The sequence below is a fragment of the Ranitomeya imitator genome, chromosome 9 (genome assembly GCF_032444005.1).
Source record: "Ranitomeya imitator isolate aRanImi1 chromosome 9, aRanImi1.pri, whole genome shotgun sequence".
NCBI classification, from domain to species: domain Eukaryota; kingdom Metazoa; phylum Chordata; class Amphibia; order Anura; family Dendrobatidae; genus Ranitomeya; species Ranitomeya imitator.
In genome coordinates, this window is record NC_091290.1 from 39,077,166 (window position 1) to 39,365,523 (window position 288,358).

Here is a 288,358-nt window from a genome sequence, read left to right on the forward strand (position 1 = left end):
TGGTTATAAATGGTATAGTCTCTAACTGGGTCGCTGTGACCAGTGGGGTACCGCAGGGGTCGGTATTGGGACCTGTTCTCTTCAACATATTCATTAATGATCTGGTAGAAGGTTTACACAGTAAAATATCGATATTTGCAGATGATATAAAACTATGTAAAGCAGTTAATACAAGAGAAGATAGTATTCTGCTACAGATGGATCTGGATAAGTTGTAAACTTGGGCTGAAAGGTGGCAGATGAGGTTTAACAATGATAAATGTAAGGTTATACACATGGGAAGAAGGAATCAATATCACCATTACACACTGAACGGGAAACCACTGGGTAAATCTGACAGGGAGAAGGACTTGGGGATCCTAGTTAATGATAAACTTACCTGGAGCAGCCAGTGCCAGGCAGCAGCTGCCAAGGCAAACAGGATCATGGGGTGCATTAAAAGAGGTCTGGATACACATGATGAGAGCATTATACTGCCTCTGTACAAATCCCTAGTTAGACCGCACATGGAGTACTGTGTCCAGTTTTGGGCACCGGTGCTCAGGAAGGATATAATGGAACTAGAGAGAGTACAAAGGAGGTCAACAAAATTAATAAAGGGGATGTGAGAACTACAATACCCAGATAGATTTGCGAAATTAGGATTATTTATTCTAGAAAAAAGACGACTGAGGGGCGATCTAATAACCATGTATAAGAATATAAGGGGACAATACAAATATCTCGCTGATGATCTGTTTATACCAAGGAAGGTGACGGGCACGAGGGGGCATTCTTTGCGTCTGGATGAGAGAAGGTTTTTCCACCAACATAGAAGAGGATTCTTTACTGTTAGGGCAGTGAGAATCTGGAGTTGCTTGCCTGAGGAGGTGGTGATGGCGAACTCAGTCGAGGGGTTCAAGAGAGGCCTGGACGTCTTCCTGGAGCAGAACAATATTGTATCATACAATTATTAGGTTCTGTAGAAGGACGTAGATCTGGGGATTTATTATGATGGAATATAGGCTGAACTGGATGGACAAATGTCTTTTTTCGGCCTTACTAACTATGTTACTATGTTACTATGTTATATCTCCCCTCCAGTATTTTGACAGTGACTTTGTCACAATATGAAGATCACATGGGATCAAGCCGGGCCATCTGCAAAGCCCAACATAAAGCAAAACAGAGTTCAGCAAACCGGGGTGAGGGAAGCAAAGAGTAACAGAATTTTATTGAAACAAAAAAAAGCACAGCCCAGAATGTGACACATCACTGGAATCAGAGTTTCAGCCCCTACATCATGTTGTTCTCAGATCACACAGCAAAAACCTGCTGACAGATTCCCTTTACAGTTGGGGAAATTAGTATTTGATCCCTTTGCTGATTTTGTAAGTTTGGCCACTGGCAAAGACATGAACAGTCTATCATTTTAAGGGTAGGTTAATTTTAACATTGAGAGATGGAATATCAAAAATAAAATCCAGAAAATCACATTGTATACATTCTATAAATTGATTTGCATTTTGCAGTGAGAAATAAGTATTTGATCTCTCTGACAAAAAAAAAGAGTTAATACTTGGCGGTAAAACCCTTGTTGGCAAGCACAGTAGTCAGACTTTTTTTTTGTAGTTAATGATGAGGTTTGCGCACATGTCAGGAGTAATTTTGGTCCACTCCTCTTTGCAGATCATCTTTAAATCATTAAGATTTTGAGTCTGTCACTTGGTAACTTGGAGCTTCAAATCCCTCCATAAGTTTTCTATGGGATTAAGGTCTGGAGACTGGCTAGGCCACTCCAAGACCTTAATGTGCTTGTTTTTGAGCCACTCCTTTGTTACCTTGGTTGTATGTTTTGGGTCATTGTCTTGCTGGAAGATCCAGTCACTCAGGATTTCATGGTGCATGGCTCTATCCATTGTCCCATTGATGCGGTGAAGTATTACTGTGCCCTTGGCAGAGAAATGCCCCTAAAACATAATGTTTCCACCTCCATGCTTGACAGTGGGAACGGTGTTCTTTGGGTCATAGGCAGCATTTCTCTTCCTCCAAACACGGCGAGTTAATGCCAAAGACCTCAATTTTGTCTCATCTGACCACAGCACCTTCTCCCAATCACTCACAGAATAATCCAGGTGTTCATTGGCAAACTTCAGACGGGACTGACAATGTGCCTTCTTGAGCAGGGGGCCTTTCGGGCACTGCAGGATTTTAAACCTTTACGGCATAATGTGTTACCAATGGTTTTCTTGGTGACTGTGGTGCCAACTACCTTGAGATCATTAACAAGTTCCCCTGTGTTGTTTTAGGCTCATCTCTCGCCTTCCTCATGATCATGGATACCCCACGAGGTGAGATTTTGCATGGTGCCCCAGATTGATGTCGATTGACAGTCATTTTGTATTTCCTCCAGTTTCTTACTATTGCACCAAAAGTTGTCTCCTTCTCACCCAGCGTCTTGTGGCTTTGTAGCCCATTCCAGCTTTGTGCAGGTCTATGATCTTGTCCCTGACATCCTTATAAAGCTCTTTGGTCTTGCCCATGCTGTAGAGGTTAGAGTCTGACTGATTAATTGAGTCTGTGGACAGGAGTCTTTTATAAAGATGACAATGTAAGACAGCTGTCTTTAATGCAGGTGACAAGTTGATTAGGAGCGTCTCACCGTAAGTGCACACGTTGCGGATTTTGCTGTGGATTCGCAGCAGTTTTCCATGCGTTTACAGTACCATGTAAACCTATGGAAAACAAAATCCACAGTGCACATGCTGCGGAAAAAAAATGCGTGGAAACGTAGCGTTGTTTATTCTGCAGCATGTCAATTCTTTGTGCGGATTCCGCAGCGGTTTACACCTGCTCCATAATAGGAATCCGCAGGTGTAAAACCGCAGGTGGAATCCGCACCAAATCCGCAAAAAAAGCGGTAAATCCGCGGTAATTCCGCAGTTAATCCGCAGTGCGGTTTACCTGCGGATTTACCAAAATCAGTCTGGAAAAATCAGCACCACTTTTCGCATTGTGTGCACGTGGCCTAACTTGTCTGTAGGAGCCAGAACTCTTAGGCTATGTGCACACGTCAGGAATTGCCGCGGAACTCCTTGCCCCGGGAAAAATGCATGCGGAATTGGCATGCGTTTTACCGTTAAACACTAGCGTTTTGCAAGCGTAATTAGCTTGCAGAATGCTAGCGTTTTCCAAGCGATGTGCAACATCGCTTGGAAAACTGATCGACAGGTTGGTCACACTTTTCAAACATAGTGTTTGACAAGTGTGACCAACTTTTTACTATTGATGCTGCCTATGCAGCATCAATAGTAAAAATATCTAATGTTAAAAATAATTTAAAAAATAATAAATCGTGATATTCTCACCTTCCGCTACGTCATCACAGGTCATTGCTGCTAGGCATTATTGGGAACGGGAGCATCGCGAGGAGCGGGAATGCTGTGGGGGCCGCCGGAAGGTGAGAATATCACGATTTATTATTGTAATTCTTTTTTTTTTTTTAACAATTATTTGGTTCCCAGGGCCTGGGGGAGAGTCTCCTCCACCCTGCGTACCAACCACACATGATCCGCTTACTTCCCGCATGGTGGGCATAGCCACATGTGGAAAGAAAGCGGATCATAGCATTCGTATGTGTGCGGAATCCCCACGATTCCGCACAAGGAATGAACATGCTGCGTTTTTTTTCCGGAATGTGATTCCGCCACGAAAAAAAAAGCCCCATGTCCACAAAAAATTCTAATAATAGGATGCTTAATGTAAGCGTTTTTTTTTTTTCGCGGTTTCATCGCGTTTTTATAGCGAAAAAACACGAAAATTCCTGATCGTGTGCACACAGCCTAAATGGTTGGTAGGGAATCAAATTCTTATTTCTCACTACAAAATGCAAATAAATTTATATAATTTATACAATGTGATTTTCTGGATTTTATTTTTTATTTTCCATCTCTAAATGTTAAAATTAACCTACCCTTAAAATTATAGGCTGTTCATGTCTTTGTCAGTGGACAAACTAACAAAATCAGCAAGGGATCAAATACTTATTTCCCCCACTGTAAGTAGATTTTTATTTTTTAGACCAAATGTAGTTCCTTGTAAAATCCATGTCAGAATGGCTGTATAATCCTCTTCAAAAGTTTCACGGCTTAATTTTAATATGAATCTAGCTTTAGAATCCTCGTTTTAATATGAGAACATACTGTTATTTTTACTTAGATTTTCAAAGTTAGCACACCAGCCTCATTAGGTATAAATGATCTCTTTATATTTATATAGTTTGTATTGTGAAATCTGTTGTCAGATCTGCTTTAAGGATTATAGGATGGACTTGTGCTTTTGGTGGGTTATCTAATTATGTAGACCACCCTCCGTAAGCACTTATTGTCTGCACACTTTGTTTATTTGGATACAAGCAATTTTAATATTTCAATTTGTAAGCAAAACTTAAAAATGTTAGCTTCACATTGCCATGACCTATATATTGTATCAATGTTCTGCAACTTGTCTTTTTTAGTTCCCTCTTAGTTGTGTGTTACTGAGAATTCCATATACTGTATAAAGGAGAAGTGGTGATTTGGGAGGAAATTAAAGGAGGAAGAAGAGGAGGGTATTGTAGATTCACAGTATGTTACTACATAAGGATTTAGTGAGGGGGTAGGTTAGGACGACAGCGGCTAAAACAAGACACATGGAAGGGTAAAGTGATGTTTAACAGGGCATGGGAGTAGACAGAGATGGAGGATGGCAGTAGCTGATACTAGATAAATATAGTAAATGTAAACACAAAGAATAGATAGAATAATAATAATTAAAAGTAATAAAAGTAAGGGAATAGTACAGGAACATAGACTGCACGACAATCGGCATGAATTAAGTCGTTGATAAGGCAGAGGTACAATAATTAAACAAGAAGTAATGGCTGTCAGTTGGAGAAGTGAGCGATAGAGTGAACTTAAGAGGAAACTTTGTACATCGAGAGTGACAGGAAAGAGGACATTTCACAGAAGGGAGGGGACAACGCACAAGGGGTAGCAGTAAAGTACGAGCTCCATGCTACAGCACCCTGCAAAACAAAAGAAGCAAGAATATCACTAAAAGAAACCCAAAAAGTATCACCAGGAGCCGAGCAAGAAGGTAAGTCGTCATTCATCGTATTGGGATCCGAGAATACTGCTAGTAGTGCTACGGAAGGAAGGTTTATTGTATTTTATTGGCTTTCTTGGTCCTTGGAGAGTGAAGGTAACACTTCCCAGAGGAGGAAAGGTGATTGTTACTTCGTATTGTATGTTTGTAAATATTTACTTGTTTAGAAGTTATGAGTTCTTTGAAGAGAAGAAATGATCCTGTCTAGCTCTCCATAACACACACATGTCTACAAGAAATTCACATCAAAGACACTTCCTATGGCAGCAGTTCAGATACATCTCTCCGTTTTTACTCAACATTTCTTACAGCAGATCTCGATGATCTCTCCGTCCCTAAGGCTTTAAATGTATTTGACTAAATTGATCCTTTTTCCACTTTTGTAATCGTTCAAAATTGATGCATAAGATTTAGCAAAGGAAAAGTGGAATATTTCTTCATGACAACAAATCTTAAATTTATAAAAAATGAAATCTGCTCTATTGCTTTGGGCAACTATAAAATTTTTCTTTCACATCAATTATGACAAATCTTCCCCAATTTCAGTCCTGGCACCACAAACACTACATCAATCTGACACTATATCGATGACACTATAACAATGTAAAATAATTAAAAAAATATACAATCACTTAATAATCCAGTCCCCTGTGCTGGGAAGAAGTTGCCGCCCGCCCACGAGAGATAATACAGAAGTGCTGGTTGTGTGTAGTGTTCCGGTGGTGTCAACTAGAGGTTATAGGTGGCACCTTATACCAGGGAACGGCCCAAAATGCATTTAGTAGTGTCTGCCTTGCATGAACGACTCTTACACTTTTGTTTGCAAAAAAAATAATAATAATGTTATTTACACTATAAATTACCAAGAAACCTCTTATTAAACGCTAGTATTTGTGTGCAAATTTTTGCACGGCTGTCTGCAAACAGTGCAACGTTGGTGTTAGGAAACAGAATTTCCTGTGAAAGGTGTGGCTGTGTGCATGCGTACGACCATATAGAATATTAATCAGTCGCAGCGTCAGGTCAATTACTCACTTCTGACCTGAACAGTTGTCAGATGGTCGCCGGCCATTGCAGAATTCACAATATATTACCAGGTTTGGAAAACGAACCTTAATTCTGATTAAAGACGCTTCCTGTTCCTGTTAACATCTCAACAAGATGCAAACATAGAGGATGTACAGTGTATCACAAAAGTTAGTACACCCCTCCCATTTTTGTAAATATTTTATTATAACTTTTCATGGGACAACACTGAAGATCTGACACTTTGATACAATGTAAAGTAGTCAGTGTACAGCTTGTATAACAGTGTACACTTGGTGTGCCCTCTAAATAACTCAACACACAACCATTAATGTCTAAAGCGCTGGCAATAAAAGTGAGTATACCCCTAAGTGAAAATGGCCAAATAGTGCCCAATTAGCCATTTTCCGTCCCCGGTGTCATGTGACTCGTTAGTGTTACAACAAGGTCTCAGGTGTGAATGGGAGCAGGTAGTGTAAATTTGGTCCTATTGCTCTCACACTCACTCTCTCATACTGGCACCTCATGGCAAAGCACTATTTGAGGATTTAAAAAAAAAAAAAAAGAATTGTTGCTCTACATAAAGATGGCCGGGGCTATAAGAAAATTCCCAGAATCATTACACTGAGCTGCAGCACGGTGGCCAAGACCAAACAGGGATGTAACAAGACGGGTTCCACTCAGACCTGGCCTCTCCATGGTCGATCACAGAAGTTGAGTGCACGAGCTCAGCGTCATATCCAGAGGTTGTCTTTCCAAAATAGATGTACGAGTGCTGCATTTCTGCAGAGGTTGCAGGGGTGGGTGGTCCGCCTGTCGGTGCTCAGACCATAGGCCGCACACTGCATCAAATTGGTCTGCATGGCTGTCGTCCCAGAAGGAAGCCTCTCCTAAAGATGAAAGCTCGCCATCAAGAAAGCCTGCAAACCGTCTGCTGAAAACAAACAGACAAAGGACATGGATTGCTAGAACCGTGTCCTGTGGTCTGAGGAGACCAAGATAAACTTATTTGGTTCAGATGGTGTCAGGCGTTTATGGCAGCAACCAGGTGAGAAGTACACAAACAAGTGTGTGTGACGGCAACCAGGTGAGGAGTTCAAAGACAAGTGTGTCTTGCCTACAGTCAAGCATGGTGGTAGGAGTGTCATGGATTGGGGCTGCTGTTATGGCTGGCAATCAGGCAACACAGCGTGCAGTAATCAGCGCACATACAGAGATCTGGCAATAACCAAAAACAATAGGACGAGCTCTGAGACGTGGAATCTCTGTAGACTGCAGTACCTGATCTATCCTCACACAACTATAAGCAGCAGTGGATTGCGCCTAACAACTACCTATGCAACTCGGCACTGCCTGAGGAGCTGACTAGCCTGAAGATAGAAATACAAGCCTGACTTACCTCAGAGAAATACCCCAAAGGAATAGGCAGCCCCCCACATATAATGACTGTTAGCAAGATGAAAAGACAAACGTAGGAATGAAATAGATTCAACAAAGTGAGGCCCGATATTCTAGACAGAGCGAGGATAGCAAAGAGAACTATGCAGTCTACAAAAAACCCTAAAACGAAAACCACGCAAAGGGGCAAAAGACCCACCGTGCCGAACTAACAGCACGGCGGTGCACCCCTCTGCTTCTCAGAGCTTCCAGCAAAAGACAATAGCAAGCTGGACAGAAAAAAACAGAAAACAAACTAGAAGCACTTATCTAGCAGAGCAGCAGGCCCAAGGAAAGATGCAGTAGCTCAGATCCAACACTGGAACATTGACAAGGAGCAAGGAAGACAGACTCAGGTGGAGCCAAATAGCAAGGCAGCCAACGAGCTCACCAAAACACCTGAGGGAGGAAGCCCAGAGACTGCAATACCACTTGTGACCACAGAAGTGAACTCAGCCACAGAATTCACAACAGTACCCCCCCCTTGAGGAGGGGTCACCGAACCCTCACCAGAACCCCCAGGCCGACCAGGATGAGCCACATGAAAGGCACGAACAAGATCTGGGGCATGGACATCAGAGGCAAAAACCCAGGAATTATCTTCCTGAGCATAACCCTTCCATTTGACCAGATACTGGAGTTTCCGTCTAGAGACACGAGAATCCAAAATCTTCTCCACAATATACTCCAATTCCCCCTCCACCAAAACAGGGGCAGGAGGCTCCACAGATGGAACCATAGGTGCCACGTATCTCCTCAACAACGACCTATGGAATACATTATGTATGGAAAAGGAGTCTGGGAGGGTCAGACGAAAAGACACTGGATTGAGAATCTCAGAAATCCTATACGGACCAATAAAACGAGGTTTAAATTTAGGAGAGGAAACCTTCATAGGAATATGACGAGAAGATAACCAAACCAAATCCCCAACACGAAGTCGGGGTCCCACACGGCGTCTGCGATTAGCGAAAAGCTGAGCCTTCTCCTGGGACAAGGTCAAATTGTCCACTACCTGAGTCCAGATCTGCTGCAACCTGTCCACCACAGAATCCACACCAGGACAGTCCGAAGACTCAACCTGTCCTGAAGAGAAACGAGGATGGAACCCAGAATTGCAGAAAAATGGAGAGACCAAGGTAGCCGAGCTGGCCCGATTATTAAGGGCGAACTCAGCCAACGGCAAAAATGACACCCAATCATCCTGGTCAGCGGAAACAAAACATCTCAGATATGTTTCCAAGGTCTGATTGGTTCGTTCGGTCTGGCCATTAGTCTGAGGATGGAAGGCCGAGGAGAAAGATAGGTCAATGCCCATCCTACCACAAAAGGCTCGCCAGAACCTCGAGACAAACTGGGAACCTCTGTCAGAAACAATATTCTCAGGAATGCCATGTAAACGAACCACATGCTGGAAGAACAAAGGCACCAAATCAGAGGAGGAAGGCAATTTAACCAAGGGCACCAGATGGACCATTTTAGAAAAGCGATCACAGACCACCCAAATGACCGACATTTTTTGAGAAACGGGAAGATCAGAAATGAAATCCATCGAAATATGTGTCCAAGGCCTCTTCGGGACCGGCAAGGGCAAAAGCAACCCACTGGCACGTGAACAGCAGGGCTTAGCCCTAGCACAAATTCCACAGGACTGCACAAAAAGCACGCACATCCCGTGACAGAGATGGCCACCAGAAGGATCTAGCAACCAACTCCCTGGTACCAAAGATTCCTGGATGACCGGCCAGCACCGAACAATGAAGTTCAGAGATAACTTTACTAGTCCACCTATCAGGGACGAACAGTTTCTCGGCCGGACAACGATCAGGTTTATTAGCCTGAAATTTCTGCAACACTCTCCGCAAATCAGGGGAGATGGCAGACACAATGACTCCTTCCTTGAGGATACTCGCCGGCTCAGATAACCCCGGAGAGTCGGGCACAAAACTCCTAGACAGAGCATCCGCCTTCACATTTTTAGAGCCCGGAAGGTATGAAATCACAAAATCAAAACGAGCAAAAAATAACGACCAACGGGCCTGTCTAGGATTCAAGCGCTTGGCAGACTCGAGATAAGTCAAGTTCTTATGATCAGTCAATACCACCACGCGATGCTTAGCACCCTCAAGCCAATGACGCCACTCCTCGAATGCCCACTTCATGGCCAGCAACTCTCGGTTGCCCACATCATAATTACGCTCAGCAGCAGAAAATTTCCTGGAAAAGAAAGCACATGGTTTGAACACTGAGCAACCAGAACCTCTCTGTGACAAAACCGCCCCTGCACCAATCTCAGAAGCATCAACCTCGACCTGGAACGGAAGAGAAACATCAGGTTGACACAACACAGGGGCACAGCAAAAACGACGCTTCAACTCCTGAAAAGCTTCCACGGCAGCAGAAGACCAATTAACCAAATCAGCACCCTTCTTGGTCAAATCGGTCAATGGTCTGGCAATGCTAGAAAAATTACAGATGAAGCGACGATAAAAATTAGCAAAGCCCAGGAATTTCTGCAGACTTTTTAGAGATGTCGGCTGAGTCCAATCCTGGATGGCCTGAACCTTAACCGGATCCATCTCGATAGTAGAAGGGGAAAAGATGAACCCCAAAAATGAAACTTTCTGCACACCGAAGAGACACTTTGATCCCTTCACGAACAAGGAATTAGCACGCAGTACCTGGAAAACCATTCTGACTTGCTTCACATGAGACTCCCAATCATCTGAGAAGATCAAAATGTCATCCAAGTAAACAATCAAGAATTTATCCAGATACTCACGGAAAATGTCATGCATAAAAGACTGAAAAACAGATGGAGCATTGGCAAGTCCGAACGGCATCACCAGATACTCAAAATGACCCTCGGGCGTATTAAATGCCGTTTTCCATTCATCTCCCTGCCTGATTCTCACCAGATTATACGCACCACGAAGATCAATCTTAGTAAACCAACTAGCCCCCTTAATCCGAGCAAACAAGTCAGAAATCAATGGCAAGGGATACTGAAACTTAACAGTGATCTTATTAAGAAGGCGGTAATCAATACACGGTCTTAGCGAACCATCCTTCTTGGCTACAAAAAAGAACCCTGCTCCCAATGGTGACGACGATGGGCGAATATGTCCCTTCTCCAGGGACTCCTTCACATAACTGCGCATAGCGGTGTGTTCAGGTACGGACAAATTAAATAAACGACCCTTAGGGAATTTACTACCAGGAATCAAATCGATAGCACAATCACAATTCCTATGCGGAGGTAGGGCATCAGACTTGGACTCTTCAAATACATCCTGAAAGTCCGACAAGAACTCTGGGATGTCAGAAGGAATGGATGACGAAATAGACAAAAATGGAACATCACCATGTACTCCCTGACAACCCCAGCTGGTTACCGACATAGAGTTCCAATCCAATACTGGATTATGGGTTTGCAGCCATGGCAACCCCAACACGACCACACCATGCAAATTATGCAGTACCAGAAAGCGAATAACCTCCTGATGTGCAGGAGCCATGCACATGGTCAGCTGGGCCCAGTACTGAGGCTTATTCTTGGCCAAAGGTGTAGCATCAATTCCTCTCAACGGAATAGGACACCGCAAAGGCTCCAAGAAAAATCCACAACGTTTAGCATAATCCAAATCCATCAGATTCAGGGCAGCGCCTGAATCCACAAACGCCATGACAGAATACGATGACAAAGAGCACATTAAGGTAATGGACAAAAGGAATTTGGACTGTACAGTACCAATAACGGCAGAGCTATCGAACCGCCTAGTGCGTTTAGGACAATTAGAAATAGCATGAGTAGAATCACCACAATAGAAACACAGTCTGTTCAGACGTCTGTGTTCTTGCCGTTCTACTTTAGTCATAGTCCTGTCGCACTGCATAGGCTCAGGTTTACTCTCAGGCAGTACCGCCAGATGGTGCACAGATTTACGCTCGCGCAAGCGACGACCGATCTGAATGGCCAAGGACATAGACTCATTCAAACCAGCAGGCATAGGAAATCCCACCACTACATCCTTAAGAGCTTCAGAGAGACCCTTTCTGAACAAAGCCGCTAGTGCAGATTCATTCCACAGAGTGAGTACTGACCATTTCCTAAATTTCTGACAATATACTTCTACATCATCCTGACCCTGGCATAAAGCCAGCAGATTTTTCTCAGCCTGATCCACTGAATTAGGCTCATCGTAAAGCAATCCGAGCGCCAGGAAAAATGCATCAACATTACTCAATGCAGGATCTCCTGGTGCAAGAGAAAACGCCCAGTCCTGTGGGTCGCCGCGCAAAAAAGAAATAATAATCAAAACCTGTTGAATAGGATTACCAGAAGAATGAGGTTTCAAGGCCAAAAATAGCTTACAATTATTTCTGAAGCTCAGGAACTTAGTTCTGTCACCAAAAAACAAATCAGGAATCGGAATTCTTGGTTCTAGCATCGATTTCTGATCAATAGTATCTTGAATCTTTTGTACATTTACAACGAGATTATCCATTGAGGAGCACAGAGCCTGAATATCCATGTCCACAGCTGTGTCCTGAAGCACTCTAATGTCTAGGGGAAAAAAAAGACTGAAGACAGAGCTAAGAAAAAAAAATGATGTCAGGATTTCTTTTTTCCCTCTATTGGGAATCATTGGTGTGGCTCCTTGTACTGTTATGGCTGGCAATCAGGCAACACAGCGTGCAGTAATCAGCGCACATACAGAGATCTGGCAATAACCAAAAACAATAGGACGAGCTCTGAGACGTGGAATCTCTGTAGACTGCAGTACCTGATCTATCCTCACACAACTATAAGCAGCAGTGGATTGCGCCTAACAACTACCTATGCAACTCGGCACTGCCTGAGGAGCTGACTAGCCTGAAGATAGAAATACAAGCCTGACTTACCTCAGAGAAATACCCCAAAGGAATAGGCAGCCCCCCACATATAATGACTGTTAGCAAGATGAAAAGACAAACGTAGGAATGAAATAGATTCAGCAAAGTGAGGCCCGATATTCTAGACAGAGCGAGGATAGCAAAGAGAACTATGCAGTCTACAAAAAACCCTAAAACGAAAACCACGCAAAGGGGCAAAAGACCCACCGTGCCGAACTAACAGCACGGCGGTGCACCCCTCTGCTTCTCAGAGCTTCCAGCAAAAGACAATAGCAAGCTGGACAGAAAAAAACAGAAAACAAACTAGAAGCACTTATCTAGCAGAGCAGCAGGCCCAAGGAAAGATGCAGTAGCTCAGATCCAACACTGGAACATTGACAAGGAGCAAGGAAGACAGACTCAGGTGGAGCCAAATAGCAAGGCAGCCAACGAGCTCACCAAAACACCTGAGGGAGGAAGCCCAGAGACTGCAATACCACTTGTGACCACAGAAGTGAACTCAGCCACAGAATTCACAACAGGCTGCATGAGTGCGGCCAGCTGTGGGGAGCTACAGTTGACTGAGCACCATGAATGCCAACATGCCATCTTTACTGAGGGTAAAGGTGCTGGACTGGCCAAGCATGTCTTCAGACCAAAACCCTATTGAGCATCTGTGAGACATCCTCAAACAGAATGTGGCAAGGTCTCTAACATCCACCAGCTCCATGATGTCGTCATGGAGGAGAGAAGAGGATTTCAGTGGTAACCTGTGAATCTCTAGTGAACTCCATGCCCAAAATAGTTAAAGTAGTGTTTGAAAGTAATGGTGTGTTTGGGGTCATTGTCCTGTTGAAAAATAAATGATGGTCCAACTAAACGCAAACCGGATGGAATAGCATGCCGCTGCAAGATATTCTGGTAGCCATGCTGGTTCAGTATGCCTTCAATTTTGAATAAATCCCCAACAGTGTCACCAGCAAAGCCCCCCCATACCATCACACCTCCTCCTTCATGCTTCACGGTGGGAACCAGGCATGTAGAGTCCATCCGTTCACCTTTTCTGCATCGCACAAAGACACGGTGGTTGGAACCAAAGATCTCAAATTTGGACTCATCAGACCAAAGCACAGATTTCCACTGGTCTAATGTCCATTCCTTGTGTTCTTTAGCCCAAACAAGTCTCTTCTGCTTGTTGCCTGTCCTTAGCAGTGGTTTCCTAGCAGCTATTTTACCATGAAGGCCTGCTGCACAAAGTCTCCTCTTAACAGTTGTTGTAGAGATGTGTCTGCTGCTAGAACTCTGTGTGGCATTGACCTGGTCTCTAATCTGAGCTGCTGTTAACCTGCGATTTCTGAGGCTGGTGACTCAGATAAACTTATCCTCAGAAGCAGAGGTGACTCTTGGTCTTCCTTTCCTGGGGCGGTCCTCATGTGAGCCAGTTTCTTTGTTGCGTTTGATGATTTTTGCAACTGCACTTGGGAACGCTTTCAAAGTTTTCCCAATTTTTCGGACTGACTGACCTTCATTTCTTAAAGTAATGATGGCCACTCGTTTTTCTTTACTTAGCTGCTTTTTTCTTGCCTTAATACAAATTCTAACAGTCTATTCAGTAGGACTATCAGCTGTGCATCCACCAGACTTCTGCACAACACAACTGATGGTCCCAACACCATTTATAAGGCAAGAAATCCCACTTATTAAACCTGACAGGGCACACCTGTGAAGTGAAAACCATTTCCAGTGACTACCTCTTGAAGTTCATCAAGAGAATGCCAAGAGTGTGCAAAGCAGTCATCAAAGCACAAGGTGGCTACTTTGAAGAACCTAGAATATAAGACATAATTTCAGTAGTTTCACACTTTTTTGTTAAGTATATAACTCCACGTGTTAATTCATAGTTTTGATGCCTTCAATGTGAATTTACAATTTTCATAGTCATGAAAATACAGAAAAATCTTTAAATGAGGTGTGTCCAAACTTTTGGTCTGTACTGTATATGGGAAGGTAGGATCTTGCTGTAAATAAAACCGTCTGCAGCTGAGTTCTCAGTCACAGAACCTGTATATGCAAATATCAAAAGACTGACCGTCACTTCCAAACATTCTGAAGTAGTGTTCTGGGCTGTGCAAAGAGTAGAGGAAGTAACCGAGGAAGAAATGTGTGCGATGATGTCGCTCCTTGTTAAAATAACGTCCTTGAAGATAAATACCTACTATCTGCTGTATATAGCTCACACCAAGTTATTCTTCAGTAAAAATATGCTTATTTATGAACTATGATCTTCCTCACTGAACTCTGTAACATCTGATCCTTTCCTGCTGAAAACATTGTCAAAATGCTGTCTGCAAGGGGCGTATCGACACTACAGCTAAGGCTCGTGCACCCAGCTGGGACCCCCGTCTTTATGTAACGTGCTGGGGTGTTAGAGACGAGTGCATCGCCCAAGCCAACTTCCTGCGCCACGTTACATTGGAAAGTTCCTATCAATGTTTGCTCCAGAGTAACAATGCTTTTTCCTGCTGATGACAATTACAGAAATTGAGAAATGAAAGTGAAAGAATCATCTGGAGTATAAAAGAGTCCTGTGTGTTGTGTTACTTGTAGTGTTAGGAAGAACCAGCTGTCTGGTAAGTAATGTATATTTTAATGCAATGTTCACAATGATAGTTTATTAGATTATGTTTCTGTGCTACTTTTTCTTCATTGCTTCTTTCCTCTTATTGCCTTTGGACAGTCTCTTTATTCTGTATGAAGATTTTTTCACATTTGCAAGTTTAGCTAAAAGAAATTAGAAGGTGAATATCTGCATTTACAATAAGTTGAGCTACAGTTATATGAAAAAGTTTGGGCACCCCTATTAATCTTAAAATTAATGTTTTATAAAAAATTGTTTTTTTTTTTGCAACAGCTATTTCAGTTTCATATATCTAATAACTGTTGGACACAGTAATGTTTCTGCCTTGAAATGAGGTTTATTGTACTAACAGAAAATGTGCAATCTGCATTCAAACAAAATTTGACAGGTGCATAAGTATGGGCACCCTTATCATTTTCTTGTTTAAAATACTCCTACCTACTTTTGACTGACTTACTAAAGCACTTTTTTTGTTTTCTAACCTCATTGAGCTTTGAACTTCATAGCCAGGTGTATGCAATCATGAGAAAAGCTACTTAAAGTGGCCACTTGCAAGTTGTTCTACTGTTTGAATCTCCTCTGAAGAGTGGCATCATGGGCTCCTCAAAACAACTGTCTAATGATCTGAAAACAAAGATTATTCAACATAGTTGTTCAGGGGAAGGATACAAAAAGCTGTCTCAGAGATTTAACCTGTCAATTTCCACTGTGAGGAACATAGTAAGGAAATGGAAGAACACAGGTACAGTTCTTGTTAAGGCCAGAAGTGGCAGGCCAAGAAAAACATCAGAAAGGCAGAGAAGAAGAATGGTGAGATCAGTCAAGGACAATCCTCAGACCACCTCCAGAGAGCTGCAGCATCAACTTGCTGCAGATGGTGTCACTGTGCATTGGTCAACTATACAACGCACTTTGCACAAGGAGAATGTATGGGAGAGTGATGCGAAAGAAGCCGTTTCTGCAAGCACGCCACAAACAGTCGGCTGAGGTATGCAAAAGCACATTTGGTGAAGCCAATTTATTTTTGGAAGAAGGTCCTGTGGACTGATGAAGCCAAGATTGAGTTGTTTGGTCATACAAAAAGGTGTTATGCAAGGCGGCCAAAAAACACAGCATTCCAAGAAAAACCCTTGCTACCCACAGTAAAATTTGGTGGAGGTTCCATCATGCTTTGGGGCTGTGTGGCCAATGCCGGCACCGGGAATCTTGTTAAAGTTGAGGGACGCATGGATTCCTCTCAGTATCAGCAGATTCTTGACAATAATGTTCATGAATCAGTGACAAAGTTGAAGTTACGCAGGGGATGCATCTTTCAGCAAGACAATGATCAAAAACACCGCTCCAAATCTACTCAGGCATTCATGCAGAGGAACAATTACACTGTTCTGGAATGGCCATCCCAGTCCCCAGACCTGAATATCATTGAACATCTGTGAGATCATTTGAAGAGGGCTGTCCATGCTCGGCGACCATCAAACTTAACTGAACTGGAAGTGTTTTGTAAAGAGGAATGGTCAAAAATACCTTAATCCAGGATCCGGGAACTCATTAAAAGCTACAGGAAGCGACTAGAGGCTGTTATTTTTGCAAAGGGAGGATCTACTAAATATTAATGTCACTTTTCTGGTGGGGTGCCCATACTTATGCACCTGTCAAATTTTGTTTGAATGCAGATTGCACATTTTCTGTTAGTACAATAAACCTCATTTCAAGGCAGAAACATTACTGTGTCCAACAGTTATTAGATATATGAAACTGAAATAGCTGTTGCAAAAAAAAATTTTTTTATAAAACATTAAGCTTAAGATTAATAGGGGTGCCCAAACTTTTTCATATAACTGTATCTGATAGAGAAAGCCATATAATGAAAACTCACATAAAGGCTGTGTGCCTATGGCATGAAATAACGACCCATCATAATTAATATAGCAGACAACAGAAAAAATATTTAGGAGCAATACGCGCCATGCAACTCTTTCCCTTTCAGACTCAACCTATAACAAATAGTGCAGAAAACTGCTGCAATGCATTGCTCTTCTCATTTGATTTTTATTTGGTGTACTACTCATAATAGATTGGAACTGAAATGCAAAAAAATTGAAAAAAAACAACTTTGTCTTAGGGCAGTCTCACACGTCCAGATAATTCCGGTACCGGAAAAATCGGTTCCGGAATTATCCATGTCCGTGTGTCGGTGCGTTTCTGTGGCACATCAGTGTGACACACGTGCAGCACACGTGTGCTGCCCGTGTGCCCACTGGGTGCCACACGCACCGTACAGGAGACAGCGCTAACGTTTAGCGCTGTCCCCTGCATCTGGTGTTGAAGCGGCGATTCATATCTTACCTGCAGCAGCGTTTGCTGTAGAGAAGATATGAATAATCGTGTTTAAAATAAAGATCCATGACCCCCCCCCCCCCCACTGTTATTAAAATACTCACCCGGCTCCCTCGCTGGCTGGGGCTGCTTCCTGTCCTGGCCGCACCTTCTACTGTATGAGCGGTCACGTGGGGCGCAATCAATACACAGGCTGAACTTCCCTCTGTCCAGTTTCCCTGGGTGACCGCACGCCGGTAACAAGTCTCTGTACTCACTCAGCGCACTGCACTCTTTATCCTCTGGAGTGCAGCCGGGTACACATAAGACAGCCCAAGATGCAGGGTGTCAGTCTCTCTGGTTCCTTTAGCCTCTGTTCTGCTCCACACAGAGAGAGCTCTGCAGACAACTGCCCTGTCTGCTTCCAAGAACACACTGACACACCTCCCCCAGTACTACAGGGCAGGGCTTTTTAATCAGTCACTGCTTCACTCTTCTAATTACAGCCACAGCTGTGTCTGTAGTACGCCCTCATGGCTTCACTACGATTCCTTGCACATTCTGGAGAGCACATACAGCTCCCCCTAGCTGTAACAGGGGTCACTGCCTCACAATATATATATTGTGAGGGGTCACTGCCGAGTGCTATGCGATTTTTTTTTTTATCGCATTGCACTCGTCCGTATTACGGTCTAGTGTGACTCTGGCCTAACCCAGGGTTACGCCTGAAAGTGGAGATTTGCAGGTTTCATACCTCTCTGTGCTCCTTTGATATGCTACACAACTCCCATCCCCCCCCACCCGGGAGGAAATGGGAAGGAGTAAAAGGCGAACACCGGCTGGACAGATGGGGACATCAAGGCACAATCAAATGACAGACACACAGGACAAAATACAGAGGGAAAATGGCTGCACAGTAAAGAAGCAAAAAAGCAACACATAAGAACGCCATAAGGGGAAGGTAGAGGTATTCACAACAAACTGAAAGCAGCAATCTCAAGATAACAACAGCGACTCTCCAGAACACTTTCTCCAAAAAAGCCAGGAACAGAATGAAGATTCTATTGCTGTCATGGAAGAAAGCCAGACACGAGTTTATATAATAGAAGGGTGTGGTTCCAATAAGCAGAACAGCCAATAGACCACTGGGAAATCTAAACCTTTTCCATTCCACAAGAAACCTGTTATCTCATGAATGGTCATGTAGATTTAAAGAGGACCTGTGCTCATCTAATCATCTTGATCTTCTAATCTCAGATATACGACAGTTAGCTTTTTTCTGTATCTGTGTCAGCAGCGGGGTCCTCTTTGGTTTCCTGTCATAGCTTTTCATTTCATTCAAAAGAAGAAATCATCAGGCTCCTTGAATCTTCTCGCCCGACCACTTGCACCAGTTACCTCATTCCGTGACATCTCCTCCAGTCCCTTTCCCCTGCTGTCACCTCTCACCTAACAAAAATATTCAACCTCTCTCTCTCTTCTGGTATCTTTCCTTCCTCATTTAAGCATGCCATCATACATCCATTACTTAAAAAACCATCCCTCGACCAAAACTGTGCCGCTAACTATAGACCTGTCTCTAATCTTGTCTTCATCTTTAAACTCCTCAAACGCCTGGTCCACTCCCATCTTATCCGCTATCTCTGATATCTCTCTTCTCGACCCTCTTCAATCTGGTTTCCGCTCTTTGCACTCTACTGAAACTGCCCTCACTAAAGTCTTTAATGATTTACTAACCGCTAAATCTAATGGTCACTACTCCATGCTAATTCTCTTGGATCTCTCCACAGCATTTGATACTGTGGATCATCAGCTCCTCCTCCTCACTATGCTCTGCTCCATTGGCCTTAAGGACACTGTTCTCTCCTGGTTCTCCTATCTTCCCGACCACTCTTTCACTGTATCTTTTGCTGGTTCCTCCTCCTCTCATTTTCCCCCTACTGTTGGGGTTCCTCAAGGATCAGTCCTAGGCCCCCTCCTCTTCTCTTTGTATACCGACCCTATTGGACAAACAATCAGCAGATTTGGGTTCCAGTACCATCTCTATGTTGATGACACCCAATTATACACTTCTGCTCCTGATATCACTCCTGCCTTTTTAAAAAAACACCAGTGATTGTCTTACCACTGTCTCTAACATCATGTCCTCCCTCTATCTGAAACTGAACCTGTTAAAAACTGAACTCCTTGTGTTTTCTCCCTCTACTAACCTACCTTTGCCTGACATTGCCATCTCCGTGTGTTGTTCCACCATTACTCCAAAGCAACATGCCCGCTGCCTTGGGGTCATACTTGATTCCGAGCTTTCCTTCACCCCCCACATCCAATCCCTGGCTCGCTCTTATCTGCCTCTCAAAAACATTTCTAGAATTCAACCTTTTATAACTTTCGACTCTGCAAAAACTCTTACTGTTTCTTTTATTAATTCTCGTCTGCACTATTGTAACTCTCTAGTAATTGGCCTCCTCTTACCAAGCTCTCCCCGATCCAATTTGTCCTGAATGCTGCTGCCAGGATCATATTCCTCACCAACCGTTACACCGATGCCTCTACCTTGTGCCAGCCATTACACTGGTTACCCATCCACTCCAGAATACAGTACAAACTTATTACCCTTATCCACAAAGTGCTCCATGGCACAGCATCACCCTACATCTCCTTACTGGTCTCAGCCTACCACCCTACCCTTGGTCTCCGTTCTGCTAATGACTTGAGGTTAGCATCCTCAATAATCAGAACCTCCCACTCCCGTCTCCAAGACTTTTCACATGCTGCGCCAATTCTTTGGAATGCACTACCCAGGTTAATACGATTAATCCCCAATCCCCACAGTTTTAAGCGTGTCCTAAAAATGCATTTGTTGTGACTGGCCTACCGTCTCAACGCATTAACCTAACTATCCCTCTGTGGCCCATTCAAAAAACTTAAACCATAATCAGGTTCCTCGCATCATGTTATCATACACTTTATGCATTTAATAGCCCTCTGTGTCTGTACTGTTACTTATTTAGGCTGTTAACCGGTTCATGCAGCTTTACATGAACGTCTGAACAACGAAAGCAAGTGTTACCATCCACCTCTCGTGTCTCCCTTTTTTTCCTCATAGTTTGTAAGCTTGTGAGCAGGGCCCTCGTTCCTTAGTATCTATTTTGATCTGTGTTTATTGTTATGCTGTAATATGTCTATTGTCTGTACAAGTCCCTTCTATAATGTAAAGTGCTGCAAAATATGTTGGCGCTATATAAATAAAAATTATTATTATAAATGTCGACGGACAATTCGCACTGACACTGATGCACCCTGAACCTATAGGACAGCTTGAATTTTTTTGGGAACTTGATTGGGGCTGCTTATCCACCATCCGGATTATCCTGCGTTGCAACCTTTCATAAATTTTTCTCTGCCGTCCACATCTAGGTGAGATTAGCTTCAGTGCCATGGATTGTAAACTTCTTGATTATGTTGCTCAAATGAACATTAAGATCTCTGCAGATGGACATGTAACTTTAAGATTGTTGATCTTTTTCAACAATTTTGGTTCTCAAGTCCTCAGACAGTTCTCTTCTCCTCTTTCTGTTATCCATGCTAAATGTGGCACAAAAAAAAACAAAACACCAGTACACAGGCAGAGATGCTTACCTGTCCAAGGCCTCCAACCATTGCACTAGCTAAGGTGCAGTGGACCCAAGTTAAGATGACAGATACACAGGTGCAATAATACCGATAAGGCAGCCACCCTACAATCAGGAATTGGCCACTTGGTGCACCTGTGCAAACAAATAGTCTGTATGTGGCATGTTTACACAGAAATGCAAAGTATATGGCTCAAAGCCTATTAATGACGCCATATAGCGGGCTAACCATAATGCATCCTGTGTGAACAGAGGCCACAGTATACTGGTGTTTTTTTTGTCTAGAATAGTGGAGGTTTTTCCTCTAATGGTGTTTTTTTAAGTGTGGCACACACAGACACACAATGCAAAGATTGAGCAAACTTCTCCCTTTTTTATGTGATTTCAGGTATGATTTTCCTATCGCCCGCACTTGTTACTTGCCACAGGTGAATTTGAACGAGCATCAAATGCTTGAAACAAAGTTGCTTACAATATTGGAAAGGAGGCAACATTTTTTTCCAGACCATTTTTGGGGGTTTGTGTGAAATCCTGTCCAATTTGACTTCTTTCTCTTTTTTTGTGTTGTTCCAATACACAGGAACAGGAAATAAACTTTAAACTTGTGTATAAGAAAACATGAGTAATTGCAATAATTTTATGGGAGAAATACTTCATTTCATTTTTTGGGGTGCCAACACTTTCGCCATGAATGTTTACTTGCTATTTAAACCCATAACTATTTCTATATTCAATAGGCAAATTTATAGAAGTTAAAGGAATCCGTAGAGAACAGGAGCCATGCCTTGCAAGGTAAGTGTAGGTGGCAGAGCTACAGGTCTACTCTACATTACTAGAGTATTATCATGAACATAATTTTTAAAGGACAAAAGTCAATTGCAAAACTTGACAACCTTCACTTTTACATTCTATTTGGAACATCCAACATGCATCTATGTGTGTATGTGGCTTCCCAATTGTCCCTATAGAAATACTGGCCAAAGTATCTCTATAACTGCCATACACAGTTGATAACTTGTAATGTTTGAAATAACCTTTAAATAATGTTTGACTTTAATAAAAATACATAAATACAGAATAGAAATATCACAAGTTATGAAAAAACTTAATTCGCTTAGTATTGATAAAATCCAGGCCGTTATTCAAATTAGATGCATAGATGCAGAGAACACAATTTATTATCACAGTTGCACCTGTTTTTTAACAAGTTTTTGGTGTTTTGGTCCTTTTTGCTTATTTGCCCCAAATTCCCCTTTTGAATTTTCAAAAAGACGCAGTTTGTCTCAAATGTACTCCAGTCCTATCCTGAAGCGATTGTATTTTTGCCAGGAATTTTTACATATATTTAATTCTGCAAAATGTGTGACTTTTTGCACTAAAAAAAGCCGTAAATTTTGATAAAGACGTAAAAAAGAGCATTTTGACCACATGCAACATTTTAATAAAATTCCCCTCCCCCAAATAAAAAAATCCAAGAAAATGCCACAATACATTTTAAGAAAAGCAACTTTAAAAAAAGGGATAAAAAGGTGGATTACTATGCAGTACTTTTGTGGTTTCCTGATGAAGGAGTCATAGTACTTCGAAATGTGTTGAATAAAACCAGTTTTTCATCTGAACATCCATTTGGACTTCTATCTTTCAAGCAGCGCGGCATTAATCCATCTTTTTATCCCTTTTTTTATTACTCTGGCTGCTCACGAGGAGACCGGTGGATCTGCAGCAGCTAATATTTCTATGAGCCTGTGTTTGGGCTCTATCTGATGAGCAATATCTGATTACAGGTATCTCTTAAAACCCAGATAAGACCCTATTGCTCTTTTACTTTCCTTCCAGCTTTTTATTGAAGAAAAGCAACTTAAGATGCAGATGATTAGCCGGGCCCAACAATTCTTTACTATAAAAGTTAATATTATTATTATTATTATTATTATTATTAATATTCAACTACCTAAGGAGATAGAGAAAAATTACTTCTAGTAATGGATATGCTTTAAAGTTATAATGTTTTTCTCAAAGGGACCTTTACCACAACCGGGCGATTTGATTGAATTTGACTACGCTTTTTATCATCATTGGGGAGTATGTGTTGCAGACGGGAAGGTTGTTCATTTAACAGGTAAGGCCTCCTTCATATGTCCTGATGATTCTTGTACAGGAAAAATCAGTATTGATGAGATCTGTTGTCCAAATGCCATCCATATGTAAGCATGTGACATTCGTATGACATCCGTGTATCCGTTTGCTGTCCATGTGTCACATCCGCGTGCTGTGTGTCCGTGTGACACGTACCGACTCCTGGGAAAAGCAGTACAGTTTGCGCTGATTCCATGTGCCAGCTGCTGAAGGCAGCTCACATCATTGTCTCCTTGTCACACTTCGACCAAATATAAGCCCTCATCCGCTCCAGAAATGGCACATCCATAAAATGCGCCAAAATATTCCTTCATTACAGGATACAAGGGCTTCAATGTAATGGGCATTAGGTGAGTATAACAGGGTTTGTTATTTTTAAATAAAAATGGAAAAGTGTGTTTTGTTTTGACTTCAAATAAAATACTTTACACTTGCTGTGTATTTATTTACAATATAACTTACAGCCTGTAAAGACCACATGGCCACCTCAACACCATTGGAGCTCCTGCAACCCCTCACCCTACTGTCTCCTTCCCCACCATCCTGTAGAATGTAAGCCCGCAAGGGCAGGGTCCTCTTCCCTCTGTACCAGTCTCACAAGGATATCGGAAGGAGATATAAAAGGGGAGACAAGGGGCTCAGAGTCTAAGTGTAGGTGTATATTCACAGCAAGAAATATATATTGTTGCACTCACCCTTTGGATGTCTTGTATGTACATTCAATTGATGGATCCATGCCTTATAATATTCCGGTAGGCAGCACTATTGCAGGAACTATGCCAGCCTTGATCCAAGGATTGCATGTGAATACAATGGTTAGAGAAAAAAAAATATATTTTCTTGGCGCTTCCGGAAGACAAGGATAGTTTGAAGGTTGAGATAATTTGCTCAGTACCAAATTTATTAGGACACTTTAATAAGAACAAAACAACACGTTTCAGCCCACAACGGCCTTCATCAGGTATTATATATGCTTTTAAAAATATTTTAAAAGAAAGTTATCTTTATAGACTGGTGACTCCTAACACATAGCAGGGGTGTGCCTGAATTAATTAGGATTAACACTCCACCCCAAGTGAGTCAGTGTGATCTTAAACCAATCCTGGTGTATCAAATGTTATAATGGTATAATAAAAAAAAAAAAATTATATATAGGTAAATAAATATACAGTGGGGCAAAAAAGTATTTAGTCAGTCAGCAATAGTGCAAGTTCCACCACTTAAAAAGATGAGAGGCGTCTGTAATTTACATTATAGGTAGACCTCAACTATGGGAGACAAACTGAGAAAAAAAAATCCAGAAAATCACATTGTCTGTTTTTTTAACATTTTATTTGCATATTATGGTGGAAAATAAGTATTTGGTCAGAAACAAAATTTCATCTCAATACTTTGTAATATATCCTTTGTTGGCAATGACAGAGGTCAAACGTTTTCTGTAAGTCTTCACAAGGTTGCCACACACTGTTGTTGGTATGTTGGCCCATTCCTCCATGCAGATCTCCTCTAGAGCAGTGATGTTTTTGGCTTTTCACTTGACAACACGGACTTTCAACTCCCTCCAAAGGTTTTCTATAGGGTTGAGACCTGGAGACTGGCTAGGCCACTCCAAGACCTTGAAATGCTTCTTACGAAGCCACTCCTTCGTTGCCCTGGCGGTGTGCTTTGGATCATTGTCATGTTGAAAGACCCAGCCACGTTTCATCTTCAATGCCCTTGCTGATGGAAGGAGGTTTGCTGTTGTGAATTCTGTGGCTGAGTTCACTTCTGTGGTCACAAGTGGTATTGCAGTCTCTGGGCTTCCTCCCTCAGGTGTTTTGGTGAGCTCGTTGGCTGCCTTGCTATTTAGCTCCACCTGAGTCTGTCTTCCTTGCTCCTTGTCAATGTTCCAGTGTTGGATCTGAGCTACTGCATCTTTCCTTGGGCCTGCTGCTCTGCTAGATAAGTGCTTCTAGTTTGTTTTCTGTTTTTTCTGTCCAGCTTGTTATTTTCTTTTGCTGGAAGCTCTGAGAAGCAAAGGGGTGCACCGCCGTGCTGTTAGTTCGGCACGGTGGGTCTTTTTGCCCCTTTGCGTGGTTTTCGTTTTAGGGTTTTTTGTAGACTGCATAGTTCTCTTTGCTATCCTCGCTCTGTCTAGAATATCGGGCCTCACTTTGCTGAATCTATTTCATTCCTACGTTTGTCTTTTCATCTTGCTAACAGTCATTATATGTGGGGGGCTGCCTATTCCTTTGGGGTATTTCTCTGAGGTAAGTCAGGCTTGTATTTCTATCTTCAGGCTAGTCAGCTCCTCAGGCAGTGCCGAGTTGCATAGGTAGTTGATAGGCGCAATCCACTGCTGCTTCCAGTTGTGTGAGGATAGATCAGGTACTGCAGTCTACAGAGATTCCACGTCTCAGAGCTCGTCCTATTGTTTTGGGTTATTGTCAGATCTCTGTATGTGCGCTGATTACTGCACGCTGTGTTGCCTGATTGCCAGCCATAACAGTACAAGGAGCCATTCAATGATTTCCAATAGAGGGAAAAAAGAAATCCTGACATCATTTTTTTTTTCTTAGCTCTGTCTTCAGTCTTTTTTTTCCCCTAGACATTAGAGTGCTTCAGGACACAGCTGTGGACATGGATATTCAGGCTCTGTGCTCCTCAATGGATAATCTCGTTGTAAATGTACAAAAGATTCAAGATACTATTGATCAGAAATCGATGCTAGAACCAAGAATTCCGATTCCTGATTTGTTTTTTGGTGACAGAACTAAGTTCCTGAGCTTCAGAAATAATTGTAAGCTATTTTTGGCCTTGAAACCTCATTCTTCTGGTAATCCTATTCAACAGGTTTTGATTATTATTTCTTTTTTGCGCGGCGACCCACAGGACTGGGCGTTTTCTCTTGCACCAGGAGATTCTGCATTGAGTAATGTTGATGCATTTTTCCAGGCGCTGGGATTGCTTTACGATGAGCCTAATTCAGTGGATCAAGCTGAGAAAAATCTGCTGGCTTTATGCCAGGGTCAGGATGATGTAGAAGTATATTGTCAGAAATTTAGAAAATGGTCAGTACTCACTCTGTGGAATGAATCTGCACTAGCGGCTTTGTTCAGAAAGGGTCTCTCTGAAGCTCTTAAGGATGTAATGGTGGGATTTCCTATGCCTGCTGGTTTGAATGAGTCTATGTCCTTGGCCATTCAGATCGGTCGTCGCTTGCGCGAGCGTAAATCTGTGCACCATCTGGCGGTATTGTCTGAGAGTAAGCCTGAGCCTATGCAGTGCGACAGGACTATGACTAAAGTAGAACGGCACGAACACAGACGTCTGAACAGACTGTGTTTCTATTGTGGTGATTCTACTCATGCTATTTCTAATTGTCCTAAACGCACTAGGCGGTTCGATAGCTCTGCCGTTATTGGTACTGTACAGTCCAAATTCCTTTTGTCCATTACCTTAATGTGCTCTTTGTCATCGTATTCTGTCATGGCGTTTGTGGATTCAGGCGCTGCCCTGAATCTGATGGATTTGGATTATGCTAAACGTTGTGGATTTTTCTTGGAGCCTTTGCGGTGTCCTATTCCGTTGAGAGGAATTGATGCTACACCTCTGGCCAAGAATAAGCCTCAGTACTGGGCCCAGCTGACCATGTGCATGGCTCCTGCACATCAGGAAGTTATTCGCTTTTTGGTACTGCATAATTTGCATGATGTGGTCGTGTTGGGGTTGCCATGGCTACAAACCCATAATCCAGTATTGGATTGGAACTCTATGTCGGTAACCAGCTGGGGTTGTCAGGGAGTACATGGTGATGTTCCATTTTTGTCTATTTCGTCATCCATTCCTTCTGACATCCCAGAGTTCTTGTCGGACTTTCAGGATGTATTTGAAGAGTCCAAGTCTGATGCCCTTCCTCCGCATAGGAATTGTGATTGTGCTATCGATTTGATTCCTGGTAGTAAATTCCCTAAGGGTCGTTTATTTAATTTGTCCGTACCTGAACACACCGCTATGCGCAGTTATGTGAAGGAGTCCCTGGAGAAGGGACATATTCGCCCATCGTCGTCACCATTGGGAGCAGGGTTCTTTTTTGTAGCCAAGAAGGATGGTTCGCTAAGACCGTGTATTGATTACCGCCTTCTTAATAAGATCACTGTTAAGTTTCAGTATCCCTTGCCATTGATTTCTGACTTGTTTGCTCGGATTAAGGGGGCTAGTTGGTTTACTAAGATTGATCTTCGTGGTGCGTATAATCTGGTGAGAATCAGGCAGGGAGATGAATGGAAAACGGCATTTAATACGCCCGAGGGTCATTTTGAGTATCTGGTGATGCCGTTCGGACTTGCCAATGCTCCATCTGTTTTTCAGTCTTTTATGCATGACATTTTCCGTGAGTATCTGGATAAATTCTTGATTGTTTACTTGGATGACATTTTGATCTTCTCTGATGATTGGGAGTCTCATGTGAAGCAAGTCAGAATGGTTTTCCAGGTACTGCGTGCTAATTCCTTGTTCGTGAAGGGATCAAAGTGTCTCTTCGGTGTGCAGAAAGTTTCATTTTTGGGGTTCATCTTTTCCCCTTCTACTATCGAGATGGATCCGGTTAAGGTTCAGGCCATCCAGGATTGGACTCAGCCGACATCTCTAAAAAGTTTGCAGAAATTCCTGGGCTTTGCTAATTTTTATCGTCGCTTCATCTGTAATTTTTCTAGCATTGCTAGACCATTGACCGATTTGACCAAGAAGGGTGCTGATTTGGTTAATTGGTCTTCTGCTGCCGTGGAAGCTTTTCAGGAGTTGAAGCGTCGTTTTTGCTGTGCCCCTGTGTTGTGTCAACCTGATGTTTCTCTTCCGTTCCAGGTCGAGGTTGATGCTTCTGAGATTGGTGCAGGGGCGGTTTTGTCACAGAGAGGTTCTGGTTGCTCAGTGTTCAAACCATGTGCTTTCTTTTCCAGGAAATTTTCTGCTGCTGAGCGTAATTATGATGTGGGCAACCGAGAGTTGCTGGCCATGAAGTGGGCATTCGAGGAGTGGCGTCATTGGCTTGAGGGTGCTAAGCATCGCGTGGTGGTTTTGACTGATCATAAGAACCTTACTTATCTTGAGTCTGCCAAGCGCTTGAATCCTAGACAGGCCCGTTGGTCGTTATTTTTTGCTCGTTTTGATTTTGTGATTTCATACCTTCCGGGCTCTAAAAATGTGAAGGCGGATGCTCTGTCTAGGAGTTTTGTGCCCGACTCTCCGGGGTTATCTGAGCCGGCGAGTATCCTCAAGGAAGGAGTCATTGTGTCTGCCATCTCCCCTGATTTGCGGAGAGTGTTGCAGAAATTTCAGGCTAATAAACCTGATCGTTGTCCGGCCGAGAAACTGTTCGTCCCTGATAGGTGGACTAGTAAAGTTATCTCTGAACTTCATTGTTCGGTGCTGGCCGGTCATCCAGGAATCTTTGGTACCAGGGAGTTGGTTGCTAGATCCTTCTGGTGGCCATCTCTGTCACGGGATGTGCGTGCTTTTGTGCAGTCCTGTGGAATTTGTGCTAGGGCTAAGCCCTGCTGTTCACGTGCCAGTGGGTTGCTTTTGCCCTTGCCGGTCCCGAAGAGGCCTTGGACACATATTTCGATGGATTTCATTTCTGACCTTCCCGTTTCTCAAAAGATGTCTGTCATTTGGGTGGTCTGTGATCGCTTTTCTAAAATGGTCCATCTGGTGCCCTTGGTTAAATTGCCTTCCTCCTCTGATTTGGTGCCTTTGTTCTTCCAGCATGTGGTTCGTTTACATGGCATTCCTGAGAATATTGTTTCTGACAGAGGTTCCCAGTTTGTCTCGAGGTTCTGGCGAGCCTTTTGTGGTAGGATGGGCATTGACCTATCTTTTTCCTCGGCCTTCCATCCTCAGACTAATGGCCAGACCGAACGAACCAATCAGACCTTGGAAACATATCTGAGATGTTTTGCTTCCGCTGACCAGGATGATTGGGTGTCATTTTTGCCGTTGGCTGAGTTCGCCCTTAATAATCGGGCCAGCTCGGCTACCTTGGTCTCTCCATTTTTCTGCAATTCTGGGTTCCATCCTCGTTTCTCTTCAGGACAGGTTGAGTCTTCGGACTGTCCTGGTGTGGATTATGTGGTGGACAGGTTGCAGCAGATCTGGACTCAGGTAGTGGACAATTTGACCTTGTCCCAGGAGAAGGCTCAGCTTTTCGCTAATCGCAGACGCCGTGTGGGACCCCGACTTCGTGTTGGGGATCTGGTTTGGTTATCTTCTCGTCATATACCTATGAAGGTTTCCTCTCCTAAATTTAAACCTCGTTTTATTGGTCCGTATAGGATTTCTGAGATTCTCAATCCGGTGTCTTTTCGTCTGACCCTCCCAGACTCCTTTTCCATACATAATGTATTCCATAGGTCGTTGTTGAGGAGATACGTGGCACCTATGGTTCCATCTGTGGAGCCTCCTGCCCCTGTTTTGGTGGAGGGGGAATTGGAGTATATTGTGGAGAAGATTTTGGATTCTCGTGTCTCTAGACGGAAACTCCAGTATCTGGTCAAATGGAAGGGTTATGCTCAGGAAGATAATTCCTGGGTTTTTGCCTCTGATGTCCATGCCCCAGATCTTGTTCGTGCCTTTCATGTGGCTCATCCTGGTCGGCCTGGGGGTTCTGGTGAGGGTTCGGTGACCCCTCCTCAAGGGGGGGGTACTGTTGTGAATTCTGTGGCTGAGTTCACTTCTGTGGTCACAAGTGGTATTGCAGTCTCTGGGCTTCCTCCCTCAGGTGTTTTGGTGAGCTCGTTGGCTGCCTTGCTATTTAGCTCCACCTGAGTCTGTCTTCCTTGCTCCTTGTCAATGTTCCAGTGTTGGATCTGAGCTACTGCATCTTTCCTTGGGCCTGCTGCTCTGCTAGATAAGTGCTTCTAGTTTGTTTTCTGTTTTTTCTGTCCAGCTTGTTATTTTCTTTTGCTGGAAGCTCTGAGAAGCAAAGGGGTGCACCGCCGTGCTGTTAGTTCGGCACGGTGGGTCTTTTTGCCCCTTTGCGTGGTTTTCGTTTTAGGGTTTTTTGTAGACTGCATAGTTCTCTTTGCTATCCTCGCTCTGTCTAGAATATCGGGCCTCACTTTGCTGAATCTATTTCATTCCTACGTTTGTCTTTTCATCTTGCTAACAGTCATTATATGTGGGGGCTGCCTATTCCTTTGGGGTATTTCTCTGAGGTAAGTCAGGCTTGTATTTCTATCTTCAGGCTAGTCAGCTCCTCAGGCAGTGCCGAGTTGCATAGGTAGTTGATAGGCGCAATCCACTGCTGCTTCCAGTTGTGTGAGGATAGATCAGGTACTGCAGTCTACAGAGATTCCACGTCTCAGAGCTCGTCCTATTGTTTTGGGTTATTGTCAGATCTCTGTATGTGCGCTGATTACTGCACGCTGTGTTGCCTGATTGCCAGCCATAACAGTTTGCACTCAAAATCTCACGATACATGGCCCCATTCATTCTTTCATGTACCCGGATCAGTCGTGCTGGCCCCTTTGCAGAGAAACAGCCCCAAAGCATGATGTTTACACCACCATGCTTTACAGTAGGTATGGTGTTTGATGGATGCAACTCAGTATTCTTTTTCCTCCAAACACGACAAGTTGTGTTTCTACCAAACAGTTCCATTTTGGTTTCATCAGACCATAGGACATTCTCCCAAAACTCCTCTGGATCATCCAAATGCTCTCTAGCAAACTTCAGACGGGCCCGGACATGTACTGGCTTAAGCAGTGGGACACGTCTGGCACTGCAGGATCTGAGTCCATGGTGGCGTAGTGTGTTACTTATGGTAGGCCTTTTTACATTGGTCCCAGCTCTCTGCAGTTCATTCACTAGTTCCCCCCGCGTGGTTCTGGGATTTTTGCTCACCGTTCTTGTGATCATTCTGACCCCATGGGGTGGGATTTTGCGTGGAGCCCCAGATCGAGGGAGATTATCAGTGGTCTTATATGTCTTCCATTTTCTAATTATTGCTCCCACTGTTGATTTCTTCACTCCAAGCTGGTTGGCTATTGCAGATTCAGTCTTCCCAGCCTGGTGCAGGGCTACAATTTTGTTTCTGGTGTCCTTTGACAGATCTTTGGTCTTCACCATAGTGGAGTTTGGAGTCAGACTGTTTGAGGGTGTGCACAGGTGTCTTTTTATACTGATAACAAGTTTAAACAGGTGCCATTACTACAGGTAATGAGTGGAGGAAAGAGGAGACTCTTAAAGAAGAAGTTACAGGTCTGTGAGAGCCAGAAATCTTGATTGTTTGTTTCTGACCAAATACTTATTTTCCACCATAATATGCAAATAAAATGTTAAAAAAACAGACAATGTGATTTTCTGGATTTTTTTTTCTCAGTTTGTCTCCCATAGTTGAGGTCTACCTATGATGTAAATTACAGACGCCTCTCATCTTTTTAAGTGGTGGAACTTGCACTATTGCTGACTGACTAAATACTTTTTTGCCCCACTGTACAAGACATATTATAAATTGTAAAGTTGCACAGTAAATCCTTTCGAAAAGTATTTAAAAAAAACAATTAAATTACATATCGTCTTAGCAAAATTTAAAATTTAAAAGTTAGGAAAGGAGAACATAAAAAATGAAAAATAAAAATGAAATAAATGAATAAATAAATTAATAAATATGCAAAGCACATTATAAACTGCAAAATTACACAGTGGATCCTGTAATCCTTTCCACAAATATTTATAAAACAATTCAATTACATGACATTTTAGCAGAATTCAGAAGGGAGAAAATATACATATACTTATACGCACATACATATATATATATATATATATATATATATATATATATATATATATACAGTATATCCTTTTTTTATAATCTTTACTCCTTTTTCTCTTTTCTTCTCTCCCTTTTCCCTTCATCTTTCATTTACCTCTTATCCCTCTCCCTCCTCCTCCCCTCTCCATTGCGAATCTCTATACATTTTCCACTGTTTCATTGGGGCCATCGGGATATAAGGTTTTTAATCAGAAAATCCAATAGGACTCCTTTCTATTTAATTTCTGGATTCTGTTGATGTCATTCTGTGGTATTTGCTCCACAAGGATTACCTTTATGTCAAATTCTTTGTCATGTTTGACCAGAAGGTGTCTGGACAGACTATGTTTTAAAAAACTTTTTGGTGTTGTGCCTGTGGCCATTCATACGCAATCGCACTGTCTGTGTGGTGCGACCCACGTATTGAAGGCCACAAGCACAAGTGATCACATAAATAACATAGTTACTATCACAAGTGAGGTGTTGATTTATATTTATGGTTTCTCCTGTACTGCTTGATATTATACAGTTTTGTTGATGGCTGATGATGTTGCAGCAGTGACACTTTTTAGATCCACATTTGAAAACTCCAAAAGGATGTTGTATAGGAGTCTCTTTAGTATTTAAAGAGGAAAGGGGTTTCCCCAAATTACTAGGAGCAATTATATTTTTAATTGTAACTCCCCTCCGAAATGTGATACCGGGATACTTAGGTAACCATTGTTTTAAAAAAGAATCCTTTCTTAGGATGTACCAATACTTATTTAAAATCTGTTTTACTTGCAGACTTCCCTGATTAAAAGCAGTGATGAAATTATATTCCCATCTAGTATTTTTTTCGATAGTGTTTTCATTTTTGTTTTTGCACGTCTTCGTTTGTTCGATGTTTGAACTAGAAGGTTGTTTATTGTTTATGAGTTTCTTGTACAGACACTCATTTTGATTTTTTTTCAAGTTTGTTTCATAAGCTTCTGCTATGAGTTTTTTCGGGTATTTTTTATCCAAGAACTTTTTTGTCAAAATTTTGGATTGTTCTACATAGTCTGTGTCTACAGAGAGGATGTGGAAACCACAAGAGAGACGACCAACAAGGGTAGCTATAATTGAAGTAAAAAACTCTTTATTAAATACATATCTATAAAACATACTAGGACATAGATAGAACATGGATGGGGAAATGGAACATGTTACAATACAGGTACTCCCCTGTAAAGGACTAAACATGCGGGCTAGGCCCTGACTCCCTAATTGAAAAAGATCTTAGTAGTGGGAGGAGACACCAACGAGATGGAATGGCTAAATAGTATGTGAAGTACTTTATATCTATTACATCACTATGCCCTGAATACAGTGGGTCAAAAATTATATATATGTGGATCTCTACAATGCCCGTATATATTAACAGTGAAACCTAATATAGAGTAATGGGGCAGAGAACCAAGGACCCCTGGGACATCCCAAGTGACCACTAATGTCAGGCATGTGAGGTATACGATAAATCAGGTGACTCAACAATAAATGCCATAACCAGATACGTAAAGCATGCCCCAGGAACTAGACCAGAGAGGTGCCAATGCACCTATGTGGAACATAAACACTGCGGTAGACCGATCATTATTTCCTGGTCCTGGACTGTAAGCTGGTGTGCAACAGGAGCGTAGCCGGCACGTCTACCCGACGCGCGTTTCGGAGCCGAGGCTCCTTCGTCAGGGGTATGTGTCGGAATGCCTGCGTGCCGGGGTTTAAATGCGTGCCCGTCAGCCTCTGCAGCGGCGTCGACCGGAAATGACGCAGGCGTTGCCGGGGCAACACTACCCACAGCGGCGGCGACGTCATGCAAGGGCGCCGCCACAACCATGGCAACCACCCGAGCATAGAGACGCCGCAGGCCGCGGGGAGCAGCGTTTCCCAGCCCGTATGCGTACAGGAGACGCCGCTGCAGATGCGGGGCGCTAGCCGGACTGGAGACAGTCACCGTGCAAACAGGGTGAATGGATCATGTCTGTCTAAAACCTAAAATCCCTATAAGCATGGTTACCTCCGCTAGCCCTCCCCATAGAACACATTAGGGTACATAGACCCAACCTCCAACATCACAATGATCACAAGCACTGCACTCAAACGGCACTAAGGCGACAATATGGAACAAGAACCCATAGATGGAATACACCCTTATACTATCACAAAACACAGACAAAAGGAACATAATATTAACACTACCACAAGAGACATAAAATAGAAAAAAGCATATAGATAAAAAACAAAAAAGAATATAGGACGAAATCCGTGTCCCCCGACAGGCTGCAAACTTGGAGGGTGGGGTTGGATGCTGTTTCTTCCAAACGCGATATATCTGAGACATCATCCGATGTACAAATGGTGACTAGGGTCCAAACGACACATCTGACATGTCCATCAATCAATAGAAATGGATCTGAAACATAAAAACAATGTTAAAAACAAAATAGAGGTGCACCCGATCATGCACATGACCAAATCCTCTATATGCCGGTCACGATCACAGAAAAGACGCAAAGCTTATGTTCTCATTAAGTCCGTGGGGATGGACACTATTAAGCGTCCATATCCACCGCGTCTCAAGCTGTGCCAAGCGTTGTGAGATATTCCCGCCTCTGATATTAGTTTCAATCAAATCGATGCCTTTAACCAGTAAACCACTGCTGTCACAATTGTGATGTTGTTTAAAGTGACGCGGTATCGTTTTTAGTAATTGCGCATCCGTTTCCAAAGCAGCTGCCTCAATCCCACGAACGTGTTCTCTTACTCTAATTTTTAGTTGCCTCGTGGTTAGGCCTACGTAAATAAGAGGACACGGGCAAGATGCATAATATATGACATTCTTGGACGTGCATGTTATACATTTCTTGATATCAAACGTCTTGTGTCCTGTCGAATCCACAAATGAATCTGCCCTCAAGATGTTCTTACACGCTACACATTTACTGCAGGTGCGACAGCCACCTCTCGGTCTATTACTAGGGTCATTTAAAAATGTCCTGGGAGTCTCACTTGTATAGTGGCTGCGCACCAAATGGTCCCGTAGGTTCTTGGCTCTACGGAATGCAATAGAGGGTCGATTAGGTACCAGTTTAGCTAGCGTGGGGTCGGTCTTAAGAATAGGCCAGGCACGTTCGAGGGCAGTGCGTATAGCACCTGCCCGCGAGTTAAAATTCGTGACAAACCTGATGGTATCAGATGTATCACCCCTGTTTTGGCTTTTATGCAAGAGTACATCTCTACTGCTGTGTTTGGCGCGTAAATAAGCTCTCTTTATCGCACGATTACTGTAACCCCGTTCCTTAAAACGGGATTTCAGGACCTCTGCCTGGGTTTCGAATTCAGCATTAGTAGAACAGATGCGGCGTATCCGCAGAAATTGCCCAACCGGGACAGCACGAACCATATGTGCCGGGTGGGAGGAGGAGGAGGAGGCGTGAAGAAGCATGTTAGTGGCCATCGGTTTTCTATACACTGTTGTTTGGACAGTGTCTGTCTTGTCCTTCATAAGCCTAACGTCAAGGAACTCAACACTTGAGTTATTAAATGTCAATTTAATATTCTTATCATTTAGGTTCAAGGCACCAACAAACTCGGAAAAAGACTCCTGGTCACCCTGCCAGACCACAAGGATGTCATCTATGTAGCGCGTCCATAAGAGGACGCGCTCCATAGATAACAGGCTGTCTGACCGTAGGAGGTCCCTTTCCCACAGCCCCAGGAACAGGTTGGCATAGGAGGGCGCAAAGGCCGCTCCCATGGCTGTTCCCTGGAGCTCCAGGAAAAAGGACCCCCTAAACGTGAAAAAGTTGTGGGTTAATGTAAATCTTAGGATGTCCAGGAGAAAGTTCCGGAAATCAGGGGAACAATTTGACGTGGATAAAAAGAAATCAGCTGCTGCTAGTCCATCATTGTGCCTAATGCTCGTGTACAATGATTCCACGTCCATTGTGCCCATAATTGTGTCCACACCCAGCTTCAGGTCATCCACCCTCCGTAGGAGCTGGTTCGTATCCTTGAGGTAGGACGGAAGCTCCTCTACTAATGGCTGTAATACCGAGTCTATCCATTTATTAATTGACTCAAGATAATTTCCTCGCCCAGATACTATCGGACGACCGGGCGGCACTGAGGCATTTTTGTGCGTCTTAGGGAGGAGATAAAACGTTGGAATAATAGGCTCCGTAACAATAAGAGCTGTACAAAGTTCTTTCGTGATGGTACCCCTATCTGTAGCACTCTGAAGGATCTACCCGAGCTCAGCAACAAAGGCGGACAAGGGGTTATACGTCAATTTCTTATAGCATGTTGTGTTAGACAATTGACGCATGGCCTCCTTTTCGTACATTACAGTAGGCCATATGACGATATTGCCCCCCTTGTCCGCCGGCTTAATCACCACCCCTGGGAGATCCCTCAGAGTTTTCAATCTAGCCCTCTCACTACCCGTAAGATTGTCCTTAAGAATATATTTAGGAATCCGTGTAAGTTCATCGCTAACTACCTTCACAAACATATCAATTGCTCCGCAGCTAGACAATGGAGGAAATCTTTTAGATTTCAAACGGATAGATTGGGGGATCCTACCTCCTTCCTCAACGTACTGCTCCCTGGATAATTCTTCTAATATCCTCAGGGCCGACTGCTCGTTTTCTGTAGGGAATAATTGATGTAAATTGTCATCATAAAAAAATCTTTTAAATAACAATGACCGAGCAAACAAATGAAGGTCCTTCACCACCGTAAAGTTGTCAAACCCAGCTGTTGGCGAGAAGGACAATCCCTTATATAAAAGCGAACAGTCGGTCTCCGACAGTACATATTTACTCAAATTAATTACCTTGTTAGAATCACTCGGTGTATCAAAATGGCGGGGTTTCTGTCTCTTATATGGGTGGAAGTTATAGTTCCGCGATCTATTGTAGCTAGCACTGTCGTGTCACTACCGAGGACATGGAAGCCTCTGACTGAGTGCTATTAGATGACAGAGACGTGTTAGATGTGCTCCGCTGGAGTTGGCGTTGCTGTGGTACCGATTTCCCCCATTGATACACATTCTGGGTCTGGTAATCCCTTATGTCTCTGTTTAATTTTGATGTCTGTGTTTCACTGATCCTCTTGACAATCATCTCTAGGGATTTATCCATCTGACTGTCATAGTTTTTAATTTGTTCTTCAGTGCATTTCCCACGCAATTCAGATAACGCCAGATCAATATCTTTATCTAAGCCCTCAATAGTCCTAGTGTTGAACCCAATGAGTAATTTCATAAGTGCCGTTGAACATGACCCGCAGGCCTCCTCCCATCCAGCAATAAATTCGGCATCTTCAACAGGAAAAGTTGGCACAACCCTGACACGGAGACCTCTAGGGATCATATTTTTAGAGACTTATCGTTCTAGGAACATCCTGTTCCACCAGATTTTTGTACGTTTTACAAGTAATTTCTTCAAAGACTCAAATATTGCGTCACAACTGCGATCGCGAACCGGCATATCACCCGTCCCATCATGTCCGAACACCTGTTCGATTTGTCCTAGCCAGGACTGTTCCCTGGCCCTAAAGTCCAAAATGACCCCCAACGTACCTGTGCAAAACACAGAAAAACAATATAGTATCCAAATGGTGGTACTAAAGAGCAACATCACGTGAGTAGACTAGTAGTAAACACTCACTGCTGCTCACTTGTCGGACTATAAACCGTACCAGTCGTAGCTGTATAATACAGAGAGGATGTGGAAACCACAAGAGAGACGACCAACAAGGGTAGCTATAATTGAAGTAAAAAACTCTTTATTAAATACATATCTATAAAACATACTAGGACATAGATAGAACATGGATGGGGAAATGGAACATGTTACAATACAGGTACTCCCCTGTAAAGGACTAAACGTGCGGGCTAGGCCCTGACTCCCTAATTGAAAAAGATCTTAGTAGTGGGAGGAGACACCAACGAGATGGAATGGCTAAATAGTATGTGAAGTACTTTATATCTATTACATCACTATGCCCTGAATACAGTGGGTCAAAAATTATATATATGTGGATCTCTACAATGCCCGTATATATTAACAGTGAAACCTAATATAGAGTAATGGGGCAGAGAACCAAGGACCCCTGGGACATCCCAAGTGACCACTAATGTCAGGCATGTGAGGTATACGATAAACCAGGTGACTCAACAATAAATTCCATAACCAGATACGTAAAGCATGCCCCAGGAACTAGACCAGAGAGGTGTCAATGCACCTATGTGGAACATAAACACTGCGGTAGACCGATCATTATTACCTCGTCCTGGACTGTAAGCTGGTGTGCAACAGGAGCGTAGCCGGCACGTCTACCCGACGCGCGTTTCGGAGCCGAGGCTCCTTCGTCAGGGGTATGTGTCGGAATGCCTGCGTGCCGGGGTTTAAATGCGTGCCCGTCAGCCTCTGCAGCGGCGTCGACCGGAAATGACACAGGCGTTGCCGGGGCAACACTACCCACAGCGGCGGCGACGTCATGCAAGGGCGCCGCCACAACCATGGCAACCGACCGAGCATAGAGACGCCGCAGGCCGCGGGGAGCAGCGATTCCCAGCCCGTATGCATACAGGAGACGCCGCTGCAGATGCGGGGCGCTAGCCGGACTGGAGACAGTCACCGTGCAAACAGGGTGAATGGATCATGTCTGTCTAAAACCTAAAATCCCTATAAGCATGGTTACCTCCGCTAGCCCTCCCCATAGAACACATTAGGGTACATAGACCCAACCTCCAACATCACAATGATCACAAGCACTGCACTCAAACGGCACTAAGGCGACAATATGGAACAAGAACCCATAGATGGAATACACCCTTATACTATCACAAAACACAGACAAAAGGAACATAATATTAACACTACCACAAGAGACATAAAATAGAAAAAAGCATATAGATAAAAAACAAAAAAGAATATAGGACGAAATCCGTGTCCCCCGACAGGCTGTAAACTCGGAGGGTGGGGTTGGATGCTGTTTCTTCCAAACGCGATATATCTGAGACATCATCCGATGTACAAATGGTGACTAGGGTCCAAACGACACATCTGACATGTCCATCAATCAATAGAAATGGATCTGAAACATAAAAACAATGTTAAAAACAAAATAGAGGTGCACCCGATCATGCACATGACCAAATCCTCTATATGCCGGTCACGATCACAGAAAAGACGCAAAGCTTATGTTCTCATTAAGTCCGTGGGGATGGACACTATTGAGCGTCCATATCCACCGCGTCTCAAGCTGTGCCAAGCGTTGTGAGATATTCCCGCCTCTGATATTAGTTTCAATCAAATCGATGCATTTAACCAGTAAACCACTGCTGTCACAATTGTGATGTTGTTTAAAGTGACGCGGTATCGTTTTTAGTAATTGCGCATCCGTTTCCAAAGCAGCTGCCTCAATCCCACGAACGTGTTCTCTTACTCTAATTTTTAGTTGCCTCGTGGTTAGGCCTACGTAAATAAGAGGACACGGGCAAGATGCATAATATATGACATTCTTGGACGTGCATGTTATACATTTCTTGATATCAAACGTCTTGTGTCCTGTCGAATCCACAAATGAATCTGCCCTCAAGATGTTCTTACACGCTACACATTTACCGCAGGTGCGACAGCCACCTCTCGGTCTATTACTAGGGTCATTTAAAAATGTCCTGGGAGGCTCACTTGTATAGTGGCTGCGCACCAAATGGTCCCGTAGGTTCTTGGCTCTACGGAATGCAATAGAGAGTCGATTAGGTACCAGTTTAGCTAGCGTGGGGTCGGTCTTAAGAATAGGCCAGGCACGTTCGAGGGCAGTGCGTATAGCACCTGCCCGCGAGTTAAAATTTGTGACAAACCTGATGGTATCAGATGTATCACCCCTGTTTTGGCTTTTATACAAGAGTACATCTCTACTGCTGTGTTTGGCGCGTAAATAAGCTCTCTTTATCGCACGATTACTGTAACCCCGTTCCTTAAAACGGGATTTCAGGACCTCTGCCTGGGTTTCGAATTCAGCATTAGTAGAAAACCGATGGCCACTAACATGCTTCTTCACGCCTCCTCCTCCCACCCGGCACATATGGTTCGTGCTGTCCCGGTTGGGCAATTTCTGCGGATACGCCGCATCTGTTCTACTAATGCTGAATTCGAAACTTGCTTTTACTTGCATTTTACTTGCATTTGCATATTTCCCATAAGGGATGGGGGCAGTGTTCTGGAATCACTGCGTTGAGAAACACGTGATGGTGTCTCCGCAGTGTTGGATGTTTTGGTCTCCCCGAGGCCAATCATCTGTGCCTTTATGGTACGGTTTATAGTCCGACAAGTGAGCAGCAGTGAGTGTTTACTACTAGTCTACTCACGTGATGTTGCTCTTTAGTACCACCATTTGGATACTATAGTCTGTGTCTACCGTATTATTTTTACGGATGCGCCGATATTGACTAAACGGTATATTCTTTATACTTTATTGAATATTTTTATCGTGTTATTTTTGTCTGGATTTTCGTTTTCAAGAATGTTTTTATCTCAGGTATCGGATCTTTGACAAGCCAGTTATCCCATTATATAGACTTACATCTTCAGGATCTTGTAAAAAAAACTACCATCTTTTCTACTGGATTCTAACCAACTTATAAAGGAATGTAGTTCCCTAAATTGGGAAAAAGATTATTTCTTTATTACACTAGATGTGAATGCTCTATATTCCAACATAGAACAAAATAGGGGAATCGAAGCAGTAGCATACTATTTATCTGGGATTCCAGATATGCCACCAGTCCAGAGAGATTTTCTCATAACAGGTTTAAGATTTATATTGGAGCACAATGTTTTTGAATTCCAGGGTGAGCTGTTTCTGCAGCAATTTGGCACTACAATAGGGACTCGGGTCGCGCCCAGTTTCACAAATCTCTTTATGGGGCGATTCGAGTCCTCATCGCCTCTCAGCCAAACAGCTTATAAAGAAAACATATTGCTATGCAGGCGTTATATAGATGATCTTATCATCTTTTGGAAGGACACTGAAAAATTAGCAATCTCACTTGTAGAAGAACTCAACAAGAATAATTGGGGCATTTCCTTCACATACAATATAGATAAAGAGAAAATCCATTATTTGGATCTAGAAAACAGTCATTCAGTCAAAAAAATTATAACCAAAACTCACTTTAAAAAAAACAGATTCTAATGGTTTTTTGGATTTTCGGAGCGCACACTATTCTAAATGGAAAAAGAATATACCGTTTAGTCAATATCGGCGAATCCGTAAAAATAATACGGTAGACACAGACTATTTAGAACAATCCAAAATTTTGACAAAAAAGTTCTTGGATAAAAAATACCCGAAAAAACTCATAGCAGAAGCTTATGAAACAAACTTGAAAAAAAATCAAAATGAGTGTCTGTACAAGAAACTCATAAACAATAAACAACCTTCTAGTTCAAACATCGAACAAACGAAGACGTGCAAATAACAAAAATGAAAACACTATAGAAAAAAATACTAGATGGGAATATAATTTCATCACCGCTTTTAATCAGGGAAGTCTGCAAGTAAAACAGATTTTAAATAAGTACTGGTACATCTTAAGAAAGGATTCTTTTTTAAAACAATGGTTACCTAAGTATCCCGGTATCACATTTCGGAGGGGAGTTACAATTAAAAACATCATTGCTCCTAGTAATTTGGGGAAACCCCTTTCCTCTTTAAATACTAAAGAGACTCCTATACAACATCCTTTTGGAGTTTTCAAATGTGGATCTAAAAAGTGTCACTGCTGCAACATCATCAGCCATAAACAAAACTGTATTATATCAAGCAGTACAGGAGAAACCATAAATATAAATCAACACCTCACTTCTGATAGTAACTACCGTATATACTCGAGTATAAGCCGGCCCGAGTATAAGCCGACGCCCCTAATTTTGCCACAAAAAACTGGGAAAACTTATTGACTCGAGTATAAGCCTAGGGTGGAAAATGCAGCAGCTACCGGTGAATTTCAAAAATAAAAATAGATGCTCCATACCGTTCATTATGGCCCCATAGCTGTGCCATATAGTGCTCTGCACCGTTCATTATTGCCCCATAGATGTACCATAGAAAGGTGTGCCATATAGTGCTCTGCACCGTTCATTCTTGCCCCCTAGCTGTGCCATATAGTGCTCTGCACCATTCATTATTGCCCCCTAGCTGTTCCATATAGTGCTCTGCACCATTCATTCTTGCCCCATAGCTCTGCCATATAGTGCTCTGCACCGTTCATTCTTGCCCCATAGCTGTGCCATATAGTGCTCTGCACCGTTCATTCTTGCCCCCTAGTTGTGCCATATAGTGCTCTGCACCGTTCATTATTGCCCCATAGCTGTGCCATATAGTGCTCTGCACCGTTCATTCTCGCCCCATAGCTCTGCCATATAGTGCTCTGCACCGTTAATTTTTGCCCCATAGATGCTCCATATAGTGCTCTGCACCGTTCATTTTTGCCCCATAGCTGTGCCATATAGTGCTCTGCACCGTTCATTCTTGCCCCATAACTGTGCCATATAGTGCTCTGCACCGTTCATTCTTGCCCCATAGCTGTGCCATATAGTGCTCTGCACCGTTCATTATTGCCCCATAGCTGTGCCATATAATGCTCTGCACCGTTCATTTTTGCCCCATAGCTGTGCCATATAGTGCTCTGCACGTTCATTATTGCCCCATAGTTGTGCCATATAGTGCTCTGCACCGTTCATTCTTGCCTCATAGCTGTGCCATATAGTGCTCTGCACCGTTCATTCTTGCCCCATAGCTGTGCCCCATATAGTGCTCTGCACCGTTCATATTGTCCCAAAACTGTGCCCCATATAGTGCTCTGCACCGTTCATACTGCCCCATAGCTGTGCTATATAGTGCTCTGCACCGTTCATACTGTCCCATAGCTGTGCCATATAGTGCTCTGCACCGTTCATTATTGCCCCATATATGCTCCTTATAAATCTGTGCCATTGCTGCTGCTGCTGCAATAATAATAAAAAAAAAACAACACATACTCACCTCTCTTGATTGCAGCTCCTCAGCGTCCGGTCCCGGCGTCTCTCCGCACTGACTGATCAGGCAGAGGGCGCCGCGCACACTATATGCGTCATCGCGCCCTCTGACCTGAACAGTCAGAGCGGAGCGACGCCGGGAAGACAGAGCGGCGCCGGGAAGATGGAGCGACGCCCGGCATGTGGAACGCGGACAGGTGAATATAAAATACTCACCTAGTCCCGGCGCTCCTGACGCTCCCCCTGCCTGTCACACTGTCTCCGGGTGCCGCAGCTCTTCCTGTCAGCGGTCACTGGCACCGCTCAGAGGAATGAATATGTGGCTCCACCCCTATAGGAGTGGAGTCCATATTCAGTTCTCTAATGAGCGGTGCCAGTGACCGCTGACAGGAAGAGCTGCGGCACCCGGAGACAGTGTGACAGGCAGGGGGAGCGTCAAGAGTGCCAGGACTAGGTAAGTATGCCTCAGCGCCCTCTCCCCCTCACCCGCCGACCCTGCCGCCCACCGTGACTCGAGTATAAGCCGAGAGGGGCACTTTCAGCCCAAAAATTTGGGCTGAAAATCTCGGCTTATACTCGAGTATATACGGTATGTTATTTATGTGATCACTTGCGCTTGTGGCCTTCAATACGTGGGTCGCACCACACAGACAGTGCGATTGCGTATGAATGGCCACAGGCACAACACCAAAAAAGGTTTTTTAAAACACAGTCTGTCCAGACACTTTCTGGTCAAACATGACAAAGAATTTGACATAAAGGTAACCCTTGTGGAGCAAATACCACAGAATGACATCAGCAGAACCCAGAAATTAAATAGAAAGGAGTCCTATTGGATTTTCTGATTAAAAACCTTATATCCCGATGGCCTCAATGAAACAGTGGAAAACGTATAGAGATTCGCAATGGAGAGGGGAGGAGGAGGGAGAGGGATAAGAGGTAAATGAAAGATGAAGGGAATATATATATATACAGGGTGGAGCACGGTAATTTGCTTTTTTGCACTGCATGCTGTGGCGGCACTGTCGGTCGAAGAGAGGGGAGAGTGGGTGTGGCTTACAGTGGCTGATGGGAGATTTGTATTCCTCTGCCTTTCAGTTGCCATCATGCAGTGGACACGTGAGGAGAGGCCATTTTGTGTTGAAGCGTATTTTTCAAATGCCCACTCGATCATTGCAGTGCAGCGTGCTTTTCGTTTACAATTCGCTGTTCCTCCACGCGGACGTGTTCCTGGACGGCAATCAATTGTAAATTGGGTGAATGCATTCAGAACAGCAGGGAATGTGTCATGTGTACGAAGGGGACCTGAGAGAAGGATTACAACACCACAAAACATCGAGAGAGTTAGAGCAGCAGTACTGCAATCTCCGAAATGCTCTGCTCGGAAGCAATCATTTGCTCTTGGCATTTCAAGACGTTCTCTCCACCGGATTCTTCATGATGAACTGAATTTTCACCCGTATAAAATGTGCGTGGTCCAACATTTGTCAGCATGGGACTATGTGACACGGCGGACCTCTTGTGAAGACATGTTAGCAACGATACCCCGTGACGCAATTGTGTTTTTTTTCTGATGAGGCACATTTTCACCTCATTTTCACTGTGTGGTGCGCCATATCACGAGTAGGCATCATTGGTCCTTACTTTTTTAGGATAATGGTCGTGCCATAACTGTGAACTCCGAACGGTACTTGTCTATGATACAGGATTATTTTCAGCCGGCTCTTGAGGCAATGGAACTAGAGGATACATGGTTCCAACAGGATGGTGCCACTGCACACACAGCGAGGGTTACCATGAATTGTTTGAGGCAAATGTTTCCTGGACGGCTTATCTCTTTGAGGGGAGATGTGAACTGGCCAGCACGCTCACCAGATTTAGCCCCATGCAATTTTTTCCTTTGGGGTTACCTGAAGTCTAATGTGTATATCAACCGTCCCAACACCTTGGAAGACCTAAGGAACAATATTGAAGCTGAAATTGGCAGAATACCAGTGGACATGCTTGTTAGAGTTCATGAAAACTTCAGAAAACGTACGCAGCAGTGTGTGGATAGCGAAGGTCGACATTTGCCAGATACACTATTTAAAACCATGTAATTTAAAAATTCCATTACTGTTCAGTATAATTAAAATATAAAATAAATTTTTCTAATGATCATAATTTTTTTATTTCATTCCCAAATCAGCAAATTACCGCGCTCCACCCTGTATATATATGTGTGTATTTATGTGCGTATAAATATATGTATATTTTTCCCTTCTGAATTCTGCTAAAATGTCATGTAATTGAATTGTTTTATAAATATTTGTGGAAAGGATTACAGGATCCACTGTGTAATTTTGCAGTTTATAATGTGCTTCGCATATTTATTAATTTATTTATTCATTTATTTCATTTTTATTTTTCATTTTTTATTTTCTCCTTTCCTAACTTTTAAATTTTAAATTTTGCTAAGATGATATGTAATTTAATTGTTTTTTAAATACTTTTCGAAAGGATTTACTGTGTAACTTTACAATTTATAATATGTCTTGTATATTTATTTACATGCAGTACAGACCAAAAGTTTGGACACACCTTCTTATTTAAAGATTTTTCTGTATTTTCATGACTATGAAAATTGTAAATTCACACTGAATGCATCAAAACTATGAATTAACACATGTGGAATTATATACTTAACAAAAAAGTGTGAAACAACTGAAATTATGTTTTATATTCTAGGTTCTTCAAAGTAGCCACCTTTTGCTTTTATGACTGCTTTGCACACTCTTGGCATTCTCTTGATGAGCTTCAAGAGGTAGTCACCGGGAATGGTCTTCCAACAATCTTGAAGGAGTTCCCAGAGATGCTTAGCACTTATTGGCCCTTTTGCCTTCACTCTGCGGTCCAGCTCACCCCAAATCATCTCGATTGGGTTCAGGTCTGTTGACTGCACCCCATCACTCTCCTTCTTGGTCAAATAGCCCTTACACAGCCTGGAGGTGTGTTTGGGGTCATTGTCCTGTTGAAAAATAAGTGATGGTCCAACTAAACGCAAACCAGATGGAATAGCATGCCGCTGCAAGATGCTGTGGTAGCCATGCTGATTCAGTATGCCTTCAATTTTGAATAAATCCCCAACAGTGTCACCAGCAAAGCACCCCCACACCATCACACCTCCTCCTCCATGCTTCACGGTGGGAACCAGGCATGTAGAGTCCATCCGTTCACCTTTTCTGCGTCACACAAAGAGACGGTGGTTGGAACCAAAGATCTCAAATTTGGACTCATCAGACCAGCACTGATTTCCACTGGTCTAATGTCCATTCCATGTGTTCTTTAGCCCAAACAAGTCTCTTCTGCTTGTTGCCTGTCCTTAGCAGTGGTTTCGTAGCAGCTAGTTTACCATGAAGGCCTGCTGCACAAAGTCTCCTCTTAACAGTTGTTGTAGAGATGTGTCTGCTGCTAGAACTCTGTGTGGCATTGACCTGGTCTCTAATCTGAGCTGCTGTTAACCTGCCATTTCTGAGGCCGGTGAATCGGATAAACTTATCCTCAGAAGCAGAGGTGACTCTTGGTCTTCCTTTCCTGGGGCGGTCCTCATGTGAGCCAGTTTCTTTGTAGCACTTGATGTTTTTTGCCACTGCACTTGGGGACACTTTCAAAGTTTTCCCAATTTTTCGGACTGACTGACCTTCATTTCTTAAAGTAATGATGACCACTCGTTTTTCTTTACTTAGCTGCTTTTTTCTTGCCATAATACAAATTCTACCAGTCTATTCAGTAGGACTATCAGCTGTGTATCCACCAGACTTCTGCGACTTCTGCACAACACAACTGATGGTCCCAACCCCATTTATAAGGCAAGAAATCCCACTTATTAAACCTGACAGGGCACACCTGTGAAGTGAAAACCATTTCCGGTAACTACCTCTTGAAGCTCATCAAGAGAATGCCAAGAGTGTGCAAAGCAGTCATCAAAGCAAAAGGTGGCTACTTTGAAGAACCTAGAATATAAGACACAATTTCAGTTGTTTCACACTTTTTTGTTAAGTATATAATTTCACATGTGTTCATTCATAGTTTTGATGCCTTCAGTGTGAATTTACAATTTTCATAGTCATGAAAATACAGAAAAATCTTTAAATTAGAATGTGTGTCCAAACTTTTGGTCTGTACTGTACATGTAATAAAAAGAGTGAAACAATGGAGAAGATGCTCACAAGAATAAAATAGATCTATTTGGTTGAGACCATGGTGAACCATTATATCCAGAGTCACTATTCATCCACACTCACTCTGTGTAAGAAGACAATTATTGTCGCCGCCTTTCATCTGTTATCACAATGAACTTTATCAATTTAACCTTTAAACCTTTAAGGATTTGGGGTTTCAGCCAGGGAACATCCTTCAATAGTGCGGGATTGTTCCATGAGTAAAGACCATCAAATTTAGCACTGAAGAAAAGCCCACATCTCTGGAAGCATATCGGGGATTTAAAGGAGTTGTCTGGTCCAAATTAATGCAGACTTATGAATCCCCCCAGTGCAGGCACTGTTCCCTGACGGGACTTGTCGGTTTTCCTACTCGTGACCAGATGGTATGTATTGTTACATAGTTATATAGGTATGAGTTATGCATGGCTGGTGGGGGCAGCCTCACGCCATACACTAAGACTAAAACTAAGACACTACATACACTACACTAGGACTAAAGGTACCGTTACACTTAACGATTTACCAACGATCACGACCAGCGATACGACCTGGCCGTGATCGTTGGTAAGTCGTTGTGTGGTCCCTGGAGAGCTGTCACACAGACAGCTCTCCAGCGACCAACGATGCCGAAGTCCCCGGGTAACCATGGTAAACATCGGGTTACTAAGCGCAGGGCCGCGCTTAGTAACCCGATGTTTACCCTGGTTACCATTGTAAAAGTAAAAAAAAACACTACATAGTTACATTCCTGTCGCGTCCCCCAGTGTCAGCTTCCCTGCACTATGTAATCGCGCTGGCCGGAAAGCAAAGCGTTGACGTCACCGCAGTGCTCTGCTTTACGGCTGGCCAGCGCAGACACTGGGAGACGCAGGGAAGCTGACGCTGAGGGACGTGACAGGAATGTAAGTATGTAGTGTTCGTTTGTTTTTTACTTTTACAATGGTAACCAGGGTAAACATCGGGTTACTAAGCGCGGCCCTGCTCTTAGTAACCCGATGTTTACTCTGGTTACCAGTGAAGACATCGCTGAATCAGCGTCACACATGCCGATTCAGCGATGTCAGCGGGCGATCCAGCGACGAAATAAAGTCCTGATCATTCCCCAGCGACCAACGATCTCCCAGCAGGGGCCTGATCGTTGGTCGCTGTCACGCATAACGATTTCGTTAACGATATCGTTGCTACGTCACATAAAGCAACAATATTGTTATGTGTGACGGTACGTTAAGGCTAATGACGTGGTGAGTGTGGCCGACTAGAGGGAGCAGCCTGGCTCCATACAAGTATATGGAGCGAGGCCGCACCCACTGGCCGGGAGTATGTGTAAGGGTATGTGTCCACGTTCAGGATTGCATCAGGATTTGGTCAGGATTTTTCATCAGTATTTGTAGCCAAAACCAGGAATGGAACAATTAGAGGAAAAGTATAATAGAAACATGCTCCACTTCTGTATTTATCACTCACTCCTGGTTTTGGTTACAAATACTGATGAAAAATCCTGACCAAATCCTGATGCAATCCTGAACGTGGACACATACCCTTAGTCATTCATACCTTCCGGTCCCCGGTTGGAACCTGGCGAATCCCCTGCAAACCTAATAGAATGTAAGTCCGCAAGGACAGGGTTCTCTCCCCTCTGTACCAGTCTGTCATCGTAAACCTGTTTACTGTAAATGATATCTATAACTCTGTATGTAACCCCTTTCTCATGTACAGCACCATGGAATTAATGGTGCTATATAAATAAATAATAATAATAATAATAAATAATAATAATAAGTGCGTGCGCTGCGGGGTTCATAAGTCACACAGGACGACTGCAGACTTATTGCTTTTCCCTCGGATAACCCCTTAAAAAAAAAAAAAAAAACACAGAAAGATTACTGATAACTGAAGGTTTTAGGAATAAAATAAGACACTTGTTAGAGGCTTCTGAGTCATTAAGAGGAGCGTGCCTCTTAATGAATGCCCCCCAATGAAGGTTCACGTTGTTCACATAGGTCTTTATGGATTGGGGGCCTCTGAGCGTGAATACACTTGTAAGGCACTGTATTTATTTCTTTGTCATGTTTAATGGATTTAGGATTATATGTTAGATATAGGATTTAAATTGTTTTGCTAAATGCATTATAATATGTGAATATTTGTGTTTTGTACTCAGATCCAAATGGTTTGGGCAGTTTTTCCACATCAATGGGAGCCGTAGCTGTTGTGAAAGAAGAGTCTTTGGAGTTTTTTGGCTATGACTATAAAGTGAATAACAAATATGACAAGAAAGCAGACCCTTACCCACCAGGAAAAATTGTAAATGCAGCACGAATGGAAGTGGGGAAGATAAGGCGCTATGATGTTCGCAAAGCCAACTGTGAACATTTTGTCACTGAACTACGATATGGTACCCCCTTCTGTGAGCAGGTAATTTATCAGCAGTTTACTTGAGTATAAAGATATAAGGCCCATTTCACCAGTGAGTTTTTTTTATTATTATTTTGCTTATATAGCACTAAGTTAATCCGCAGCGCTTTACATACATTACCATCACTGTCCCCAATGGGGCTCACAATCTAAATTCCCTATCAATTTGTCTTTGGAGTGCAAGAGGAAACTGGAGAACCAGGAGGAAACCCACCCAAACTGGGAGAAAACATTCAAACTTCTTGAAGATGTTGTCCTTGGTGGGATTTCAACCCAGGACCCCAGCCTGGCAAGGCTGCAGTGCTAACCACTGAGCCACCGTTTATCAACTTGTTTTCGTTATCATTTTTTGTATCAAAAATTATTGAAAGAGACACATATGGTTCATGAATTTACTGCAAAATCAAAGATGCTAGTTATTTTTATCTTTAACCTTTTATGCTAAATTCTAGTACAAAAAGTCACAAGTTCCTCTAAAATGATGCAAAATTTGTAAGTAATATTAAGGCCATGTTCACACAGTGCGTTTTTTACTGCGGAACCGCAGCGGTTTGGCCGCTGCGGTTCCGCAGCTGTTTTCCATGCAGGGTACATAACAATGTAACCCTATGGAAAACAGTCACTGCTGTGCACATGATCCGTAATTTCGTTTAAAAAGCCGCGCAGAATAGCTGCGGCAAAAAAGAAGGAGCATGTCACTTCTTTTTCCTGAACCGCAGCGGTTCTGCACCCATAGACCTCCATTGTGAGGTCAAAATCGCAGTAAAACCCGCAGATCAAAAATATATCTGCGGGTTTTACTGCGATTTGATGTGCAGAACCGCTGCAGCAGGAAGTGCGGGGGAGCGGGCGGAAGTGCGTGGGCGGAGTGTGGCTGCCCCCCGTGCTCCGATCCCGCCCCCCGTGCTCCGATGCCCCTCCCCCGTGCTCCGATGCCCCCCCCAGTGCTCCGATGCCCCCCCCGTGCCCTAATCTCCCCCCCTTATACTTACCCGGCGTCCCGGTGTCCGTCCGGCCGTCTTCTCCCTGGGCGCCGCCATCTTGCAAAATGGCGGGCGCATGCGCAGTGCGCCCGCCGAATCTGCCGGCCGGCAGATTCGCTCCAAAGTGCATTTTGATCACTGAGATATAACCTATCTCAGTGATCAAAATAAAAAAATAGTAAATGACACCCCCCCCACTTTGTCACCCCCATTGGTAGGGACAATAAAAAAATTAAGAATTTTTTTTTTTTTTTTCACTAAGGTTAGAATAGGGGTAGGGGTAGGGGTAGGGTTAGGGGTAGGGTTAGGGTTAGGGGTAGGGTTAGGGTTAGGGGTAGGGTTAGGGTTAGGGTATTTTCAGCCATTTTAGCCCTAAAAAGCTTCCTAGGAAACACACAGTCTCTGCATAGAAAACTGCATAAAAAAAGGATAAAAAAACGCATCAAAAAACGCATCAAAAAACGCATCAAAAAAGGACAAAAAAAGGACCAAAAAAAGGACCTGCGTTTTCTGCCAAGAGCTGCAGTTTTTTTTAAAAAACTGACCTGAAAAAAAAAGGATGGAAATCCTGAACGTGTGAACATACCCTAAGACAGACATAAAATTACTCAAGGAGGAGATTGGATGCCTATGACTAAGAACTTTGTTCAAAACGCATCAGGCGTTTAGGGGCTGCGTCCCCGCATGATGTTTTCTTTGTTGACATGAGAATAAAATATTGAAGATTTTATGAAGAGACGCCTGGTGCTGGAACTTTTTTTCCTTTTTTGCTATTGCTACTGAGTGGTATCAAGCCACTTGTTCCTGGCACCTGTGTTCATTTGGATTCTGGTGAGGCACCACTAATCCCTTTCCCTGCTCCCTGTATGATGTTGGAGATTGGATTACATTTGCGTCACAATTCATAAAGCAGCCAAAAAGATATGGAAACACCAAAAAACAGGCGATCACATATAAAATAGACTGTAAAAAAGGCTCAAATTAAAAAGGTGAAAAATATTAAAAACCAAGCAAAAAAAAAAAACAAAACAAATACAATAATGAATAAAGCAAGCCCTAAAGCTGGGTTATCAAATGTAAATTCATAGACATTCCCCAATATATAGATATTTTTTTCCTGTTGTTCATAGTGTTCGTCATAAAAATACACTGACAGTGAGGTTTTCTTTTTCTGTAATTTTGCATTGCACATGCGCTAAAATGTTACATGCACAGTTCAAGCGAGACCTGTAAAGAAGCGCTGCAAAACCTGAGCTTCAATTATGTAGGGCAGGAAGTGTTATGGCACTTCTGTGTACAATTAGTGTAGGTTCACACAGGGCATGTTTGTGCTTTTTTTTTTCTGCAGCAAAACCTGATCATCTTGGCAGGAAAGAAGCTGCGCCAAAAACGCAGGTTTAGGTGCATTTTGTTGTGTGTTTTTTTTTTGCTGCGTTTTTGGTGTGTTTTTTTTCATGCGTTTTTTCTCTTTGTGCATGCCAATAAAGTTGAGTGCACACAGAGAAAAAAAAAACAACTTCCTGTAGATAGAATTAATAAACTTCAAAAAAGCAGGCAGCACTCCATCTCCTTTGAAAACTGCACAGTTTTCAAATGAGATGGAGTTCTGCCTGCTTTTTTGAAGTTTATGGACTTGGGACAATCAGTGGACAGGTTGTCTGGGGGCCCTGCACCCGAAGATAAGTAAAGGATTTGTGCTGTTCCTATTTTTTTTAATATGTAGATAGAATGAATAGATAGATAGAATAGATAGATTGAAAGAACAGATAGAATGAATAGATAGATAATTTACCTGCGGTAACCTCTTACCCGGCATTTTCCCATGGTAACTTTAGGTCAGGCTGTGAGCGGACGCAGGCTCGGTGACGTCACCGCTAGTTACTGAGCCTGCGCCCACTCCGGCTCATTCATTCCCCAGTCGCTTACAGCCAGGAGCTGTCGCATTAGCAGCACTCCTGGTTGTAAGCTTTATCTCCCCCAGATACTGCGTGGGACACTCGTTATATTGGACTACGACCAGGGCCAGACTGGCCATCTGGCAATTCTGACAAATGCCAGAAGGGCCTTTGTGGTCATGGACGGCCTTGTCTGCTTCATTGTTAACAGAATCAGAGTTCTCAAGACACCCATACTGTTAAGAATTGTGATGGAGCACAAAGTCGCTGACTCCGTCACTTACCCCAGCAGGCCATGGGTATCATTAGAAATATTGGTCTTGTAGAAAATCTTCCTTTTCTCCATCCAGGGTAATATTAGTAATATATTTTATCTGGTGCTTGGGGACGGGGACAACATGGGCCTGTGTGATTTCAAATGCCAGGTCTGAATTTCAGCCCCAGTCCATACCTGTGTCTAAGTGTAGGATCAGTTGTCTCCGCGCACTTGGCATGGTGGGAGGAAGGAGGATCATGCTGAGAAATATGCGGTCCAGACTCACGGTTACTCAGACTTGACCGTGTGGAAGACAGGGTGGTGGTGGTGGCAAAGTGACTGGAAGCATTATTCGCTATCCCACCAACAACCTTTTGACACTCGTCTGGGTTCAATAGTGGTGTGCTGCTAAGGTCCCTTAGAAGATGTGGGTGTTTGTTGTGGCCCAATTTCAGCTTGCCCATGGCCTCGGCCTCTGCATGCACCAACACCATCACGTCCACTTCCTCGTCCCTTGCCACGCGCCATGCCCATTTTAAATGGACTACAATATTTTCCACATTCATTACAAATAGCTGAATTTGGAGTGAACTTATATGTGATCCGTATGTGGGAAAACCACCATTTAAAATATCTGGCCTGTAGGTAACAATTTCTTTTTTTTTCCAGCAAACTGGTGTCAATATCTAGGCTAAGACACAGGAAAAACAGTTGAATGGAGGCCTCAAATGCCACAATTTGTAGCCCACAGATAGATAAGGTGTGTGATGGAGAAACCACACTGTAAAATATGTGGCCTGTATTTTATATTTTTTTTTACAGCAAAATAGTGTTAATAATTGGAGTAACACTTAGCAAAAGCAGTTGAATGGAGGCCTCAAATGTCAATTTTTAGCCCACAGTTAGATGAGGCATCTGACGGCGATAGCCCACTTTCAAATATCTGGCCTGTACTTTTTTTTTTTTGGCCAGCAAAACTGTGTCCATAAGTAGGCACAACAAAAACAATTCTATGGAGGCCTGAAATTGCACAATTTTGAGCTCAATGATATGCGATCCGTGTGGGGCACAAAACCCAGTGTAAAATATCTGCCCTGTAGTTAAATATTTTTTTTGCAGCAAAATGGTGTCAAGAAATTGTATGACACTCCAAAATTTTTTTTACTGTACCACAAAATTGGCAGAATTTTATACGCACTCAGAAGTGATCGCTTGGACAGGCAAACCCATTTAAAATAGCTGGATTTTCACGCTGTACGATGAAAAGGATCTGGCTGTATTCTGCAGTACCAACAAGCAAATAGAGAAAAAAAGTGTGCTCTGGATTCCTTTTGAATTAAATAAACAGGATTAAGAGGCAAAACAAAAAAATATTCCTGGCCAGTGATACCTGGCAGCAGCAGACAGTAATGGAATGGACCCTCCTGCCTATGCAGCATCAATAGTAAAAAGATCTAATGTTAAAAATAATAAATAAAATAAAAAATCATTATATTCTCACCTTCCATCGCCTTTCCCGCTGCTCTCCTCGACGCTCCGGTCCATGCATTGCGGTCTCGTGAGATGATGACGTAGCGGTCTCGCGAGACCGCTACGTCATCATCTCACGAGATCGCAATGCATTCTTGGGACCGGAGCGTCGTGAGGAGCATCGGTAAATGCCTGGGCTGGATCCGGGGGTTGACGGAAGGTGAGTATATAGCTATTTTTTATTTCTTTTTTTAACAGGGATATGGTGCCCACATTGCTATATACTACGTGGGCTGTGTTAGATACTGCATGGGCTGTGTTATATACTACGTCTCTGTGCTATAAACTACGTGGCTGTGGTATATATTACGTGGCTAGGCAATATACTACATCGCTGTGCTCTATACTACGTGGCCTGTGTTATATACTGCATGGGCTTTGTTATATACTACATAGCTGTGCTATATACTATGTGGCTGTGCAATATATTACGTGGCTATGCAATATATTACGTGGCTGTGCAATATATTACGTGGCTGGGCAATATACTACGTGGGCTGTGTTATATACTGCATGGGCTGTGTTATATACTGCGTGGGCTGTGTTATATACTACATCTCTGTGCTATATACTACGTGGCTGTGATATATATTATGTGGCTGGGCAATATACTACATCACTGTGCTCTATACTACGTGGCCTGTGTTATATACTGCATGGGCTTTGTTATATACTACGTGGTTGTGCTATATACTATGTGGCTGTGCAATATATTATGTGGCTGTGCAATATATTATGTGGCTGTGCAATATATTATGTGGCTGTGCAATATATTACGTGGCTGTGCAATATATTACGTGGCTGGGCAATATACTACGTGGGCTGTTATATACTGCATGGGCTGTGTTATATACTACGTCTCTGTGCTATATACTACGTGGCTGTGGTATATATTATGTGGCTGGGCAATATACTACATCACTGTGCTCTTTACTATGTGGCCTGTGTTATGTACTGCATGGGTTGTTATATACTACGTGGTTGTGCTATATACTATGTGGCTGTGCAATATATTACGTGGCTGTGCAATATATTGCATGGCTGTGCAATATATTACGTGGCTGGGCAACATACTACGTGTCTGTGCTATATACTACGGGGACTGTGCTATATACTACGGGGGCTGTGCTATATACCACGGGGGCTGTGCTATATACCACGGGGGCTGTGCTATATACTACAGGGGCTGTGCCATATACTGCGTGGCTGGGCAATATACTACATGGGCTGTGCTATATATTACGTGGGCTGTGTTATATACTACGTGGGCTGTATGCTACTTGGCTGTGCTATATTTCTCTGCTGTATCTGTGCATCATGAATCGTGGTATGTGTTAAAGAGAGGGGCCCACTAAGACTCTCACCCCGGGCCCTCAAAAACCTGGAGCAGGCCCTGGCTACACTGATTGGTCATGCACGGCCGCGAACAATCAGCGACAGGCTCAGTCCGGCCGCGAATTGGCGCGGTATTTGCCAACGCTTCGCTAATTGGATGCGCCCGGCCGACCGAATCCTGTATATAAATTGCATTATTCTGGAAACTTCATAAATAAACTGCATACATATTCTTGAATTCCCGATGCGTTAGAATTGGGCCACCATCTAGTATGTTATAAGATTAAGAAAATGCAGCCAGGATTTCAGCACTGCAGGTCTCAGCCTGTGACAGCGCAGTCTGCTCAGATAGAAAATGGAGCTGAGGGGAATTGGACGACACTGGAAGAAGCCAGCGGCGAAACGTACGGCAGGGTGAGGGGACGCCACCACTACTTTAGTACGGTTTAAAGGGTTCTCTTTATATTTCAAACCTTCTATATATCGACGGTCTTGGCACTTGTATCCCTCCACACGCTTCTTTGGTATATGGCATTTATGCCACCGGCCTAAGTAAGACCTATCTCGGTATTATTATACAACTAGCTGAAGAGCCCGGCGTTGCCTGGGCATAGTAAATATCTGTGGTTAGTTATAGCACGTCATTTCTCTTATTTTCCCATCCCGCCTCTCATTTTCCCAATCACATCTCTCATTTTCTCCCTCACATCTCTCATTTTCTCCCTCACTCCTCTCATTCCCCCCTAACACTTGTCATTTCAACCTCACATGTCATTTTCTGATCACTCCATTATTTTTCCTCACTCCTCTCATTTTGCACTCACACCTTTTCATTTTCACCTCACACCTCTCATTTTCACCTCATCACCTCAGTATATACATGTTTGTCATCTCCCTTATATATAGTATACATCTGTATGTCATCTCCTGTATATAGTATATACCTGTATGTCATCTCCCCTGTATATATTATATACCTGCTGTGTGTCATCTCCCCTATATATAGTATATATCTGTGTGTCATCTCCTCCTGTATATAGTATATACCTGCATGTCATCTTCTATATATAGCATATACCTGTATGTCATCTCCTCCTGTATATAGTATATACCTGTAGGTCATCTGCTCCTGTATATAGTATATACCTGTGTGTCATCTCCTCCTGTATATAGTATATACCTGTATGTCATCTCCTCCTGTATATATATGTACCTGTATGTCATCTCCTCCTCTATATAGTATATACCTGTGTGTCATCTCTCCTGTATATAGTATATACCTGTGTGTCATCTCCTCCTGTATTAGACCTCGTTCGCACGTTATTTGCTCAGTATTTTTACCTCAGTATTTGTAAGATAAATTGGCAGCCTGATAAATCCCCAGCCAGCAGGAAGCCCTCCCCCTGGCAGTATATATTAGCTCACACATACACATAATAGACAGGTCATGTGACTGACAGCTGCCGTATTTCCTTTATGGTACATTTGTTGTAGTTTGTCTGCTTATTAATCAGATTTTTATTTTTGAAGGATAAGACCAGACTTGTGTGTGTTTTAGGGCGAGTTTCGTTTGTCAAGTTGTGTGTGTTGAGTTGCGTGTAGCAACTTTTTGTGTGTCGAGTTGCATGTGACAGGTTAGTGTAGCAACTTGTGTGCAGCAAGTTTTGCGCATGGCGAGTTTTGCACGTGGCGAGTTTTGTGTGGTGCCTTTTGAGTATGTGAAAGTTTTGTGTGAAGAAATTTTGCATGTGTTGCAACTTTTGTGCATGTGGCAATTTTTCCGCATGTGCAAGTTTTGCGTGTGGCGAGTTTTCCATGAGGTGAGTTTTGCACTTGTGGCGAGTTTTGCAAGAGCCTAGTTTTTGCATGTGGCGAGTTCTGCGCGTGGCGAGTTTTGAGCGGCGACTTTTGTGTTTCGACTTTTATGTGGCGAGGTTGGAGAATGTGTGGTGAAATGTGTGCTGAGGGTGATATGTGTTCAAGCACGTGGAAGTGTGTGGCGCATTTTGTGTGTGTGTTCATATCCCCGTGTGTGGTGAGTATCCCATGTCGGGGCCCCACCTTAGCAACTGTACGGTATATACTCTTTGGCGCCATCGCTCTCACTCTTTACGTCCCCCTTGTTCACATCTGGCAGCTGTCAATTTGCCTCCAACACTTTTCCTTTCATTTTTTTCCCATTATGTAGATAGGGGCAAAATTGTTTGGCGAATTGGAATGCGCGGGGTTAAAATTTCACCTCACAACATAGCCTATGACGCTCTCGGGGTCCAGACGTGTGACTGTGCAAAATTTTGTGGCTGTAGCTTCAACGCCTCCAACACTTTTCCTTTCACTTTTTTCCCCATTATGTAGATAGGGGCAAAATTGTTTGGTGAATTGGAACGCGCGGGGTTAAAATTTCACCTCACAATATAGCCTATGACGCTCTCGGGGTCCAGACGTGTGACTGTGCAAAATTTTGTGGCTGTAGCTGCGACGGTGCAGATGCCAATCCCGGACATACATACACACATACACACATACACACATGCACACATTCAGCTTTATATATTAGATTATGAATGATTTAAAATTATTTATTATTATTATTATTTATTTATATAGCACCATTGATTCCATGGTGCTGTACATGAGAAGGGGTTACATACAAGTTACAAATATCACATACAGTAAACAAACTAACAATGACGGACTGATACAGAGGGGCGAGGACCCTGCCCTTGCGGGCTTACATTCTACAGGATTATGGGGAAGGAGACAGTAGGTTGAGGGTTGCCGGAGTTCCGGTGTTGGTGAGGCGGTAGCTCCGGTGTTGGTGAGGCGGTAGCTCCGGTGTTGGTGAGGCAGCAGCGGTGTCAGTGCAGGCTGTAGGCTTTCCTGAAGAGATGAGTTTTCAGGTTCCGTCTGAAGGATCCGACTGTGGTTGATAGTCGGACGTGTTGGGGCAGAGAGTTCCAGAGGATGGGGGATATTCGGGAGAAGTCTTGGAGGCGATTGGATGAGGAGCGAATAAGTGTGGAGGAGAGAAGGAGGTCTTGGGAGGACCGGAGATCACGTGAGGGAAGATATCGAGAGATTAGTTCAGAGATATATGGAGGAGACAGGTTGTGGATGGCTTTGTAGGTCAGTATTAGCAATTTGAACTGGATACGCTGAGTGAATGGGAGCCAGTGAAGAGATTTGCAGAGGGGGGAAGCGGAGGAGTAGCGAGGAGAGAGATGGATTAGTCGGGCAGCAGAGTTAAGGATGGACTGGAGAGGTGCAAGGGTGTTAGCAGGGAGGCCACAGAAAAGGATATTGCAGTAGTCAAGGCGGGAGATGATGAGGGCGTGCACAAGCATTTTAGTAGATTGGGGGTTGAGGAAAGGACGGATCCTGGAGATATTTTTGAGCTGGAGGCGACAGGAGGTGGAAAGAGCTTGGATGTGTGGTTTGAAGGACAGGGCAGAGTCGAAGGTTAATCCGAGGCAGCGGACTTCGGGTACAGGGGAAAGCATGATGTCATTGACTGCGATAGATAGGTCAAGTAAGGAAGATTTGTGGGATGGAGGAAAGATGATGAGTTCAGATTTGTCCACATTGAGTTTGAGGAAGCGAGAGGAGAAGAAGGAGGATATGGCTGATAGGCACTCTGGGATTCTGGACAGCAGAGCGGTGACGTCTGGGCCAGAGAGGTAGATCTGAGTGTCGTTCCTTATTCATTTTTTTTTTCCATTTTTTTCTGCGTATTCCTTTGAGAGTATGGCTATACAGTAATTTGCTATCTCCACATTATTGTTTTTGTGTGTAGAGTTTCTGGATAACTTATGGGTATTGGTGTACACTGAAGTAGCTATTGTGACTTGAAAGAGTATATATAATAGAGCCATTTAGGATTAGGGTATTTTTCTACCCTGTGATAATTATTAGATTGAGAATACATTAATAGCACTGGGCACTTTATTATATATATGTCCTTCTGTTAGTGAGTTATTGGAATTATATTACCGTACTTATCTTTGTTATTTCTGTGGATTTTAGTATCTAGCCTGATATTGTTTTTTTTATGGATATTGGAAACCACCTTTTAAGGATTATTTGTGTTGGTGACGACTCCCTATTTAGTGGAGACATCTTGATTTTATTTGTTTGTATATGTTCATTTTTCAATGTATTGATATAAACTTATTTATTTTATTTATGGATCTCTTCTTTATCTCGGATGGACTGACATCCGTGCTGCTGATGTATAACTGATGTGAAGTGCCATTAATTGATTTTCTTTGGGACATTTTTTGTTAATATAAGTAATATGTTATAAGGTGGTCGGAAAGTCTGAATACAAAAAAGCCCCATTGATCCTGCACCTCAGCGTGTGCAGCAGTCTCCTCATGGCCAGGAGGGTCTCTGGGACGCCTCTCTTCAGGACAGCACCCCTAGATGACAGGGAGATTTTTTTGTTTTTCCATTAAAGGGTTAACTTGTTTGTTATGTGATGAGCAGGAGACTGTAGTATGAGCTGAGGGGGCTGCGTCAGGTGAGGGGTCTCCCTCTCAGGTAGATTAGTCAGGTAGGACGGGGAGCTGTCAGGAGTGATATCTACACAGGCAGTGCAGGCCTCAGCCTGTGACAGAGCGGAGTCTGCTCAGATAGAAAATGGAGCTGAGGAGAATCTCCCTGCTGTGGGCCATAATTGTTTTCTAGTTCAGGCTGACAGATTTCACACAGGACAGGATCCTGTCTCCCTGACTGACAACTTCACTTTCAGCAACAGGAGCGGCCTGTCTGCGCTGTTACACTGAGGACATGGAGCCAGGAAAACAAGATGAACAGGGACATGTGACATGGGCAGCCAATCACAGAAGACCTTGTGTAATGACGACGTGGATGGCTTCTGTGTCCTGATTGGCTGCTGGAATCTACACACATTAAATTAATACAGATAAAAAAAAAATAAAATAAAAAATCCAAACCAAAACACTGCGCCGCTCCTCTGACCTAACCCTCTCCCCTTCCCCTCATAAAACACGTCCCCCGCTCATCATACAGCACCACTATCCTAGACAAAATCAAGACAAAAGCATTAGTGGAAACACGATCATTTTTTTAATCTCAGGTTGGGTGAGGGCTTATTTTTTGCGCGCAAGCTGATGTTTTTACCGACACCATTTTGTTATAGATACAATCTTTTGATTGCCCGTTATTGTATTTTAATCCAATGTTGCAGCAACCAAAAAAACTAAATTCTGGCATTTTGACTTTTTTTTTTGCTACTCCTTTTACCGATCAGATTCATTCTTTTTATATATTGATAGATCGGGCGATGCGGGCATGGCAGGTGGTGCAGATGGCCTGCTTGGGGTTATCGGCAGAGTCTTTAACAAACAACCAGACTTGGGAAGGCCTAACAGTTGTACTGCCAAGTTCTGTCGTGTTGGTATTACAAGGAATGGTTGCCCGCCTTCTGTCTGCGGCCACTATAATGCTTCTTCCTGCCTGTTGGGGTGCTACGCCTCCCTCCCCCTGTGTGCTGCTGTTCTCGCTCTGCATGTCCTCCTACCAGGTTGGGTCAGTTACAATATCATCCACCATCTCGTCTTCCACTTCTGCACCCTGATCCTCCTCCTGACTTTCTGGCAATTGTGTCTCATCATCGTCCAGCTCTTGTTACACATTCCCACCATCGCCTTCATGTGAACGTGGCCGCTCAAATACTTGGGCATCGCTACATGCAATCTCATCTTGCCCCGCTTCAAATGGACAGGGCGAGAGGCCCGAATCTATAAATGGAAAAGTGAACAGCTCTTCGGAGTGTCTAAGCAGGGCCGGACTGGCCATCTGGCAATTCTGGCAAATGCCAGAAGGGCCTTTGTAGTCATGGGCGGCCTTGTCTGCTACATTGTTAACAGAATCGGTGTTCTCAAGACACCCATACTGTTAAGAGTTGTGATGGATCACAAAGTCGCTGACTCCGTCACTTACCCCAGCAGGCCACAGATATCATTAGAAATATTGGTGTTGTAGAAAATCTTCCTTTCTTCCATCTAGAGTAATATTAATAATATATCTCATCTGGTGCTTGGGGACGGGGACAACATGGGCCTGTGTGATTTCAAATGCTAGGGCTGAATTTCAGCCCCAGTCCGTACCTGACTACGAGGGATCAGGAAGTATACTTTTGCTTGTTTATTTTATTTTTATTTCAGAAGATTGATGGCTTCGCTCAGAATAGCAGAACAATACAAAGATTGCAAAACTGTGTGGTGTTTTATTTCATTAAAATACTTTTTTCTGCATGTGTGTGTTTATTTAACCCTTTAAAGGGAACCTGTCACCTGAATTTGGCGGGACCGTTTTTCGGTCATATGGGCGGAGTTTTCGGGTGTTTGATTCACCCTTTCCTTACCTGCTAGCTGCATGCTGGCCGCAATATTTGATTGAAGTTCATTCTCTGTCCTCCGTAGTACACACGCCTGTGCAAGGCAATCTTTCGGCGCACTATGTCTGGAAGTATTTCGCTGTGTTCCGGGACATAGTGCTCCGGCGCAGTGGTTAGCACAGCAGCCTTGCAGCGCTGGAGCCTGGGTTCTAATCCCACCTTGGACAACATCTGCAAAGAGTTTGTATGTTGTCTCCGTGTTTGCGTGGGTTTCCTCCAGGCACTCCGGTTTCCTCCCACATTCCAAAGACATACTGATAGGGAATTTAGATTGTGAGCCCCATTGGGGACAGCGATGATAATGTCTGTAAAGCGCTGCGGAATATGTTAGCGCTATATAAAAATAAAGATTATTATTTACTAGATGGTGGCCCGATTCTAACGCATCGGGTATTCTAGAATATGCATGTCCACGTAGTATATTGTCCAACCACGTAGTATATTGCCCAGCCACGTAGTATATTGCCCAGTCACGTAGTATATTGCCCAGTCACATAGTATATTGCCCAGCCACGTAGTATATTGCCCAGCCACGTAGTATATTGCCCAGTCACGTATGTAACAGGTTAAAAAAGACTTAAAATAAAAATTAAACATATACTCACCTTCCGAAGAGCCCCTTGTAGTACTGACGCCTGTGTGCGGTGCACACAGCAGCTTCCGGTCCCAGGATTGGTATGAGCGCAGGACCTGTGATGACGTCGCGGTCACATGACCATGACATCATGGAAGGTCCTTCTCCCATAGCATCCTTTGTACCGGAACCTGCCGCTTGCACTGGCGAGGACAACGCGATGTCGGAGGGTGAGAATAACCTTTTTTTTATTATTATTATTTGTAACATTAGATTTTTTTACTATTGATGCTGTATACGCAGCATCAATAGTAAAAAGTTGGTCACACAGGGTTAATAGTTGCATTAATGGAGTGCGTTACACTGCGGCATAACGCGGTCCATTAACGCTGCCATTAACCCTGTGTGAGGGCTGACTGGAAGGGGTATGCAGCGGCAACTGACTGCGGAGAGCAAGGAGCTGCCATGTTGGCACCGGACTGTGCCCGTCGCTGATTGATCGTGGCAATGGTCGTGGGCGTTTTGCCACGACCGATCAGCGACTTGGATTTACATGACAGACAGAGGCCGCGACCAATGAACATTTGTGACAGAAAGACAGACGGAAGTGACCCTAAGACAATTATATAGTAGACTAGATGGTAGCCCAATTCTAATGCATCGGGTATTCTAGAATATGTATGTAATTTATTTATGAAGATTTTAGAATAATACATTGAATACACAGGATTCGGCCGGCCGCGACCAATTAGCGAAGCGTGGTTGAAATCCCGCGCCAATTCACGGCTGGACTGCGCCAGTCACTGATTGTTTGCGGCCGGCCATGTAGTATATAGCACAGCCCACGAAGTATATAACACATCCCACGGAGAATATAGCACAGCTCACGTAGTATATTGCACAGCCCGCGCAGTACCACGCATGCAGTGTATAACACAGGCCGCGTAGTGTATAACACAGGCAATGTAGTGTACAACACAGGCCACGTAGTGTATAACACAGGCCACGTAGTATATAGCACAGCCACGTAGTACATTGCACAGCCCGCGCAGTACATTGCACAGTCCGCGCAGTACATTGCACAGCCCGCGCAGTACATTGCACAGCCCGCATAGTATATTGCCCAGCCCGCGTAGTATATTGCACAGCCCCCGTAGTACATTGCACAGCCCACCTAATATATTGCACAGCCCACGTATGTAGCAATATTGGCATCATATCCCTGTTACAAAAAAGAATTAAAATAAAAAATAGTTCTATACTCACCCGCATTGCGGTCTCACGAGATGATGATGTAGCGGTCTTGCGAGACAGATACGTCATCATCTTGCGAGATCGCAATGCATGGAGGGGTCACCGTGGCATCGCGAGGAGCGGGAAAGGATTGTTCCTGATCCGGGGGCCGACGGACGGTCAGTATATAACGATTTTTTATTTTATTTATTATTTTTAACATTAGATCTTTTTACTATTGATGCTGCCCAGGCCGCCTCAATAGTAAAAAGGTGGTCACACAGGGTTAATAGCAGCGTTAATGGAGTGCGTTACACCATGGCATAACGCGGTCCATTAACGCTGCCATTAACCTGTGTGAGGGCTGATGGGAGGGGAGTACGGAACGGGCACTGACTGCGGGGAGGAAGAAGCGGCCATATTGCCACCGGACTGTGCCGGTCGCTGATTGTTCGTGGCTGTTTTGCCGCGACCAATCAGCGACTTGGATTTTCATGACAGACAGAGGCCGCGACCAATGAATATCTGTGACCGACAGAAAGACAGACAGACAGTAGTGACCCTTAGACAATTATATAGTAGACTAGATGGTGGCCCGATTCTAACGCATCGGGTATTCTAGAATATGCATGTCCACGTAGTATATTGTCCAGCCACGTAGTATATTGCCCATCGACGTAGTATATTGCCCAGTCACGTAGTATATTGCCCAGCCACGTAGTATATTGCCCAGTCACGTAGTATACAGCACAGAGCCACGTAGTATATTGCCCAGTGACGTAGTATATTGCCCAGCCACATAGTATACAGCACAGAGCCATGTAGTATATTGCACAGCGGCATAGTATACAGCACAGAGCCACGTAGTATATTGCACAGCGAGGTAGTATATTGTCCAGCCACGTAGTATACAGCACAGAGCCACGTAGTATATTGTCCAGCCACGTAGTATATTGCCCAGCCACGTAGTATACAGCACAGAGGCACGTAGTATATTGCACAGCGACGTAGTATATTGCCCAGCCTTGTAGTATACAGCACAGAGCCACGTAGGATATTGCCCAGTGACATACTATATTACCGAGCCACGTATGTCACAGGTTAAAAATATAAAAAATAAACATACTCACCTAACGATCCGAGGGCCCCTTGTAGTTGATTATACTCACCATTCTTGTCACTGCTCCTCAGCGTCCCGTCTCTCCGCTTCCTGGAATCCAACTGCGCTTTGCAGATGGGCGCGCGGCTGCCGCCATCTTGCGTTCCCAGGATGCTTTGCAAAATTACCCATATGATTTAGCGGTCTCGCGAGACCGCTAGGTGTTATGGGTAATTTCGCAAAGCATCGCTGGGAAAGGAAGATGGCAGCAGGCGCGAGTGGCTCAGCGGACAACGGAGGGTGAGTATAGCAGGTTTATTGTTTTCTACTATTTTTAACATTACTTTCTTTTACTATTGATGCCGCATAGGCAGCATCAATAGTAAAAGGTTGGGGACACACAGGGTTAATAGCGGCGTTAACGGAATGCGTTACCGCCGGCATTAACCCTGTGTTAGCGGTGACTGGAGAGGAGTATGGAGCGGGCGCTGGGGACACTGACTGCGGGGAGTAAGCAGCGGAGCGCCGGGGACACTGACTGCGGGGAGCGGAGCGCCGGGGACACTGACTGCGGGGAGCGGAGCGCCGGGGACACTGACTGCGGGGAGCGGAGTGTCGGGGACACTGACTGTGGGGAGCGGAGCGCCGGGGACACTGACTGCGGGGAGTGGAGCGCCGGGGACACTGACTGCGGGGAGCGGAGCGCCGGGGAAACTGACTGCGGGGAACGGGCGCCGGCCACTGACTGCGGGGAGTATAGAGCGGCCATTTTCTTCCGGACTGAGCCCGTCGCTGATTGGTCGAGGCTGTTTTGCGGCGACCAATCAGCGACTTGGATTTCCATGATAGACAGAGGCCACGACCAATGAATATCCATGACAGAAGGACAGACAGACAGACGGAAGTACCCCTTAGACAATTATGTATATAGATTATTATAATAAAATTGATAAGGCAGATTTATTCTTCTGGTCAGGACGATTATAATGATACACCATTTATATATTTTTTTATGTTTTGTCGCTTTTACACAATAAAAACTATTTTATAGAAAAAAATAATTGTTTTTGCATCGCTTTATTCTGAGAGCTATAACTGTTTTATTTTTCGGCTGATGGAGCTGAATGGCAGCTTTATTTTTGCGGGACAAGATGATGGTTTCAGCGGTACCGTTTTTATTTACATTTGTCTTTTTAATTGAGTTTTATTCCATTTTTTGTCTCCCACTCTCTTTTTTTTTTATGGTGTTCACTAAAGGGGTTAACTAATGTGACAGTTTTATGGATGCGGCGATACCAAATATGTGTACTTTTATTTTTATTTCTTGTTTTTTTATAATAATATTTATTTATGGGTACAATATATATGTATATACAGTATATATATATATATATATAGAGAGAGAGAGAGAGACAATTTGCATAATTAGCATATTTCCAGAGGAGCATTGCGGCTTTAAGTCTCTTCATCTCGACATGCTTAGCATGTCGATCTCCACAAGGAGAAATTATACTTCTTGGATAGATATTACAGAGAAATTAATATTCACTGCCAGCCGCAGCATCCAGCTCCTGCCTCCTGTGACCCGTTGCTCTTCCGCTGCCGCTCCCCCAACGTCTTCTGGGACAATGACTTGTGTATGAGCCAAGGGGAGAATTTTCAGCACAAAAAATGTGCTGAAAAACTTGGCTTATGCTCGAGTATATTCGGTATTCCCACTATGGGACTTTAACTTTCTGCAATCTGATCGCAGTTATAAGGTATAGTAAATCAGAAGCATTGCTATACCTTATAGCCTGTCAGTGCTGATGACAGAAGTTAGTTAGATCATGCACTGCACATGATATAACTAACTTCATAGTACTTGGTGACCTGGATGTTGTCATGATGACATTGGGTCACCATGGCAACGATCGGGACCCTGTGGGCGTCTCCAATCCAAGGGCAGAGGGGCTGTCTTCCCTCTGCCCGCTCGCTAAATGCGGCGATCGAGTTTGATTGCAGCATTTATGGACTGAAAGTGCCAGGACCGGTGCGGGCTCGCTCCTGACACTGAGAGTCGGTGTCAGCTGTCAGGATCAGCTGTCACCTGGCGGAGATCGCTGGTGCATAGTCTCCTGTGCGCGGGCGATTGCAATGACGTACATGTACTGTATCAGTTGGGAAGTCCTTCCTGATCATGAGGTACATGTACTGCAAATGTCAGGAAGGGGTTAAACTATTATTAAAGTATAAGGCATCATTCAGAAAACAGTGATTTTTCAGGTACACAAAAAATGGTGCGACTTCTTTCATAAATGTGTCCAGGATTCAAGTTTCATCCGTATTTGGTCAGTGTCAGTTTATGCAGTTGTGTTCAAAAGTTTACATACCCTGGCAGAATTTTTGCTTTCTTGGCCTTTTTTCAGAAAAATGAATGATAACACCAAAACTTTTTCTCCACTCATGGTTAGTGGTTGGGTGAAGCCATTTATTGTGAAACTACTGTGTTTTCTCTTATTAAGTCATAATGACAACCCAAAACATCCAAATGACCCTGATCAATAGTTTACATACCCTGGTGATTTTGGCCTGATAACATGCACAGAAGTCAACACAAATGGGTTTGAATGGCTACTAAAGGTAACATCCTCACCTGTGATCTGTTTTCTTGTGAACAGTATGTGTGCATAAAAGCTGAGTTTTCTGGGATCCAGACAGACTCTTGCATCTTTCATCCAGCCACTGACTTTTCTGGATTGTGAGTCATGGGGAAAACAAAAGAATTGTCTGTTGCCCTCAGGACTTAGAAATATACTTCCCACAAGAAGTGACTCAGTGTTACACCCAACCCCTGAAACAGAATTCCCTGATGGATGACACTTTGTATAAGGGTGGTGACAGCAGTACCAACCTCCCTGATGACTTCATGTTTAAGAATCCCCTGTGCATGCTGGAATATTTAAACGAAACACAATCAAAAGTAAAAAAAAAACGTAAACAGACAGAAAGTTAGAGACGGAATGGTAGGGATATTTAAGTGAAGTACATTATAAAAGTGATTACATTATTAGATTAAATCAGCATTTATTATGAAATTCACTTTAGGTGTCAGACTCCTTTCAGAGTGTTTTTTTTTTTTTAATTTCATTCTCCTACCAATCTGACTGTAAACGTTAGACAGGACCTATCACTTGTCATAAATGTGTACGTACAGTAATATTTCTTTAAGACATTCTCTGTAGGCAAGGTGTCTGATAGTTCTCATCTCACAATGGCAGAGCACCTCCTCCGAAATCTTCCTGGGAGCTCTTTAGAATGTAGAAGGATTTTCGTCTTTTGCCAGGGGTTGATTCAGGAAACCCTAACCTAGGCTCCATACTCTGTAGGAAAAGAGAAAAGACTAGACTAATAATGGTATGCACACCAGCCGAAGATAAGAAAAATAGAACAGCTTTATTTAAACCTCAAAAAGACAAACATGTAATAAAACCATTTAAAAGGCCTAAATATAGGACCAATAGCCAACACCCCCTAGATAATCATGTACCATATACAGTGTACCATAACCAAAGGATATGTAATGAATACAAATCAAAAATAGACAATACAATACAATTGGTTATAAAGTTGCACAATATGAAATGTCTCTAATTCCTGGATTAAGTAACTGGAAACCAGAATTAAATGGTTGTACACAATGTGTTATGAAAATAACCCCATGAATGTAATAAAGTACACACCAAATACCCAATATAGGGAATATGAGGCCCCATACATAAAGTAAATCACAGTATAATGTGGGCATGCTCGAGTCCTAGTGCATATACCACATCATGCATCCAGGTATTTTATGCCACAGTATAGACCTTATAAGTGCGCATTATCCTCATAGAATATAAAGAAGACCTACACCAATCCTGTCCTATATTAGGAACTTGTAAAAAGCTATGCGCATAACACACAAAGAAAAAAGAGGTCATATAATGAAGTATAGCAATTCTATAAAGGGAGGTCTATAGGCCTAGAGGAAAAAATGTGCTTGTAAGAGATAGAAGGTATAATACCAGTTATTTGAAAAAGTCCAAGGTCTCACAGGATTGGGCAAAATCAAGAGATGTACCCATAGTAGTGAGAGGTACAGCATCAACTGCCGAAAAGTTCCCAAGGCTGAAGACCAGCCAAAAAGAGAAAGAGAAGGGGCGAGGCAAGAGCCCCACGTGTATTGCTGCGGCTGCAGCTTCGTCAGGGGAAGTAAAGTCGTCAGTCATAGATGAGGCTTTTATAAGAGCAATAAACAAGGTAAATACGAACGGGTGCAAAGTACTCACCCTCCCCGACTCCAGCCTCGGCTCCCTGCTGCTGCTCGGGTCTTGGTGGTTTGGTTGCAGAGGTGACGTTACATTAACAACATGCATCACTGTTGTGAATTCTGTGGCTGAATTCACTTCTGTGGTCACAAGTGGTACTGCAGCTTCTGAGCTTCCTTCCTCAGGTGTTCTGGTGAGCTCGTTAACTGCTTCGTTACTTAACTCCGCCTGATGCTGCTATCCCTGCTCCTTGTCAATGTTCCAGTGTTGGATCTGAGCTTCTCCTGATTGTTCCTGTGACCTGCTGCTCTGTAGAGCTAAGTGCTTTTTTGCTATTTTGTTTTTTTTTTTCTGTCCAGCTTGTATTTTGTTTTGCTGGTAGCTCTGAGAAGCAAAGGGTGTACCGCCGTGCCGTTAGTTCGGCACGGTGGGTCTTTTTTGCCCCCTTTGCGTGGTTTTTGCTTTAGGGTTTTTTGTAGACTGCAAAGTTCGCTTTACTGTCCTCGCTCTGTCTAGAATATCGGGCCCCACTTTGCTGAATCTATTTCATCCCTACGTTTTGTCTTTTCATCTTACTCACAGTCATTATATGTGGGGGGCTGCCTTTTCCTTTGGGGTATTTCTCTGGGGGCAAGTCAGGCCTATTTTTCTATCTTCAGGCTAGCTAGTTTCTTAGGCTGTGCCGAGTTGCATAGGTAGTTGCTAGGCGCAATCCACAGCCGCTTTTAGTTGTGTCTAGGGTAGGATTAGGTGTGCAGTCTACAGAGTTTCCACGTCTCAGAGCTCGTTCTTTTGTTTTGGGGTATTTGTCAGATCACTGTGTGCGCTCGGATCGCTAGGCACACTGTGTCTCTGGATTGCCTTCATTACACCTTTCATTAGCAGACATAACAGTACAAGGAGCCAAACTAATGATTCTCAATAGAGGGAAAGAAAAAGTTCTGACATCATTTTTTTTTTTCTGCTCTGTGTTCATTTTTTTTTTCCCCTAGACATTTGGGTGATTCTGGACACAGGTGTGGACATGGATATTCAGGGTCTGTGCTCTTCAATGGATAATCTCGTTATAAATGTACAAAAGATTCAAGATGCTATTGATCGGAAATCTATGTTAGAACCAAGAATTCCTATTCCTGATTTGTTTTTTGGAGATAGAACTAAATTTCTAAGTTTCAAAAATAATTGTAAGCTATTTCTGGCCTTGAAACCTCATTCTTCTGGTAATCCTATTCAACAGGTTTTGATTATTATTTCTTTTTTGCGCGGCGACCCTCAAGACTGGGCATTTTCTCTTGCGCCAGGAGACCCTGTATTGAGTAGTGTCGATGCGTTTTTCCTGGCGCTCGGATTACTGTACGATGAGCCTAATTCAGTGGATCAGGCTGAGAAAAATTTGCTGGCTTTGTGCCAGGGTCAGGATGATATAGAAGTATATTGTCAGAAATTTAGGAAATGGTCAGTACTCACTCAGTGGAATGAATCTGCGCTGGCAGCTTTGTTCAGAAAGGGTCTCTCTGAGGCTCTTAAGGATGTCATGGTGGGATTTCCTATGCCTGCTGGTTTGAATGAGTCTTTGTCTTTGGCCATTCAAATCGGTCGACGCTTGCGCGAGTGTAAATCTGTGCACCATCTGGCGGTATTGCCTGAGGTTAAACCTGAGCCTATGCAGTGCGATAGGACTATGACCAGAGTTGAACGGCAGGAATACAGACGTCTGAATGGGCTGTGTTTCTACTGTGGTGATTCCACTCATGCTATTTCTGATTGTCCTAAGCGCACTAAGCGGTCCGCTAGGTCTGCCGTCATTGGTACTGTACAGTCCAAATTCCTTCTGTCCATTACCCTGATATGCTCTTTGTCGTCGTTTTCTGTCATGGTGTTTGCGGATTCAGGCGCTGCCCTGAATCTGATGGATTTAGATTATGCTAAACGTTGTGGGTTTTTCTTGGAGCCTTTGCGGTGTCCTATTCCATTGAGAGGAATTGATGCTACACCTTTGGCCAAGAATAAACCTCAGTACTGGGCCCAGCTGACCATGTGCATGGCTCCTGCACATCAGGAAGTTATTCGCTTTCTGGTGCTTCATAATCTGCATGATGTGGTCGTGTTGGGGTTGCCATGGCTACAAACCCATAATCCAGTATTGGATTGGAATTCCATGTCGGTATCCAGCTGGGGTTGTCAGGGGGTACATGGTGATGTTCCATTTTTGTCGATTTCGTCATCCACCCCTTCTGAGGTCCCAGAGTTCTTGTCTGATTATCAGGATGTATTTGAAGAGCCCAAGTCCGATGCCCTACCTCCGCATAGGGATTGTGATTGTGCTATCAATTTGATTCCTGGTAGTAAATTCCCTAAAGGTCGATTATTTAATTTATCCGTGCCCGAACACGCCGCTATGCGCAGTTATGTGAAGGAATCCCTGGAGAAGGGACATATTCGCCCATCATCATAACCACTGGGAGCAGGGTTCTTCTTTGTAGCCAAGAAGGATGGTTCGCTGAGACCGTGTATTGATTACCGCCTTCTTAATAAGATCACTGTTAAATTTCAGTATCCCTTGCCATTGTTATCTGACTTGTTTGCTCGGATTAAGGGGGCTAGTTGGTTCACTAAGATAGATCTTCGTGGTGCGTATAATCTGGTGAGAATCAGGCAAGGAGATGAATGGAAAACTGCATTCAATACGCCCGAGGGTCATTTTGAGTATCTAGTGATGCCGTTCGGACTTGCCAATGCTCCATCTGTGTTTCAGTCTTTTATGCATGACATCTTTCGTGAGTATCTGGATAAATTCCTGATTGTTTACTTGGATGACATTTTGATCTTCTCAGATGGTTGGGAGTCTCATGTGAAGCAGGTCAGAATGGTTTTTCAGGTCCTGCGTGCTAATTCTTTGTTTGTGAAGGGATCAAAGTGTCTCTTCGGTGTGCAGAAAGTTTCATTTTTGGGGTTCATCTTTACCCCTTCTACTATCGAGATGGATCCAGTTAAGGTCCAAGCCATCCAGGATTGGATTCAGCCGACATCTCTGAAAAGTCTGCAAAAGTTCCTGGGCTTTGCTAATTTTTATCGTCGCTTCATCTGTAATTTTTCTAGCATTGCCAAACCATTGACCGATTTGACCAAGAAGGGTGCTGATTTGGTTAATTGGTCTTCTGCTGCTGTGGAAGCTTTTCAGGAGTTGAAGCGTCGTTTTTGTTCTGCCCCTGTGTTGTGTCAGCCAGATGTTTCTCTTCCGTTCCAGGTCGAGGTTGATGCTTCTGAGATTGGAGCAGGGGCGGTTTTGTCACAGAGAGGTTCTGATTGCTCAGTGATGAAACCATGTGCTTTCTTTTCCAGGAAGTTTTCGCCCGCTGAGCGTAATTATGATGTGGGCAACCGAGAGTTGCTGGCCATGAAGTGGGCATTCGAGGAATGGCGCCATTGGCTTGAAGGAGCCAAGCATCGCGTGGTGGTATTGACTGATCATAAGAACTTGACTTATCTCGAGTCTGCCAAGCGCTTGAATCCTAGACAGGCCCGTTGGTCGTTATTTTTTGCACGCTTCGACTTTGTGATTTCGTACCTTCCGGGCTCTAAAAATGTGAAGGCGGATGCTCTGTCTAGGAGTTTTGTGCCCGACTCTCCGGGTTTATCTGAGCCAGCGGGTATCCTCAAGGAAGGAGTCATTGTGTCTGCCATCTCCCCTGATTTGCGGCGGGTGCTGCAAAAATTTCAGGCGAATAAACCTGATCGTTGTCCAGCGGAGAAACTGTTCGTCCCTGATAGGTGGACTAATAAACTTATCTCTGAACTTCATTGTTCGGTGTTGGCTGGTCATCCTGGAATCTTTGGTACCAGAGAGTTAGTGGCTAGATCCTTCTGGTGGCCATCTCTGTCACGGGATGTACGTACTTTTGTGCAGTCCTGTGGGATTTGTGCTAGGGCTAAGCCCTGCTGTTCTCGTGCCAGTGGGTTGCTTTTGCCCTTGCCGGTCCCAAAGAGGCCTTGGACACATATTTCGATGGATTTCATTTCTGACCTTCCCGTTTCTCAAAAGATGTCAGTCATTTGGGTGGTCTGTGATCGCTTTTCTAAAATGGTCCATCTGGTGCCCTTGGTTAAATTGCCTTCCTCCTCTGATTTGGTACCTTTGTTCTTTCAGCATGTGGTTCGGTTGCATGGCATTCCTGAGAATATTGTTTCTGACAGAGGTTCCCAGTTTGTTTCAAGATTTTGGCGAGCCTTTTGTGGTAGGATGGGCATTGACCTATCCTTTTCCTCGGCTTTCCATCCTCAGACTAATGGCCAGACCGAACGAACCAATCATACCTTGGAAACATATCTGAGATGTTTTGTTTCTGCTGACCAGGATGATTGGGTGTCCTTTTTGCCGTTGGCTGAGTTCGCCCTTAATAATCGGGCCAGCTCGGCTACCTTGGTTTCTCCATTTTTTTGCAATTCTGGGTTCCATCCTCGTTTCTCTTCAGGACAGGTTGAGTCTTCGGACTGTCCTGGTGTGGATTCTGTGGTGGACAGGTTGCAGCAGATCTGGACTCAGGTAGTGGACAATTTGACCTTGTCCCAGGAAAAGGCTCAACTTTTCGCTAATCGCAGACGCCGTGTGGGTCCCCGACTTCGTGTTGGGGATCTGGTTTGGTTATCTTCTCGTCATATTCCTATGAAGGTTTCCTCTCCTAAATTTAAACCTCGTTTTATTGGTCCGTATAGGATTTCTGATGTTCTTAATCCTGTATCTTTTCGTTTGACCCTCCCAGACTCCTTTTCCATACATAATGTATTCCATAGGTCGTTGTTGCGGAGGTACGTGGCACCTATGGTTCCATCTGTTGAGCCTCCTGCCCCGGTTTTGGTGGAGGGGGAATTGGAGTATATTGTGGAGAAGATTTTGGATTCTCGTGTTTCTAGACGGAAACTCCAGTATCTGGTTAAATGGAAGGGTTATGCTCAGGAAGATAATTCCTGGGTTTTTGCCTCTGATGTTCATGCTCCCGATCTTGTTCGTGCCTTTCATGCGGCTCATCCTGGTCGGCCTGGGGGCTCTGGTGAGGGTTCGGTGACCCCTCCTCAAGGGGGGGGTACTGTTGTGAATTCTGTGGCTGAATTCACTTCTGTGGTCACAAGTGGTACTGCAGCTTCTGAGCTTCCTTCCTCAGGTGTTCTGGTGAGCGCGTTAACTGCTTCGTTACTTAACTCCGCCTGATGCTGCTATCCCTGCTCCTTGTCAATGTTCCAGTGTTGGATCTGAGCTTCTCCTGATTGTTCCTGTGACCTGCTGCTCAGTAGAGCTAAGTGCTTTTTTGCTATTTTGTTTTGTTTTTTTCTGTCCAGCTTGTATTTTGTTTTGCTGGTAGCTCTGAGAAGCAAAGGGTGTACCGCCGTGCCGTTAGTTCGGCACGGTGGGTCTTTTTTGCCCCCTTTGCGTGGTTTTTGCTTTAGGGTTTTTTGTAGACTGCAAAGTTCGCTTTACTGTCCTCGCTCTGTTTAGAATATCGGGCCCCACTTTGCTGAATCTATTTCATCCCTACGTTTTGTCTTTTCATCTTACTCACAGTCATTATATGTGGGGGGCTGCCTTTTCCTTTGGGGTATTTCTCTGGGGGCAAGTCAGGCCTATTTTTCTATCTTCAGGCTAGCTAGTTTCTTAGGCTGTGCCGAGTTGCATAGGTAGTTGCTAGGCGCAATCCACAGCCGCTTTTAGTTGTGTCTAGGATAGGATTAGGTGTGCAGTCTACAGAGTTTCCACGTCTCAGAGCTCGTTCTTTTGTTTTTGGGTATTTGTCAGATCACTGTGTGCGCTCGGATCGCTAGGCACACTGTGTCTCTGGATTGCCTTCATTACACCTTTCATTAGCAGACATAACACATCACTGCTGTAACCAATCACTGAGCTCAGTGGCTCTTGGGATGGGGAGGCTTAACAAAAGACGAACATCATTAAAAATTAACTTTTATTAGAATTATAATAAACGACCAACAAACACATATAACGCCTAACCAGGCAACTAGTAGTACGCTGACTTACAGCTGACTAAAATATCCAGGGGATATACCAATAAGTGTACCTAGTCCACCCTATTGTCCCCTAGATAGATCCTGCCTATCAGTGGAGCTTGGCACCCTACCATGAATGCAAATTGGCACCCCCGCTCAAGGAGGACAATAGGGTGAACTAGGTTCATCCGTTGGTACATCCTCTGGATATTTTAGTCAGCTGCAGGTCTGCTACCGGTTGCCTGGTTAGGTGTTATATGTGTTTGTTGGTTGTTTATTATAATTCTAATAAAAGTTAATTTTTAATGTTGTTAGTCTTTTGGTAAGCCCTTTCTGAATTAATCCTTGAATCAAGCTACTATAAATTTCTCAGTGGCTAATGCCATCTACCTCGAAAAACTATTGTTCTTTTTTTTTCTTGGAAGCCCACAGCAGCCTTCTTCCAATTTCTGAGACCCAGAGTAATCAAGTCTTCATGTCTTCTACTGTTATTTGGAATTATGATGTAAAGGTGCATTATGATCACTAAGAACATCTATAATATAACGCTGGGAGCGTCACTCTGTCCGAAGCCTTTATAGACTGCGCAGGCGCAAGCGCCGGCGCAGTCTGGCCCCCACAGAGTGACGCTCCCAGGAGATCGCGGTATGCGTAAGCACTGAACGCATACCGCGATCTCCACAGGAGAGTAAGGGACCGTGGACGCGCCAGGAGGGAGGGTAAGTATACTCACCTGTCCTCCGTTCCAGCGCTGCGTGCGGCTCCGTCTCCGGCTCCTCTGCTGTGACAGAGTCCAGTCACAGACAGAGGAGCCGGAGTGTGTGTTCAAGAAAATGGCGCCAGAAAGCGCGGACTGCGCAGGCGCAGATTCCTGCTGCCGGAATCGGCGTCTGCGCAGTCCGCGCTTTCCGGCGCCATTTTCTTGAAGACACACTCCGGCTCCACTGCAGGTGTGTCTTCAAGAAAATGGCGCCAGAGAGCGCGGACTGCGCAGGCACCGATTCCTGCTGCCGGAATCGGCGCCTGCGCAGTCCGCGCTTTCCGGCGCCATTTTCTTGAAGACACACTCCGGCTCCACTGCAGGTATGTCTTCAAGAAAATGGCGCCGGAGAGCGCGGACTGCGCAGGCGCCGATTCCTGCTGCCGGAATCGGCGCCTGCGCAGTCTGTGCTTTTCGGCGCCATTTTCTTGAAGACACACCTGCAGTGGAGACGGACGATAGGTGAGTATGGTATTTTTTTTTTTATATGGCAGCATCATACGGGGGCATATAATACAATAGTGGCGCAGGATGGGAGCAGCACATGACAGAACGGGCGCAGGATGGCAGCAGCACATGACAGAACGGGCGCAGGATGGCAGCAGCGCATGACAGAACGGGCGCAGGATGGCAGCAGCACATGACAGAACGGGCGCAGGATGGCAGCAGCACATGACAGAATGGGCGCAGGATGGCAGCAGCACATGACAGAACGGGCGCAGGATGGCAGCAGCGCATGACATAACGGGCGCAGGATGGCAGCAGGATGGGAGCAGCACATGACAGAACGGGCGCAGGATGGCAGCAGCACATGACAGAACGGGCGCAGGATGGGAGCAGCACATGACAGAACGGGCGCAGGATGGCAGCAGGATGGGAGCAGCACATGACAGAACGGGCGCAGGATGGCAGCAGCGCATGACAGAACGGGGGCGCAGGATGGGAGCAGCACATGACAGAACGGGCGCAGGATGGCAGCAGCACATGACAGAACGGGCGCAGGATGGCAGCAGCGCATGACAGAACGGGGGCGCAGGATGGGAGCAGCACATGACAGAACGGGCGCAGGATGGCAGCAGCACATGACAGAACGGGCGCAGGATGGCAGCAGCGCATGACAGAACAGGCGCAGGATGGCAGCAGCACATGACAGAACAGGCGCAGGATGGCAGCAGCACATGACAGAACGGGCGCAGGATGGCAGCAGCACATGACAGAACGGGCGCAGGATGGCAGCAGCGCATGACATAACGGGCGCAGGATGGCAGCAGCGCATGACATAACGGGCGCAGGATGGCAGCAGGATGGGAGCAGCACATGACAGAACGGGCGCAGGATGGCAGCAGCGCATGACAGAACGGGGGCGCAGGATGGGAGCAGCACATGACAGAACGGGCGCAGGATGGCAGCAGCGCATGACAGAACGGGCGCAGGATGGCAGCAGCACATGACAGAACGGGCGCAGGATGGCAGCAGCACATGACAGAACGGGCGCAGGATGGCAGCAGCACATGACAGAACGGGCGCAGGATGGCAGCAGCACATGATGGAGACCATATACCAATATAAATGCTCGCCACCCGGGCGTAGAACGGGTTCAATAGCTAGTGTGATATAACCTGACAATGTATAAACATGTTTGTTTTTATACCCTGTAGGTGGAAGATGCACAATTTGGATCATCACTTGGAGCAGGATTTCTTGCAGCGATACTTGGAGCGGCTATGTTTCTTGGAAGACTTGTTCGTTCAAATTAGGGAAATGCCTGGACGTCAGAGAGACTCAACTTCAGAACATTCCAAATCTTTTAATTCAATGTCTTGTAGCAAAACATGGCCGATACAATGGTTGTTCTACAAAGCAAAACAAAAATAAATGAACTCCAATATATTTGTTTTTACTGACATAACTGTAAAATTGTACCGTAATTACCAGTGGAAGAAATGGTCAGAATATTACTATATAGCTTGTGTCATAGACTTTGAGTCCCATTAAGTACTGCACTGAGAATGGACATCACAGAAAATGGAATGGAATGGAAGCTATGAGCCCAGAGGTGTATCTAGGTTTTCTGGCACCAGGGGCAGGAGGTTTGGTGCCCTCAACCCCCTCCAAGCAGATATAGTTGTGTGAAAAAGTGTTTGCTCCCTTCCTGATTTCCTATTCTTTTGCATGTTTCTCACTCTTAAATGTTTCAGATCACCAAACAAACTTAAATATTAGGCAAAGATAATGCAATATATACAGAAAAAAAAACCAAGCAGCATTCTCAATGCAAATGGCGGCTTTACTAAGTAGTAAGCCACCATAAAGAAGATATTTTTAACTCCATAAGTATAGACAAAAATATGAGGAAGAAAAAGAGTATCAAATCAATAAAGTAAAAAAGTACTAATTTTATTAGAGTATTAACAAGTAAATATTATAGAAAATAAAAATGACAATTAAACAAGACACACACCAAAAGATGGGGTCACGTGCAATAGTTGTAACAAATCAGTGCAACCCATAAGTTTACATGGTATGACATTAGGAATGCACTATAAGAAATATACACTGGCAGGCATAGCCCAGGGACAAATATAAGCACTATAGTAGTAAAGAGATTTTTCCCAAAATGGGATATCACACAGGTATATAGGGGCAAAGCTTACCAGCTAACGTATGCACGGACCCAAGTCGGATGGTGAAAACCCCTGCCGCGTGTTTTAATTACTAGAGGTCGCTTTCTCACGCGGATGTAATGTGGAAATATGGAAAGGACCTTAAAAAGCCATGACAACCAATCACGTGTCCAGTCACCTAGTCCAAATCTACCAATGACAAGTGGCGCTCATGGTCCATGCGCAGTGCGCCCGAACAGTCCCAGCATACAGAGCGCAGGACATTAAGCATCACTGCGCAGGTGCGGGGAGATGAGAGTCCCCGGGCATGCGCAGGAGGCATAAAGACGCCCGGCCCTGCATGGGACGCAAGGGGCAGCAGCGTGCCGCATGAGCTCGGCTGCAAAAAGGACATAGTGAGTATATAAAAAGTACAAAGCCGGATTGTAAACATATCATTAAGCAGCATATAGGAGCACACACCATAACGAGCGCATGAATAAAGAACATATCCAAACAAAAATCAGTGTAAAATATTGTATGAAATCGCGTCCCAAGGTCATCGGATTCTGGCCATCATCTTGTGCAAACAGTGCTACAAAAAGAAGAGATTCGCTGGCAAAGATGATGGATGATAGTGGAGCGCCCCCAGACACAGGGCCACAGGTTACTCGGTAATGGTCCTCTCTGTCTCAGTTCTGGGGTTGCTACGGTGGCTGGACCCGGTCCGTGACCCTGCTAAGGGCCGTCCAATGAAAGGGTTGATGGTAGTTTGTCAAGGGTTCGTGACGCCACCTGTAGTATTCGGTCAGGGTGACCGACGCTGCTTGGGGTCCGCTGGGGTGATGTGATAGCAGCTAGATGGTATACCTTCCCACAGGTGAAGTAGATCCCCAGGGCTTCCCAGTGGTGTAGGTGGCAATGGTTTGAGGCACAGTTAATAACGAGGACACAGGGTTGCAGTCTCTTTACCTCTTTACTGGTGACTTCAGGATCCTCAATCCGGAGCACTGTTAACAGGGCTGTCTGAGACCAGCCGGTCCGAAGGCACATCCAGAGTTCCCTTTGCAGGTGGAAATCAGTGCCTACCACTAGCGCCTGTGTGTTGCAGTCCTTCCCTGCTGAGCATTCGGGATAGTCCTCACAACTGTCGTTTCTATTCTGGTGTTCTGCTTCGTGCCCCAGTTTTTTATGGCTAGGATGCACCCATTTGACAGGAAGGCTTGGAGCTATTCTGGGACCCTAGAGACGCCCCTCTCCACGCTTGCCCCCTATGTCTTCTTAGGTGATGTATGTTAGACAGCCAACCTATAATCAACTGTCCTGCCTCTGTTTGAAGTAATGCTTGGAGTCAGTTACTTCCTCAGCGTTCTGGCCACCGGCTACGCGCCTCAGTAGGATGTTGCCGACATCGGGGCACGACTCCTACTGGCTCTCCTTTGTGCTTTGATCTCATTTCTCACTTCTCCACAATATACTTCGCTTTGTGTCCTTTCTTTAGATACAGCCGCAAGGTAGTGCAGGCGCGGTTCTGTAACGATCTGTCCTTGTCGCTAAGTCACTGCTAGGTTCCCACGCCCAACAGGGACCCCTCTGAATCTTCCCCGCAACACCCCCTGCCACAGGATGTTGCATGGACAAAACCCAGCCAGCTTCTGACTCACTTCCTATCCAACCCCCAGTTTTACCAAAGTGTGAGGAGTGGCCTAGTAAATAGAACCTTTTGCTCCCCCTGGTGGCCGGAGTGTGAAATGTAGTGTGTGACTGTGATACCTGGTCAGGTGAACTCCTTTAGTGCCATCAGACGTACCATCACTCCCCTTAGTGGCAGAGCGACATACTGCAACGACCAGGTCTCTGGGGCGCTGCAATAGGGCAAGAGAAGGAACCTGTCCATTCCATAAATCACTAATGGCTCTAAACAAAACAAAAAAACAGAATAAAATAAGCACAATTAAAAACAAGGATAAAAAAAATCCAGTATTAAGGGTTACAGAATAGGAGCAGGCGAACAATAAATCACAAATTAAAAAAATATCAATGATCACTGTTTATAAGAATGAGGCGAAACTTAGGATTCATTTAGACCCTTGGGGGCCATGGTATCCAAGATCAAGATCCATTTAGTCTCTCTCTGAGCAAGAAGTCTCTTATAGTTACCCCTCTGATTCCCATATGAATGATGTCAACATCCCTAACCATAAGTGTCTTAGGCTACTTTCACACTTGCGTCGGCCCGACGTACCGACGCAAACTGCGAAAAAAAAGAACAAAGGGGGCAGCGGATGCAGTTTTACAACGCATCCGCTGCCCCATTGTAAGGTCTGGGGAGGAGGGGGCGGAATTCCGGCCGCGCATGCAGGGGTGGAATTCCGGCCGCGCATGCGCGGTTGGAAATGGCGGGCTCGACGCACAAAAAAACCGTTGCATGTAACTTTTTTTGTGCTGACGGTCCGCCAAAACACGACGCATCCGTCGCACGACAGATGAGACGTGTGGCAATACGTTGCAAATGAAAGTCTATGGAGAAAAATCGCATCCTGCGGGCAACTTTGCAGGATGCGGTTTTTCTCCAAAACAACGCATTGCAACGTACAGCAAACAACGCTAATGTGAGAGTAGCCTTAGCAATCATGGTATGCCTTAAAGTGAAAACAAAAGGGGAGAAGCCAGCGATGCTTGTGGTCAGAACACAATACAAAAAGTGCACATGCACATATTAATTTCTGACTGTATATCAAAATGAGACATTTAGCAAACAATTGATCAATTCTTTGAGCCACCCCACCACGTCATGGCAATCTCATGGGGCAGTCCTACTCTATGATTTTTACATTCACTGTGTCATTACGGCCTCCTTAAAATGTTAGGAGAAAGACCACGTTAGTCCCACTCTGCGTTTTTTTGTGTGTTATATTCACTGTGCCATTACGGCCTCCTAAATGTGTTAAAAGATAAGACCCAGTAACTTTATAATGCTTTCCGCAGGTAATGTTACATTTTTATATCAAACTGGATTATCCCTTTCAGTCTTTCTTGCTTTTTTCTTTGTGCTAATCACTGTGGTATTGTCCAATGTGAATCGTATTTCATCTTGAAAGGCACAAAAGAAGTTCAGCATTTATTGCAGTAGCTATTCTCGGCCTCATTCATTTTTTTCAGACACCGAAGTGCAGATCTTTTTGCTATCACTTTATGAGGAATAAGGTTACACAGTTACCCCAGGTTTTATTATTTCCAGCGTTTAATGCTTACTATAACTTATCTGTTTACACTGGGTCCATACAGTGGGGCAAAAAAGTATTTAGTCAGTCAGCAATAGTGCAAGTTCCACCACTTAAAAAGATGAGAGGCGTCTGTAATTTACATCATAGGTAGACCTCAACTATGGGAGACAAACTGAGAAAAAAAAATCCAGAAAATCACATTGTCTGTTTTTTTAACATTTTATTTGCATATTATGGTGGAAAATAAGTATTTGGTCAGAAACAAACAATCAAGATTTCTGGCTCTCACAGACCTGTAACTTCTTCTTTAAGAGTCTCCTCTTTCCTCCACTCATTACCTGTAGTAATGGCACCTGTTTAAACTTGTTATCAGTATAAAAAGACACCTGTGCACACCCTCAAACAGTCTGACTCCAAACTCCACTATGGTGAAGACCAAAGAGCTGTCAAAGGACACCAGAAACAAAATTGTAGCCCTGCACCAGGCTGGGAAGACTGAATCTGCAATAGCCAACCAGCTTGGAGTGAAGAAATCAACAGTGGGAGTAATAATTAGAAAATGGAAGACATACAAGACCACTGATAATCTCCCTCGATCTGGGGCTCCTCGCAAAATCCCACCCCGTGGGGTCAGAATGATCACAAGAATGGTGAGCAAAAATCCCAGAACCACGCGGGGGGACCTAGTGAATGAACTGCAGAGAGCTGGGACCAATGTAACAAGGCCTACCATAAGTAACACACTACGCCACCATGGACTCAGATCCTGCAGTGCCAGACGTGTCCCACTGCTTAAGCCAGTACATGTCCGGGCCCGTCTGAAGTTTGCTAGAGAGCATTTGGATGATCCAGAGGAGTTTTGGGAGAATGTCCTATGGTCTGATGAAACCAAACTGGAACTGTTTGGTAGAAACACAACCGTGTTTGGAGGAAAAAGAATACTGAGTTGCATCCATCAAACACCATACCTACTGTAAAGCATGGTGGTGGAAACATCATGCTTTGGGGCTGTTTCTCTGCAAAGGGGCCAGGACGACTGATCCGGGTACATGAAAGAATGAATGGGGCCATGTATCATGAGATTTTGAGTGCAAACCTCCTTCCATCAGCAAGGGCATTGAAGATGAAACGTGGCTGGGTCTTTCAACATGACAATGATCCAAAGCACACCGCCAGGGCAACTAAGGAGTTGCTTCGTAAGAAGCATTTCAAGGTCCTGGAGTGGCCTAGCCAGTCTCCAGATCTCAACACAATAGAAAACCTTTGGAGGGAGTTGAAAGTCCGTGTTGCCAAGCGAAAAGCCAAAAACATCACTGCTCTAGAGGAGATCTACATGGAGGAATGGGCCAACATACCAACAACAGTGTGTGGCAAGTTTCTCAGTTTGTCTCCCATAGTTGAGGTCTACCTATGATGTAAATTACAGACGCCTCATCTTTTTAAGTGGTGGAACTTGCATTATTGCTGACTGACTAAATACTTTTTTGCCCCACTGCATATAGTGGTTTTGTTTTTAGTGCCTGAACCACACTCAGCTGGATGATGGCCATGCCCAATGTTTATGGTGGTACACATAAATGTATGAAATGTTTCACTGTCTATCGCTGTTCATCCGCCATTACTTAGCCAGATCCTGGCGCTAGTATACTGTTAGGGTTGGCGGAACGCACCAAATATATAATTTATTAAATGGAATTGGTGCGTTCGCAACCCGGGATCCACCGTGCAGGAAAGCACCTGCTGCTAAATAATGGCGGCTCTATATGGCGGTATATACCAACTCTGTTAGCTTCACAGAGTAACCGCGAGAGGAAAGCTCTGTGCCCTGTTAGACTTTCACAGAGGCACAGGCCAACTACCCAGATGTGAGCAGTGAGTGGTCATGCATGCATACAAAACTCCTCGCCGGAGATGCCAGCATTCTAGGGGCTTATTTCAGCCGGGTCCCTAAGCACACTTAAACACAATCTCCTCGCCGGAGGTGCCAGCATTCTAGGGGCTTATTTCAGCCGGGTCCCTGAACACATTCAAACACATGACCACATTGGCGCAAAGCATATAGCATAAGACGATACTAGCGCATGGCCGTGCGGTCATGCGCAGTTTATATAGTTGCAGCACAGGAAGCTGCTACTGAAGTTTTTGCCCTTTCAGGACCTTCCAGAAGGACCAATGGAAAGTGCTGCAGTACCTGAGCATGTTTTGCCCTTTCAGGACCTTCCAGAAGGACCAATGGAATGTACTGCAGCACCTGAGCATGTGACCGAACATGTGGCCCTCGACCTCCAATGGGAGACCCTGCCATGGGCATGCTCAGTGTGAGTAAACAAGGACTTAGTCCCAGAGAGGCTCGCTCGCCGCAGATCAGTGCAGGGTACTATAGGAAAGCCAGAAAAGGCAGTAGTGACCCTATGCACCGAGTCAGCCCCAGCGAGATGCTGGGAGCGACGTCTCCGCTGAGCAGAGCCCACTGCGGCCGATACCGAATGGGAGACCGCAGCAGACACGGATCGAGATTCCCCCTGTGCAGCAGAGGAAACTTGACTCCTAACATTACCCCCCCTCCTAGGGCCCCCCCCCCCCCTCCCTGAGCCTCACTACGCTCAAAAGCTGCGATAAGCAGCGGAGCCCGAATGTGCTCCACAGGCTCCCAGGTTCTATCATCTGGGCCGTGACCCTTCCAGTCCACCAGATAAAATTTCTTGCCACGTACCACCTTGCACCCCACAATAGCATTCACCTCAAACTCATCCGTGGATGAACCTGATGTCCCAGCAGATGACTCGGAAAACCGGGACAAATGAACGGGCTTTAAGAGGGAAACGTGGAAAGTATCGTTGATACCAAGGCGTGGAGGAATAGCCAAACGGTAGACCACAGGGTTGACCTGTTCCAGAACCTTAAACGGGCCAATGTAGCGAGGAGCAAACTTAGTGGACTCAACTCGCAGCCTGATGTTACGGGCGGAGAGCCACACTAAGTCGCCAGGAGCAAAGACCGGAGCGGGGCGCCGGTGTGTATCAGCCGAAACCCTCATTCTCTCCTTGGAGGCCCGGATGGCATCCTGTGTGCGGTCCCAGATGTCACGTGCCTCCACCGCCCAGTCTGCCACCCTAGAATCGGTGGATGACACGGGCATGGGCACAGGGACACGCGGATGCTGGCCGTAATTAAGGAGAAAAGGAGTTTGACCAGTGGAATCGGCTACGGCGTTGTTCAGGGCAAATTCCGCCCAAGGTAGCAAAGATGCCCAGTCATCCTGCCTAGCAGAGACGAAATATGTCACCAGAGTCTGGTTGGTTCTCTCCACCAACCCATTCGTCTCGGGATGGTATGCAGAGGAGAGGTTTAACTCTATGCTGAGTAAACGGCAGAGCTCTCTCCAAAACCGAGATGCGAACTGGGGACCCCGATCGCTGACAATCTTATCAGGCATACCATGCAAACGGAAAACGTGTTTAATGAACAACACCGCCAAGGCCCGTGCTGAGGGTAACCGAGGAAGCGGCACCAAATGCACCATCTTGGAGAAATGGTCGGTGACAACCCAAATAATGGAGCAGCCACGCGACTTGGGTAGACCCACCACAAAGTCCATCCCGACCATCTCCCAGGGCCTGTCTGCCACCGGTAGAGGGTAAAGCAACCCAGCAGGCTGTTGCCGAGGAGACCGATTCTGGGCACAAGAAACGCACGCCTGAATATAGTCCTTGACATCTCGGGCCATATGCGGCCACCAGTATGTTCTCGCCAGAAGCTCAGATGTCCTCTTGGTCCCAAAATGCCCACCCACTCTGGAGGAGTGAGCCCAAGAGAGAACCTCCGGTCGCAAGTTAGCTGGTACGAAAGTCTTGCCCGGGGGCACAGACTCTAGCGAAACCGGAGCTACAGTTCTCAGGCTCTCAGAAGGGACAATAAGCCGAGGCTCCTCCTCCTCCGATGACACCACGGAGCGGGAGAGAGCGTCAGCACGAACGTTCTTCTCCCTGGAGAGGAAATGGAGAGTAAAATGGAACCGGGAGAAGAACAGGGACCATTTAGCCTGGCGAGAATTCAGCCGCTGGGCCGTTTGCAGATACACCAAGTTCTTGTGGTCAGTGAAGACTTGGAAGGGAAAGCGAGCTCCCTTCAAGAGATGTCTCCACTCTGAAAAAGCCAACTTCATGGCCAGCAACTCCCTGTCCCCGATGGAATAATTCCTCTACGCTGGTGTGAAGGTCTTGGAGAAGAAGAAGCAAGGATGCTTCCGACCTTGAGCATCCTTTTGGAAAAGGACTGCTCCAGCACCAACGGATGGGATGAGGCATCCACCTCCAAGATAAATGGCTTATCAACATCGGGGCGATGTAGGATGGGAGCGCTAGCGAAGTGTGACTTGATCGAGAGAAAGGCTTTGGAGACCTCCTCTGACCACAACTTGGGATTTGCTCCCTTCTTGGTGAGGGCAATCAAGGGAGCTACCAAAGTTGAGAAGTGTGGAATGAACTGGCGATAGTAATTAATGAACCCCATAAAGCGCTGCACCGCTTTAAGAGAATGGGGTTCCTGCCAGTCCATTACAGCCTGTAGCTTGGCAGGATCCATAGCCAAACCCTGGGCAGAGATGATATAACCAAGGAAAGGCAAGGACTCCTGCTCAAACACACACTTCTCCAACTTGGCGTAGAGGGAGTTTGCCCGTAAGAGGTCGAAGACTTTGCGAACATCTCTCCGATGGGAGTCAATATCTGGAGAGAAGATGAGAATATCATCCAGATAGACTACGACCGAGGTGGTGAGCATATCCCGGAAGATGTCGTTCACAAAGTCTTGGAAAACGGCTGGGGCATTACAGAGCCCGAAGGGCATCACCAGATATTCATAGTGCCCATCCCTGGTGTTAAAAGCCGTCTTCCATTCATCCCCCTCACGGATGCGAATCAGGTTGTAAGCACCCCGCAGATCTAACTTTGTAAATACCCTCGCTCCCCGTAGCCTATCAAACAGCTCAGATATCAGGGGTAGTGGGTACTTGTTCTTAACGGTGATGGCGTTAAGACCCCTGTAGTCTATGCATGGACGTAAGTCTCCAGTCTTCTTCTGTACGAAGAAGAACCCTGCCCCTGCCGGTGACACTGACTTCTTAATGAATCCTCTTGCCAGATTCTCCTGGATGTACTGGGACATTGCCTCTGTCTCCGGGAGAGATAACGGATAGACTCGACCCCGGGGAGGCTCAGCACCAGGCAAGAGGTCAATAGGACAGTCATAGGGGCGGTGAGGCGGAAGGGTCTCCGCAGCTCTTTTGGAGAACACGTCTGCATAGGGCCAATAGTGCTTGGGGAGAGAGGAAAGATCTGCGGGTACCTGTATAGTAGCAACCTGAACGCACTCCCTCAGACATCTACCCTCGCAAGATTTACTCCAACCCAAAATTCTCCCAGAGGACCACTCAATATGAGGAGAATGGTAGCGAAGCCATGGTATCCCCAACAGGACCTCATCAATTCCCTCAGGAATGACTAATATGGAGATTATCTCCTGATGTGATGGAGACACAGATAGCGTGAAAGGAATGGTTTGGTGGGTAATCTGTGAAGGTAGTGTTGACCCATTTACCACTCGAACGGTTACCGGCTTGGCGAGCATCACCAAGGGTATTGCGTGACGCTGGGCAAAAGCGGAAGACATAAAGTTACCCTCTGCCCCAGAATCCACGCACAGCTCGACCATAAGAGTGGATGGGCCTATGGTAATTGTCCCCTTGAAGGACAACTTTGAGGCAAACGTCGCCGTGTCTAGTGTACCTCCTCCAACTGCCACTAGACGCTGACGTTTCCCCGACCGCTGAGGACCCTTGGAGGCAAGGTGTCCTGACTGCTGGCAAACATGACGAACTTTATGTGCACGGGCAGACTGAGACTTGGATCCCGCTCGTGTCACCTCTAAGGCCTCATGTGACTCGGATGCCTGGACTGGAGATTCCAAAGGTTTGGCGAAGGTGGGAGCCAGCCGAAACCTCTGCCTACACTGGGCTCGCTCCAACCTCCGCTCGTTAAAACGGAGGTCAATACGAGTAGATACGGCTATGAGCTCCTCCAGTGTGGCGGGAATCTCCCTAGTGGCCAAAGCGTCCTTCACATGGTCAGCCAGCCCCCTCCAAAATACGGGAATGAGGGTTTTATCTGGCCATTCCAACTCAGACGCTAATGTCCGGAAGTGAACAGCAAAATGGCTGACCATGGTTGAACCCTGAGTCAAAGCCAGCAGTTGGAGCGCTGTATCATGGGTGACTTGAGGTCCTAAAAAGACCTGTTTTAGAGTGTCCAGAAACCTAGGAACACTCCGCACCACATGATCGTTGCGCTCCCACAGCGGCGTAGCCCACTCCAACGCTCTGTCCGACAGGAGAGAGATTATGAATCCCACCTTTGCCCGCTCAGTAGGGAAACGTGCAGCCAGAAGCTCGAGGTGTATACCACATTGGCTCACGAAACCCCTACAGGACTTACTGTCCCCAGAGTATCTCTCAGGGAAAGGAAAGTGAGATAGGGTCGGAACAGAGGTGGCAGTGGGTAAAGCTGCTGCAGCCACGCTAGCAGCCTGAACAGCTATTGCAGTAACATCCACCGCCGAGGTTGCACGCTCAAGAGACGCCAACCGGCCCTCCAGCAGCTGGATGTACCCCTGCAATCGCTGTTCATCCGCCATTACTTAGCCAGATCCTGGCGCTAGTATACTGTTAGGGTTGGCGGAACGCACCAAATATATAATTTATTAAATGGAATTGGTGCGTTCGCAACCCGGGATCCACCGTGCAGGAAAGCACCTGCTGCTAAATAATGGCGGCTCTATATGGTGGTATATACCAACTCTGTTAGCTTCACAGAGTAACCGCGAGAGGAAAGCTCTGTGCCCTGTTAGACTTTCACAGAGGCACAGGCCAACTACCCAGATGTGAGCAGTGAGTGGTCATGCATGCATACAAAACTCCTCGCCGGAGATGCCAGCATTCTAGGGGCTTATTTCAGCCGGGTCCCTGAACACATTCAAACACATGACCACATTGGCGCAAAGCATATAGCATAAGACGATACTAGCGCATGGCCGTGCGGTCATGCGCAGTTTATATAGTTGCAGCACAGGAAGCTGCTACTGAAGTTTTTGCCCTTTCAGGACCTTCCGGAAGGACCAATGGAAAGTGCTGCAGTACCTGAGCATGTTTTGCCCTTTCAGGACCTTCCAGAAGGACCAATGGAATGTACTGCAGCACCTGAGCATGTGACCGAACATGTGGCCCTCGACCTCCAATGGGAGACCCTGCCCTGGGCATGCTCAGTGTGAGTAAACAAGGACTTAGTCCCAGAGAGGCTCGCTCGCCGCAGATCAGTGCAGGGTACTATAGGAAAGCCAGAAAAGGCAGTAGTAACCCTATGCACTGAATCAGCCCCAGCGAGACGCTGGGAGCGACATCTCCGCTGAGCAGAGCCCACTGTGGCCGATACCGAATGGGAGACCACAGCAGACACGGATCGAGATTCCCCCTGTGCAGCAGAGGAAACTTGACTCCTAACACATAGTGACTGTAGAATTTTATTTCAGAACAGACAACTCCTTTTAATGAGTTTTGTGTTATGTTCTTAGATGAATAGAGAAGGGAGATACAGTTTTTGGCTGACACAGGCGCATCTAATGGGGGTAGCAGTGGCATGTGCCTCGGGTGCAGCCGGTAGGGGGGGGCGCAGTATAGCTGACAGGAGGCTTAGAAAATCCGCAGTGTGCTGGCTCCCAGTGAGCTTTCAGACGCAAGTACAATAGAAGCTCCGAACGTTGGGTCAGAGAGACATCAGAGGCGCACATTGGTAGTAAATGGTCCACACTAGTGGAGCTGAAGTCACCAAAGACTGCATGTAATGGGAGGGGAATGTACTGGATTGTGTGGGGGTATTTACTGTGTGGGAGGGGAGATTTAGTGTAAAAGGGCTGGGGGAGATTTACTGTGTGTGGTGTGGGGGAGATTTACTGTGTGTGTGGAGATGATTTAGTATAACGGGGATGATTTGAGGACATAAGTTTGGGGAGCAACGAAGGGACAGGTGTAAACACAATATGGGGAGCGGGAGAAATTTGAAGACACAATATGAGGAACAAGAGGGGAAATGGAGGGGATGTATGAGGAAGCAGTATGGGGGATGGGTGCAGACACAGTATGAGAAGCGAAGGGAAAATGTATACAGACACAGGAGCGAGGGGATGTGACAGGAGAGTGTGAAGAGGGGGCCCAGTATGGAAAAGAGAGGGCAGAGTGCAGGGATATACCATAAGAGGGACAGTGTGTAAGTCATATTTTGTGCAAGGAATATAGTGAGCAGCAATTATTTAGTTTGGGGCTCAGCGTAGGGCAGATATTTTTATCCAGGAACATTATAATAACATTGTTATCTTTAAGGGCATCGTGTAGTAATGTGCTGCAGAAGACTAGAGAAGATAAAAGTCTGCAGAGACAAGCTGTAGATGAAAAAAAAACTCATGTCATCTGGACAAGATAAAGAAGAAAAGAAAGATAACAACTCCTGAGGCAACAACATCTATCAGATACCTGGATGTAAATGTTTTTTTTTTTGTGATACTAATTTTCATATTTTTATTTATATTAGGAGCATTAATGGGGTCGTCCAAGTTTATGATGAGTTTGCAGTCATTATATGTGACTGCAGGCATCTGAATTCTCACAGTGCACACTGCACTCTTTCAGGATTCTCTGATATCGGCGATTTGCATACATACAATCACGAATCGACTAGACATGCGTGGCCTCACTCAATGAAAATGGATTGAGCTAGGCCGGACAAGTCTAGTTAAAATGTGGCCAGAAGTATACAAATCATAAACTTGTGCAAGGGAGAATCTGCAGTGCAGTGCATGCTCTGCGAGAATTCAGAAGTCTGCTGTCACCTATAGTGACTGTAGACTTTCATCTCAAACCTGGACGCACCCTTTAATTATAAAATGAAGCCTTTTAGCATGCCAATATACACACTGTCAGGATTCAGCTTTGCTTGCTTGTTCCAGCAGTCATCACATGACCACTTCACTCACATGAGATTTTCAATCTTATGGTCATGTGACAACCAGCTTCTCTTTCTGCTTCTCTCAGTTTTTCACTGAACATTGATAGCATTAGGAAGAGAAACTCATCGGCATATGACTAAGTGTGCAAAAGGCATACAGTTGTGTGAAAAAGTGTTTGCCCCCTTCTTGATTCCTATTCTTTTGCATGTTTGTCACACTTAAATGTTTCATATCACCAAACAAATTTAATGTCACGCACAGTGTAGGACAGACTAAGTGCGACACAAAGGGATAAGAAGAAGAGGGGCCCAACGCTAGGGAAGCAGGGAGTGGAGACCCTTAGGCAGATCTAAGGTCACCCTGTCTGTCCTAAGAGACCATAAATAGGTTCCGCACCTATCGCCAAGCAGGATACCTAGTCCCTGTCAGACCCTAGTGGTAAGCCCTTCTTAGGGAAGGGAGGGGTAAGCATTGGTCGAACCCCACTAACATTAAAGACAGCTAGGATGCACAAAACAAGGGGAAGCTTGGCTTGAGTAGACTCAGAGAGAAACACCATCGTCCTTCAAACTCCAAGGAGGATGCTAGCCAACTGCTGCAGCTCCAAGCCTCAACAGGGAAATGCAAATGGTAAATATCACCCGCAACTCCCAACAGGAAGTTGGGAGTTATAAACACCCAGATCCAGGTGGCACCATCAGAGCCAGGGGAAGTGGCCACGAGTCTGCAAAGCAAACTGCTGAGACCTTCTGCAGACAGATGCATTGTAACGGTCTGCAGCCTCTGACACATCCGTGATATTTAAATATTAGAAAAAGATAACACAAGAAAACACAAAATGCAGTTTTTTAAATGAAGGTCTTTATTATTAAGAGAAAAAGAAATCCAAACCTGCAGGGCCCTTTGTGAAAAAGTTATTGACCTCTCCCCTTAAAACATAAATTAACTGTGGTTTATCACATACAAAGCTGTGCTCAAATTCCCTAGCCACACCAAGGCCACACCTGTTCGCAATCAAGAAATTACTTAAATAGGACCCTCCTGACAAAGTGAATTAGACCAAACGTTCCTCAAAAGCTAAATATCATGCTGCGATCCAAAGAAATTCTGAAAGAAATAAGAAACAAAGTAATTGAGATCTAAAAGTCTGGAAAACTTAATAAAGCCATTTCTAAAGCTTTGGGACTCCATCGAACTACAGTGAGAGCCATTAACCACAAGTGCCGAAAACATGGAACAGTGGTGAACTCTCCCAGGAGTGACCGGCCGACCAAAAGTACACCAAGAGCGCAGCAACGACTCACCCAAAAGGTCCCAAAACAACATCCAAAGAACTGCAGGCTTCACTTTCATCAGTTAAGGTCAGTGTTCATGATTCCACCATAAGAAAGAGACTGGGAAAAATGGCCTGTATAGCAGAGTTCCCAGAAGAAAACCACTGCTAAGCAATAAGAACAAAAAGGCTCATCTCAGTTTTGCCAGAAATCATCTTGATCACCCTCAAGACGTTTGGGAAAATACTCTGTGGATTGACAAGACAAAAGTTGAAGTTTTTTAAAGTGTATGTACCATTACATCTGGCGTAGAAAGTAACACAGCATTTCAGAAAAGGAACATCATACCAACATTATAATAAGGTGGTGGTAGTGTGATGGTCTGGGGCTGTTTTGCTGCCTTAGGATCTGAAAGACTTGCCATGGGAAATGGAACCATGAATTTTGCTGTCTACCAAAAAATCCTGAAGGAAAATGTCTGGCCGTTGTTCATTACCTCAAGCTGAAGCGCACTTGGGTTATACAGTAGGACAATGATCCAAAACACACCAGCAAGTCCACTTCTGAATGGCTTAAGAAAAATAAAATTAAGACTTTGGAGTGGCCTAGTCAAAGTCCTGACTTTAATCCGATTGAGATGCTGCTGTGGCATGACCTTAAAAAAGCAGTTCATGGTCAGATAATCTCCAATGTGGCTGAATTACAACAATCCTGCAAGGATGAGAGGGTCTAAATTCCTCCAAAGCGTTGTAAAAGACTCATTGCCAGTAATCGCAAATGCTTGATTGCAGTTATTGCTGCTAAGGGTGGTCCAACCTGTTATTAGGTTTAGGGGTCAATCACTTTTTCACACAGGGCCCTGTAGTTTTCGATTACTTTTTACCTTAATAATAAAGATCTTCATTTACGAACTGCATTTTCCCTTTATGTGTGTTCTCTCTGGCTAATATTTAAATTTGTTTGGTGATCTGAAACATTTAAGTGTGACAAACATGTAAAAGAATAGGAAATCAGGAAGTGGGTAACACTTTTTCACACAACTGTATGTGCTTGGAGGGGGTGGAGGGCACCAAATTTAATTCTTACTCCGGGGGCCAGAAAACCAAGATACACCTCTGGGTTCACAGCTTCATTTGCATTTTCTGTGACCTCCATTCTGAGGAATGCAAAACTTGATGGGACTCAAAATCTATGTCACAAGGTATATAGAAGTATTCTGACTATTTCTTCCACTGGTAATTACAATTTTACAGTTATGTCAGTAAAAACAAATATATTGGAGTTCATTTATTTTTGTTTAGCTTTGTAGAACAACCATTGTTTCTGCCATGTTTTGATACAGGACATTGAATTACAAGGTTTGGAATGTTCTGAAGTTGAGCCTCTCCGAAGTCCAGGCATTTCACAAATTTTAACGAAAAAGTTTTCCAATAATTATAGCCGCTCCAATTATCGCTGCAAAAAGTCCTGCTCCAACTGTTGATCCAATTTTCGCATCTTCTGCCTACAGGATATAAAAAACAAATTTGTTTATAAATTGTCAGGTTATATCACATGTTCATAGTGATCATAATGCACGTTTACATCATAATTCTGTATAGTAGAAGAAGAAACAAAGACTAGATTACTCTGGGTCTCAGAAATGGGAAGAAGGCTGCTGTGGGCTTCCAAGAAAACAAGAAAAAAAGAACAATAGTTTTCCGAGGTAGATGGCATGAGCCACTGAGCTCAGTGATTGGCCGTTGCTGGATCCAGGGAGGGTGAGTAACAGCTGTATTTGTTATTTAGGTATTTTAGGGTGTTTGGCGTCCACTTTCTTGACAGTTGAAAACCCCTTTTAAGTTGTTTCAATCTCATTTCTTGAGAGAGAGAATGGAGCATAGGCAAGGGTTTCTTGAGTCAATCCCTGGCAAAAGATGAAAATCCTTCTATATTCTATACAGGTCCCAGCCAGATTTCGGAGCAGATGCTCTGCTGTAGTGAGGTGAGAACTATCAGACATCTTGCTTACAGAGAATGTTTTAAAGGAGTGTTACTGCACATACACATTTATGACAAGTGATAGGTCTTCGCTAACGTGTGCTGTCAGATTGTTAGGAGAATGAAATCATAAAACCACTCTAAAAGGAGTCGTCTGAAACCTAAGGTGAATGTAATAATAACGTTCCTTTAATTTAATAATGTAATCACTTTTGTAATGTTCTTCATTTAACCTTCGTCAGGCTGCACAATTTTACAACGTTAACAGGCTGCAGAGGTAAAATTGTACCTTCATATTTATTTTATTGAAATTTGGCCAATATATTCTGGACCAAAACTGCAGAGATGTCACGAAATTTCAGCCCTCTACGGCTTTTTGAAAAAAAAAGTTATTGCAATTTTAAAACGGAATAGTTACAATTGTACCTACTCAGCCGGACAAAGGTTAAACATCCCTACCATTCCATCTCTAACTTCCTGTCTCTTTTTTTTACTTATGATGTTTTGTTTGCAAATTGTCTCTTCAGAGAGGAAGAAGACTAGAACTCTAGTGCCACCTATTGGAAGTAGCAATCCTAACAGTCAATGTCGACCCTTTAACGAGCCTTGTCACATGACTTAGGACAATAGCCAAACCAGAATCTCAATTTGCAGACACTGTCATGTGACAAGGCTCATTAAAGAGTCGACATTGACTGTTAGGATTGCTACTTCCAATAGGTGGCACTAGAGTTCTAGTCTTCTTCCTCTGAAGACACAATTTGCATATTTCCCAGAGGAGCATTGCGGCTTTAAGTCTCCTCACCTCGACATGCTTATCATGTCACTCTCCACATGGAGAAACAAAGTTTTGTTTGAAAATTCAAGCATGCACTGGGATTCATAACCCCTTAATCCCATATGACGTACTATCCCGTCGAGGTGGGGTGGGCTTTAATTCCCACCGACGGGATAGTACGTCATAGCGATAAGCCGCGCTCACGGGGGGAGCACGGCCGAGTGTCATCTGACTATCGCAGCTGACATCCGGCACTATGTGCCAGGAGCGGTCACGGACCGCTCCCGGCACATTAACCCCTGGCACACCGCGATCAAACATGATCGCGGTGTGCCGGTGGTACAGGGAAGCATCGCGCAGGGAGGGGGTTCCCTGAGGGCTTCCCTGAGACGACCGGTACAAGGTGATGTACTCACCTTGTACCGAGCGTCTTCTCCCTGCAGTCCCCGAATCCAAAATGGCCGCGGGGCTGCATCCGGGTCCTGCAGGGAGTACTTCCGGGTCGACTGCAGGCGCTGGTAAGCCAGGCTAAGCCTGCAGCGATGTGAGTGAGATCGCCGATCTTACAGAGTGCTATGCAAACTGTCAGATCGGCGATCGGTGATGTCCCCCCCTGGGACAAAGTAAAAAAAAAAATTTCCACATGTGTAAAAAAAAAAAAATAATTCCTAAATAAATAAATTTAAAAAAAATATATTATTCCCATAAATACATTTCTTTATCTAAAAAAAACAAACAAAAAAAACAATAAAAGTACACATATTTAGTATCGCCGCGTCCATAACGACCCAACCTATAAAACTGTCCCACTAGTTAACCCCTTCAGTGAACACCGTAAGAAAAAAAAAAAACAAGCCAAAAAACAACGCTTTACTATCATACCGCCAAACAGAAAGTGGAATAACACACGATCAAAAAGACGGATATAAATAACCATGGTACCGCTGAAACCATCATCTTGTCCCGCAAAAAAACGAGCCGCCATACAGCATCATAAGCAAAAAATAAAAAAGTTATAGTCCTCAAAATAAAGCGATGCCAAAATAATTATTTTTTCTATAAAATAGCTTTTATCGTATGAAAGCGCCAAAACATAAAAAAAAGATATAAATGAGATATTGCTGTAATCGTACTGACCCAAAGAATAAAACTGCTTTATCATTTTTACCAAACGTAGAACGGTATAAACACCTCCCTCAAAAGAAATTCATGAATAGCTGGTTTTTGGTCATTCTGCCTCACAAAAATCGGAATAAAAAGTGATCAAAAACTGTCACGTGTCCGAAAATGTTACCAATAAAAACATCAACTCATCCCGCAAAAAAACAAGACCTCAGATGACTCTGTGGACCAAAATATGGAAAAATTATAGGTCTCAAAATGTGGAGACGCAAAAACTTTTTTGCTATAAAAAAGCGTCTTTTAGTGTGTGACAGCTGCCAATCATAAAAATCCGATATAAAAAAACGCTATAAAAGTAAATCAAACCCCCCTTCATCACCCCCTTAGTCAGGGAAAAATAATAAAATTAAAAAAATTTATTTATTTCCATTTTCCCGTTAGGGCTAGGGTTAGGGCTAGGGCTAGGGTTAGGGTTAGGGTTAGGGCTAGGGTTAGGGCTAGGGTTAGGGCTAGGGTTGGGGCTAGGGTTAGGGCTAGGGTTAGGGCTAGGGTTAGGGCTAGGGTTGGGGCTAGGGTTGGGGCTAGGGTTAGGGCTAGGGTTGGGGCTAAAGTTAGGGTTAGGGTTTGGATTACATTTACGGTTGGGATTAGGGTTGGGATTAGAATTAGGGGTGTGTCAGGGTTAGGGTTACCGTTGGGATTAGGGTTAGGGGTGTTGTTGGATTAGGGTTTCAGGTAGAATTGGGGAGTTTCCACTGTTCAGGCACATCAGGGGCTCTCCAAACGCGACATGGCGTCCGATCTCAATTCCAGCCAATTCTGCGTTGAAAAAGTAAAACAGTGCTTCTTCCCTTCTGAGCTCTCTGGTGCGCCCAAACAGGGGTTTACCCCAACATATGGGGTATCAGCGTACTCGGGACGAATTGGACAACAACTTTTGGGGTCCAAGTTCTCTTGTTATCCTTGGGAAAATAAAAATTGGGGGGGCTAAAAATCATTTTTGTGGGAAAAATAAGATTTTTTTTATTTTCACGGCTCTGCGTTATAAACTGTAGTGAAACACTTGCGGGTTCAAAGTTCTCACAACACATCTAGATAAGTTCCTTGGGAGGTCTAGTTTCCAATATGGGGTCACTTGTGGGGGGTTTGTATTGTTTGGGTACATCAGGGGCTCTGCAAATGCAACGTGACCAATCCATCTAAGTCTGTATTCCAAATGGCGCTCCTTCCCTTCCGAGCTCTGCCATGCGCCCAAACAGTGGTTCCCCCCCACATATGGGGTATCAGCGTACTCAGGACAAATTGGACAATAACTTTTGGGGTCCAATTTATCCTGTTACCCTTGTGAAAATACAAAACTGGGGACTAAAAAATCATTTTTGTGAAGAAAAAAAAAAAGAATTTTTATTTTCACGGCTCTGCGTTATAAACTGTAGTGAAACACTTGGGGGTTCAAAGCTCTCACAACGCATCTAGGTAAGTTCCTTAGGGGGTCTACTTTCCAAAATGGTGTCACTTGTGGGGGTTTTTAATGTTTAGGCACATCAGGGGCTCTCCAAACGCAACATGGCGTCCCATCTTAATTCCAGTCAATTTTGCATTGAAAAGTCAAATGGCACTCCTTCCCTTCCGAGCTCTGCCATGCGCCCAAACAATGGTTTACACCCACATATGGGGTATCAGCATACTCAGGACAAATTGCACAACAACTATTGTGGTCTAATTTCTATTCTTACCCTTGGGAAAATACAAAATTGGGGGCGAAAAGATCATTTTTGTGAAAAAATTTGATTTTTTATTTTTACGGCTCTGCACTATAAACTTCTGTGAAGCACTTGTTGGGTCAAAGTGCTCACCACACATCTAGATAAGTTCCTTAAGGGGTCTACTTTCCAAAATGGTGTCACTTGTGGATGGTTTCAATGTTTAGGCACATCAGGGGCTCTCCAAACGCAACATGGCGTCCCATCTTAATTCCAGTCAATTTTGCATTGAAAAGTCACATGGCGCTCCTTGCCTTCCAAGCTCTCCCATGCGCCCAAACAATGGTTTACACCCACATATGGGGTATCAACGTACTCAGGACAAATTGCACAACTTTTGTGGTCTAATTTCTTCTCTTACCCATGGGAAAATAAAAAATTGGGGGCAAAAAGATCATTTTTGTGAAAAATATGATTTTTTATTTTTACGGCTCTGCATTATAAACTTCTATGAAGCACTTGGTGGGTCAAAGTGCTCACCACACATCTAGATAAGTTCCTTAAGGAGTCTACTTTCCAAAATGGTGTCACTTGTGGGTGGTTTCAATGTTTAGGCACATCAGGGGCTCTCCAAACGCAACATGGCGTCCCATCTCAATTCCAGTCAATTTTGCATTGAAAAGTCAAATGGTGCTCCTTCACTTCCGAGCTCTGCCATGCGCCCAAACAATGGTTTACACCCACATATGGGGTATCAGCGTACTCAGGACAAATTGCACAACAACTTTGGGGGTCCATTTTCTCCTGTTACCCTTGGTAAAATAAAACAAATTGGAGCTGAAATAAATTTTGTGTGAAAAAAGTTAAATGTTCATTTTTATTTAAACATTCCAAAAATTCCTGTAAAACACCTGAAGGGTTAATAAACTTCTTGAATGTGGTTTTGAGCACCTTGAGGGGTGCAGTTTTTAGAATGGTGTCACACTTGGGTATTTTCTATCATATAGACCCCTCAAAATGACTTCAAATGAGATGTGGTCCCTAAAAAAAATGGTGTTGTAAAAATGAGAAATTGCTGGTCAACTTTTAACCCTTATAACTCCCTAACAAAAAAAATTTTGGTTCCAAAATTGTGCTGATGTAAAGTAGACATGTGGGAAATGTTACTTATTAAGTATTTTGCATTACATATCTCTGTTATTTAAGGGCATAAAAATTCAAGGTTGGAAAATTGCGAAATTTTCAAAATTTTCGCCAAATTTCCGTTTTTTTCTCTCAAATAAACGCAAGTTATATCGAATAAATTTTACCACTAACATGAAGTATAATATCTCACGAGAAAGCAATGTCAGAATCGCAAAGATCTGTTGAAGCGTTCCAGAGTTATAACCTCATAAAGGGACAGTGGTCAGAATTGTAAAAATTGGCCCGGTCATTAACAAGCAAACCACCCTCGGGGCTTAAGGGGTTAAAGATTAAGTCATCTGGGAGGTCGGTACTGCTGTCACCACCCTTATGCAAAGTGTCATCAGAGACTTCTGTTTCAGGGGCTGGATGTGACGCTGAGTCACTTATCGTAGCTGGGCAATCACCTGGGACAGGGAAGAGCTGCAAAGAACCTACCAGTTTCAGATTGGCTGGTCGAGCTGTCGATCAAAACACCAACAGCTCAGCACATCCCTGTACCAGATTGGACAGCTGATCTGTCAGTAACTGCATCCTAGACACATTGAGGGGTGGATTTGTGAGACTGAAATTGTCCCTGCTCTACTGAGCATGTGCTGCTTGTGAATTCTGACTCATGTTCAGTGTGCACTCCCTGCTCACTGTGCTAAATTCTTTTGACTGTTCATTGACATTGCACTCTGTTAAGGTTTCTAAAGGGAAGTGGTGAGCTGGCAAGAGAGCACAATGTCCTTGGACAAAGGAGAGGACAGCACAAAGGCGAGAACATGGCAAACAGGAAGAAAAGACCAGCCCACTAAACAAAAGTCACTGATGAAATCCTGTTTCAGGGCGATGACCTCTATTTTAGATTTCATACACGTTAGATAGTTGGCACCCGAACGATGTTTCAGCCAATCACTTCGTCGACTGCCATCGCACCACACTTTACTATACACAGGAGCACTCGTTTGGCCAAGCACTCCTGAGTTCTCTTTGAGATAGTACCAGGCTAAGACTTTGGCTGGTAGCTTATCTCTTGAAGAACAAAGCGACAGGCAGTACAAAATCTGATGTGTGCAATCTATATCTCTCCCTACAATTTCTGTTGCCAAGTTATATTAAACCATTACATGTAATATCTGCTTCCGTCCTGTTGATGCAACCCCGTATGTACAGTGTGGTAATCCCTCTAGCTGAAGCTGCTGCGCGGTTCATAGGGATAGTTCTAGCCAAGGCCGTTGTCCCAAATATGTAAGTGTGGGGTCCCAAAACTTAGAGTGCTGCAGCAGGCTGTAGTCTTGGAATAACTGTAAATTTTTATTAATGTATTATCAGTTATTGATATTTATAGACAAGTCAGAAGTAAATTTGACAATACAAAACAAAGAAAATTGGGGGAGTATCAATATTACTTTCAACGTAACAGGTGGATAGACCTATAACGATTCATCAAGCTTGTAACCTTGATATGAGCCAACAGAGACAAGACACACACCATTGGGATGGAAAGAGAAGGGAAGAGAGCAAGGACCAGGGGGAGGAAGGATCAAGGTTCAAGTATTGATCTAGTCCGGTCTCTGTGCCCAGAAGAAATCCCAAGGAGCCCAGACCGAATCAAAGTTCTCTGCATTTGCATTCAAGATCGCAGTCATGTATTAGATCCTACGAATATCGTTAATTCTGTGGAATAGATGAAGAAAGGGTGGCGGGGATACCTGCCTCCAGGTTAAGGGCGATCAGACATCTTGCAGCAGTAAGAATGTGTAATAACAGTTTAGCTGATCTTTTCCCCAGCCCTTTAGCGGTAAAGTTTAGCAGATATAGAGTCGAATCTAAACCCACTTCGGCAAAAAGCACCTTGGAAATCAATGAACCCACCTCCCTCTAGAAACTCTGAATCCTAGGGCACATCCAGAAAATATGGTACAGTGAACCCACATCCAGGCCACAACACCAACAACCATCTGGAATTGCGGGATTCAGTCTGTGCAGGAAAACAGCACAAGACCACTGATCCTCATGATCAGTATCAGCAGTGTTGTTCTGTCTACACAACATCACTGGTGTAGCCATGTCAACAAAGGCTGGGGGTAAAGGAGATGTGATGTAGGAATAAGTGACGAAACATGAAGGATACATACCACGTCAATATTATGTCAGCGGGATCATGTGGTACGTGGTACGTTGTACCAACATGATGTTTTGCACCCCCTATGGACACGTAAGGTCAACTGGGCACAGTTGTACACATACCCCCTTGTCCACACGGACCGCGGGAGGTGCGGGGAGTGACAGAAGGTGGCCCACGCAGTCAATGACGTGGCACCACACTTGCTCACAACCGTGACAACGTGAGAGGCCCCTTTCACTGTCACCAGTGAAAAAGAACCTTATCAGCCCGGTAGGACTGCCACCAAGTCCTCGTTTGATATATGCCTGGTCCATTAACAAGGTTATATCGGGCCAGAAACCAGCCCCAGTAACGTGTGATTAGGCCAAAAAACGGACGTGTGGATTTATGGATAGAGATAATAGAGCATCCAAAGGTTAAATTATATATTTAATTGCCTTAAGGGCACACTAGACAATACACTATATATACTGTGACAGAGTCACTTGTGAAGTGATGGAGGGGAGACACATGTCACTGCGCATGATGGTGTTAGTGATGTAAAACCAGAGTAGTTTCCTCCAGTACACTACGTGTTGAGAGTATGAAATAAGAGTTATGTTATGGGCTGGTTATGTTATGTTATGGGGGCTCCTGCACTCAGCATACACTGCTGCTGGAAAGTTAAGTGCACTGTCTGCACTCCATCACAGCTGACAGCTCACCACGCCATGGCCGAGACGAGAGCACACCAGCAACTTTACTGCTCAGATGGCAGTGTCCGTGTGCCAGTGTGCCCGGGCTCACACACTCTGCAGCCTCGGCTACTGCATTACCATAATTATCCTGGTGTTGCAGCAGACCTATTATCTCCAATTACCAACATATCTAGCAATAAGCGGCACTTCTTATCTGCCATGCTCATCTACATCAGCCAGCAGTCTGGGCTACACCCTGGGCATCAGAGACCCCCCCAGAGCATCACAGACCCCCAGAGCATCACAGACCTCCAGAGCATCAGACCCCCTAGAGCATCACAGAACCCCAGAGCATCACAGAACCCCAGAGCATCATAGACCCAAAGAGCAGGGTCGCATCGCCTCCAAAAAGCTGCAGCAGGTCCATCTATATACACACTGCAAGCTGAAGCAGGTCAATCTACATACAAACTGCAAGCTGCAGCAGGTCCATCTACATGCACACTGCAAGCTGCAGCAGGTCCATCTACATACACACTGCAAGCTGCAGCAGGTCCATCTACTTACACACTGCAAGCTGCAGCAGGTCCATCTATATACAAACTGCAAGATGCAGCAGCTCCATCTATATACACACTGCAAGCTGCAGCAGGTCTATCTATATACACACTGCAAGCTGTAGCAGCTCCATCTATATACACACTGCAAGCTGCAGCAGGTCTATCTATATACACACTGCAAGCTGTAGCAGGTCCATCTATATACACACTGCAAGCTGAAGCAGGTCCATCTATATACGCACTGCAAGCTGCAGCAGATCCATCTATATACAAACTGCAAGCTGCAGTAGGTCCATCTATATACACACACTGCAAGCTGCAGAAGATCCATTTTTATACACACACTATATATGTATATAGCAGTTGTGCAGTGGAACCAGTAGATAGTGGTATTGTCTGAGTGTATGCAGAGTTCGCAGAGCTGGGATACATTGCAAGGGGAAGGATCTGTGAGTCAGCAGTTTAGGCAGCGACAAGTGGTGAAATCTTTGCCTGCATTGTAAGCAGAGCTGCTGGGACACATCTACAGCCCCGACTGTACACTGGCATCATGTGTGGCCATTATACAGTATGTAGCATCATGTGTGGCCATTATACAGTATTGAGCACTGTGTGGCCATTATACAGTATTGAGCATCATGTGTGGCAATTATACAGTATTGAGCACTGTGTGGCCATTATACAGTATGGAGCACTGTGTGGCCATTATACAGTATGGAGTATCATGTGGGGCCAATATACAGTATGGAGCACTGTGTGGCCATTATACAGTATGGAGCATCATGTTGGGGCCATTATACAGTATTAAGCATCAGGTGGGGCCATTATACAGTATGGAGCATCATGTGGGGCCAATGTACAGTTTGGAGCATATGCGTGGCCATTATACTGTACGCAGCATCATGTGTGGCCATTATACAGTATTGAGCATCATGTGGGACCATTATACAGTATGGAGCACTGTGTGGCCATTATACAGTATTGAGCATCATGTGTGGCCATCATACAGTATGGAGCACTGAGTATGGAGCACTGTGTGGCCATTATACAGTATTGAGCACTGTGTGGCCATTACACAGTATGAAGCATCATGTGTGGCCATTATACAGTATTGAGCACTGTGTGGCCATTATACAGTATGGAGCATCATGTGTGGCCATTATACAGTATGGAGCATTATGTGTGACCATTATACAGTATTGAGCATCATGTGTGGCCATTATACAGTATGGAGCATCATGTGTGGCCATTATACAGTATGGAGCACTGTGTGGCCATTATACAGTATTGAGCATCATGTGTGGCAATTATACTGTATTGAGCACTGTGTGGCCATTATACAGTATGGAGCATCATGTGTGGCCATTATACAGTATGGAGCATCATGTGTGGCCATTATACAGTATTGAGCACTGTGTGGCCATTATACAGTATGGAGCATCATGTGTGGCCATTATACAGTATTGAGCACTCTGTGGCCATTATACAGTATGGAGCATCATGTGTGGCCATTATACAGTATGGAGCATCATGTGTGGCCATTATACAGTATTGAGCATCATGTGTGGCCATTATACAGTATTGAGCATCATGTGTGGCCATTATACAGTATGGAGCACTGTGTGGACATTATACAGTATTGAGCATCATGTGTAGCAATTATAGAGTATTGAGCACTGTGTGGCCATTATACAGTATGGAGCACTGTGTGGCCATTATACAGTATGGAGTATCATGTGGGGCCAATATACAGTATGGAGCATTGTGTGGCCATTATACAGTATGGAGTATCATGTTGGGGCAATTATACAGTATTGAGCATCAGGTGGGGCCATTATACAGTATGGAGCACCATGTGGGGCCATTATACAGTATGGAGCTTCATGTGTGGCCATTATACAGTATTGAGCATCATGTGTGGCAATTATACAGTATTGAGCACTGTGTGGCCATTATACAGTATGGAGCACTGTGTGGCCATTATACAGTATGGAGTATCATGTGGGGCCAATATACAGTATGGAGCACTGTGTGGCCATTATACAGTATGGAGCATCATGTTGGGGCCATTATACAGTATTAAGCATTAGGTGGGGCCATTATACAGTATGGAGCATCATGTGGGGCCAATGTACAGTATGGAGCATATGCGTGGCCATTATACTGTACGCAGCATCATGTGTGGCCATTATACAGTATTGAGCATCATGTGGGACCATTATACAGTATGGAGCACTGTGTGGCCATTATACAGTATTGAGCATCATGTGTGGCCATCATACAGTATGGAGCACTGAGTATGGAGCACTGTGTGGCCATTATACAGTATTGAGCATTATGTGTGGCCATTATACAGTATGGAGCATCATGTGCGGCCATTATACAGTATTGAGCACTGTGTGGCCATTACACAGTATGGAGCATCATGTGTGGCCATTATACAGTATTGAGCACTGTGTGGCCATTATACAGTATGGAGCATCATGTGTGGCCATTATACAGTATGGAGCATCATGTGTGACCATCATACAGTATTGTGCATCATGTGTGGCCATTATAAAGTATGGAGCATCATGTGTGGCCATTATACAGTATTGAGCATCATGTGTGGCAATTATACAGTATTGAGCACTGTGTGGCCATTATACAGTATGGAGCATCATGTGTGGCCATTATACAGTATGGAGCATCATGTGTGGCCATTATACAGTATTGAGCACTGTGTGGCCATTATACAGTATGGAGCATCATGTGTGGCCATTATACAGTATTGAGCACTCTGTGGCCATTAGACAGTATGGAGCATCATGTGTGGCCATTATACAGTATGGAGCATCATGTGTGGCCATTATACAGTAATGAGCATCATGTGTGGCCATTATACAGTATTGAGCATCATGTGTGGCCATTATACAGTATGGAGCACTGTGTGGCCATTATACAGTATTGAGCATCATGTGTAGCAATTATACAGTATTGATCACTTGGTGGCCATTATACAGTATGGAGCACTGTGTGGCCATTATACAGTATGGAGTATCATGTGGGGCCAATATACAGTATGGAGCATTGTGTGGCCATTATACAGTATGGAGTATCATGTTGGGGCCATTATACAGTATTGAGCATCAGGTGGGGCCATTATACAGTATGGAGCATCATGTGGGGCCAATATACAGTATGGAGCATATGCGTGGCCATTATACTGTACGCAGCATCATGTGTGGCCATTATACAGTATGGAGCTTCATGTGTGGCCATTATACAGTATTGAGCATCATGTGGGACCATTATACAGTATGGAGCACTGTGTGGCCATTATACAGTATTGAGCATCATGTGTGGCCATCATACAGTATGGAGCTCTGAGTATGGAGCACTGTGTGGCCATTATACAGTATTGAGCATCATGTGTGGCCATTATACAGTATGGAGCATCATGTGTGGCCATTATACAGTATGGAGCATCATGTGTGGCCATTATACAGTATGGAGCATCATGTGTGGCCATTATACAGTATTGAGCACTTTGTGGCCATTATACAGTATTGAGCATCATGTGTGGCCATTATACAGTATTGAGCATCATGTGTGGCCATCATACAGTATGGAGCACTGTGTGGCCATTATACTGTACGCAGCATCATGTGTGGCCATTATACAGTATGGAGCATCATGTGTGGCCATTATACTGTACGGAGCACTGTGTGGCCATTATACTGTACGGAGCACTGTGTGGCCATATTTGTTTCGGTTTATAATTATTGTTTATGAAACAGTGTGATCAGCAGTTCTAAATGGGTGTGGTTGGGGCATGGATATGGGTGTGACTAGTTGTGAAATGGGTGTGGTCAGGGCATGGCCTAAAGTTTGTCCCTCATTGCCTTCTTCAAAAGTTGGGAGGTATGCATTTGCCCCAGTCACAGCCATCAAGGGGGAGCTGTCAGGCTGCTTAATACGGTAGCCGAAGTTTTTACCTTGCGGCATTTTACTGCCCCCTGTAACTTGACCAAGTGTGAGTTTAGTTGGCACACTAATGGGCTACTGGGAGCAGACACCTGTTTCCTTAACCCCTTAGCGACCGCCGATACGCCTTTTAACGGCGGCCGCTAAGGGTACTTAAACCACAGCGCCGTTAATTAACGGCGCTGTGGAAAAAGTGAATAGCGCCCCCCAGAGTCGGATTTTCTCCGGGGTCTCGGCTGCCGAGGGTAGCCGAGACCCCAGAGAACATGATTCGGGGTTTTTTTTACCCACCCCGCATTTGCGATCACCGGTAATTAACCGTTTACCGGCGATCGCAAAAAAAAAAAAAAAAGAACGCGATCTCTTTTTAATTTCTCTGTCCTCCGATGTGATCGCACATCGGAGGACAGAGAAAAGGGGTCCCAGGTGGCCCCCCAATACTTACATATCTCCCCCGATGCTCCTCGTGTCTCCCAGTGGGCGCCGCCATCTTCAAAATGGCGGGCGCATGCGCAGTGCGCCCGCCGGCCGGCCCCGCGAGAATCTTTGGGGTCTCGGCTGCCGGGGGTAGCCGAGACCCCAAAGAGCATGATCGGGGTCGGTTTTACCGACCCCTGTTTTGCGATCGCCGGTAATTAACTGTTTACCGGCGACCGCAAAAAAAAAAAAAAAAGTAAAGTGTAATTCTCTGTCCTCTGATGTGATCGCACATCAGAGGACAGAGAAATAGGGGGATTCGGGGTCCCTAGCATACTCACCTGTGTCTCTGGATCCTCTTGCTGCTCCTCCTGGCCGCCGGCAGAAGAGAATGGCGGGCGCATGCGCAGTGCGCCCGCCATCTGTCTCCATCTGCCAGCCGGCAGGAGAACAGCAGTTGGGGCTAAAATTAGGGTTAGGGGTAGGGTTAGGGCTAGGGTTAGGGGTAGGGTTAGAGTTAAGGGTAGGGTTAGGGGTAGGGTTAGGGGTAGGGTTAGGGGTAGGGTTAGGGGTAGGGTTAGGGGTAGGGTTAGGGCTAGGGGTAGGGTTAGGGCTAGGGTTAGGGGTAGGGTTAGGGTTAGGGCTAGGGTTGGGGCTAAATTTAGGGTTAGGGTTGGGGCTAAATTTAGGGTTAGGGTTGGGGCTAAATTTAGGGTTAGGCTTTTTTCACACTTACGTCAGTACGGGGCCGTCGCAATGCGTCGGCCTGACATACCGACGCACGTTGTGAAAATTGTGCACAACGTGGGCAGCAGCTGTAGTTTTTCAACGCATCCGCTGCCCAATCTATGTCCTGGGGAGGAGGGGGCGGAGTTACGGCCACGCATGCGCGGTCAGAAATGGCGGATGCGACGTACAAAAAAACGTTTCATTGAACGTTTTTTGTGCTGACGGTCCGCCAAAACACAACTGATCCAGTGCACGACGGACGCGACGTGTGGCCATCCGTCACGATCCGTCGCAATGCAAGTCTATGGGCAAAAAACGCATCCTGCGGGCACATTTGCAGGATCCGTTTCTTGTCCAAAACGACGGATTGCGACGGAATGCCAAACGACGCAAGTGTGAAAGTAGCCTTAGGGCTAGGGTTAGGGTTTTGGCTAAAGTTAGGGCTAGGGTTGGGGCTAAAGTTAGGGTTAGAGTTGGGATTAGGGTTAGGGTTTGGATTAGGGTTGGTATTAGGGTTAGGGTTGGCATTAGGGTTATGCTTGGGATTAAGGTTAGGTTTGGGATTAGGGTTAAGGTTAGGGTTGTGATTAGGGGTGTATTGGGATTAGGGTTAGGTTTGAGGTTAGGGTTGAGATTAGGATTAGGGGTGTGTTGGATTTAGGGTTTTGATTAGGGTTATGGTTAGGGTTGACATTAGGGTTGTTTTGGGGTAAGGGTTGTGATTATGGTTAGGGTTAGTGATTAGGATTATGGATCAGGTTGGGATTAGGGTTAGGGGTGTGTTGGGGTTAGGGTTGGAGCTAGAATTGGGGGGTTTCCACTGTTTAGGTACATCAGGGGGTCTCCAAACACGACAGCCAATTTTGCGCTCAAAAAGTCAAATGGTGCTCCCTCCCTTCTGAGCTCTGCCGTGCGCCCAAACAGTGGGTTACCCCCACATATGGGGCATCAGCGTACTCGGGATAAATTGGACAACAACTTCTGGGGTCCAATTTCTCTTGTTACCCTTGTGAAAATAAAAACTTGGGGGCTACAAAATCTTTTTTGTGGACAAATATATATATATATATTTTTTATGACTCTGCATTATAAACTTCTGTGAAGCACTTGGGCATTCAAAGTTCTCACCACACATCTATATAAGTTCCTTGGGGGGTCTAGTTTCCAAAACGGGGTCACTTGTGGGGGGTTACTACTGTTTAGGTACATCAGGGGCTCTGCAAACGCAACATAACGCCCACTGTTGTGAATTCTGTGGCTGAATTCACTCCTGTGGTCACAAGTGGTACTGCAGCTTCTGGGCTTCCTCCCTCAGGTGTTCTGGTGAGCTCGTTGGCTGCTTTGTTAACTCCACCTGATTCTGTCTTCCTTGCTCCTTGTCAATGTTCCAGTGTTGGATCTGAGCTTTGGATCTTTCCTGTGGCCTGCTGCTCTGCTTAGATAAGTGCTTCTTTGCTTTTGTTGCTATTTTGTCTGTCCAGCTTGTCTATTCGTTTTGCTGGTAGCTCTGAGACGCAAAGGGTGTACCGCCGTGCCGTTAGTTCGGCACGGTGGGTCTTTTTGCCCCCTTTGCGTGGTTTTTTGCTTGAGGGTTTTTTGTAGACTGCAAAGTTCTCTTTGCTATCCTCGCTCTATCTAGAATATCGGGCCTCACTTTGCTGAATCTATTTCATCCCTACGTTTTGTCTTTTCATCTTGCTAACAGTCATTATATGTGGGGGCTGCCTTTTCCTTTGGGGTATTTCTCTGAGGCAAGCCAGGCTTGTTTTTCTATCTTCAGGCTAGTCAGTTTCTCAGGCTGTGCCGAGTTGCATAGGTAGTATCAGGCGCAATCCACAGCTGCCTTTAGTTGTGTTTAGGATAGGTTCAGGTATTGCGGTCTACAGAGATTCCACGTCTCAGAGCTCGTTCTATTGTTTTTGGGTTATTGTCAGATCACTGTATGTGCTCTGATTGCTGGCACACTGTGTCACTGGATTGCCATCATAACAGTACAAGGAGCCAACTAATGATTCTCAATAGAGGGAAAAAAGAAGTTCTGACATCATTTTTTTTTCTCAGCTCTGTGTTCAGTCTTTTTTTTCCCCTAGACATTTGGGTGCTTCAGGACACAGCTGTGGACATGGATATTCAGGGTCTGTGCTCTTCAATGGATAATCTCGTTATAAATGTACAAAAGATTCAAGATACTATTGATCAGAAATCTATGCTAGAACCAAGAATTCCTATTCCTGATTTGTTTTTTGGTGATAGAACTAAGTTTCTGAGCTTCAAAAACAATTGTAAGCTATTTCTGGCCTTGAAACCTCATTCTTCTGGTAATTCAGTTCAACAGGTTTTGATTATTATTTCTTTTTTGCGCGGCGACCCTCAGGACTGGGCATTTTCTCTTGCGCCAGGAGACCCTGCATTGAGTAGTGTCGATGCGTTTTTCCTGGCGCTCGGATTACTGTACGATGAGCCTAATTCAGTGGATCAGGCTGAGAAAAATTTGCTGGCTTTGTGCCAGGGTCAGGATGATATAGAAGTATATTGTCAGAAATTTAGGAAGTGGTCAGTACTCACTCTGTGGAATGAATCTGCGCTGGCAGCTTTGTTCAGAAAGGGTCTCTCTGAGGCTCTTAAGGATGTCATGGTGGGTTTTCCTATGCCTGCTGGTTTGAATGAGTCTATGTCTTTGGCCATTCAGATCGGTCGTCGCTGTCGCGAGCGTAAATCTGTGCACCATCTGGCGGTATTGTCTGAGATTAAACCTGAGCCTATGCAGTGCGATAGGACTATGACCAGAGTTGAACGGCAAGAACACAGACGTCTGAATGGGCTGTGTTTCTACTGTGGTGATTCCACTCATGCTATTTCTGATTGTCCTAAGCGCACTAAGCGGTTCGATAGGTCTGCCGTCATTGGTACTGTACAGTCCAAATTCCTTCTGTCCATTACCTTGATATGCTCTTTGTCATCGTATTCTGTCATGGCGTTTGTGGATTCAGGCGCTGCCCTGAATCTGATGGATTTGGATTATGCTAAACGTTGTGGGTTTTTCTTGGAGCCTTTGCGGTGTCCTATTCCGTTGAGAGGAATTGATGCTACACCTTTGGCCAAGAATAAACCTCAGTACTGGGCCCAGCTGACCATGTGCATGGCTCCTGCACATCAGGAAGTTATTTGCTTTCTGGTGCTACATAATCTGCATGATGTGGTCGTGTTGGGGTTGCCATGGCTACAAACCCATAATCCAGTATTGGATTGGAACTCTATGTCGGTGTCCAGCTGGGGTTGTCAGGGGGTACATGGTGATGTTCCATTTTTGTCTATTTCGTCATCCACTCCTTCTGAGGTCCCAGAGTTCTTGTCTGATTATCAGGATGTATTTGAAGAGTCCAAGTCCGATGCCCTACCTCCGCATAGGGATTGTGATTGTGCTATCAATTTGATTCCTGGTAGTAAATTCCCTAAAGGTCGATTATTTAATTTATCCGTGCCTGAACACGCCGCTATGCGCAGTTATGTGAAGGAATCCCTGGAGAAGGGACATATTCGCCCATCGTCATCACCACTGGGAGCAGGGTTCCTTTTTGTAGCCAAGAAGGATGGTTCGCTGAGACCGTGTATTGATTACCGCCTTCTTAATAAGATCACTGTTAAATTTCAGTATCCCTTGCCATTGTTATCTGACTTGTTTGCTCGGATTAAGGGGGCTAGTTGGTTCACTAAGATAGATCTTCGTGGTGCGTATAATCTGGTGAGAATCAGGCAAGGAGATGAATGGAAAACTGCATTTAATACGCCCGAGGGTCATTTTGAGTACCTAGTGATGCCGTTCGGACTTGCCAATGCTCCATCTGTGTTTCAGTCTTTTATGCATGACATCTTCCGTGAGTATCTGGATAAATTCCTGATTGTTTACTTGGATGACATTTTGATCTTCTCAGATGATTGGGAGTCTCATGTGAAGCAGGTCAGAATGGTTTTCCAGGTCCTGCGTGCTAATTCTTTGTTCGTGAAGGGATCAAAGTGTCTCTACGGTGTGCAGAAAGTTTCATTTTTGGGGTTCATCTTTTCCTCTTCTACTATCGAGATGGATCCGGTTAAGGTCCAAGCCATCCAGGATTGGACTCAGCCGACATCTCTGAAAAGTCTGCAAAAGTTCCTGGGCTTTGCTAATTTTTATCGTCGCTTCATCTGTAATTTTTCTAGCATTGCCAAACCATTGACCGATTTGACCAAGAAGGGTGCTGATTTGGTTAATTGGTCTTCTGCTGCCGTGGAAGCTTTTCAGGAGTTGAAGCGTCGTTTTTGTTCTGCCCCTGTGTTGTGTCAACCAGATGTTTCTCTTCCGTTCCAGGTCGAGGTTGATGCTTCTGAGATTGGAGCAGGGGCGGTTTTGTCACAGAGAGGTTCTGGTTGCTCAGTGTTGAAACCATGTGCTTTCTTTTCCAGGAAGTTTTCTGCTGCTGAGCGTAATTATGATGTGGGCAACTGAGAGTTGCTGGCCATGAAGTGGGCATTCGAGGAGTGGCGTCATTGGCTTGAGGGAGCTAAGCATCGCGTGGTGGTATTGACTGATCATAAGAACCTTACTTATCTCGAGTCTGCCAAGCGCTTGAATCCTAGACAGGCCCGTTGGTCGTTATTTTTTGCTCGCTTCGATTTTGTGATTTCGTACCTTCTGGGCTCTAAAAATGTGAAGGCGGATGCTCTGTCTAGGAGTTTTGTGCCCGACTCTCCGGGTTTATCTGAGCCGGCGAGTATCCTCAAGGAAGGAGTCATTGTGTCTGCCATCTCCCCTGATTTGCGGCGAGTGTTGCAAAAATTTCAGGTGAATAAACCTGATCGTTGTCCGGCGGAGAAACTGTTCGTCCCTGATAGGTGGACTAGTAAAGTTATCTCTGAACTTCATTGTTCGGTGTTGGCTGGTCATCCTGGAATCTTTGGTACCAGAGAGTTAGTGGCTAGATCCTTCTGGTGGCCATCTCTGTCACGGGATGTACGTACTTTTGTGCAGTCCTGTGGGATTTGTGCTAGGGCTAAGCCCTGCTGTTCACGTGCCAGTGGGTTGCTTTTGCCCTTGCCGGTCCCGAAGAGGCCTTGGACACATATTTCGATGGATTTCATTTCTGACCTTCCCGTTTCTCAAAAGATGTCAGTCATTTGGGTGGTCTGTGATCGCTTTTCTAAAATGGTCCATCTGGTGCCCTTGGTTAAATTGCCTTCCTCCTCTGATTTGGTGCCTTTGTTCTTCCAGCATGTGGTTCGTTTGCATGGCATTCCTGAGAATATTGTTTCTGACAGAGGTTCCCAGTTTGTTTCAAGGTTCTGGCGAGCCTTTTGTGGTAGGATGGGCATTTACCTATCTTTTTCCTCGGCTTTCCATCCTCAGACTAATGGCCAGACCGAACGAACCAATCAGACCTTAGAAACATATCTGAGATGTTTTGTTTCTGCAGACCAGGATGATTGGGTGTCCTTTTTGCCGTTGGCTGAGTTCGCCCTTAATAATCGGGCCAGCTCGGCTACCTTGGTCTCTCCATTTTTCTGCAATTCTGGGTTCCATCCTCGTTTCTCTTCAGGACAGGTTGAGTCTTCGGACTGTCCTGGTGTGGATTCTGTGGTGGACAGGTTGCAGCAGATCTGGACTCAGGTAGTGGACAATTTGACCTTGTCCCAGGAGAAGGCTCAACTTTTCGCTAATCGCAGACGCCGTGTGGGTCCCCGACTTCGTGTTGGGGATCTGGTTTGGTTGTCTTCTCGTCATATTCCTATGAAGGTTTCCTCTCCTAAATTTAAACCTCGTTTTATTGGTCCGTATAGGATTTCTGAGATTCTCAATCCTGTGTCTTTTCGTCTGACCCTCCCGGACTCCTTTTCCATACATAATGTATTCCATAGGTCGTTGTTGCGGAGATACGTGGCACCTATGGTTCCATCTGTTGAGCCTCCTGCCCCGGTTTTGGTGGAGGGGGAATTGGAGTATATTGTGGAGAAAATTTTGGATTCTCGCGTCTCTAGACGGAAACTCCAGTATCTGGTTAAATGGAAGGGTTATGCTCAGGAAGATAATTCCTGGGTTTCTGCCTGTGATGTCCATGCTCCAGATCTTGTTCGTGCCTTTCATGTGGCTCATCCTGGTCGGCCTGGGGGCTCTGGTGAGGGTTCGGTGACCCCTCCTCAAGGGGGGGTACTGTTGTGAATTCTGTGGCTGAATTCACTCCTGTGGTCCCAAGTGGTACTGCAGCTTCTGGGCTTCCTCCCTCAGGTGTTCTGGTGAGCTCGTTGGCTGCTTTGTTATTTAACTCCACCTGATTCTGTCTTCCTTGCTCCTTGTCAATGTTCCAGTGTTGGATCTGAGCTTTGGATCTTTCCTGTGGCCTGCTGCTCTGCTTAGATAAGTGCTTCTTTGCTTTTGTTGCTATTTTGTCTGTCCAGCTTGTCTATTCGTTTTGCTGGTAGCTCTGAGACGCAAAGGGTGTACCGCCGTGCCGTTAGTTCGGCACGGTGGGTCTTTTTGCCCCCTTTGCGTGTTTTTTTGCTTTAGGGTTTTTTGTAGACTGCAAAGTTCTCTTTGCTATCCTCGCTCTATCTAGAATATCGGGCCTCACTTTGCTGAATCTATTTCATCCCTACGTTTTGTCTTTTCATCTTGCTAACAGTCATTATATGTGGGGGGCTGCCTTTTCCTTTGGGGTATTTCTCTGAGGCAAGCCAGGCTTGTTTTTCTATCTTCAGGCTAGTCAGTTTCTCAGGCTGTGCCGAGTTGCATAGGTAGTGTCAGGCGCAATCCACAGCTGCCTTTAGTTGTGTTTAGGATAGGTTCAGGTATTGCGGTCTACAGAGATTCCACGTCTCAGAGCTCGTTCTATTGTTTTTGGGTTATTGTCAGATCACTGTATGTGCTCTGATTGCTGGCACACTGTGTCACTGGATTGCCATCATAACAGCCCACAGACCATTCTATCTAAGTCTGCATTCCAAAATGACGCTCCTTCCCTTCCGAGCTCTGCCGTGCGCCCAAACAGTGGTTTACCCCCACATATGGGGCATCAGCATACTCAGGATAAATTGGACAACAACTTTAGTGGTCCAATTTCTCCTGTTACCCTTGTGAAAATAAAAACTTGGGGGCTACAATATCTTTTTTGTGAAAAGAAAAATATTTTTTATTTTCACGACTCTGCATTCTAAACTTCTGTGAAGCACTTGGGCATTCAAAGTTCTCACCACACATCTAGATAAGTTCCTTGGGGGGTCTAGTTTCCAAAATGGGGTCACTTGTGGGGGGTTACTACAGTTTAGGTACATCAGGGGCTCTGCAATCGCAACATAATGCCCACAGACCATTCTATCAAAGTCTGCATTCCAAAAAGGCGCTCCTTCCCTTCCGAGCTCTGTCGTGCGCCCAAACAGTGGTTTACCCCCACATTTGGCGCATCAGCATACTCGGGATAAATTGGACAACAACTATTGCAGTTCAATTTCTCCTGTTACCCTTGTGAAAATAAAAACTTGGGGGCTACAATATTTTTTTTGTGGAAAAAAAAATATTTTTTATTTTCACGACTCTGCATTCTAAACTTCTGTGAAGCACTTGGGCATTCAAAGTTCTCACCACACATCTACATAAGTTCCTTGGGGGGTCTAGTTTCCAAAATGGGGTCACTTGTGGAGGGTTTCTACTGGTTAGGTACATCAGGGGCTCTGCAAATGCAACATAATACCCGCAGACCATTCTATCAAAGTCTGCATTCCAAAACGGCGCTCCTTCCTTCCGAGCTCTGCCATGCGCCCAAACAGTGGTTTACCCCCACATATGGGGTACCAGCATACTCAGGACAAATTGGACAACAACTTTTGGGGTCCAATTTCTCTTGTTACCCTTGTGAAAATAAAAACTTGGGGGCTAAAAAATCTTTTTTGTGGAAAAGAAAATTTTTTTATTTTCACTACTCTGCATTATAAACTTCTGTGAAGCACTTGGGCATTCAAGGTTCTCACCACACATCTAGATAAGTTCCATGGGGGGTCTAGTTTCCAAAATGGGGTCACTTGTGGGGGATTTCTACTGTTTAGGCACATCAGGGGCTCTCCAAACGCGACATGGCGTCCGATCTCAATTCCAGCCAATTCTACATTGAAAAAGTAAAACGGCACTCCTTCTCTTCCAAGCTCTGCGGTGCGCCCTAACAGTGGTTTACCCCCACATATTGGGTATCGACGTACTCAGGAGAAATTGCACAACAACTTTAGTGGTCTAATTTCTCCTGTTACCCTTGTGAAAATAAAAATTTGTGGGCAAAAAGATCATTTTTGTAGAAAAAATGCAATTTTTTTTTCTTCACGGCTCTACATTATATACTTCTGTGAAGCACATGGGGGTTCAAAGTGCTCACCACACATCTAGATATATTCCTTAAGGGGTCTAGTTTCCAAAATGGGGTCACTTGTGGGGGGTTTCCACTGTTTAGGCACATCAGGGGCTCTCCAAACGCGACATGGCGTCCAATCTCAATTCCAACCAATTCTACATTGAAAAAGTAAAACGGCGCTCCTTCACTTCCAAGCTCTGCGGTGCGCCCAAACAGTGGTTTACCCCCACATATGGGGTATCGACGTATTCAGGAGAAATCGCACAACAACTTTTGTGGTCTAATTTCTCCTGTTACCCTTGTGAAAATAAGAATTTGTGGGCGAAAAGATCATTTTTGTGTAAACAAAAGCGATTTTTTATTTTCACGGCTCTACGTTATAAACTTCTGTGATGCACTTGGGGGTTCAAAGTGCTCACCACACATCTAGATAAGTTCCTTAAGGGGTCTAGTTTCCAAAATGGTGTCACTTGTGGGGAGTGTCCACTGTTTAGGCACATCAGGGGCTCTCTAAACGTGACATGGCGTCCGATCTCAATTCCAGCCAATTCTGCATTGAAAAAGTCAAACGGCGCTCCTTCACTTCTAAGTTCTGTGGTGCGCCCAAAAAGTGGTTTACCCCCACATATGTGGTATTGGCGTATTCAGGAGAAATTGCATAACAAAATTTATGGTTACATTTCTGTTTTTACACTTGTGAAAATAAAAAAAATGGTGCTGAATTAAGATGTTTGCAAAAAAAAGTTAAATGTTCATTTTTTCCTTCCACATTGTTTCAGTTCCTGTGAAGCACGTAAAGGGTTAATAAACTTCTTGAATGTGGTTTTGAGAACCTTGAGGGGTGTAGTTTTTAGAATGGTGTCACACTTCATTATTTTCTATCATATAGACCCCTCAAAATGACTTCAAATGTGATGTGGTCCCTAAAAAAAAATGGTGTTGTAAAAATGAGAAATTGCTGGTCAACTTTTAACCCTTATAACTCCCTAAGAAAAAAAAATGTTGTTTCCAAAATTGTGCTGATGTAAAGTAGACATGTGGGAAATGTTATTTATTAACTATTTTTCGTGACATATCTCTCTGATTTAAGGGCATAAAAATACAAAGTTTGAAAATGGCAAAATTTTAAAAATTTTCGCCATATTTCCGTTTTTTTCATAAATAATCGCAAGTAATATCGAAGAAACGTTACCACTAACATGAAGTACAATATGTCACAAAAAAACAATCTCAGAATCAGCGGGATCCGTTGAAGCGTTCCAGAGTTATAACCTCATAAAGTGACAGTGGTCTGAATTGCAAAAATTGGCCTGGTCATTAAGTACCAAATTGGCTCTGTCACTAAGGGGTCAATACACTCAGGGTTGGATATATATGTAGAGAGATGGACAAGAGAGACTGAGTAACTGTAAGCAAACACCGCCATCTGCTGGAACAAAGTGAAAGTAAAAAAAGAATTGTGTTAGCAGGAACCAACTTGTGCTGGTAAATTTGCAGGTGGAGTGAATTTGCCTGCTGAACCTGATCAGGTGACACACATGAAGGACTTCCTGAATATAAAAGGCCTGGCCAGGCTGAAAAGAGCAGTTGGTGCCAGAATTTGCAACAGATGTACCGCGTTCCTCGCTCTCCAACCAAGTCACAGTAACTAAGCCGTGGCATCCGATGTGCCTGGTTTGGCTCTGGTCACAGCCTTCCACTGGGTCGGGGCATGGATCTTCCTCACAACTCAGGCCTTCTCAGGCATCTGACAGTGCTCAGACTCTGCTGTGGCGATGGTGGCTACATGGCCACCTTGCAGGCATACAACCTGCCCTGGTGCAGGTTCTGACGCCAACTGCTCTTCTCAGACTGGTCAGGCCTGTTATATTAAGGACCTCCTATCTGTGTGTCACCTCGTCAGGTTCAGCAGGCAAATTCACCCAGCACAATTTGGTTCCTGCTAAAACAATTCTTTCTTCCTTTACTTTCACTTTGGTCTAGCAGATAGCGGTGTTTGCTTACAGTTACTCAGTCTCTTGAACATCTCTCTACAGAATCACCATCATTGTCAACCTTGACTTGACTGACAGCTGGCTTTGTGTGGAAAATTCTCTGAGATCCTTGCCCTCCATCTCTTGATTCCAGCTTCAAGATCTGCTCTGGCCCTGAGTGCTGTTATCACTGCTATGACCGTGGGCCTCTATTGTCATGGCTCACAGAGCCTGCCACTTAGCTAGCCCTTTAAATCAAGTCCTCAATCTCCTCCAGTCCCATGTCATCTAAGTATAAAGGTTGACTGCCCATCTCTTCCAATAAATCAACTAGAAGAACAGCCTGCAAGCAGCGGGAGCAGGAGTCAATGTTGAGAGTTGTATTCAAGTGTAAAATTAAGAATAAAATTTTAAAAAAAATCACATTATTCTCACCTTAAGGCTACTTTCACACATCAGGTTTTTGCCGTCAGGCACAATCCGTCGAATTTAGAAAAAAAACGGATCCAGAAAAAGTTGCGTCCGGATCCGTTTTTTTCTCATAGACTTGTATTAGTGACGGATTGTGACGGATGACCTCATGTTTCCTCCGTTTTTCGCTATCAAAGATTTATTTTACAGCGGCCGGAGAAAACAGACATAGTAACGTTTTTTGTTTCCATCGAAAAAACGGACAGCGAAAGATCCGGCGCCATCCGGCTTTTGCTAGAATGGAAGCGAATGGCGCCGGATCCGTCATATGATGGAATCCGGCAATGGATTCCTTTTTTTAAAAACTGAGCATGCTCCTATTTTTGCATTTCCCATTCTGGTCTCTCTCTCTCCTTCCTTCCTGGATCAGCTAGACGAATTTTCTCCCCGGATCAGCTGGTCGGATCCGGCAAAAAAAACGGATCTATCGCATCAGTTTTTCACAATTTGTGACGGATCCGTTTTTTTTTTTAAATTTGCCGGATTGAGCCTGACAGCAAAAACTTGATGTGTGAAAGCAGCCTAAGGCCGGGATCACACGTGCGCAAGATAAGGCCGAGTCTCGCAGGTGAAATCCCAGCTCTGGCGCCGGCACTCCGGAGGGAAGCGTGAAGCTCCATGTATTGCTGTGCGGCTGCACGCTCCGCTCCGGAGTACCGTCGCCAGAGCTGGGTTTTCAACTGCGAGACTCAGCCGTATCACACGTATGTGTGATCCCGGCCTAACACCTAATCCCTTGAAGCCACTGTCTCCTGTAAACACACCAAAATAAAAAACAACACCTTTTCCAGTACCAAAATATCAGGACCTGTGAAAGAGCCCTAAGGCAGAGCTAATGAGCTCACTTATTCACGTTATGCTTGACGTGCTGTTGAGATATCGTCAGTGCTGCAGCCAATATCTGGAGCGGTGTGGAGACTCCCTAGTGGACCTGGGAACAGTAAGTATAAACAAACTGTGCTCAGGGACCAGAGCTTTCTAAAAGCTTCAGCCTCCAGCAACCCTCACGAAAATCGTACTTTTACAGGACTCTCCCATTTAACCATACTAATTGTACACAAATGTGCCATAGCCCTTCCTGCGCTACATAATTGTAGTTCAAGTTTTGCAGCGCTTCTCTGCAGTTCTCATTTGAACTGTGCATGTGTAAGGAGGTGGCGGGGACCCTCAGTTGCCTCCTCTCTCCTATATGCCGGGCATGTATTACCATGCGGTGCTATGCCGGCTTGGCTATAAGTCAATATGTAAACATTGTGTATTGCTGTTTCACAAGGGGGCATTCTTTGCGTCTGGAGGAGAGAAGGTTTTTCCACCAACATAGAAGAGGATTCTTTACTATTAGGGCAGTGAGAATCTGGAATTGCTTGCCTGAGGAGGTGGTGATGGCGAACTCAGTCGAGGGGTTCAAGAGAGGCCTGGATGTCTTCCTGGAGCAGAACAATATTGTATCATACAATTATTAGGTTCTGTAGAAGGACGTAGATCTGGGGATTTATTATGATGGAATATAGGCTGAACTGGATGGACAAATGTCTTTTTTCGGCCTTACTAACTATGTTACTATGTTTTATTAATGTGTCTGTATGTCTGAGATTGTACTATTGTTTACTAATGTGCGTGTACTGTATTGTACAATATGTATGCAGTTAGTTCAGGGTTAGAAAAGGTTAACAAAAGGGGGCTGGGGTACCAGTCTCAAAGAAGAAGCCTGAAGTGTTGGCTTCTGGAGCACTGCAGAGCCTGGGCAGGCTTGCCCTTGGCAAGATGTACTCCACTGACTGGGGGACGATATACCCCTGGAGGGGGTAAGTCACTGCCGAGGACTGCTGGCCAGTGAAAACGAGCACCAGGACCATGGAAGTGCCCACCGAAGGACTGTCCGTTCCCAGGAACTGGATGGGAGCTGATGCTCTGATGCTATGACAGGGCTTGATAGGGAAAGAACAGGAAGTTTTACCTCATTTACCTCACCTCCCCCATCCCTATTAAAAAGTTTGTTAACGTTGGAACTGAAGCGTGCCGTAAGGTGTATCTGAAGGACGCCGTTCCAGTGTTGGGAGCAACTGTGTGCTAGAGATAACTGATGGGAGCAACTGTGTGCTAGAGATAACTGACTGTGCTGCAGGATGGGGACTTTATCTGCCTTTTCATGCGCAAGGAGTTGCGGTGCTTACTGACTGCCACCTTGTTACACATGTAAAGTTTTAGCGAATGTGCAATGCAAAAAAAAAGAAAACTCACCGTCAATGTATTTTTCTGCCTAACATTATGAACAGCAGAAAAACAACACCAATATTTTTGGGGAATGTCTATAAATTCAAATTTGGCAACCCAGCTTTTAGGCTGTGTGCACACGTTGCGGTTCTTTCGCAGTTTTTTCGCGTTTTTTCCTAATAAAAACGCTATAAAACCGCAAAAAAATGCATACAATAAGCATCCCATCATTTAGAATGAATTCCGCATGTTTTGTGCACATGATGCGTTTTTTTTCCGCAAAAAAAAAGGCATCGCGGTAAAAAACGCAGCATGTTCATTAATTTTGCGTTTTTTTTTGCGGATTTCCCACTACAAAATGCATTGGGAAGTGTCCGGAAAAAAACGCGGCAAAAACACGTCAAAACCGCGGCAAAAACGCATGCGGTTTTTTTGCGGATTTCTTGCAGAAAATGTCCGGTTTTTCTCAGGAATTTTCTGCGAGAAATCCTGAACGTGTGCACATAGTCTTAGGCTATGTGCACACGTCAGGATTTTCTTGCAGAAATTTCCTGACAAAATCAGGAAATTTCTGCCAGAAATCCGCATGCGTTTTTTGCGCGGATTTTACGCGTTTTTTGTGCGGATTTTTAGCGGATTTTTTGCGTTTTTTTTTGGACACTCCAATTTAATGGGAAATCCGCAAAAAATCCGCAAAAATAATGAACATGCTACTTCTTTTTGCGGAATGCATTTTTTTGCGGAAAAAAACGCAAACGTGCATAAAACATGCAGAATACAGTCTAAATGATAGGATGCATATTGTTTGCGTTTTTTTAGCGATTTTATAGCGTTTTTATCGGGAAAATACGCAAAAAAACGCAAAAAATCCTGACGTGCGCACATAGCCTTAGGGCTTGCTTTATTCATTATTGTATTTGTGTATTTTTTTGGTAGTTTTTTTGTTTTTCACCTATTTTTTCATTTTTGACCTTCTTCTAGTTTGAGCCTTTTTTTTACAGTTTATTTTATATGTGATCGCCTGTTTTTCATGTTCATCATTGTGAGAACCTTTTGGTGTTTCGATATCTTTTTGGCTGATTCATGAATTGCGGCTTTTCTAACCCCTTTCTGACCTCAGACGGGATAGTACGTCCGAGGTCAGAACCCCCGCTTTGATGCGAAAAATAAAAAAATGTTTTAAAAAATATGAAAAAATAAAAACAATATAAAAGTTTAAATCACCCCCCTTTTGCCCCATTCAAAATAAAACAATAAAACAATCAAACCTACACATATTTGTTATCGCCGCGTTCAGAATCGCCTGATCTATCAATAAAAAAAGGATTAACCTGATCGCTAAACGGCGTAGCGAGAAAACATTTTAAAATGCCAGAATTACGTTTTTTTGGTTGCCTCGACATTGCATTAAAATGCAATAACGGGCGATCAAAAGGACGTATCTGCACCAAAATGGTATGATTAAAAACGTCAGCTCAGCACGAAAAAAATAAGCCCTCACCCACCCCTGATCACGAAAAATAGAGACGCTACGGGTATCGGAAAATTGCGCAATTTATTTTTTTTTAGCAAAGTTTGGAATTTTTTTTACCACCTAGATAAAAAATAACCTAGACATGTTTGGTGTCTATGAACTCATAATGACCTGGAGAATCATTATGGCAGATCAGTTTTAGCATTTAGAGAACCTATCAAAAAAGCCAAACAAAAAACAAGTGTGGGATTCCACTTTTTTGCAATTTCACTGCACTTGGAATTTTTTTCCCATTTTCTAGTACACAGCATCCTAAAACCAATGACGTCGTTCAAAAGTACAACTTATCCCGCAAAAAATAAGCCCTCACATGGCCATATTGACGGAAAAATAAAAAAGTTATGGCTCTGGGAAGGAGGGGAGCGAAAAACGCAAAACCCAAAAAAAGCTGGGGTCATGAAGGGGTTAAAAGTTGCAAAACTTTTGCACAAATGTAATCCAATCTCCCCCTGGAATAATTTTATGTCTGTTTTAATTTTGCGCACAAATTTTGCATCATTTTAGAAGAACTTGCGACTTTTAAACTAAAATTTAGCATACAAAGGTGAAAGACAAATGTGACAAGCATTTTGGATTTTGAAGAAAATTCGTGAACCATATGCATCTGTTTAAAAAAAATTGATACAAAAAAAAGTCAACAAATACAAGAGAACAAAAGGGAAAAGTGGTTTAAAAAAACAACTCACTGGTGAAATGGGCCTTATGTCTTTATACTGAAGTAAACTGCTGATAAATTACCTGCTCACAGAAGGCGATACCGTATCGTAGCGCAGTGACAAAATGTTCACAGTTGGCTTTGAGAAGATCGAACTTCCTTATCTTCCCCACTTCCATTCGTGCTGCTTTTACAATTTTTCCTGGTGGGTAAGGGTCTGCTTTCTTGTCATATTTGTTATTCACTTTATAGTCATGGGGAGAATCCGCTAAAGACTCTTCTTTCACAACAGCTACAGCTCCCAATGATGTGGAAAAACTGCCCAAACCTTTTGGATCTGAGTAAAGAACACAAACATTGACGTATTATAATGCATTTAGCAAAACAATTAAATCCTATATCTAACATATAATCCTAAATCCATGACAAAGAAATAAATACAGTGCCTTACAAGTGTATTCACACTGAGCAGCCCCTGTTCATCAAGACCAGGGTGAACAATCTTCATTGGGGGGCATTCATTAAGAAGTACACTCCTCTTAGGGTATATGCACACGATACGGATTTGCTGCGGATCCGCAAAGGATTTTTCCGCACAGAAACGCTGCAGATCCGCACTGTCATGTACAGTACAATGTTAGTCAATGGAAAAAAAAAGCTGTGCAGATGGTGCGGAAAAATCAGTGCGGAATTGCTGCGGATTTCAAAGAAGTGCATGTCACTTCTTTTGCGCGGATCTGCAGCGTTTCTGCACCCCTCCATGTTGAAATTCCGCACAAAATCTGCATCAATTCCGCATAAAAAAACGCACAAAATCCGCAAAAAAAACGTGGCAAATCTGCGGCTGCAGATTCTGCCAGGAGATGCGGATTTTGTGCAGAAAAGTCTGCACCTCTTTTCTTACGTGTGCACATAGCCTAAATGACTCAAAAGTCTCCAACAAGTGTCTTATTCCTACTGCTTTCAGTTATCAGTATTCTTTCTGTGTTTTTGTTTTGCTTTTTTCCTTTAACCCCTTAGTGACCACGCCAATTTTGACCATCATTACCGGGCCAATTTTTATAATTCTGACCACCTGTCACTTTATGAGGCAATAACTCTGGAACGCTTCTGCAGATCCCAGTGATTCTGAGATTGTTTTTTCCTGACATATTATAGTGGTACAATATCGTCAATATGACTTGCGTTTATTTATGACAAAAAAAAAAAAAGAAATTTGGCAAAAGTTTAGAAAACTTTTCAATTTTCAAACTTTTAATTTCTGTATCCTTAAATCAGAGACTTATGTCACAAAAATAGTTCAGAAAGAACATTTCCCACTGTCTAATCAGGTTCTGACCAGGAGTTTGCATATCGCATACTTGCGGACACGTGACCGCTGTTCCAGGCGCTGCGATTTATGCAGCTCATCTTATGAATATTATAATCATCACATACAACCAGCATTTTATGGATAATTATCTGGGCTTTCTGACATTTATTTTATGGATGAAAATAAAAGAAAAAGATGGGAAGGAGAGAAGAGAGAGAAAAAAGGAAAAAAAGAAAAGAGGGGGTTATTGTTTTTTTTAGCATTTGCACTTTTTATGTTGTATATCAGAGGTGTCAAACTGCATTCCTCGAGGGCCGCAAACAGGTCATGTTTTCAGGATTTCCTTGTATTGCACAGGTGATAATTTAATCACCTGCACAGAATGATTCCAGCACCTTGTGCAATGCTAAGGAAATCTTGAAAACACTCATGGTTTGAGGCCCTCAAGGAATGCAGTTTGACACCCCTGTTGTATATATTCTTGCTACTACTCTTGTGTATTTTTCTTTTCTGTTGGTTTATAGTAGTACTACATTGATCTCTGTATCTACTTTATTATATGTTATACTGTCTCATGAATCATGCTTTTTGTGTTTAATAGTGGTGAGCGAATATACTCGTTACTCGAGATTTCTCGAGCACGCTCGGGGGTCCTCCAAGTATTCTTTAGTGCTTGGAGTTTTAGTTTTTCTTGCCGTAGCTGGATGATTTACATCTGTTAGCCAGCATAAGTACATGTGGGGATATCCTAGCAACCGGGCAACCCCCACATGTACTTATGCTGGCTAACAGATGTAAATCATTCAGCTGCGGAAAGAAAAACTAAAACTCTGAGCACTAAAAAATACTCGGAGGACCCCCGAGCATGCTCGAGAAATCTCGAGTAACGAGTATATTCGCTCATCACTAGTGTTTAATTCTCTTTTTCCCACTTAATCATGTATATTTTCACAACTATCACTCCCGCATTCATAATCTTTTTCTGTTTCTTTCATATATCCTGATATATTGTTAGGGCATTTGCACAGGAGTATAATTTTGGTCTGAGTGTGACATAACAAGACATCAGAACGTACTTGGGCCAATGTTAATGGGACCGTGCACATGTCCGTTTTTCTTCCTAACACAGATGTCGAGGGAGGATCTAAATTGATCCTTCACAGTTGACTCAGTGATTTCCAAATTAATCTACAGGGCGTTGCCGGCAACTGAAAATGACCAGACGGAGATGCGTGCCTCTGTATGGGGGATTGAGCAGATCTCTGGCCCCCGTTTATTGTGTATGACTTTTCATAGTCATAGAAATTATAGTTCAACCAATCAGCATAAGAACACGCTCACAGCTCTTAACGTATAAAAATGCAGGAAAAACTTAACCCATTAGGATACAGAAAAAATGGAAACTACAGATATGGTCATGTCTTCTTGGCATAAAAAAAAGGACATACTAACAGATGCCTCAGTCTTGTATAGCGATACACCCCCGAGTCTCTTATCTGGCTTGAGTTAGAACACTCAAGGTCTTTATACCAATTATGAACCATAGCCTAGTTAAATAACAGGCTTGTGAAAAACAAGATAAAATTACTTCATGGCAGCTGTAACCTTTTACCTAATTAAATAACTAAATTTATCTTTGACCAACAAGAAAATGGAGTCAAAGCACAAAATGGAGAATCTAGCACAAAATGGAGAATCTTTCATAATTTGTTCCTTCACACAGACACTATCTGAGGAAAAAATCACTACATGCCTGAGTTTGATTCTATATTAAGATTGCATTCAGCCATGCAAGTCAAGGACTGCATGGAAAAAATAAGACTCCACTCTGATGACATCTGAGTGCAGTCCAATTTCTATGGTTTCACAAAATGAAGAAAAAATTGACCATATCCGACAGGAAATTATCTCCCAATCCACTCATACCATGCACTGTCCTCACTCCCTCACTGCATCTAGCTCAATCTGTGACTTTGAACCATTCACAGAAGAAGGAATAATCAGGCTCCTTGCATCTTCTCGCCCGACCACTTGCACCAGTGACCCCATTCCGTCACATCTCCTCCAGTCCCTTTCCCCTGCTGTCACCTCTCACCTAACAAAATTATTCAACCTCTCTCTCTTTTCTGGTATCTTTCCCTCCTCATTTAAGCATGCCATCATACATCCATTACTTAAAAAAAAATCCCTCGACCAAAACTGTGCCGCTAACTATAGACCTGTCTCTAATCTTCCCTTCATCTCTAAACTCCTGGAACGCTATCTCTCAGATAACTCTCTTCTCGACCCTCTTCAATCTGGTTTCCGCTCTTTACACTCTACTGAAACCGCCCTCACTAAAGTCTCTAATGATTTACTAACAGCTAAATCTAATGGTCACTACTCCATGCTAATTCTCTTGGATCTCTCCGCAGCATTCAACACTGTGTATCACCAGCTAATTCTCACTATGCTCCGCTACATCAGCCTCAAGGACACCATCCTCTCCTGGTTCTCCTCCTATCTCTCTAACCGAACCTTCAGTATATCTTCTGCTGGTTCCTCCTCCTCTTCTCACCTTCCCCTTACTGTTGAGGTTCCTCAAGGATCAGTCCTAGGCCCCCTTCTCTTCTCTTTGTATACTCCCCCTATTGGACAAACAATCAGTAGATTTGGTTTCCAGTTCCATCTCTATGCTGATGACACCCAATTATACACTTCTTCTCCCAATATCTCACCTGCCTTTTTAGAAAACACCAGTGATTGTCTTACCGCTGTCTCTAACATCATGTCCTCCCTCTATCTGAAACTGAACCTGTCAAAAACTGAACTCCTCGTGTTTTCTCCCTCTACCAACCTAACTTTGCCTGACATTACCATCTCCGTGTGCGGTTCCACCATTACTCCAAAGCAACATGCCTACTGCCTTGGGGTCATACTTGATTCCAAGCTTTCATTCACCCCCCACATCCGATCACTGGCTCGCTCTTCTTATCTGCATCTCAAAAACATTTATAGAACTCGACCCTTTCTTGCTTTCGACACTGCAAAAACTCTTACTGTTTCTCTTATTCATTCTTGTCTGGACTATTGTAACCCTATACTTCCACAGCAAAGACGCAGATTGCGTCTGCTCCTACCACTTGGCCACCAACGCCGGCCCCCCGAACGCTACCAGCGAAGCACGGATCCAAATCTCTGTACATCACAGCCCCTGCTCAGTGTGATATCCGGGACCCCTATATTTGTACCGGGACCAAACCTACATATTGGCAGCAAAATCCAAGTATAGTTTCCTTAGATTGTGGACATCCGGTGCACTACAAGTTAATTATCAAATTGCCGAGCCTATACGTATGTCCATTATCACGGCAACCGGCCCGTTTCACTGGGTGCAACAAGGACAGTATACTGTCATACCTAGGTGCATACCCCATTACACGGCGACCAACAGTTCGTTACACGGGTATTAAACAGCAATTAATAAGACTATCTAAATTCCTTTATTTTTGGCTGAAACCCTCTGCAACACTGTAAAACAACAATACATAAGGAAACTCCTACTAGGCGATAACGTGATCAAGGCCACGAGCTGGCCGAAACGTCGTTTATGCCTATCGCTTCACTATTTTACCGTTTGCAACAATTGTTTCAATAAACTTTTTCACCTGCATCAAGCAAACTTCATAGTACGAGTGCAGTGATTATACATTACTACTTAGTAACCCTATACTATTCAGTCTCCCTCTTACTAAACTCTCCCCGCTCCAATCTGTCCTGAATGCTGCTGCCAGGATTATATTCCTCACCAATCGTTATACTGATGCCTCTACCTTGTGCCAGTCATTACACTTGTTACCCATCCACTCCAGAATCCAGTACGTTTGTTTATTACTTATTACCTTCATCCACAAAGCGCTCCATGGCTCAGCCCCACCCTACATCTCCTCCCTCGTCTCAGTCTACCACCCTACCCGTGCCCTCCGCTCCGCTAATGACCTGAGGTTAACATCCTCAATAATCAGAACCTCCCACTCCTGTCTCCAAGACTTTTCACGTGCTGTGCCAATTCTTTGAAATGCACTACCCAGGTTAATACGATTAATCACCAATCCCCACAGTTTTAAGTGTGCCCTAAAAACTCATTTATTCAGACTGGCCTAACGTCTCAACGCATTAGCCTAACTATCCCTGTGTTCCCCATTCAATTTTTTTTACCATAACCGAGTTCCTCACATCATGTTCTCACATGCTTCATGCCGTTAATAGCCCTCTGTGTCTGTATTGTTACATACTTAGGTTGATAACCGGTTCATGCAGCATTACATGAACACCCGATTCTTACTCTTTGGCTGGTCCGAACAATGAAAGCAATTGTTACCATCTACCTTTTGTGTCTCCCCTTTTCCTCATAGATTGTAAGCTTGCGATCAGGGTCCTCATTCCTCTTGGCATCTGTTTTGATCTATGTGTTTATTGTTATGCTGTAATGTCTATTGTATGTACAAGTCCCCTCTAAAATGTAAAGTGCTGCGGAATATGTCGACGCTATAGAAATAAAATTATAATAATAATTATTATTATTATGATGAATAAATACAATTTTCTCCATCTTTTCCTCATCCAAGAGAATCAGATCACACTATGATCATACTCTGATCAAACGATGATCAGAGTTTGATTAGAGTGTAATTTGTGGAATCGGCCCAATTCTCCCAGATGAGAGAATATACAGTCTTTTCAGCTGCCCTAATAATATTCACTTTAGAGTATCCTAGCAGCTGGTGTGTCTTTGTTCTCTTTTGCTCTCCTCTGCCCTGCTGTTTTCATGATGCTGGACTTGCATACCTGGTATTTGCTATTTCATGTCCTTGTCCTGGATATGTTCAGTCCAGCTTGACTAACGGGAACGTTGAGCTGGATGAAGGGGCCAAGCATTCACATGATACTGTCAGCACTATAGTTCTCTATAGGCTCCGTGACAATCATGTGATCGGACTGGTGCAATTTATTTATTTATTTATTTTATGATGCTTTAGGAAAAACTATAACCACGCTCCCTGAGGAAGCAATATACGCGAAACAAAAGTTCTACTAACATTACGCCTATTCCATTGAAGCACATGTCCCCTGTAAAAGACAGAAAATAATAAACAACCATAATACTCACCTTACACCTAATCCATTGGAGCCCTTGTGCCCTGTAAAAAACAAAACAAAGCAAAACAAAAATAATAAACAACCATATCCCGAAGTGAAGATTAGCAATGCTCTCCCATGCCGTAATCCATCTCTGCAATATCTGGTTTACCACCTGAACGGTGACATGATGTTATGGTGACCTGAACTGTAGTGACCTCAAGATCATTAGGAGCAGCATGAGAATTTTCTCATTGAGGTCACCACAGTTTATTAGGCCTCTCACAGTGAAGTGAACCTAGGAATGCACCTTCAGTGATCTGCAGTAACCTCTATGACGTTACGGCTCGTCACTGAAACTGCGCTCACAACGCATCATGGTTTTCAGCCTGGACCGATGCATCATGCCACCGTTTATGTTGTAAACCAGATATCACAGAGATGGATTACGGCATGGGACAGTATTGATAATTTTCACTTCTTACAGGTGAGGGATATGGTTGGTTATTTTTGTTTTTTACAGGGGACAATGGCTTCAATGGATTAGACCTAAGGTGAGTATTAGGCCGGGATCACACATGCGAGAAACACGTCCGTGTCTTGCATGTGAAACCCAAGCATTGGCGCCGGCACTCCAGAGCGGAGCGTGCGGCTGCATAGGAACACATGGAGCCGCACGCTCCGCTCCACAGTGCAGGCGCCAGAACTTGGTTTCACCTGCGAGACTCGGACGTGTTTCTCGCATGTGTGATCCCGGCCTTAGGGTTATTATCTTATATCTTTTACAGGGGACATGGGCTTCAATGGAATAGGCATGAGGTGAGTATAAGATACTTTTTCTTACTTTTAAATAAATGTATAAAATAAGTTGTTGATTTTTATTTCGAATAAAGGATTTTAATCATGCTGTGTGTTTATTTCCAAACTTACTATGGGATTAGTAATGGTTGTCGTCTTATAGATTCCTCTCCATTACTAACCCCTGGGCTTGATGTCAGCTGACAATACCAGGCTGACATCAACCCCAACCATATTACCCCACTTGCCATTGTCATAGGGCTCGTGGGAAGAACAAGGCTCGATCTAGATATGTCGCATTTTATGGGTGGGGCGGCTCAGGGCTTATATTGGGTATCAGTACTACCAGTAGACAATGATGGGAGCTGTCTTCAGCACTGGCAATTGGAATCAGTTCAAACTGTACTGCTTTTCCCAGGAGTCAGTACGTGTCACTCGGACACACTTATGGCACACTGATGTTCCACACAGACAGCAAACGGATACACGGATGTCACATGGATGTCACATGCATACATATGGATGGCATACAGACAACGGATCTCACCAATACTGTTTTTCCTGTACAGCAATCACCAGGACGTAAGAAGGAGGCCTTACCTATTAAATGAACAACCTTCCCGTCTTCAACACATACTCCCCAATGATCATAAAAACCATGGTTAAATTCAATCAAATCGCCCGGTTGTGGTAAAGGACCCTTTGAGAAAAACAATATAAGTTTAAAGCATATCCATTACTAGAAGTAATTTTGCTGTTCCTCCTTTGGCAGTTGTAGATGTACTTTATATTAAAGAATTTTTGGGCCCGGCACATCATTTGCGTCTATTTTAAGTTGCTTTTCTTAAAATGTACTATGGCATTTTCTTGTATTTATTTTTTTTTGGGGGGAGGGGGCTGTATTTATTAATCTGATGCACATAATCAAGAATTTTGTACAGAGTCAAAAATGCAGTTTTTTATGTCTCTAACTAAATTTACGACTTTTTTCAGTGCAAAAAGTCATACGTTTTGCAGATTCAAATTCTGAAAATATTCCTGGTGAAAATACAATCACTTCAGGATAGGACTGGAGTACATTTGCAATAAACTGCGAGTTTTTGAAAAGTGGAAAGGGAAATTTGGTGCAAATTTTTTAAAAAATGGACCAAAACACCAAAAACTTGTTAAAAACAGGTGCAGATGTGATAATAAATTGGGCTCTTTGCATGTAATTTGAATAAGGACCTGGATTTTATGAATGCCAAGCAAATTAAGTGTTTTTCATACTTGTGATATATTTATTCTGTATTTATGTAATTTTTTTAAATTAAAGTCAAACATGATTTAAAGGTTATTTCCAACATTATAAGTTATGAACTGTGTATGGCAGTTATAGAGACACTTTGGCCAGTATTTCTATAGGGACAATTGGGAAGCCACATACACACATAGCTGTATGTTGGATGTTCCAACTAGAATGTAAAAGTGAAGGATGACAAGTTTTGCAATTGACTTTTGTTCTTCAAAAATTTTATTCATGATTACTCTAGTATTGTAGAGTAGACCTGTAGACCTACCGTCTACACTTACCTTGCATGGCATGGCTCCTGTTTTCTATGGTTTCCTTTCACTTCTATAAATGTGTCTGTGGAATATGGAAATAGTTATAAGTTTAAATAGCAAGTAAACGTTCATGGCGTAAGTGTTGGCACCCCAAAAAATGAAATGAGGTATTTCTCTATGATAATGATTGAAATTATTCATGTTTTCTTATACACAAGTTTATTTCCTGTGTGTGCATTGGAACAACACAAAAAAAAGAGAAAGAAGTCAAAGTGAACATAATTTCATACAAACCTTCAAACATGGGCCGAAATTTTTTTGGCACCTTTCAAACTCACCTGTGGCAAGTAACAGGTGTGGGAATATGAAAATCACACCTGGAATCAGATAAAAAAAGAGAGGAGTTAACTCAATCTTTGCATTGTGTGTCTGTGTGTGCCACACTTAGCAGAGATAACAGAAAGAGAAGAGAACTGTCTGAGGACTTGAGAACCAAAATTGTTGAAAAATATCAACAATCTCAAGGTTACAAGTCCATCTCCAGAGATCTTAATGTTTCTTTTTCCAGGGTGCGCAACATATTTAAGAAGTTTATAAATTACAACCCATGGCACCATAGCTAATCTCCCTAGATGTGGAAGAAAAGAGAAAAATTTATGAAAGGTTGAAATGCAGGATAGTCCGGATGGTGGACAAGTAGCCTCAATCAAGTTACAAAGAAATTCAAGCTGTCCTGCAGGCTCAGGGTGCATCAGTGTCAGCGCAAACTATCCCTCTACATTTGAATAAAATGAAACGCTATGACAGGAGACCCAGGAGGACCCCACTGATGACACAGAGACATAAAAAAAGCTAGACTACAGTTTGAAAAAGGGATGGATAAAAATTCCACCTAAAAATATGTCATCCGCCACTCAAAATTATCCTTTTGCTTGACAACCAATATCTACCTGCAGGAGATTTTGCCACAAAAGTGCATTGAAAAAAATATATGCAAGTGAAAAATGAATTTTCAAGAATAAGATTGCGACTATGCAACATGTAAAAAAGATCATTATATGTAAAACATAAGAAGAATATGTGGCAAAAGCGTGAAAAAAGGTGGAATTTAGCTGATCAGATCAACACATGAACACTTGGTGGTGACATAACACCATAAATAGATTACAAAAAAATTAATTCCAGCATCAGCATGTTCCATAAATGTAATTAATGTGCCCCATTCCGCTGGGAACTGTCGTATATCTGAGATTAGAAGATCAAGGTGATTAGATGAGTACAGGTCCTCTTTAAATCTACATGACCTTTCATGAGTTGAAAGGTTTCCTGTGGTATGGAAAGGGTTTAGATTTCCCAGTGATCTATTGGCTGTTCTGCTTATTGGAACCACATCCTTCCATTATATAAACCTGTGTCTGGCTTCCCTCCATGACAGCAATAGAATCTTCATTCTGTTCCTGGCTTTTTTTGGAGAAAGAGTTCTGGAGATTCGCTGTTGTCATCTTGCGATTGCTGCTTGCAGTGTGTTGTGAATACCTCTACCTTCCCCTTATGGCGTTCTTTTGTGTTGCGTTTCTGCTTCTTTACTGTGCACCCATTTTCCCTTCGTATGTCTGTCATTTGATTGTGCCTTGGTTTCCCTGTGTCTGTCCAGACGGTGTTTCCCTTTTAGTTCTGCCCCTTTGCCCCCTGGGGGAGGATGGGATTTGCGTAGCATATCAAAGGAGCACAGAGAGGTACGAGACATGGGCATCCCCACCTTCTGGGGAACCCTGGGTTAATGATAGACTAGGGCCTCCCTGGATTAAAGGACAAGGGACAACATAGCACATAAAATATAAAGAGGGCTGACAGCACTCACTCATATAGGGCACTCGTTCCAAATCCAGGGAACCCTCCCGGATACTGCATAAATTCCAAAGTAAAAGGACAGCGCTCCAGCCGGGTGTTAAGGTCCAATAAAAGAAATCTTTATTTCAGCCATGATAAAACAGCCAACAGCAACGTTTCGACCGCACAACCGGTCTTTTTCAAGCATACACCATAGTGTTTGGGGCTGTGTTAAATAGTGTGGACACCACGCAGGGAGCCAATCACTAATAAGTACCAGCCCCTTTAACCATATAATATATACATATAGTAAAACCAATACCAAAATAGACATCAGATATATGTGCAAGTGTATATTACATAAAAACAAGTCATCGCTATATAAGAAAATACATTTATCAGTGCATAACAGTACAAACGCATGATATTTATCTTCTGATTTCGGTATGGATACACGCTGTGTCCTCCTCTCCATAGTAATGAATAACCAATAAGCGTCTTTCCCACAGCACTTCCTGTATACTTCTGACCACTCATGGCCGATGGCGCCGTATTCCAAATTCGGCCAATCAGGCCCATTGATACAATGTGTCTAGCATAGAATCTCCAATCCGATTAACTCTACTAGGAGCAGTGTACTTACATTTGGTAGCGGCGCTCTCCTATCAGGCCCCAGCACCGAGCAGCAGGCACAGACATCGGCCGTGGAGTGCAGACGTCAGCGCTCCACGTCATAACCACGCCCCATCACCTGATCGGGACGGAGTCACAGCTCAACGTGACGCGCCTCTGCAGCACCCACCGCCGGCCTCACGTGACCGCTACCTGATCTGGTTACCCGGGAGACGCCAGCACACAAACAAAACCCTGATCCGATGAAACATCATTCTTAATTACTTAATATGCCGATATTCGGCTTGTTACATAAAGGGGTTTAATACGTAGCTAGTAGCAGAATTGTATTCTATAACAGTGCATATGAAGAAAGTCATAATGTATCCAAGATCAGTGGGGTTATTAAAAAACATTGGACCCTTCTACAACGGGGTCTACCTCAAATCCCTGGTTTTAGATCGGTTCCGATGATGTCTTACAGGAGGGGCAAAAATTTAGGTGATAAACTAGTGAAATCTGATTTCGGCACATCTAAAGTGTCATACCAACAAACCTTAAGCGCACCCAGACTTGGGAATTTCCCATGCCTTGGTTGCGCCTGTTACAATAATCTGCTTAAAGGGGATTCCTTTTGTCACCCGCACACTGGAAAGAAATTTCAGATAAAAGAGAGATATACCTGTGCGTCTAGGTACGTCATTTATATGATTATTTGTCCCTGTGGACTGGTTTATGTCGGGGAGACAACCACTGAAGTGAAGGACCCGCATAGGTAAACATAAAAGTACTATCAGAACGGGTCTCACAGAATTACCGGTTCCAAAACACTTCCTGGAGAATAAACATCTGGTGAACCAGTTAAGATTCAGAATCATTGATAGTGTTCCTATTCTGAGAAGGGGAGGTGATAGGCTAGGGATACTTAAAGCTAAAGAGATGAGATGGATCTATACTCTGGGTACATTACAACCTAGGGGTTTAAATATAGAGTTCAACCCACATATATGTACCCCGAAATAATCTAATCCCTTAAATATTTAAGGGATACAGCCAACCAATTCCAGCCCTGTGCTGATGAGGGCCTAAAGCCCGAAACACGTGTCCACAGGTAGGAATTGGTTGGCTGTGTAAATTTAGAAACTAATCCGCAGCATTGCACGCTTGGCGGTTCCAAGCGCTGTGGATTAGACAGGGGTGGAAAGAGATGATTTGCATAGCTCCGCCTACTGCAAAGGATTCTGGGTAAACCTGCTATTCTTTGCATTATGTTGCTTGCAAGTACTTTCCGTTTCAGGAAAGCATCCACTATGTATTTCCTTTAAGTAGAGGGCTTTTCGGTCTCTTTCGTCCCGCTACATTTAGCCCAACTTGGGTCTCTCCCTAAGGTGGCTAGCATGTGTGTATCGCTTGCTCACCGAGCCCCACTCCATACAGCCAACCAATTCCAGCCCTGTGCTGATGAGGGCCTAAAGCCCGAAACACGTGTCCACAGGTAGGAATTGGTTGGCTGTGTAAATTTAGAAACTAATCCGCAGCATTGCACGCTTGGCGGTTCCAAGCGCTGTGGATTAGACAGGGGTGGAAAGAGATGATTTGCATAGCTCCGCCTACTGCAAAGGATTCTGGGTAAACCTGCTATTCTTTGCATTATGTTGCTTGCAAGTACTTTCCGTTTCAGGAAAGCATCCACTATGTATTTCCTTTAAGTAGAGGGCTTTTCGGTCTCTTTCGTCCCGCTACATTTAGCCCAACTTGGGTCTCTCCCTAAGGTGGCTAGCATGTGTGTATCGCTTGCTCACCGAGCCCCACTCCATACAGCCAACCAATTCCAGCCCTGTGCTGATGAGGGCCTAAAGCCCGAAACACGTGTCCACAGGTAGGAATTGGTTGGCTGTGTAAATTTAGAAACTAATCCGCAGCATTGCACGCTTGGCGGTTCCAAGCGCTGTGGATTAGACAGGGGTGGAAAGAGATGATTTGCATAGCTCCGCCTACTGCAAAGGATTCTGGGTAAACCTGCTATTCTTTGCATTATGTTGCTTGCAAGTACTTTCCGTTTCAGGAAAGCATCCACTATGTATTTCCTTTAAGTAGAGGGCTTTTCGGTCTCTTTCGTCCCGCTACATTTAGCCCAACTTGGGTCTCTCCCTAAGGTGGCTAGCATGTGTGTATCGCTTGCTCACCGAGCCCCACTCCATACAGCCAACCAATTCCAGCCCTGTGCTGATGAGGGCCTAAAGCCCGAAACACGTGTCCACAGGTAGGAATTGGTTGGCTGTGTAAATTTAGAAACTAATCCGCAGCATTGCACGCTTGGCGGTTCCAAGCGCTGTGGATTAGACAGGGGTGGAAAGAGATGATTTGCATAGCTCCGCCTACTGCAAAGGATTCTGGGTAAACCTGCTATTCTTTGCATTATGTTGCTTGCAAGTACTTTCCGTTTCAGGAAAGCATCCACTATGTATTTCCTTTAAGTAGAGGGCTTTTCGGTCTCTTTCGTCCCGCTACATTTAGCCCAACTTGGGTCTCTCCCTAAGGTGGCTAGCATGTGTGTATCGCTTGCTCACCGAGCCCCACTCCATACAGCCAACCAATTCCAGCCCTGTGCTGATGAGGGCCTAAAGCCCGAAACACGTGTCCACAGGTAGGAATTGGTTGGCTGTGTAAATTTAGAAACTAATCCGCAGCATTGCACGCTTGGCGGTTCCAAGCGCTGTGGATTAGACAGGGGTGGAAAGAGATGATTTGCATAGCTCCGCCTACTGCAAAGGATTCTGGGTAAACCTGCTATTCTTTGCATTATGTTGCTTGCAAGTACTTTCCGTTTCAGGAAAGCATCCACTATGTATTTCCTTTAAGTAGAGGGCTTTTCGGTCTCTTTCGTCCCGCTACATTTAGCCCAACTTGGGTCTCTCCCTAAGGTGGCTAGCATGTGTGTATCGCTTGCTCACCGAGCCCCACTCCATACAGCCAACCAATTCCAGCCCTGTGCTGATGAGGGCCTAAAGCCCGAAACACGTGTCCACAGGTAGGAATTGGTTGGCTGTGTAAATTTAGAAACTAATCCGCAGCATTGCACGCTTGGCGGTTCCAAGCGCTGTGGATTAGACAGGGGTGGAAAGAGATGATTTGCATAGCTCCGCCTACTGCAAAGGATTCTGGGTAAACCTGCTATTCTTTGCATTATGTTGCTTGCAAGTACTTTCCGTTTCAGGAAAGCATCCACTATGTATTTCCTTTAAGTAGAGGGCTTTTCGGTCTCTTTCGTCCCGCTACATTTAGCCCAACTTGGGTCTCTCCCTAAGGTGGCTAGCATGTGTGTATCGCTTGCTCACCGAGCCCCACTCCATACAGCCAACCAATTCCAGCCCTGTGCTGATGAGGGCCTAAAGCCCGAAACACGTGTCCACAGGTAGGAATTGGTTGGCTGTGTAAATTTAGAAACTAATCCGCAGCATTGCACGCTTGGCGGTTCCAAGCGCTGTGGATTAGACAGGGGTGGAAAGAGATGATTTGCATAGCTCCGCCTACTGCAAAGGATTCTGGGTAAACCTGCTATTCTTTGCATTATGTTGCTTGCAAGTACTTTCCGTTTCAGGAAAGCATCCACTATGTATTTCCTTTAAGTAGAGGGCTTTTCGGTCTCTTTCGTCCCGCTACATTTAGCCCAACTTGGGTCTCTCCCTAAGGTGGCTAGCATGTGTGTATCGCTTGCTCACCGAGCCCCACTCCATACAGCCAACCAATTCTAGCCCTGTGCTGATGAGGGCCTAAAGCCCGAAACACGTGTCCACAGGTAGGAATTGGTTGGCTGTGTAAATTTAGAAACTAATCCGCAGCATTGCACGCTTGGCGGTTCCAAGCGCTGTGGATTAGACAGGGGTGGAAAGAGATGATTTGCATAGCTCCGCCTACTGCAAAGGATTCTGGGTAAACCTGCTATTCTTTGCATTATGTTGCTTGCAAGTACTTTCCGTTTCAGGAAAGCATCCACTATGTATTTCCTTTAAGTAGAGGGCTTTTCGGTCTCTTTCGTCCCGCTACATTTAGCCCAACTTGGGTCTCTCCCTAAGGTGGCTAGCATGTGTGTATCGCTTGCTCACCGAGCCCCACTCCATACAGCCAACCAATTCCAGCCCTGTGCTGATGAGGGCCTAAAGCCCGAAACACGTGTCCACAGGTAGGAATTGGTTGGCTGTGTAAATTTAGAAACTAATCCGCAGCATTGCACGCTTGGCGGTTCCAAGCGCTGTGGATTAGACAGGGGTGGAAAGAGATGATTTGCATAGCTCCGCCTACTGCAAAGGATTCTGGGTAAACCTGCTATTCTTTGCATTATGTTGCTTGCAAGTACTTTCCGTTTCAGGAAAGCATCCACTATGTATTTCCTTTAAGTAGAGGGCTTTTCGGTCTCTTTCGTCCCGCTACATTTAGCCCAACTTGGGTCTCTCCCTAAGGTGGCTAGCATGTGTGTATCGCTTGCTCACCGAGCCCCACTCCATACAGCCAACCAATTCCAGCCCTGTGCTGATGAGGGCCTAAAGCCCGAAACACGTGTCCACAGGTAGGAATTGGTTGGCTGTGTAAATTTAGAAACTAATCCGCAGCATTGCACGCTTGGCGGTTCCAAGCGCTGTGGATTAGACAGGGGTGGAAAGAGATGATTTGCATAGCTCCGCCTACTGCAAAGGATTCTGGGTAAACCTGCTATTCTTTGCATTATGTTGCTTGCAAGTACTTTCCGTTTCAGGAAAGCATCCACTATGTATTTCCTTTAAGTAGAGGGCTTTTCGGTCTCTTTCGTCCCGCTACATTTAGCCCAACTTGGGTCTCTCCCTAAGGTGGCTAGCATGTGTGTATCGCTTGCTCACCGAGCCCCACTCCATACAGCCAACCAATTCCAGCCCTGTGCTGATGAGGGCCTAAAGCCCGAAACACGTGTCCACAGGTAGGAATTGGTTGGCTGTGTAAATTTAGAAACTAATCCGCAGCATTGCACGCTTGGCGGTTCCAAGCGCTGTGGATTAGACAGGGGTGGAAAGAGATGATTTGCATAGCTCCGCCTACTGCAAAGGATTCTGGGTAAACCTGCTATTCTTTGCATTATGTTGCTTGCAAGTACTTTCCGTTTCAGGAAAGCATCCACTATGTATTTCCTTTAAGTAGAGGGCTTTTCGGTCTCTTTCGTCCCGCTACATTTAGCCCAACTTGGGTCTCTCCCTAAGGTGGCTAGCATGTGTGTATCGCTTGCTCACCGAGCCCCACTCCATACAGCCAACCAATTCCAGCCCTGTGCTGATGAGGGCCTAAAGCCCGAAACACGTGTCCACAGGTAGGAATTGGTTGGCTGTGTAAATTTAGAAACTAATCCGCAGCATTGCACGCTTGGCGGTTCCAAGCGCTGTGGATTAGACAGGGGTGGAAAGAGATGATTTGCATAGCTCCGCCTACTGCAAAGGATTCTGGGTAAACCTGCTATTCTTTGCATTATGTTGCTTGCAAGTACTTTCCGTTTCAGGAAAGCATCCACTATGTATTTCCTTTAAGTAGAGGGCTTTTCGGTCTCTTTCGTCCCGCTACATTTAGCCCAACTTGGGTCTCTCCCTAAGGTGGCTAGCATGTGTGTATCGCTTGCTCACCGAGCCCCACTCCATACAGCCAACCAATTCCAGCCCTGTGCTGATGAGGGCCTAAAGCCCGAAACACGTGTCCACAGGTAGGAATTGGTTGGCTGTGTAAATTTAGAAACTAATCCGCAGCATTGCACGCTTGGCGGTTCCAAGCGCTGTGGATTAGACAGGGGTGGAAAGAGATGATTTGCATAGCTCCGCCTACTGCAAAGGATTCTGGGTAAACCTGCTATTCTTTGCATTATGTTGCTTGCAAGTACTTTCCGTTTCAGGAAAGCATCCACTATGTATTTCCTTTAAGTAGAGGGCTTTTCGGTCTCTTTCGTCCCGCTACATTTAGCCCAACTTGGGTCTCTCCCTAAGGTGGCTAGCATGTGTGTATCGCTTGCTCACCGAGCCCCACTCCATACAGCCAACCAATTCCAGCCCTGTGCTGATGAGGGCCTAAAGCCCGAAACACGTGTCCACAGGTAGGAATTGGTTGGCTGTGTAAATTTAGAAACTAATCCGCAGCATTGCACGCTTGGCGGTTCCAAGCGCTGTGGATTAGACAGGGGTGGAAAGAGATGATTTGCATAGCTCCGCCTACTGCAAAGGATTCTGGGTAAACCTGCTATTCTTTGCATTATGTTGCTTGCAAGTACTTTCCGTTTCAGGAAAGCATCCACTATGTATTTCCTTTAAGTAGAGGGCTTTTCGGTCTCTTTCGTCCCGCTACATTTAGCCCAACTTGGGTCTCTCCCTAAGGTGGCTAGCATGTGTGTATCGCTTGCTCACCGAGCCCCACTCCATACAGCCAACCAATTCCAGCCCTGTGCTGATGAGGGCCTAAAGCCCGAAACACGTGTCCACAGGTAGGAATTGGTTGGCTGTGTAAATTTAGAAACTAATCCGCAGCATTGCACGCTTGGCGGTTCCAAGCGCTGTGGATTAGACAGGGGTGGAAAGAGATGATTTGCATAGCTCCGCCTACTGCAAAGGATTCTGGGTAAACCTGCTATTCTTTGCATTATGTTGCTTGCAAGTACTTTCCGTTTCAGGAAAGCATCCACTATGTATTTCCTTTAAGTAGAGGGCTTTTCGGTCTCTTTCGTCCCGCTACATTTAGCCCAACTTGGGTCTCTCCCTAAGGTGGCTAGCATGTGTTAAATATTTAAGCCATTTATCCTGTTCCCTCCTTCTCTGAATAATATCGTCTTTGTTTTCATTACCATTTTTTAGATATGTCTGTTTTTCACGTTTTTTCTTCTCTTGCTGTCTTATTAGATGGACAATGGATGAGACAGTCGGTGAACTATGCAGTGGGATAAAAAGTTCGAATGGAGTGCTTGTTTAGCACATCGCAATATGATTAATAACATACAGGTTGCACTGTTTCACTATTTTTGGTTTTTATTCCGACTGTCCCATCTGTTATACCATCTTTTGCTATATATATATGCATTTCTTTCTACTGAGGCTTTATTATATCTCCTGAGTCTATTGATTATATATATACTGCACTGTTGATTGCTCATGAGGATGCGGTAGAGATAATAATCATGTGGTATATACATTGGATACATTATGACTTTCTTCATATGCACTGTTATAGAATACAATTCTGCTACTAGCTACGTATTAAACCCCTTTATGTAACAAGCCGAATATCGGCATATTAAGTAATTAAGAATGATGTTTCATCGGAACAGGGTTTTGTTTGTGTGCTGGCGTCTCCCGGGTAACCAGCTCAGGTAGCGTCACGTGAGGCCGGCAGTGGGTGCTGCAGAGGCGCGTCACGTTGAGCTGCGACTCCGTCCCGATCAGGTGATGGGGCGTGGTTATAACGTGGAGCGCTGACGTCTGCACTCCACGGCCGATGTCTGTGCCTGCTGCTCGGTGCTGGGGCCTTATAGGAGAGCGCCGCTACCAAATGTAAGTACACTGCTCCTAGTAGAGTTAATCGGATTGGAGATTCTATGCTAGACACATTGTATCAATGGGCCTGATTGGCCGAATTTGGAATACGGCGCCATCGGCCATGAGTGGTCAGAAGAATACAGGAAGTGCTGTGGGAAAGACGCTTATTGGTTATTCATTACTATGGAGACGAGGACACAGCGTGTATCCATACCGAAATCAGAAAATAAATATCATGCGTTTGTACTGTTATGCACTGATAAATGTATTTTTTTATATAGCGATGACTTGTTTTTATGTAATATACACTTGCACATATATCTGATGTCTATTTTGGTATTGGTTTTACTATATGTATATATTATATGGTTAAAGGGGCTGGTACTTATTAGTGATTGGCTCCCTGCGTGGTGTCCACACTATTTAAGACAGCCCCAAACACTATGGTGTATGCTTGAAAAAGACCGGTTGTGCGGTCGAAACATTGCTGTTGGCTGTTTTATCATGGCTGAAATAAAGATTTCTTTTATTGGACCTTAACACCCGGCTGGAGCGCTGTCCTTCTACTTTGGAAGGGACAACATAGCGTCCCTCTTCCCCGACTTTCCTACTGTCACTGTTCTGTCTCCGCCATCTAATATTGTTACCCTGATTATCTGTTTGCGTAATTGCAGGTTTCTCAGTATGGATGTTCATATCTTTATTTGTTTTTAGTGCTTTGGCTCCCTCTAGCGGTCAGAGTTATGTTGACAGTTCAATCTTCTGTGTTTGTATTTTCCATGTCTGATTCTCCTCCTCCTTTGCAATGCATTATGGTAGCTCAGTCTCCATTTTCCTTTCACTTTCTTCAGTTTGCCTTCAAGGAAAGACGCTTCACTTCATCCCCCTTGCGATTGCATTGCCGGTATGTCTTTATGCTTTCCGTAGATATTTCTGCTCCATATTAGCCTAGCCTAGCCAGTTGTACTCCCAGTTTAGTCACTAGCTTTCTAAATGTTATGCATAACGTATATCATGTGTATTATGTATCTGTTCTATACCATGCACTGATTCTATGTATATCATTGTTCACAGTTTCACCGCATCAATATACCACTACGTTTAATAAAGCACAGACTCAACCACAGTCTCCTTATTGGACCCCGGTATAGCGGTTTAGCTGACTGTATAGCTACGTATGAGCCTGCCTCAGCTAGTGAGGACAGAACAGTGAAACGGCAGCCATCCAACTAGTGGGATTCAAGTCACCGGCTACACAGAGACTGAATACAGCTGCAGCAATCTCTGCACAGCCAAGCACTTTCCCAAGACACCATGTCTCACAAATCACATAGGACAAGATCTGTTACTTCCGTCTCCTCAAAGACAACATCCATCAGCAGCGCGGTCGCCATTGCCCGCGCAAATGCTGAAGCCGCCAAAATACGAGCGAGCTTTGCTGACCAAGAGATGCAACTTAAATTAGAAAAAGCACGCCTAGATGACGAAGAGAGAAGGTTGCGCTTAGAGAGAGACGAGCAAGAGAGAAGGTCACGCTTAGAGAGAGACGAGCAAGAGAGAAGAATGCAGTTAGAGAGAGCCGACCAAGAGAGAAGAATGCAGTTAGAGAGAGCCAACCAAGAGAGAAGAACGCAGTTAGAGAAGGCACGCGTGGATGCCGCCTTAGAAAGCCTAGCAGCAAAAAGGGAAGCTGCCGCAGCCCTCGCCGAAGCAGAATCGCTAGAAGCCGCGCAAAATCCCAAGCTGCATAGCCAAAGCAGTATGTCGAGTCTGGAGTTCCCACTGCAAGACTCACCACAACGCACATCTCAGTATGTTAATGAACTTCCTGATCCAAACTATAACCCTGAACCAGTACCAAAACCAGAATACGACACCTCCAGCGAAGTGAACGAGAGTCATCACGAGGCTCAGGACAGAAACAAACTCGAAAATGTGAGGCAAAACAACTCTGCTAATGACTACCTTGCCCCTCACCAGGTAACCAACGTGGATCACCCTGCTGACACACCGTACATCAGGCCGAAGCAATACGACACCGGCTGGCGCCACCCTGAGGACACTAACAGGTACGAACGCACCTCACATCATTATCAGGGCGACCCATCACCAGTATACTCTGCTGACAACCGGTTCACGACAGAATTTGCCAAGTTCTTCACACGACGTGAACTGGTTGCCAAGGGACTCATGAAATTCACTGACCGAGCTGAAGGTTACAGAGCTTGGAAAGCTTCCTTCCAAAATGTCATTAGAGACTTAGGGCTACAACACAGGGAAGAGATAGACCTGTTAGTCAAATACCTGGGAGAAGAGTCAGTCAAACACGCAGTAAGGATCAGAGACATTAATATAAACCGCCCTGAGACTGGCCTCAAAGAGATCTGGAAAAGGCTGGATGAGTGTTACGGCTCAGCAGAAGTAATAGAAAGAGCCTTGTTCAAAAGAATCGATGACTTTCCTAAAATATCTAACAAAGGTCTCCAGAAACTTAGAGAGCTAAACGACTTGCTAAAGGAAGTCCAAGTTGCCAAATACGAAGACGACCTATAGGGACTTGCATTTCTCGACACAGCCAGAGGTGTTAACCCTATAGTCCAGAAGTTGCCCTACAATCTACAGGAGAGGTGGCTCACACATGGTTCCACGTACAAATACAAACACAGCGTTCCATTCCCTCCCTTCTCCGTTTTTGTAGACTTCATACACCAACAAGCAAGAATTAGAAACGATCCCAGCTTTGACTTTGCAATACCATATGCCACACCATCACCACCTGCAAATCCACGCAGAACATCTGTGGAAGTACACAAGACTTATGTTTCTTCTCCAGGTTCTAATTACAGGTCTGCTGGCTGCTCCCAATCAGAGACAAAGGTGCAGGACCCTGACAAGCAGTGCCCACTTCATCAGAAGCCTCATCCTCTCCTGAAATGCAGAGCCTTCAGAGGAAAATCTATGCCAGATCGCAGAAGCTTCCTGAAAGAAAACGGTATCTGCTACAAGTGCTGCTCGTCCACAGCTCATCTCGCCAAGGATTGCAAGGCCAGTGTAAAATGCATAGAATGTGGCACCACAGATCATAACACCGCTCTACACCCTGGCCCAGCTCCATGGAGTACACAAAACACGCCAGCTGACAGTGAGCATGGCGGGGAGGAAAGGAACACTGATACAGCTACGCCAGAGATCACTTCACAATGCACCGAGGTCTGCAAAGGGACAATAGACAGTAGGTCCTGTTCAAAAATATGCCTCGTCAAAGTATACCCGAAGGGCCATAGAGACCAAGCTGTAAGACTGTATGCTATCTTAGATGACCAAAGTAATCGATCCTTGGCTAGATCAACGTTCTTTGACCTATTCAACATCAAAGGGCCAAGCACTCCCTACTCCTTAAAGACGTGTGCAGGTACTGTGACAACAGCAGGCAGGAAAGCTACTGACTACCAGATCGAGTCTTTAGACGGACAATTCTGCCTACCACTACCTACGATCATCGAATGTAACCAGATCCCAGACAACAGATCTGAAATCCCTACACCAGATGTAGCAATCCATCACGCTCACTTAAAACAAATAGCACACCTCATACCGGAACTCGACCATCAGGCCCAGATAATTCTGCTGTTGGGGAGAGATATCCTACAGGTTCATAAAGTGAGACGTCATATCAACGGACTCCACAATGCTCCCTATGCCCAAAGGCTAGACCTAGGATGGGTCATAATTGGCAACGCATGCTTGGGATGCATGCACGCCCCATCTTCTGTGACAAGCATGCTGACAAATACATTGGAGAAAGGACGTCCATCTCTGTTTCAACCTTGTAACAATGAGTTCCATGTCAGGGAACTGCCACACAGCATCCAACTACCTGATCATTTAATAGACTTTACTCACGACAGCAGTATAGTGTCGGGAAGCTATGAGGATCAGTTAGGGGGCACAGTCTTCCAGAGAACTAAGCAGGACAACCAAGTGGCAATGTCGGTAGAGGACAAGTTGTTCTTAGCGGTAATGGACAAGGGACTCGTTAAAGATGAGACCAACAGCTGGGTCGCACCTCTTCCCTTCAAAACCCACAGACCACGTCTACCGAACAACAGAAATCAGGCATTACAACGTTTCTCCTCTCTCATTCGTAATCTGCAAAAGAAACCAGAAATGAAAGATCACTTTTTCTCCTTCATGTCAAAGATTTTTGAAAACCGTCACGCAGAACTAGCTCCCACTCTCAAAGACTCTGAAGAATGCTGGTTCCTACCCATGTTCGGAGTATACCACCCTAAGAAACCAGGCCAGATCAGAGTCGTGTTTGATTCCAGTGCTAAATTTAATGATGTCTCCCTGAATGACGTTCTGCTGACAGGACCAGACCTCAATAACAAACTACTGGGTGTACTTATGCGCTTCCATAAGGATTCCATTGCCTTCATCGCTGACATCCAGCAAATGTTCCATTGTTTCCTTGTGAGAGAGAGAGACAGGAACTTCCTAAGATTCTTCTGGTACAGAGACAATGATCCTACTAAAGAAGTCACAGAGTATCGCATGAGAGTGCACATCTTTGGCAACAGTCCTTCACCTGCAGTCGCCATTTACGGACTCAAAAGGTCGGCTCAGGAAGGAGAACCAGAATACGGAGCAGATGTCAGACAATTCTTAGAAAAGGACTTTTATGTCGACGACTGTCTAAAAGCCATGCCTTCAAATGAGACTGCCATCAGTCTTCTCAGGAGAGCTCAGGACATGCTTGCCTGCTCGAACCTTAGGCTTCATAAAATAGCCTCAAACAGCCAAGAAGCGTTCCCTTCTCAAGACCTATGTAATGGTCTCAGAGACCTGGACCTGGGGTCAGACCCCGCACCAATGCAACGCAGCCTCGGGCTTCTCTGGAATCTACAATCAGACACTTTCACCTTTCAGGTCAGCCAGGAAGAAAGGCCTTTCACACGTAGAGGCGTCCTGTCTACCATCAACAGTCTGTACGATCCCTTGGGTTTCGCAGCTCCTGTTACTATACAAGGCAAGGCCCTACTAAGAGACGTAACTAGGGAAACATCTGACTGGGATGCACCTCTGCCACCTGACAAGAGGATCCAGTGGGAAGAGTGGAAGAACTCGTTAGTGGCATTCTCCAACCTGCATGTGCCAAGACCGTACACCCCTGTGGCATCTACTGAGATACAGAGCCAAAGACTGTATGTATTTGCAGATGCTTCTGTCAAAGCAATTGCCGCTGTTGCCTACCTCAAAACTGTAGACTCCAAATGTCAGTGCCACATTGGTTTCGTCATGGGAAAGGCCAAACTCGCACCACAACCAGAGCACACTATACCCAGGTTAGAGCTTTGTGCCGCAGTCTTAGCCATTGAGTTAGCGGAGTTCATCGCATCCGAAATGGATATCGACCTGACACAGGCCAAGTTCTACTCAGACAGCAAAGTAGTCCTGGGATATATCCACAACGAAACCAGGCGATTCTACGTTTATGTCAATAACAGAGTGCTACGAATCAGGAGATCAGTTCATCCAAAGCAGTGGCATTACATACTCACAGACCAGAATCCCGCAGATCATGCAACTAGAGCAGTTGACGCAAGTCGACTAGGAAGCACAACGTGGCTCTCGGGACCAAAACTATTGTACATTGAGGAATGTTTTCCAGACACCTTTGAACTAGTAGGAGAGGACTCAGATGCTGAAATCCGCCCTCAGGTGTCTACCCTTCATACAGTGACCTCTGTTATCCAGCTTGGATCTTGCAGGTTCGACAGATTCTCAAGTTGGAAGTTACTTACTCGAGCCATTACCTGCCTGACTCATATAGCTCGCTCATTCAGGACCACCAGAACTTGTGGCACAGAAAAATGTAAAGGTTGGCATCTTTGTAAAAATACCTACGTTACCTCCGACTTAGAGTTCTATAGAAATCACATCATCCTCACTGTTCAAAGAGAAACCTACTTTGCAGAAATCCAATGTCTTATTAACAAAGCTCCAATACCAGTGAGCAGCATATTGAGAAAACTCGACCCATTCATCGACAACAGTGGCCTACTGAGAGTAGGAGGCCGACTCAAAGAAGCTGAGATGGAGTTTGTGGAGAAATTCCCTCTTATACTTCCCGGAAAATGTCACGTTGCCTACCGAATCGTACAACATTACCACAATCTGGTCAAGCACCAAGGAAGACTATTTACAGAAGGAGCAGCGAGGCTTACCCATGAAAGCCTAATCACCTTCATGGCTGAAGCTGCAGCTATAATCAATGCAAGACCCCTGGTTCCAGTTCCTAACGACCCTGAGGAGCCCTTGTTATTGACTCCATCTACTTTACTTACCCAGAAAACGGCACTGTCCAGTACCCCTCCAGGAGGATTCGACGCTAAGGACCTCTACAAGCGCCAATGGAGACAGGTACAAAGTCTTGCAAATACTTTCTGGGACAGGTGGCGCAAACAATATTTGTCTACCCTGCAGCCACGGATGAAGTGGCAATCTACTAAACCTAATCTGAACATAGGTGACCTTGTTCTTGTGAAAGACTGTCAAATTCATCGGAACCTGTGGCCACTTGGCCTAGTTACCGCAATGTTCCCGAGCAAGGACGGCAACGTCGAGCTAAGGATGACCAAAGGGAATGAACCTAAGACATTTTCCAGACCGGTATCTGAACTGGTCCTATTGTTGCCTTCGGAAGAAAGGAGTAGTGACATCCGTTGATGCCAGACGGGGAGTGTTCTGTCTCCGCCATCTAATATTGTTACCCTGATTATCTGTTTGCGTAATTGCAGGTTTCTCAGTATGGATGTTCATATCTTTATTTGTTTTTAGTGCTTTGGCTCCCTCTAGCGGTCAGAGTTATGTTGACAGTTCAATCTTCTGTGTTTGTATTATCCATGTCTGATTCTCCTCCTCCTTTGCAATGCATTATGGTAGCTCAGTCTCCATTTTCCTTTCACTTTCTTCAGTTTGCCTTCAAGGAAAGATGCTTCACTTCATCCCCCTTGCGATTGCATTGCCGGTATGTCTTTATGCTTTCCGTAGATATTTCTGCTCCATATTAGCCTAGCCTAGCCAGTTGTACTCCCAGTTTAGTCACTAGCTTTCTAAATGTTATGCATAACGTATATCATGTGTATTATGTATCTGTTCTATACCATGCACTGATTCTATGTATATTATTGTTCACAGTTTCACCGCATCAATATACCACTACGTTTAATAAAGCACAGACTCAACCACAGTCTCCTTATTGGACCCCGGTATAGCGGTTTAGCTGACTGTATAGCTACCTATGAGCCTGCCTCAGCTAGTGAGGACAGAACAGTCACAGCGTGACAATGCAAATCCAAAATTTTATTATAACTAAAAATATTACAAAAGGAGAAAGAAAACAGCCACAATTTAAAAAATGCTGAGATTCAAGGCAAACGTGTTTTGGACACATGCACTTTTTATTGTGCAATGATTTGTGTTTACCTTTAATTTGAATACATCAGTATTTGTAAGCCAAAATCAGGAGTGAAAAAATCAGAGGAAAAGAAGAATAGAAACGCGTCTACTTCTGTATTTATCACCTACTCCAGGCTTACGCTTACAAATACTGATATAAAATACTGACCCAATACTGCTAGTGTGATCGTGGCCTAAGACAAAGTTTTTTTCTAATTTTTTTGCATTTCAGTTCCAATCTATTATGAGTAGTACACCAAATGAAGATCAAATGAGAAGAGCAATGCATTGCAGCAAACTGCTGCGCTATTTGTTATAGGTTGGGTCTGAAAGGGAAAGAGTTGCGTGGCGCGTATTGCTCCTAAATATTTTTTCTGTTGTCTGCTATATTAATTATGATGGGTCGTTATTTCATGCCATAGGCACACAGCCTTTATGTGAGTTTTCATTATATGGCTTTCTCTATCTGATAGCTCAACTTATTGTAAATGCAGATATTCACCTTCTAATTTCTTTTAGCTAAACTTGCAAATGTGAAAAAATCTTCATACAGAATAAAGAGACTGTCCAATGGAAATAAGAGGAAAGAAGCAATGAAGAAAAAGTAGCACAGAAACATAATCTAATAAACTATCATTGTGAACATTGCATTAAAATATACACTACTTACCAGACAGCTGGTTCTTCCTAACACTACAAGTAACACAACACACAGGACTCTTATACTCCAGGTAATTCACTTTCACTTTCATTTCTGAATTCCTGTAAATATCATCAGCACGAAAAAGCATTGTTACTCTGGAGCAAACATTGATAGGAACTTTCCAATGTAACGTGGCGCAGGAGGTTGCCTTGGGCGATGCACTTGTCTCTAACGCCCCAGCACGTTAGGCCGGTTTCACACGTCAGTGGCTCCGGTACATGAGGTGACAGTTTCCTCACATACCGGAGACACTGACTCACGTAGACACATTAAAATCAATGTGTCTCTGCACATGTCAGCGTGTTTTCACGGACCGTGTGTCCGTTTGGAAAACACGGAGACATGTCAGTGTTCGTGGGAGCGCACGGATCACATGGACCCATTAAAGTCAATGGGTCCGTGTAAAACACGTACCGCACACGGATGTTGTCCGTGTGCAGTCCGTGTGCCGTGCAGAAGACAGCACTACTGTAAGCGCTGCCCCCCCCCCCCCCCCCCCGCGTGCGGTACTGAAGCCGGTATTCATCCCTTCTTCCCAGCAACGTTTGCTGGAAAGAAGGAATGAATAATCTTTTTTTTTAATTTATTTTTGTTTTTAAAATAAAGTTGCCGGTAATCTGCCCCCTCCCACACCCTGTGCGCCCTAGCTGGCATTAAAATACCCCAAAGGAAAAGGCAGCCCCCACATATAATGACTGTGAGTTAAGATGAAAAGACAAACGTAGAGATGAAATAGATTTAGCAAAGTGAGGCCCGACTTTCTGAACAGAGCGAGGATAGGAAAGGTAACTTTGCGGTCAACACAAAACCCTACAAAAAAACACGCAAAGGGGGAAAAAGACCCTCCGTACCGAACTAACGGCACGGAGGTACACCCTCTGCGTCCCAGAGCTTCCAGCAAGCAAGAAAAAAACAAATAAGCAAGCTGGACAGAAAAAACAGCAAACAAAATAGCAAAAGCGGAACTTAGCTATGCAGAGCAGCAGGCCACAGGAACGATCCAGGAGGAAACAGGTCCAATACTAGAACATTGACTGGAGGCCAGGATCAAAGCACTAGGTGGAGTTAAATAGAGCAGCACCTAACGACTTCACCACGCACCTGAGGAAGGAAACTCAGAAGCCGCAGTACCACTCTCCTCCACCAACGGAAGCTCACAGAGAGAATCAGCCGAAGTACCACTTGCGACCACAGGAGGGAGCTCTGCCACAGAATTCACAACAGTACCCCCCCTTGAGGAGGGGTCACCGAACCCTCACCAGAGCCCCCAGGACGACCAGGATGAGCCACATGAAAGGCACGAACAAGATCGGGAGCATGGACATCAGAGGCAAAGACCCAGGAATTATCTTCCTGAGCATAACCCTTCCACTTAACCAGATACTGGAGTTTCCGTCTTGAAACACGAGAATCCAAAATCTTCTCCACAATATACTCCAACTCCCCCTCCACCAAAACCGGGGCAGGAGGATCAACAGATGGAACCATAGGTGCCACGTATCTCCGCAACAATGACCTATGGAATACGTTATGTATGGAAAAAGAATCTGGAAGGGTCAGACGAAAAGACACAGGATTAAGAACCTCAGAAATCCTATACGGACCAATGAAACGAGGTTTAAACTTAGGAGAGGAAACCTTCATAGGAATATGACGAGAAGATAACCAAACCAAATCCCCAACACGAAGTCGGGGACCCACACAGCGTCTGCGATTAGCGAAACGTTGAGCCTTCTCCTGGGACAAGGTCAAATTGTCCACTACATGAGTCCAAATCTGCTGCAACCTGTCCACCACAGTATCCACACCAGGACAGTCCGAAGACTCAACCTGCCCTGAAGAGAAACGAGGATGGAACCCAGAGTTGCAGAAAAACGGCGAAACCAAGGTAGCCGAGCTGGCCCGATTATTAAGGGCGAACTCAGCCAAAGGCAAAAAGGACACCCAGTCATCCTGATCAGCAGAAACAAAGCATCTCAGATATGTTTCCAAGGTCTGATTGGTTCGTTCGGTCTGGCCATTAGTCTGAGGATGGAAAGCCGAGGAAAAAGACAAGTCAATGCCCATCCTAGCACAAAAGGCTAGCCAAAACCTCGAAACAAACTGGGAACCTCTGTCAGAAACGATATTCTCTGGAATGCCATGTAAACGAACCACATGCTGGAAGAACAATGGCACCAAATCAGAGGAGGAAGGTAATTTAGACAAGGGTACCAAATGGACCATCTTAGAGAAGGGATCACAGACCACCCAAATGACTGACATCTTTTGAGAGATGGGAAGATCTGAAATAAAATCCATAGAGATATGTGTCCAAGGCCTCTTCGGGACCGGCAAGGGCAAAAGCAACCCACTGGCACGAGAACAGCAGGGCTTAGCCCGAGCACAAATCCCACAGGACTGCACAAAAGAACGCACATCCCGCGACAGAGAAGGCCACCAAAAGGATCTAGCCACTAACTCTCTGGTACCAAAGATTCCAGGATGACCAGCCAACACCGAACAATGAACCTCAGAGATAACTTTATTCGTCCACCTATCAGGGACAAACAGTTTCTCCGCTGGGCAACGATCAGGTTTATTAGCCTGAAATTTTTGCAGCACCCGCCGCAAATCAGGGGAGATGGCAGACACAATTACTCCCTCTTTGAGAATACCCGCCGGCTCAGATAAACCCGGAGAGTCGGGCACAAAACTCCTAGACAGAGCATCCGCCTTCACATTTTTAGAGCCCGGAAGGTACGAAATCACAAAGTCAAAACGGGCAAAAAAACAGCGACCAACGAGCCTGTCTAGGATTCAACCGCTTGGCAGACTCGAGATAAGTCAAGTTCTTATGATCAGTCAAGACCACCACGCGATGCTTAGTTCCTTCAAGCCAATGACGCCACTCCTCGAATGCCCACTTCATGGCCAGCAACTCTCGATTGCCAACATCATAATTTCGCTCAGCAGGCGAAAACTTCCTGGAAAAGAAGGCGCATGGTTTCATCACCGAGCAATCAGAACTTCTCTGCGACAAAACAGCCCCTGCTCCAATCTCAGAAGCATCAACCTCGACCTGGAATGGAAGCGAAACATCTGGTTGACACAACACAGGGGCAGAAGAAAAACGACGCTTCAACTCTTGAAAAGCTTCCACAGCAGCAGAAGACCAATTGACCACATCAGCACCCTTCTTGGTCAAATCGGTCAATGGTTTAGCAATACTAGAAAAATTGCAGATGAAGCGACGATAAAAATTAGCAAAACCCAGGAACTTTTGCAGACTTTTCAGAGATATCGGCTGAGTCCAATCATGGATGGCTTGGACCTTAACAGGGTCCATCTCGATAGTAGAAGGGGAAAAGATGAACCCCAAAAATGAAACCTTCTGAACACCAAAGAGACACTTTGATCCCTTCACAAACAAAGAATTAGCACGCAAGACCTGAAACACCGTTCTGACCTGCTTCACATGAGACTCCCAATCATCCGAGAAGATCAAAATGTCATCCAAGTACACAATCAGGAATTTATCCAGGTACTCTCGGAAGATGTCATGCATAAAGGACTGAAACACTGATGGAGCATTGGCAAGTCCGAATGGCATTACTAGATACTCAAAATGGCCCTCGGGCGTATTAATTGCAGTTTTCCATTCATCGCCTCGCTTAATACGCACAAGATTATACGCACCACGAAGATCTATCTTGGTGAACCAACTAGCCCCCTTAATCCGAGCAAACAAATCAGATAACAACGGCAAGGGGTACTGAAATTTAACCGTGATCTTATTTAGAAGGCGGTAATCTATACAAGGTCTCAGCGAACCATCCTTCTTGGCCACAAAAAAGAACCCTGCTCCTAATGGCGACGATGACGGGCGAATATGCCCCTTCTCCAAGGACTCCTTCACGTAACTCCGTATAGCGGCGTGCTCAGGCACAGATAAATTAAACAGTCGACCTTTTGGGAATTTACTACCAGGAATCAAATCGATAGCACAATCACAATCCCTATGCGGAGGTAGGGTATCGGACTTGGGCTCATCAAATACATCCCGGTAATCAGACAAGAACTCTGGAACCTCAGAAGGGGTGGATGACGAAATAGACAGAAATTGGACATCACCATGTACCCCCTGACAACCCCAGCTGGACACAGACATGGATTTCCAATCTAATACTGGATTATGGACTTGTAGCCATGGCAACCCCAACACGACCACATCATGCAGATTATGCAACACCAGAAAGCGAATAACCTCCTGATGTGCAGGAGCCATGCACATGGTCAGCTTGGTCCAGTACTGAGGCTTATTCTTGGCCAAAGGCGTAGCATCAATTCCTCTCAATGGAATAGGACACTGCAAGAAAAACCCACAATGCCTAGCATACTCCAAGTCCATCAAATTCAGGGCAGCGCCTGAATCCACAAATGCCATGACAGAATAAGATGACAAAGAGCAGATCAAGGTAACGGACAAAAGAAATTTTGACTGTACCGTACCAATGGTGGCAGACCTAGCGAACCGCTTAGTGCGCTTAGGACAATCAGAGATAGCATGAGTGGAATCACCACAGTAGAAACACAGCCCATTCAGACGTCTGTGTTCTTGCCGTTCAACTCTGATCAAAGTCCTATCGCACTGCATAGGCTCAGGTTTATGCTCAGATTATACCGCCAAATGGTGCACAGATTTACGCTCACGCAAGCGTCGACCGATCTGAATGGCCAAAGACATAGACTCATTCAGACCAGCAGGCATAGGAAATCCCACCATGACATCCTTAAAGGCTTCAGAGAGACCCTTTCTGAAAATAGCTGCAAGCGCACCTTCATTCCATTGAGTGAGTACGGACCACTTTCTAAATTTCTGACAATATACCTCTATCTCATCCTGACCCTGACACAGAGCCAGCAAATTTTTCTCTGCCTGATCCACTGAATTAGGTTCATCGTACAGCAATCCGAGCGCCAGGAAAAACGCATCGATATTACTTAATGCAGGATCTCCTGACGCAAGAGAAAATGCCCAGTCCTGAGGGTCGCCACGTAAAAAAGAAATAATGATCCTAACTTGTTGAACTGGGTCACCAGAGGAGCGAGGTTTCAAAGCCAGAAATAGTTTACAATTATTTTTGAAACTCAGAAATTTAGTTCTATCTCCAAAAAACAAATCAGGAATAGGAATTCTTGGTTCTAACATAGAATTCTGAACCACAAAGTCTTGAATATTTTGTACTCTTGCCGTGAGCTGATCCACACATGAAGACAGACCTTTAATGTCCATCGCTACACCTGTGTCCTGAACCACCCAAATGTCTAGGGGAAAAAAAAGGCAAAACACAGTGCAGAGGAAAAAAAATGGTCTCAGAACTTCTTTTTTCCCTCTATTGAGAATCATTAGTACTTTGGGCCTCCAGTACTGTTATGATAAGGTAATTCAGTACCACAATGGACATAGAAGTCAGAGCACAAACAGTGACCTGACAATAACCCAAAAACATAGAACGAGTTCTGAGACGTGGAAACTCTGCTGACCGCAATCCCTAATCCTCTCCAACCACACTAGAGGCAGCCGTGGATTGCGCCTAACGCTCCCTATGCAACTCGGCACAGCCTGAGAAACTAGCTAGCCTGAAGATAGAAAATAAGCCTACCTTGCCTCAGAGAAATACCCCAAAGGAAAAGGCAGCCCCCACATATAATGACTGTGAGTTAAGATGAAAAGACAAACGTAGAGATGAAATAGATTTAGCAAAGTGAGGCCCGACTTTCTGAACAGAGCGAGGATAGGAAAGGTAACTTTGCGGTCAACACAAAACCCTACAAAAAAACACGCAAAGGGGGCAAAAAGACCCTCCGTACCGAACTAACGGCACAGAGGTACACCCTCTGCGTCCCAGAGCTTCCAGCAAGCAAGAAAAAAACAAATAAGCAAGCTGGACAGAAAAAAACAGCAAACAAAATAGCAAAAGCGGAACTTAGCTATGCAGAGCAGCAGGCCACAGGAACGATCCAGGAGGAAACAGGTCCAATACTAGAACATTGACTGGAGGCCAGGATCAAAGCACTAGGTGGAGTTAAATAGAGCAGCACCTAACGACTTCACCACGCACCTGAGGAAGGAAACTCAGAAGCCGCAGTACCACTCTCCTCCACCAACGGAAGCTCACAGAGAGAATCAGCCGAAGTACCACTTGCGACCACAGGAGGGAGCTCTGCCACAGAATTCACAACAGTGCCGCACATTACAGTGATGAATATGCGGCTCCACCTCCCATAGGGGTGGAGCCGCATATTCATTACTGTAATAAGCGGCACCACATGACCGCTCATACAGGAAGAGCTGCGACGCTGAGAGGATGTAAGCGCCGAGGGAGCTGGGTAAGTATTTTAATGCCAGCGGGGGGGGGCGCACAGGAGGTGGGAGGGGGCAGATTACTGGCAACTTTATTTTAAAAACAAAAATAAATTTAAAAAAAAGATTATTCATTCCTTCTTTCCAGCGAACACTGCTGGGAAGAAGGGATGAATACCGGCTTCAGCACTGCACGCAGGGGACAGCGCTTAACTCTAGCGCTGTCTCCTGCACAGTCCGTGTGGTCCTCAGTCGGCACACGGCTGCCGCACTTGTGCCACACTGATGTTCAACGTAAGCACACGGACACGGATAATTCCGGTACCGATTTTTCCGGTACCGGAATTATCTGGACGTGTGAGACTGGCCTTACATAAAGGCGGGGGTCCCAGCTGGGTGCACGGACCTTAGCTGTAGTGTCGATACGCCCTTGCAGACAGCATTTTGAAAGGATCAGATGTTACAGAGTTCAGTGAGGAAGACCATAGTTCATAAATAAGCATATTTTTACTGAAGAATAACTTGGTGTGCGCTATATACAGCAGATAGTAGGCATTTATCTTCAAGGAAGTTATTTTAACAAGGAGCGACATCACACACACATTTCTTCCTTTCCTGAAATCACTCTATCTTTCTCGGTTATTTCCTCTACTCTTTGCACAGCCCAGAACACTACTTCAGAATCTTCCCTCATTCTCAATAACGTCACTCCAGTCCAGTAAGCAAACATCCTATACTCCAACCCGCGGTTCCATGTCTTTTTTTTCATATGAGAAATTTTGTGCCAATATTTTGTCTACTCAACTTCCTTTCCTATTTATTTATCTGGACTTCCAGGTGGGGTATTTTCTCTTCATCTCGTTTCTCTTTCCATTTGTGTTCCATTATGTTTCTGGGAGATAAGTCTGTCCCGTCCCGCTAGGCTTCCTGCCTCAGACCCAAATACTTCTTCCTTCCTCACTACTTCTGTCCCGACTCCAGACTGCTGAACACTTTTCTTCCAGGTGTCTCTTTCCTATAGGGTCTTACTATCTGACTTCTCTGTCTCCTTCTTGCCATAGGGACACCCAGTCCATGCGGTTCTGCTGCTCAGTGAGAACTGAGGTCTGCTACCACTGAAGGCTCTTCCCTGTCTGATGTTCTAACACGAAATTTCCACTGTCTCCTCACCTAGCCCCTCACATTCTGGGTGAGTCCCAAATGTTAACCCTATCTCTCCCTATTAACTCCCTGCTGCTGGGCAGAATACAACCTCATCACATAACAATGCAAATCGTTATACAAACACAAACATCATAATGCATTACACCAATACACATGGGTGGGAACATGGGCAACACTTCCACCTACTTGCACTACAACTCCACCTCCTTAGACCACAAAAGACAAATATTGCTTTTCCTAAGGACTTCTCTCTTCCTCACTCACCCTTTCTCTTCCCTAGCTCTAATCTCTTCATGCAAGGCTTTTTGAGTTGATCCAAAATCCTCCTCAAAAAAAGTTTCAATGACACTTTGAATACTCCAATTCTTTTTTACCAGGGCTTGATTTTTGTGTTTTTTTTGTGTGCGGATATCATGCCAAAATGCACATAGAAATGCTTCAATTCTTCCCGCAAAATGCTAAATGAGAAAATGTATCAAAAGTGCATGTCAAGTTTTTATAATGAATGTTAAAAAAAAATCATGTCAATTCATTAGCACATTTTCAGTGCATGAATCACTGCTAAACATTGGTTTTGCAAGACAACAAATAAAGTAGCATTATACCATACAAACATGAAATATCTGAAATTTGAACTGCATTACTGCACTAGAAAAATTGAGAATACTTAGCGCATATACTGTATATATATATATACTTTGCATATTCAGCCTTTATATTTACTGTATATTGTGCAGCTACTCCTTCTCTATACCACCTCTATTAATTTCAGCATCGGCCACCTTTGAGCTTTTTCTCTGCTCCACCTACGTTGTGCACTTTGTGAATCGTACATACCTTTAGTTTTCCATCTCTAAGTCATATCTCTGAGATTCCTTTCCTTGCATTTTGCATCTATTTGCTGATATTGGTGTCATTCTCAAATATTACTATCTAACCGTTACCTCTCATGTATTTATCACCTTTTCTCATTGATCAGTGGTGTAACTAGAGTCCGATGGGTCCTGGTGCAAAATTTGGACCTGCATCACTGCCAGCATTTCAGTCAGATATATGTGCCAATATAGTGTTCTTGATCCTATAGACATATATGTGTTTGCTCCTCAACCCATTTAAAAAAAAATATCTACAGAAAATATATAAATCTCCTAGAAAACATGATAATAAGATAATTTTCTAAGTAATACCAAATTATTACTGAACAAGTCTGCTATACCAAAACTAACATACCAATAATAACCCATATAACAGGGATAAATACCACCTCACCACGACCTTATCTTATCACCACATAGGGTCTGAGTATAACCAACATCCTTTTACTGAACAAAATCTGCCATACCGTATACCAATAATATCACATACAGTTTAAGGCATAAATACCATCACACCATGACAGGACCACATATTACCACCACATAATGACCAAATAATACCACCATACTGTTCACTATGACAAAATGGAGTACTAGCACTAATTTTACCACCAGTATCTTTATACACAGGAGCTCTGTAAATTGTAGAAGTTTATATAGTACAGGGAAATCCAATGTATTACCGCTGACATCTACAATTAAAGTTATTCAATTTTCCTTTTCTTCTTCATCCGGTGCAGACCGCTATGATTTCTTCCAGCTCTGATTTATTCTCTGCCGAAAGTAACACACATACTGTATTTGTGACTGATCGCTTATACAGCAACCTCTACACTTTTTTTCCTCCACATCTTCCTTGTGCCAGATGAACAAGAAAAATGCGATAGTTCCACCCTGGTACCCTGCACAGTAATAGTACCTCCCTTTTGTTCCTCCCATAGTAACAGTGACCCCCAAACAATATTATTTGATATGTCCCCTTTTGTGACCCCGTTGCTATAATAAAATTCTGACTTACACTCAGGAAAATGTTCTAGTGACTATTTTGACCCCACTGATGTCTCCCAGAAATTAGTGCACTGTGGAACTTGCCATTTTGGTGCCCAATACATAGTGCCCAGCCTGTGCTTCTGGAGAAACGTGCCTAATAAATTATTAAGTGGGTGGTCCAACACCTAACAATTGATGAATCATATGAATATGAGATTGGTGAGGGCCTGACTATCCCACAATCATTTGAAAACTGCTCTATCAACTGCCCAAACTAAGCGTTGTATAAACTGAATCCGGCAGACCCATATATTACTTGGCGGCCAGCTGATCGATGGGTGTGCTTGGTGTTGGATCCACATTGATCTCATATTACTCAGCTATTAGGAGGATAGGTCATCAATGATTAGGCCCTGCAAACTCCTTTCACAGGGTTCTCCCATCTGCATTAATTCCATTCATGTAATCGTTAACTATTGTTAAGGTGGTAGACTGAGACAAGAGAGATGTAGGGTGGTGCTGAACCATGGAGGGTTTTGTGGGTGACAATGATAAGTTTATATTGAACTCTTAGCCAGATATTCAAAATGCACATAATCAATCTATGTGGTCAGGAACTATCAAAGTAATGTGGTTCCCCCACGTAAGGCAGACGCACATTCAGTTAAAATCTGTAGCATGCGGGAGATTCCACCTGTACGGCAACAGTTGGCCACCAGCCAATAACAGGCTGGCAGCTGACGTCAGCGTGCACGTCACCGACGTATCACGTCACTATCATATGCAGAGACGATGGTCCGCACCTCAGATGAATCCTAGCAGAGGATACTGCTGGACCTTGGCCAGGTAAGGAGAAACTTTTTGTTGTTGTTGTAAAGTCGCACTATGGGGCTGCGTTATACTACTATGGGGGTGCATTATACTGCTATTGGGCTGTATTATACTGTTGTGGGGCTTAATTATACTTCAATAGGGGTGCATTATACTATATATGACTATGGGGTGCATTATACTACCATGGGGGTGCATTATACTGCTATGGGGTGGATTATACTGCTATTGGGCTATAATATACTGCTATGGGGCTTAATTATACTTCTATAGGGGTGCATTATGCTATATATGACTATGGGGGTGCAATATTCTACTATGGGGTTAATTATGCTGCTATTGGGTGCATTATACTGTGCTATGGGGGTGCATTATACTATATATGGCTAAGGGTGCATTATACTATATATGGCTATGGGGTGCATTATACTACTATGGGGGTGCATTATACTGCAACATATGACTTATGACTATGGGGTGCATTATACTATTATATATGACTTTGGGATGCATTATACTATTATGTATGACTATGGGGGCAATATGGAGAGACATGGGGGCAGTATGGAGAGACATGAGGAAGAATGGGAGGACATGTGACTTCCAGAATGGGAGGACACATGGGGTCCAGAATATAAGGACACGTGGGGTCCAGAATGTGGGATATTATTACTGTAGGGGGGAATTAAAATATATTATTTTTGCGGATACTGTTTTCAATGTGGGGGAGGAGAGGTCTTGTTACTGTGCAGGGCGACATGGTGGCTTTTTTTCTTCATCTGGTGTAGTATAGAGGTTGTGGAAAAATTGAGGAATGTGCTCTAGATAACTGTATTATTTTCTGCAGAGACGAGTCCTGGCTGGAAGACGTGATGTCAATGTGCATTGGATGAGGAAGAAAAGCGAAAATGAGGGACTTCAACTAGAGACGTCACCTGTGAGTCAGTGTGCTACCTGTATACTGACACTATACACTGTATACTATATACAGAGATTCTGTGTATAATGTCACTGCTGATCCCTGTATTATCTGTACACCGACACTATATACAGAGCTCCTGTGTATAATGTTACTGGTGATCACTGTATTATCTGTACACGGACACTATATACAGAGCTCCTGTGAACAATGTCACTGGTGATCCCTGTATTACATGTATAGTATATACAGCGTTCGAGTGTATAAGTGAATAATGTCACTGGTGATCCCTGTATTACCTGTGCACTGACACTTTATATGCTATATACAGAGCTCCTGTGTATAATGTCACCAGTAATTACTGTATTACCTGTACACTATATACAGAGCTCCTGTGTTTAATGTCACTGGCAATCCTTGTGTTACCTGTACACCGACATTATATACAGAGCTCCTATGTATAATATCACTGGTGATCCAGCCCTGAAAGTGCAAAAAGGTGTAAACACATGGAATGGATCAAATTAAATCATACTAAAATAGAACTGGTTAAAAAACATTTGCGCTACGTGTTTCAACTATATATGTCTTTGTCAGGTGCCTAAAGACATACGCTTCATAAAAAATATTTATACCTAACCTCATTATTTTTGGCTGCAGGTTCTCACAAAAAAAGATCCAATCATTTTAGTTTTTTCTACTGAGGATTTCATAGGATAGGATTGACTCAAAACGTTCTATAAGAACCCACCTCATTGGTGTAAATTGATACATATTTATTCATCATCATTTTTTTTAAAGGAGAAACACATTTTCTAAAATTACTATAAAATTATATAATTACTAAATAATGTATTAAATATGCATCAACAGAAAATTCGCTAAACTACCGTATGTATCAATTCACACCAATGAGGTAGGTTCTTATATAAAAGTTTGAGTCAATCCTATCCTATGAAATCCTCAGTAAAATAAACAAAAATTATTGGATCTTTTCTGCGAGAATCCGCACCCAAAAATAATGGAGTTAGGTAGAATTAGTTTGTATGAGCCATATATCTTTAGGCACCTGACGCAGACTTTTTTATAGTTGAAACGCCTTGTGCAAAAGCTGTTTTTAACCGCTTCTATTTTAGTATGTTTTAATTTGATCCATTCCATGTATGTACATGGAGATGACATGGAGCTTTCCGGTGGTATTTTTCTACAAAATGTTAATATTTTAAAAATATATACTGTATATTTTTAATTAAAAGTATTATCATTTATAATTTAAAGACATAATTTTTTTTTAAATACAATCTAATTGATGTTGAAAAATTGACAAGCAAACTAGAAACTTGGTGTCTGCACGTCATGGAAATCCTTAGGCGCCTTGCTGGATGCCAATGAGCAGATAAAGGCAAACCCTTCTCAGGACGGTAAATAACCAAGATCGGAATTAATCGGCTGGCCTGACACTGAATACTAATGTGACTGGCACCACTCCCTTTGTCATCCACTACACATACCATGGCGCTCTCTTTGCAGATAGAATATATCAATTTGCAGGAAGGAATAAATATTGAAATTAAAGGGAACCTGTCACCCCGTTTTTTGAGATTGAGCTATAAATACTGTTAAATAGGGCCTGCGCTGTGTGCTCCTATAGTGTATGTAGTGTACCCTGATTCCCCACCTATGCTGAGATATAACTTACCAAAGTCGCCGTTTTCGCCTGTCAATCAGGCTGGTCAGGTCGGGAGGGCGTGGTGACATCGCTGGTTCTTCCTCAGCTTTACGTTGGTGGCGTAGTGGCGTAGTGGTGAACAAGCAGCGCGCGATCTGCGCTGTAATCCCTTGCATCGGTGGGGGCGGCCATCTTCCTGGGGCCGCGCGTGCGCAGATCGAGTGCTCTGCTGCACGGGGCTTCAGGAAAATGGCCGCGGGATGCCGCGCGTGCGCATTAGAGATCGCGGCGGCCATTTTCCCAAAGCCGAGTTTGCACCACTACGCCACTACGCCACCAACGTAAAGCTGAGGAAGAACCAGCGATGTCACCACGCCCTCCCGACCTGACCAGCCTGATTGACAGGCGAAAACGGCGACTTTGGTAAGTTATATCTCAGCATAGGTGGGGAATCGGGGTACACTACATACACTATAGGAACACACAGCGCAGGCCCTATTTAACAGTATTTATAGCTCAATCTCAAAAAACGGGGTGACAGGTTCCCTTTAAACCTCTTGTTTTTAGCTCTGCATTCTGGCTCCTATAAGGGGCTCTGGAGCAGGTAGCCCCCTCTCCGACATTTACATTTCCTGATTTTCGATTTTCGATTTTCCTGTTTTATTGTTCTCAAGCAATCTTACTTGAAAGGATTTCCTAGGTAAGACCAGCAACAAGCCAACGCTAACTCAATCAAATGCCAAGTTATTCTCATTATCTACAAAAGGTCAGAAGCTTCCCAAAGGTTCATTAATCACTTGTTATCTGTTGGGCAAAGGTTCATTAAAAGCATGCAATGGAGTTGGGAAATGGTTGTAAGATATGGGTGTCTTTGCTATCATATCTGAAATTCTTGTATATGCAATAAAACTAAAAGACGATTTCTTCTAAGTGAAATTACATTTCTTTCGAGATACAGGAAAACAGAACACAGTTGTATATTGCAGCAATCTACTATTATTCTGTTCTGATCCTGAGACCCCCAGGACTTTGTCATTTTCCTTGTCACAACATCATCGCACTTTGACACCCCATGTCTTATTCCGTCCATCATAAATCCAAAAAGATACAGGCATCCAAGAGATGTAGGTATTTTTTATCTTTACACGTACGGAAAACAATCCCTTGCAGTCAGGGCTGCAGTCATGGCCAAACACTCCGGTGTTTCTGTGCCCTGGCTTCCTCTCACATAAAAACAGCATTCTCTCACTGCACCATCAGGGATACCACTGTGGTGCTGAAGCAGTGGCGTAACTTGAAACTCATGAACCCCAATGCGAAAGCTCCAATGGGGCCCCAAATATTTTAAATCTGAATAGCAATAGTCTTTTTCTATAGGCCAAAGGGACTTTTAGGGCCCCTTAGGCTCCAGGGCGTGGGTGCGATTGCAACCCCTGCACCTGTTGTAGTTACGCCCCTGTGCTGAAGCCTTTCTGCAGTCAGTTTTGCAAGCATTGAGACACAGTCCGGTTCAAATGCAACATGTGAAACTTAACTTGTATAATTTGGCAGCACATTCTTGTTAGTTACAACATCAACAGCAAGTACCATGCAGTTCTCCATCTGCTCTTTCCCTGCTCTCAGTTGCACGTCCTCCAGTACATTATGGGGTAATAGTGCCTTAGACAGTACCGCAGCATTCTCCCTGTTGAGACTTATTGTGCTTGGGGATTCCTCAGTCCGTTTCGCACCGGTTCTGAGAGCAACAGCCCATGCAACAATCTGCCACATGTTGAATAATCTGTGCCCTGTACTCTTCCAGACCGCTTCCTTTCTCAAGCTATGAACTGCTGCAATCCTGCTGCTTGATACCATACTTCTGTCCTATAGACTCCGAATGGCTAAGCTTCTCTGCTTACAACGTTACGTGGCTACTGTGGACCCATGTGGACTATTCATGCACCCAGGCCCGTCTGACTACTTAAGGGAACGTTCCTAGCTTACCACACAGCAGCCCTTACTATAGTTAACCCTTTTCTACACTATACACTACCTGAAGGCTCTGTGCACTATAATGCCCCCATCTAGTGTCCAATCCAATTACTGCACTTACCCTATACACTATTTATAATAGCATTTCAATGGTATAACATTACATATATACACATTTAGCAAGACACAGTAATACACATAACAGTGTAGCAGTACCATTGTACAGAAATGGTAATACACTTAATCGTGTAGCAGTACCATAATACATAGTAACATAGTTATTAAGGTTGAAGGAAGACTTTAAGTCCATCTAGTTCAACCCATAGCCTAACCTAACATGCCCTAACATGTTGATGCAGAGGAAGGCAAAAAAAATCCCATGTGGCAAAGAGTAAGCTCCACATTGGGGAAAAAAATTTCTTCCCGACTCCACATACATATTGTAGCATACCCCCAAACTACCACCCCCAGTCATAGTGAGTACTAAAATAGATAGAATACACACTGCCGACTGTATGTCAGCAAAATGCTGACAGGGCACCATTGCAGTACTATTACATTTTTCTTTTTCATCTGGCACAATGTTGAAATGGGGGAAGAAAGTGTGGAGGTTGCTGTAGAAGTCATTAGTCATAGATAAAACAATTTCAAGGGTGCCAACACTTTTGGTCATGACTGTATATGTGTTACTTTCTGCAGGGAAAAGTGGTGGCTGGAAGAAATCATAGCCATCTGCAGCAGATGAAGAAGAAAAGCAAAGATGGCCTTCTCTGGCACAAAGTGAAAAAAACCCAGAAATTGAACCATCCACGTAGTAGTGCTGGTCCGCCCGCTCAGGTCAATGTCCTTCAGCAAACACACTGGATTTTATCTGCCATACCACGCCCCCGGGGTGAGGATATGTGAGCAGTCAGTACCACCTGTCTCTTTTGACTGCTCCTAAAACCAAACCCTGATGTGTCTTATTAACTCTCTCAGCACTATATTTGCTGGAGCATGCTTTCCCAGGCTTTTATCACCAAAGCTACCAACCTTGGTGATACTAAGACAAAAATACCGTCATATGGGGAATCAAAGAAAATTTTTGGAGATATATAAAAAAATCACCAGGGGGAATAGCTGAAACGCGCGTCGGGGTGCTCTGTACTTGGACATATCGGACGGAAAGGTATATAACAGAACCAATTCATGTGCTACTCTTGGTGTGCGCATCAGGCTATGTTAATATAACACATGCAAATATGTGTATACATCCATATATATGGTGCTGCCTCCACCTGTGATTTTATTGGCACATAATTGATTTGTCATCCCCATTTTTATACAATCTCTGGTTATAGATTATTTTGCCGTACGATCAGATTTATACGTAGATGCATATTTATATGTATATATATTGACATTTGCACTTTGTTTGTTTTTTTGCACATAATTGTGTCACAATTTATATATATATATATATATATATATATATAATAATTTCTCTACACATATATTTTATGATTCTTTTGTTTTTTAATAGTTAATTATCTACCTTTTGCACATGCACTTTAGGTTGTTAATACATGATTACACATTATATACAGTTATATGAAAAAGTTTGGGCACCCTTATTAATCTTAAGCTTAATGTTTTCTAAAAATTGTTTTTTTTTTGCAACAGCTATTTCAGTTTCATATATCTAATAACTGTTGGACACAGTAATGTTTCTGCCTTGAAATGACGTTTATTGTACTAACAGAAAATGTGCAATCTGCATTCAAACAAAATTTGACAGGTGCATAAGTATGGGCACCTCACCAGAAAAGTGACATTAATATTTAGTAGATCCTCCTTTTACAAAAATAACAGCCTCTAGTCGCTTCCTGTAGCTTTTAATGAGTTCCTGGATCCTGGATGAAGGTATTTTTGACCATTTCTCTTTACAAAACAATTCCAGTTCAGTTAAGTTTGATGGTCGCCGAGCATGGACAGCCCCCTTCAAATGATCCAACAGATGTTCAATGATATTCAGGTCTGGGGACTGGGATGGCCATTCCAGAACAGTGTAATTGTTCCTCTGCATGAATGCCTGAGTAGATTTGGAGCAGTGTTTTGGATCATTGTCTTGCTGAAAGATCCATCCCCTGCGTAACTTCAACTTTGTCACTGATTCATGAACATTATTGTCAAGAATCTGCTGATACTGAGAGGAATCCATGTGTCCCTCAACTTTAACAAGATTCCCGGTGCCGGCATTGGCCACACTGCCCCAAAGCATGATGGAACCTCCACCAAATTTTACTGTGGGTAGCAAGTGTTTTCTTGGAATGCTGTGTTTTTTGGCCGCCATGCATAATGCCTTTTTGTATGACCAAACAACTCAATCTTGGTTTCATCAGTCCACAGGACCTGCTTCCAAAAAGAAATTGGCTTCTCCAAATGTGCTTTTGCATACCTCAGCCGACTCTCCCATACAGCTTCTCCTTGTGCAAAGTGCGTTGTGTAGTTGACCGATGCACAGTGACACCATCTGTAGCAAGTTGATGCTGCAGCTCTCTGGAGGTGGTCTGGGGATTGTCCTTGACTGATCTCACCATTCTTCTTCTTTGCCTTTCTGATGTTTTTCTTGGCCTGCCACTTCTGGCCTTAACAAGAACTGTACCTGCGTTCTTCCATTTCCTTACTATGTTCCTCACAGTGGAAATTGACAGGTTAAATCTCTGAGACAGCTTTTTGTATCCTTCCCCTGAACAACTATGTTGAATAATCTTTGTTTTCAGATCATTAGACCATTGTTTTGAGGAGCCCATGATGCCACTCTTCAGAGGAGATTCAAACAGGAGAACTACTTGCAAGTGGCCACTTTAAGTAGCTTTTCTCATGATTGCATACACCTGGCTATGAAGTTCAAAGCTCAATGAGGTTCAAAAACCAAAAAAAGTGCTTTAGTAAGTCAGTAAAAAGAAGGTAGGAGTATTTAAAACAAGAAAATGATAAGGGTGCCCATACTTATGCACCTGTCAAATTTTGTTTGAATGCAGATTGCACATTTTCTGTTAGTACAATAAACCTCACTTCAAGGCAGAAACATTACTGTGTCCAACAGTTATTAGATATATGAAACTGAAATAGCTGTTGCCAAAAAAAACAGTTTTTAAAAAACATTAAGCTTAAGATTAATAGGGGTGCCCAAACTTTTTCATATAACTGTATATCACTTTGGTTATGCATACATAAATTATCTTATTCAGATAGTTCTAATTTATGTACATGTAATATATGCACACACCATTATATAGATATACATATATATGTATTTTAATCAGATGATTGTATAATATTTCCTTTTTTTTCTTGTCCGTTTTTATATATATTTTAATTATTTCTCTAATATTTCCAAGTACGTGCACAATTAGTGCTATGTTTTGCTAAATATAATAAAGGCGTATTATATATATATATATATATATATATATATATATATATATATATATATATATATATATATATATATATATATATTGTGATGATTTTTTTTATATCTCTCCAAAAATTTTCTTTGATTCCCCATGACCCCATGACGGTATTTTATTCTTAGTATAATCCTGAGTTGTTTCCACTCTTTTTTTCCTGATAGCCACCTGATTCCCTCTTATATTTAAGTAAAATATTTTGAGATATATACAGTATACGTATACACAATCTATTAGTTGAGAAATAGGGTTGCCATTATATATTTCAACCTTGGTGATGCATATCTCCCCTCAAGGACCTGTCTGGCAGCCATCTTACAGTCTTGTCTGTCTCCCCGTATTCCTCTGTTTACCTGCACACCTTACCTTTGTCCATGTCACGGATCACAGAATAAAGGGCTTCTACATTCTATTGAATTGGTGAGTGCCGCATATTCTTTTTGTCTTCAGTCAATACCCCTATAGTCATCCGTAAAATGCAATGCACTCCATAGTCATCCGTAGCAGTATAATGCACCCCTATAGTCATCCATAGCAGTATAATAGACCCCCATAGTCATTCATAGTAGTATAATTCACCCCCTTATACTATAAAATATAAAGCACCCCCATAGTTATCCTATAAACTATAATGCACCCCATAGTTATCCATAGTAGTATGACCACTGATGACTTTTTAAAAATAGAAAAAAACTCACCGTTCCTTCACTTCCGTGAAGCCGATAGTTGGCTTCGGCGTGTGATGGGAGCACGTGAAGTCACTGCCATACACCCCGTCACATGCACGCCGACGTAAGGCTGCTGGCCTCTGATTGGCCGACAGCGTGTATAGTGGCACGCAGACCCGGACGCCGGAATACACTTCAACTGTAGATGCGTCCTCAGATGCATATCCAGTTGAAGCTTTTGCTGGCACCGGTGGTCCCCAGCCCACAGCCGAAGGGTCCGTTTGCAGCGGCGACCCTGCAACCGCGGTCATCACACTGCTTGCAGTTAATCAATCTCTATATACCGTCTCCGTTCAAGTGAACAATGAAATCCGCTCTGCAGAAAACAATCTTGTGTAATCCGCAGCAAATTTGACAGTCAGATCAAAAGGCTCCAAAACACGGTATGGAAAAACCTCTCTGACAACTTTTTAAAATGTCTTCAAAACCACCACAGGAGATGCTTTATTAACCCCTTCCTCCCCTGTTCTGAAAGGTAATTCAGTACCACAATGGACATAGAGGTCAGCGCACATACAGTGACCTGGCAATAACCCAAAAACAAGAACGAGCTCTGGGACGTGGGAACTCTGTTGACCGATCCCTAATCCTCTCCAACCACAACTAGAGGCAGCCGTGGATTGCGCCTAACGCTGCCTATGCAACTCGGCACGGCCTGAGAAACTAGCTAGCCTGAAGATAGAAAATAAGCCTACCTTGCCTCAGAGAAATACCCCAAAGGAAAAGGCAGCCCCCACATATAATGACTGTGAGTTAAGATGAAAAGACAAACGTAGAGATGAAATAGACTTAGCAAAGCGAGGCCCAACTTTCTGAACAGAGCGAGGATAGAAAAGGTAACTTTGCGGTCAACACAAAACCCTACAAAAACCACGCAAAGGGGGCAAAAAGCCCCTCCGTACCGAACTAACGGCACGGAGGTACACCCTCTGCATCCCAGAGCTTCCAGCAAGCAGAAAAAAAACAAATTGACAAGCTGGACAGAAAAAAAACAGCAAACAAATAGCAAGAGGAACTTAGCTATGCAGAGCAGCAGGCCACAGGAACGATCCAGGAGGAAACAGGTCCAATACTAGAACATTGACTGGAAGCCAGGATCAAAGCACTAGGTGGAGTTAAATAGGGTAGCACCTAACGACTTCACCATATCACCTGAGGAAGGAAACTCAGAAGCCGCAGTACCACTTTCCTCCACCAACGGAAGCTCACAGAGAGAATCAGCCGAAGTACCACTTGTGACCACAAGAGGGAGCTCTGCCACAGAATTCACAACAGTACCCCCCCTTGAGGAGGGGTCACCGAACCCTCACCAGAGCTCCCAGGACGACCAGGATGAGCCATATGAAAGGCACGAACAAGATCGGGAGCATGGACATCAGAGGCAAAGACCCAGGAATTATCTTCCTGAGCATAACCCTTCCACTTAACCAGATACTGGAGTTTCCGTCTAGAAACACGAGAATCCAAAATCTTCTCCACAATATACTCCAACTCCCCCTCCACCAAAACCGGGGCAGGAGGATCAACAGATGGAACCACGGGTGCCACGTATCTCCGCAACAATGACCTATGGAATACGTTATGTATGGAAAAAGAATCTGGAAAGGTCAGACGAAAAGACACAGGATTAAGAACCTCAGAAATCCTATACGGACCAATAAAACAAGGTTTAAACTTAGGAGAGGAAACCTTCATAGGAATATGACGAGAAGATAACCAAACCAAGTCCCCAACCCGAAGTCGGGGACCCATACAGCGTCTGCGATTAGCGAAACGTTGAGCCTTCTCCTGGGACAAGGTCAAATTGTCCACTACATGAGTCCAAATCTGCTGCAACCTGTCCACCACAGTATCCACACCAGGACAGTCCGAAGACTCAACCTGCCCTGAAGAGAAACGAGGATGGAACCCAGAGTTGCAGAAAAACGGTGAAACCAAGGTAGCCGAGCTAACCCGATTATTAAGGGCGAACTCAGCCAAAGGCAAAAAGGACACCCAGTCATCCTGATCAGCAGAAACAAAGCATCTCAGATATGTTTCCAAGGTCTGATTGGTTCGTTCGGTCTGGCCATTAGTCTGAGGATGGAAAGCCGAGGAAAAAGACAAGTCAATGCCCATCCTACCACAAAAGGCTCGCCAAAACCTCGAAACAAACTGGGAACCTCTGTCAGAAACGATATTCTCTGGAATGCCATGTAAACGAACCACATGCTGGAAAAACAACGGCACCAAATCAGAGGAGGAAGGCAATTTAGACAAGGGTACCAAATGGACCATCTTAGAGAAGCGATCACAGACCACCCAAATGACCGACATCTTTTGAGAGACAGGAAGATCTGAAATAAAATCCATAGAGATATGTGTCCAAGGTCTCTTCGGGACCGGCAAGGGCAAAAGCAACCCACTGGCACGAGAACAGCAGGGCTTAGCCCGAGCACAAATCCCACAGGACTGCACAAAAGTACGCACATCCCGCGACAGAGATGGCCACCAAAAGGATCTAGCCACCAACTCTCTGGCACCAAAGATTCCAGGATGACCAGCCAACACCGAACAATGAACCTCAGAGATAACTTTATTCGTCCACCTATCAGGGACAAACAGTTTCTCCGCTGGGCAACGATCAGGTTTATCAGCCTGAATTTTTTGCAGCACCCGTCGCAAATCAGGGGAGATAGCAGACACAATTACTCCCTCTTTGAGGATACCCACCGGCTCAGATAAACCCGGAGAGTCGGGCACAAAACTCCTAGACAGAGCATCCGCCTTCTCATTTTTAGAGCCCGGAAGATACGAAATCACAAAGTCAAAACGGGCAAAAAACAACGACCAACGAGCTTGTCTAGGATTCAAGCGCTTGGCGGATTCGAGATAAGTCAAGTTCTTATGATCAGTCAAGACCACCACGCGATGCTTAGCTCCTTCAAGCCAATGACGCCACTCCTCGAATGCCCACTTCATGGCCAGCAACTCTCGATTGCCCACATCATAATTTCGCTCAGCAGGCGAAAACTTCCTGGAAAAGAAGGCGCATGGTTTCATCACCGAGCAATCAGAACTTCTCTGCGACAAAACGGCCCCTGCTCCAATCTCAGAAGCATCAACCTCGACCTGGAACGGAAGCGAAAGATCTGGTTGACACAACACAGGGGCAGAAGAAAAACGACGCTTCAACTCTTGAAAAGCTTCCACAGCAGCAGAAGACCAATTGACCACATCAGCACCTTTCTTGGTCAAATCGATCAATGGTTTAGCAATACTAGAAAAATTGCAGATGAAGCGACGATAAAAATTAGCAAAGCCCAGGAACTTTTGCAGACTTTTCAGAGATGTCGGCTGAGTCCAATTATGGATGGCTTGGACCTTAACAGGGTCCATCTCGATAGTAGAAGGGGAAAAGATGAACCCCAAAAATGAAACCTTCTGGACACCAAAGAGACACTTTGATCCCTTCACAAACAAAGAATTAGCACGCAGGACCTGAAACACCGCTCTGACATGCTTCACATGAGACTCCCAATCATCCGAGAAGATCAAAATGTCATCTAAGTACACAATCAGGAATTTATCCAGGTACTCTCGGAAGATGTCATGCATAAAGGACTGAAACACCGATGGAGCATTGGCAAGTCCGAATGGCATTACAAGATACTCAAAATGGCCCTCGGGCATATTAAATGCAGTTTTCCACTCATCGCCTCGCTTAATACGCACAAGATTATACGCACCACGAAGATCTATCTTGGTGAACCAACTAGCCCCCTTAATGCGAGCAAACAAATCAGATAATAATGGCAAAGGGTACTGAAATTTAACCGTGATCTTATTTAGAAGGCGGTAATCTATACAAGGTCTCAGTGAACCATCCTTCTTGGCTACAAAAAAGAACCCTGCTCCTAATGGCGACAATGACGGGCGAATATGCCCCTTCTCCAAGGACTCCTTCACGTAACTCCGCATAGCGGTGTGCTCAGGCACAGATAAATTAAACAGTCGACCTTTTGGGAATTTACTACCAGGAATCAAATCGATAGCACAATCACAATCCCTATGCGGAGGTAGGGTATCGGACTTGGGCTCATCAAATATATCCCGGTAATCAGACAAGAACTCAGGAACCTCAGAAGGGGTGGATGACGAAATAGTCAGAAATGGGACATCACCATGTACCCCCTGACAACCCCAGCTGGACACAGACATGGATTTCCAATCTAACACTGGATTATGGACTTGTAGCCATGGCAACCCCAACACGACCACATCATGCAGATTATGCAACACCAGAAAGCGAATAACCTCCTGATGTGCAGGAGCCATGCACATGGTCAGCTGGGTCCAGTACTGAGGCTTATTCTTGGCCAAAGGCGTAGCATCAATTCCTCTCAATGGAATAGGACACTGCAAGGGCTCCAAGAAAAACCCACAACGCCTAGCATACTCCAAGTCCATCAAATTCAGAGCAGCGCCTGAGTCCACAAATGCCATGACAGAATACGATGACAAAGAGCAGATCAAGGTAACGGACAGAAGAAATTTTGACTGTACCATAACAATGGTGGCAGACCTAGCGAACCGCTTAGTGCACTTAGGACAATCAGAGATAGCATGAGTGGAATCACCACAGTAGAAACACAGCCCATTCAGACGTCTATGTTCTTGCCGTGCAACTCTGGTCCAAATCCTATCGCACTGCATAGGCTCAGATTTAAGCTCAGGTAATACCGCCAAATGGTGCACAGATTTACGCTCGCGCAAGCGTCGACCGATCTGAATGGCCAAAGACATAGACTCTTTCAGACCAGCAGGCATAGGAAATCCCACCATGACATCCTTAAGGGCTTCAGAGAGACCTCTTCTGAAAATAGCTGCGAGCGCACCTTCATTCCACTGAGTGAGTACAGACCACTTTCTAAATTTCTGACAATATACCTCTATCTCATCCTGACCCTGACACAGAGCCAGCAAATTCTTCTCTGGCTGATCCACTGAATTAGGCTCATCGTACAGCAATCCGAGCGCCAGGAAAAACGCATCAATATTACTTAATGCAGGATCCCCTGGCGCAAGGGAAAATGCCCAGTCCTGAGGATCGCCACGCAAAAAAGAAATAACAATTCTCACTTGTTGAACTGGATCACCAGAAAAGCGAGGTTTCAAGGCCAGAAACAGTTTGCAATTATTTTTGAAATTCACAAACTTCGCTCTATCACCATAAAACAAATCAGGAATAGGAATTCTTGGTTCTAACATAGGCTTCTGAACCACCAAATCTTGAATCTTTTGTACATTTATAACGAGATTATCCAATGAAGAGCATAGACCCTGAATATCCATGTCCACACCTGTGTCCTGAACTACCCAAATGTCTAGGGGAAAAAAAAGGCAAAACACAGTGCAAAGAAAAAAAATGGTCTCAGAACTTCTTTTTTCCCTCTATTGGGAATCATTAGTACTTTGGCTTCCAGTACTGTTCTGAAAGGTAATTCAGTACCACAATGGACATAGAGGTCAGCGCACATACAGTGACCTGGCAATAACCCAAATACAAGAACGAGCTCTGGGACGTGGGAACTCTGTTGACCGCAATCCCTAATCCTCTCTAACCACAACTAGAGGCAGCCGTGGATTGCGCCTAACGCTGCCTATGCAACTCGGCACGGCCTGAGAAACTAGCTAGCCTGAAGATAGAAAATAAGCCTACCTTGCCTCAGAGAAATACCCCAAAGGAAAAGGCAGCCCCCACATATAATGACTGTGAGTTAAGATGAAAAGACAAACGTAGAGATGAAATAGACTTAGCAAAGCGAGGCCCAACTTTCTGAACAGAGCGAGGATAGAAAAGGTAACTTTGCGGTCAACACAAAACCCTACAAAAACCACGCAAAGGGGGCAAATAGCCCCTCCGTACCGAACTAACGGCACGAAGGTACACCCTCTGCGTCCCAGAGCTTCCAGCAAGCAGAAAAAACAAATTGACAAGCTGGACAGAAAAAAAACAGCAAACAAATAGCAAGAGGAACTTAGCTATGCAGAGCAGCAGGCCACAGGAACAATCCAGGAGGAAACAGGTCCAATACTAGAACATTGACTGGAAGCCAGGATCAAAGCACTAGGTGGAGTTAAATAGGGTAGCACCTAACGACTTCACCATATCACCTGAGGAAGGAAACTCAGAAGCCGCAGTACCACTTTCCTCCACCAACGGAAGCTCACAGAGAGAATCAGCCGAAGTACCACTTGTGACCACAAGAGGGAGCTCTGCCACAGAATTCACAACACTCCCCCCAAAGAAAGCTAAAACACATACGTTTACTTAAGAGACATCTGCAAGCTTTTTTTAAAAGGTTTTTGAAGAGCTATTTCCTACAGTATATTTTGCAGCCTTTTGACTTGACAGTGTCAAATTTGTAGTGAAATCCACCTCAAAGAAGTGACACATCACTTTCACAGGGCCTCATTGAAAAACGTAATAGGAAAAAACACTCAAATAACTCTTCTCATGAACAGCATCGTTTTTTATGTTCATTTTTCTGACTGACAAATCCACATTTAAACATTTTCTTCTAAAAAAGCAAATACGGTAGTTTGTCATGTGTTTTTATTTTAAATATGGGGTGTACTAAGGTGGTGTGTTTAGCACATTTCATCTGCAAAAATAAAGCCTAAAATAAAGCTCCGTGAAAAGCGTGCTGCAAAGCTCATGTTTAGCTGCGATTCATGCATTGAAAATAAGCTAACGAATTGACATTTTTTTTTAACACGCATTACAAAAATCGACATGTGCACTTTTGGTGCATTTTCTCGTTTAACATTTTGCAATAAGATTTGAAGCATTTTTATGCGGATTTTGGCATGTCATCTGCATAAAAAAAAAACATAAAAATCTCAGTTTGATAAAAAGAATAAGAATGTAAAAAAGGAAAAGGGAATTTCAGCTCCTAAAAATTCCAAAATGTAATCAATAGATAGTAAAGCAATGAATTAAAACGTAGTCAAAGCAACGCGTTTCAAACGCTCGCAGGCGTTCTTTGTCTGAGCCTATAATGGAATAAACATTGGAATTTTTGAAAGATGGAATCCCCTTTCCCTTTTTTACGTTTGGATGTAGACGTGTGGTCTCACGGTTTCCATGCTCCTGCACACCTATGAGCCGATCAGGTGAGCTAGTTTCAGCCTTCCTATGTAAAAAAAGATTAGGGTAGGTGCAAACGGTCAGTAAACGCTGGGGGTTGGCCGCTGGGTACTTATGCAGCGTCCAAACCGCAGCCCCCAGATGTTACAGCATAGTTGATGGGATATGTAGGCGAGACGCTTAGTCTCCAGTGCGTATTTTCACCAATAGATTGTCAGTAGATGCGATACATCCCCGTAGTTCCAAAACACACGCATTTTACAATGTGCAATGTAGAATGCAGAGTTTTGGATGCAGCGAAAATACAATGCTTAACATTTATTGAAATATTATTAAAATACTAAGACACCACAACCATAGTTGTCATAGCCCCTCACAGGAAAAGCCAAAGAATTAGCTAAAATTGTTGAGTCAAGAGACCGACTATCTATCAAACAACCACCATTACCAGTACCAATAGAAACGTAGCAAAAATAGACTCAGTGAACCAAAAGGGCCAAAACCAAGTGCAAACTAAAAACACGTAGCTCACGTTGCCCCATAATTACAATGGAGATCCATATAATAAGAATAAACTGGAACAATCTCACCCATCCAGGAGGGAATAGGACCTCCAAGGTAATTAAAAAAATCTCCTGTGGAGCTGAGGGCATTAAACTATAGAATCAGACCTCCAGGTCAGGAGAAAAAAGATTTTACCATGCCATTCCAACTGGGGACCGCCTCCCAACATGTTTCATGCCATCGGGACTCATCAGCCTCTTGAATATTACTTGATATGATGGAGCTCTTCTGCCCTGGCTGCCATATGCCCTGATGAGTCCCGGTGGGATGAAACGCGTTGGCCGTAGTACTGGTAATGGTGGTTGATAGATAGTCGGTCTCTTGACTCAACAATTTTAGCTAATTCTTTGGCTTGTCCTGTGAGGGGATTTGACAATTATGGTTGTGGTGTTATGATGCGGTGGTTTAGGAGCAACATGGAATGAGCTCTGAAGGAAGTGGTATCTGTACTGACCGCAGTCCCTAAGCTCAACACAACACTAGAAGTAGCCGTGGGATGCTCCTAACTCTCCCTAGGCACCTCATCACAGCCTAAGAGCTAACTACCCCTAAAGATAGAAGCAGGAAAACTATCTTGCCTCAGAGAAAATCCCCAAAGGATAGATTAGCCCCCCACAAATAATGACTGAGTGGAGAGGGAAAAGACATACACAGAATGAAACCAGGATAAGCACAGGAGGCCAGTCTAGCTAGCTAGATAGGACAGGATGGAATACTGTGCGGTCAGTATAAAACACTACAAAAATCCACGCAGAGTTTACAAAAAACTCCACACCTGACTAAAGGTGTGGAGGGTAAATCTGCTTCCCAGAGCTTCCAGCAAGACAGAATTAATTCATACTGATAAGCTGGACAAACATAGAAAACACAGAACAGATAAGTCCACAATCTGTGGACAGAAAAGAGCAAGCAAGAACTTAGCTTTGCTGAACTGGTCAGGATAACAGGGAAATCCAAAGAGATGTGAATCCAACCAGAAACCATTTACAAGTGGCACTGGCTGAAGGAAAAGCCAGGCATAAATAGCCGAGCAGAAAAGACGATCAGTGGAAGCAGCAGATGACAGCTAAATCCAAGGAGCAGCCATACCACTTGAAACCACCAGAGGGAGCCCAAGAGCAGAACTCACAAAAGTACCACTTACAACCACCGGAGGGAGCCCAAGAGCGGAATTCACAACAGTGTGGTGTCTTTGTATTTTAATAATATTTCAATAAATGTTATGTTTTAGGTCCCCATTATTGCTAATTTCTTTCACCAATTTGAGGGACTCATGCTTTTTCAAAAATCTTTTTCCTGCTCTTTTGTGTTCTATCGAAAACACAATGCGTCCAAAACGCTACTATTCCTTATCGTGGGCACACAGCATTACAAGACATGTTTCCTGTTTTCCTGCTCAAAACATTTACAGGAATTCATAAATGACTCCTAAATTAATCAGAAAGTGAAAGTGTAATTACCTGGAGTATAAAAGAGTCCTGTGTGCTGTGTTATTTGTAGTGTTAGGAAGAACCAGCGGTCTTGTAAGTAATGTATATTTTAATGCAATGTTGACAGTGATACTTTATTAGATTATGTTTCTGTGCTACTTTTTCTTCATTGCTTCTTTCCTCTTATTTCCATTGGACAGTCTCTTTATTCTGGATGAAGATTTTTTTCACGTTTGCAAGTTTAGCTAAAAGAATTAGAAATTGAATATTGGTATGTCCCATAAGTTGAGCTATCAGAAAGAGAAAGCCATATAATGAAACTCACATAAAGGCTGTGTGCCTATGGCATGAAATAACGACCCGTCATAATTAGTATAGCAGACAACAGAAAAAATATTTGGGAGCAATACGCGCCACGCAACTCTTTCCCTTCAGAACCAATAGTGCACCAAACTCCCGCAATGCATTGCTCTTTTTATTTTGTGTACTCCTCATAATAGATTGGTACTGAAATGCAAAATGTTAGAAAAAACTTGGTCTAAGGCCACTTTCACACGTTCTGTATTTGGTCAGTATTTTACATCAGTATTTGTAAGCCAAAACCAGGAATGGGTAAAAAATGCAGACTTTTCCTCTGATTTTTATACTCCTGACTTTTGGCTTACAAATAAAGATGTAAAATACTGAATGTGTGTGCCAGAGTTGATAGCTTAGAGGCAACAGCTTAGGAAATGTGCTGTGTAAGTTTCAGTAGAATGCAAATAAATGGGGTCACATTGCAATCCGCAAGGTATCAACAATCAAGTGGCAAAAAGTTGGAACAAGTAGGATTGTTTTGTAATTTTAGCAGGTCACAATGCTTTCCCCATTCACATGCACTGTGCTATGATATACTCCCCAGATGAAGCCTTCCATGATGAAACGCACTTTAGGAGTGGTGTGTTACTTAAATTCTGGGAGGTTGGCTTTTGAACTTTTCTGTCATGTGTGATATTTGTTCATTGTTTGCTGGTTGTCTCAACTGGATAATTGACAAATGTTACAGGGGGTTTTTACCTTGTGGTGGTTCTCAGTTGGACTATACTTTCGGGTCATAGTTGTCTCTGGTCCCTTCTCTTTCCTTGGACCACTTTGCTGCTATTTGTCTTTTTTTTTCTATAGATATATATAAACTGTATTTATGGTAATACGGAAAAAAGAGAAAAAACCTCTGAAGTCAGCTCACCCACTTGGAGATCCTCTCCACGGAAGCTGCTGGTGCATTAGGAAATGAAGGATAAAGAAGAATTCCAGCATCAGAGTCTTCCAAAAAATCCAAATTTTAATATAACAAAAATATTCCTAAAAGAGAGATTCGCAACCACCACCACTAAAAAATATATTAAAATTCAATAAAAGTACAATAATTAAGGACATGCATCTGAAACACGTTTGGCTTGAATTTTCATACATTTTTTTTTTTTTAATCTGTTTATTGATTTTTTCAACATATAACAAAACAGTCATACAATAATAGTAAATTCAACATTAACTCCCTTCCCTTGAACCCTCCCTTAACCCTCCCTCATATCCCCTGTGTGCACATCTATATTTCATACATTTTGTATGTGGAAGTGGTGGTTTTGGCAATTTTCTTTCTCCTTTTGGAATCTTTTTGTTGTAATATTTTGTATTTTTATGGAAGACTCTGATGCTGGAATTCATCTTTTTCCTTTATATTTATGGTGTTTTCTCACCACCATATATTCACTTGTTGACCTGATCAGCTCAGTTCCACATTTTTCACGCTTCTGCCACGTATTTTTTTATGTTTTACATAGAGATGTTTGGCCGTGTGGTCTTGCTGTGTAGTCCCAATTTGCCAAAAATGTTGCATAGTCCCAATCTTATTCTTGAAAATACATTTTTTTACTTGCATATATTTTTTTCAATGAACTTTTGTGGCAAAATCTCCAGTTGGTAGATCTTGGCTGGAAGTCAAAGGGGACATTTTTAATAGGTAGATCACACATTTTTTAGGTGACATTTTTCCATTCTTGAAATGTTAGATTATTTTGGACTTTTGGACTGAAAAAATGATAAAAAATTCCTAGTAGGGTAAACATTTTTGAGGGGTCTAGTTTTTACAGAGTTGCAACATGATTTTACTGGTCAGTGTGATTAGGAAGATGCCAAACATGGAGTTTTATAATATACAATAAAATGTCCAAAAAATGAGGCAGCACATCCAAAGTATAAGGAGGATCCTTTATTCACTCACACGGTCACACCTGCTGGCGTGGGTGCATAAAGGATCCTTCCTACAGTTTTTTAACCATTGTGGATGTGTTTACTCATATTTTAGATTTTTTGCATAGAGGATAGGAGACTGAGTCAGTATTGGAGAAGTTTGGAACTTTGTGCTAGTATTACTTTGTAAACATTTGGTTTCTGTCATCACCATTTCATAAGACCCATATCTATTTTTTCTGTCAATGGAGCTGTCATTTTATTGATACAATATTTGGGTATGTACTCCAAAATTATATATTTTTTATTGCATTTTATTTTAGATTGGTAAGTTGAACTTCTTGCACTTGTTCTTTCATTATGCCCTTTAATGTAATGATTAATAAATGTTATATTTTGACAAATCAGGCTTAAAAAAACAAAAACAAAATATGTTTATTTTCTACTTTTTATATATTTTTTTAGTCTCATTTAGTAGACTTGGCTCTATAATCCTGCAATACACTAAGTCACTATATATAGAATAACTTTATTAAAACTTCACTTTTAATAATACAGCTCTGGCAAAAATTAAGAGACCACCACATCAAAACCCTGTCATGGGCAGCCCAATCTCCAGACCTGAACCCAATTGAAAACCTCTGGAATGTAATCAAAAGGATGATGGATAGTCACAAACCATCATACAAAGAAGAACTGCTTAAATTTTTGCGTCAGAAACAGTGTGAAAGACTGGTGGAAAGCATGCCAAGACGCACGAAAGCTGTGATTAACAATCATGGTTATTCCACAAACTATTGATTTCTGAACTGTTCCCGAGTTAGAACATCAGTATTTTTGTTTCTAAATGATTATGAACTTGTTTTCTTTGCATTATTTGAGGTCTGACAGCACTAGGGTTTTTTTAATTAAACCATTTCTCGTTTTCAGAAAAAAAAACTGCAAAATTTATTGCTTGGAAATTCGGAGACATGTTGTCAGTAGTTTATAGACTAAAAGAACAATTTATATTTTACTTAAAAATATACCTATAAAGAGAAAAATCAGACAAACTGAATATTTTGCAGTGGTCCCTTATTTTTTTGCCAGAGCTGTATATTAAAATGCAAAATATCACCGATATACAGCCAAATAGACATAAAACACAAGAGGCAAACACTTATCTGCTTATACGATATACGGAGAGGAGTGTAGTATGACCCTATTAAGACACCGTAGTCTGCCTTCATTGCTGCGGAGGTTGGCACCCTAATACCTGATCGGATGGCACCCCTGCTCACTGTTGACTGTCCTTATTAGGTCCTTAAGTGAGGAAAAGTGGAGGTATGAGGACAGTGTAGAAATATGAAACAGCAGTCATTTTCACATAGATATAGTAGCTATTGCACCAATACTCAGTAGTAACTTATCACCCCATTATTCAAGAGCATATATAAACCCATAGGGCTATTAAGTATGTACTGTGACATGTGATCTGTGTAGTTGGAGTCTGTCCATGGATTCCTACAGCATCACGATCAACCATATGGCCTTTTGTCTGACAATGGCCAGGTAGGTGAAGGACCAGCTGCTTCTTTTCTCAGGTGCTGAGCATTTGTTGGCTGCTTGGTCTTCACTTTGCGGTCCAAACCATCCCCAAACCATCTCAGTTGTCTTGAGATTGAATAATTGAAGAGGCTATGTCATTTGACAAGGTTCTCCATCCCCTGGTCCTTAAATAGCCTATAGGTATGTTTCGGCTCATTGTCCTGTTGCAACACAAATAATGGACCCATTAAGTGCAGACCAGATAGGATGGCATGGCATTACAGAATGCTGTGGTTGCCATGATGGCTATGGGCCTTGTATTTGGAATAAATCACCAATAATATCAGCAGCAAAGCACTCCTTCACCATCGTAGCTCTTCCTCCCCCTCCATGCTTCATGGTGGTACCAAATATGTTAAAACCATCCTTTTACCTTTTCTGCATTTCACAAAGATATAGAGTTTAGTACCAAAAATCTCACATTTTGACTCACCAGACCACAGATTTCCACTAATGTAATGTCCAGTTCTTGTGTTGCTTTGCCCAAAACAAGTCTTTTCCTGTTGTTTGCAGTCCTCAGCAGTGGATCATTTGCAGCACTTCAACCATAAAGGCCTGCTTCTCGCAGTTTCTTCTGGACAGTTGAGTCGAGATGCATCTGATATCTGATGTCTATGCATCATTTATGAGTGATTTTATCTGAGTGGTTATTTTGCAGTTTCTGAGGCTGGTAACTCTGATGAAATTATCCTCTGTTGCAGAGGTAATTCTTGCTCTTCTTACCTTGGGCCATCCTCAAGTGAGCCAGTTTTATTGTATTGATTGTTTTCTTCCCTGCACTTGGAGATACCTTCAAGGTTCTAGCACTTTTCTAGATTGACACCTTCATATCTTAAAGTAATGATGGACTGTTGTTTTTCTTTGCTTAGATGAGTTGTTCTTGCCTAATTCTGGCTTAGAAAATTTGTGGAATAATATTTGACACTGTATCAAACTGTGTACCAAAACTGTCTATGCAAAACACACTGTGATGCTAGTCAGTACTCATGGACAAGCCGCGAGGCTGAGTAGATAAGAGGTCCCAGGTCAGATACCAAGATGGCTTGTCATAAACAAAGGGGTAAGGCAAAGGTGTAGTCTGGTCAGTGTCCGAGGTTAGAATTCTGGGAAGGTAGTGGATCAAGAAAAAAGAGCAAGTCAAACTGATGGTCAAAAGCAAGGTCCAGGGTTGGGCAACAAAGATCAAATACAGGAACACAGAGAACAGAGCAAGCACGCATCATTTGAGTTAAACTGCAACTGGCAGAGATCAGAGACAGACAGCCAGCTAAATGGCCTGAGAATTATTCCAAACAGGAAACACCTGTAGGAAACCCAGCACACCCTGGACCTGATTGGACAACAGGACTATCACTCATCATACTGATAGCTCAACACACCCAAGCCTCAGATTGGACGGCCAAGCTGTCTATCACGATACTAACAGCTCAGCATGCTTTTGCCCCAGATTGAATGACTGATCTGCCACTCACCACACTGAGTGGAGGAATCTTGACAAACACTTGATAGTCGCAATCATTTTCTAAACAATTGTGATTCCACAAATGAAGTGTTGACGAGGCATAAATGTTAATTGGAAACCATTCCAGGTGATATCTAGTGACGCTGCTTGAAAGAATGCAAAGAGGGTGAAAAGCTGTCAAAGTAAAAGTGGAGTACTGTCAAGGAGAAAAGCTGGGGAGGTCACGCAGACCCCACCATTGTCACCACTCTGTCACGGAAGACACCAGAGAAATCAAGCAGATCCCATCACTGTCACCAGTTTGTCAAGGGACACAAGCCTGCTGCCCCCAATCATCAGGACAATTGCCCAATTGATGGACGATTGTTGGACGAGGCTACAGCTGCTTCCATTACTAGGCCAGTTATTGGGGAACTAACAGTTCTACACCTCTGATTCCAGCTCATGGAACATATGTATATATCCTGGTATGGTCACTGCCAACTCCATAATAATGAAAATGAACTACTAGCTGCCACCACCAATTGTTTATACAGGCCGATTGGACACCCGTCACAGGTAGCGTATGGCTTCAGGGGTGCAGTTTACAGAGCAAGAAGAACAGATTTATTAAATTTTATATATTTAATCCAGAAAGGTAGGCAGTGTTTATAAAAAATATACAAAGATGATACAAAATGGGAACAAAACAATACAATATATATAATTACCTAAAATAAAAGGAATAATGAAGGAGAATTATTAAACCTTATACTGCAGGAATGGATCTTATCTTTATGGAGGGAAACAGTCCGATTGGGAAAATGGAACACTCTCACTTACGCCTTCCAGAATGAACAAAGACAGAGACCCAAACTTTCATTTTTATCAGTTCAAGGCTGCTCACACATACCTCATGTTTGTCCCTTTGCTTCCATGCGGAGAATATATCTCCCATAAATAGTGGATCGATGAAAATCCCCAATATTCATCACTGACCACAGGCTCCAAAATGTCTGGGGAAGCTTATGCCTGGGAAATATATTTCTCCGTCTCTGTGAAAGTGAATCCTAATTTTAGTATCTGATTCCAAGAGCAGATCTTTGTTTAATTACCTGGTCACTGCAGGAGATAGTTAAAATTTGTTTATCTCTTTCAAACTATAATAATCCCATATGTTCCTTGTATGGGGGGGGGGGGGAAGGGTGATATGTCCCCGCTTAGGAGAGGTCTTATGGATTTTTATTTTTTGTCTCCGATGAGTAGTATGAGAAATCTGAACATTAATACATATTCTGTACACTTAAAAAAAAAACAAGGCAAATCATTGCATGAACAGGTGTGTCCAAATTTTTCATGGGGAGTGTACAACATACTGGTTGGGAACTGGTTCTTTTGATTGCTGTCTTTCCACTTTTTCTATCTTTCCTCATATGTGGCTGATGCTTTGCCTGTCTAGGATGGTAGATTTTGATAAGAAGACAGGTTCATAGTAGAAGAATGGAATGACTGCAAATATACCTGTTATTTAACGTAATAACTACTTCAATATTCCATAGGAAAATTTATAGAAGTGAAAGGAATCCATAGAAAACAGGAGCCATGCCATGCCTGGTAAGTGTAAATGTCAGATTTTCTACAGGTCTACTCTACATTACTACAGTATTATCATAAGTATAATTTTTTAAGAACAAAAATCAATTGCTAAACTTGTCATCCCTCACTTTTGCATTCTAGTTGGACCAACATGCATCTGTATGTGCATGTAGCTTCCTAATTGTCCCTATAGAAATATTGGCCAAAGTATCTTTATAAGGCCTTGTTCCAACTTGTGTATAAAAAAAAAAATATATCGCATTGCAGTCGCATCAATATTATTCAATGAGTCAGTGTTCATCTGCAATAAGGACCATCAGAGTGGCACCCAATTTTTACGGCTACATTACAATTCTGTAGCATAGGAAACTGTAAATGGTCATGTAAAAGGTTAAGAGCTGCTGAGAAATGTATTACACACGGACAGCACATGGATTACAAGTGAGAAAAAATCATCCCACTCTACTGGATGAGAATGGGACCTGTTTTGATATGCAAGTGGGAGATAGGTCTACGGTTGGAGTCACAATAGTGTATTAAAAAAATATTGGTTCCATGTTGATCCAGAATAGTAGGACAAGTGTCATGCGAGTGCAATAAAATTTTTCTCAACTAGCATGCATATCACATTCATATGCAATGTGTTTTTAACATAATCTTTTCCATACTTTAATCTCTATGTAATTTCAAGCTAGTTATCTAACTAATAAAGCAATCTTATATACAGAGATAGATAGATTAGATAAACATATGTCAGTGAGATATACTATATAATCAGTGCTTTGCTTGTGTAGTTTTCTGCACTTACTTTTAGTAAATACATGGAAAAAAAATGACGTGCGTGGGGTCCCACTTATTTTTAATAACCAGCTAAGAGAAAGCAGACAGCTGTGACTGGTCTTAGTCTGGGAAGGGGCCAATAAACATGGAGCTTCCCAGCCTATTTGAATGAGCTCACAGCTTTCCCCTTAGCCTTTACTGGTTATTAAAAAGGTGGAGCCTTAAAATGACTTGGGGTCTCCCCTATTTTTAATAACCAGCAAAGAATAGGCAGACAGCTATGGGTTGGTATTAATAAGATGGGAAGGTCCATGGGTTGTTTGCCCTTTTCACAGACTATTAAGACGAGTTCACATCTGTCTGCTTTCCCTTAGCTGGATATTAAAAATAATGGAGACACACAACATTTTTTTTTTAATTTATTTATTAGCTAAACACATGTACAGTAAATAAACTATACATGCAAAGCGCTGATTATATATCTCACTGACACATTTCTATCTATCTATCCTATTCTGATGGTGAATTTTCTCCACTTGGTTAATGAAATGTCTGGTTTCCTTTGAGATGTAACTGTAAAAATTGGACTGTACACATATGGTCCATGTGCTGCTCAATTTTTCTTCACACCCATTGACTAGCATTGGCAAATGCGCTCCGATTCTTGCAAACAATTGCACTGACTCATTTACTAGCATTGGTCAGAGTGCAATGTGATGTTTTCTCACATTGCAATCGTCTGATTTATATGCTCGTGAGTGAGCCCTGACTGCCATACACAGTTCATCATAACTTACAATGTTTGAAATAACCTTTAAGTAATGTCACAATAGAAATATCACAAGCTATGAAAAAATATAATTTTCTTTAGGCATGTCCCACACGTCCAGATAATTCTGGTACCGGAAAAATCGGTACCGGAATTATCCGTGTCCGTGTGTCCGTGTGCTTACGTAGCACATCAGTGTGGCACACGTGCGGCAGCCGTGTGCCGCCCGTGTGCCAACTGAGGAACACACGGACCGTGCAGGAGACAGCACTACAGTTAAGCGCTGTCCCCGGCGTGCGGTGCTGAAGCCGGTATTCATCCCTTCTTCCCAGCAGCGTTCGCTGGAGAGAAGGAATGAATAATATTTTTTTTTCTTTTCCCCTAAAAATAAAGTTTGTGCGTCCCCTCCCACCTCCCATCCCCTGTGCACCCCCCCGCTTGCCAGGAAATACTTACCGACACCCAGCTCCAGCGATGACTCCTCTCAGTGCCGGCAGCAGGCCCTATGTGAGCGGTCACGTGGTCCCGCTCATTACAGTGAGGAATATGCACATATTCCTCACTGTAATGAGCGGGACCACGTGACCACTCACACAGCACAGGCTGCAGCCGCTGAGACGAGACATTGCTGGAGCTGGGTGTCGGTGAGTATTTCCTGGCAAGCGGGGGGGCGCACAGGGGATGGGAGGCGGGAGGGGACGCACAAACTTTATTTTTAAGGGAAAAGAAAAAAAAAAGATTATTCATTCCTTCTCTCCAGCGAACGCTGCTGGGAAGAAGGGATGAATTCCGGCTTCAGCACCACACGCGGGGGGGGGGGGGGGGACAGCGCTTACAGTAGCGTTGTCTCCTGCACGGCACACAGACTGCACACGGACAGCATCCGTGTCCGGTACGTGTTTTACACGAGCCATTGACTTTAATGGGTCCGTGTGATCCGTGCATTCCCACAAACACTGACATGTCTCCGTGTTTTTCAAACGGACACACGGTCCGTGAAATCACGCTGACATGTGCACAGACACATTGATTTTAATGTGTCTACGTGAGTCATTGTCTCTGGTACGTGAGGAAACTGTCACCTCACGTACCGGAGCCACTGACGTGTGAAACCGGCCTTACATTAAGAAGATTCCGGGTTCTTATTCAAATTAGATGCAGGGAACCCAATTTATTATCGCATATGCACCTGTTTTTTTTTTTATTTACACGTTTCTGGTGTTTTGGGCCTTTTTTTTTTTATTTTCGCCAAATTCACCTTTTGACTTTTCATAAAGTCGCAGTTTGTCACAAATGTGCTCCAGTCCTATCCTGGAGAGATTTTTTTTTGTCAGGAATTTTTACATAATTTTACCACAAGAAAAAAAATAAATAAAAAAAAAGACGTAAATGATGAATCGGACTCAAAGTGACGTTAATATAATGTACATCTTTAACTACCTAATAATGAAGAGACAAATCACTTCTAGTAAGGATGGGGTCACACTTAACGTATGAAAAATTGGTCCGAGTCTCTCCCGAGAGTCGCACAAGTGTTCTCCGTATGGTCATCCATGTGTAATGCGTTTGCAATGCGATGATGCGATTTTCTCGCACCTATGCATCCGTATGGCTTTATATTTCTCACTGCTTTTCACCATTGAATTTAATGGTTCAATGGGCTGAAATGAAGAAAATGTGTGTGTATTTGTCGCAAGCTAGACGAATGGTCCGTGTGGTGTCCGAGTTTTTCTCGCATGCATAGACTTGCATTGTCGAGTCTCGGACGATATACGCCTACAATCGCAGCATGCTGCAATTTTACACACTCATCGAATATTGCTGAGAAAAAATACGGTGATGTGAGCTGCCCCTTAGATTAAGGGTATGTTCACACGTTCCTGATTTCCATCCTTTTTTTTTCAGGACTGTTTTTTAAAAAACTGCAGCTCTTGGCAGAATACGCAGGTCCTTTTTTTGGTCCTTTTTTTGTCCTTTTTTGATGCGTTTTTTGATGCGTTTTTTGATCCTTTTTTTAATGCAGTTTTCTATGCAGAGTCTGTGTGTTTTCTAGGAAGTTTTTTAGGGTTAAAATGGCTGAAAATACCCTAACCCTACCCCTACCCCTAACCCTACCCCTAACCCTAACCCTACCCCTACCCCTACCCCTAACCCTACCCCTAACCCTAACCCTACCCCTAACCCTACCCCTAACCCTATTCTAACCTTAGTGGAAAAAAAAAAATATTATTATTTTTTTTTTGTCCCTACCTATGGGGGTGACAAAGGGGGGGGGTGTCATTTACTATTTTTTTTTTTTTTGATCACTGAGATAGGTTATATCTCAGTGATCAAAATGCACTTTGCAACGAATCTGCCGGCCGGCAGATTCGGCGGGCGCACTGCGCATGCGCCCGCCATTTTGCAAGATGGCGGCGCCCAGGGAGAAGACGGCCGGACGGACACGGGACGCCGGGTAAGTATAAGGGGGGGAGATTAGGGCACGGGGGGGGCATCAGAGCACGGGGGGGCATTGGAGCACGGGGGGGAGCATCGGAGCACGGGGGAGGGGCATCGGAGCATGGGGGGGTGAGATCGGGGCAGCCACACTCCGCCCACGCACTTCAGCCCGCTTCCCCGCACTTCCTGCTGCAGCGGTTCGGCACCACAAACCGCAATAAAACCCGCAGATATATTTTTGATCTGCGGGTTTTACTGCGGGTTTGACCTCACAATGGAGGTCTATGGGTGCCGAACCGCTGCGGCTCCGAAAAAGGAAGTGACATGGTACTTCTTTTTTATCGCGGCTATTCAGCGCGGCTTTTTTTCACGATTCCCGCATCATGTGCACAGTGGGTCCTGTTTTCCATAGGGTACAGTGTACTGTACCCTGCATGGAAAACAGCTGCGGAACCACAGCGGCAAAAACGCTGCGGTTCCGCAGTAAAAAACGCACTGTGTGAACATGGCCTAACACTGGTTCGAGTGCTATGCGACGTTTTCTCGCACTCATATTCTATGGTAGTGTGACCGCGGCCTAATGCATACACGTCAAATTTATATTGTTTTTTTTCAAAGGGACCTTTACCAAAACCAGGAGATTTGATTGAATTTGACAACATTGCATTTGAACATTGGGGAGTATATGTCGGAGATGGGAAAATTGTTCATTTAACAGGTAAGATAGCATGGTGTTTAAATGATTATAGCCATCATATAGAAGTATTTAAAAATCTAAAACATGGCAAAACCAAAAAGCATCCAGACAGAGAATATATGATAAGAAGATATATCTTTATTCAATAAAATAAAATAAAAAGTGACAAGAAAATGGCACAATATGAATGTGCAATTACCAAGATACATATATGTTGTGGCCTAGAAACAAAAAATATAAAAAATCTTACGTTTCTATAAAAAAAACAATTTTAAAAATTGCGGTTTTAAAGTATAAATCAAAATCACACCCCCCAAAAAATTTTTTCTCAAAAAGGCCACAGAAAAATTTCAAAAATATAATCAAATCAAATGTGAGCCTCACATATAGGCATAAGGTAATTTAAAATGCACAAATCAAAATATAATAGTGACCTAGGTAAAATATAAGCAAATAATGAAAAATCAATATCAAAATCAATTGTAAGGGTCACAATTGACCCCTTTTTGCCAGCTGACGGTATAGTACGTCAGCTGGCAGTATCCCCCGCTTTGACGTGGGCTCCGGCGGTGAGCCCACCTCAAAGCCGCAACATATCAGCTGTTTTCAACAGCTGACATGTGCCCGCAATGGGCGCGAGCAGAATAGCTATCCGCCCGTGCCCATTAAGTAGTTAAATGCAGCTGTCAAACTCTGACAGCGGCATTTAACAAGCGCTGCCTGCCGCGCCACCGGAAGTATGCACACCGCTGACCCTCGTCAAGTGATTTGGGGGTCATCAGTGTGTTGCCATCACAACCAGAGGTCTCCTGTGACCTCTATGGTTGTTGATGACGGATTGCTATGAGCGCCACCCTGTGGGCGACACTCATAGCATTGCTGTAATTCAGCTACATTGAGGTGATCTGTGCATCACCTCTATATAGCAGAGGCGATCGAGTAGTGTGTGCTTCTAGCCTCCTATGAAGGCTATTGAAGCATGCCAAAATTAAAAAAAAAAAGTGTTTAAAAATATTTAAAAAAAAATAACAGTTTAAATCACCCAGGACAGGGAGCCACATACCAGGATATGACAGGGGAGCAACGCATAGCAGGACAGGACAGGGGAGCCACATACCAGGACAGGACGGGGAGACACATACCAGGAAAGGATGGGGGAGTCACGCATAGCAGGACAGGACGGGGGAGCCACATACCAGGATAGGACGGGGAGCCACATACCAGGACAGGACGTGGGAGCCACGCATAGCAGGACAGGATGGGGGAGCCACGCATACCAGGACACAATGGGGGAGCCACGCATAGCAGGACAGGACAGGGGAGCCACACACCAGGACAGGATGGGAGAACCACATACCAGGACAATAGGGGGGAGCTACGCATCACAGGACAGGACGGAGGAGTCACATGCCAGGACAGGACGGGGAGCCACATACCAGGACAGGACAGCGGAGCCACGCATAACAGGACAGGGATGAGGGGACAATACATACCCGGCTTATACTCGAGTCAATAAGTTTACCCAGTTTTCCGTGGCCAAAGTAGGTGCCTCGGCTTATACTCGGGTCGGCTTATATTCAAGTATATACGGTAATTCTTCTAATATAATAATCGCCAGTTGGGACATCCGGCCACTGTCCCTGAATCCCATAAGGCACTACGGCAGGGTCACTTGCACAGGCGCAGTTCGTGACTTCAAGTCGTTACTACGCATGCGTGGGAAAGTGATGACGTTTATGTCACTTGCGCCTGCGCAAGTGACATTCATGTCCCCGCTATTCCCGCCCATGCGCAGTAACAACCACAACTGCGCTCTCTACCCGCGCTTGCGTAGTAATGACACGGCTGTTACGGCGCCTGTGTGGGGAATAGCGGTGACTTCTATGTTTTACTTGTGCAGCCGCAGTAGCAGCCTTACGGCCACGAACTGCACCTGCGCAAGTGACAGATATACATCACCGCCATTCCCAGTAGCAGCCATAACTGCACGGTATACCCGCGCATGCTTACTTATGATTTCTGATTACCTCACGCAGCACAAACTTCTCCAGAGTCCCAAACACACAGATGCTAATTTCACCGCACTCCCGATGCGATAGCATCGGGCCAACTTCTAGTACTGTATAATGACCACACATGATGCTCTATACTGTACAATGGCCACACAGTGCTCCATACAGTATAATGGCCCCACATGATGCTCCATACTGTATAATGGCACAACACGATGCTGTGTACAGTATAATGGCCTCACAGTGCTCCATACTGTATAATAGCCCCACATGATGCTGCATACAGTATAATGGCCCCACATGATGCTCCATACTGTATAATGGATACACATAGTTACCCCACCCCCATCATTGCCCTCACACACCCATCATTGCCTTCTTCATACACACACAAACAGACACACACACACAGTACCTCAGTCCAGGAGACCGCCAGAATGTCCAGAGGGGCGTGGCCTAATACAAGGGTGCGTGTCAGCTGCTTCTCCTGCTATGTGGAAGAAGTAGGTGCGGGACTGCGGGGCACAGCTTCAAAATCGGGACAGTCCCTGTTGTGAATTCTGTGGCAGAGTTCACTCCTGTGGTCACAAGTGGTACTTCGGCTGATTCTCTCTGGGAGCTTCTGTTTGTGGAGGAGGGTGGTGCTGCGGCTTCTGGGTTTCCTCCCTCGGGTGATCTGGTGAGGTCGTTAGCTGCTTCTCTACTTAACTCCACCTAATGCTTTGATCCATGCTTCCTGTCAATGTTCCAGTGTTGGACTTGTGTTTCTCTGGATCATTCCTGTGGCCTGCTGCTCTGCATAGCTAAGTGCTTCTTTGCTATTTGTTGCTATTTTTTCTGTCCAGCTTGTCTATTTGTTTTGCTGGAAGCTCTGGGACGCAAAGGGTGTACCTCCGTGCCGTTAGTTCGGTACGGAGGGTCTTTTTGCCCCCTTTGCGTGGTTTTCTTTAGGGTTTTGTGTAGACCGCAAAGTTATCTTTCCTATCCTCGTTCTGTCTAGAATATCGGGCCTCACTTTGCTGAATCTATTTCATCCCTACGTTTGTCTTTTCATCTTACTCACAGTCATTATATGTGGGGGGCTGCCTTTTCCTTTGGGGTATTTCTCTGAGGCAAGGTAGGCTTATTTTTCTATCTTCAGGCTAGTTAGTTTCTCAGGGTGTGCCGAGTTGCATAGGGAGCGTTAGGCGCAATCCACGGCTGCCTCTAGTTGTGTTTGGAGAGGATCAGGAATTGCGGTCTACAGAGTTCCCACGTCTCAGAGCTCGTTCTATTATTTTGGGTTATTGTCAGATCACTGTATGTGCTCTGATCGCTATGTACATTGTGTTACTGAATTGCCTATCATAACAGTACAGGAAGCCAAAAGTACTAATGATTCTCAATAGAGGGAAATAAGAAGTTCTGAGACCATTTTTTTTCCTTTGCACTGTGATTTGTCTTTTTTTTCCCCTAGACATTTGGGTGGTTCAGGACACAGGTGTTACAATGGACATTAAAGGTCTGTCTTCATGTGTAGATCAGCTCACGGCAAGAGTTCAAGATATTCAAAATTTTGTGGTTCAGAATTCTTTGTTAGAACCGAGAATTCCTATTCCAGATTTGTTTTTTGGAGATAGAACTAAATTTCTGAGTTTCAAGAATAATTGTAAACTGTTTCTGGTATTGAAACCTCGCTCCTGTGGCGACCCTCAGGACTGGGCATTTTCTCTTGCGTCAGGAGATCCTGCATTAAGTAATATCGATGCGTTTTTCCTGGCGCTTGGATTGCTGTACGATGAGCCTAATTCAGTAGATCAGGCAGAAAAAAATTTGCTGGCTCTTTGTCAGGCTCAGGATGAGATAGAGCTATATTGCCAGAAATTTAGAAAATGGTCCGTGCTCACTCAATGGAATGAATCTGCGCTTGCAGCCATTTTCAGAAAGGGTCTCTCTGAAGCCATTAAGGATGTCATGGTGGGATTTCCTATGCCCGCTGGTTTGAATGAGTCTATGTCTTTGGCCATTCAGATCGGTCGACGCTTGCGTGAGCGTAAATCTGTGCACCATTTGGCGGTATTACCTGAGATTAAACCTGAGCCTATGCAGTGCGATAGGACTATGACCAGAGTTGAACGGCAAGAACACAGACGTCTGAATGGGCTGTGTTTCTACTGTGGTGATTCCACTCATGCTATCTCTGATTGTCCTAAGCGCACTAAGCGGTTCGCTAGGTCTGCCACCATTGGTACTGTACAGTCAAAATTTCTTCTGTCCGTTACCTTGATATGCTCCTTGTCGTCGTATTCTGTCATGGCGTTTGTGGATTCAGGCGCTGCCCTGAATATGATGGACTTGGATTATGCTAAACGTTGTGGGTTTTTCTTGGAGCCCTTGCAGTGTCCTATTCCATTGAGAGGAATTGATGCTACACCTTTGGCCAAGAATAAGCCTCAATACTGGACCCAGCTGACCATGTGCATGGCTCCTGCACATCAGGAGGTTATTCGCTTTCTGGTGTTGCATAATCTGCATGATGTGGTCGTGTTGGGGTTGCCATGGCTACAAGCCCATAATCCAGTATTGGATTGGAATTCCATGTTGGTGTCCAGCTGGGGTTGTCAGGGGGTACATGGTGATGTTCCATTTCTGTCAATTTCGTCATCCACCCCTTCTGAGGTTCCAGAGTTCTTGTCTGATTACCGGGATGTATTTGATGAGCCCAAGTCCGATGCCCTACCTCCGCATAGGGATTGTGATTGTGCTATCGATTTGATTCCTGGTAGTAAATTCCCAAAAGGTCGACTGTTTAATTTATCCGTGCCTGAGCACACCGCTATGCGCAGTTATGTGAAGGAATCCCTGGAGAAGGGGCATATTCGCCCGTCATCGTCGCCATTAGGAGCAGGGTTCTTTTTTGTAGCCAAGAAGGATGGTTCGCTGAGACCGTGTATAGATTACCGCCTTCTTAATAAGATCACTGTTAAATTTCAGTACCCCTTGCCATTGTTATCTGATTTGTTTGCTCGGATTAAGGGGGCTAGTTGGTTCACTAAGATAGATCTTCGTGGTGCGTATAATCTGGTGAGAATCAGGCAAGGCGATGAATGGAAAACTGCATTTAATACGCCCGAGGCTCATTTTGAGTATCTGGTGATGCCGTTCGGACTTGCCAATGCTCCATCAGTGTTTCAATCCTTTATGCATGGCATCTTCCGTGAGTACCTGGATAAATTCCTGATTGTGTACTTGGATGACATTTTGATCTTCTCGGATGATTGGGAGTCTCATGTGAAGCAGGTCAGAACGGTTTTTCAGGTCCTGCGTGCTAATTCTTTGTTTGTGAAGGGATCAAAGTGTCTCTTTGGTGTGCAGAAGGTTTCATTTTTGGGGTTCATCTTTTCCCCTTCTACTATCGAGATGGATCCGGTTAAGGTCCAAGCCATCCATGATTGGACTCAGCCGACATCTCTGAAAAGTCTGCAAAAGTTCCTGGGCTTTGCTAATTTTTATCGTCGCTTCATCTGCAATTTTTCTAGTGTTGCCAAACCATTGACCGATTTGACCAAGAAGGGTGCTGATTTGGTCAATTGGTCTTCTGCTGCTGTGGAAGCTGTTCAAGAGTTGAAGCGTCGTTTTTCTTCTGCCCCTATGTTGTGTCAACCAGATGTTTCTCTTCCGTTCCAGGTCGAGGTTGATGCTTCTGAGATTGGAGCAGGGGCTGTTTTGTCACAGAGAGGTTCTGGTTGCTCAGTGATGAAACCATGCGTTTCTTTTCCAGGAAGTTTTCGCCTGCTGAGCGAAATTATGATGTGGGCAACCGAGAGTTGCTGGCCATGAAGTGGGCATTCGAGGAGTGGCGTCATTGGCTTGAAGGAGCTAAGCATCGCGTGGTGGTATTGACTGATCATAAGAACTTGACTTATCTCGAGTCTGCCAAGCGCTTGAATCCTAGACAAGCTCGTTGGTCGTTGTTTTTTGCCCGTTTTGACTTTGTGATTTCGTACCTTCCGGGCTCTAAAAATGTGAAGGCGGATGATCTGTCTAGGAGTTTTGTGCCCGACTCTCCGGGTTTATCTGAGCCGGCGGGTATCCTCAAGGAAGGAGTAATTGTGTCTGCCATCTCCCCTGATTTGCGGCGGGTGCTGCAAAAATTTCAGGCTAATAAACCTGATCGTTGCCCAGCGGAGAAACTGTTTGTCCCTGATAGGTGGACGAATAGAGTTATCTCTGAACTTCATTGTTCGGTGTTAGCTGGTCATCCTGGAATCTTTGGTACCAGAGAGTTAGTGGCTAGATCCTTTTGGTGGCCGTCTCTGTCGCGGGATGTGCGTACTTTTGTGCAGTCCTGTGGGATTTGTGCTCGGGCTAAGCCCTGCTGTTCTCGTGCCAGTGGGTTGCTTTTGCCCTTGCCGGTCCCGAAGAGGCCTTGGACACATATCTCTATGGATTTTATTTCTGACCTTCCCCTTTCTCAAAAGATGTCAGTCATTTGGGTGGTCTGTGATCGCTTTTCTAAGATGGTCCATCTGGTACCCTTGTCTAAATTGCCTTCCTCCTCTGATTTGGTGCCTTTGTTCTTCCAGCATGTGGTTCGTTTGCATGGCATTCCAGAGAATATTGTTTCTGACAGAGGTTCCCAGTTTGTTTCGAGGTTTTGGCGAGCCTTTTGTGGTAGGATGGGCATTGACTTGTCTTTTTCCTCGGCTTTCCATCCTCAGACTAATGGCCAGACCGAACGAACCAATCAGACCTTGGAAACATATCTGAGATGCTTTGTTTCTGCTGATCAGGATGACTGGGTGTCCTTTTTGCCTTTGGCTGAGTTCACCCTTAATAAATCGGGCCAGCTCGGCTACCTTGGTTTCGCCGTTTTTCTGCAATTCTGGGGTCCATCCTCGTTTCTCTTCAGGACAGGTTGAGTCTTCGGACTGTCCTGGTGTGGATACTGTGGTGGACAGGTTGCAGCAGATTTGGACTCAGGTAGTGGACAATTTGACCTTGTCCCAGGAGAAGGCTCAACTTTTCGCTAATCGCAGACGCCGTGTGAGTCCCCGACTTCGTGTTGGGGGTCTGGTTTGGTTGTCTTCTCGTCATATTCCTATGAAGGTTTCCTCTCCTAAGTTTAAACCTCGTTTTATTGGTCCGTATAGGATTTCTGAGGTTCTTAATCCTGTGTCTTTTCGTCTGACCCTCCCAGATTCTTTTTCCATACATAACGTATTCCATAGGTCATTGTTGCGGAGATACGTGGCACCTATGGTTCCATCTGTTGAGCCTCCTGCCCCGGTTTTGGTGGAGGGGGAATTGGAGTATATTGTGGAGAAGATTTTGGATTCTCGTGTTTCAAGACGGAAACTCCAGTATCTGGTTAAATGGAAGGGTTATGCTCAGGAAGATAATTCCTGGGTTTTTGCCTCTGATGTCCATGCTCCCGATCTTGTTCGTGCCTTTCATGTGGCTCATCCTGGTCGGCCTGGGGGCTCTGGTGATGGTTCGGTGACCCCTCCTCAAGGGGGGGGGGTACTGTTGTGAATTCTGTGGCAGAGTTCACTCCTGTGGTCACAAGTGGTACTTCGGCTGATTCTCTCTGGGAGCTTCCGTTTGTGGAGGAGGGTGGTGCTGCGGCTTCTGGGTTTCCTCCCTCGGGTGATCTGGTGAGGTCGTTAGCTGCTTCTCTACTTAACTCCACCTAATGCTTTGATCCATGCTTCCTGTCAATGTTCCAGTGTTGGACTTGTGTTTCTCTGGATCATTCCTGTGGCCTGCTGCTCTGCATAGCTAAGTGCTTCTTTGCTATTTGTTGCTCTTTTTTCTGTCCAGCTTGTCTATTTATTTTGCTGGAAGCTCTGGGACGCAAAGGGTGTACCTCCGTGCCGTTAGTTCGGTACGGAGGGTCTTTTTGCCCCCTTTGCGTGGTTTTCTTTAGGGTTTTGTGTAAACCGCAAAGTTATCTTTCCTATCCTCGTTCTGTCTAGAATATCGGGCCTCACTTTGCTGAATCTATTTCATCCCTACGTTTGTCTTTTCATCTTACTCACAGTCATTATATGTGGGGGGCTGCCTTTTCTTTTGGGGTATTTCTCTGAGGCAAGGTAGGCTTATTTTTCTATCTTCAGGCTAGTTAGTTTCTCAGGCTGTGCCGAGTTGCATAGGGAGCGTTAGGCGCAATCCACGGCTGCCTCTAGTTGTGTTTGGAGAGGATCAGGAATTGCGGTCTACAGAGTTCCCACGTCTCAGAGCTCGTTCTATTATTTTGGGTTATTGTCAGATCACTGTATGTGCTCTGATCGCTATGTACATTGTGTTACTGAATTGCCTATCATAACAAGTCCCGCAGTAAGAGGGACGGTTGGGAGCTATGAAATTAGCACGTGAGGCCACAAGACTCAGCCCCTAGGATGCGGGGTAAGAGTCTATCTAGATCCACTATGCGCACGGTGTCGCACTGGCAAATGCCTTTAATAGACGCTGGCTATCGTGTACAGTGTTGGCAATGCACTACTTGGTACTGTATTCTGCTCCAATCTCCAAGGACCAATCCGAGCTGCTTGAGGACCTGGGCATGTGACCTCCGACCACCAATGAGTGATCGTCTCACGGGCATACTCAGAAAGCCAAAAGCAGGACTTAGTCCCAGGAACGTCTGCTCGTTGTATAGTTAAACCACGCTTAGACACGGAAGTGTCCGCTTCTACCACTGTGCCACCAATGGACAGCGACAGCTCCACACCAGAAACTACTGTGTGGAACCTTCTTTTGTCAGCACCTGTGAAAAGATCCCTGATATACCATATCGTATTGTATGAAATACTACACCACTGGGATAATAACTATCTTTGACCTAAGATGCTTCATTAAATGGGCGACTATGTGATCAAGGCTATTAACTGGCCGAAATGTCATTTTGGCTGTCGCTTCAATTTTGCCTGCGCTTCAGCAGTCAATATTAATAAATTCTCACTTGAAGCATATTTTTCAACTCATACGTGTGCAGTGATTTTTTTTAACTATAGCTTTGTAATATCAGCTGACATCAAGCTCAGGGGTTAGTTATGGAGAGGCGTCTATCAGACACCCCCATTACTAACCCCTAAGTGAAAATGAATAAAGACACACATAAAAAAGTATTTTAATTGAACAAAACACTCCCAGACAAATCCCCTCTTTTTCCTATTTATTAACATAGAAATAAAATACAGAAAAAAATCTAAGTAATCCTCACCTATCCACCGTTAATCCATAATGAGGATGTCCCACGACGAACGGCAACTCAGCTACATTTGGCTGCATTGCTGAGCAGTGATATCAGTACTGTTACCACTAAGCCTGACAAACAGAACACACTGAGCATAGCGCGAGAATCGGCTGCAGTGTTGTGTGGTGACGTCATTAATGTTACCGCCAGTCACAAGCAGCCGCGCTCTCACACTAAAGCTCAGTGTGTTCTGGCTGCCAGGCTGAACGAAGCCGTCCTTGCAACGGCGACACGTGTTGGGCTCCTCCCCACGCTGCTTTCTGCCTGACCTCACCTTCCCTTGGCTGCAGCACCTCTATTTCAGCTGTGTTATATGTGGGTTCTGCTGATTCTTACTTATTCAAGGCTGTGGTCGTGGATTTTGGCACAGCTTTTCATCCAGACTTCCCTGTTTCTTGTGCCTTGTGGCCTCTGGTGCAATACTTACCTCTCTTTGCTGTCCTCTATGCTGCTGTCTTGTGACCACTGACAGTGTAATCTTGCGTCTGCATACAGGTATTTCTGGTATATTTACCTTAGGGGGAAAAAAAAAAAAAACTAACACAAGACCTAAAACAATAAATTTTAATATAATAATTAAAATACAAAAAAAGCAAAAAATATCATCGAGACCAATAGGAAGGATCCTACGGGAGCACAGGGTCTCTGGTATCAAGAAGAATTCCAGAAAAATATGATGCAAAAACAGATGTACAGGAAAGGCTAGGGAAAATAGATGTGCCTATCCCTAAAAAATTCCCTTCCTGACAGCGGAGGTTGGCACCCTGGGATACGTAATGGCGCCCCCGCTCAACGTCGACTGACCCTGAAGTCCCTAAAAAGGGATCCCTCACAAAAAGCCGCCACCAACAATAACACCACAATAAAGAAAACAACAAAACAAGTGAAACTAGTGAAACTAGAATACCAGTGCTGCTAGATGCTGTCTTAAAGAGCAATAATAGCTCTATACGGCTGATAATGATAAATGCTGGCGTATATTGTGAGCTAGAGATGTACTCTGGGAGAGAGGGAGGAAAAAAAAAAAAAAATAGTTGATAAAAAATATAGAGAGGATCACACAGATAACCTCTAACAATATAAATATTATAGCCACCCCTTTCGCGTACCTTTAGTACAGTGATGCAGTGGCTCTTATTGCCTCAAAAAAACCATAATGGTTTTTTTGAGGCAATAAGAGCCACTGCATCACTGTACTAAAGGTACGCCAGAGGGGTGGCTATAATATTTATATTGTTAGAGGTTATCTGTGTGATCCTCTCTAAATTTTTTATCAACTATTTTTTTATTTATTTATTTATTTATTTTTATTTTGTTTCCTCCCTCTCTCCCAGAGTACATCTCTAGCTCACAATATACGCCAGCATTTATCATTATCATCCGTATAGAGCTATTATTGCTCTTTAAGACAGCATCTAGCAGCACTGGTATTCTAGTTTCACTAGTTTCACTTGTTTTGTTGTTTTCTTTATTGTGGTGTTATTGTTGGTGGCGGCTTTTTGTGAGGGATCCCTTTTTAGGGACTTCAGGGTCAGTCGACGTTGAGCGGGGGCGCCATTACGTATCCCAGGGTGCCAACCTCCGCTGTCAGGAAGGGAATTCTTTAGGGATAGGCACATCTATTTTCCCTAGCCTTTCCTGTACATCTGTTTTTGCATCATATTTTTCTGGAATTCTTCTTGATACCAGAGACCCTGTGCTCCCGTAGGATCCTTCCTATTGGTCTCGATGATATTTTTTGCTTTTTTTTGTATTTTAATTATTATATTAAAATTTATTGTTTTAGGTCTTGTGTTAGTTTTTTGTTTTTTTCTCCTTGATTATAGACCTTGGCTATTGCGATTTTGGTTTTTCCCTATATTTACCTTAGGGAGTGTTGCTTCATGGTTGGTTTTATCGGTGGTTATTGCCCATCGGTTCTATACCTTTCCGGGGTGTGTGTTTATGGTATTTTCTATATTCTAGGTTGTTTTTTCATTATGACTATGCATATTATCTTTGTATCTGTACTATATATATCATGACCTTTTGTATTTTGGTAGTAGCACTGGGGATGTTGTTGTATACATGTATTTTTAAGTGTTTTTATATTTTTGTATCAATGAAAGTTTTGCCTCTTTATATATAATTATATAGCGGTGTGCTCTCTTTTGGAGTGGTTCTATCCATTTTTGTGCTATCTACGCTACCACTCTTGTTGCACCCCTCCAACCGACAGTATACTATTAGTAGTGCGCCAGTGTTTCTTTTCTTATATCGATTCCTGTAGCTGCGACACGTGTTCCTGGAACCTTGCCCACATTCAAAACACCAACTGCGGTAGTTGCAACTCACTCAGCTACTCACAGAGGTAGACACAGAAACGTTTATTCTGCTGGTTTATTCACAGATAATAAACCATTGCAGGGTTCAATAGCACAAAGTGGCCTTTCCTGGCAAAATAGGAAACATAAGATAACATGTGGTAGAGTCCTTATGCATGCGGGAAATCCTCCCGCTCAGGGTACAATCAGCAAAGTCCAGCACAGTTGTACATAAACGATTCTGGACCTTCCTGCCTCCAGATCCACAGACAGAGAAAAAAAAACTCAGTGGTCAGATATTTAACTTGTCAACACCCTTAGGGAGGAGATATGGAGAGTGACCGTCCCACCCATCTCTTACAGCCACTCACAAAAAAGCCCATTCCTGTCATGGCTGATTAACCCCTCTCAGCACATAACATGCTGGAGCAAAACTTCTGGGCTTTTACATTATGGAAGATGTGATGTATCCAGAGTCACTATCCATCTACACTCACACTTTGCAAGAAGACAATTGGTGTTGCCCCCCTTCCTCTGATGACACTGTGAACTATATCAAGTTCTAACAATTAAGGATTTCAGGTTTCAACCACGGAACATCCTAAAATATAGCGGGATTGTCTCATAAGTGAAGACCATAAAAATTAGCACTGAAGAAAAAGACCACATCTCAGGAACCATGATGCAAATTTAAAGGAAAAACAAAAACAAAAGAATACTACTGAAAGCAGTAGGAACAAAATAAGAGAAAAAAAAACTGTCCACTTTTGACTTGGTGACAGGTCCTCTTTAATATCTATTTTAATATTAGATTGCAATACAACAAAATAACTGACCGACAGAATGACAGAATGACCCTGATTAATCAAAGTGCTTACTGTCATGATCCCAATGGCAGGGGATCACAAAAAGGACAAGCACAGATACAAACAAGCTCTAGGGCGATGGAACCTGAGCTGACCGCGACCCTGAACCTAACACACAAATAAAAGTAGCCGGGGAACGTGCCTACGATGATCCTAGACGTCTCGCTCCAGCCGAAGATCTAACTTCCCCTATCAGAAGAAACACAGACCTCTCTTGCCTCCAGAGAAATACCCCACAGCAAATAGCAGCCCCCCACATATAATGACGGTGAAATGAGAGGAAAGCACATACGTAGTATGAAAACAGTTTCAGCAAAATGAGGCCCGCTAAAGCTAGATAGCAGAGGATACAAAAGTGAACTGCGCGGTCAGCGAAAAACCCTTCAAAAAACCATCCTGAAATTACTTGAACTCATGTGCCAACTCATGGTACATGAAAAGCAATTTCAGCCCACTAGAGCAACCAGCAGCAGAGAATCACATATCTGCAGGCTGGACTAAAAACCAAATTAAGCAAAACACAAAACAGGAAAATCCAAACTTAGCTTGTCCAGAAGGTTCTAGGAGCAGGGAGCAGAGGTAACAAGACACACTGGATACATTGATAACCGGCGAGGAAATGCCAGCAAAGCCAGGTTAAATAGGAAACTCCCATATGCTGATGGAACAGGTGGAACCCAGAAACCCAGGAAAGACAAGTCACCCAGTACCATCAGTAACCACCAGAGGGAGCCCAAAAACAGAACTCACAACAGTACCCCCCCCTTGAGGAGGGGTCACCGAACCCTCACGAGAACCACCAGGGCGACCAGGATGAGCCCTATGAAAAGCGCGAACCAAATCATCAGCATGAACATCCGAGGCAACCACCCAAGAATTATCCTCCTGACCATAACCCTTCCACTTGACCAAATACTGGAGTTTCCGTCTGGAAACACGAGAATCCAAGATCTTCTCCACAACATACTCCAATTCTCCCTCCACCAGCACTGGAGCAGGAGGCTCAAGAGAAGGAACAACAGGTACCTCATACTTCCGCAACAACGACCGATGAAACACATTATGAATAGCAAACGATGCCGGGAGATCCAAACGAAACGACACAGGGTTAAGAATTTCCAAGATCCTATAGGGACCGATGAACCGAGGCTTGAACTTAGGAGAAGAGACCTTCATAGGAACAAAACGAGAAGACAACCACACCAAGTCACCAACAAGAAGTCGAGGACCCACGCGGCGACGGCGATTAGCAAACTGCTGAGCCTTCTCCTGGGACAACTTCAAATTGTCCACCACATGACTCCAAATCCGATGCAACCTATCCACCACCATGTCCACTCCAGGACAATCAGAAGGTTCCACCTGACCAGAGGAAAAACGAGGATGAAACCCCGAATTACAAAAGAAAGGAGAAACCAAGGTAGCAGAACTAGCCCGATTATTAAGCGCAAACTCGGCCAGCGGCAAAAAGGTAACCCAGTCATCCTGATCAGCAGAAACAAAACACCTTAAATAAGTTTCCAAGGTCTGATTAGTTCGTTCAGTCTGGCCATTCGTCTGAGGATGGAATGCAGACGAAAAGGACAAATCAATGCCCATCTTAGCACAGAAAGTCCGCCAAAATCTAGACACAAACTGGGATCCCCTGTCAGAAACGATGTTCTCAGGAATCCCATGCAAACGAACCACATTCTGAAAAAACAGAGGGACCAACTCAGAGGAGGAAGGCAACTTAGGCAAGGGTACCAGATGAACCATTTTAGAAAAGCGATCACACACAACCCAGATGACGGACATTTTTTGAGAGACAGGGAGATCCGAAATAAAGTCCATGGAAATGTGCGTCCAAGGCCTCTTCGGGATAGGCAAAGGTGACAACAATCCACTGGCCCGAGAACAGCAAGGCTTAGCCCGAGCACAAACCTCACAAGACTGCACAAAAGAACGCACATCCCTCGACAAGGAAGGCCACCAAAAAGACCTGGCCACCAAGTCTCTAGTACCAAATATTCCAGGATGACCTGCTGTTAGCCGGAGTATTACCACAGCAGCGCGTGTTACTTCATATAAGCAGCAGAATCCAACGTAAGGCAAACTGTGTTTAATATATGCAGCTTGAACTGGAACAAAATAAGAAAGCTTTGACAGTAACTACCGATATAATCTAGTCCATGTAACACATGTCTCTCTGTGAAGGAAACAGCAGCAGAATGATGCAATCAGTGAGAGTCCTCTGACCTTTTTGTACAAACTTTAACAATCACAGCATAGCTGACAAATGAACACTCATAGACATTCAATGCAGACTACAACAGGAATGGAGTTGTTGCATTTAAACTTATTCCAACACCCCCACTCAACAACTGCTTATCCTGTTAGTCCCATTGCAGTTCTGAATTCTTCAAACTTGGCTCTTGACAATGGCTTTGTCAAAACATCTGCTAACATCTTGTCAGATTCACAGTAAACAAACTTTAGAACTTCACGCTCTACTAAGTCACGCAAGTGATGATGTTTAACATCAATGTGCTTTGTTCTTGCACTTATCCTTTCACTGCTGGCGAGCTTGATACATCCTTGGTTGTCCTCATAGATAACAGTTGGTTCAGCTAGTGGTTTGCCGAATTCTTCCAAAAGTTGCTTCAACCAAATTAACTCTTGACTTGCATGAGCAGCTGATGTATATTCTGCTTCTGTAGAAGACAATGCAACTGACACTTGTTTTCTACTGGACCATGAGATTGAAGTGTGTCCTAACTTGAACAAGTAACCACTTGTTGATCTTCGATCACTTGAGTCTCCAGCCCAATCTGCATCTACATATCCTCTGAGAATTAGATCTCCTGATGCAGAAATCTTTAGACTTAACTCTTGGGTTGCCTTAAGATACTGAAGAAGTCTCTTAATTGCATTCCAATCTCTTTGGCGTGGCTTGCTTACACGTCGGCAGAGAATTCCCACTGTGGCTGAGATATCTGGACGGGTTGTGGTTGCTATGTATAGAAGTGCCCCCACTGCTTGTCTGTAACTGTCATTTGTGGGTAGCAGATCTTCTTCTCCTTCCAATTTTAGGTAAGATGGATCCATTGGAGTTGATATGCCTTTGGCTTCTGACATTCCAAACTGGTTTAGAACTGTGGAGATTTTAGAATTTTGATTAAGAAGAAAACTTCCATCTTCCTCTCTCTGGATTTGGATTCCCAAATAGTATGTCACATCTCCAAGGTCCTTGGTCTCGAAATGCTTGTTCAGAATTTGACCTAGTTTTGAAATTTCTCTCTCTTCTTGATGCGCTATTATTACATCATCCACATATAGAATAACATACATCCAATCTTGTGATACACCTTTTGTATACAAACATGGATCCGCTTGAGACCTTTTAAATCCTTCGTCGATTAACACTTTGTTCATCTTAGTGTTCCATGCTCTTGCTGATTGCTTAAGGCCGTAGAGAGATTTTTGCATTCTGCAAACAAGGTTCTCTTTACCCCTTTTAACATAGCCTTCTGGTTGAGTCATGTACAGCTCTTCTTCAATGTCTCCATGTAGAAAGGCTGTTTTGATGTCAAAATGTCTTACTTTCATCTGCTGAACAGCAGCTATGGATAATAAAGTTCTGAATGTAGTTTGCTTGGCAACTGGAGCAAAAGTAGCATCATAATCTTCACCATATTTTTGTGAATATCCTTTTGCGACCAATCTTGCTTTAAAACGGTGAACATTACCTTCGGAGTCATATTTGTTCTTAAAGACCCACTTACATCCAATTGCTTTCTTGCCTTGAGGTAGCTCTGTGAGCTCCCATGTTTTGAGCTTATGAAGGGATTCCATTTCTTCATCAGCAGCTTTTATCCATTTTTGCTTCTTATGAATAGGCAGTTTTTGCATTTCCTGCCATGACTGTGGCTCTTCTTCTGGAATTGATCTGACCATATAAGAAAGGCGTTTAGCTGGAATTCCTTTATTTGATCTTTCTGATCTTCTGATCTCCTGAGGTTGGCTTGGTTCTTCTGTTTCTTTTTCAGTACTTTCAGAGCATATCCAGACTTCAGTATTTTCTTTGAGATTCTCTTCAATGTCTGGAATCACTGACTGAAATTCTTGTTCCTTAGGTTGAATTATTTGCGTAACCTCATGAAATTTGAGCGATACTGAGTTTTCATCAATCACTACATCTCTGCTGATTGTTACTGTGTTGGTCTGTGGGTGCAGGATTCTGTATCCTTTCTGAGTTTCACTGTACCCCACAAGAACTCCTTCCTTTGCATGAGATTCCCACTTAGAACGTTTTTCTTTGGGAACATGCACAAAAGTTTTGCTTCCGAATATCCTGAGATGCTTCAGGTTGGGCTTCTCACAGTTCCATAGCTCATATGGAGTTTTACTTGTAGCTTTACTTGGCAGTCGATTTTGAAGATAGGTAGCAGTCATGATGGCTTCTCCCCAATATGTTGTAGGTAGGTTTCCATCAAATAGCATACTTCTTCCACTTTCACAAAGAGTTCGGTTCTTTCTCTCTGCTGTGCCATTCTGCTCTGGGTTGTATGGAACGGTTGTCTGGAACACGATTCCATTCTTTTTCAGGATGGTTTGCACTTTACCACTTGTATATTCAGTTCCATTATCTGCTCGCAGTACCTTTGGTATTCTTCCAAATTTGTTAAGAACTGCAGCAAGATATTCTTCAAGTTTCTGTGGAACTTCATCTTTACTTTGAAGTAGGTAAGTAACAGTATATCTGGAATAATCATCAATGAATGTGAGAAAATATCTCTTCTTGCTGGGAGTAAGAACACTCATTGGACCACACACATCTGTATGTATCAAATCCAGTATCTGTGCAGATTTAGTAGTGCTTACTTTAGGAAACGATTTTCTGGACATTTTCCCTTTTAGGCAACTTGTGCACTTCATTGTTTGATTACACTGGTTGATTGCAATACCATTTGCAAGTTGAGCTAGTTTCTTTACTGCTTCTGGATCTCTGTGGCCTAGGCGTCTGTGCCACACATGAATACAGTCCTTATGAAAATCTTGTCTAGCACTGTAAACAGTTTCATTGCATTTCAGCTGATAAAGTTCATCTTTGATTTTTCCTTCGGCAAGGGTATGACCCTTCTTTGAAATGATGCATCTGTCATCCTTAAATGTAACTATATTTCCCTGTTGTGCAAGCTTCTTTACAGATAAAAGGTTACTTTCAAGTTTGGGAACATACAGCACGTCTTTAACTGGGATTTTTCTGACTTGTGCTGAGGATTGAACTTGACAATGGAGATAACCATCTCCTATTCCTTCTGATGTCATATAGTGACCATTAGCTAAAATTACCTTTTCAGACTTGCTTTCATCTAGATTAATGAAGAAATCTTTATCACGTGTCATGTGAGCAGTCGCTCCAGAGTCAATACACCAAACATGGTTTGCATATGGGCTTGTGCTGACCCCAAATGCAGTCGCAATACATGCATCTTCCTTCTTTACAGCTGTTTTAACCTTTTGATGACTGTCCTGCTTTTTAAACTGATTCATTCTTGCTTTCCACACTCTGCAGTCTGCTTTAAGGTGACCAGGCTTTTTACAGACAAAACATTCACGAGTTTCCTTTAAATGACTCTGAGCTTTAGAAAAGTACTGTGTCTTTAATGCTGCTTCTGCTTTGCATATATTATTGCTAATAGTCTCTGACTTTCTCTTGTATTCATCTGCAAGTTTCCCTTTCACATATTCTAGTGTGAGTTCATCATCTGGTCTGGCATCTAATGCAGTCACAAGCGTGTCATAACTTTCTGGAAGACCACTTAATAGTAATGCAGCAACATGAAAATCTTTAATTTCTTCACCAATACCCCTTAGGCGCTCCACAATCTCTAGGGTGTTTCTGATATAGTCCTGCATATGCTGGCCATCACTTAATTTAGACTGATACAGCTTTCTCATAAGATATAGCTTATTGCTGAGATTTGACCTTTCATGCACTTTCTGTAATTCTTCCCACATTTTCTTTGCAGTATCACATTTGCATACATGTACAATCTGGTTATCATCTATGCTGAGGGAAATAGTGCTTTGTGCTTTCTGATCAGTCTCTAGCCAATCACCCGGTACTGGGTCAGGCACAGGCTGTTCAATACATTTCCATGTACCCTCTCTTATAAGTAACATCTTTACCTTGAATTTCCAGGAGCTGTAATTGTGATTTGTGAGACTTGGCACTGTGTACTTCACTGCATTCCTTTCTGTAGACATTCTTGTCTCTTGTACCTTTTTTTTTTTTTTGTTTGTTACTGGCCCTTTAAGCTGCGCTGTCCGGTGCTCTGTACACTGCGGTACCTTTGCGTTCCGGTGTCCTTGTATTCCGGGGGTTCCTCTGTGCTGTCTGCGCTTGGCTCGCTGCTTATTCCGGTGACTGGGCTTTTTACCATTTACTTTCCGGTGGCTGGGCCCATAACCTGTTAGCCGGAGTATTACCACAGCAGCGCGTGTTACTTCATATAAGCAGCAGAATCCAACGTAAGGCAAACTGTGTTTAATATATGCAGCTTGAACTGGAACAAAATAAGAAAGCTTTGACAGTAACTACCGATATAATCTAGTCCATGTAACACATGTCTCTCTGTGAAGGAAACAGCAGCAGAATGATGCAATCAGTGAGAGTCCTCTGACCTTTTTGTACAAACTTTAACAATCACAGCATAGCTGACAAATGAACACTCATAGACATTCAATGCAGACTACAACAGGAATGGAGTTGTTGCATTTAAACTTATTCCAACACCTGCCAACGCAGAAGAATGGACCTCGGAGATGACTCTACTGGTCCAATTATCCGGAACAAACAGTCTCTCAGGCGGACAACGATCAGGTTTAGCCACCTGAAACTCCTGCAAAGCACGTCGCAAGTCTGGGGAGACAGCAGACAAAATCACCCCATCCCTAAGGATACCAGAGGGCTCAGAATTTCCAAGGGAGTCAGGCACAAAACTCCTAGAAAGAGCATCCGCCTTCACATTCTTTGAACCTGGCAGGTATGAAACCACAAAATTGAAACGAGAGAAAAACAGTGACCAACGAGCCTGTCTAGGATTCAGACGCCTGGCAGACTCAAGGTAAATCAAATTTTTGTGATCAGTCAAGACCACCACACGATGTCTAGCACCCTCTAGCCAATGACGCCACTCCTCAAATGCCCACTTCATGGCCAAAAGTTCCCGATTACCAACATCATAATTCCGCTCAGCCGGCGAAAACTTTCTAGAAAAAAACGCGCATGGCTTCATCACTGAGCCATCGGAGCTTCTCTGTGACAAAACCGCCCCCGCTCCAATCTCGGAAGCATCAACCTCAACCTGAAAAGGGAGCGAAACATCTGGCTGACGCAACACAGGAGCAGAAGAAAACCGGCGCTTAAGTTCCTGAAAGGCCTCCACAGCCGCAGGAGACCAATTAGCAACATCAGCACCCTTCTTAGTCAAATCCGTCAAAGGCTTAACAACACTAGAAAAATTAGTTATAAAACGACGATAGAAATTAGCAAAGCCCAAGAACTTCTGTAGACTCTTAAGAGATGTAGGCTGCGTCCAGTCACAAATAGCCTGAACCTTGACGGGATCCATCTCAATAGTAGAAGGGGAAAAAATATACCCCAAGAAAGAAATCTTCTGAACTCCAAAGAGACACTTTGAGCCTTTTACAAACAAGGAATTGGCCCGCAGGACCTGAAACACCTTCCTGACCTGCTGAACATGAGACTCCCAGTCATCAGAAAAAACCAAAATATCATCCAAATACACAATCATAAATTTATCCAGATATTCACGGAAAATATCGTGCATAAAGGACTGGAAGACTGAAGGAGCATTAGAAAGTCCAAAAGGCATTACCAAATACTCAAAATGGCCCTCAGGCGTATTAAATGCGGTTTTCCACTCATCACCTTGCTTTATTCGTATAAGATTATACGCACCCCGAAGATCAATCTTAGTGAACCATTTAGCCCCCTTAATGCGAGCAAACAAATCAGTCAACAATGGCAAAGGATACTGATATTTTACGGTAATCTTATTCAAAAGACGATAATCTATACAAGGCCTCAAGGAACCATCTTTCTTGGCCACGAAAAAAAAACCTGCTCCCAAAGGGGACAAAGATGGACAGATATGTCCCTTTTCCAAGGACTCCTTAACATAATCCCGCATAGCAGTATGCTCTGGCACTGACAGATTGAACAAACGACCTTTAGGAAATTTACTGCCCGGAATTAAATTTATAGCACAATCGCAATCCCTGTGAGGAGGAAGCGAACTGAGCTTAGGCTCCTCAAAAACATCCCGATAGTCAGACAAAAACACAGGAATCTCAGAAGGAGTAGATGAAGCGATAGAAATCGGAGGTGCATCATCATGAACCCCCTGACAACCCCAGCTTAACACAGACACTGATTTCCAGTCAAGGACTGGATTATGAGTTTGTAACCATGGCAGACCAAGTACTAGAACATCATGCAAATTATACAGTACCAGGAAGCGAATCACCTCCTGATGAACGGGAGTCATATGCATGGTCACTTGTGTCCAGTACTGAGGTTTATTCATAGCCAAAGGTGTAGAGTCAATTCCCTTCAAAGGAATAGGGACTTCCAGAGGCTCCAGACTAAACCCACAGCGATTGGCAAATGACCAATCCATAAGACTCAGGGCAGCGCCTGAATCCACATAGGCATCGACGGAAATGGATGATAATGAACAAATCAGAGTCACAGACAGAATGAACTTAGACTGTAAAGTACTAATGGCAACAGACTTATCAACCTTTTTTGTGCGTTTAGAGCATGCTGATATAACATGAGCTGAATCACCACAATAAAAGCACAACCCTTTTTTCCGCCTATACTTTTGCCGTTCACTTCTGGACTGAATTCTATCACATTGCATTATCTCAGGTGACGGTTCAGACGACACCGCCAAATGATGCACAGGTTTGCGCTCCCGTAAACGCCGATCAATCTGAACAGCCATAGTCATAGACTCATTCAGACCAGCAGGCGCAGGGAACCCCACCATAACATCTTTAATGGCCTCAGAAAGGCCATCTCTAAACTTTGCAGCCAGAGCGCACTCATTCCACTGAGTAAGTACCGACCACCTCCGAAATTTTTGACAATAAATTTCTGCTTCATCTTGCCCCTGAGAGAGGGCCAACAAAGCTTTTTCAGCCTGAATCTCTTGGTTAGGTTCCTCATAGAGCAAACCCAATGCCAGAAAAAACGCATCTGCATTAAGCAACGCAGGGTCCCCTGGTGCCAATGCAAATGCCCAATCCTGAGGGTCACCCCGCAGGAAAGATATAATTATCTTGACTTGCTGAGCAGGGTCTCCAGAGGAGCGAGATTTCAAAGAAAGAAACAACTTGCAATTGTTCCTAAAATTCAGAAAACGAGATCTATCTCCAGAAAAAAACTCTGGGACAGGAATTCTAGGTTCAGACATAGGAGCATGTACAACAAAATCCTGTATATTTTGAACCTTAGTGGCAAGATTATTCAGGCTGGAAGCCAAACTCTGGACGTCCATGATAAACAGCTGAGATCAGAGCCATTCAAAGATTAAGAGGAGGAGGAAGTAGCCAGGCTGCAATAAGGCTAGGCAGCAAACTCTGAGGGGAAAAAAAAAAAAAAAAAACTTCCTCAGACTACTTATCCTCCTACTTCAGCCAATACAATTAACACTTTGTGGGCCGGTTATACAGTCATGATCCCAATGGCAGGGGATCACAAAAAGGACAAGCACAGATACAAACAAGCTCTAGGGCGATGGAACCTGAGCTGACCGCGACCCTGAACCTAACACACAAATAAAAGTAGCCGGGGAACGTGCCTACGATGATCCTAGACGTCTCGCTCCAGCCGAAGATCTAACTTCCCCTATCAGAAGAAACACAGACCTCTCTTGCCTCCAGAGAAATACCCCACAGCAAATAGCAGCCCCCCACATATAATGACGGTGAAATGAGAGGAAAGCACATACGTAGTACGAAAACAGTTTCAGCAAAATGAGGCCCGCTAAAGCTAGATAGCAGAGGATACAAAAGTGAACTGCGCGGTCAGCGAAAAACCCTTCAAAAAACCATCCTGAAATTACTTGAACTCATGTGCCAACTCATGGTACATGAAAAGCAATTTCAGCCCACTAGAGCAACCAGCAGCAGAGAATCACATATCTGCAGGCTGGACTAAAAACCAAATTAAGCAAAACACAAAACAGGAAAATCCAAACTTAGCTTGTCCAGAAGGTTCTAGGAGCAGGGAGCAGAGGTAACAAGACACACTGGATACATTGATAACCGGCGAGGAAATGCCAGCAAAGCCAGGTTAAATAGGAAACTCCCATATGCTGATGGAACAGGTGGAACCCAAAAACCCAGGAAAGACAAGTCACCCAGTACCATCAGTAACCACCAGAGGGAGCCCAAAAACAGAACTCACAACAGCTTACACAATCACCAGAAAGAGACAAGCTCTCAAAGGGTAATATGGTATGCTAACATTGGGGGTTAGTGGGTGAGATGCTGCTCACCTAGTGGAGTTGTGCATGTCGCAACTCCAAAAAAGCATGTGCGAGGGTCAGACAATGCACCCCTCCAGCAGGTACAAGATTCCCTTCTTCTGCCTGCAATGGATAATAGGAGGATGGACATTAGAGATCACTGTGCTGCTGCAGGAGGTAAAAAGGTTTCATACTCCAATGTAGATGCAGGCAGTTTTATTGTGCATTTCTGGCTGGAATCGAGCCCTTTTTCAAATGCAGACTACGGTTCTTTGCATTTTCTGTTCTCTAGTTTGTATTTGAAAAGGGGCTTGGTTCAAGCCAGTTTTGCCCAACTCTGCCAAAATGAATGGAGATGGGGCACGACGGGGCAGAATGGATGCTTGACTGTATAGCCAGTACATGATGAGCTGTAAAGTTACTTAGCCCAGAAATATTACTCCAGTCCTCAAAAGGAATAAGATTTGTGGCTCGACGCACAAAGGCGCACGCCACTTGTAAGAGTCTTCTGAGTATTTTGGCTTCTTAATGAATCAGGATCATCTGACTTCAACAGACCCCCTCATGAAAACTTGTGTTGTTCATGCAGGTCTTGATGAATGGGGCTGAAGAGTGTGAATGCACTTCTAAGGCACTTTATTTGTTTATTTCTTTGTCATTTGTAATGGATTTAGGTTTATGTGTTAGATATAGGATTTAATTGTTTTGTTAAATGCATTATAATATGTAAATGTTTGTGGTTTTTACTCAGATCCAGTTGGATTCATAGCTTTTGTGAAAGAACATAAATTAACAACTTTTGTCTTTGACTATAAAGTCAATAACAAATATGACAAAAAAGCAAAACCTTACCCACCAGAAAAAATTGTAAAAGCAGCACGAAAGGAAGTGGGGAAGATAAGGATCTATGATCTTCTCAAAGCCAATTGTGAACATTTTGCCACTGAACTACGATATGGTACCCCCTTCTGTGAGCAGGTAATTTATTAGTAGTTTTACTTTAAACGTAGGGCCAATTTCATCAGTTAGTCTTTTGTCTTCTGGTATTCGTTAACATTATTTTTTACAGGAATGTCTTCAAAGAGGCACATATGGCCCATGAATTTTCAGAAAAATCCAAAATGCTCATTATGTTTGTCTTTAACCTTTTATGCTACATTTAGTGCAAAAAAGTAACATGTTCCTCTAAAATGATGCAAAATTTAGGTGCAAAATTTAGATGGGGTGAGATTGGATTACATTTGTGCAAAATTTTGGTGAATCAGCCAAAAAGATCCAACAATGATGAACTTAAAAGAGCAAAACAGGCTACCGCATGTAAAATAGGCTATAAAAAAAGGCACAAATTAAAAGTAGAATAAGGCAAAAATGAAAAAAATAGGCGAAAAACATCAAAAACTGGGCAAAAAAATAAATACAATACTTAATTTAAGCCCTAAAGCTGGGTTACCAACTATAAATTCATAGACATTCCCTAAGGTTTAGGTGTTTTTTTTTCTGCTGTTCATAGTGTTCGGCAGAAAAATACACTGACAGTGAGTTTTCTTTTTCTGTAACTTTGCATTGCACATGTGTTAAAACTATACATGCACAGTTCAGCTATGTAGGCAAGGTGTCTGCTAGTTCTCACCTCACTATGTCAGAGGCACCTCCTCTGAAATCTTGCTGGGAGCTCTATAGAATGTAAATTGATTTTGCCTTTAAGGTACCGTCACATTAAGCGACGCTGCAGCGATCTAGACAACGATGCCGATCGCTGCAACGTCGCTGTTTGGTCGCTGGAGAGCTGTCACACAGATAGCTCTCCAGCGACCAACGATGCCGAAGTCCCCGGGTAACCAGGGTAAACATCGGGTTGCTAAGTGCAGGGCCGCGCTTAGTAACCCGATGTTTACCCTGGTTACCATTGTAAAAGTAAAAAAAAAAAAACACTACATACTCACATTCCTGTCGCGTCCCCCGGCCTCAGCTTCCCTGCATTGTGTAAGCGCGCTGGCCGGAAAGCAGAGCGGCGCTGACACTGGGGGACGCAGGGAAGCTGACGCTGAGGAACGTGACAGGAATGTAAGTATGTAGTGTTTTTTTTTTTTACTTTTACAGTGGTAACCAGGGTAAACATTGGGTTACTAAGCGCGGCCCTGCGCTTAGTAACCCGATGTTTACCCTGGTTACCAGTGAAGACATCGCTGAATCGCCGTCACACACGCCGATCCAGCGATGTCAGCGGGAGATCCAGCGACAAAATAAAGTCCTGGACTTTCCCCAGCGACCAACGATCTCCCAGCAGGTGCCTGATCGTTGGTCGCTGTCACGTATAACGATTACGTTAACGATATCGTTGCTATGTCACAAAAAGCAACGATATCGTTATGTGTGACGGTACCTTTAGTCAGGGGTTGACTTGGGGAACCCCTGCCTAAGCTTCACAATAAATGAGATTTAAACAACTTAAAAGGGGTTCTCGACTATCAAGAAAATGGACCACAAACATTCTAAAATGCCTAAAAAAAAACCAGGTGGTAGTCACCCACCCTGGATCCAGCCTCGGCTCCCTGCTGCTGCTCGGGTCTTGATGGTTTGGTTGCAGTGGTGACGTCACATCAACAACATGCATCACTGCTGAAGCCAATCACTGAGCTCAGTGGCTAATGCCATCTACCTCGGAAAACTATTGTTCTTTTTTTCTTGAAAGCCCACAGCAGCCTTCTTCCCATTTTTGAGACCCAGAATATTCTTTGTGTCTTCTTCTGCTATTCAGAATTTTGATGTAAAGGTGCATTATGATCACTAAGAACATGTGATATAACATGACAATGTATAAATCTGTTTGCTTTTATACCCTGTAGGTTGAAGAGGCGAAAATTATAACATCATTTGGAGAATGGTCTCGTGGAGCGATAGGTCGGGCGGTTAACTTTGTTCAAAAACGTATTGGTTTAAATGAGTGAAATGCCTGGACGCCAGAGAGACTCAACTTCAGAAAAATACAAACCGTTTTATGCAATGTCCTGCATTAAAACATGGCAGATACAATGGTTTTTCTACAAAGCTAAACAAAAATAAATGAACTCCAATATATTTGTTTTACTGACATAATTGTAAAATTGTAATTACCAGTGGAATAAATGGTCAGAACTAGTGATGAGCGAGCACTAAGATGCTCGGGTGCTCGTTGCTCGGGTCGAGCAGATTGGTATACTCGGGTACTCGACCCGAGCAACGAGCCCAATGTAAGTCTGTGGGAGACCCGAGTATTTTTTCCGCAATCCACCCTGTGGGTCCTTTTAAGGTCTAAAAACATCTGAAAATGATGGAAACACTGCTCAAATGACACGGGGACATCATGGGGATCGCCCCTGGAAGCATTCCTGACTCCTATTTCACAGCTTTAAACTATTTTTAGATTCATGCCATTTTTCCCGGTGCCACAAAAAACACACTTAAACGAAACCAAAACGGATTTTTCTTGGAAATATGTTAAGGTACATCTTTTGCAGGTGAATGACTTGCCTGTAAGGCCAAATAATTAACCCAAGACCGTAAATTTCCTCCCCCACTTAGGCTTAGTTCAGACGCCGCATTGTTGAAGCATTTTTCAACTTTAACATTGCTTTCAAACACGACAAATGCATTCATTGGGAAATGTCATTGTAACATTTAACACCCCTAGCTGGCCATGTGGTGTGTGACACATAAGCAGACCCATCTTGTTTAATTTATGAAGGAGGGAACTCTTAAAGTCACAGAGCCTATTTTTACTTGTGCATCAGGCAGCATTAATCTTCTTAAAAAGCCATAATTAAACAGTGGAGTAGTAAATAGTAATAACGGTCCTAGGAGCGCTGGAAATGAGACCAAAACAAGGATTTTAGTGTTGAACCACAACGCGTTTCAATGGTTAAACCGTCTTCATCAGGTGGAACGTCCACCTGATGAAGACGGTTTAACCGTTGAAACGTTTTGTGGTTCAACACTAAAATCCTTGTTTTGGTCTCATTTCCAGCGTTCCTAGGACCGTTATTACTATTTACTGCATTTTGTATCCTCCTAGAAGGTTAACGGCTGGAGCTGCGGTGGACCTTTTGTTTTCAATTCTAACTGTGACCCTCACAGCGCTCACTAGTGACCGCTTTCTTTTCCCGTGAATTTCATAATTAAACAGTGGGTCTCCTAAACTGTTGTAGCCTATGCTGTGAGTGGATGGGATGCCAAAAATTATGACGAACCACAATACCCCCTTCATAAGATGTCCAGGGGGGCTTCCTGAAAAAATGTTGCATTGAATGCAAGGCCTGCCCTGCTACCAATTCATATGCACCCCAATAAGCCTTTGAACCCACATACTAGATGGGCCCATGCAAATCCACTTCACTTTCTTTTACACGTTGGCAGCAAGGCCAGCCCTGCTTCATAGTCATATGCACCCCATTACGCCTTGGAACCCACATACTGGATGAGACCATGAAAATCCACTTGTATTTTTTAATGGTATGATGCTTCCCTCTTTGCAGAATTATCTACAGGAGAATTTGGCAATTTTATTTGCCATATTTTTAACACTAAGGTTCAGATACGGCTTTAAAGAAGGCTAATAGTTGCAATACAATGTAATTTTATTGCAAAGTACAAAATTCAAGGAATAGTATGATTGAATAGTGTGAGTTCGTACACTTTTTTGTATATGTTAACATACAAAGGTTAATAAGTACATATAAGGATTAAATACATATAGTGATTACGTATGTATAAAGATTAACTACATACAATATTCTTACATCATCAGCAAGAGGCTTTTAAACATCATCCGTCTGGAATATTAGAGAAACAACATCAAGACAGAGAAACCCTGGGAAATTACCTACACTGCATGGGCATCCCCAATTATGCAGGTATCAGCACACTGTACATGTACAGGTACCCCAGTTTTGGCATCTGTCTTAGTCATGTTTCTCTGGTCTTATAGAGTGATTTACACTATTTAGTAACTCTAGTTTCACCCAGCCCTTCAAGTGGCCAGCTTTCAAAGTTAAAAATAACCAAAAAAGAAAAACAACAGGATCCCTAAAATATAACTTTTAATCTTTCAAGTTTTAAAATAGTATTCCAAAATTGGAGACAAGTACCAAAAAAGACTTAAATATATCATATGGAAAAGAAGGATATATATCAATGATGTATCCTATTGGGCCCTACAAAAATGCTAATATGGCCCCTACCTGACAGTGGAGGTTGGCACCCTAAGTTTCAGCGGTTGGCGCCCCCACTCCGCGGCGGCTAGCCCTCCTGTCCCTACAAGTCCCTATGAGCAAAAAAATGTGTCCCAATACACCCAATACCCTAGTGAACAAAAAAACACAAAAAAATGCAAAAAATAACCATAAAAAATGAAAAAAATTAAATAAAAAATAGAGCGGGTAGTTCCCACAGTAACAAGTGCTCTATTCAACTTCCCAGATGGGAGAGAAAAGGGAACAATATCCCCTCTATATCCAAGAGATCACATAGATATCAAAATCAAGGATATATAATCTATTGCAAAAGAGATAGAGCTAACATAAAGGTACCATCACATTAAATGACGCTGCAGCGATATAGGCAACGATGCCGATCGCTGCAGCATCGCTGTTTCGTCTCTGTGTGGTCGCTGGAGAGCTGTCACACAGACAGCTCTCCAGCGACCAACGATGCCGAAGTCCCCTGGTAACCAGGGTAAACATCGGGTTGCTAAGCGCAGGGCCGCTGTGCTTTACGGCCGGCCGGCGCTCACAGTCAGTGCGGGAAGCTGATGGCGAGGGGACAGACACCGGAATGTAAGTATCTACTGTTTTTTTTTTTTTTTACATTTGCAATGGTAACCAGGGTAAACATCGGGTTACTAAGCGCGGCCCTGCGCTTAGTAACCCGATGTTTACCCTGGTTACCAGTGAACACATCGCTGGATCGGCGTCACACACGCCGATTCAGCGATGTCTGCAGGGAGTCCAGCGACGAAATAAAGTTCTGGCCTTTCTGCTCCGACCAACGATGTCACAGCAGGATCCTGATCGCTGCTGCGTGTCAAACACAACGATATCGCTAGCCAGGACGCTGCAACGTCACGGATCGCTACCGATATCGTTGTTAAGTCGCTCAGTGTGAAGGTACCTTAAATGTTAAATGCTCAAACAGGCTCCCCAAAAAAATTGAAGAACACTAGGGAATAATGCCCTCTCTTAACCAAAATATCAATAGATGTATGAGGTGTAAGTATTATAAACTTGTCTCTATTGTTCTATGATGTTTTAGGAAAATAGCATAAAAACTCCACGTTCACTATTGCTTTATGAATGTAAATACATTATAGGTCACAGATAGCCATCATCATATCTATTTGTATATTTGTATAAAGCATTAAAGCCAATCAAGGCCCCTCAAGTGAGATACAAAGCGGAGTAAGCCCTTCCTAGTAGGCCACCGATCGACCCCTTATTTCAAAAACATCAAAGGTCCCTTTCAAACATAGTAGTACCTGAGACCTTCAATAGGCGACACCTCTCCCAACTAATCATATGTGCCTGCTGAATAGAGTTACAGCACACAATTACCCTTTGAATGGGGTTACAGCACATGATCACAGTCGGCTCAATCAGGGCAAAAAAAATCATTTGTCAACCATATTAGTATTCAGATGGCATATACTCGTCTGTGCTGTGAGATAGAGGGTCGCTCTTATACTGAGTCATCGGTAAAGCCCCACAAAAACGACATCCCAGATAGTATCCAACGCGTCCCCCCCCCCCCCCCCCGTGGGAATAGCAGGGGTTCATCTGGGAATACTGGCCATCACGGTGGAATAGAGCTCTATACAAATATACAAATAGATATGATGATGGCTATCTGTGACCTATATTTACATTCATAAAGCAATAGTGAACGTGGAGTTTTTATGCTATTTTCCTAAAACATCATGGAACAATAGAGACAGGTTTATAATTCTTATACCTCATACATCTATTGATATTTTGGTTAAGAGAGGGCATTATTCCCTAGCGTTCTTCAATTTTTTTGGGAGCCTATTTGAGCATTTAACATTTATGTTAGCTCTATCTCTTTTCCAATAGATTATATATCCTTGATTTTGATATCTATGTGATCTCTTGGATATAGAGGGGATATTGTTCCCTTTTCTCTCCCATCTGGGAAGTTGAATAGAGCACTTATTACTGTGGGAACTACCTGCTCTATTTTTTATTTAATTTTTTTCATTTTTTATGGTTATTTTTTGCATTTTTTTGTGTGTTTTTTTCACTAGGGTATTGGGTGTATTGGGACACATGTTTTTGCTCATAGGGACTTGTAGGGACAGGAGGGCTAGCCGCTGCGGAGTGGGGGCGCCAACCGCTGAAACTTAGGGTGCCAACCTCCACTGTCAGGTAGGGGCCATTTTAGCATTTTTGTAGGATACATCATTGGTATATATCCTTCTTTTCCCTATGATATATTTAAGTCTTTTTTGGTACTTGTCTCCAATTTTGGAATACTATTTTAAAACTTGAAAGATTAAAAGTTATATTTTAGGGATCCTGTTGTTTTTCTCTTTTGGTTATTTTTGTTAGATTGGGATCTTGACATATCTGCTTTCAGCTTTCAAAGTTGTATGAAACTGAGATATCATGGAGTCATCAGACAAGGGGCCATAAACCCCTAGAATATAAAAGCCACAAGGATTTAGATCAAACCACCACAGGCAGAGTTTCAGTAAACCTTAATGTTTTACAATGACAAACAGCAAACATACAGAGGCTTAGAACTGTTTGTGAAGTGAATAAACAAACATTTCTCAAGATTGTGTCACTATGAGCATTGTCTATCACATCTGTAAATGTTTTACAAGAAATGCAGCTATGTGATTGTCTGAATGCATTCGGTATACGGTATTTTAATCTGGATTCCAAATCGCCATTTGTATATTCGCCATTTGTATATTTCAAGCAGCCAAAGTTATTGCTCTCAAGGAGAGATACTAATATAGTGGACAAAGAAATATTTGTAATGAACTACTGAGCCAAACTAACAGCTTTGCTTTATAAAATTTATACGAAGTGTATTGTGTCCAATGTGAGCAACCTGGCAACACAAAAAGTAGAATTTCAAGTGAGTTCTTTCAGGTACACAAATGTTATGAAGTCTTTGCCAACAAGGATGTGGTTTCACCAATGGGGGGTACCTTTTTTACAAAATATAATACTGCCATCACAGCCCCCTTGCTCAAAATTCTGTGGCCTATAACAGTACAGAACACGTTCACCCAGGTCATGTCGTCGGAGATAAGGAAGAGACATTGCAGGAAAATGAGTGAAGAAGTAGGCCCAATGTAGGGGTGTGGGTCTCTGAGACTTGTAATAGAGTGCATGAGCTGACAAACAATTCCCCAGTGGGGGGTATCTTTTATAATAAATAAACTAGTGCCATCACAACACCCGTGCCCAAAATTCAGTGGCCTATAACAGTACAGAGCACGTTAACCCTGGAGATCTAGTGGCAGGTAAGGAAGAGACATTGCAGGAGACAGAGTTAAGAAGTAGGCCCAATGTAGGGGTGTGGGTCTCTGAGACTTGTAATAGAGTGTATGAGCTGACAAACAATTCCCCAATGGGTTGTATCTTTTTTAAAAATATACTATTGCCATCACAGCCCATCTTGCCCAACATTCACTGGCCTATAACAGTACAGAACACGTTCACCCAGGTCATGTAGTCGGAGATAAGGAAGAGACATTGCAGGAAACCGAGTTAAGAAGTAGGCCCAATGTAGGGGTGTGGGTCTCTGAGACTTGTAATGGAGGGTATGAGCTGACAAACAATTCCCCAATGGGGGTACCTTTTTGAAAAATACACTATTGCCATCACAGCCCCTCTTGCCCAACATTCACCAGCCTATAACAGTACAGAGCACGTTCAGCCTGGTCATCTAGTGGCAGTTAACCCCTTCATGACCAGGGGATTTTTCGTTTTTCCGTGTTCGTTTTTCGCTCCCCTCCTTCCCAGAGCCATAACTTTTTTATTTTTCCGTAAATTTGGCCATGTGAGGGCTTATTTTTTTCGGGACGAGTTGTACTTTTGAACGACATCATTGGTTTTAGCATGTTGTGTACTAGAAAACGGGAAAAAAATTCCAAGTTCGGTGAAATTGCAAAAAAAAGTGCAATCCCACACTGGTTTTTTGATTGGCTTTTTTGCTAGGTTCACTAAATGCTAAAACTGACCTGCGATTATGATTCTCCAGGTCAGTACGAGTTCATAGACACCTAACATGACTAGGTTATTTTTTATCTAAGTGTTGAAAAAAAATTCCAAACTTTGCTAAAAAATAAAAAAAAAGTGCGCCATTTTCCGATACTCGTAGCGTCTCCATTTTTCATGATCTGGGGTCGGTTGAGGGCTTATTTTTTGCGTGCCGAGATGACGTTTTTAATGATAGCATTTCGGTGCAGATATGTTCTTTTGATCGCCCGTTATTGCATTTTAATGCAATGTCGCGGCGACCAAAAAAACGTAATTCTGGCGTTTCGAATTTTTTTCCCGCTACGCTGTTTAGCGATCAGGTTAATACTTTTTTTTAATTGATAGATCGGGCGATTCGGAGCGCGGCGATACCAAATATGCGTAGATTTGATATTTTTTTTATTGATTTATTTTGATTGGGGCGAAAGGGGGGTGATTTAAACTTTTATGTTTTTTTTATTTTTTTCACATTTTTTTAAACTTTTTTTTTTTAACTTTTGCCATGCTTCAATAGCCTCCATGGGAGGCTAGAAGCAGGCACAACGCGATCGGCTCTGCTACATAGCAGCGATCTGCTGATCGCTGCTATGTAGCAGAAATGGAGGTGTGCTGTGAGCGCCGACCACAGGGTGGCGCTCACAGCCACCGCTCATCAGTAACCATAGAGGTCTCTAGGACCTCTATGGTTACAATATACAAGCATCGCCGACCCCCGATCATGTGACGGGGGTCGGCGATGACATCATTTCCGGCCGCCCGGCCGGAAGCGGTAGTTAAATGCCGCTGTCTGCGTTTGACAGCGGCATTTAACTAGATCGCGATTCTGCCCGCGCCTATTACGGGCACATGTCAGCTGTTCAAAACAGCTGACATGTCCCGGCTTTGATGCGGGCTCACCGCGGAGCCCTGCATCAAAGCAGGGGAGCCGGCATCGGACGGTATAGTACGTCCGATGCCGGTAAGGGGTTAAAGGAGACATTGCAGGAGACAGAGTTAAGAAGTATCCCCAAAGTAGGGGTGTGGGTCTTTGAGACTTGTAATGGAGTGCATGAGCTGACAAACAATTCCCCAATGGGGGGTACCTTTTTTAATAAATAAAATAGTGCCATCACAGCCCCCTAGCCCAAAATTCACTGGCCTATAACAGTACAGAACATGTTCACCCAGGTCATGTAGTTGGAGATAAGGAAGAGACATTGCAGGAAACCGAGTTAAGAAGTAGGCCCAATGTAGGGGTGTGGGTCTCTGAGATTTGTAATGGAGGGTATGAACTGACAAACAATTCCCCAATGAGGGTACCTTTTTTAAAAATATATTATTGCCATCACAGCCCCTTTTGCCCAAAATTCACCGGCCTATAACAGTACAGAGCACGTTCACCCAGGTCATCTAGTGGAAGTTAAAGAAGAGACATTGCAGACGACAGAGTTAAGAAGTAGGTCCAATGTAGGGGTGTGGGTCTCTGAGAATTGTAATGGAGTGCATGAGCTGACAAACAATTCCCCAATGGGGGGTACCTTTTTTAAAAATATATTATTGCCATCACACCCCCCTAACCCAAAATTCACCGGCCTATAAGTAGAGTAACCGACAACAAAAAAAGTGGCCAATGCCTAAACTTTGAGCACGCAGATATATGCGACCTGTCACGGAAATACCACACTACAAAATATGTGGCCTGTATTTTCTTTAAGGCAAAATAGTGTTGTATATAAGTAGAGTAACAGATAGCCAAAAAATGTTAAACTGGCCTACAATGCCCAAACTTTGAGCACGCAGATATATGAGGCTTGTCACGGAAATACCACACTGTCAAATATGTGGCCTGTATTTCCTTTAATGCAAAATAGTGCTGTATATAATTAGTGTAACAGACAGCAAAAACAGTGGAAAAACAGCCTGAAATACGCAAACTTGGAGCACGCAGATATATGAGGCCCGTTACGGAAATACCACACTGCCAAATATGTGGCCTCTATTTTCGTTAATGCAAAATAGAGCTGTATATACCGTATATACTAGAGTATAAGCTGACCCGAGTATAAGCCGACCCCCCTAATTTTGCCACAAAAAAACGGGGAAAACTTAATGACTCAAGTATAAGCTTAGGGTGGAAAATGCAGTAGCTACCGGTAAATGTCAAAAATAAAAATAGATACCAATAAAAGTAAAATTAATTGAGACATCAGTAGGTTAAGTGTTTTTGAATGTCCATATTGAATCAGGAGCCCCATATAATGCTCCATATAGCTCATGATGGGCACATAAGATGCTCCATACAAAATACGCCCCATATAATGCTCCATAAAGTTTATGATGGGCCCCATAAGATGCTCCATATTAAAATATGCCCCATATAATCCTGCATAAAGGTTAATAATGGCCCCATAAGATGCTCCATAGACACATTTGCCCAATATAATGCTGCACAAATGTTGATTATGGCCCCATAAGATGCTCCATAAAGATAGTTGCCCCATACAGTGCTGCACAAACGTTGATTATGGCCCCATAAGATACTTCATACAGACATTTGCCTCATATAGTGCTGCACAAACCTTAATTATGGCCCCATAAGATGCTCCATACAGACACGTTAGACCCATATAGTGCTGCATAAACGTTGATTATGGCCCCATAAGATGCTCCATAGAGATATTTACCCCATATAGTGCTGCACAAAAAGTTATGGCCCCATAAGATGCTCCAAAAAGATAGTTGCCCCATACAGTGCTGCACAAACGTTGATTATGGCCCCATAAGATGCTCCATAGAGATATTTACTGTTGTGAATTCTGCTTTTGAGCTCCCTCTGGTGGTAGTAGATGATAATGCAGTTGTTCCTGGGCTGCAGTCTTGGACAGGTGTATCTGCTAATTGCAGTTCTGACTGGGGTATTTAGGCTTGCAGGACTCATTAGTCCTTGCCAGTTGTCAATGTTTTTTTGGAATATGATGGATCTCTGTCTGGCTTCTCCTACTTGGCTGCCATTTCAGCAAAGATAAGTGTCTGTTTCCTTTTCTGTGGCACACAGGCTGTGTGCTTGTTTTTGATTATATTCCTGCTCTGAATGTAGGATTCGCTGGAGTTGCAGATATACGCTCCTATGTCTTTAGTTAGATGGAGGAAGTTTTTGTATATTCTGCTGTGGATATTTTTGAAGGGTTTTAATACTGACCGCACAGAACTCTGTCCTATCCTGTCCTATTTTAGCTAGAGTGGCCTCCTGTGCTAAATCCTGTTTTTCTGCCTGTGTATGTTTTTTCCTCTCTGACTCACCGCCAATATTTGTGGGGGGCTGTCTATCCTTTGGGGTTCTGCTCTGAGGCAAGATAGTATTCCTATTTCCATCTTTAGGGGTATTTAGTCCTCCGGCTGTGACGAGGTGTCTAGGATTGGTTAGGTACACTCCACGGCTACTTCTAGTTCCTGTGTTAAGTTCAGGATTTGCGGTCAGTATAGTGACCACGTACTCCAGTGAAAGTTTTCATGCTGCTCCAAGGTCACCAGATCATAACAATTTACCCCATATAGTGCTGCACAAAAGTTATGGCCCCATAAGATGCTCCATAAAGATAGTTGCCCCATATAGTGCTGCACAAACGTTGATTATGGCCCCATAAGATGCTCCATAAAGATATTTGCCCCATACAGTGCTGCACAAATGTTAATTATGGTTCCATAAGATGCTCCATAGAGATATTTCCCCCATATAGTGCTGCACAAAAGTTATGGCCCCATAAGATGCTCCATAAAGATAGTTGCCCCATACAGTGCTGCACAAATGTTGATTATGGCCCCATAAGATCCTCCATACAGACACTTGCCCCATATAGTGCTGCACAAGCGTTAATTATGGCCCCATAAGATGCTCCATAAAGATAGTTGCCCCATACAGTGCTGCACAAACGTTGAATATGGCTCCATAAGATGCTCCATAGAGATATTTGTCCCATATACTGTTGCAGCGATAAAAAAAATTGCACACTCACCTCTCCGTCGCTCAGGCCCCCGGCACTTTCAATATTCACCTGCTCCGCATTCCGGGTGCCGCCTCTGTCTTCAGTGTCTTCTGCACCGACGTTCAGGCAGAGGATGCTCTGACCTGAGCATCACTGCAGAAGGCGCTGAAGACCGAGCGGCGCCCGGAACGAGGAGCAGGTGAATATCGCGCAGCGCTCCCTCCTCTCCATTATACTCACCTGCCCCTGGCGCTGTCCCTGGTTCTCCGGCGCCGCAGCTTCTTCTTCTTCTGAGCGGTCACCGTTAGAGCTCATTACAGTAATGAATATGTGGCTCTGCCCCCAGTGGCGTATCCAGGGGGGGGCAGCCGGGGCATGTGCCCCGGGCGCAGCTGACAGTGGGGCGCCAGCGGGCCGCCTGATGTGATGCGGCATTGCAGCTGTCAAAAGCTAGGCTCCTCGTCGGCGGCATTCTGCCGGCCCCACAGACCAGTGAGATAATAGTCCCGTGCTGCTGCGCTAGTACCCAGCGGTTGCGGTTCGCTTTCTTGCCTTGTGAGACAAGAGGAGTCCCTTCCTTCTCTGTTTAAAGCCTGCTGCCTGCGCCCTGGGCCGGACTCTGACAACCGCTGAGAGGCGCTCTGACCGCCGCTGGCACTTCCGCATCAGGGAAGCACCAGCAGCGGCTGACGTAATGGAGCGTGTGACAGGCTGCTGCTGCATCGTTCGTCGTTGCGCCGCAGCGTCGGTGACTAGGTTCGTTCGCGGGTGTCCTGTGTGTTTAGTCAGTAGTCACTCACAGTGTGTAGGTGCTGTTGTTGCGTGGTTGGACGGTGACGTCGTCGGTGGTAGGTCAGGTCAGGGTCAGGACAGGTGCGTCGTGCTCCACTACTCCAGACCGCGGCAGCGGGGACCACCGGGTGACTCCAAGTTCCCTGATTGTCATAGGCAGCTACAGCCCACATCCCAAGAGACACTGTAATATACACTGCACAGCAGAACTGTGTTGGTGTGTTTGATTTTTCACAGGCAGCCGAGCTGAGATTGTGTGAGGCAGCTGAGCTGAGATTGTGTGAGGCAGCAGAGCCAAGATTGATGCAGCAGGGCTGAGATGGTGTGATGCAGAGAGCTGTTATGTTTTGATGAAGCAGAGCTGATATGGTATGATGCAGCAGAGCTGAGATGGTCTGATGCAGACCATCACAGCTCTGCTACATCAGACCATCACAGCTCTTCTTCATCAGACCATCACAACTCTGCTACATCAGACCATCACAGTTCTGCTGCATCAGACCATCTCAGCTTTGCTGCATCAGACCATCTCAACTTTGCTTCATCAGACCATCTCAGCTCTGCTGCATCACACCATCGCCGCTCTGCTTCATCAGACCATCTCAGCTCTGCTGCATCAGAGCTGAGATGGTCTGATGAAGCAGAGCTGAGATGGTCTGATGAAGCAGAGCTGAGATGGTCTGATGAAGCAGAGCTGAGATGGTCTGATGCAGCAGAGCTGAGATGGTCTGATGCAGCAGAGCTGAGATGGTCTGATGAAGCAGAGCTGAGATGGTCTGATGAAGCAGAGCTGAGATGGTCTGATGAAGCAGAGCTGTGATGGTCTGATGTAGCAGAGCTGTGATGGTCTGATGTAGCAGAGCTGTGATGGTCTGATGAAACAGAGCTGTGATGGTCTGATGTAGCAGAGCTGAGATGGTCTGATGAAGCAGAGCTGAGATGGTCTGATGCAGCAGAGCTGAGATGGTCTGATGCAGCAGGGCTGAGATGGTCTGATGCAGCAGAGCTGAGATGGTCTGATGCAGCAGAGCTGTGATGGTCTGATGCAGCAGAGCTGAGATGGTCTGATGCAGCAGAGCTGAGATGGTGTGATGCAGCAGGGCTGAGATGGTGTGATGCAGCAGGGCTGAGATGGTCTGATGAAGCAGAGCTGAGATGGTCTGATGCAGCAGAGCTGAGATGGTCTGATGCAGCAGAGCTGAGATGGTGTGATGCAGCAGGGCTGAGATGGTCTGATGCAGCAGAGCTGAGATGGTCTGATGCAGCAGAGCTGAGATGGTCTGATGCAGCAGAGCTGAGATGGTTTGATGCAGCAGAGCTGAGATGGTCTGATGCAGCAGAGATGTGATGATCTGATGTAGCAGACTGATCCTTTGCCCCGGGTGCAGGAAAGGCTAGATACACCTCTGTCTGCCCCTATGGGATTGGGGTCCATATTCATTACTGTAATGAGCGGTACCATGTGACCGCTCACTACAGGAAGAAGCTGCGGCGCAGGGAGAACCAGGGACCTGCAGAGACCGCGCCGGGAGCAGGTGAGTATTATTAGACTCCCCTCCCCTGCGGATCCCTGGGTATGACTCGAGTATAAGCCGAGAGGGGGACTTTCAGCCCCCAAAAATGGGCTGAAAATCTTGGCTTATACTCGAGTATATATACAGTAATTAGAGTAAAAGACAGCAAAAACAGTGGAAAACCTGCCTAAAATGCACAAACTTGGAGCATGAAGATATATGAGGCCTTTTTTGGTGAATTTAAAACCAAAAAAAAAACAGTGGCTCAAGGCTAGCACACACAACTATGCTACGTATGCCTCAGTCTCACAGAATAGACTGTATATTTTTTGGGGGGTGAATTTTTTGGGGAAAAAAAGGCAACTAGGTATATAGTAAATAAGCTGCAGCAGCAGACAGTTATTAGAGTAACACACAGCAAAAACAGTGGAAAAACGGCCTAAAATGCGCAAACTTGGAGCACGCAGATATATGAGGCCTGTCACGGAAATAACACACTGGCAAATATGTGGCCTGTATTTTTTGGGGGTCTGCAAAATAGTGCTGTATAGAAGTAGAGTAACAGACACCAAAACAGTGGAAAACCTGCCTAAAATGCCAAAACTTGGAGCACGCAGATATGAGGCCTGTCACGGAAATACCACACTGCCAAATATGTGGCCTGTATTTTCTTTAATGCAAAATAGTGCTGTATATAAGTAGAGTAACAGACAGCAAATACAGTGGCAAAAAGGCCTAAAATGAGCAAACTAGGAGCACGCAGATAAATGAGGCCTTTTTTGGTGAATTTAAAACAAAAAAAACAGTGGCACAAGGCTAGCACACACGAATATGCTACGTTTGCCTGACAAACTATGATTTTTAAACAGGCCTCAGTCTGACAGAACAGACTGTATATTTTTTGGGGGGTGAATTTTGGGGAAAAAAAGGCAACTAGGTATATAGTAAATAAGCTGCAGCAGTAGCAGCAGACAGTTATGGAGCTTTGGAAGGGATGTATCGCCCCTAGAGCAGTGGGGTACTCGGTACTGGGTCCGGTCGCAAGGGGATGTCACGGTGGCTGCGACTCGGTCCGTGGCCCTGGGCCTCAACGTTAAAGGGGAACGGTCTTTAAAGGGGAAAATGTTCAAAGTATGTCGTGATGCCACCTGTGGTGTTTGGTCAGCAGTGGGACCGACGCTGCATTAAAGGGGTCCCCTGGGGGATGTTGTGGCACCACGGGTGTTACACTTCCCACAGGTGAAGTGGGGTCCCCAGGGGTCCTATGGTGTGTGGCCAAGATGTTGGTATGTGCCGATGAATAAATAGAGAAGGCAAGTTGTAAGTCTTTACCTGGTTTACTGTAGTTGGCTGGCCACAGCCCAGGGCACCAGGCATGGGTGGTGGTAAAGCCCGGCCAGCTCAGAGGCAACGGAGGGTCCCCTTCTCCAGGTGAGGTCCGTGAGCCTTTCCTTTTGTGCCGTAAAAGGTGAAGTCCATGCTGCCTGAATCTTCCTACAGGGTCCTCGAGTTTCCCCCTGTCCTGGGACAGGTACCTGCACGACGGGCAGCTTGAGCCATTTTACAGGGACTCTAACATGAACCGGGCTCCTTAGTTGCTGCTGCATCTCAGGCATGGTGTGGGCCAATTGCATACAGTTCCTGGCCCTCCGGTTTTGCTCTGTGTCCTAGAGTCCCACAAAAGCCTCAGGTGTTATGACCTGGTGGTTAGGACAATAGTGGACCTGGTGGTTAAGAGCACCCGGAAAGACCTGATAGTTACAAATCATAAGACAAGCGCTGGGAAGTGGAAACTCTGCTGACCGCAATCCCTAAGCCTATCACACACACTAAAAATAGCCGTGGATTGCTCCTAACGCTCCCTATGCAACTCGTCACAGCCTCAGAAACTACCTAGCCCTAAAGAGGAAAACAAAGCCTACCTTGCCTCAGAGAAATTTCCCAAAGGAAAAGGCAGCCCCCCACATATAATGACTGTGAGTTAAGATGAAATCACAAACACAGAGATGAAATAGATTTAGCAAAGAGAGGCCCAACTTACTGAACAGACAGAGGATAGGAAAGGCAACTTTGCGGTCAGCACAAAAACCTACAAAAAACCACGCAGAGTGTGCAGGGAAAAAAAACCTTCCGCACCGACTCACGGTGCGGAGGCGCCACACTGCATCCCAGAGCTTCCAGCAAGCGAGGCAATATTCACAATAGCATGCTGGACAGAAAAAATAGCAAACAAGAAAATAACAAGAGAACTTAGCTTCTGCTGGAGTAAACAGGCAACCAGAACGATCCAGGAGCGAACTAGACCCATAGAACAACATTGACAGGTGGCGTAGAGCAAAGCTCTAGGTGGAGTTAAATAGAGCAGCCCGCTAACGAATTAACCTCGTCACCTGTAGAAGGAAACTCAGAAACACCCACAGCCACCAGAGAAAGTCCATGGACAGAACCAGCCGAAGTACCATCCATGACCACAGGAGGCAGCTCCACAACAGAATTCACAACAGTACCCCCCCCCCTTGAGGAGGGGTCACCGAACCCTCACCAGAGCCCCCAGGCCGACCAGGATGAGCCAAATGAAAGGCACGAACCAGATCGGCAGCATGAACATCAGAGGCAAAAACCCAGGAATTATCTTCCTGACCATAACCCTTCCACTTGACCAGGTACTGGAGTTTCCGTCTCGAAATACGAGAATCCAAAATCTTCTCCACCACATACTCCAACTCCCCCTCAACCAACACCGGGGCAGGAGGATCAATGGATGGAACCACAGGCGCCACGTATCTCCGCAACAATGACCTATGGAACACATTATGGATGGCAAAAGAAGCTGGAAGTGCCAAACGAAATGACACAGGATTAAGAACCTCAGAAATCTTATACGGACCAATGAAACGAGGCTTAAACTTAGGAGAAGAAACCTTCATAGGAACATAGCGAGACGACAACCAAACCAAATCCCCAACACGAAGTCGGGGACCCACACAGCGCCGGCGGTTAGCGAAACGTTGAGCCTTCTCCTGGGACAATGTCAAATTGTCCACCACATGAGCCCAAATCTGCTGCAACCTATCCACCACAGTATCCACACCAGGACAGTCCGAAGACTCAACCTGCCCTGAAGAGGAACGAGGATGGAAACCAGAATTGCAGAAAAACGGCGAAACCAAAGTAGCCGAGCTGGCCCGATTATTAAGGGCGAACTCAGCCAGAGGCGTAGCTAGAGCTTTTGCCGCCCGGGGCTGTTCCCGAGTTTGGCGCCCCCCCCGGCTCAATACACACAAAGGTTACCAAAAACGGTTTTCCTGTTTTGTAGAACTTAAACTGGGCCTAATGGTGTCACCCCCACATGCCACACCTGTGACTTAATACCACCACACCATGACCAGGCCACATAGTGACCGAATAATACTACATACAAGGGACAAATACCACAACACCATTTCCAGACCACATATTACCACCACATAGTGACTGAATACTACAATACTGATCAGTAATAAAAAAAAAAACCACAATACTATCACCATAAGTGCCAGTATTCACAGGAGATCTGTACTTAGTATGCAGTGTCTGTGTAGAGGTAATACAGAGATCACTGGTGACATTATACACAGGACCTCTATATAGTATACAGTGTATAGTGTCAGTGTATAGGTAACACTGACTCACCAGTGACGTCTCTAGGTGAAGTCCTTCATCTTTCATCCAGCACAGACCGCCATCATTCCTTCCAGCCAGGACTCGTTTCTGCAGGAAATAACACAGTTATCTCGAGCTCCGCTTGCAGAACACATTACTTAATTTTTCACAACTTCTACATTACATCACATGAAGAAAAAAAGGTGATATAGTGTCACTCTGCACAGTAACAGGACCGCCCCCCCATTTAAAACAGTATACTCAAAAAATAAAATAAATACATCACTGCAGTAATAATATCCCTTAATTAGCCCCTATGGTAACACTATTCCCCACCCTGGCCCCGTTTCTCATTCCTGGCTCCAGCCATATGTTCTCGCATCCTGCCCTCATGAGTATCCATTCTACCCCATATGATCTCCACATCCTGCCCCACCAGCCTCCATCGTATCCGTCCTGCCCCATGATCCAATCCTGCCCCGTGTCTCCAATCATGCCCCGTATCTACATTCTGCCCATGCCTCAAGTCCTGCCCCCAGTGTGTCCAGCATATTACCCCCATGTTGTCCAGCAATCTGCCCCAGTGTGTCCAGCATATTACCCCCATGTTGTCCAGCAATCTGCCCCAGTGTGTCCAGCATATTACCCCCAGTGTGTCCAGCAATCTGCCCCAGTATGTCCAGCACTGCCCCCAGTGTGTCCAGCAATCTGCCCCAGTGTCCAGCCTTTCCCCAGTGTGTCCAGCAGTCTGTCCCAGTGTGTCCAGCATATTACCCCCAGTGTCCAGCATTGCCCCAGTGTGTCCAGCATATTACCCCCAGTGTGTCCAGCAATCTGCCCCAGTGTCCAGCATTGCCCCAGTGTGTCCAGAAGTCTGCCCCAGGGTCTCCAGCATTGCCTCAATGTGTCCAGAAATCTGCCCCAGGGTCTCCAGTATTGCCCCAGTGTGTCCAGCAATCTGCCCCATGGTCTCCTGTATTGCCCCAGTGTGTCCAGCATTCTGCCCCATGGTCTCCAGTATTGCCCCGGTGTATCCAGCAATCTGCCCCATGGTCTCCTGTATTGCCCCAGTGTGTCCAGCATTCTGCCCCATGGTCTCCAGTATTGCCCCGGTGTGTCCAGCAATCTGCCCCATGGTCTCCAGTATTGCCCCAGTATGTCCAGAAGTCTGCCCAGGGTCTCCAGCATTGCCTCAATGTGTCCTGAAATCTGCCCCATGGTCTCCAGTATTCAGTGTGTCCAGCAATCTGCCCCATAGTCTCCTGTATTGCCCCAGTGTGTCCAGCATTCTGCCCCATGGTCTCCAGTATTTCCCCAGTGTGTCCAGCATTCTGCCCCATGGTCTCCAGTATTGCCCCAGTGTGTCCAGCAATCTGCCCCATGGTCTCCTGTATTGCCCCAGTGTGTCCAGCATTCTGCCACATGGTCTCCTGTATTGCCCCAGTGTGTCCAGCATTCTGCCCCATGGTCTCCAGTATTGCCCCAGTGTGTCCAGCAATCTGCCCCATGGTCTCCTGTATTGCCCCAGTGTGTCCAGCAATCTGCCCCATGGTCTCCTGTATTGCCCCAGTGTGTCCAGCAATCTGCCCCATGGTCTCCTGTATTGCCCCAGTGTGTCCAGCATTCTGCCACATGGTCTCCTGTATTGCCCCAGTGTGTCCAGCATTCTGCCCCATGGTCTCCAGTATTGCCACAGTGTGTCCAGCAATCTGCCCCATGGTCTCCTGTATTGCCCCAGTGTGTCCAGCAATCTGCCCCATGGTCTCCTGTATTGCCCCAGTGTGTCCAGCATTCTGCCACATGGTCTCCTGTATTGCCCCAGTGTGTCCAGCAATCTGCCCCATGGTCTCCAGTATTGCCCCAGTGTGTCCAGCAATCTGCCCCATAGTCTCCTGTATTGCCCCAGTGTGTCCAGCAATCTGCCCCATGGTCTCATGTATTGCCCCAGTGTGTCCAGCAATCTGCCCCATGGTCTCATGTATTGCCCCAGTGTGTCCAGCAATCTGCCCCATGGTCTCCAGTATTGCCCCAGTGTGTCCAGCATTGCCCCAGCCCCAGACAGTCAGACATAAAGAAAAAAAAAAAAAGTAAAATCCTCACCTCTCCCGTTCCTAGCGCAGGTCCGGTGCAGTCAGCGTCTCTCCGGCTCTGCGACGCTCAGGACAGAGAGGCAGAGCGGCGCGCACAGTAGTGACGTCATCGCGCCCTCTGCTCTGAGACGTCGCAGAGTCAGAGGACGCTGCAGCTGCCGGCGCCGCAGGAACCAGGAGAGGTGAGTATAGAGCGGGGGGCGGGGTCCGGTGGTGGGGGGAGCTGGCCCTGGTCGTGGCGGCGGACGGCGCCGCCCGAAGATTTAAAGGGGCGTCTTTTTTTTTTTTTTTTTTCTTCTCCTGCAGCGCCGGCCGCCCCCCGCATTGTGCCGCCCGGGGCGGACCACCCCCCCCGCACCCCCCTTCCTACGCCACTGAACTCAGCCAACGGCAAAAAGGACACCCAATCATCCTGATCAGCAGAAACAAAGCATCTCAGATATGTTTCCAAAGTCTGATTAGTTCGCTCGGTCTGGCCATTTGTCTGAGGATGGAAAGCCGAGGAAAAAGACAAATCAATGCCCATCCTAGCACAAAAGGCTCGCCAAAACCTCGAAACAAACTGGGAACCTCTGTCCGAAACGATGTTCTCCGGGATACCATGTAAACGAACCACATGCTGGAAAAACAATGGCATAACCAGGTACTCAAAATGGCCCTCGGGCGTATTAAATGCTGTTTTCCATTCATCGCCCTGCTTAATACGCACAAGATTATACGCCCCTCGAAGATCTATCTTGGTGAACCAACTAGCCCCTTTAATACGAGCAAACAAATCAGACAGCAGCGGCAAAGGATACTGAAATTTGACTGTAATTTTATTAAGAAGGCGGTAATCAATACAAGGTCTCAAAGAACCATCCTTCTTGGCCACAAAAAAGAACCCTGCTCCAATCTCAGAAGCATCAACCTCAACCTGAAACGGGAGCGAAACATCTGGCTGGCACAGATAAATTGAACAATCGGCCCTTAGGAAACTTACTACCAGGAATCAAATTAATTGCACAATCGCAATCCCTATGAGGAGGTAGGGCACTGGCTTTGGGCTCATCAAATACATCCCGATAATCCGACAAAAACTCCGGAACTTCAGAAGGAGTGGAAGACGAAATAGACAAAAATGGAACATCACCATGTACCCCCTGGCAACCCCAGCTGGACACAGACATAGATTTCCAATCCAATACTGGATTATGAACCTGTAGCCATGGTAACCCCAAAACGACCACATCATGCAGATTATGCAACACCAAAAAGCGGATATCCTCCTGATGTGCAGGAGCCATGCACATGGTCAATTGGGTCCAGTACTGAGGCTTATTCTTGGCCAAAGGCGTAGCATCAATTCCTCTCAATGGAATAGGATACTGCAAGGGCTCCAAGAAAAAACCACCCAAATGACCGAAATCTTTTGAGAGACGGGGAGATCCGAAATAAAATCCATAGAAATATGCGTCCAGGGCCTCTTCGGGACCGGCAAGGGCAAAAGCAACCCACTGGCAGGAGAACAGCAAGGCTTAGCCCGAGCACAAGTTCCACAGGACTGCACAAAAGAACGCACATCCCGCGACAAAGACGGCCACCTGTACTGTTATGACCTGGTGATTAGGACAATAGTGGACCTGGTGGTTAAGAGCACCCGGAAAGACCTGATAGTTACAAATCATAAGACAAGCTCTGGGAAGTGGAAACTCTGCTGACCGCAATCCCTAAGCCTATCACACACACTAAAAATAGCCGTGGATTGCTCCTAACGCTCCCTATGCAACTCGTCACAGCCTCAGAAACTAGCTAGCCCTAAAGAGGAAAACAAAGCCTACCTTGCCTCAGAGAAATTTCCCAAAGGAAAAGGCAGCCCCCCACATATAATGACTGTGAGTTAAGATGAAATCACAAACACAGAGATGAAATAGATTTAGCAAAGAGAGGCCCGACTTACTGAACAGACAGAGGATAGGAAAGGCAACTTTGTGGTCAGCACAAAAACCTACAAAAAACCACGCAGAGTGTGCAGGGAAAAAAAACCTTCCGCACCGACTCACGGTGCGGAGGAGCCCCTCTGCGTCCCAGAGCTTCCAGCAAGCGAGGCAATATTCACAATAGCATGCTGGACAGAAAAAATAGCAAACAAGAAAATAACAAGAGAACTTAGCTTCTGCTGGAGTAAACAGGCAACCAGAACGATCCAGGAGCGAACTAGACCCATAGAACAACATTGACAGGTGGCGTAGAGCAAAGCTCTAGGTGGAGTTAAATAGAGCAGCCCGCTAACGAATTAACCTCGTCACCTGTAGAAGGAAACTCAGAAACCCCCACAGCCACCAGAGAAAGTCCATGGACAGAACCAGCCGAAGTACCATCCATGACCACAGGAGGGAGCTCGACAACAGAATTCACAACACTCAGGCTCCCGATACCCGGACCTGCGCTTCGGCTCTGAGGGTGCCTGGTCACAGTTCCCCTCTGAGCCCTGTTCCTCTCCTTTGCTCTTTTCCTCTCCAGTTACTCCACATCCAACCCTTCAGATTGTTTTCCTTTACCAGAGGCTGCAGCTCCTTCGTGGATGCCAGACCTCTCTGTCTGCTCTGCGTCTTTCTTAGACGTCTGCTCTCCTTGGTCTACCTGGACCAACTAACTTTCTTGGTCTCCCTGGACCAACCAAATAACTCTTCCTCCAGGTCAGGACATATATCTGGGGGACGCTCCCCTGATTCCGGGTCCTGAGCTTCCCCTCATGGCCTGGATTCAGAATATGTTGCATGTGGGTGCCTTACCTGGTGAAGAGAATTCCATTGCCTCTGAGCATAACATTACTTTCCCCGAAGGAAAAGCAACATTACTGTAGCAATCGGTCACCTGGGGTGCTACAGATACAGTGGGAGCAATGTACGCACATACAGTGCCTGCAGGCCTTGCACTGATGTGGATATGCCGTGCCCTGCCTACCTAGTGCTGCAATTTTGGGACCCATGAATTAGCCCTAAAAAGGACTGTTGGTTTCTCAGGAGTTGTGGATTTAACAGTTGCAGACCTACACTAACAATAAAAACCATGATTCTGACCCTATCTTGGCAGCAGTTCTCCCTACTCTCGCTGAATCCGCAGCAGAATGCGGCGAGCAGGGCAGCGCCAGGTCTCTTATACTCGGGATGATGCTGTGCGTCCAAGCCAATCAATGCAAGACCACAACAAAGATGGCTGCGGCATTTCATGGCCTGGCAGACAATCCCTGCAGCGTGATTGGGTCTCTAAAGTCCGCCAAAAATGCTGGGTGGAGACACCAATTACCGCCGAATAATCCCGGAAATGCTCGGTGCTCGCCGAGTACACTGATACTCGGGCGAGTAGCCGAGCACGTTTGCTCATTACTAGTCAGAATACTTCCATATACCTTGTGACATAGACTTTGAGTCTCATCAAGTTCTGCATTGCCCAGAATGGAGATCACAGAAAATGCAAGGGAAGCTATTGGCCAGAAACTGGCTCTCCCTTCTCTATTCATCTAAGAACCAAACAAAACAAAAGACTGAAATGAAATTCTACAGTCACGCTATGTGACTACAGATTGCTGGATCATAACAGTATGTGATACGTACACTAACGTTTCCCCTGTACGCCCTCTGAAAATGGGTGGTCATTAGTGATGAGCGAGTGTGCTCGCTACTCGAGTTTTCCGAGCATGCTCGGGTGTTCGAATATCTTGGGTGTGCTCGTATATTATGTTTGTGTCCCCGCAGCTGCATGATTTGCGGCTGTTAGACAACCAGAATATATGCAGGGATTGCCTGTTTGTTAGGGAATCCCCACATGTATATAGGCTGTCTAGCAGCCGCAAATCTTGTAGCTGCGGGGACACAAACATAATATACGAGTACGCCCAAAATACTCGGAAAACATCCGAGCATGCTCTGATAACTCGAGTAACTAGCACACTCGCTCATCAGTAGTGGTCATCATCTGACCTCATGTTTGCGATTTCTTTACTTATGTTCATGTGCTGATTAGTCTGATAGGGCTTCTCTTGACAGCAGAGAATTAAGAGATGCCAATTTATCTTTCTGCATAGCTGTTGAAGAGTAAAAAAAAACATTTTTTTCTGTTGCTGAGTGTGATACAGCCCGCAATATCCCAACTTGTCATTTAGTGGCAGTGAAATTGTTCTGCGTGCAGAGCTGTTGCACAGTAAAAAATATAGTTTTTGCAGTTGCTAATGTGATTCAGCACGCCATATCTCACCTTGTCATTTAGTGGCTGTGAAATTCATCCTTCTGCACAGCTGTTGCAGAGCAAAAAAAAACAGTTTTTCTGCTGCTAAACGAGATACAGCATGCCATAGCTCACCTTGTCTTTTAGTGGCAGAGAAATTCAGCTGTGTGCAGAGCTCATGCAGAGTAAAAAAAACTAGTTTTTTCTGTTACTAACATGATACAGCACTGTTGTGAGTTCTGTTTTTGGGCTCCCTCTGGTGGTTACTGATGGTACTGGGTGACTTGTCTTTCCTGGGTCTCTGGGTTCCACCTGTTCCATCAGGATATGGGAGTTTCCTATTTAACCTGGCTTTGCTGGCATTTCCTTGCCGGTTATCAATGTATCCAGTGTGTCTTGTTACCTCTGCTCCCTGCTCCTAGAACCTTCTGGACAAGCTAAGTTTGGATTTTCCTGTTTTGTGTTTTGCTTAATTTGGTTTTTAGTCCAGCCTGCAGATATGTGATTCTCTGCTGCTGGTTGCTCTAGTGGGCTGAAATTGCTTTTCATGTACCATGAGTTGGCACATGAGTTCAAGTAATTTCAGGATGGTTTTTTGAAGGGTTTTTTGCTGACCGCGCAGTTCACTTTTGTATCCTCTGCTATCTAGCTTTAGCGGGCCTCATTTTGCTGAAACTGTTTTCATACTACGTATGTGCTTTCCTCTCATTTCACCGTCATTATATGTGGGGGGCTGCTATTGCTGTGGGGTATTTCTCTGGAGGCAAGAGAGGTCTGTGTTTCTTCTAATAGGGGAAGTTAGATCTTCGGCTGGAGCGAGACGTCTAGGATCATCGTAGGCACGTTCCCCGGCTACTTTTATTTGTGTGTTAGGTTCAGGGTCGCGGTCAGCTCAGGTTCCATCGCCCTAGAGCTTGTTTCTATCTGTGCTTGTCCTTTTTGTGATCCCCTGCCATTGGGATCATGACACAGCACGCCATATCCTACCTTCTTATTTAGTGGCGGTGAAATTCATGTGTATGCCCAGCTGTTGCACAGTGAAAAAAGCCATTTTTTCTGTTGCTAAATGTGATACAGCACACCATATCCCACCTTCTCATATTGTGACGGTGAAATGCATGTGTGTGCACTGATGTTGCACAGATGTTGCAGAGTAAAAAAACACTATTTTTTTCTGTTGCTAAACGTGACACAGCCCGCCATATTCCACTTTGTTAGTTAGTGGTGGTGAAATTGTTCTGTGTGCAGAACTGTTGCACAGTAAGCAAAAATATTATTTGCAGTTGTTATCAGGATTCAGTACGCCATATCTCACCTTGTCATTTAGTGGCGGTGACATTCATTTTTCTACACAGCTGTTGAAGAGTTAAAAAACCCAGTTTTTTTCTGTTGCTAAACATAACACAACACGCCATATCCCATCTTGTCATTTAGTGATGGAGAAATTCAGCTGTGTGCAAAACTCATGCAGAGTGAAAAAGTACATTTTTGTGACAAACAGATATAGCAGGCTAGATCTGAGCGTGAAATTGTTTTAAGCATATATTCTATTGTATACAGGTCTCATGCACATTAAAAAAATGCTTTCTTCTGTTAGTAATGTTATATGGCAGGCTAGATGTCAGTTTGAATTTTTTCGGTGCTGATAGTGTTCTCCATAAAATTGAAATTGGTTTTCTTACTATAGTGCTGTCTAAACCAGGCTACATTTAATCTTTTCAATCTTTGGTACAGATATTGTTCTTCATACAGGGGTACACATGATAAAATATAAATTTGCTCTGTTACTGTCATGCTCCAAAAATTTCGCCACATCTGAGGTTGTAATTCTTTTGTGTTCAGATTCTGCTGTATCCAAGGCTTGTCCACAGTAAAAAAAAATATTTTTTCGGTTACTACCATGCTACGTAAAGCACGCCATGTTTTATCTTTTAATTATTTGGGGCTGGTATTGTGCTTCAGCCAGGAGTCCAAATTTCACAATACAAACTATTTGTACTAATAGCATGGTCCTTAAACCATGCCAAATTTAAGCATTGGACAGGTCTTGGAGCAGCATTTCTTTCTTAAAGTTTGATTAGTAACTGGTGGATGAGTGACAGGTATAGGCCTGGTGCTCTGAGAGCTGTGCCAAATTCAGGCATCACAAATGAAGGAGACCCAACTTGGAGATCAAACATGGAGACGTCACTTACTACGGTCTGCTAGCAGTACACCACCACTGAAGTGAACCAACAGTGATCCCTTCCGCACACACCCTCGGCGAGGGCTGCGCTGTTACCCCTTGATCAGCACCAAGCTAACACATACTGGACTCACCTGTGGCCCCGCAAGATCCAGGTACAGGATCAACACACCATGACATTTAGGGTATGTGTCCACTTTCAGGATGGCCGGCGGTTTAGTCTGAGCGGTTTTGCCGCTCTGCGGTAAGCTCTGCCCCCTTCTGGGACGCGATGATGCCGGATGTGTTCACAGCACACATCCGGCATCATCGCACCCATCGCATAGGGCCCTGTGCTATATCTTGCGGCGACGCAGCGTCGCCGCAAGATATACGGACATGCTGCGATCTGAAAAGACGCGCAGCATGTCCGGAGTCGCAGGGCCGCCGCGTGCGTGTTACCACGCATAGTGGAGACGGGATTTCATTAAATCCCCTCCACTATGCTGTAACATCTGGACGCTGCGTGTCTGACGCTGCGGCTCTATGCAGCGTCAGACACGCAGCGTTTCCTGCACGTGGAAACATACCCTAACTTTGAGGAAAGCATAGACTATGATTGCTACGCATCTCCCTCAGTTTAAAGCAGGCACCAGCTCTCATCTCCTGCTTATGGCTGACGTTGCGTTACTACCTCTGACTTGCCTCATATCACGCCGAATATTTCAACTTGCATATTCTATACCTGGACCATTATTGATCATCTGCAGTCACATACTTGAATCTATGATCAGTTCACCATAAGACAGTGATCGCTACACGTCTGTGAACAGCAGCATTGCAATAGGTAAACTAACACCTCCTTATTATTTTTACTTTTGTACAGTATCTATTTCTTGAATAATTTATAGTTAGTAACTGCACCTGTTACTTTCCCCCAGCATTGGGGATTAACCTCACTAATCGGGTCATCACACAGCAGGCCAAATCTGTTATATCTCCTAGACACTAACCATACTTTTCCATTACCAATTGCATAATATATCACCAGTTCATTTTTTGGGGGGCATCACACACCATACTGATTTCGATGTATTAGCAAAATTTGCATCTGTCCCTAGGATAAACTTCAATTGTATTTTATTATTGCACGCTATTGCTGACCCACAGCGCCGTTTGGGCATTTCTTATTTTAACTTTAGGTATTTAGTAGTTTATTTCACCAAGCTCTGTTGTCTAGCAGTTTAGTTCTCCTTCTTATGGTGCGTAGTGGTTTAGTTCTCAATCCCCAAGTGCCCTGCAAGCCTTGGGGATTCCAAGACTTTTGGAGCAGCCCCTTTGCCACTACCCCCACAGGCACCAGAGTCACCCAGTGCTCAGTCAGCGAGATGTAGCGCCTCTATCCATGCTTGCTCATCCAGGTGTCAGTGTTGAAATGCACCCTGGCAGACACAGAATTTTGCAGGGAAGGGGTGATTTTATCTGCAACATGCTGGTGTAGAGCAGGCACATAGAGAAATAATGGTCATTGAACAACTGGTACTGGGGGACTGTGACGGCCATCAGCTTTCGTAAACCTGTATCCATAAGGCTGAAAGGCTGCATTTCCTTGGCCAACAGATTGGATTGTCCAATGGATTGGCCGTGAGTCAGACAGAACCACCCGCTGTCATCTTTGGAGTGAAGGGCTCTCAGCTGGCACCTATCATCCAGAAAAGAACACGACTGGGTAACAATCAACCGATGAGTCCGCAGGCTGTTCCCAATAATTAGTTATTGGAAAACTAACAGTGAGTGTACGGCATATACACCTCTGGATTACAACACATGGAGTATGTGTATATTAGACATGAGCGAATATCGTCGGCTCCCTCCTTATTCAGCTTGCTAATAGAGCTTACCGAATAGCTGCAGCGGGAACCCGGATACCTGGAGCGCTCCTGACAATTAGGTATCTGGCAGTCAAAACACACAGGCTCTCCATGCATGTGTTGTGACTGTCACACAGCTAACACATGCAGCTGCGACACATGCAGCTGCGGTGCTGAACAGCTGATTATTGCGAACGATCCAGGTATCCCGGTTCCCGCTGCAGCTATTCGATAAGCTCTATTAGAGGGAACTGACGATATTTGCTCATGTCTAGTGTATATTCCGCTGCCACTGCTAACTCTACAATAACCCCACACTACTCGCTGCCACTACCCATTCTTTTTTTTTTAAATAAATAAATACATGATGATTTGACGCCATTCTTCTTTTGAGGTCCACAACAGCAGGGTCTTCCATCCCCTCTCCATCAGAGGAGCAGTCATATACCGGCCCCCAGGGTCACCCACGCACTTCCTTGACCACTTTTCTGCCTTGCTACCACACTTCATGTCCTCAGAATTGCCACCACTTTTCCTGGGAGACTTCAACAGCCCCTCCGCCCCAACTGCATCCCAGCTTCTATCTCTACCAACTTCTCTTGGCCTCTCACAGCTTTCAAACTCTGAGACACACAAAGACAGTAACACCCTTGATCTGGTCTTTGTCCAGGTCTGTTACATCTCCTAAACTATATAACTCACCTCTTACCCTTTCTACTGCAAGAATTTAGGACTAAGCACAATTTACAGTTTTAAGCCGCTCCTTAAAAACACATCTGTTTAGGGTAGCCTATCACGCTCACTAATAGCTCATTTTTATATATAGCCCATTCTCTACTTCTCTGAACATAATTCGCCATCAAACTCAACCACACCCAAAAGTACTACAACTGTTGGCTGGTGACTACCTTATAAATCCGTTATTTACCCCCCATTTCCTCAAGATGGCTGGACCATCATTGTAAATAAGCACGTGTACTTTGTGTCACCCCCACCTCATTGTAGATTAAAAGCTCTGAAGAGCAGGATAGTCATTAGTTTTGCTGTAATTATTTGATTATCGTTAACTTTGTAACTTATGACTGTTTTATATGAACTGCTGACTTGTAAAGCTATACGGAATATGTTTGCACTATATAAATAAAGGCTATTATTATTAGATTGCAGATGGTGAAGTTCAAACACTATGGGTATGTGTCCACCTTCAGGATGGCCGGCGGTTTAGTCGGAGCGGCTTTGCCGCTCTGCACTAAGCTCTGCCCCTTCTGAGGACGCGATGATGCCGGATGTGTTCATAGCACACATCCGGGATCATCGCACCCATCGCATAGGGCCCTGTGCTATATCTTGCGGCGGCGCAGCGTCGCCGCAAGATATACGGACATGCTGCGATCTGAAAAGACACACAGCATGTCCGGAGTCGCAGGGCCGCCGCGTGCGTGTTACCACGCATAGTGGAGATGGGATTTCATTAAATCCCCTCCACTATGCTGTAACATCTGGACGCTGCGTGTTTGACGCTGCGTCTCTATGCAGCGTCAAATACACAGCGTTTACTGCACGTGGACACATACCCTTAGCTTTGCCATGTGTTGGAGGAAATAATCTTTTACATGACCACAACTGCACGAACAAGGGCTGACTGCTGTACTGACAGAGGGTGGAGTAGGGCAAACACAACAAAAATGGTATCAATAAAAATGTAAGATCGGCACGCAAAAAATAATCCCTCACCCGGCTCCAGATCCTGAAAAATGGAGACGCTACGGGTCTCGGAAAATGGCAATAATTTTTTTTTTGGTTTACAAAGTTTGGATTTTTTTTCACCACTAAAAATAAAAAAGAACCTATAAATGTTTGGTGTCTATGAACTCCTAATGACCTGGAGAATCATATTGACAGGTCAATTTTAGCATTTAGTGAACATGGTAAAAAAAAAAAAAATTTAAAACAATTATGTAATTGCACTTTCTTTGCAATTTCACCACATTTGGATTTTTTTTCCAATTTCCAGTACACAATATGGTAAAATCAATTATGCCATTCAAAAGTACAACTCATCCTGCAAAAAACAAGCCCTCACATGGCCTTATTGACAGAAAAAGGGAAACAAAAAATGTAAATGTAAAAAAAGAAACTACTCCTGGTCCTTAAGGGGTTAAATTTATACAGATTCGCTCATCCTTAGTTATTTCTTTTCTTGTACAGTAGTTTGAACTCTACCCACATGTCATCTGCCTTGGTTTTTGCACCATTACCCAATGCCATGAAATATTCCAGGTTACACAATATATTTATGTTGTAACTGTACATGGAATTTGACCATTGATCGCATGACTAATGACTAGGAATATTATTTTCATTGACTTCTCAATACTGTGTGTCTGGAAGAAGTGGAGGACAAATGTCTCAGGATCTGGTGAGTTATTTTACATTGTAGCATTTTTTCCCCATAAAAGATTCAAATTTATTTTTTTACAATGCAAGAATACATTGCTAGAAATTAGTTTTACATTTTTCCTTTATTGCTTTTATTTAAACAAAATGACAATGCACCATTATTCAAGTCAAAAATATGGTTTGCAGTGCACGTAAAAGTATGCCAATCTAAAAAAATAGCTATAGTGGGTGCCAGAAACCAAAACTATTTGTGGTTGATTTATATGGTTTTGAACCTATCGGAGATTGGAGCTGACTTTTCTTGGGCTGTTGGGTCAGTAGTAGTGACCACCTTGGGGTTCATGCATGGAGACCTTCAGTGTTTAGTATTCATCTTCCTGTGCAAACTGAAACTTCGGGTCCTGCTGCCACCAAATCTGCTGCATGTCTTCTGCAGTTGCCGGAGGGTTTTTGACCTCCAGATTCCTGAGGAGGCAGGTGGCAGCCGGTGACGGATGTTTCTTTTTGCCACATTCAGGTAGTATAACCAGTATTCCTATAACTTTAAACTTATGACTAGGTTTCCAAATTTATCTCTACGAATACTCAATGCTCTTACAGTATATCTTTTTGTAGCAATGATCTCTTCTCTTCTCTTTTTGGACTACACTGTTGACAACCAAGAATATTAGTGAACTGGAGGCCATTGCCCATGAGTAATGAGCTAAGATTCCTCAGGAACTCTGCCTGAAGCTGGTGTTCCGCTATGCATCACATTTGCAGCAGGTCGTAACAGCCAGAGATGCTCTACTAAGTGCCTAAATCCATTAGATAGATGAGGTGTTACATACTTTTGACTATGTATAGCAGTGGTCCCCAACTCCAGGCCTCGAGGGCCGCCAACAGTGCAGGTTTTAAGGATTTCCTTAGTATTGCACAGGGGTTGGAATCATCACCTGTGCAGATGATCACATTACCACCGATGCAATACTAAAGAAATCCTGAAAACATGCACTGTTGGCGGCCCTCGAGGCCTGGAGTTGGGGACCCCTGATGTATAGCATGTGTTGTAGTCTTGGGCCAATGCCAGCATCCTGCAAACCCAGGTAGGTGACTCAGGACTTACCAATCCTGGTGTGCCTACACAGTAGGTATGAATTGAGCTCAGGAACTGAGCCAACTGCACGCAGTGTAGTCACCATCTGTGTCATACAGATGGCACTTGAGTCTAAATACTACAATTGGAGTGAGATCTGATTGCAACAGTTTAACTCTTTAGACGCCACTTTCAATCGTGATAGTGGCATTTAAAAGGTTGGAAATGGGAGGAAAAATTTTTTTTTTTCAGACACCCACAGCCCCCCCGACAACACAATTGTAGGATGCCTATAACATTGTTTTGGCAATCATGGGCCTACTGAAGGCCCCTGTGTATACTGTGTACAACTATGAAGCCTTCCTGTGGCTGGGCTCCAAAGGGGATCAGCAAGATTATAATACACTGCAATATTACAGTATTGCACTGCATCATAAAAACCATCGCAGGTTCAATGCCACTAGTGAAAAAATAAAAATATAAACATATAAAAGTTGAAATCCCCCTATTTTCCCATAATGAAATCAAGATTAAAAAATTAACATATTTGGTATCACCGCATGTGTAGCTGTCCAAAATAATAAAATAATGTATCCCATATGGCGATTGCTGAAATAATAATAATAATAATAATAATAATAATAATACACGAAATAGCAGAATTGCTATTTTTTGATCACTTTAGAAAATCACATGGACCCCAAAATGGCAATGAAAATAAGCCCTTGTACAATGGGCTAAGAAAAAAAACAAAAAGGTATAGCTCTTGGAGGACGAAGAGGAAAAATTGAAAGTGAAGAGGAGCCCAGTGGGGTCTGTATAATCCTGGAGCCGCTCATGGTTGCAGTTACAGTCCATAATCCTTTTTATTCTACACATTAGATTCCCTCTGAGAGAGAATGTAAGCATTTTTCTGTTACTTTCACACATGATGACTTTTTAATATAAATAGTTATATCGCAATGACTGACATGAGACAAATAGAATATAGAGTCAACGCTGCGCTTTTTCTCTAACAGATCAATTCTCTCAATGCTGGAGACTAGAGTTGAGCGACCTTGACCTTTTTAGAGTCGAGCCGGGTTTTGCGAAACCCGACTATGTCCAAAGTCGGGTCGAGTGAAATCGGCCGATTATGACGTAAAGTCGGGATCGACCGAAACACGAAACCCAATGCAAGTCAATGGGGCAGCATAGTCGGCAGTGAGTGGGGGCCAGGAAAACACCTAGAGTGGCCATTTTAATGTCAAAACCATCCATTCTTCTTAATGAAGCTTGTCAAGCGTAATTTACCTTATAATAATTGGAAGGCATTTGAAATTGGGGGTCATTTGGCTAAAGTTGTGGGGGGTAGGGCTGGTTCAAGTAATTAGTGGGCCCAGGAAATCTGGACCACGTCACGGCAGTGGAGCAGGGAGAGGTAAGTATTTCAACTTTGCAAGTGCTGTGAACCTGAGCAAGCAGGGGGGGCCCACTCGTTGGCATTGGCACTGGCACAGGGCCCCTCAAAGTACAGCGGTGTGTTTGCACGGCGGGGGCGCCTCCCACCGGCAGCAACACTTTTGCGTACTATGAGAGGCCCTGTGCCAGTGACGTCGCCAACTAGTATTCCTCCCCCCACCTGATGAAGGAACCTGCACTTTCATCTGCACCTTCCTCTTTGTCCCCGTGTAAGGTGGTATGGTATGCGGGAAGAGCAACCTGACTTTCAGCAGGGTCACAATGTTGTTGTGTAGCGTGCACGGGGAATGTTGCGTTATGGGTCAATGTACCAGCAGACTCATCTATCACTGGCTGGGCAATGGGCACGATGAAGTGGAAACACAGATATAGGCCCAAAGAAGAAAGTGGGCTAAATGCAGTTCAAAATTGGTAACACAGGAATAACCAGGGGGCATTGCAGTGGAGGACAACTGGAATGAGAGGCTGACACAGAGAGTAGGGCCAAATCAGTAAGTAGTCGAAATGCAGTTCAAAATTGGCAACCGTAGTAAACAGGCGGCACAGCTTTGTTCAGTGGAGGAGAACAGCAAGGAGTGGCAGACACCGATAGTAGGCCCCAAACCAACTAGTACGCCAAATGCAGTTGTTCCATTTAACCACAATTTAATGAGAGCCTGAAGATAGAAGCTCAGGAAAGGCAACCTGGGGAACACCTTGGAGTGTAACACACCATCTCTCTCCACCCCATACCCATTTTGTATGGCCTAATGCAGTGTACTTTTCTACAACTACTAAACGAGAGTCGGAAGACCGAAGCAATGGCAAGGAAACCTGGGGAACACCTTAGAGTGTAACACACCCTCTCTCTACACCCCATACCCAATTTGAAGGCCTAATGCAGTGTAGTTTCCAAGAACTACTAAACGAGAGCCGGAAGATCGAAGCTCAGGAAAGGCAACCTGGGGAACACCTTGGAGTGTAACACACCCTCTCGCTACACCCCATACCCAATTTGAAGGCCTAATGCAGCGTAGTTTCCAACAACTACTAAACGAGAGCCGGAAGATCGAAGCTCAGGAAAGGCAACCTGGGGAACACCTTGGAGTGTAACACACCCTCTCTCTACACCCCATACCCAATTTGAAGGCCTAATGCAGTGTAGTTTCCAAGAACTACTAAACGAGAGCCGGAAGATCGAAGCTCAGGAAAGGCAACCTGGGGAACACCTTGGAGTGTAACACACCCTCTCGCTACACCCCATACCCAATTTGAAGGCCTAATGCAGCGTAGTTTCCAACAACTACTAAACGAGAGCCGGAAGATCGAAGCTCAGGAAAGGCAACCTGGGGAACACCTTGGAGTGGAACACACCATCTCTCTACACCCCATACCCAATTTGAAGGCCTAATGCAGAGTAGTTTCCAAGAACTACTAAACGAGAGCCGGAAGATCGAAGCTCAGGAAAGGCAACCTGGGGAACACCTTGGAGTGTAACACAACGTCTCTCTACACGACGGAAGGGCTGATTCTTAGGAAGGAAGGCTGTTGGAAATAAGCATTGCGCGTCCGAGGGTGATTATATTCTTATTAGGTATATACTCACCCTCGGACGCGCCCTGCTTCTTTATTTGGAATGAATGTTTATTTGCAATGTGGTGTTGACTTTCTCTATTATTTTGGTAATTAATGATTTTATTATTTTCATTATTTTGCATCTTCTCGGCAATAATATAAAGAAGACGCGACAGGACAACACTCGGTGGATGCCATATGTGTGTTTTCAATTTAAAAAAACTTTCAGTTAACTACTTGCAGGAGAAAGTAATTGTAGCTGGTGGCCATTTTTAGTACTGTACCAGATTAGAGTTGTGTGTTTGTTTTTAATGTTAAAATGTCTGCATTTGATATCTCACCAGTATTTTCTTTTTTATAAGCAAAATACTTATTTTTATATTTTCTGATGTTGGTTCCAGGGGTACACGGCCAGCAGTGCCCTGGTCAGTGTAGTAGTAGTTGAAAGAATGGACCGCAGACAGGCATCGAAGGCCTAAAATAATAACACATGGCTGTAGGCAATTTTAAATTGGTTCCAGGGGTACACGGACAGCAGTGGTGTGGTCAGTGGAGGCCTAGTGGAAGGAGTGACCGCAGACAGGCATCGAAGGCCTAAAATAATAACACATGGCTGTAGGCAATTTTAAATTGGTTCCAGGGGTACACGGACAGCAGTGGTGTGGTCAGTGGAGGCCTAGTGGAAGGAGTGACCGCAGACAGGCATCGAAGGCCTAAAATAATAACACATGGCTGTAGGCAATTTTAAATTGGTTCCAGGGGTACACGGGCAGCAGTGACCTGGTCAGTGTAGTAGTAGTTGAAAGAATGGACCGCAGACAGGCATCGAAGGCCTAAAATAAAAAAATTGGGCTGGCTGTAGGCAATTTTAAATTGGTTCCAGGGGTACACGGGCAGCAGTGACCTGGTCAGTGTAGTAGTAGTTGAAAGAATGGACCGCAGACAGGCATCGAAGGCCTAAAATAAAAAAATTGGGCTGGCTGTAGGCAATTTTAAATTGGTTCCAGGGGTACACGGGCAGCAGTGGTGTGGTCAGTGGAGGCCTAGTGGAAGGAGTGACCGCAGACAGGCATCGAAGGCCTAACATAACAAACTTGGGCTGGCTGTAGGCACTTTTAAATTGGTTCCAGGGGTACACGGGCAGCAGTGGTCTGGTCAGTGGAAGTCTAGTGGAAGGAGTGACCGCAGACAGGCATCGAAGGCCTAAAATAATAACACATGGCTGTAGGCAATTTTAAATTGGTTCCAGGGGTACACGGACAGCAGTGGTGTGGTCAGTGGAGGCCTAGTGGAAGGAGTGACCGCAGACAGGCATCGAAGGCCTAAAATAATAACACATGGCTGTAGGCAATTTTAAATTGGTTCCAGGGGTACACGGACAGCAGTGGTGTGGTCAGTGGAGGCCTAGTGGAAGGAGTGACCGCAGACAGGCATCGAAGGCCTAAAATAATAACACATGGCTGTAGGCAATTTTAAATTGGTTCCAGGGGTACACGGGCAGCAGTGACCTGGTCAGTGTAGTAGTAGTTGAAAGAATGGACCGCAGACAGGCATCGAAGGCCTAAAATAAAAAAATTGGGCTGGCTGTAGGCAATTTTAAATTGGTTCCAGGGGTACACGGGCAGCAGTGACCTGGTCAGTGTAGTAGTAGTTGAAAGAATGGACCGCAGACAGGCATCGAAGGCCTAAAATAAAAAAATTGGGCTGGCTGTAGGCAATTTTAAATTGGTTCCAGGGGTACACGGGCAGCAGTGGTGTGGTCAGTGGAGGCCTAGTGGAAGGAGTGACCGCAGACAGGCATCGAAGGCCTAACATAACAAACTTGGGCTGGCTGTAGGCACTTTTAAATTGGTTCCAGGGGTACACGGGCAGCAGTGGTCTGGTCAGTGGAAGTCTAGTGGAAGGAGTGACCGCAGACAGGCATCGAAGGCCTAAAATAATAACACATGGCTGTAGGCAATTTTAAATTGGTTCCAGGGGTACACGGACAGCAGTGGTGTGGTCAGTGGAGGCCTAGTGGAAGGAGTGACCGCAGACAGGCATCGAAGGCCTAAAATAATAACACATGGCTGTAGGCAATTTTAAATTGGTTCCAGGGGTACACGGGCAGCAGTGACCTGGTCAGTGTAGTAGTAGTTGAAAGAATGGACCGCAGACAGGCATCGAAGGCCTAAAATAAAAAAATTGGGCTGGCTGTAGGCAATTTTAAATTGGTTCCAGGGGTACACGGGCAGCAGTGACCTGGTCAGTGTAGTAGTAGTTGAAAGAATGGACCGCAGACAGGCATCGAAGGCCTAAAATAAAAAAATTGGGCTGGCTGTAGGCAATTTTAAATTGGTTCCAGGGGTACACGGGCAGCAGTGGTGTGGTCAGTGGAGGCCTAGTGGAAGGAGTGACCGCAGACAGGCATCGAAGGCCTAAAATAATAACACATGGCTGTAGGCAATTTTAAATTGGTTCCAGGGGTACACGGGCAGCAGTGACCTGGTCAGTGTAGTAGTAGTTGAAAGAATGGACCGCAGACAGGCATCGAAGGCCTAAAATAAAAAAATTGGGCTGGCTGTAGGCAATTTTAAATTGGTTCCAGGGGTACACGGGCAGCAGTGACCTGGTCAGTGTAGTAGTAGTTGAAAGAATGGACCGCAGACAGGCATCGAAGGCCTAACATAACAAACTTGGGCTGGCTGTAGGCACTTTTAAATTGGTTCCAGGGGTACACGGGCAGCAGTGGTCTGGTCAGTGGAAGTCTAGTGGAAGGAGTGACCGCAGACAGGCATCGAAGGCCTAAAATAATAACACATGGCTGTAGGCAATTTTAAATTGGTTCCAGGGGTACACGGACAGCAGTGGTGTGGTCAGTGGAGGCCTAGTGGAAGGAGTGACCGCAGACAGGCATCGAAGGCCTAAAATAATAACACATGGCTGTAGGCAATTTTAAATTGGTTCCAGGGGTACACGGGCAGCAGTGACCTGGTCAGTGTAGTAGTAGTTGAAAGAATGGACCGCAGACAGGCATCGAAGGCCTAAAATAAAAAAATTGGGCTGGCTGTAGGCAATTTTAAATTGGTTCCAGGGGTACACGGGCAGCAGTGGTGTGGTCAGTGGAGGCCTAGTGGAAGGAGTGACCGCAGACAGGCATCGAAGGCCTAACATAACAAACTTGGGCTGGCTGTAGGCACTTTTAAATTGGTTCCAGGGGTACACGGGCAGCAGTGGTCTGGTCAGTGGAAGTCTAGTGGAAGGAGTGACCGCAGACAGGCTTCGAAGGCCTAACATAACAAAATTGGGCTGGCTGTAGGCACTTTAAATTGGTTCCAGGGGTACATGGGCAGCAGTGTATGGTCAGTGAAAGTCTAGTGGAAGGAGTGACGGCAGACAGTCTTCGAAGGCCTAACATAACAAAATTGGGCTGACTGTAGGCACTTTTAAATTGGTTCCAGGGTAACACGGCCAGCAGTGGCCTGGTCAGTGTAGTAGTTGTAGAAAGAAGGGACCGCAGACAGGCTTCGAAGGCCTAACATAACAAAAATGTCAAAACAATGGTATTGTCAGTGCCAGGCATTGAAGGATGTCAGCGGCTAGACTACACATTGGTGAAGCTGTGAGAGATAATTTTGCTAGTGGTACAGCACTGTTTGAGCTGGGGGGGGGAACTGTCTTGTGGCCGGCGGTACAGGCACAGGGCCCCTCATATTACAACGGTGTGTCTGACGTTGGGTGCGCACCACCACCGCCAGAGACACTTTATTGTACTATGAGGGACCCAGTGGCAGTGCCGTCGACCAAAAGCGGCCACACCCACCTCTTCAGACAAACAGCACTCTCAAGGGTCCAAGCGCAAAGTGGCGATAGCACGGCCCCGTGTGGGGAGTTTGGCCATTTCGTGAGGTGGAAACATGTCGTATGCTGGACAATCAGGTGAAGAAAATTACGAGATTGGAAAAGTCATTCAGAATAGTCCACAGGCAAGACCTTTTCATAGGAAAGCTAGGTGTCAGCCGGGCAGGGTGGGGCAAAAGATTTTGAAATCCAGTTGTGGTTCATTTTAATGAAGGTTAGATCATCTACATTTTGGGTAGCCAGACGAGTCCTTTTTTCTGTTAGTATTGAACCTGCAGCACTGAATACTCTTTCTGATAGGACACTAGCTGCCGGGCAAGCAAGCTCCTGCAATGCATATTCTGCCAATTCTGGCCAGGTGTCTAATTTGGATGCCCAGTAATCAAATGGGAATGACGGTTGAGGGAGAACGTCGATAAGGGATGAAAAATAGTTTGTAACCATACTGGACAAATGTTGTCTCCTGTCACTTTGAATTGATGCTGCAGTACCTGTCCTGTCTGCGGTCATAGAAAAATCACTCCACAACCTGGTCAGAAAACCCCTCTGTCCAACGCCACTTCTGATTTCTGCCCCTCTAACACCTCTGGTCTGCTGGCCCCTGGAGCTCGTGTGAGAACGATCACGGGCGCTGTGTGCAGGGAATGCCAGAAGCAAACGGTCAACAAGAGTTGATTGTTTTGTTGCTAATATTAGTTCCAAGTTCTCATGTGGCATAATATTTTGCAATTTGCCTTTATAGCGAGGATCAAGGAGGCAGGCCAACCAGTAATCGTCATCGTTCATCATTTTTGTAATGCGTGTGTCCCTTTTGAGGATACGCAAGGCATAATCCGCCATGTGGGCCAAAGTTCCCGTTGTCAAATCTGCGGTTGTGCTTGGTTGAGGGGCAGTTGCAGGCAAATCTACGTCACTTGTGTCCCTCAAAAAACCAGAACCCGGCCTTGCCACGCCACCAATTTCCCGTGCCCCCGGGAAAGCTTCCTCATTAAAAATATACTCATCCCCATCATCCTCCTCATCCTCCACCTCCTCTTCGCCCGGTACCTCGTCATGTACACTGCCCTGACCAGACAATCGCTGACTGTCATCAAGGCTTTCCTCTTCCTCTGGTGCAGACGCCTGATCCTTTATGTGCGTCAAACTTTGCATCAGCAGACGCATTAGGGGGATGCTCATGCTTATTATGGCGTTGTCTGCACTAACCAGCCGTGTGCATTCCTCAAAACACTGAAGGACTTGACACATGTCTTGAATCTTCGACCACTGCACACCTGACAACTCCATGTCTGCCATCCTACTGCCTGCCCGTGTATGTGTATCCTCCCACAAAAACATAACAGCCCGCCTCTGTTCGCACAGTCTCTGAAGCATGTGCAGTGTTGAGTTCCACCTTGTTGCAACGTCTATGATTAGGCGATGCTGGGGAAGGTTCAAAGAACGCTGATAGGTCTGCATACGGCTGGAGTGTACAGGCGAACGGCGGATATGTGCGCAAAGTCCACGCACTTTGAGGAGCAGGTCGGATAACCCCGGATAACTTTTCAGGAAGCACTGCACCACCAGGTTTAAGGTGTGAGCCAGGCAAGGAATGTGTTTCAGTTGGGAAAGGGAGATGGCAGCCATGAAATTCCTTCCGTTATCACTCACTACCTTGCCTGCCTCAAGATCTACAGTGCCCAGCCACGACTGCGTTTCTTGCTGCAAGAACTCGGACAGAACTTCCGCGGTGTGTCTATTGTCGCCCAAACACTTCATAGCCAATACAGCCTGCTGACGTATGCCAGTAGCTGCCCCATAATGGGAGACCTGGTGTGCAACAGTGGCAGGTGCGGATGGAGTGTTTGTGCGACTGCGGTCTGTGGACGAGCTCTTGCTTCTGCAGGAGGACGAGGAGGAGGAGGAGGAGGGGGTGCGAACGGCTACAGACAACTGTTTACTAGACCGTGGGCTAGGCAGAACTGTCCCAAACTTGCTGTCCCCTGTGGACCCTGAATCCACCACATTTACCCAGTGTGCCGTGATGGACACGTAACGTCCCTGGCCATGCCTACTGGTCCATGCATCTGTTGTCAGGTGCACCTTTGTGCTCACAGATTGCCTGAGTGCATGGACGATGCGCTCTTTAACATGCTGGTGGAGGGCTGGGATGGCTTTTCTGGAAAAAAAGTGTCGACTGGGTAGCTCGTAGCGTGGTACAGCGTAGTCCATCAGGTCTTTGAAAGCTTCGCTTTCAACTAACCGGTAGGGCATCATCTCTAACGAGATTAGTCTAGCTATGTGGGCGTTCAAACCCTGTGTACGCGGATGCGAGGCTAAGTATTTCCTTTTTCTAACCATAGTCTCATGTAGGGTGAGCTGGACTGGAGAGCTGGAGATCGTGGAACTAGCGGGGGTGCCGGTGGACATGGCAGACTGAGAGACGGTGGGAGATGGTATTGTTGCCGCCGGTGCCCTAGATGCAGTGTTTCCTACTACGAAACTGGTGATTCCCTGACCCTGACTGCTTTGGCCTGGCAAAGATACCTGCACAGATACAGCAGGTGGTGCGCTAAATGGTGGTCCTACACTGCCGGAAGGGATGTTGCGTTGATGACTAGCTTCATTGGCCGAGGGTGCAACAACCTTAAGGGACGTTTGGTAGTTAGTCCAAGCTTTCAAATGCATGGTGGTTAAATGTCTATGCATGCAACTAGTATTGAGACTTTTCAGATTCTGACCTCTGCTTAAGGAAGTAGAACATTTTTGACAGATGACTTTGCGCTGATCAATTGGATGTTGTTTAAAAAAATGCCAGACTGCACTCTTTCTAGCATCGGATACCTTTTCAGGCATTGCAGACTGAGCTTTAACCGGATGGCCACGCTGTCCTCCACCAGGTTTTGGCTTTGCCACGCGTTTTGGGCAAGATACGGGCCCGGCAGATGGAACCTGTGGCGATGTTGATGCCTGCTGCGGCCCCTCCTCCTCCTCTGCTTCAGAACTGCTGCCGCCTGCACCCTGTTCCCCCAATGGCTGCCAATCGGGGTCAAGAACTGGGTCATCTAATAACTCTTCTTGTACCTCCTGCGCAACTTCGTCTGTGTCACCGTGTCGTTCGGTGGTATAGCGTTCGTGATGGGGCAACATAGTCTCATCAGGGTCTGATTCTTGATCAGCACCCTGCGAGGGCAATGTTGTGGTCTGAGTCAAAGGACCAGCATAGTAGTCTGGCTGTGGCTGTGCGTCAGTGCACTCCATGTCAGATTCAATTTGTAATGGGCATGGACTGTTAACTGCTTCACTTTCTAAGCCAGGGACGGTATGTGTAAAGAGCTCCATGGAGTAACCCGTTGTGTCGCCTGCTGCATTCTTCTCTGTTGTTGTTTTTGCTGAAGAGGACAAGGAAGTGACTTGTCCCTGACCGTGAACATCCACTAACGACGCGCTGCTTTTACTTTTACCAGTTTCACGAGATGAGGCAAAAGAGCTAGAGGCTGAGTCAGCAAGATAAGCCAAAACTTGCTCTTGCTGCTCCGGCTTTAAAAGCGGTTTTCCTAATCCCAGAAAAGGGAGCGTTCGAGGCCTTGTGTAGCCGGACGACGAACCTGGCTCCACAGCTCCAGACTTAGGTGCAATATTTTTTCCCCCACGACCACCTGATGCTCCACCACTACCACTACCCTCATTACCAGCTGACAATGAACGCCCCCGGCCACGACCTCTTCCACTAGACTTCCTCATTGTTTTAAAAACGTAACCAAACTAACGTTATTTGTTGCAGTCACACAACTTACACGGTGAGCTATAACTTCTGTATGATTTAGCTACCCCTTTACAGGTTGGTGAGACCACAGCGAAAATCAGGCCCAATGTTACACACTCTTTTTTTGGTGGCTGCAAATTAGAGAGATGCCCCACACGCAGGACTGTCACTGAAGCACAAATGTTAATATTAATGTCACACTATTATTTTTTTTTTATTTTTATTTTTTTCAGGAACACTTTAGAAACCCCCCAAAAAAAAAAAAATAGATTTTTGCAGGGAGAATTTAGAAAACAAATGTAACAAACTATATGCTTTCTATGGGCCACTGAGTGAGAGATGACGCACACAGGAATCAGGAGTGGCACACAAGCCCAGAGGCCAATATTTTTCTACCAATGATTGATGGAGTTATTTTCTCTGGTAGATTTTGGAACCCAAATCAAGGAAAAAAAATGTAGGCTTTCTATGGACCACAATTGGAGAGAGAGAGAGAGAGAGATGGCACACCCAGGAGTCAAGACTGGCACACAAGCAGAAAGGCCAATATTAATCTCCCACTGTTTTTTTTGGTTGTTTTTTTTTTTTTTTTTTTCAGGGAGACTTTAGAAAAAAAAATAATAAAAAAAATATGATTTTATCAGGAAGAATTTAGAAACCAAATAAAATAAAATGATTTTTTCAGGGAGAATTTAGAAAACAAATAAAACCAAAAATAGGCGTTCTATGGCCCACTGACTGAGAGATGACGCACCCAGGAGTCAAGACTGGCACACAAGCAGAAAGGCCAATATTAATCTCCCACTGTTTTTTTTGGTTGTTTTTTTTTTTTTTTTTTCAGGGAGACTTTAGAAAAAAAAATAATAAAAAAAATATGATTTTATCAGGAAGAATTTAGAAACCAAATAAAATAAAATGATTTTTTCAGGGAGAATTTATAAAACAAATAAAACCAAAAATAGGCGTTCTATGGCCCACTGACTGAGAGATGACGCACCCAGGAGTCAAGACTGGCACACAAGCAGAAAGGCCAATATTAATCTCCCACTGTTTTTTTTGGTTGTTTTTTTTTTTTTTTTTTTCAGGGAGACTTTAGAAAAAAAAATAATAAAAAAAATATGATTTTATCAGGAAGAATTTAGAAACCAAATAAAATAAAATGATTTTTTCAGGGAGAATTTAGAAAACAAATAAAACCAAAAATAGGCGTTCTATGGCCCACTGACTGAGAGATGACGCACCCAGGAGTCAAGACTGGCACACAAGCAGAAAGGCCAATATTAATCTCCCACTGTTTTTTTTGGTTGTTTTTTTTTTTTTTTTTTCAGGGAGACTTTAGAAAAAAAAATAATAAAAAAAATATGATTTTATCAGGAAGAATTTAGAAACCAAATAAAATAAAATGATTTTTTCAGGGAGAATTTAGAAAACAAATAAAACCAAAAATAGGCGTTCTATGGCCCACTGACTGAGAGATGACGCACCCAGGAGTCAAGACTGGCACACAAGCAGAAAGGCCAATATTAATCTCCCACTGTTTTTTTTGGTTGTTTTTTTTTTTTTTTTTTCAGGGAGACTTTAGAAAAAAAAATAATAAAAAAAATATGATTTTATCAGGAAGAATTTAGAAACCAAATAAAATAAAATGATTTTTTCAGGGAGAATTTAGAAAACAAATAAAACCAAAAATAGGCGTTCTATGGCCCACTGACTGAGAGATGACGCACCCAGGAGTCAAGACTGGCACACAAGCAGAAAGGCCAATATTAATCTCCCACTGTTTTTTTTTTTTTTTTTCAGGGAGACTTTAGAAAAAAAAATAATAAAAAAAATATGATTTTATCAGGAAGAATTTAGAAACCAAATAAAATAAAATAATTTTTTCAGGGAGAATTTAGAAAACAAATAAAACCAAAAATAGGCGTTCTATGGCCCACTGACTGAGAGATGACGCACACAGGAGTCAGGAGTGGCACACAAACCCAGAGGCCAATATTTTTCTACCAATGATTGATGTAGTTATTTTCTCTGGTAGATTTTAGAACCCAAATCAAGGAAAAAAAATATAGGCTTTCTATGGACCACAATTGGAGAGAGAGAGAGAGAGAGAGAGAGAGAGAGAGAGAGAGAGATGGCACACCCAGGAGTCAAGACTGGCACACAAGCAGAAAGGCCAATATTAATCTCCCACTGTTTTTTTGGTTGTTTTTTTTTTTTTTTTTTTTCAGGGAGACTTTAGAAATAAAAATAATAAAAAAAATATGATTTTATCAGGAAGAATTTAGAAACCAAATAAAATAAAATGATTTTTTCAGGGAGAATTTAGAAAACAAATAAAACCAAAAATATGCGTTCTATGGCCCACTGACTGAGAGAGAGAGAGAGATGGAACGCTTAGTACTGGCACACAAGCCCAAAGGGCAATATTAATCTCCCTTTTTTTTTCCAGGGAGAATTTCTGAAACCCAAAAAAAAAATAAAATAGGCTTTCTATGGCCCACTATTTGTGAGAGAGATGGGACGCTCAGGACTGGCACAGATGGCACGCTCAGGACTGGCACAGAAGCCCAGAGGCCAATATTAATCTCCCTTTTTTTCTGGGAGAATTTATAAAACCAAAAAAATATTTAAATAGGCTTTCTATGGCCCACTATTTGTGAGAGAGATGGCACGCTCAGGACTGGCACAGATGGCACGCTCACAACTGGCACAGAAGCCCAGAGGCCAATATTAATCTCCCTTTTTTTCTGGGAGAATTTATAAAACCAAAAAAATATTTAAATAGGCTTTCTATGGCCCACTATTTGTGAGAGAGATGGCACGCTCAGGACTGGCACAGATGGCACGCTCACAACTGGCACACAAGCCCAGAGGCCAATATTAATCTCCCTTTTTTCAGGGAAAATTTATAAAACCAAAAAAAAAATTAAATAGGCTTTCTATGGCCCACTATTTGTGAGAGAGATGGCACGCTCAGGACTGGCACAGATGGCACGCTCACAACTGGCACACAAGCCCAGAGGCCAATATTAATCTCCCTTTTTTCAGGGAAAATTTATAAAACCAAAAAAAAAATTAAATAGGCTTTCTATGGCCCACTATTTGTGAGAGAGATGGGACGCTCAGGACTGGCACAGATGGCACGCTCAGGACTGGCACAGAAGCCCAGAGGCCAATATTAATCTCCCTTTTTTTCAGGGAGAATTTATAAAACCCAAAAAAAAATAAAATAGGCTTTCTATGGCCCACTATTTGTGAGAGAGATGGCACACTCAGGACTGGCACACAAGCCCAAAGGCCAATATTAATCTCCCACTGTATTTTTATCAGGGAGAATTTATACACCCCACAAAAAAAAATACAGAAAAATGAAAAGGCTTTCTATGGCCCACTATGTGAGAGAGATGGCACACACAGGGATGGCACTCTAGCAGAAATGCCAAATTGCCAATCTTAATCTCCCACCAAAAAAAAAAAAAAAAAAAAAACAGGGAATGTCCTACAATTACTATCTCCCTGCCTGCAGTAATCTCAGCCAGGTATGGCAGGCAGCTACTATCTCCCTGCCTGCAGTAATCTCAGCCAGGTATGGCAGGCAGCAATAAGGAGTGGACTGATGCACAAATGAAATAAAAAGTGTGGACAAACAAAAAAGATAGCTGTGCAGAAAGGAAGGAACAAGAGGATTTGTGCTTTGAAAAAAGCAGTTGGTTTGCACAGCGGCGTACACACAGCAATGCAGCTATCAGGGAGCCTTCTAGGGCAGCCCAATGAGCTACAGCGCTGAGGGGAAAAAAAAAAAAAAAAAAAATTCCACTGTCCCTGCACACCGAGGGTGGTGTTGGACAGTGCAAATCGCTGCAGCACAAGCGGTTTTGTGGTTAATGGACCCTGCCTAACGCTATCCCTGCTTCTGACAAAGCGGCAGCAACCTCTCCCTAAGCTCAGATCAGCAGCAGTAAGATGGCGGTCGGCGGGAACGCCTCTTTATAGCCCCTGTGACGTCGCAGACAGCAAGCCAATCACTGCAATGCCCTTCTCTAAGATGGTGGGGACCAGGACCTATGTCATCACGCTGCCCACACTCTGCGTTTACCTTCATTGGCTGAGAAATGGCGCTTTTCGCGTCATTGAAACGCGACTTTGGCGCGAAAGTCGCGTACCGCATGGCCGACCCCGCACAGGGGTCGGATCGGGTTTCATGAAACCCCGACTTAGCCAAAAGTCGGCGACTTTTGAAAATGTTCGACCCGTTTCGCTCAACCCTACTGGAGACATTATTGAGATTCTCCTACCTGGTCATCATCACTGGGCAATATACGTAGGAGATGGGAATATTGTGCATATAACAGGTAATATCTGATTTTTGGGACAACGATGTCCTTAGGGTAATACCTAAACACCAAACCCAATGTAAAAGGACTTAATGGAGCCAGATTAGTAGAAAGATGGCAGTGGAGACTTCCAAAAAAAATTGTAGCGTTAATGGCACTGATCAAATTTATTATGTGATATACATGTCTGTGAGTTAATTAGCCCAGGGCTGAGTGTTGCTATTCATGTTTCACGATGTTTGAAGTCATCCTACGGCTGTGTACACACAGTTTTTCGAGGAGTTTGGGAGCAAAAACTCTCCAAGTCCTCCTACAACTCAAAAACATTGAATTTTTGCTCATTTTCTCCTCCAAAAACACTAAAAAAAACTCTCCGTGTGCAAAAAGCCTAAGGGTATGTTCACATAGTGCTTTTTTTTGCATTGGGGCTCCTCCCTCCACCCCCCCCCCCCTTGAAAAATGCAGAGTTTTGTGTACATCCCACGTTTCTGGTGTCTCTTTCATGCATTCACAAGCTGCGATTTGAACAAAAAAAGTACTTTGTCTCAAAACATGCAAACCACCCCCCTGGCAACATGTGAACAAGATTTTAGAAATCTTATTTATTTTGCTGCTACTCTACGGTTCTGTCATTTTTTCCCCACATGTAAAAATGCATGGAAAAATGCTGTGTGTGAACAAGCACTAATCATTTTCATAACTATCCAGAAAAAGTGCCGTGGCTAAGATTGATGTAGAGTACACCAAATAAGAGGTAGTATAAAACCAAAGCATCCAGCATAGCGGGTTGCACCAACTTTTTTTATTCACCTGTTGCTGTTTTGTTTCACTTTTTTCCCCCCAGCACAAATATGTACACCTATACAATATTGATAGATCTCCCCCCACTGATGGAAAAAACAAAAGTTTCTTGTGGGATAACTCCATCTGAAACAAAGAAAAAATAATTGTGAAACTTACTTTAAGAGTGTAGTCACACGGGGATGATCGGCAAAATGCGCGGACTGGCTGGCAGCTCGTCTGACCCGAGCGTGACAGCTGCATATAAATTAATGCTGTCATTAGGGGATCGCACCAAATAAAATATAATAATAAAGTGCGATCGCAACCCGGGGTCCACCGTGCAGAGATGTAAAACTACTGCTAGAGTAATGGCGGAACACACGGCAAACATACACCTGACACGACTGCGTTAACTCCACACAGTGTGAACAGAACGCACAGCCCACAGCTCTGTTAGCTTCACAGAGAGAAGAAACTAAGGGTTGAACTCGCTCCGTAATCGACCTGTGCCAATCGCACACGTGGCCGAAACAGACGCAGAGTCAAAGGACAATACCACGCTGACGCTAGTTAACTAAACAAAACCCTGTAGAACTCACAGGGGAGCCAAAAGGCTCTGTGGTTGGACTTGCTCTGTAACTCATATATGAAAAATAGTCCCGAAGGCATATTAATTCTGTAATGTTACCATGCATATAGTAGCATATATATGCTAAATAGCATATTGACAAAAAGCAAAAAACGACTCAAGACATGTCTAATAATAAAGGAGGAAAATGAGTCAAAACTGCTAGTATTTTACAAAAGTGAACAAACTTTATTCAATATCAAAATAGATAAAAACAGAACTGTTAATGTGCATACATACAGTTCTTAAAGCAATCAATGTATAATGTAACAACATGACAATAAGAGGTGTAGGACAGAACTCCAATTAAATAGGTACCGGTACAGCATGCCTGTGCAGATGGGTTCTCATAGTATAATATACTGAACAAAGTATCCTCAGTAACTGTGGTGCAATATGTGCAGCATAGATGTATGCAGTTACATTAGTAAAAGAGGCTGAATCATATACTGCATAGAGGGAAGGGAGGGGTTTGAGAGCAAAACAGATCTCAGTGAACTCTGTCGCTCCTAATCTTACCCACTCCCAACAGCCCAAAGCATATTGAAGACAGTAATAGCCATTCTGACAAAAACTACTAACATCCACAAAGTAAACCACAGTAGCAGGAAGATTACAAACAATAGCTACCCATAATGTGACAGGCTGGCGTGACCGGATACGCACGCACGCACACACCTCTGAGAGCTTTTTATACACTAAGCTCATGTCCAGTTGAACAGGACCTTGCCTGTGGACCAATCTGGAGCTGCCACATCACCAGAGCAGCTGACGTCCGACCACCAATAAGAAGACGCCACATCACGGACATGCTCAGTATGGTGAATTCTGGACAGGCTCCAGAGCGTCAGAATTAGTGATGGGAAATCTAGTTCATTTTGGTGATTAGTTCATCATGAACTAGTTCACTGAAAAGATTAGTTCAAAAGATTAGTTCATTTAGTTCAGTCATTCTCTGGATTCTGCTGAGAAGAGATGGATCAGTTCTAGTTCGTTACACAGACGCTGTGGCTCCTAGGATGAGTTATAGTTTTGTTAAAATGATCAGAAATAGTTAATACATCTGATCATTACATAACAAACTCTTGTTAAAGGGGTACTCAGTCTGGAGAAAAAAAAATCAAAAGTTAATTATTCAAGTTAGTAATTTCTTTTTTTTTTTCTTTGTGAAATATTTATTATTATTAATATTATTTAAATGGCGTGACAGATTACCCACAGAACCGCAAGCTACACTTATCACATTTGAGCAGCAGGAACATGTTGCTTTCTTCTGATCTCCACTAAGTGTGAAATGATTCCATTCCTGGCTTCTCTTTCTCTTCAGTGCATTATCTTCACACATTACGGTCGGTCACTTGCAGTCTCTGGTATTGAGCACTGAGCAGTCAGTATTCATTTCACACCACTGCAGTAGGTGGCAAAAGGAAGAGATGTGGTGAAACTACACAGAACTACAGATTTACCAAGCTGCCGCACAGTAAATGGATCTTTTGCTGCCCATAATAGCAACCAATCACAGCTCAGATTTCACTTGCCAGAGCACTGCACTACTGCAGTATCAGAAAGCTGACCTGTGATTGGATGCTATGGGGCAAAGAAAATCTTCCTATTAGACAGCCTGATAATTCTCCACCCTATCCTGGGAGGAGCTGATAGGAAATGCATCATGTCATGTGACCTGTGAACTAAATGAACTATATGAACTGCTGAACTAGATGTTCTGTTGAGGCTGATCCTCTCCAGGAGGCTGACCCTCTACAGGAGGCTGATCCTCTACAGGAGGCTGACCCTCTACAGGAGGCTGATCCTCTACAGGAGGCTGACCCTCTACAGGAGGCTGATCCTCTACAGGAGGCTGACCCTCTACAGGAGGCTGATCCTCTACAGGAGGCTGACCCTCTACAGGAGGCTGACCCTCTACAGGAGGCTGACCCTCTACAGGAGGCTGATCCTCTACAGGAGGCTGATCCTCTACAGGAGGCTGACCCTCTACAGGAGGCTGACCCTCTACAGGAGGCTGATCCTCTACAGGAGGCTGATCCTCTACAGGAGGCTGACCCTCTACAGGAGGCTGACCCTCTACAGGAGGCTGATCCTCTACAGGAGGCTGATCCTCTATAGGAATACAGAAAGAAAATGGAGTTCTATACGGAGAACATTTTAAAACAGCAATATTTATTAAAGAGTCATTTAAAAATTATAACAGTAACAAAAATACAAAAGAAGGGAAGACCCTAGAAAATACACATCCAAGTCATAAGTACCTAGAAAACGTATATAACATCATGGTATATCATGGTATATATAACCATCAATGATAGCACACAATACTACAGTATATTCGCTGGCTCTCATATGGACAAGTGTCCTTCATGCATACCGTTAGCAGAGAGACCAGTATATATATGGCATATCAGAAATCAGATTTCTTACCCATGATGAAGTAAATGGCGCTTAATGACTCCGGAGAGCCCCCTGAGGGCTCCCTGTATATTTTTATGTGTATTTTTGTTGATCCTCTACAGGAGGCTGATCTTATCACAAAGACTGGTGAGGGGCATGAACCACCACAGAAACACTCTCTCTCATACGCACATGAGCTGTGTCTGTCTACTGTACAATTTCAGTTTTTATTATTACTATTATATTTGTATTTACTATTTGATGTGTGGTATAGTGTTTTTTTCTACCTTCTTTTCCAGCATCAGGAGCTATAAAGAGCAAGTGTGAGAGCAGGGATCTTCAGTGTGAGGAGCTGTGTGAGGGTTCACTCTCTGTCTCCTCCCACTTGCTGTTTAGTTCATAATGAACTAATCTCTGTCAGGATGGTGAACTAGATGAACGAGTTCACTCTGAAGATTAGTTCATTTTGAACTACTCACTCACAAACTACCCATCACTAGTCAGAATTCAGCTGCCATAGAGTTGGCTGAAGAGCCAGCAGCAACCAAGCATGTACTATAAGCCTCAGCAAGACGCTGGGAGCGATGTCTGTGCTGAGCTGCAATGTGAGCGGCCGGAGCTGAATGGGGGACTTGGGATCAATCCTGTGCAATGGGAGGATCCTGACGCCTAACATCATGTTTGGGTGAGGAGAGCCGCCAGCCAGAGCATTGAAATGAGATCATTATCCGTGCTATATGGCTGTCTGACTGCGCCCTAAGGGTGGATTTGGGGCACTTAAGCTGCCATAGTTTTCAACAGTATGAGTCCTGTTTATACAGAATTATGTACTTCCAAGGACAATGAACGTTTATGCTGCAGAAAAAATAATTTCACCCAATGAAGGACTGCTTTGCTCGTTCATGTGATCGTCAGCCTGTTTACACTGCAAGTTAATTTTGTGTTTTTAACAACGTTCATTCACAACTATCTTGCAGTATAAATGCCCTTTAACACTTTTTCTGGAGTTAACGCGAAGATCATTGAAGTGATGTAAGCAGGTCATTTTGTAGCAGGGTTGAAATTCAGTGGAAAAGCTTTTTAGTTGTGATTAATATTCACGGCAAGGAATGACTTTGCTACAAATCTATTGTTATCAGGTGTAATCAGATGAATTGCAAAAAAAATGCAAATATCCAATATAAAAATTGAGGCATTAAACTTTGTCAGTCTCAACTTTTGTCCACGACTGTACAGCAACAAAGAATTTAGTTGACACTAGCAGCTATTCTTCCCATCGAGCTGTACTGACAGCAAATGTTTAACCACGTGATTTCCTCTCGGTGTATGGTGATCATAGACAGTCAAGGTGACATTTCTTTCAATTTCAGAAGTAATGATTTCACATTTATGTAAAAGGCTGTTTGGTGTCAATTTAGACATCAAATATTATAAAGGGGATGAAATAAGTATTAAACAGGCCACCAATTTTCTATGTAATTATAGAATTGACTTAGAAAATTGGTGACGTGTTCAATACTTATTTCACCCACTATAAAAATATATTTTTTTGTTTGTACTTTGCCTTTCATCTACACAATAAAAAAATAATATATATACACACACAGACACACACTTGTGTGAAAAAGTGTTTGCCCCCTTCCTGATTTCCTATTGTTTTGCATGTTTGTCCCACTTAAATGTTTCAGATCACAAAACAAATTTAGATAATAGACAAAGATAACCCAAGTAATCACAAAATGCAATTTTTAAACGAAAGTCCTCATTATTAAGAAAAAAAGAAATCCAAATCTGTGCATAAAAAAAAACAAACAAACACAAAAAAACACTCTGAAATAGAATTATTGGAGTACATTTTTGCAAGAGCGCGGTGTGGATGGTCTTCTATAGTTGGTTATTAGTGACGCCTAAACTTTATTATTTGGTCTCACACCTATTACAATTGATACAACCCTGTAATTTGCCATTTATTTCTATAGGAAATGTGTAACTTTTGTTCCAGTGACTTATTTCTGCTAAATATTTTGATCCGCAAATATATGACGATAAGGCACCTTTTACTATAAAATGGCTTAAATCCTCAGGTACAATTGTGGGTGCTGGCGATGACTCTGTCCATGGAAATTCTGTTGTGGTCGAAAAAAGTACCCTGGACGCTGAAGCAAAATGTGGTGAAATCAAAGTGAACAATCTTTATAATGGAGATGTGATGCCCATACCCAAAGATGAAGTGGTTCGTTCAGCACTGCAAATTGTGGGTGAAAGTAAACCGTATGGTACCTGCTGCCGAAATTTTGTCCTTGAACTGAAATATGGGAGTGCAAACCTGGACATTGTAAGTATACAGGAAGTATTGCCAAATTAAACATTCAGAAAATTATTCCACCTACTAATTTTTTTGGGGAATAAGAAGGGGTTCAATTATTGAAAATTTCAAACTCGCTCTAGCTCAGTGAGATTGGATGTAGAGCGTCTGTGAACAGCAATATTCAAGTCTTGCCACAGTGGGATTTACAGAGGCTTGTGAAAGTATTCACCTTTCTTGGTATTTTTCTTGTTTTGCTACCTCGCAACCTGGAATTTCACTGCTTTTTTTGAGGGTTTGCATGAGTTCATGTAATGAACATGCCTACAACTATGAACATTTGGTTTTCTTTCATTGTGAAGCAAACAACAAATAGGATAAAATAACTGAAAATTTCAGTGTGCATAACTATTCACCCCCGTAAAGTTAGTACTTTGTAGAGCCTCCTTTTGTGGCAATTACAGCTGCAAGTCGCTTTGGAATAGTCTCTATGAGCTTTCCACATCTTACCACTGGGATTTTTGCCCATTCCTCATGGCAAAACTGCTCCAGCTCCTTCAAGTTAGATGGTTTCCTCTGGTGAACAGCAATCTTTAAGTCTGGCCACAGATTCTCAATTGGACTAAGGTCTAGGCTTTTACTAGGCCACTCCAAAACATTAACATGTTTCCCTTTAAGCCATTCAAGTGTTGCTTTAGCAGTATGCTTTCGGTGATTGTTTTGTTGGAAGGTGAATCTTCGTCCTAGTCTCAAATCAGAGTGAAACAGGTTTTGCTCAAGAACATCACTGTATTTCGCATTAACCATCTTCCTCTTGCTGTCGAAAAACATCCTCACAACATGATGCTGCCACCACAATGTTTCACTGTGGGGATGGTGTTCTTGGTGTGGTGTTGTGTGTTGGTTTGGTGCCAGACATAATGTTTACCTTCGTGGCCAAAAAGTTAAATTTTGGTCTTATCTGACCACATCACCTTCCTCCATACATTTGGGCAATCTCCCAAATGTCTTTTGGCAAACTCAAAATGAGCCTTACAAATTTTGTGTGTAAGTAAAGGCTTTCTTTTCTGTATATTCTTCCATAAAGGCCACCTCTATAGAGTGTACTGCTTATTGTGGTCATAGAGACAGATACTCCAGTTTCAGTTTGGGAACTCTGTTATGATCCGGTGACCTTGGAGCAGCATGAAAACTTTCACGGGAGTAGGTGGCCACTATACTGACCGCAAATCCTGATCTTAACACCGCAACTAGAAGTAGCCGTGGGGTGTACCTAACAAATCCTAGACACCTCGTCACAGCCGAGGACTAAATACCCCTAAAGATGGAAATAGAAATACTATCTTGCCTCAGAGCAGAACCCCAAAGGATAGGCAGCCCCCCACAAATATTGGCGGTGAGTAGGAGAGGAAAAACATACACAGGCAGAAAAACAGGATTTAGCACAAGAGGCCACGCTAGCTAAAATAGGAAAGGATAGGACAGAGTTCTGTGTGGTCAGTATAAAAACCCTTCAAAAATATCCACAGCAGATTATACAAAAAATTCCTCCATCTAACTAAAGACGTAGGAACGTATATCTGCAACTCCAGAGAATCCTACAAACAGAGCAGGAATACAATCAAAAAACTAGCACACAGCTTGTGTGCCATAGAAAAAGAAACAGACACTTATCTTTGCTGAAATGGCAGCCAAGCAGGAGAAGCCAGACAGAGATCCATCACATTCCAAAAAACATTGACAACGGGCAAGGACTAAAGAGTCCTGCAAACCTAAATACCCCAGTCAGAACTGCAATTAGCAGATACACCTGTCCAAGACTGCAGCCCAGGGATAACTGCATTACCATCTACAACCACCAGAGGGAGCCCAAAAGCAGAATTCACAACAGAACTCTGCAGCTCCTTCAGGGTTACATGTGGTCTCTGTGCTGTCTCTCGGATCAATTTCCTTCTTGCCCAGGTGGAGAGTTTTGGTAGGTGGCCCTCTCTCTTGGTAGGTTTGTTGTTGTACCATATTCTTTCTGGAACGCCCGCCAGGGCCGTGTGGTACTCGGTACCGGGCCTTGTACTTAAAGGGATGTGTCACGGCGGCAGTGACCTGGTCCGTTGCACGGGGCGCCCATGTTAAAGGGAAGGTCTTTAAAGGGATGTGTGAAATAATAAAAGTTAATGACGCCACCTGTGGTATTCGGTCAGGGGTGACCAACGCTGCTTAAAGGGGTTCACTGGGGTGATGTTACTGCAGCAAGGATGGTATTGCTTCCCACAGGTGAAGCAGGGTCCCCAGGGCTTCCGATGTAGTAGGGACAGGTGTTGGGTGGTGTAGAAAGAAACGGAGGACACAGGGTTGCAGTCTCTTTACCTCTTTACTAGGTTCAAGGCAGTCAGAGTCCAGGGTACCAGATCATAGATGCTGGTGTGGTCCAGCCGGCTTGGAAGCGAATTGGGAATCCCTCTAACCAGGTGGGGTTGGAAGCCTTTTAGCACTGTGGTGTTGTAGTCCCTTGCTGCCTTAAGTCTCACACAAGGTCCTCACGTTCTTTCTGTCCCCTTTTAGGTAGGACACAAACCCATACGACAGGTAACTTGAGCCTTTTTACAGGATCTCTATCACGACCCGGGCTTTATCTGTTACTGAGTCCTCGGGTGTTAATGGTGGACAGGTAACTTGAAATCTAGCTGCCCGCGAGTTTCTGCCATGGGGCATGAAGTTACCCCCACAACCTTGGTCTTCTGGCTACTGGTATATGCGCTCAGCATGGAGGAAGTTCACTTGCAACTTTTCTCTCCAGCTCTTCACTTCGCCTTTGCTCCTTCCTCCTTTCAGGCTATTTGCAAATCACTCTTCTCTCTTTTTCCTTCCCAGGAGCTGCAAAATCACTCATCTGCACGGCGCCAGCTTTCCTTTCTCACTCTTCGCTCTCCTCTCACCAACTGCCTCTCTCCAACTGGCTAGCAACTGCCTAGAAACTGACTCCTCCTCCTGACCAGAGAGAGCAGCTCCCCTCAAGTCGGATTTAGAGCTCCCCCTTCTGGCCTGGAGTCAGAACGGTGTTGTATGTGCTGAATACCTGTTAAAGGGATCCTTCCTCTCTTCCAAGCATAGTATCACTCTCCCCATAAGAAAAGCAATGCCAATGTAACAAACGGTTACCTGGGGTGTTACATTTCCATTTGATGAGAATGGATTTGATGGTACTCTGGGAATCATCGGAGATTGGGGTATTTTTATTTTTTTTATTTTTTTTTTTATAACCCAACCCTGACATATAATTTTCAACAACTTCGTCACTGACTTGTTTGGAGATCTCCTTGGTCTTCTTGGTATTGTTTGGTTAGTGGTGCCTGTCTTGTGCTTAATGGTGTTGTGGCCTGTCAGAAAAGGTTTGCATATACTAACTGACCATGGGACACTTAGATTGCACATATGTGGACTTCCTTTCATTAACGAGTGACTTATAGAAGCAGTTGCTTGCACCAGAATTTTTGGGGGCTGAATACATATGCACATGCCAATTTTTAGTTATTTGATCCCATAAATTTAATTTATGCCTATATTTTTCTCACTTCACCAACTAAGACTATGTAGTGCCGATGATCACACTCAAATCGGATTCCAAACATATTTAAACACAGGTTGTAATGTATCGTAATAGGTAAAAATGCAATGGGGGTGAATACTTTCAGAAGTCACTGTATATCTGGGCTATGAATGGGTCATTCACACACATGAATATGCTTTGATTTAAATTATTTCATTGCAGTTCCAGCAGTATGTTTAGAGTTGCTGTCTTGCTGGAAGGTGAATCTATGCTCCAGTCTCAAGTCTTTTCCAGCCTCTAACAGGTTTTCCTTCAGTATTGTTCCATCCATCATCACATCTTCACATCAACTGCGACCAGCTTACCTGTCTCTGCTGAAGAAAAGCCTCCACACAGCATGATGCTGTCGCTACCATGTTTGATGGTGGGGATGGTGTTTTCAGGTTGATGTGCAGTGTTAGTTTTCCGCTACACATACCGTTTTTCATTTAGGCTAAAAGGTTCTACTGTGTTTGGTCTCATCTGACCAAAGCACCTTCTTCCACATGACATATAAGGGACACAAGTAGAATGTGGAAGAAAGTGCTCTGGTCAGATGAAACCAAAGTAGAACTCTTTGGGTTAAATGCAAAACACTATGTGTAGTGGAAAACTATTACATTGCTCATCCCCCTGAAAACACCATCCCCACCATCAAACAATTTCTGGGAAGTTACAGTAGAAGTTTTCTAGCGCTGCTGTTCATTGCAAGTTTATTTCCCATAATTTTTTGGAAAATTCGGCGAAGTGGGCAAATTTCTAACAATTCTCTCATCTCTTGTGAACATTCAATTTAAAGTTCTCCCATGTGTAATTTTGTTGACCATTCATGCTTAGTCATCTTAAACAAGAATAGGAGTAAAAAATAAATTTAAAAAATCTGAAAATAAAACAGTTTCAAACCTAAAAGAGACTAATTTTATAGGTCAGATATTTACTTATCCCAACAAGAATTTGGTTATTTTTCTCCTCAACACCAATACAAGTGTATTTGGTCTCTATAGACTGGAAGTTGGGTGCATTGATCAGTATTTCATGACATAATCTATTGACTGTAGGTTATTAATTATTCAACTAAAGATGTTAATGATCATTTTTTTTTCTAATTTACAGATAATAAGGAACCTGATGCCAATTCCAGTAGAACTCACAGTTGCTGCAGCTAAAGGGGTCAAAATATTAGGTTCAACTATTAGCTCCAATTCTGATATTGTGGGTTCAATTGCAGCCAAAGGAGTTGATCTTGCAGGTCAGGGACTGACAGCAGTGTCAGATGTGGTAGGCACAGCTGCCGGAAAGGGTGTAGCAGCTCTTGGGAACATGCTTTCCATTGGTGCACAAACACTTGCTCCAGTAATTGCCGCTAAAGTGGATGCAATATCTGCTGGGTCAGGCAGCATGGTGTTGGCTGCAGCTGAATCTTTAGCGCCATTAGGAGAGTCTTTAGCTGCACAATCTGGGGATGCAGAAGAAGCCACAGCTCGTAATATTACACAGTTAGGATCCTCTGTTTCATCCAGTTCAACTGCTGTTGGGTCAGCAGTATCTACAGGGTTGTCTTGGTTGGGGTCAGCATCAGCTGCAGGAGCCTCCAGTCTTATGGGATATTTCAGGTCACCTGCCGAGTCGTCAAATCAAGCTGATAACAAATCAAGTAATCCTGAAGATTGTAATGAACAAAAACAATGAGATTTGATGTTCCATGTTGTATTCTGTAGCCTCAGATTATTAATTTCACTTGTTAGTGTATACCACTAACGGGAAACCTGAGCTGGACCTGCGCTAACAGTAGCTGAACAACTACAAGTACAAACAGTACAATTATGGGAATTACAAGCTATGCTTTTGAGGTCTTAATAAAATATGACAGCTTAAAGTTTCTCAAATTGAAACATTTTGTAATCTATTGCAGCAGGTAAAGTATCTCTTAAACCCAATCTGCTTTATTCTTATTAAAATATTAAATAGTATAATGATAGAGTCTGGTTGGGATTGTAGCAGGGTCCTTGCGAATTGCAAAGTTTTCAACACTGTAAATTGGTTTTAACCTTTTTGTACCAAATAAAACATATTAAATATAACGCAACATTCTAAAAAAATCTTAATTCATCTTTTCCAACTATATGACTTCTTGTAGCTCCTTGATCCAATTTTTTTGGGGCATGCCAAAAGAATTGACTGTGAAGGCCAATCCTTAAGCTATACATGATTAGCTTTAGTTTATCAATGACTTAATATTTATTTTGAATTCCATGGTACTAGTCATGAGAAGAAGGTTTGCATACACAAACACACACACTGTCATGATTCATTTTTGGATTCGTGACAACTCTGGCTCTGCTTTAATTTAAACTTTGTTATTTGCTTTTGTGAAAGCAAGGGTTAATGTCAGTTTCCTTGCTGGCAGCTTGCTGAAGCGGCTTTGTTGCTGGTCAGCTGATGGGGGTTGTGACCACTCCCACCATCCTTTAAATAGTCACATGACGCATCAGCTGACTGTTGGTAATAGAGTTTGTCTATGAAGACCAGCTTAGGAATTTGAAGCTCTCTGGTGCCAGTGGTGTATCTGCTACTTCTGTAGAATTTGGTTTCCTGATTCCGTATCCTCTGATGTGTGAAGCTTGGCAGCAGAGGCTGGAGCTAAGTTTCATGTTCCCTTTCCTTGTCTATCTTGTGCTTGTCACTACCCCTCTGTTAATATCATCTGCAATGGTGAGGCTAGCATCCTTGCTGGACAGTGCACTAGCCAGGGTATTATGAGATGACAGCTAGGAACTAGGTACGTGATGGCAGCAGGGGGAAGGACCCACATAGGGCTTTAGGGGAGCTTAGGGATAGGCACAGGTTGTGGTTAGGAGGTGCCCCATCCCTCACTCCCTACTGTTAGGGCCTTCCTCTCCCTTCTTCCATCCCGTTGTGTGTGTGTGTTGTGCCATCCGCCGGTCTCATCCATCCAGAGTGTGACACACACACACAGACACACACACTTATACAAACACAGTAAGCAAACAGTGACAGACACGGTTGCAAATTTAAATGGAGTCTGTCAGCACAGAATGTCTGTTTAAACTAAGACAGGTGCTTGGTGCACCTTTGGTATGGCCAAACAGTTTAACAGCTAGGTCAGGAGTCAAAAAATAGAATGATAAATATAGGGACAGGAGACTTCCTGTTTCTACATAGAACAGAGAAAAAAGAATAATTAGCTGGGTAGAAAGGCAAAATGAGCAATTGTAAGTACACAGCAAAATATAATATGATGACTGCAATTTATTAACCCATTAATGACCACCAATAGGAAATAAAACTGAGGCCGATAAGGAGACATTCCTGATCGCCGTATCAGCAGCGGTCGGGAATAAGTGAAAAGCGCTCCCTCGTGGGTGCAATTCCCACAAGTGACAGCTGCACATGACAGCTGACACCCTGTGGTATCAGCAGCCGATTGGGGCTAATTAACCCCTTTCAACACCTTATCTAAGTGGTTAAAAGGAGGTAAAAGACACTCTATGGAGGGATTGACATCCCGCAATCATAATCACGGGTGCCAATTTTTGTCATGGTACCCTGAGGTTATGTTATGGCCCAGGGTACGGTGGCCTGTGAGATCCAGCTATATGTCAGATCTCACAGGCAAAGTCAGTGAGTCACTGACAGGTCTCATGCACTGCAATACATGAGTACTGCAGTGCATGAGACCAGCAATCAAAGTAAAAAGTATACATGTCCCACAGTGGAACTTCATGAAAAAGTGAAAAGAGTAAAATAAATATGACTAAATAACACAAAAAAAGCACACAAAAATTATGACAAGTCGTTTCACCACTAAAATTGCAGCCTTTGCGATAAAACAGAGATAAAAAGTACACATAATTGGTATTGCCGAGCCCAGAACGAACCAATATATAAAACTGACATTTTTATTTATTCTGTATAGCGAACACTGTACAAAAAAGAAAAACACCAAAAATGTTTTTTTCATCATACAAACGCACACACATAAAAAAAGTTATAAATAAAAACACTGAATCATCCTGCATAAAACAAGCTCTAATATGGCTCATTTGGGAAAAAAAATTAAAAGTTACAGTTCTCAGAATATGGTGATAGAAAAACAGTCATTTTTGTAAAATAATGTTTTTAGTCTGTAAAAGCAGCAAAGAATAAAAAAAAAAAACAATATAAATCTAGTATCGCTGTAATCGTACTGACTCGACAAGCAAATCGGTCTTATAATTTTTGCTGTACATTGAACAAAAAAAAAAGATAAAAACAATAACGGAACTGCTGTTTTTTTACATTCTGTGTCTGAAAAATCTGAATAACAAGCGATCAAATAATGTTATGTACTTCAAAATCGTGGCAAAAAATTTCCAACTCGTCAAAAAATATAAAAGTTACAGCTCTCCAAATATGGCGGCAAAAATTTTTTTTTTTTAATAAAAAAGCATTTTTACTGAGTGATAGCAGTAAAAAAAAAAAATAAAACAATATCAATCTGGTATCGCTGTAATTACACTGACCCCAAAGAATAAATATGCCTTATCAATTATACCGCGTGGTGAAATGTTAAAAATAAAAATAAGAGCTATTCTTGTACTGCTGTCTATTTGTTCATTCTGCCTCCCAAAAATTTGAACAAGGCGCGGCTCACATTTATCCCGTGCTCTCCTCTGAGCGCTTCCATCAGGGTTTCTGTGTAAATCCCAGAAAATGCGATTCAGACAAAAACCCTGACAGAGCCACTCATTTATGAGGCAGATGGCATCCCGTTGGACTCCCTCTAGTCTCTGTTCCGGCAGTGTTTCATCATTTTAGGTGTCTTTTTAGCGCACAAGTGTGGTAGAACGATTGTGTGAATTCCTAAAATGATGGATATCACCGGAGCAGACACTAAATGGTGTCCAAAGTGTCACCATCTGCCTCATTGTGGTGGGTGGTTCCAACGGGGGACTCACATTTTTGTGAGATTTACATGGAAACTCTGACGTAAGTGCTCAGTGTAGAGCACGAGAATGTTATCCCAGCCTTATACTGAAAGCGACTAAAAACTGTTATGTAGACCAAAATGATACCATTAAAAAGCCATCTCATCCCGCACAAAACCAGGCCCCACTCAGGTCCATCACCTGTCACTGGAAATATAGGGGGTTCCTATGTGGAAAAGCAATAAGGCTCCCAACCCCTCAAATAAAATCCAGTGAAATCCCAAATCCAAATACCCCTCTCCTTCTGAGCCACACTGTGCCCAAACCACTGTAAGTGGCAACATATTTGGCATTATTGTAGTGAGGAGAGCACACTTAATTTACAGGGTGCATGATGCCAGAAACACAAGGTGGGCACAATGTATGGGGGTGCTACTCTGTATGGGGGCACAATGTATGGGAACTAAACTGGCATATTTGCAGTTCACCAGAATAAAACAAATCATGAATGTTACAAAATAGTCATTTCAGCCATAAATGAATTAATTGGGAGGCGCAATTTCTACAATGACATCACTTTTAGGGTTCTTCTGCAGTTCTGGCACCTTAGGGACTCCACATTACCAATATACTGAGATGAACGGATCATCTAAGCCAGGTGTCTCAAAAAACGCGGCCACGAGCCACATGCGCCCTCCCCCCCGAGGCGGCTTCATGTGGCCCGCAGGCACTATAGACCAATTGGCGATCCTTGCCGGGTCCAGGGGGCCGCTGACGGCAGCATTTTATTTCAGCTAAATGTGCGTCCACATTCAATTAAAATGTATTGCAGTGCAGAATCTTTCTACACAATAATACCTATGCCATCCGACGGCCAATCAGAGGCCAGCAGCTGACATAGGTGTGGTAGTGTATGATATCACTGTCATGCGCCAGCATGCAGATGTCAGCTGCTGGCCTCTGATTGGCTGGTGACATTCAACTGAAATAAAGTGCTGCTGGTGGCGACTCCTGTATCAGGCCGCGATCGTCAAGGGGTCTACATTGCCTGCGCCCACATGTGCAGTACGGATGCTGAGGGTACAGAGGACAGGTGAGAAAAATCTCATTTGAAATTGAGAATATTCTCATTTATGTGAATATGAAGAACGGCACAATAGGATACATATCTACAATATGGGAACATGGATATGGGGACATAACTACAATATGGGGACATGACTACAATATGAGAACCTAGATAGGGACATAACTACAATATGGGGACATGACTACAATATGAGAACCTAGATAGGGACATAACTACAATACGGGGACATGACTACAATATGAGAACCTAGATAGGGACATAACTACAATATGGGGACCTGGATATGGGGACATGGATACAATATGGGGACATAACTACAATATGAGTGCACATTTGTTATCACCACATCCATAATGACCTAAGCTCTAAAAAAAAAAAAATAAACACAAAAATGTTCAAAAGGTGTATAGAAAAAAAATGGTATCACTACAAATATCACTTTGTTAAAGTGATTCAGATATTCTGCGACTTTGACAAAGACAAAAAACATCCTTTATTTTGTTACTCATGTACCCTATCTGATTCATCTTATGTATATACCCTAATCAATAAATTCACTTTTGGAAAATATCATCATATGGGGGCTAATGGAGCCCGCAATCTATTCAAAAGGAATCTGCGTTGAAAAAGCCAAGTAGCGCTCCTTCCCATCCGATACCTGCCGTGTTCTCTAAGTAGTGTACAACCACATATGGGGTACTGTGTTATGTCTGCTAATGAAAGGTGTTATGAAGGCAATCCAGAGACACAGTGTGCCTAGCGATCAGAGCGCACACAGTGATCTGACAAATACCCAAAAACAAAGAACGAGCTCTGAGACGTGGAAACTCTGTAGACTGCACACCTGATCCTATCCTAAACACAACTAAAAGCGGCTGTGGATTGCGCCTAACAACTACCTATGCAACTCGGCACAGCCTAAGAAACTAGCTAGCCTGAAGATAGAAAAATAGGCCTGACTTGCCCCCAGAAAAATACCCCAAAGGAAAAGGCAGCCCCCCACATATAATGACTGTGAGTAAGATGAAAAGACAAAACGTAGGGATGAAATAGATTCAGCAAAGTGGGGCCCGATAATCTTAGACAGAGCGAGGACAGTAAAGCGAACTTTGCAGTCTACAAAAAACCCTAAAGCAAAAACCACGCAAAGGGGGCAAAAAAGACCCACCGTGCCGGACTAACGGCACGGCGGTACACCCTTTGCGTCTCAGAGCTTCCAGCAAAACAAAAGACAAGCTGGACAGAAAAAAAGCAACAAAATAGCAAAAAAGCACTTAGCTATACAGTGCAGCAGGTCACAGGAACAATCAGGAGAAGCTCAGATCCAACACTGGAACATTGACTAGGAGCAAGGATAGCAGCATCAGGTGGAGTTAAGTAACAAAGCAGCTAATGAGCTCACCAGAACACCTGAGGAAGGAAGCTCAGAAGCTGCAGTACCACTTGTGACCACAGGAGTGAATTCAGCCACAGAATTCACAACAGTACCCCCCCCTTGAGGAGGGGTCACCGAACCCTCACCAGAGCTCCCAGGCCTACCAGGATGAGCCGCATGAAAGGCACGAACAAGATCGGGAGCATGAACATCAGAGGCAAAAACCCAGGAATTATCTTCCTGAGCATAACCCTTCCATTTAACCAGATACTGGAGTTTCCGTCTAGAAACACGAGAATCCAAAATCTTCTCCACAATATACTCCAATTCCCCCTCCACCAAAACCGGGGCAGGAGGCTCAACAGATGGAACCATAGGTGCCACGTATCTCCGCAACAACGACCTATGGAATACATTATGTATGGAAAAGGAGTCTGGGAGGGTCAGACGAAAAGACACAGGATTGAGAATCTCAGAAATCCTATACGGACCAATAAAACGAGGTTTAAATTTAGGAGAGGAAACCTTCATAGGAATATGACGAGAAGATAACCAAACCAGATCCCCAACACGAAGTCGGGGACCCACACGGCGTCTGCGATTAGCGAAAAGTTGAGCCTTCTCCTGGGACAAGGTCAAATTGTCCACTACCTGAGTCCAGATCTGCTGCAACCTGTCCACCACAGAATCCACACCAGGACAGTCCGAAGACTCAACCTGTCCTGAAGAGAAACGAGGATGGAACCCAGAATTGCAAAAAAATGGAGAAACCAAGGTAGCCGAGCTGGCCCGATTATTAAGGGCGAACTCAGCCAACGGCAAAAAGGACACCCAATCATCCTGGTCTGCAGAAACAAAACATCTCAGATATGTTTCCAAGGTCTGATTGGTTCGTTCGGTCTGGCCATTAGTCTGAAGATGGAAAGCCGAGGAAAAGGATAGGTCAATGCCCATCCTACCACAAAAGGCTCGCCAGAACCTTGAAACAAACTGGGAACCTCTGTCAGAAACAATATTCTCAGGAATGCCATGCAACCGAACCACATGCTGAAAGAACAAAGGTACCAAATCAGAGGAGGAAGGCAATTTAGCCAAGGGCACCAGATGGACCATTTTAGAAAAGCGATCACAGACCACCCAAATGACTGACATCTTTTGAGAAACGGGAAGGTCAGAAATGAAATCCATCGAAATATGTGTCCAAGGCCTCTTTGGGACCGGCAAGGGCAAAAGCAACCCACTGGCACGAGAACAGGAGGGCTTAGCCCTAGCACAAATCCCACAGGACTGCACAAAAGTACGTACATCCCGTGACAGAGATGGCCACCAGAAGGATCTAGCCACTAACTCTCTGGTACCAAAGATTCCAGGATGACCAGCCAACACCGAACAATGAAGTTCAGAGATAAGTTTATTAGTCCACCTATCAGGGACGAACAGTTTCTCCGCTGGACAACGATCAGGTTTATTCGCCTGAAATTTTTGCAGCACCCGCCACAAATCAGGGGAGATGGCAGACACAATGACTCCTTCCTTGAGGATACCCGCTGGCTCAGATAAACCCGGAGAGTCGGGCACAAAACTCCTAGACAGAGCATCCGCCTTCACATTTTTAGAGCCCGGAAGGTACGAAATCACAAAGTCGAAGCGGGCAAAAAATAACGACCAACGGGCCTGTCTAGGATTCAAGCACTTGGCAGACTCGAGATAAGTCAAGTTCTTATGATCAGTCAATACCACCACGCGATGCTTAGCTCCTTCAAGCCAATGACGCCACTCCTCGAATGCCCACTTCATGGCCAGCAACTCTCGGTTGCCCACATCATAATTACGCTCAGCGGGCGAAAACTTCCTGGAAAAGAAAGCACATGGTTTCATCACTGAGCAATCAGAACCTCTCTGTGACAAAACCGCCCCTGCTCCAATCTCAGAAGCATCAACCTCGACCTGGAACGGAAGAGAAACATCTGGCTGACACAACACAGGGGCAGAACAAAAACGACGCTTCAACTCCTGAAAAGCTTCCACAGCAGCAGAAGACCAATTAACCAAATCAGCACCCTTCTTGGTCAAATCGGTCAATGGTTTGGCAATGCTAGAAAAATTACAGATGAAGCGACGATAAAAATTAGCAAAGCCCAGGAACTTTTGCAGACTTTTCAGAGATGTCGGCTGAATCCAATCCTGGATGGCTTGGACCTTAACTGGATCCATCTCGATAGTAGAAGGGGAAAAGATGAATCCCAAAAATGAAACTTTCTGCACACCGAAGAGACACTTTGATCCCTTCACAAACAAGGAGTTAGCACGCAGGACCTGAAAAACCATTCTGACCTGCTTCACATGAGACTCCCAATCATCTGAGAAGATCAAAATGTCATCCAAGTAAACAATCAGGAATTTATCCAGATACTCACGGAAGATGTCATGCATAAAAGACTGAAACACAGATGGAGCATTGGCAAGTCCGAACGGCATCACTAGATACTCAAAATGACCCTCGGGCGTATTGAATGCAGTTTTCCATTCATCTCCTTGCCTGATTCTCACCAGATTATACGCACCACGAAGATCTATCTTAGTGAACCAACTAGCCCCCTTAATCCGAGCAAACAAGTCAGATAACAATGGCAAGGGATACTGAAATTTAACAGTGATCTTATTAAGAAGGCGGTAATCAATACACGGTCTCAGCGAACCATCCTTCTTGGCTACAAAGAAGAACCCTGCTCCCAGTGGTGATGACGATGGGCGAATATGTCCCTTCTCTAGGGATTCCTTCACATAACTGCGCATAGCGGCGTGTTCGGGCACGGATAAATTAAATAATCGACCTTTAGGGAATTTACTACCAGGAATCAAATTGATAGCACAATCACAATCCCTATGCGGAGGTAGGGCATCGGACTTGGGCTCTTCAAATACATCCTGATAATCAGACAAGAACTCTGGGACCTCAGAAGGGGTGGATGACGAAATCGACAAAAATGGAACATCACCATGTACCCCCTGACAACCCCAGCTGGATACCGACATGGAATTCCAATCCAATACTGGATTATGGGTTTGTAGCCATGGCAACCCCAACACGACCACATCATGCAGATTATGCAACACCAGAAAGCGAATAACTTCCTGATGTGCAGGAGCCATGCACATGGTCAGCTGGGCCCAGTACTGAGGTTTATTCTTGGCCAAAGGTGTAGCATCATGTTGTGAATTCTGTGGCTGAATTCACTCCTGTGGTCACAAGTGGTACTGCAGCTTCTGAGCTTCCTTCCTCAGGTGTTCTGGTGAGCTCGTTAACTGCTTCGTTACTTAACTCCGCCTGATGCTGCTATCCCTGCTCCTTGTCAATGTTCCAGTGTTGGATCTGAGCTTCTCCTGATTGTTCCTGTGACCTGCTGCTCTGTATAGCTAAGTGCTTTTTTGCTATTTTGTTGCTTTTTTTTCTGTCCAGCTTGTCTTTTGTTTTGCTGGTAGCTCTGAGAAGCAAAGGGTGTACCGCCGTGCCGTTAGTTCGGCACGGTGGGTCTTTTTTGCCCCCTTTGCGTGGTTTTTGCTTTAGGGTTTTTTTTGTAGAGTGCAAAGTTCGCTTTACTATCCTCGCTCTGTCTAAGATTATCGGGCCCCACTTTGCTGAATCTATTTCATCCCTACGTTTTGTCTTTTCATCTTACTCACAGTCATTATATGTGGGGGGCTGCCTTTTCCTTTGGGGTATTTCTCTGGGGGCAAGTCAGGCCTATTTTTCTATCTTTAGGCTAGCTAGTTTCTTAGGCTGTGCCGAGTTGCATAGGTAGTTGCTAGGCGCAATCCACAGCCGCTATTAGTTGTGTTTAGGATAGGATCAGGTGTGCAGTCTACAGAGTTTCCACGTCTCAGAGCTCGTTCTTTTGTTTTTTGGTATTTGTCAGATCACTGTGTGCGCTCGGATCGCTAGGCACACTGTGTCTCTGGATTGCCTTCATTACACCTTTTATTAGCAGACATAACAGTACAAGGAGCCATCTAATGATTCTCAATAGAGGGAAAGAAAAAGTTCTGACACCATTTTTTTTTCTCTGCTCTGTGTTCACTTTTTTTTTTCCCCTAGACATTTGGGTGATTCTGGACACAGGTGTGGACATGGATATTCAGAGTCTGTGCTCTTCAATGGATAATCTCGTTATAAATGTACAAAAGATTCAAGATACTATAGATCAGAAATCTATGTTAGAACCAAGAATTCCTATTCCTGATTTGTTTTTTGGAGATAGAACTAAGTTTCTAAGTTTCAAAAATAATTGTAAGCTATTTCTGGCCTTGAAACCTCATTCTTCTGGTAATCCTATTCAACAGGTTTTGATTATTATTTCTTTTTTGCGCGGCGACCCTCAAGACTGGGCATTTTCTCTTGCGCCAGGAGACCCTGCATTGAGTAGTGTCGATGCGTTTTTCCTGGCGCTCGGATTACTGTACGATGAGCCTAATTCAGTGGATCAGGCTGAGAAAAATTTGCTGGCTTTGTGCCAGGGTCAGGATGATATAGAACTATATTGTCAGAAATTTAGGAAATGGTCAGTACTCACTCAGTGGAATGAATCTGCGCTGGCAGCTTTGTTCAGAAAGGGTCTCTCTGAGGCTCTTAAGGATGTCATGGTGGGATTTCCTATGCCTGCTGGTTTGAATGAGTCTTTGTCTTTGGCCATTCAGATCGGTCGACGCTTGCGCGAGCGTAAATCTGTGCACCATTTGGCGGTATTGCCTGAGGTTAAACCTGAGCCTATGCAGTGCAATAGGACTATGACCAGAGTTGAACGGCAAGAATACAGACGTCTGAATGGGCTGTGTTTCTACTGTGGTGATTCCACTCATGCTATTTCTGATTGTCCTAAGCGCACTAAGCGGTCCGCTAGGTCTGCCGTCATTGGTACTGTACAGTCCAAATTCCTTCTGTCCATTACCCTGATATGCTCTTTGTCGTCGTTTTCTGTCATGGCGTTTGTGGATTCAGGCGCTGCCCTGAATCTGATGGATTTGGATTATGCTAAACGTTGTGGGTTTTTCTTGGAGCCTTTGCGGTGTCCTATTCCATTGAGAGGAATTGATGCTACACCTTTGGCCAAGAATAAACCTCAGTACTGGGCCCAGCTGACCATGTGCATGGCTCCTGCACATCAGGAAGTTATTCGCTTTCTGGTGTTGCATAATCTGCATGATGTGGTCGTGTTGGGGTTGCCATGGCTACAAACCCATAATCCAGTATTGGATTGGAATTCCATGTCGGTGTCCAGCTGGGGTTGTCAGGGGGTACATGGTGATGTTCCATTTTTGTCGATTTCGTCATCCACCCCTTCTGAGGTCCCAGAGTTCTTGTCTGATTATCAGGATGTATTTGAAGAGCCCAAGTCCGATGCCCTACCTCCGCATAGGGATTGTGATTGTGCTATCAATTTGATTCCTGGTAGTAAATTCCCTAAAGGTCGATTATTTAATTTATCCGTGCCCGAACACGCCGCTATGCGCAGTTATGTGAAGGAATCCCTGGAGAAGGGACATATTCGCCCATCATCATCACCACTGGGAGCAGGGTTCTTCTTTGTAGCCAAGAAGGATGGTTCGCTGAGACCGTGTATTGATTACCGCCTTCTTAATAAGATCACTGTTAAATTTCAGTATCCCTTGCCATTGTTATCTGACTTGTTTGCTCGGATTAAGGGGGCTAGTTGGTTCACTAAGAAAGATCTTCGTGGTGCGTATAATCTGGTGAGAATCAGGCAAGGAGATGAATGGAAAACTGCATTCAATACGCCCGAGGGTCATTTTGAGTATCTAGTGATGCCGTTCGGACTTGCCAATGCTCCATCTGTGTTTCAGTCTTTTATGCATGACATCTTTCGTGAGTATCTGGATAAATTCCTGATTGTTTACTTGGATGACATTTTGATCTTCTCAGATGATTGGGAGTCTCATGTGAAGCAGGTCAGAATGGTTTTTCAGGTCCGGCGTGCTAATTCTTTGTTTGTGAAGGGATCAAAGTGTCTCTTCGGTGTGCAGAAAGTTTCATTTTTGGGGTTCATCTTTACCCCTTCTACTATCGAGATGGATCCAGTTAAGGTCCAAGCCATCCAGGATTGGATTCAGCCGACATCTCTGAAAAGTCTGCAAAAGTTCCTGGGCTTTGCTAATTTTTATCGTCGCTTCATCTGTAATTTTTCTAGCATTGCCAAACCATTGACCGAGTTGACCAAGAAGGGTGCTGATTTGGTTAATTGGTCTTCTGCTGCTGTGGAAGCTTTTCAGGAGTTGAAGCGTCGTTTTTGTTCTGCCCCTGTGTTGTGTCAGCCAGATGTTTCTCTTCCGTTCCAGGTCGAGGTTGATGCTTCTGAGATTGGAGCAGGGGCGGTTTTGTCACAGAGAGGTTCTGATTGCTCAGTGATGAAACCATGTGCTTTCTTTTCCAGGAAGTTTTCGCCCGCTGAGCGTAATTATGATGTGGGCAACCGAGAGTTGCTGGCCATGAAGTGGGCATTCGAGGAATGGCGCCATTGGCTTGAAGGAGCCAAGCATCGCGTGGTGGTATTGACTGATCATAAGAACTTGACTTATCTCGAGTCTGCCAAGTGCTTGAATCCTAGACAGGCCCGTTGGTCGTTATTTTTTGCCCGCTTCGACTTTGTGATTTCGTACCTTCCGGGCTCTAAAAATGTGAAGGCGGATGCTCTGTCTAGGAGTTTTGTGCCCGACTCTCCGGGTTTATCTGAGCCAGCGGGTATCCTCAAGGAAGGAGTCATTGTGTCTGCCATCTCCCCTGATTTGCGGTGGGTGCTGCAAAAATTTCAGGCGAATAAACCTGATCGTTGTCCAGCGGAGAAACTGTTCGTCCCTGATAGGTGGACTAATAAACTTATCTCTGAACTTCATTGTTCGGTGTTGGCTGGTCATCCTGGAATCTTTGGTACCAGAGAGTTAGTGGCTAGATCCTTCTGGTGGCCATCTCTGTCACGGGATGTACGTACTTTTGTGCAGTCCTGTGGGATTTGTGCTAGGGCTAAGCCCTGCTGTTCTCGTGCCAGTGGGTTGCTTTTGCCCTTGCCGGTCCCAAAGAGGCCTTGGACACATATTTCGATGGATTTCATTTCTGACCTTCCCGTTTCTCAAAAGATGTCAGTCATTTGGGTGGTCTGTGATCGCTTTTCTAAAATGGTCCATCTGGTGCCCTTGGCTAAATTGCCTTCCTCCTCTGATTTGGTACCTTTGTTCTTTCAGCATGTGGTTCGGTTGCATGGCATTCCTGAGAATATTGTTTCTGACAGAGGTTCCCAGTTTGTTTCAAGGTTTTGGCGAGCCTTTTGTGGTAGGATGGGCATTGACCTATCCTTTTCCTCAGCTTTCCATCCTCAGACTAATGGCCAGACCGAACGAACCAATCAGACCTTGGAAACATATCTGAGATGTTTTGTTTCTGCTGACCAGGATGATTGGGTGTCCTTTTTGCCGTTGGCTGAGTTCGCCCTTAATAATCGGGCCAGCTCGGCTACCTTGGTTTCTCCATTTTTTTGCAATTCTGGGTTCCATCCTCGTTTCTCTTCAGGACAGGTTGAGTCTTCGGACTGTCCTGGTGTGGATTCTGTGGTGGACAGGTTGCAGCAGATCTGGACTCAGGTAGTGGACAATTTGACCTTGTCCCAGGAAAAGGCTCAACTTTTCGCTAATCGCAGACGCCGTGTGGGTCCCCGACTTCGTGTTGGGGATCTGGTTTGGTTATCTTCTCGTCATATTCCTATGAAGATTTCCTCTCCTAAATTTAAACCTCGTTTTATTGGTCCGTATAGGATTTCTGAGGTTCTCAATCCTGTGTCTTTTCGTTTGACCCTCCCAGACTCCTTTTCCATACATAATGTATTCCATAGGTCGTTGTTGCGGAGATACGTGGCACCTATGGTTCCATCTGTTGAGCCTCCTGCCCCGGTTTTGGTGGAGGGGGAATTGGAGTATATTGTGGAGAAGATTTTGGATTCTCGTGTTTCTAGACGGAAACTCCAGTATCTGGTTAAATGGAAGGGTTATGCTCAGGAAGATAATTCCTGGGTTTTTGCCTCTGATGTTCATGCTCCCGATCTTGTTCGTGCCTTTCATGCGGCTCATCCTGGTCGGCCTGGGGGCTCTGGTGAGGGTTCGGTGACCCCTCCTCAAGGGGGGGTACTGTTGTGAATTCTGTGGCTGAATTCACTCCTGTGGTCACAAGTGGTACTGCAGCTTCTGAGCTTCCTTCCTCAGGTGTTCTGGTGAGCTCGTTAACTGCTTCGTTACTTAACTCCGCCTGATGCTGCTATCCCTGCTCCTTGTCAATGTTCCAGTGTTGGATCTGAGCTTCTCCTGATTGTTCCTGTGACCTGCTGCTCTGTATAGCTAAGTGCTTTTTTGCTATTTTGTTGCTTTTTTTTCTGTCCAGCTTGTCTTTTGTTTTGCTGGTAGCTCTGAGAAGCAAAGGGTGTACCGCCGTGCCGTTAGTTCGGCACGGTGGGTCTTTTTTGCCCCCTTTGCGTGGTTTTTGCTTTAGGGTTTTTTGTAGACTGCAAAGTTCGCTTTACTATCCTCGCTCTGTCTAAGATTATCGGGCCCCACTTTGCTGAATCTATTTCATCCCTACGTTTTGTCTTTTCATCTTACTCACAGTCATTATATGTGGGGGGCTGCCTTTTCCTTTGGGGTATTTCTCTGGGGGCAAGTCAGGCCTATTTTTCTATCTTCAGGCTAGCTAGTTTCTTAGGCTGTGCCGAGTTGCATAGGTAGTTGCTAGGCGCAATCCACAGCCGCTATTAGTTGTGTTTAGGATAGGATCAGGTGTGCAGTCTACAGAGTTTCCACGTCTCAGAGCTCGTTCTTTTGTTTTTTGGTATTTGTCAGATCACTGTGTGCGCTCGGATCGCTAGGCACACTGTGTCTCTGGATTGCCTTCATTACACCTTTCATTAGCAGACATAACAGCATCAATTCCTCTCAATGGAATAGGACACCGCAAAGGCTCCAAGAAAAACCCACAACGTTTAGCATAATCCAAATCCATCAGATTCAGGGCAGCGCCTGAATCCATAAACGCCATGACGGAAAACGACGACAAAGAGCATATCAAGGTAATGGACAGAAGGAATTTGGACTGTACAGTACCAATGACGGCAGATCTAGCGGACCGCTTAGTGCGCTTAGGACAATCAGAAATAGCATGAGTGGAATCACCACAGTAGAAACATAGCCCATTCAGACGTCTGTATTCCTGCCGTTCAACTCTGGTCATAGTCCTATCGCACTGCATAGGCTCAGGTTTAACCTCAGGCAATACCGCCAAATGGTGCACAGATTTACGCTCGCGCAAGCGTCGACCGATCTGAATGGCCAAAGACAAAGACTCATTCAAACCAGCAGGCATAGGAAATCCCACCATGACATCCTTAAGAGCCTCAGAGAGACCCTTTCTGAACAAAGCTGCCAGCGCAGATTCATTCCACTGAGTGAGTACTGACCATTTCCTAAATTTCTGACAATATACTTCTATATCATCCTGACCCTGGCACAAAGCCAGCAAATTTTTCTCAGCCTGATCCACTGAATTAGGCTCATCGTACAGTAATCCGAGTGCCAGGAAAAACGCATCGACACTACTCAATGCAGGGTCTCCTGGCGCAAGAGAAAATGCCCAGCCTTGAGGGTCGCCGCGCAAAAAAGAAATAATAATCAAAACCTGTTGAATAGGATTACCAGAAGAATGAGGTTTCAAGGCCAGAAATAGCTTACAATTATTTTTGAAACTTAGAAACTTAGTTCTATCTCCAAAAAACAAATCAGGAATAGGAATTCTTGGTTCTAACATAGATTTCTGATCAATAGTATCTTGAATCTTTTGTACATTTATAACGAGATTATCCATTGAAGAGCACAGACCCTGAAAATCCATGTCCACACCTGTGTCCAGAAACACCCAAATGTCTAGGGGAAAAAAAAACACAGAGCAGAAAAAAAAAAAATGATGTCAGAACTTTTTCTTTCCCTCTATTGAGAATCATAAGTTGGCTCCTTGTACTGTTATGTCTGCTAATGAAAGGTGTTATGAAGGCAATCCAGAGACACAGTGTGCCTAGCGATCAGAGCGCACACAGTGATCTGACAAATACCCAAAAACAAAGAACGAGCTCTGAGACGTGGAAACTCTGTAGACTGCACACCTGATCCTATCCTAAACACAACTAAAAGCGGCTGTGGATTGCGCCTAACAACTACCTATGCAACTCGGCACAGCCTAAGAAACTAGCTAGCCTGAAGATAGAAAAATAGGCCTGACTTGCCCCCAGAAAAATACCCCAAAGGAAAAGGCAGCCCCCCACATATAATGACTGTGAGTAAGATGAAAAGACAAAACGTAGGGATGAAATAGATTCAGCAAAGTGGGGCCCGATAATCTTAGACAGAGCGAGGACAGTAAAGCGAACTTTGCAGTCTACAAAAAACCCTAAAGCAAAAACCACGCAAAGGGGGCAAAAAAGACCCACCGTGCCGGACTAACGGCACGGCGGTACACCCTTTGCGTCTCAGAGCTTCCAGCAAAACAAAAGACAAGCTGGACAGAAAAAAAGCAACAAAATAGCAAAAAAGCACTTAGCTATACAGAGCAGCAGGTCACAGGAACAATCAGGAGAAGCTCAGATCCAACACTGAAACATTGACAAGGAGCAAGGATAGAAGCATCAGGTGGAGTTAAGTAACAAAGCAGCTAATGAGCTCACCAGAACACCTGAGGAAGGAAGCTCAGAAGCTGCAGTACCACTTGTGACCACAGGAGTGAATTCAGCCACAGAATTCACAACAGTACTGCCAGGTAAAAATTGCATAGCAAACTATGGGGTCCATTTTCTCTTATTAGCCCTTGTGGAAATTGAAAGAAAAAAGAGAAAGGAAATGCACCTTGCGCAGATCATACTAGAAGAAAGGAAACCACAGTGTAGAAGGTTCGCACCTGAACCTGTTGTGCAAAAGCAGGCACAACACGGGAAAATGTGTAGTCAATCCAAATAGCTGCTGCTTCACCCGCTGAACTCCATGAAATTCAGGTAGAAATCCAAGGAAGGGGAAAAGAAGCCACTGGTATGAAAAGGGGTACCACTGGGGTAATAGTATAAAAACTTTTATTTGTTGCTACACGTTTCGGAGCCAATCTAGCTCATTCATCAGGCAGGTGTCCTTGTGGAAAT

General features: G+C 44.1%; 3 protein-coding genes across 11 annotated transcripts; 2 read left to right on the forward strand and 1 right to left on the reverse strand.

Moving 5' to 3' along the window:
• The first annotated feature begins 4,619 nt into the window (after window positions 1–4,619).
• Window positions 4,620–215,197, forward strand: LOC138648719 (phospholipase A and acyltransferase 4-like). Of its 4 annotated transcripts, none has more exons than XM_069738563.1 (5): window positions 4,620–5,115; window positions 21,786–21,840; window positions 23,068–23,167; window positions 49,411–49,664; window positions 77,695–77,926. In XM_069738563.1, exons 2-5 carry the CDS (start codon window positions 21,829–21,831, stop codon window positions 77,791–77,793), a joined length of 465 nt encoding a protein of 154 aa, XP_069594664.1. In that variant the 5' UTR covers window positions 4,620–5,115; window positions 21,786–21,828; the 3' UTR covers window positions 77,794–77,926. The 4 variants fall into 4 exon arrangements, with proteins under 4 accessions (XP_069594664.1, XP_069594666.1, XP_069594665.1 ...); XM_069738565.1 differs by lacking the exons at window positions 4,620–5,115; window positions 21,786–21,840; window positions 23,068–23,167; window positions 49,411–49,664; window positions 77,695–77,926 and adding exons at window positions 14,719–15,092; window positions 184,433–184,487; window positions 189,076–189,175; window positions 212,871–213,097; window positions 214,966–215,197; XM_069738564.1 differs by lacking the exon at window positions 4,620–5,115 and adding an exon at window positions 14,844–15,092.
• LOC138648717 (phospholipase A and acyltransferase 3-like) lies at window positions 67,924–157,809 on the reverse strand. 5 transcript variants are annotated; one of them, XM_069738558.1, is made up of 7 exons: window positions 157,776–157,802; window positions 149,510–149,601; window positions 131,699–131,781; window positions 131,432–131,486; window positions 130,460–130,559; window positions 122,715–122,968; window positions 67,924–68,352 (listed from the first exon to the last, which is right to left on the reverse strand). In XM_069738558.1, exons 4-7 carry the CDS (start codon window positions 131,441–131,443, stop codon window positions 68,239–68,241), a joined length of 480 nt encoding a protein of 159 aa, XP_069594659.1. In that variant the 5' UTR covers window positions 131,444–131,486; window positions 131,699–131,781; window positions 149,510–149,601; window positions 157,776–157,802; the 3' UTR covers window positions 67,924–68,238. The 5 variants fall into 5 exon arrangements, with proteins under 5 accessions (XP_069594659.1, XP_069594660.1, XP_069594657.1 ...); XM_069738555.1 differs by having other exon boundaries at window positions 67,928–68,352; window positions 131,743–131,781; window positions 157,776–157,800; XM_069738556.1 differs by lacking the exon at window positions 149,510–149,601 and having other exon boundaries at window positions 67,927–68,352; window positions 131,743–131,781; window positions 157,776–157,809.
• Window positions 215,198–243,928: 28,731 nt separating the features above from the next.
• Window positions 243,929–271,836, forward strand: LOC138648716 (uncharacterized). Of its 2 annotated transcripts, XM_069738553.1 has the most exons (5): window positions 243,941–244,042; window positions 246,118–246,133; window positions 259,967–260,050; window positions 265,934–266,184; window positions 270,851–271,836. In XM_069738553.1, exons 1-5 carry the CDS (start codon window positions 244,028–244,030, stop codon window positions 271,424–271,426), a joined length of 942 nt encoding a protein of 313 aa, XP_069594654.1. In that variant the 5' UTR covers window positions 243,941–244,027; the 3' UTR covers window positions 271,427–271,836. The 2 variants fall into 2 exon arrangements, with proteins under 2 accessions (XP_069594655.1, XP_069594654.1); XM_069738554.1 differs by lacking the exons at window positions 246,118–246,133; window positions 259,967–260,050 and having other exon boundaries at window positions 243,929–244,042.
• Window positions 271,837–288,358: the final 16,522 nt, after the last annotated feature.

Excerpts from the sequence above, each read along its gene's own strand:
- LOC138648719 (XM_069738563.1), top strand. Across the intron at positions 23,168-49,410 it reads GAAGGTTGTTCATTTAACAG|ATCCAAATGGTTTGGGCAGT; the intron begins GTAAGGCCTCCT and ends TTTTGTACTCAG. Across the intron at positions 49,665-77,694 it reads GTACCCCCTTCTGTGAGCAG|GTGGAAGATGCACAATTTGG; the intron begins GTAATTTATCAG and ends TATACCCTGTAG.
- LOC138648717 (XM_069738558.1), bottom strand. Across the intron at positions 122,969-130,459 it reads GAAGGTTGTTCATTTAATAG|ATCCAAAAGGTTTGGGCAGT; the intron begins GTAAGGCCTCCT and ends TTCTTTACTCAG. Across the intron at positions 68,353-122,714 it reads GTATCGCCTTCTGTGAGCAG|AGTATGGAGCCTAGGTTAGG; the intron begins GTAATTTATCAG and ends CTTTTCCTACAG.
- LOC138648716 (XM_069738553.1), top strand. Across the intron at positions 260,051-265,933 it reads GAATATTGTGCATATAACAG|GTACAATTGTGGGTGCTGGC; the intron begins GTAATATCTGAT and ends TTAAATCCTCAG. Across the intron at positions 266,185-270,850 it reads GGAGTGCAAACCTGGACATT|ATAATAAGGAACCTGATGCC; the intron begins GTAAGTATACAG and ends TCTAATTTACAG.